Raw genomic sequence first — 288,358 nt, forward strand, 5'->3', positions numbered from 1 at the left:
TAAGACTCAAAAATCTTCTCTTAAAAATATTTTCTCTGCTGCTTGTCAATTTTGACTTAAATTAATCATTTCAGAGTTTTTCACACAAATGTTATCATTCCTATTCTGACGTTTTAAACACCTTTTTAAACATTTTCAGGCTGATGTTTTAGTCTCACCACCTACCATCCCAGGTAGAGATGAACCATATACCAAGCAGTTCACAGCCTGTGAAGGAAAAGGAGAATACATTCACTTCACCCCTGACTTTGTACTTGGAAAAAAACAAAATGAATTTGGACCATCAGGTAGGAATTTTGGTTAAAACAAATGTTTTGCCATGATTCCAACATGCAGCTTTATATCCATGTTCAGTATACAAGCCTTGGAGCCAGAGTCCCTAGGGTCAAATCCTGACTCCCCTACAGCTATGGGTGACCTTGGACAAGCAACCCAGCCTCTCTGTGCTTATTTCCTAAAAAATGGTGAGTAGAGGAGCTCCTATCTTATAGAAATGTTGGGAATATTAAACTAGATCATCCTTGTAATTGTACTCAGTACAGCCTCTACAGAAATTTGAACGTGGGATGGCCATAGTAAATGTTTTGCTTTAGGAACACTTTTCAGGTTTTAATTTTTCAGTTCTCCACTGCTGGATATTAATCAATCACCTGCCACCTCCATGGAAGGCAGATTCGTGGCAAGCTGAAAAGGGCCAAGATGACAGTTCCTGGCCAAGAGAAAACGCTCACAGGCTGTTAGTTGCTGATACTATTATTCAACCCATTCTTTGAACCAGATGAACTTGTCTATAAGTGATCGTTTTTACCTATGAAAATGGCAATTTCATCTGGTTCAATCTAAGAGTTAAGATCATTGTTTCAAATGAACTAAAGCACAATATTTTTCAGACGAAAACGAAAATTATTGTCAAAGGAGAGTCCAACTCATACGTCACTACTCAATGAAAGCCTTCCTGAATCTGCACACCCCAGAACCACTTCTTCCTCTTCCACTGCCCCTTCAGCGAACATTCATTAAGTCTCTTATCTCTGTCAAACAGTCAGCTAGTCATGGTCCTCAACATTGCCTGGACCCAATCCTAAAAGCTCCATCATCCTATCCCATCCCAATCTTACCTCTCCCCCATACCTTAGTCTGACCATGTTTGTTGTACTTGCCACCTCTAATCCTTTGTGCCCTTCTAGATATACTTTCTTTTCTACCTGACATATCCAGCAAAGTCTGTCATGTCAGCTACAAGTATCAATAGCACAACTCCCTCACCATTCTTATCCTTATGTTTTATTCAACTTGCCAATTGTCTGTACAGAATTTCCAGTCTTTTTTTTTTTTGACTCTTGATAATATGTTTCCAAGATTGTGAAAGGAAATTATAAACCTAATCGGTATATTTAAAAAAAACACATTTTCCAAGCTCAGTGAAGTCCTCAAATCTACTCAACAATGATTGGACTTGCCTTCTCTCCTCTTGCTTTCTCATTCCCCATAGCAGCTGTTCTAAACTTCTACCACTTTTCTTAAGATCACTAGCCAGTGTTTTACACCTCATGAGTTAACGGATGCCTTGATTGAGAAAATAGAGGTCCCTTCCTTCTTCCTTTCTACTCCCAAACTCATTTCCACCTTCATTTCCCTCCACTTCCACCTGTCTTAGAAGAGGAAGATTTTCTTCATTGTCTAAAGCCAGTGTCCCTACCGGAGTTCTTATTCTTTTCCCATACCCCTCACCTCAGCCCTTATCCCATAACTGACAGTTTCCCTCCTTCTTTCTTAGACAAGTGCTTCTGCCATAATGTGATACATGTGTTTGTGGGAAAACTCACATTCTGCAAAACAATGCCTTAAAAACAACAAGGCTTTGGGGGGAAATAAGATGAAGAAGAAACTCCTCAAAATCTATGTATTTGTAATAAAAATGATAACAAAAACAATAGGTACCTGGAAAGATCTTTTGGACCATCCAAGCAGCAGTTCAGTGTGGCTGCAAGCTGCCTCCACAGAAGATATTAAAAGTACAGACACACACAGACACATAGACACACACACACACAGACATGCTGTTGAAAGTGAGAACAGGGCTAGTAGGAACTGAGACAATGATTGAGATAGGAATGGAATTCTAAGTCAGAGGTGTTGCTTTTTTAATAAAAATTATATATAATTAAGATGTACAACATGATGATTTGCTATACATGTACATAGTGAAATGATTACTACAGTTGAGCTAATTAACATATCATCTCCTCACATAGTTACCTTTTTGTATGTGTGGTCAGATCACCTGAATTCTCTTCTTTCAGCAAACTGAGGAGGGCATGGGAGCCAGGCAACCAGTCATAAGCTACAAAGAAAGCCAGTCTGAGAGTGGACTCTTCTAAAAAAAGGAACCACAGGTTCAGGCAGATTTAAATTTTCTTAAAATTCACCAAATTCCAATCACTGTAGCTGATATGAGAGCTTTTTCCTCCCACACTGAAGGATGTATATAATTCATGTTCACTCATCTGGCCCCATTTGCCTAGGAACCTAAAAACAGTGTTTTTAAACTTTAACGTGTAGAGGAATAATTTAGGGATCTTGTTAATAAGCAGATTCTGAGTCAATAGGTCTAGAGTAAATGCAAGATTCTGCATTTCTTGTCAGCTCCCATGTGATGCTGACACTGCTGGTGCAAGGAACACATTTTGAGCAGCAATGACTTAAAGAAGAAACATGACTTCTTCATAATACTGACACTGTCCTCCAATTTTCAGCTCTTACGAGGTAATCTGAGTTGGAGAAACACACATTGTAGTGGACCAGACTATATTTCCAACTTCTACTTCTCCATATCTATTTCTGCTGAAGTTTTTCCTAAAACAAAAAATGTACTTATTTTTTCATCCTGCATTTCAAGGATGAAATTCTTTATTCTTCTATTCACCCTGAAATTCTTAGGGAAGAAAAATTTTAATTCTGACTCCCTCTTCTAACCTTATCCTAGTCAAGGATTATATCTTACTCATATGTATATTTCCTAGAATCTAGTATAGTGCTGAATATATATAATTAAAGATAATGTTTTCATTTCATTAATGCTTATATGTGCCAAGTACTATAAATTAATCACCTTATTTAGACACCCGCCCAAATTATATTTTGTCTATAGCAGTGTTTTTCAATCTTTTTCTTTCATTATCAATCTCCTACGGAGCATATATAGACATTTTTAAATTGTACCTTCGTGAAATTTTAATACCACAGATGTGTTATACGTATGTTTATGTTGTTGGTAGGAGTGAGTTTTGTAGAGCCAAAAACCACTGTAATATCTAAGACATTTTGCCCCCCAAGAACCAAAACTCAAAGTTCAATCTGTTCTGCCCATGGCATACACATAATAAACGTTTCATTGACTTAACAAATGTGGAATAGAAAATAATATGCTAAAAACTATATAATTAATAAAATGAAATGTAATTCAGTATGCTTTTTATAAACAAAAATATAAATGCTATCAGCTATTTAAAGCCTAAACATTCTGGATTTTAAAAAATTTTCTTAAAATATATGAGGGATGGATTATGTCATTTGAAGTATAATCATGTATTTGAAATATTTTCCCACAGGTAGACTGTTTGTCCATGAGTGGGCCCATCACCGCTGGGGAGTGTTTGATGAGTACAATGATGATGAGCCTTTCTACAGCGCTAAGTCAAAGAAAATTGAAGCAACAAGGCATGACTATTTAAACTGTCTTAAATTACTGCAGGCAGTAACTTCTCATTTTCCTTTGACTGATTTCTTTCAAAAGCCTTTCTTTCATTTTTGTCCCAATGCAGGTAACAGATACTACATCACAAAACAGTGCTTTTTGGTTTTTTAAGAAAATGTATCTCAAAGAAGCTGACTGTCCATTTATTTATTTATTCATTTAAAAAACTTATTTATTTATTTGGTTGTGCTGGGTCTTAGTTGCGGCAGGCGGGCTCCTTAGCTGCATCTTGCTGGCTCCTTAGTTGTGGCATGCAAACTCTTAGCTGTGGCATGCATATGGGATCTAGTTACCTGAAAAGGGTTGGAACCCAGGGCCCCTGCATTGGGAGCATGGAGTCTTAACCACTGTGCCACCAGGGAAGTCCTGAAGCTGGTTGTTCATTTAAAATACACATAACTTCAAGAGCATTTGGTAGTCAAGTTGACATATTTTTATACCTCTCTACCATAGCTGCCAGAACTCATTTTTGCTGAAGTGAGTGCTCTCTGTAAAGGGTTGTACTATGTGCTAGGAGGTCAAAATTATTTACTCTACAAAAGAATGAAAACAATAAGTAGTGGTAAATGCGGCTGAGTAGGAAATCAACCAGCTTCAAAGAGCCAAACAGAAATTTCCTGGGATTTATAATGTTCATGTTAAAATACAAATCTAACATCACAGTTAATAATGGACAATCCTCTTGATTCTGAGATCAAGAGAGCAGAATGGGTGGGGTAATAAATGTAAAATTGGGCATCATCAGCTTAATCAATCTTAGATGCCCTGCTGGGGGAGGGGACTTATCAAAAATGTACAGATTTCAGTGTAGGTCCTTCCTCAGCACCATAGCACCAAGTTTTAGGATGAGTATTTTAAAGACTATTATGTGATTACGTTTGTTTATATCATATTCCCCTAAATGTCTAAGTCTATGCATACTATTCATCATGGTTGTTAACATAGATAACACCATTATGTTTGCTGAGTTTTGGGGCAATAGAGGCACAGACATATTTAGAAGACTCCCTGAATTACTAAATAAAATCTAGTCTTTGCTTTTTTAATTTGAAATGGAATATACTGAAAAGATGAGCTACATTTCACATTCCAGCACATTTGTTACAATCACTACCACTTATGGCAAATTCCATGCAATAAAACATACGTCTAAAATCCCTCTACTATTCTTTACTGTCCTTGGCAGTATCCCAGTCTTTCCTTCTAGCCACATTTCACTTTGGATAAAAATATCCCTTGAATAATCAAAATACTTGTAGCTATGCGACATTTCATTCTCTTGAAGATAATTTCTTTGAATAAGAAATATACAAACAGCCTTAGGCTAAAGTGGTACCAAGAGTAAATGATTTCATAAGATGCCTTTTCCAGATGCCTGCAGTGCATTTACCATCACAAGGGTACTAGGAGAGATGTTTGGAAAAGGGGAGCCTACAGCCACTAGTATAAGCAGGAGAGCAGGAGATTTAATTCCAGAAGAGAACTCACCCTTTGCATAGACTGGAGATCCTACTTAAAATTTCCCTCAAAAATTTCTTGAAAAACAGATAAGTGCACTGGTAGGAACCCTGAAACTTTGCTGTCAAAATAGGATGTATGTGGTATTCAAATAAGAATAAAAACCTTGATAAAGATCATTATTGAAAACCTTGATAAGAAGACCACTTAAGGGTTTATATACATTTTAATGATTAGGTTGCCTCAAAGACTAACTGTCACACATTTTCAGGTGTTCCACAGGCATTACTGGTATAAACAGAGTGTATAAGTGTCAAGGAAACAGCTGTGTAACTAAGAGATGCAAAACTGATTCCAAGACAAAACTGTATGAAAAAGATTGTCAGTTCTTCCCTGATAAATATCAAACTGAAAAGACATCCATAATGTTTATGCAAGGTATTGATTCTGTAAGTATACCAATCATTACTTCAGACTGTATATTTATAATCAGAGGACTTGTTATCATGTTTATAAAATATCTGTTCAGGGATTAGATGTATTATTATAGAGTTCTTCGAACATTGGCTGGCACATAGTAAGCACTCATCTAGTGTCACCTATTATTATTATTATTATTGAAAATCTGCCTTACTATTATGTTTCCTCCCTGAATCATATTTCATTCAATAAACAACATTTTTAGAGAAGGTTTTTAATACTTTTCAGATTTGTAGTTGAGTTTTTAAATGCATCATATAAAAAAATAAATTCATCATATATAAAATTTCTTTTCATTTTGTTAACCTTTTAGGTCGCTGAATTCTGTAATAACAAAACCCATAACCGTGAAGCTCCAAGCCTACAAAACAAAATGTGCGATTTCAGAAGCACATGGGAGGTGATCAGCAATTCTGAGGATTTTAGAAACACAGTGGTTATGGTGGCACCACCCCCTCCGCCTGTCTTCTCATTGCTAAAGATCAGTGAAAGAATTGTGTGCTTAGTCCTTGATAAGTCTGGAAGCATGGATGTAAGTTCATGCACCCATTTTTCCTGGATGTAGGGACAGGGCAGTGACTGAATGCTTAAGGACACTCTGACTGCTACCTGCACCTGGATTCTTCTAAACTGCATGGTGGCATAAGTACCATCACTTCCTGTGATCTTGACCTCAAGAGGGGCAATGAAAATTATAATGAAAGAGAAGGATGGCAATAGAGTTAGAAGGACCTAATCCAAGAAACTGTTTTTTTCCAGAAAATGGAGAGTTTATGGAGGAGGACTTTTAGGTCCTTTAGTAAAGCTTTTGTTAGAAGATCAGAACTGGAGACTGAAATATGTAAAAGTTTCCTAACCTTGCTCCCTCTATCTACTGTAAATACTTGACAGGAATGAGGAGAGAGTGAAAGATCAACCACGAGAATTCTTAACATGGCTTTATCTTATTTGCATCACCTATATGAATGACCTCCTTATGCTCAAAGACACAGACAAAAAGCATCACCATAAAGAAGATAGGACCAGATTCAGCCATTCATTCCTTCTACCCTCATTAAGTGAATGGTACTAGGCTTTAGGAATAGAGATCCATATCCTTGAACAGTTCATAGTTGAAGAGACAAAATTCTCTCTCTTCCGCATCATGAGTTAACTCATACTTACCTTACCCTTCAAAATTTGATGTAGGTACCCGCTTTGTCCAGGACATGGGCCGGTCTTCCAGGCTGGGTTAAGGGCCCTTCAGCAGATCTTCCACAATGACCTGTACAAACCTCTTTTACTATATATTATATTGAAACTACACATTTCTCTCCTACTATATACTGTGAACTCCTCTAGGGCTTGAAATCATGTTCTCTAGGAACCAGGCTCCCTAGGACTTGAAGCAGTCTTATTCATCTTTGTATCCCTTTTGTCTAGAATAGGGTTTATCACATGTAGGCACTCAATAAATAGTTGTTGAAACGAATGGACTACAAATGAGCAGATGTAATGTGATAAGGTACCCAGAAGGATGGCACATTTGAGGCAGAACAGAGCATGCTGAAGATCAGGAATAATGTATTCAACAAATGGGGGTTGGGTGGTAGTGGAAAGGGCAGAGGATGATACAGCTGGGTGAAATAATCCACAATAGCACAGGGTTTCTGAAAGAGCATCAGAGTGGTAGATACCAGCACACAGAAGTGTTCTAGGAAGTGTCGCTGGGGAGAGGTGAGGTTCTTAATTGGAAGAAGATGAGCAGCCTCCTCTAGACAGGGTGCAGGCAGAGCCACGTTTAAAGGTAAAGCAAAGTGGTAGAGAAAACCTGCTAAGATGTGGATGTAAAAAAAGTTCTTCACCATGATTTCGTTCCGGGGAGTTCAGAGGGAAATTTGGGCATGTGTTAGGAAGAAGTACCACAGGTCAATTGGTATTCAGGGACTGAAAAAGGACAAACACATGGAAAGGTATATATCCTGGGTATTCACCTAGGATATAAGGATATGAGTCCTAACGGGTTACCAAAGAACCAATCCCAGTTAATCCCTAGTGGAAATGTGGTGGGGAGAGGTTAGGAGCAGAAGAGGAAATGGGTGGGGTAGGAATGGGGTCTCTCAGAATTTAGAGTAAGTTTCATCTTTTGGGTAGTCTGGTGGCCAGTGGATGGAGAGATTTCAGTTTCTAGCTGGAGTCCATGATTGTCTGATTTGAAACTGTGGGACCTGGGGAGGAGTTTCATCTTGATACAACTGGAACAGAGGATCCCAGGAGTAATTAAGCAGTCTCTAAGATGTCATCACCCCCCCAGCTCCAGCCCAACGCCCACCCTACTCTACACCTCTAATTTAGGTTCTTAGAAGCCAAGAATCAGCTCTGGTTAAAAGCCTGGGTTCCTTACTATACTATACATATGTATTACATAATAAAACTGTATTTTTTAATTTTATCAATTGAAAAAATGTTTTCTTTAATAACATCAACTACTATTGACATAAAATCTTTAAAAACAAATTCTATTCACTCATTTTATGTGATCTGCTATTATTTTCCAGTCAAAAATTACTTGGTTGTTTTTCCTAACCTTTTTTATTCAGAGTTCTAATCGCCTAAATCGAATGAATCAAGCAGCAAGACATTTCCTGCTTCAGACCATTGAAAATGGATCCTGGGTGGGGATGGTGCACTTTGACAGTCGTGCCGACATCAAAAGTAATCTAATCCAAATAATAAGCAGCAATGAAAGAAGACAGCTCTTGAACAGTTTACCTACAGTTGCTAGTGGAGGAACTTCCATCTGCAGTGGAATTAGATCAGGATTTCAGGTAAAAATTGTACTTCAAATATAGTTTGCTTACTATTAGGACATTTTTATGTTAAGTGCTGCTTCACATACTTGCTCCCTAATTTTAACATAACTAATACTAAGAAGCATAGAACTAATCACATAGAAAAAATCACTTGTCCATATTTTAATGGATCAGTAAATCAATGAGTAAAGTAATGGGTAAATAAATGACCATTAAAATTCCACTGGAGTATAAGCCCAATGAGGTCAGAGACTTTGTCTTATTACCATGCAGTAGTCAATGCTCAATTAATGTTAATTAAATAAATAAGAGTTCTTGAGCAGCAAGAGTCATCAAATTTTAAGGCAAAGAAGCAAGTCAGATGGTATGATTCCACTTCAGGCCAATCTTCATTTTAGTTTCTGTGATGTTCAGTTAGGGAAACTAATGTTTATCTGTCAAAGTTCCAGATGTAGCAGGAACTGTTAGTCATACTTAGGGTAAGGAATACTGGTCAGAACATGAGTTTTGACATCAGAGTACTGGCTCTGCTACTTACAAGCCATGTGATCTAGGCAGAGTTTTCAGTCTCTTTGGATTCTCAATGCCTTATCTATAAAATACAGGAAAATAAGAATGCCTATCTCATAGGATTATTATGAGCAAAATGATACATGTTCATACTTAGAACAACATTTATTATATTACATAGTGAACATATAATTCACAATAATTATTATGAATCTTATTTTTATACAAATGGTCATCTTGAACTCACAATTAATATCATTTGTGTCATTTTCCTTCTTAGAAATCCTGTCCCCTCACAGTCTATAAAATTAAGTCTGAATTTCTCAGTCTGATGTTATTTAAAAGCTTCTCAGCCTCTGATAAACCTGCCCTCACCTCTCTTGCCAGTATTTTCTCAGTTCCTCCTTCCCAATGCTCTATGCTCCAACCAACTTACTCTACACATTGTTCTCCAAGCCCACTATGTACAAACAGCCTCCATATATTTGCCCATGTAATCCCTCTGCCTAAAATGCTTCTTTTCCATCTTTGCATGTTAAAATTGTACCAATTCTTCAAAATCCTTGCTCCTTTATGTAGCTTTTCCTGCTACTCCCAACTCTATTGAATATCCCTTTTATAAATAGAATAGCATTTTTAGCATAGCTTTCTACCATGAAGTCTGGGTTCAAACTCCAATGATCACTTATCAGCTTTCTGACCCTAAGCCTGACCCTTCACCTCACTAGCCTTCAATTACCTCATCAATAGGGTAATGAAAGCTAGCACGTAGGGTTGTTCATGTTTAATTTATTCAACATATTGTAGGGAGCAGGGAGTAAACATAACATATTTTAATTAATTCAACACATATTTATTTATGTAAGAAGCAAATCTTGCATGTTAATTCAGTGGGGAACAGATAATACATAGATAAATCAATCAATTAATTTATTTTAAAAACAATAATTGAAGGTTGTCGAGATAGTGTTGTGAAGGGACCAAACAAAGGTAATGCGATTAAGTAACAGGGAAAAGAGGGGCACAGCCTACTTTAGGTAGAGAGGCCATTGAGGCGCTTTCTGAAGGGTGATGGTTAAGCTAAGATTTGAAAGATGAGAAGGAGCCAGTGGTTCAGGCGGAAAGGAAAGGGCAAAGTCCCTTGGGAAAAAGTGAAAAAAACTAAATTATTCTAAGAAATGATAGAAGCTATTGGCACTGGAATTTGGCAAATGAAGGGGTATGAAATATGATTGCCAGGTAGACAATGGTTAGATCCTTCAAATCCTCAAAAAATATAAGAGGTTTGTATTTTAAACACAACAGAAGGCTTTCAAGTATCAGAGACTGATAATTAATTCATGTTTTAGGAAGATGACTCTGGTTGCCTGATTTAAAATAAAATGTAGGGAGTAAGAGTGGTAGTAGGGTAGTAATCTAGGGACAGGTTGGGAGTTTGGAGTTGGATTAAATTACACAATGTGTAAAACACATTTAACACTTAGCAAATTTCAGTAAATGGTAGCACTATTATATTGTTTCTCTTTACTGAATATATTAGTTGTGTATTTGTCACTCTTCTCTATATTTCCTCAGCTTATCACCCAAATCTCAATAAATATCTTTAAATTTAATTCTTTCCATGAATGCAAAAAACCATGTAGTTCCTGCTGAATCCCCAGGAACCAGTACAGTGAATAAACTAATACAAGAAAGGGAGATGTGAAGGACAGAGAACCATGCTTAATGTCTGAATCTTCATCTTGTTCTCGACTGTGTAGGGGGAATGTGGTGGGGATGCTGTATAAATGCTGTAATGTATCAACGCATTTCCTATATTTTAGTTTGGTTCCTGCATATCACACCATATTTCACATATATTATAAAACGTACATAATAGTCATTCTTTGCCTCAAAACATGCAAAATTTGAAATGAGACTGGTCACTTTGTCCCCTGCCACCAGCATTATTAAGAATTTCTACATTCTAAACCCTCCTTTGTAAATCTACACACACCTCCACTGCAAGTTCATGAAAGCCACTGATAACCTGTCATTTTTTCCCTCTTGGACTGGACACAAGTTCTCAAAATGGTGTGTCAAGAAGCCATTACCAATAAAGCTGTCAAAGAAGAAATACGGTTGCTATCCTGGGATAAATTCTCTTTCTTTCTTATAGGTGTCTAGATTCAAAACTCTCAGTCGGTTCAAGCCACAGATAGAACACAATCTCAATAAGTCATGTATTCTCTTACACCACCAATATGCTTAGTTTTTTGCTTGTGACTATGAGAGGTAAAATCAAAATTATATAACAAGATCTCTAACCTTGACCTGCTTAGAACTTTCCATATCTTTTCTTTATAAGCATACTGAGGGTTCCCTAATTTGGAGTCATTAACTTTTTTAAAAATGTTGAGGTAAACTCTTAATGCATCTAGCTGCATATACAACAGACTTTATACACCGAAGGCCTGTCAGAGGACGCGCTGGTCAAAGAAAACAGAAAAATATTTAATGCCACATTCTGCCATTATATTTTTGGTGTCTAGTTGTCCTGAGTTCCCCAGACTGAGATGTCATAGTCATTTAACCCAAGTAGGATTTTCCACACCCCTGCTCCCACACAAACGTCATCTGAGCAAACATTCCCTACAGCAGGTAGACAGAAAATATAAAGTCATGTTTAAGTTCCCCTAGCAGTTGTTGACTGCAGATCCTATGATTTTAAAAAAGAAGCTATCTCCTCTTTCCTGCACACTTTATTTTCTATGTCCATTTGATCTAGGAACACCTGTAATAATGCTCTGATTATATTTGTAGGTAATTAGAAAGAAATACTCCCAAATAGATGGATCTGAAATAGTGCTGCTGACTGATGGGGAGGATAGCTCTGCAAACACCTGTATTGATGAAGTGAAACAAAGTGGGGCCATAATTCACTTTATTGCTCTGGGACCAAATGCCGATAAAGCAGTCATAAAGATGAGCAATGTAACAGGTAAAATATGACATACATTCTAGTCCTTTGATAACAATGCATAAATGTAGAGGCTGACAATTTGACAACTTCTCTTAAGCTCCTGCTATGCAGGTGCTGTGCTAGGAGCCTGGGACTAGATTAACTCTGGTTTAACACCAGACCTGATCTCAAGGTGCTCACAGTCATGCTGGCAGGAGAGACAAATAAAAGTAGTAATCAGATAGCATAATCAGATAACATTTTTCCATAACAGGAGACATACATAGGAGTCAAGCACTATGTGGACAGAGGGAGCCATTGATTTTCCCAGGGTTGAACAGAGTCAGGGAAAGAAGGCATGAGAGACAAGGTGACATTGGAGCTGGACATTTATCAAGTTGTTTGCTTTCTCTGGAAGAAAAAGTGATGAGAGGGAAAAAAATCATGTTGGGATGACAATGCAAGCCACATTGAGGGACAGTGGGAAATACATGAGACCAGAGTCTAGACTGGAGGTTAAGGAATAGCTCAGGCTGTATAAATATAATAACAAGGTTTCTGATTAAATATACAATAGCTATTATCTTAGATACAGAGACATGTAATGAAAATGGACTACATGTTTTCAGTGTCTTCTTAAACATAGTAGAGAACACAATTTATAACGTTATGAATATCAATTATTGCATTGAATTGACCTCTAAGGCTACCAAACATATACTTGTTCTTTAATACTTAATTGTACAAACTCCCATCATTTCAAAGTACTTTTACGGCCATTGTAAAATATTTCTGTCCCAAGTATTCCCCCCAAAGTAGTGCCTTTTTTGGACTTGTCTCTATTGTTTACCATTTTTTTAATCTCCTCATTGCCAACTATTGTCAGAATATCTCAATATGAAAGCTCTTTAACTTTTCTAATTTTCTGATTCTGATCCACTCTGGCTGGAAAACTTGAAAGCTTACATTGTTAGAACTGTATCTTAAATGATAATTAAAGTGAATAATTCTCCTAAAAGGTTATGTGAACTCTGTGAGCTTTAGTACATGAAATTGTAACATTTTTTCATATTCTTTGATTATTTCATGCATTTAAGCCAGGAAGATTTCTATAAGTGGGGTTTAAAGGTAGCTTACCTCCCAGTTATGACATTTTTAAGTTAACATTTCAGAGTTAAGCATTACACCTATCTGATTTTGGTCTATTTTAACAATACAAACTGAAACTATGGTTTTGTTTACCCGATATCTAATTAATCACTAAAATGTGAAAATATTTATTTTCTGGAAAGCAACCGAGTTAATGTATTTACCCCTTAGGAGGAGAACATTTTTATGCTTCAGATGAAGCCCAGAACAATGGCCTCATTGATGCTTTCGCAGCCCTTGCATCAGGAAACACCGATGCCTCCCAGCAATCTCTTCAGGTCAGAGTTCCCAGTCCTTGGGTTTTTATGTCTGCATTTAGCCATAACCAAGACAAATAATTTGGTTGTTATAAGTTTTGAGTTCTATATCTTTCTCAAATAAAATTTTAATTAAAAAAATCAATCTGAAATAGAAATTATCCTTTAGATATGACCAAATTAAGTGTTGAAGTATTGAAATAGCAGGTGTATTTTTTTTCCTTTCCCCATGGGGTTTGGTTAAGGGATAACATCAAAACCTAATGCTGTTAAATTTTCCACCAAAAATAGACTTTGTCTAATAGTATAGCATCCGTTTTTCTATGAATGCATTAAAAATACCTCATGGGCTTCCCTGGTGGCACAGTGGTTAAGAGTCCGCCTGCCGATGCAGGGGACGCGGGTTCGTGCCCCGGTCTGGGAAGATCCCACATGCCGCGGAGCGGCTGGGCCCATGAGCCATGGCCGCTTGGCCTGCGTGTCTGGAGCCTGTGCTCCACAACGGGAGAGGCCACAACAGTGAGAGGCCCGTGTACTGCAAAAAAAAACCCAAAAAACAAAAAAACCCTCATGCTTCCAAGATTTACCCAACCTTCACTGCTATGAAATATATTTAATTTAGATAAATGAACTCAAGAATGTGGATTGGAAATGGAAGGATTATATCTTGGAAATAAATTTGTCAGGAGAAAGAGAGTGAATAATCAGAGCATATCTACAAGTCTAGGGCTTCTCTTACCTCTTAAAGCACTTTTTTCACTGTCTTTTTATGTTATTCACCTCTCTTCTCTTTGTTTGCCTCAACTCTGTTTCTCTTCTGTGTTTCAATAACACCACCGTTTTCTGTTACTTACATTTAAAAACTTGGAGTAAATTGATTCTTCTTTGTTCATGCCCCATGAAAAATGTTAACAGAGCCTGTTTACTTCAAAATATAATTTACAAAATTCTGTTTCTCTCCACATCCATTCCCACTACGTCTATATCATGTCACTTTATGCCAAGTCATCCATCTACCATCTTCCAATTCACCTCATTGCCTACTTTAAAACTTGACATATTCATCTAAACCTATTTTCCTCTACTCTCCAACAATGAGGAGGACAGAAGTATAGGATGTAAGGTTAGGATAATATTGCAGATTGGTTTGGAGATCTGGTTTGCAGTTCAGCCTGAACCCAAATTAAGAACAGGTCTGATATCTAGCTTGGCAGTGTACAAAGAATAAACTGAAGGAGAATAAAGCTCATTTCTGAGGGTTTCAGTCTTGTTGACAGAGAATGATGACACAATTGTCTACAATTGACAAATAAGGTGAGAGAACTAATTTTGAGGATATCATTTTATGCTTGTTCTGTGTGGATGATGGTATATCAGAGTGGAATATACCAAAAGAACTTTAAAATATAAGAGCAGAAATTGGGAAATCAGCTGCAAATGAGACATTTGCGTGCAGGAAGTGCTCAAAGTTTGGGGGATGGACTTTTTAAACAGTATGAAAGGGGGAGGAGTAAAGTTTTGTTCCCCTCACTTGAAATGCCTATAGGTTCTTAAATAGAGAAATAACAAAAAGAAAACAAATTTTTGAACGGTTAATCTGGATTGACATACATGATGGGTAAATCTTGGAAGAAAATAGTGACAAGGTAGAGGTATGTTATCTGAGTGGATGGAAACTTGGATTTGGATGGTGGAGCTGGAATACAGAGAAAAGTTTGCATCCCTCTCTTTAATTAGTTATTTTGCTATGTAGGCAAGGTCTAATAACTTTCCTAGACTTTCCTGATGGGGAGGCTTAAAAAGTTATTTACATTCACATTTAACTCAATAATATTTGTCCTCTCAAAGACATGTCCATTTAACATAGGACTAAGATATTTGTCATGGCCATCGTGTTTCAATGGTAGAATTCATATCCTTCTATCAGCATGGGTGTGAAGGTATCTGCAGTTTAGGACTGTGATGGAGTAGAAGTGACATTTCCCATCATTCCTGAAATGACATATCTGAAGGAAGTACCTTCTTGGTCAGTGGATAAAGTTGGCTCTCCTTGACTGAGAGTTGTCCACAAAGACTTGAAAAACTTTCCTTTAAGCCCCTCTTAGAGAAAGGTCCTATCTTTCACTTCTTCTCTCCTCAGGATTTCAGACTCCATAGACATCAGTTTGCCCTCTTTCCACTCTTATTGGGCATGATTACTGTCCAATGTTAATGCTCTATAGTGTGTGAAAAATTATTTCAAGATTTCACATCAGAAAAATATCTCTGTTTGTCTCATTATTTGCTAGTTCTGATTTTCTCTCTTGAACTCCACCACTTACTGTGTCTCCTCTACTCAAACACTCTAGCCACCAGCATTATTTTATTTTAGGTTATCAAGAAAATGGTAAACTGAAGGCAACACACACACACACACACACACACACACACAGCTCATCTTCTCAGAGGTAGTTGTACCCTTTAATGCTAAATCCTAGGGTGGGTGTTTGCCAAGACAACTGGGAAAATAATAACAGGGCCATATCTCCAGCTGTAAACCCCATTCTCCTGCTCTAATGCTTTTATTATACCCTGTGCTGTCCTCAGTCCCTATATTTCCACACTTTCTGACTGACAACAGTCACATCCCAATCAGCTTTCAGAGAGATCACAAGCCTAAGGTGGTATGCCATATTTAAGTTTGTTCTCAGGGCAGAAATTTTAAAATATGTAAAAAAGCATAAAATTACCCTCCTCTCCAGTCATTAATTTTTTGATATATTTAAACAGCTTGAAAGTAAGGGATTAAAACTCGACAGTACTGACTGGATGAACGGCACTGTAATAATTGATAGCACTGTGGGAAAGGACACATTCTTTCTCATCACATGGAACCAACAGCTTCCCGTTATTTCTCTCTTGGATCCCACTGGAAACTCAGTGGGAAATTTCACAGTGGATCAACCTTCCAAAACGGCCTATCTCAGTATTCCAGGAACTACAAAGGTAAACAATTAACTTTTGGACTTCCTCGCAAATTTATTCTACAGGTGAAAATACATTGTTTAATATCATAAATATGGGTGCCAATACTTGTATCATTTCAAAATTAAGATAAAATAGAATGTACTTTCTATGCCTGTATGGTCCTGAAACTTTTGGTGATAGGAAAAAGAAAGAACTTACACATTAGGAGGAAGGAAGAGAAGGGAAAAAATTAGGTAGGCTAAGAATAACTTTGAGGAGGCAATGTAGTAAGAGTCTGTGCAGCTTGCTGTGTAGATAGCTACAGAGCCATTTCTTAGTACTACCAGATCATAGAATCTGTGGACTTTGAGATCAAAGGATAAGGTCAAGGCAAACTTTCCAAAGCTTATTTTTACAGAGATTTCATAAATTTTGGACATCAGGCATTATAATAGTCAGGATGTCCTATCCAAACTGCCTCAACTCTCATCATTTTACCCTCAAAACCCCCAAAATTCTCAAAACCCTGTTTATTCTGCAACACACTTATACAATTTATTTTAGAGTTAGATAATGGAAACAGAAAATAACTTGCTCTTGGACACTTACTCCATTTCCATTGAATTTTTAGGTGGGTGTTTGGACTTACAGTCTTCAAGCAAATGCAAAAGAGGAGACATTAACTATAACAGTAAATTCTCGAGCGGCAAATTCTTCTGTGCCTCCAATCACAGTGAATGCTAAAATGAATAAAGATACAAACAGCTTCCCCAGCCCAATGATTGTTTATGCAGAAATTCTACAAGGGTATATACCCATTCTTGGAGCCAATGTGACTGCTTTCATTGAATCGAATACTGGGAAAACAGAAGTTTTGGAACTTTTGGATAATGGTGCAGGTAATTCACAGGTTTCTCTGAACAAGCCTATATTTTCATAACTCAGGATGTGTTATGTCCCTGCGGCAGTGTGGGGCAGAGGGATAGGCACCAGAAGAATTGATGCAGATTTTGGATGAACAGCTGGACCAGCATGAAATTCTATCCAGGTAACATCTACAGAGTTATTTGCAAGTGTCTTACACATGGTAAACACTCAATGAATTTTATTTACTGTCATTATTGTTTGTCATCTAGACAACCAATGTTTACCAACAGATAGGAAAGTCTCATTGGAGAGATTGAGGACTGAATCAAGAATTCTTAATAAGTGTTTCTAAGGGGCATATAATCAAGAAAGGCTGGTGAGAGACAGTGAAACTCAAGCAGTAGTATGAAATTAAGTAGAATTTGGGCCCTTGGCAGGGAGAGGGTGACAGGCAAGAGTAATTCCCAACAGCTAGATAAAAGTTCACATATACTCTCAGGAACTGAGACACAAGGGAAGGTAGATCTGCCATAACAGAGGAGGGAACATCACTGGAGCATCATCAGATACCAGATCTGACTGGGAGAAAACAAAATAGAGTGTTGGTCATGCTCTATCTCCTTGGTCTATGTGGGTGAGTGGTACTTAAAGACCTTTTTCCCAGACTCTGAAATATTCTGGGAACTGAAACTTCTTTTGACAGATCATTTAGTAAAGAAATTACCGCATCAGTAAACTTCTAAATTGTCAGAATTTTCTATCAACTTCTTTTCAGTATAATTAAATCAGTCAATTTATAATCCTACCATCAACTAGAGTTGGCCCTGTGAAAAATCTAGAAGGCAAAATTGTTCCTTGGTTCACCTCAGTGTCTTCATCTAATATGATAATATTTTCCTAAACTGTCCAGTGACTCTTTCCTTTTCTCCAACCCCTTCCATGCTACATTAAAACTCGTGTATCTTGTTTCATTTCTCAGGTGAAACCCAATGACTACTTAACTAATTTGGGACACCTTTACCTAAGAAGGTATTGGTGATTAACAATGACTTAGAGCAGGGGTTCTCAAACTTCAGCATGAAAGGGAATCACCTGAAGGGCTTGTTAAAACAGAATACGAATGTTGGAGCCTTCCCTAGGAGTGCAAATTAAGAAATTTGCATTCCTAATATGATCCAGAGAAATGCAGATGCTATTGGTCCAAGGACCTCATTTTAAGAACCTCTCTCCTAGAGTCATAACCTCCCTGAGAAATGTGTTTGCAATTTAACAAATAACTCTAGTACCGGTGATATGAAGAAATATCCTTATGATACAGTATTCCTGAGCTCCCCCAAATGTTTGTTCTAATAATAGATGGATTTTCCACTGTTAGACCAGAAAGTTAATGGATCATAGTGTAAGAGGTAAGGATTAAAAATAAAAAGGAGAGCCTAGAGATAAACCCACGCACATATGGTCACCTTATCTTTGACAAAGGAGGCAAGAATATACAATGGAGAAAGAACAGCCTCTTCAATAAGTGGTGCTGGGAAAACTGGACAGCTACATGTAAAAGAATGAAATTAGAATACTTCCTAACACCATATACAAAAATAAACTCAAAATGTATTAAAGACCTAAGTGTAAGGCCAGACACTATAAAACTCTCAGAGGAAAACATAGGCAGAACACTCTATGACATAAGTCACAACAAGATCCTTTTTGACCCACCTCCTAGAGTAATGGAAATAAAAACAAAAATAAACAAATGAGATCTACTGAAACTTAAAAGCTTTTGCACAGCAAAGGAAACCATAAACAAGATGAAAAGACAACCCTCAGAATGGGAGAAAATATTTGCAAGCGAAGCAACTGACAAAGGATTAATCTCCAAAATTATACAAGCAGCTCATGCAGCTCAATATCAAAAAACCCAAACAACCCAATCCAAAAATGGGTGGAAGACCTAAATAGACATTTCTGCAAAGAAGATATACAGATTACCAACAAACACATGAAAGGATACTCAACATCACTAATCGTTAGAGAAATGCAAATCAAAACCACAATGAGGTATCACCTCACACTGGTCAGAATGGCCATCAAAAAATCTACAAACAGGGCTTCCCAGGTGGTGCAGTGGTTGAGAGTCCGCCTGCCGATGCGGGAGCCGCAGGTTCGTGCCCCGGTCCGGGAGGATCCCACGTGCCATGGGGCGGGTGGGCTCGTGGGCCATGGCCCCTGGGCCTGCGCGTCCGGAGCCTGTGCTCCGCAATGGGAGAGGCCACAGCAGTGAGAGGCCCACATACCACAAAAAAAAAAAAAAAAAAAAAAAACTACAAACAATAAATGCTGGAGAGAGTGTGGAGAAAAGAGAACCCTCTTGCAGTGTTGGTGGGAATGTAAATTGATACAACCACTATGGAGAACAGTATGGGGGTTCCTTAAAAAACTAAAAATAGAACTACCACATGACCCAGCAATTCCACTACTGGGCATATACCCTGAGAAAACCATAATTCAAAAAGACACATGCACCCCAACATTCTTTGCAGCACTATTTACAATAGCCAGGACAGGGAAGCAACCTAAGTGCCCATCGACAGATGAATGGATAAAGATGTGGCACATATATACAATGGAATATTACTCAGCCATAAAAAGGAACGAAATTGAGTTATTTGTAGTGAGGTGGATGGACCTAGAGTCTGTCATACAGAGTGAAGTAGGTCAGAAAGAGAAAAACAAATACCGTATGCTAACACATATATATGGAATCTAAAGGGAAAAAAATGGTTCTGAAAAACCTAGGGGCAGGACAGGAATAAAGATGCAGATGTAGAGAATGGATTTGAGGGCACAAGCTGGGATGAAGTGAGAGAGTAGCATGGACATATATACACTACCAAATGTAAAATAGATAGCTAGTGGGAAGCAGTCACATAGCACAGGGAGATCAACTCGGTGCTTTGTGACCACCTAGAGGGGTGGGATAGGGAGGGTGGGAGGGACGCACAAGAGGGAAGGGATATGGGGATATACGTATTCATTATAGCTGATTCACTTTTTTATATAGCGGAAACTAACACAACATTGTAAAGCAATTATACTCCAATAAAGATGTAAAAAAATCTTTTAAAATTAATGAATTAGCTAAGGAAATCTTGACATAAAAAATAAAATAAAAATAAAAATGAGTGTTTGAAGATAAGTCAAAATAGGTAATTTGTATGTGACTGGAGTGATAATTAAATCTTATGCAAAGACAATTTTTCTTTAGTGGGGATCCTTGTGTGTATACACACACACACACACACACACACACACACACAAAGTAACACAAGGATATCAATTCAACATGATACTAGTTGGCAGAGCAAAATGGAAATATTCCCCAAGGGGTCAATGACAGAATAGGGAGCCCAATCAAGGCAATATGCTTATAAAGGCCATATGCTTGGTTTAGAAAATGCATAAATTTCTCTTTTTCTTTACAGTAGTAATTTATTCTTTCACTTCTATAATAAGGTGCTGATTCTTTTAAGAATGATGGAGTCTACTCCAGATATTTTACAACTTATAAAGAAAATGGCAGATATAGCTTGAAAGTACGGGCTCATGGAGGAGAAAATGCTGTCGTGCGAAACTTATGGCATCCACTGAATAGAGCTGCATATATACCAGGCTGGGTAGTGGATGGTGAGTACCTCATAATATTATTCAAGCTGTCACTGAAACCCAGTGACGGCTTGAATAATTGTGAGTTGATATGATTAAGGCTGCAAATAGTTTACAACTTCAGAGTATAGCTTTTCCCATTTCTGGAATGAAGTTCTCAGTCATACTACAGTGTGCCTCCAAATTAACGTAAGGTTTGGTACAGTGTCTGGCATCTTGATAAATGTCACCCATTATTATATTAGTTTGGAGCATCTTACCTATATCAACAATAATATGCCACATTTTCAGTTCAGGATGAAGCAAACAGGCTAATGGGTTATGTACCTAAGTACAAACCAGTGGTAGAATTTATCCTTCCGATTACATATGCTGTTAAAAGATATGTGAGTAAACATTTATTTGGAAAGTTTTTACTGAGTCAAAAGGAAAAATGTGTAGAGGAAGGTGATGATAAGGATTAAAAATGCATTTTTGTTAGCTTTCTTTTGTTTTGTCGCTTGTGACTTTTAGGGGCTTTCTGTTGGCAACTGGAATATAACCCGAAGTATTATTCCCTAACACTTGCAACAGGGAGGAAGTAAGGAACCCGGCACAAGTGGTTGGGAGGGAACCAGTAGTAATTTCCCCAGGTTTATTCCCATCTTGAAGATAATTTGAGAAATAAAGCATTTCCTTTTTTTTTTAAAGGCATATGTTGAATTATATAACAATATACCCATTCAGTGCAGCCTTAATGCCAAAGCCATTTATTTATCCAGTTCTACCCTACAATACTCTGGTCAGGATACTAATGAAAGAATTCTTCCACCAATTGCATGCTTATGACTTTGTCACCAAAATTAGTAAAATGTAACTGTGTATATGGGAAAAAAAGGGAAAGATGTGGGATAGGAAATACAATTTGTTGAGTTCTGAAAATATTAGTGCAGATTTGCCCATTAAATACCAGGAATTTTTAATGCAGGGAACATTAAAGGGAATCCACCAAGACCTGAAATTGATGAGAACACTCAGACAAACTTGGAGAGTTTCACCAGAATAGCATCTGGAGGTGCATTTGTGGTTTCAGATGTTCCAAATCTTCCCTCCTCAATTGATGTCTTCCCACCAAGTCAAATCACAGACCTTAAGGCCACATCAGATGAGGATGAGATCAGTCTAACATGGACAGCACCAGGAGATGATTTTGATGTTGGAAAAGGTAAGGACGAAGTGTCATGCAGTGTTGATTAAGTGAAAGTTGCTTGTTGCAAAAGCCAGGGTGTAAGGTTGTGTGAGAGGAAAACAATTTATAATTAATAGCTCAGCAAAGTATTAATTTTATAATCTCATGTTTTGAATCATCAAATGTGACACATTTCAACCTGCTATCACTTTTCATAAAGAAGGTAGCATTTGGCAGAGTTTAAAAATCAGAATTCAGCTTTTATGGAAAAATAAATAAGGCTTTGGATATGAGTATAAGCTTGGCATGACTAAATGACATCTTTGAGGAGAATGAATAAAAAGAAATTTAATATGGTATGCTCTAGTTTCTAAACTATATGTAACTTTTTTTTTTTCTTAGTTCGAAAGTATATCATAAGAATAAGTGGAAGTGTCCTGGATCTAAGGGATAATTTTGATGATGCGCTGCAAGTGAACACTACTTATCTGTTACCAAATGAGGCCAACTCCAAGGAAACCTTTACATTCAAACCAGGAAATATCTCAGAAGAAAATGCAACCCACATATTCATTGCCATTCAAAGTGTGGATAAAAGCAATTTGACATCAAGGGTATCTAACATTGCACAAGTAGCTTTGTTTGTTCCTCCAGCAGACGACATACCTGATGAAATTCATCCAGATCCTACTACTGATAAAAATCCCCCTAAGTCCGGACTCAGCATTTCTACTTTGGTGGTGTTAGTGGTTGGCACTGTGATAATTGTCAGTCTGATTTTGAGTATCACCATTTGTGCCTTAAGCAGGAAAAGAAATTCTAGCAGACCTAGAACAGGGTTTTAAAAAACATCAACGACAAAAGTAAAGGATGTTTCTCAATTTTTTAATTTATCATGTGTGATCATGAACTCATACAAATAATTTTAAGAGTTTTAGAAGGGATAGTTTGACTACATATAAACATGAAGAGGTGTCTGAAAAACTGTGAATCAGTATTAAATTAAATAATTTTATTTATTCATTGTTTTATCACAAAAGGTGATAAAGATCCTTTTTCATATTCATACCTGGCTGTATATTATCTGACACAAAAATTCTCTATAAAAATTCAAATTTCATCAAGAAGTTAAAACTGTCTATTGGAGTGGTCAAAATGCAAGTGTAAGAAGACAAATAAACAATATTTGAGAAAAATGAATTTGGTCTCAGTATTTTTCGGTATAAATTGATTTTATTGTATTCACTGAAGGTCTTCAATTATATACTACTATATACAATATAAATAAGGACATGTTTACTGCACTTCATTGATATGGAAGATAATGTTTAAAAAGGTAGGGAAGAGGAAATAAGTGGGAAACACCTGATAAATGGGAATGCTGGTTTTACTCTCATAGCATTCATTGGAAAATGAGCTGTGTAGTAGGGCATTTGGGGACTGTGTATTGAGGCAGAAGGTCTATTAGCACAATTAGTTCCTCTAGTGGGCTGGCACCTACTCAGGCATTGCTAAAAGCTATGCACGTACAGGTGAACACGGAGAAAATGTAGGAAAGGGTAAGTGTAGGACAATAGGCCTTTTACTGGGAGGGGAATAAAAGCCTGAAATTCTATGATAGTGACAGAAATAATACACAACAGCCAGACTTTCCCTGTGTCCTTCCCACCCACCAACCCCATAACTCTGGAGGTAAAGCCTGCTAGTCTGGTTAGTACTGTCCCTGATGCTCTGGTGCAATAGATTTGCTCAGATGGGTCTCAGTTGAAGGCTTTCCCCTTCCAGGTCGGGCCTTGGTTTAGACTTATTTCCAGGACTGCATCAAACAGCTAATTGTGAATTAGTAAGAATCAGAAAAATAACTGAATGATTACCATTGTTGTAGTCTGAATAAGCTACAAAATTTATAGGACTCAGTAAAAAATGAAAATGAGGAGCCCCTGTTCAAAAATTAATGAGGATTTCAAGATGGCAACAGCAAAGCATTAAACTAAGTACAGGGACCTTCTAAGCATGAAGCACCATGCAAATGTGCTTTTGCATGCCCCTATAGTCCAGGCTAAACTAGTGAGAACACCTGCAGTATAAAGGCTCTGCATGGGATTTCCAGTACAGTCCTATAGCATCATTCATGATCTAATAGTTGATGTAGTTATCAAACTTTGGGGCCATCACCTCTGGCAGGGAATCTAGCTACAGGAAAAAAAATCTAAGCTATCCCAGTAAAGGAAGAGAGGCAGCCCTAAGTGGGGAAGAACAGCCCCTTATCAACCCCAGAGATTCAAATGACTGCAGGATTCCTGAAGGGAAAAAAAAAACCCACACCAAGCTGATCTCCCTGTGCTATGCAGCTGCTTCCCACTAGCTATCTATTTTACATTTGGTAGTGTGTATATGTCAATGCCACTCTCTCACTTCATCCCAGCTAACCCTTCCCCCTCCCCGTGTCCACAAGTCCATTCTTTACGTCTGTGTCTTTATTCCTGCCCTGCCCCTAGGTTCAGCAGTAACCATCTAGAGGGGTGGGATAGGGAGGGTGGAAGGGAGACACAGAAGGAGGGGATATGGGGATATATGTATACATATAGCTGATTCACTTTGTTATACAGCAGAAACTAACACAACATTGTAAAGGAATTATACTCCAATAAAGATGTTCAAAATAAATAAATAAAATAAAAACTTGCCAAAAAAAAACCATTCACACCAGCAGCCATCCAACTAGTTGCTGCCCCTAGAGGTGGGCAGTTGTCAGTGTCCCGAACTAAACATCTGCCTGCAGGGGTCTATCCAAGCTTTAGGACTGAGGGGTGGTATACATTTACAACCTCAGCTGCTTAGCCAGGACTGAGGGAACCATTTTCCCATGCTCTTACTCATGCTCCTTGGTGTTGGCTGGTGTTGCAGGTCAGAGTGACCTAACAGAGCACGTGTAAACGGTGAGACCCACACCACAGTGTCTGATGAACGTACACTATGACACTAGCATGAAATAGGACTCAGAAGAGCATAGCTCAAAGTAACTGTGAAGTGAGCCAGGCCTGCTGCAGGTCTAACAGTAAAGTATGGTAGCTAGTCTCCAGAAGGATTTCTAAAGATCCACAACTCCTATTGTTCGTGGGCTTATGTAGTTGCCTCCCACATTAGGGTATGGGATGGCCCCATTGACTTCTTTAATTAATAGAAAGCAGCAGAAATGATGGGCATTTTTGTGTTCTTGGGAACTCTGAGATGTCATTTACAAAATTCAGCTACAGTGACAGAGAGACCCCTGCAGAGGTTCCAAGACAATACTGAGAATGAAAGAGGCCTCACTATCCCTGCTTCCCAGTCAAGCCTAAAGATGATCTTATTGGCAGTTATTAGGCTCCAAACATGACCAGCAAAAGAACCTCCCATTTAAGCCCAGTAAACCAATAGAATTATGGAGGAGATAAGCTGGTGGTTGTTTTAAGCTGCCAAGTTTTAAAATGATTTGGTCCATAGCTCCAGATTACTGAAACAACCAGTAACCGTATTAGTCAGTGTTCCATCTGGGAGTCAGAACCACTGTGAACATTGCAGAATTGAGAATTTATTATAGGGGTTAACTGGGACAGTAAAGAACTGAAGAAAGAACCAGAGGATCAGAAAAAAGTTACTAACAAGCCTCCCTGAAATACTGGAGTTAGCTTTTGGTGTAGTGGGACCATGAAGGTAGAAGTCTATGGAAGTTTGTTGCCTCTGCATATCTACAAGCTCTGTGAGATTGTTGCCAAGTATCTTGTTATGGGTCTAGGATCATCATGATAGGTCAGCAAAGCAAGCATTCAAGAAGAAGCGTTAGACATGGAGTAGGGAAGAGTAAGGACACCAGCCCATCTCCATGTTTCTTACTGCCTCCTATCAACTCTCCCTTCAGGCAGTTATGGCAGCTGTTTTACATCTGCCTTCCCAATTTAAATCAAATATCTCTTTTCACCAGCTCTAACCCAAAACCTCACAGTTTCTGTGAAATGTATTTCTATTTTTTCCAAGTTGCTTCAGCAAAGCCAATTCAAACATGGAAGCATGTAATGATGACTTGTGGCACAGCAAGGAATTTCCTTATGTCGTAGTAAGTGGACCCTGTCCCTAACATAATAATAAAAATGTAAGCAAACAGGAAGCTATGAGCTCCTGTGACCTGGTAGATTACTTCCTCCACATTGGCTGCATTGACTACAGAACTTCTGGCCCACTCCCATGAGGAACTGTGGAGGCATGTTAAACTGTGCCCATTTATCCACTTACATCCATATCTTGTAAGCCTTTTATACTGCTTGTTTGCTGACTCAGTAATAAACCCAAGTGAAAACAATTTAAGAGACCTTACCAATTTCCAAATGATAAAAATAGTTTTGATATTGAATAGAAGAGAAGGAACTGCCATGAAAAAAAAAACAGAGACAGCTTTTGTGTGTGTGTGTGCGTGTCCAAAGATGTTTATTATAGCATCATATATAACAACCACAATCAAATTAAACGTCTGTCAGTGAAGGACACAAATAAAGCACTGACATCTACCCCTTAGAACAGCATCTGGTCATCCTAACAGGAGTGTAGTAGATCTAGATGTCCAACAGGGAAAAATCTCCAAGATAAATTAATAAGTGTAAAAAAACCAAAGGATAGAACAGTGTGCATGAAACGATCCATTTGTATAAAAAACAAATGTAGAGCTACAGATACATACACATACACACTAATGCACACCTAAATTTACTAGGCTGATGTACCAAAGAGCAGTCATCTCCAATGAGCACCTATGGCAATAGGTGAAGATATGTCCTTTTTATTTGATCCCCTTCGGTTCTATTTTATAAAAAGTAAAACAATACATATAAAAAGAAAACAGTTTTATACTGCCCTGCCTAGGTGTTTATAAAATACTGATGTAATGTCCAGAACTCCTACTATAATTCCTGGAAAATAAACCAGGCTAGAGGGAAAAAAGCTTTAGAAGTGGGGCCCTACCCATATATCCAGACAAAACTATAATTCAAAAAGACACGTGCACCCCTATGTTCATAGCAGCACTTTTCACAATAGCCAAGACATGGAAACAACCTGTCCATCAACAGATGAATGGATAAAGAAGATGTGGTACATATATACAATGGAATACTACTCAGCCATAAAAAAGAATGAACCAATGCCATGTGCAGCAACAAATGAGAAAACTCAAGTGTGTGAGATTCAAGAAGGAAGGAGCAGTCAACCGTTTCTGGTTACTGCTGAAATGTGGCTAATGAACATAGCAGTACAGTTATTAGTGACCTTAATAAGGGAAATCTTGCTAAAGAAAAAAATGGGTAGTGAATAAATAGAAAAACTGTGTGTACACAATTCTTTCAAGAATCTGAACTTGGAAGTAGAGTGTAGAGAAGGAGTAGAAATTGGGGAAAGTAATATGTGGTGCAAAGAGACTTAATTTGTAGTACAATTGTAAAGTTTTTTTGGAAATGTTATAGAACTATTTTATATTTTAAACTCTATATACTGAACTGATAAAAATTAAAACTTTTACACAATTCTTTGTAATTAGACACTGGTAAATAGCAACACTGGTAAATAACAGAAGTTATGCCTTAGTTTTTCTCACCTGTAAAAATGGTATACTAATACCCAGTCCAAGTGTTGTATAAATCTCATTAGATAATGACAGGTCCTTGGCCTCATTCCTGCACATACTTAGTGTTCAATTCATAGCAGCTTTCATGCTGAGAAGCTTTGTACTGTTGTACCCCAAACTCAGGGATCTTAGCACTGAGTGCCAACTGTTCATCAGTCAGTCAGTCAGGATATTAAACTCCTACTATTTATCAACACTAAGTGCTGTGGATAGAATGGTGAACGAAAATACTGCTCTAAGTCCTCATGGAGGTTAGACTCTAGCAGAAAGACAGATATTAAACAAATCACAAGACATAAATATTTACAAGTTTTCAAAGTGGTCTGAAACTTCATTCAGTCATTCAAAACCTTGTCTTGTTCCTGATCTTAGAGGAAATGGTTTCAGTTTTTCACCATTGAGAACGATGTTGGCTGTGGGTTTGTCATATAAGGCCTTTATTATGTTGAGGTAAGTTCCCCCCGTGCCTACTTTCTGGAAGGTTTTTATCATAAATGGGTGTTGAACTTGGTCAAAAACTTTTTCTGCATCTATTGAGATGATCATATGTTTTTTCTCCTTCAATTTGTTAATATGGTGTATCACATTGATTGATTTGCATATATTGAAGAATCCTTGCATTTCTGGAATAAACTCCACTTGATCATGGTGTATGATCCTTTTAATGTGCTGCTGTATTCTGTTTGCTAGTATTTTGTTGAGCATTTTTGCATCTATGTTCATCAGTGATATTGGCCTGTAGTTTTCTTTCTTTGTGACATCTTTGTCTGGTTTTGGTATCAGGGTGATGGTCGCCTCATAGAATGAGTTTGGGGTATTCCTCCCTATGCTATATTTTGGAAGAGTTTGAGAAGGATAGGTGCTAGCTCTTCTCTAAATGTTTTTACAAATTTGCCTGTGAAGCCATCTGGTCCTAGAGTTTTGTTTGTTCAAAGATTTTTAATCACAGTCTCAATCTCAGTGCTTGTGATTGGTCTGTTTCTAATTTCTATTTCTTCCTGGTTCAGTCTCAGAAGGTTGTGCATTTCTAAGAATTTGTCCATTTCTTCCAGCTTGTCCACTTTATTGGCATATAGTTGCTTGTAGTAATCTCTCATGATCCTTTGTATTTCTGCAGGGTCAATTGTTATTTCTCCTTTTTCATTTCTACTTCTGTTGGTTTGAGTCTTCTCCCTCTTTTTCTTGATGAGTCTGACTAATGGTTTATCAATTTTGTTTATCTTCTCAAAGAACCAGCTTCTGGTTTTATTGATCTTTGCTATCATTTCCTTCATTTCTTTTTCATTTATTTCTTTTTTTTTAACATCTTTATTGGGGTATAATTGCTTTACAATGGTGTGTTAGTTTCTGCTCTATAATAAAGTGAATCAGTTATACATATAAATAATGTTCCCATATCTCTTCCCTCTTGCATCTCCCGCCCTCCCACCCTCCCTATCCCACCCCTCCAGGTGGTCACAAAGCACCGAGCTGATATACCTGTGCTATGCGGCTTCTTCCCACTAGCTATCTACCTTATGTTTGGTAGTGTATATATGTCCATGCCTCTCTCACGCGTTGTCACAGCTCACCCTTACCCCTCCGCATATCCTCAAGTCCATTCTCCAGTAGGTCTGTGTCTTTATTCCTGTCTTACCCCTAGGTTCTTCATGACATTTTTTTTACTTAAATTCCATACATATGTGTTAGCATACGGTATTTGTCTTTCTCTTTCTGACTTACTTCACTCTGTATGACAGACTCTAGGTCTATCCACCTCATTACAAATAGCTCAATTTTGTTTCGCTTTATGGCTGAGTAATATTCCATTGTATATATGTGCCACATCTTCTTTATCCATTCATCCGATGATGGGCACTTAGGTTGTTTCCATCTCCGGGCTATTGTAAATAGAGCTGCAATGAACATTTTGGAACATGACTCTTTTTGAATTATGGTTTTCTCAGGGTATATGCCCAGTAGTGGAATGCTGGGTCATATGGTAGTTATATTTGTAGTTTTTTAAGGAACCTCCATACTGTTCTCCATAGTGGCTGTACCAATTCACATTCCCACCAGCAGTTCAAGAGTGTTCCCTTTTCTCCACACCCTCTCCAGCATTTATTGTTTCTAGATTTTTTGATGATGGCCATTCTGACGGGTGTGACATGATATCTCATTGTAGTTTTGATTTGCACTTCCCTAATGATTAATGATGTTGAGCATTCCTTCATGTCTTTGTTGGCAGTCTGTATATCTTCTCTGGAGAAATGTCTATTTAGGTCTTCTGCCCATTTTTGGATTGGGTTGTTTGTTTTTTGGTTATTGAGCTGCATGAGCTGCTTGTAAATTTTGGAAATTAGTCCTTTGTCAGTTGCTTCATTTGCAAATATTTTCTCCCATTCTGAGGGTTGTCTTTTGGTCCTGTTTATGGTTTCCTTTGCTGTGCAAAAGATTTTAAGTTTCATTAGGTCCCATTTGTTTATTTATATTTCCATTTCTCTAGGAAGTGGGTCAAAAAGGATCTTGCTGTGATTTATGTCATAGAGTGTCCTGCCTATGTTTTCCTCTAAGAGTTCGATAGTTTCTGGCCTTACATTTAGGTCTTTAAACCATGTTGAGCTTATTTTTGTGTATGGTGTTAGGGAGTGATCTAATCTCATACTTTTACATGTACCTGTCCAGTTTTCCCAGCACCACTTATTGAAGAGGCTGTCCTTTCTCCACTGTACATTCCTGCCTCCTTTATCAAAGATAAGGTGACCATATGTGCGTGGGTTTATCTCTGGGCTTTCTATCCTGTTCCATTGATCTATCTTCCTGTTTTTATGCCAGTACCATACTGTCTTGATTACTGTAGCTTGGTAGTATAGTCTGAAGTCAGGGAGCCTGATTCCTCCAGCTCTGTTTTTCGTTCTCAAGATTGCTTTGGCTATTCGGGGTCTTTTGTATTTCCATACAAATTGCGAAATTTTTTGTTCTAGTTCTGTGAAAAATGCCAGTGGTACTTTGATAGGGATTGCATTGAATCTGTAGATTGCTTTGGGTAGCAGAATCATTTTCACAATGTTGATTCTTCCAATCCAAGAACATGGTATATCTCTCCATCTATTTGTATCATCTTTAATTTCTTTCATCAGTGTCTTATAATTTTCTGCATACAGGTCTTTTGTCTCCTTAGGTAGGTTTATTCCTAGATACTTTATTCTTTTTGTTGCAATGGTAAATGGGAGTGTTTTCTTGATTTCACTTTCAGATTTTTCATCATTAGTGTATAGGAATGCCAGAGATTTCTGTGCATTAATTTTGTATCCTGCTACTTTACCAAATTCATTGATTAGCTCTAGTAGTTTTCTGGTAGCATCTTTAGGATTCTCTATGTATAGTATCATGTCATCTGCAAACAGTGACAGCGTTACTTCTTCTTTTCCGATGTGGATTCCTTTTATTTCTTTTTCTTCTCTGATTGCTGTGGCTAAAACTTCCAAAACGATGTTGAATAAGAGTGGTGAGAGTGGGCAACCTTGTCTTGTTCCTGATCTTAGTGGAAATGCTTTCAGTTTTTCACCATTGAGGATGACGTTGGCTGTGGGTTTGTCATATATGGCCTTTATTATGTTGAGGAAAGTTTCCTCTATGCCTACTTTCTGCAGGGTTTTTATCATAAATGGGTGTTGAATTTTGTCAAAAGCTTTCTCTGCACCTATCGAGATGATCATATGGTTTTTCTCCTTCAATTTGTTAATATGGTTTATCACATTGATTGATTTGCATATATTGAAGAATCCTTGCATTGCTGGAATAAACCCCACTTGATCATGGTGTATGATCCTTTTAATGTGCTGTTGGATTCTGTTTGCTAGTGTTTTGTTGAGGATTTTTGTATCTATGTTCATCAGTGATATTGGCCTGTAGTTTTCTTTCTTTGTTACATCCTTGTCTGGTTTTGGTATCAAGGTGATGGTGTCCTCGTAGAAAGAATTTGGGAGTGTTCCTCCTTCTGCTATATTTTGGAAGAGTTTGAGAAGGACAGGTGTTAGCTTTTCTCTAAATGTTTGATAGAATTCGCCTGGGAAGCCATCTGGTCTTGGGCTTTGGTTTGTTGGAAGATTTTTAATCACAGTTTCAATTTCAGTGCTTGTGATTCGTCCATTCATATTTTCTATTTCTTCCTGATTCAGTCTTGGCAGGTTGTGCATTTCTAAGAATTCATCCATTTCTTCCAGGTCGCCATTTTATTGGCATAGAGTTGCTTGCAGTAATCTCTCATGATCTTTTGAATTTCTGCAGTGTCAGTTATTACTTCTTCTTTTTCATTTCTAATTCTATTGATTTGAGTCTTCTCCTTTTTTTCCTTGATGAGTCTGGCCAATGGTTTATCCATTTTGTTTATCTTCTCAAAGAACCAGCTTTTAGTTTTATTGATCTTTGCTATTGTTTCCTTCACTTCTTTTTCATTTATTTCTGATTTGATTTTTTTCCTTCTGCTAACTTTGGGGATTTTTTGTTCTTCTTTCTCTAATTGCTTTAGTTGCAAGGTTAGGTTGTTTATTCGAGATGTTTCCTGGTTCTTAAGGTGGGTTTGTATTGCTATAAACTTCCCTCTTAGAACTGTTTTTGCTGCATCCCATAGGTTTTGGGTCGTCATGTCTCCATTGTCATTTGTTTCTAGGTATTTTTTTATTTCCTCTTTGATTTCTTCAGTGATCACTTCATTATTAAGTAATGTATTGTTTAGCCTCCATGTGTTTGTATTTTTTTACAGATCTTTTCCTGTAATTGATATCTAGTCTCATGGTGTTGTGGTCGGAAAAGATCCTTGATACAATTTCAATTTTCTTAAATTTACCAAGGCTTGATTTGTGACCCAAGATATGATCTATCCTGGAGAATGTTCCATGAGCACTTGAGTAAAATGTGTATTCTGTTGTTTTTAAATGGAGTGTCCTATAAATATCAATTAAGTCTGCCTTGTTTAATGTATCATTTAAAGCTTGTGTTTCCTTATTTATTTTCATTTTGGATGATCTGTCCATTGGTGAATGTGGGATGTTAAAGTCCCCTACTATGAATGTGTTACTGTCGATTACTCCTTTTATGGCTGTTAGTATTTGCCTTATGTATTGAGGTGCTCCTATGTTGGGTGCATAAATATTTACAATTGTTATATCTTCTTCTTGGATCGATCCCTTGATCATTATGTAGTGTCCTGCTTTGTCTCTTCTAGTAGTCTTTATTTTAAAGTCTATTTTGTCTGATAACAGAATTACTACTCCAGCTCTCTTTTGGTTTCCATTTGCATGGAATATCTTTTTCCATCCCCTTACTTTCAGTCTGTATGTGTCTCTAGGTCTGAAATGGGTCTCTTGTAGACGGCATATATATGGGTCTTGTTTTTGTATCCATTCAGCCAGTCTGTGTCTTTTGGTGGGAGCATTTAGTCCATTTACATTTAAGGTAATTATCGATATGTATATTCCTATTCCCATTTTCTAAATTGTTTTGGGTTCGTTATTATAGGTTTTTTCCTTCTCTTGTGTTTCTTGCCTAGAGAAGTTCCTTTAGCATTCGTTATAAAGCTGGTTTCATGGTGCTGAGCTCTCTCAGCTTTTGCTTTTTGGTAAAGGTTTTAATTTCTCCATCAAATCTGAATTAGATCCTTGCTGGGTAGAGTAATCTTGGTTGCAGATTTTTCTCCTTCATCACTTTCAGTATGTCCTGCCAGTCCCTTCTGGCTTGCAGAGTTTCTGCTGAGAGATCAGCTGTTAACCTTATGGGGATTCCCTTGTGTGTTATTTGTTGTTTTTCCCTTGCTGCTTTTAATATGTTTTCTTTGTATTTAATTTTTGGTAGTTTGAATAATATGTGTCTTGGCGTATTTCTCCTTGTATTTATCCTGTATGGGACTCTCTGTGCTTCCTGGACTTGATTAACTCTTTCCTTTCCCATATTAGGGAAGTTTTCAACTATAATCTCTTCAAATATTTTCTCAGTCCCTTTCTTTTTCTCTTCTTCTGGAACCCCTATAATTTGAATGTTGGTGTGTTTAATGTTGTCCCAGAGGTCTCTGAGACTGTCCTCAGTTCTTTTCATTCTTTTTTCTTTATTCTGCTCTGCAGTAGTTATTTCCACTATTTTGTCTTCCAGGTCACTTATCCGTTCTTCTGCCTCAGTTATTCTCCTATTGATCCCATGTAGAGTATTTTTCATTTCATTTATTGTGTTGTTCATCGTTGTTTGTTTCATCTTTAGTTCTTCTAGGTCCTTGTTAAATGTTTCTTGCATTTTGTCTATTCTAATTCCAAGATTTTGCATCATCTTTACTATCATTATTCTGAATTCTTTTTCAGGTAGACTGCCTATTTCCTCTTCATTTGTTAGGTCTGGTGGGTTTTTATTTTGCTCCTTCATCTGCTGTGTGTTTTTCTGTCTTCTCATTTTGCTTATCTTACTGTGTTTGGGGTCTCCTTTTTCCTTTCATTTATTTCTGAACTGTTCTTTATGATTTCTTTCCTTCTGTTAACTTTAGGGATTTTTTTGTTCTTCTTTCCCTAATTGCTTTAGGTGTAAGGTTAAGTTGTTTATTTGAGATGTTTCTTGTTTCTTGACGTAGGAGTGTATTGCTATAAACTTCCCTCTTGAAACTGTTTTTACTGCATCCTATAGGTTTTTGGTCATTGTGTTTTCATTGTCATTTGTTTCTAGGAATTGTTTGATTTCCTCTTTGATTTCCTCAGTGATCTCTTGGTTATTTAGTAGTGTATTGTTTAGCCTCCATGTGTTTATATTTTTTACAGATTTTTTTCCTGCAATTGATATCTAGTCTCATAGCGTTGTGGCCGGAAATGATATTTGATATGATTTCAATATTCTTAAATTTTCCAACGCTTAATTTGTGACCCAAGATATGATCTATCCTGGAGAATATTCCATTAGAACAAGAGTAGAAAGTGTATTCTGTTGCTTTTGGATGCAATACCCTATAAATATCAATTAAGTTCACCTTGGTTAATGTATCATTTAAAGATTGTGTTTCCTTATTCATTTTCATTTTGGATGATCTGTCCATTGATGAAAGTGGGGTATTAAAGTCCCCTACTATGATTGTGTTACTGTCAATTTCCCTTTTATGGCTGTTAGTATTTGCCTTATGTATTGAGGTGCTCCTATGTTGGGTACATAAATATTTACAATTGTTATATCTTGTTCTTGGATTGATCCCTTGGTCATTATGTAGTGTTGTTCTTTGTCTCTTATAATAGTCTTTATTCTAAAGTCTATTTTGTCTGATATGAGTATTGCTACTCCAGCTTTCTTTTGATTTCCATTTGCATGGAATATCTTTATCCATCCCCTTACTTTCAGTCTGTATGTGTCCCTAGGTCTGAAGTGGGTCTCTTATAGACAGCAGATATATGGGTCTTGTTTTTGTATCCATTCAGCCAGTCTGTGTGTATTGGTTGGAGCATTTAATCCATTTACTTTCAGATAGTTATCCATATGTATGTTCCTATTACCATTTTCTTAATTGTTTTGCATTTTTTTATGGTAGGTCTTTTCCTTTTCTTGTGTTTCCTACCTAGAAAAGTTCCTTTAGCATTTGTTGTAAAGCTGGTTTGGTGGTGCTGAATTCTCTTAGCTTTTGCTTGTCTGTAAAGGTTTTAATTTCTCTGTCAAATCTGAATGAGATCCTTGCTGGGTAGAGTAATGTTGGTTGTAGGATTTTCCCTTTAAATATGTCCTGCCACTCCCTTCTGGCTTGCAGATTTTCTGCTGAAAGATCAGCTGTTAACCTTATGGGGATTCCCTTGTATGTTATTTGTTTTTTTCCCTTGGTACTTTTAACATTTTTTCTTTGTATTTAATTTTTGGTAGTTTGATTAATATGTGTCTTGGCATATTTCTCCTTGGATTTATCCTGTATGGGACTCTCTGTGCTTCCTGGACTTGATTGACTATTTACTTTCCCATATTAGGGAAGTTTTCAACTATAATATCTTCAAATATTTTCTCATCCCTTTCTTTTTTTCTACTTCTTCTGGGACCCTATAATTCGAATGTTGATGCATTTAATATTGTCCCAGAAGTCTCTGAGACTGTCCTCAAGTCTTTTCATTCTTTTTTCTATATTCTGCTCTGCTGTAGTTATGTCCACTATTTTATCTTCCAGGTAACTTATCCGTTCTTTTGCCTCAGTTATTCTGCTATTGATTCCTTCTAGAGAACTTTTCATTTCATTTATTGTGTTGTTCATCATTGTCTGTTTGCTCTTTAGTTCTTCTAGGTCCTTGTTAAATGTTTCTTGTATTTTCTCCATTCTATTTCCAACATTTTGGATCATCTTTACTATGAATACTCTGAATTCTTTTTCAGGTAGACTGCCTATTTCCTCTTCATTTATTTGGTCTGGTGGGTTTTTACCTTGCTCCTTCATCTGCTGTGTTTCTCTGTCTTCTCATTTTGCTTATCTTACTGTGTTTGGGGTCTCCTTTTCTCAGGCTGCAGGTTCGTAGTGCCCATTGTTTTTGGTGTCTGCCCCTAGTGGCTAAGGTTGGTTCTGTGGGTTGTGTAGGCTTCTTGGTGGAGGGGACTGGTGCCTGTGCTCTGGTGGATGAGGCTGGATATTGTCTTTCTGGTGGGCAGGATGGCATCCTGTGGTGTGTTTTGTGGTGTCTGTGACCTTATTATGATTTTAGGCAGCCTCTCTGCTAATGGGTGGGGTTGTGTTCCTGTTTTGCTAGTTGTTTGGCATAGAGTTCCAGCACTGTAGCTTGTTGGTCATTGAGTGGAGCTGGGTACTAGCGTTGAGATGGAGATCTCTGGGATAGCTTTTGCCATTTGATATTATGTGGAGCCGGGAGGTCTCTGGTGGACCAGTGTTCTGAACTCGGCTCTCCCACTTCAAAGGCACAGGCCTGACACCCGGCCAGAGCCCCAAGGCCCTGTCAGCCACATTGGCTCAGAAGAAAAGGGAGAAAAAAAGAAAGAAAGAAAAACATGAAATAAAGCTATTACAAATTTTTTAAAAATTATTAAAAAAAATTTTTAATAATAAAAAAGAAGGTAAGAAGAGAGCAAATAAATCAGAAAACAAATCTACCAATGATAACAAGCACTAAAAACTATATAAAAAAATAAACCAAACAAAAAACAAAGAAAAACAGATAGACAGAACCCTAGGACAAATGGTAAAAGCAAAGCTACACAGACAAAATCACACAAAGAAGCATACACATACACACTCACAAAAAGAGAAAAAGGGAAAAAAATATATATATATATATATTTAAAAAAAGGAGAAAGAGAGCAACCAAATCAATAAACAAACCTACCGATGATAATAAACTCTAAATACTAAACTACGATAAACATAAAACCAGAAACAAAATTAGATGCAGAAAGCAAACCCCAACTCTACAGTAGCTCCCAAAGTCTACCACCTCAATATTGGGATGATTTGTTTTCTATTCAGGTATTCCAGAGATGCAGGATGCACCAAGTTGATTGTGGAGATTTAATCCGTTGCTCCTGAGACTGCTGGGGGAAATTTCCCTTTCTCTTCTTTGTTCGCACAGCTCCTGGGGTTCAGCTTTGGATTTGGCCACACCTCTGCATGTAGGTCGCCTGAGGCCATCTGTTCCCTGCCCAGACAGGACAGAGTTAAAGTAGTAGCTGATTCAGGGGCTCCAGCTCACTCAGGCCAGGGTAAGGGAGAGGTATGGAACGTGGGGCGAGCCTGCAGCGGCAGAGGCCGGTGTGACGTTGCAAGAGCCTGAGTCCATGCCGTGTGTTCTCCCGGGTAATTTGTCCCTGTATCACGGGACATTGGCAGTGGCGGGCTGCACAGGCTCCTGGGAGGGGAAGTGTGGATAGTGACCTGTGCTTGCACACAGGCTTTTTGGTGGCTGCAGCAGCAGCCTTAGCGTTTCAGGCCCGTCTCTGACGTCCGCACTGATAGCCGTGGCTCGCACCCGTCTCTGGAGCTCGTTTGGGTGGTGCTCTGAATACCCTCTCCTTGCGCACCCCTAAATGTCTCTTCCCTCTTAGGCAGGTCCAGACTTGCTCTCGGACTCCCTCCCAGCTAGCTGTGGTGCACTAGCCCCCTTCAGGCTGTGTTCACGCAGCCAACCCCAGCCCGCTCCCTGGGATCCGACCTCCGAAGCCCGAGCCTCAGCTCTCAGCCCCCACCCGCCCCGGCAGGTAAGCAGACAAGCCTCTTGGGCTGGTGAGTGCTGGTCGGCACTGATCCTCTGCGTGGGAATCTCTCCGCTTTGCCCTCTGCACCCCTGTTGCTGTGCTTTCCTCTGTGGCTCTGAAGTTTCACCTCACCACCCCCCATATCCACCTGTGAAGGGGCTTCCTAGTGTGTGGAAACTTTTCCTCCTTCACAGCTCCCTCCCAGAGGTGCAGGTCCTGTCCCTATTCTTTTGTCTCTGGTTTTTCTTTCTTTTGCCCTACCCAGGTACATGGGGAGTTTCTTGCCTTTTGGGAAGTCTGAGATCTTCTGCCAGTGTTCAGTAGGTGTTCGGTAGGAGGTGTTCCACATGTAGATGTATTTCTGATGTATTTGTGGGGAGAAAGTTGATCTCCACATCTTACTCCTCCGCCATCTTGAAGGTCTCCCCCGTTCTGCCCATTTTTTTAAATTGAGTTCTTTTTTGCTACTGAGATACATGAATTGTTGGTAAATTTTGGAATTAATTGATTGTGAGTTGCGTCATTTGCAAATATTTTCTCCCATTCTGTGGGTTGTCTTTTTTCTGTTTATGGTTTCCTTTACTGTGCAAACGCTCTTGAGTTTAATTAGGTCCCCCCTTTTTTTCTTTTTTAATTTTCATTACTCTAGGAGACAGCTCGAAAAAGATATTGCTGCAATTTATGCCAAAGAATATTCTGCCTATGTTTTCCTCTAAGATTTTTGTACTGTCTGGTTCTACTTTTAGGTCTTTAATCCATTTTGAGTTTGTTTTTGTGTATGGTGTTAACCTAAAACAAATATAGATCAATGGAACAGGATAGAAAACCCAGAAATAAATCCACACACCTATGGTCAATTAGTCTATAACAAAGGAGGCAAGACTATACAATGGAGGAAAGACACTCTCATCAATAAATGGTGGGAAAAGTGGACAGCTACAAGTAAAAAAATGAAATTAGAACATTCTTTAACACTATACACAAAAATAAACTCTGTGTCTTCATTCTACCCTTCCCAATATGTCTGCCACATTGCCCCCAAAGTAATGTGCAAAACCAAAATAGCTCTTAAACTATTTTAAAAATAAAGACTAATGCCACAAAGGCAGAGACTATGACTCTACATCACTTTTTCCAGGCACCAAGGACAAAAGGACCAAAATACGTGTCAAATGAATGAACGCCAGGCCTGACACCCTGAGGCCCTTGCTTCCACTTCCCTATCTCTTACTGTACCGTCTCACTGTTGTCACACATCTAATCAGTCAAGGACTTTCAGTTTTCCCAAAAGTACACACTGTTTTATGTCTTTGGGTCTTTATCAGGAACACCATACCCCTTTCATCCTTCTCCATTTCTAATCCTACCATATTCAGCCTCCCTTTTCTGCCTTCTGACCATATGCCCCCCTTTCAAAATCCCACCCCTACTGCCTTTCCTGACTGTCTCCCCCACTCTCAAGCAGAATAGAGCACTCTTTCTTTTGTGTCCAACTCTCCACTCTTCATACAGAATCTAACTTCCAAATGCATTTACTTCTTTACATATTTGACATACACCTCCCTAACACCCCTCAACTGTACAGTGAGTTCTTTGGAGACAGGACTGCATCCTGGGAAGAGAGAAAAAAAGAGGAGTGAGGGAAAGATGAAGTAATGAATATTTGAACACACATAAACATACAGAAACTCTTCCACTCCCTTTCCTTACCCTCTTGCAACCAGTTACCAAATCCTGTCAAATCTGAATATCTCGAAAAGTCCTCCACCTGTCTCTATCCTTAGTTCATGTCCCCAGCATCTCTCACCTGGATTCCTACATAATCCTTTGCAAACAGAGCCACTGTGAACCACTGTACAGGTTGTGTCCTGCCTGAAAGCACCCAGACTTGTCAGGGGCAAGGACAGTAGGGGTGAAATACAGTCCAAACTCAGCTCCCAAGACTAAAGTCGAGGGGGCACTATTTGGTCATTTCTCTGCCCAGAGGGAACACATTTTTCTAATTCACAAGTTGTTTTTCTAAATCACACAACATATGTGCTAGCAATGCAGCCCTGTTTCAACCATTCTTCACCATAGAGCCAGAATCTTTCTAAAGTATCAATCTGATGCTTTTACTGTCCTATTTAAAACCTTCTAACGACTCTCCTTTGTACTCAGTGTGAAGTTCAAGCCCCATTATATGATTGATAATGTCTTTCATGTTCCACCTCTGGTTTACCACTCCAGTCACAGTTCTCACACCATCACACAGTGTATATTGTATATACTGGGCTCCATCCACTCTCTCTTAATATATCTCAGGATATCTCATCCCCCGGCTGTGAGCTGCTTTTCATTTCCAGGAAAGCCCCCTGCCACCACCCCACCACTTTTACATTCTCCAGTCACATGGATGACTCATGATCATTCTTCCCTAACTCCTCCAGTCTCCCTTCTGACTGGGTTAAGTTCCTCTCACATCATCTCACTTCTAACCTCTGTGGTAACACTGAACCCTCTTTGTTTTAATTGACAATTTACTCGTTCCTATTTTCCTCTAGATGCTGAGCTTCTTAAGGGCAGGGGACAATCTCTTATCATCAGCATATCCCAATAAAATCTGGGTTAAGTTCCTCTCACATCATCTCTGACTGGGTTAAGTTCCTCTCACATCATCTCACTTCTAACCTCTGTGGTAACACTGAACCCTCTTTGTTTTAATTGACAATTTACTTGTTCTTATTTTCCTCTAGATGGTGAGCTTCTTAAGGGCAGGGGACAATCTCTTATCATCAGCATACCCCAAAGTCTATCACTATGCTCAATAAATCAAAATTTGATCAAGGAAAACTTGAAATTTGTCTTCTCCAGAGTGTGAGCTGTAACAAATCAATCCCAAAGCTGACAAGGAGAGCACAAAAGGAACAAGTGAAATCTTACTGCATGGGTTTACACTCTAGGAAGACAATATTATACCTGTAGGTAAAAATACTGAGCCTCACTCCACCTAATTGAGGAAAAAGACCTTAAACTATATCCTCATTGTTACTGCAATAACAAACTGATATAAAGTTTGCTCTTTGTTAATCCTTCAACTAGCCTTCAAACTCTAGGTTGATTCAAATTTTTATGAACTCTTATATATTATTATTAGATAAGATAGCTAAAATGTCTTGCCAATTAATTCTCATGATTAAGTTTTAGTGTAGATACTGGTTCCAGCATTAGGAACTCTGACCTGACTAAATGTCAGAGTATTGAATAAAATTGTAGAGTTAAGGAAAGCCTTCCAGATCATCTAGACTAAGTATCTTAACCTCACACCTGCACATACCAACTTCAAGGTTGTTCCCATGTCTGTGTATCCCTGTTTTACTATTTTCTTATTAAGTCAACTCACTGAAAACAAAAACAAAAAACAAAAAAAATCTTGGTGTCATTCTAACAATAACAATATGTGAAATTAGAAGTTTGATGTGTTGGATATGTTTTTTGTATGACACACTAAAATGATTACATATCAACTAATTTTTTCAAAAAGTTCCTCCTAGTTCCAGAGGCACTCTTGAGTGGCCCCAAGAGTCTAGGTGCTTGACCCTGTTTGCCTGAGTAGGATTCCATCTAGACTCACTGAGCACAGTCCTGTCTGATTAATGCAAGCCAGCCTCTGTCCAGAATGTCTGAGTTTGGATTGATGGAGACAGTGGCCATTGTAGCTAGACCAGCCAACTGGGAATCTGTAAGAGGTAGACTAGTTATAAACAGGGATGGCTCTGAGGGCGCCAGAGCAGCTTCCTACTTCTCCTTCTACAAAGAGGGTTAGAAACTCATCATGAAAGAGACATGAAAAGTAAGTCAAGGGCATGCATTTATTTCTAATTCGCTGAAGGTCATTTTTCACACTCTATGAACCATCACACATTCTGTGCCACTATGAACAATTAGAGGAGGAGTGTTACTAACATTTATCTATTTTTCCTGCAGTACATGTACCCACTAGTTGAAGGGAAGCTATTCTTAACTTCTCTGGCAAAAAGGAAGGATCATCCTTTCCAAAAACAAGAGTTTCCTGATTTTATTGAGGGAGTAATAACACCTCCTCAAAAATACCTAGGTACTCCCTAAAACACCAGAGGGGATCTGAGTCCCTCAGGTTTCTCCAACATTTCAAAGACCTTAAACAAGTTTATGTTTAGGCATTGTGATATGTTGTTATTTGGGGTTAAAAAGATAATCATTCACTAATTCAGTCAATCAGTCAAAAGCAATTTCCTGAGCACTCACTCTATGGGATGAGTGCATGCTTGGTTTGCTTGAAGCCCCCAACCTGGAGTTCAGGGGGAGGTAGGGAACAGTAGGAAATGAGGTCAGTGAGGGAACCAGAAAAGACTGCCTAGGATGTATTTGTCAATACCCAGTCCCGTTCCTCCTCTAGTTAATGACAATTTCCCTGGAAATTGTGGCCAGTACAACAGCTCCATCCTATAACTTGCACAACATATTTTTTTATTGTACAATTCCATTTAAATGAAATATTCAGAATAGGTAAATCCATAGAAACAAGATGTAGATTGGAGGTTTGCACAACATATTAATTCTACTAATATACAATTATCCCATAATATTCTTGAAGGAATGGAAAGAGGATGTGGGATGCTGCCTAAGAGGGCAGAGTCTGGGCACATATAATAAAACCTCCTTCTTGATGATGTTGCTTGATTAGAATTTAACATTGTATTATCCTATCTGAACTCCTAATTTAAAGGTACTTTCTGCTATTCTGTTTTCAATTACCAGTTCTCTATTTTTAGTTCTCCTTTGGGCTTCTGTCAAGTCTTGGCTCCTTTTGCCTTAGTCAGACATTCTTGATTCATCATCACAATTCCTAACCTTGACCCCATTTCCCATTTTTTTAAAATTGTATTTGCATTATTTTCATTATAAAACAACATTGCCTTAATGTGGAGTGATTAAAAATATATGGGCTCTGGGGTCAAAATGCTGAATGATCTTGGCAAGTTACTCAACCACTGTGTGCCTCACTTTCTCTTATACAAAATTCATACTTACCTTAGAGAGTTGCTATAGGGAATAAAAGAAGCAGTCTATGCCCTGATAAGCACTGAATAAATGTTATCTAGTAACATTATTTATTCTCTTCCTCAGTGATAACCTGCAGTGATAAATGGATTTTTTTATGTTTGTGTCAACACATAAAAATGTTATAGGTTTTCATGATGTTTATAAAACATAAAAATTAAAAAAATAAATGTTCTTTTTTTTTACTGGATAGGGTTTTTAAATTCATTCTGATAACTCAGTTCTATCAAATCTTCCTTAATTTACCAAAGTCTTTATAATCCTTTCACTTAGGAAATAAAAAAAAAAATAGAAAAGATCAGTGAAACAAAGAGCTAGTTTCTTAAAAATTATAACCAAAACTGATAAATCTTTAACCAGTCTCACAAAGAAGAAAAGAAAGAGAAGCCAAATAAACAAAATAAGAAATGAAAGAGGAGAAATAACAACCAATACCACAGAGATACAAAAAATCATAAGATAATACTATGAAAGTTATATGCCAACATATTGGACAACCTAGAAAAAATGGTCAAATTTTTAGAAACATACAGCCTGTCAAGACTGAGTGAAGAAGAAACAGACAATTTGAACAGACCAATCACTAGAAGAGAAATAGAATATGTAAAAATGCAAACAAATAGAAACTCCCTACAAACAAAGGTCCAGGCCCAGACAGCTTCATGGAGAATTTTACCAACGATATAAAAAAAATATTATACCTATCCTTCTCAAACTGCTCTTAAAAATTGAAGAGGAATGAACACTCTCAAATTCATTTTACAAGGCAACCATTACCCTGATACCAAAACCAGGCAAAGACACTGCAAATAAGAAAATTATAGGCCAATATCTTTGTTAACTATAGATGCAAAAATCCTCAAAAAAATTAGCAAACCTAATTCAATAAAACATAAAAAGGATCATACAGCAAGATGAAGTTAGATTTATTTCAGGGTCACAAGGATGGTTCAACACAGGTAAATAAATCAATGTGATACATTAATTTTTTAAAAAACAAAAAACACATAATCTCAATAGCAGCAGAAAAAGCATTCGACAAATTCAACATTCATGATAAAAATTCTCATCAAAGTGGATATATAGGGAATATATCTCAATACAACAAAGGCCATTTATGACAAACCCACAGCCAACGTAATACTGAATGGCAAGAAGCTGAAAGCCTTCCTGTTAAATTCAGGAAAAAGACAAGGATCTCCTCTCTTGTTGCTTCTATTTAGCATAGTACTGGAAAACCTAACTGCAGCAATGAGACAAGAAAAAAGAAATAAAATGTATCCAAATTGGAAGGGAAGATGTAAAACTGTCACTATTTTTGGATGACATGATACTCTATATAGAGAACCCCATAGCCTCCACCCTAAAACTATTAGAACTAAATAAGAGAATTCAGCAAGGTAGCATGTACAAGATTAATATACAGAAGTCTGTTGCTTTTCTATACACTAATAATGAAATATCAGAAAGAGAAAGCAAGGGTACAATCCCATTTAAAATTGCATCATAAAGAATAAAATGCTTAGGAATAAACTTAACAAAGGAGATGAAAGACCTATACTCTTTTGGTTTTTACATTTTATTTATTTTTTATTTTATTTTATTTTTGGCCACTTCGGGTCTTAGTTATGGGACCTTCGTTGTGGCACGTGGGCTTCTCTCTAGTTGTGGTGTGCAGGGTGAGTTGCCCTGTGGTGTGTGGGATCTTAATTCCCTGACCAGGGATTGAACCCACATCCCCTGCATTGGAAGGTGGATTCTTAACCACTGGGCCACCAGGGAAGTCCCAAAACCTATACTCTTAAAACTAAAAAAGTTTATAAAGGAAATTGAAGATGATTCAAAGAAATGGAAAGGTATCCCATGCTGTTGAACTGGAATAATTAGTATTATTAAAATGGCCATACTATCCAAAGCAATCTACAGATTTAATGCAATCCCTATCAAAATACCAAGTATACCTCTCCCGAACTAGAACACATAGTCCTAAAACTTAGATAGATCCACAAGACTTTGAATTGCCAGAGCAATCCTGAGCAAAAAGAGCAAAGCTGGAGATATAACCCTCTCAGATTTCAGACTATACTACAAAGCTACAGTAATCAAAACAGCATGGTACTGGCACAAAAACAGACATATAGATCAATGGAACAGAATAGAGAGCCCAGAAATAAACTCATGCACCTATGGTCAAATAAACTTCAACAAAGGAGGAAAGAATATACAATGGAAAAAAGACAATCTCTTCAACAAGCAGTGCTGTGAAAACTGGATAGCTACATGTAAAACAATGAAGTTAGAACATTCCCTCACACGGACTTCCCTGGTGGTTCAGTGTGTAAGACTCTGCGCTCCCAGTGCCGGGGGCCTGGGTTCAATTCCTGGTCGGAGAGCTAGATCCCACATGCATGCTACAGCTAAGAGTTTGCATGCCACAACTAAGAGTCCGCATGCTGCAACTAAAATATCCCACATGCCGCAACTAAGACCCAGTGCAGCAAAAATAAATAAATAAATAACCATTCCCTCACACTACATACAAAAATAAACTCTAAATGGATTAAAGACCTAAATGAAAGACCCAAAACCATAAAACTCCTGGAAGAGAACATAGGTGAAACACCCTTTGATATAAATCATAGCAATATTTCCTTGGATCAGTCTCCTAAGTCAAAGAAGTAAAAGTAAAAATAAACAAATGGGACCTAATTAAACTCAAAAGCTTTTGCACAGCAAAGGAAACCATCAACAAAATGAAAAGACAACCTACAGAATGGGGGAAAATATTGTCAAATAATGTGACCAACAAGGGGTTAATATCCAAAATATACAAACAGTTCATACACTCAACATCAAAAAAGTAAACAATGCGATAAAAAAATTGACAGAGGACTTGAATAGACATTATTCCAAAGAAGACATCCAGATGGCTAATAGGCACATGAACGGATGCTCAACATCACTAATTATTAGAGAAATGCAAATCGAAACCACAATGTGGTATCATCACTCACCTGTCAAAAAGTCTACAAATAACAAATGTCAGAGAGGTTGTGGAGGAAAGGGAATCCTTATACACTGTTGGCAAAAATGTAAATTGGTGCAGCCACTAGGGAAAACAGTGTGGAAGCTCCTTTAAAAAACTAAAAATAAAACTACTATATGATCCAGCAATTCCACTCCTGGGTATATATCCAAAAAGATCAAAAACACTAATTCAAATTATACGTGCACTCATATGGTCACAGCAGCACTATTTACAATAGCCAAGACATGGAAGGAAACCAACAGAGAATTGGATCAAGAAGATGTGGTGTGTGTGTGTGTGTGTGTGTGTGTGTGCGTGCGCGCGTATATATGTGTATATACATATATATATATATAAAACGCAGCCATTAAAAAGAATGAAATACTGCCATTTGCATCAAACTGGATGGAACTAGAGAATATTACACTTTGTGAAGTAAAGCAGACAAAGACAAATATGATATGCTATCACTTATATGTGAAATCTAAAAAATAATACAAATGAATGTAAAACAAAACAGAAAAAGACTCACAGACATAGAAAAGAAACTTGTGGTTACCACAGGGGAGAAAGAAGAGGCGAGGGACAGACTAGGGGTATGGGATTAACAGATACAAACTACTATATATAAAATAGATAAGCAGCAAGGATACACTGTATAGCACAGGGAGTTATACCCATTATCTTGTAATAACCTATAATGGAATAGAATCTGCAAAAATACTGAATCACTATGTTGTACATATTGTAAATCAACTATGTTTCAATTAAAAAAAATTTTTTTTCACTTAGGTCTCTAAGCCAAATCACCCAATTTGGTATTATTTACATTTAAAAATCTTACATAATATTCCAATATTTATACTCCTGGTAAATAATTTAATAATAAAACCACTTCTAAAATTGAGAGACACCACCATCACTTCTGTTTCTATCAACTTTATTACAAATTTTATTAATTTTCACATAACTTGCTATAGAAAGTAATAAGCATTTGTCTACACTTAAAAAATTAACAAGTATTAGTATAGAAAATGTATCCCAAGAAGAAAATGTGCAAAGAATTTTATAAAAAGATCCGATTTCTAGTATGCTTCTTGATCACTTTTACAATAACATAAAACAACTGTGTACCCAGAAGCCAAGTACATTCCCACTTTCCAAACACTGACCTTTATACTGTTAATATCCCATAATCAGCCAACGCTGATAAAATATATACATATATACTCCTAAAAAGAGAGAGAGAGACAGAGAGAAACAAAGAGAGAAAGAGAGAGAACTGGAGAGGGTGAGAGAGAAAAGCCTCTTGAACAAACCAAAGTTGGGATCAGGATCAACTCAAGAGGAACAATGGGGTTATTCAGAAGTTTTGTCTTCCTCTTAGTCCTATAGCTGCTGCAGGGGTCCAATACTCCCCTTGTTCGGCTGAATAACAATGGCTATGAGGGCATTGTCATTGCTATAGACCCTGCTCTGCCAGAACATAAACAATAACTGAACAGATAAAGGTAAGGAAGAAATGGAATTTCTCTTGTTTGAATTGTAGAGAAGAAAAAAGTTAGTAGTTAATAATTGCAATGGAAACTTCTTAGTACTCCAGGAAGTTTAAAAGCAGCATGGTACAGGGAAGACAATGCTGGAAAGTGCAGTGGGAATTGAAGGTTCTATACAGTGTTCTACCCTGTCTCACCATAAGACCAAAGACAAGGCATGGGGCCTCCCGGATCCTCCGTTTTTCCATCTGTAAATTAGCAATTGGACTCGTCTGTTCCTTAAACAATTATTTATTGAATGCTTGCTTATGGCATGCCAGGAGAGAGAGCAGTGAATTTTTTTAAAGCTCCTGATCTCCTGCAGTATATATCCTTTTCAGATGATATAGATAATAAAAACATGTCAACGTAGAGAAGGCCAATGGTAGTAAGTTGCTATCCAGTAAAATAAATCAGCAAAGGGGGATAGGCAGTGTTGGTGGGACTGGGGTAGGGAGAGAATGTGGGTTACTGTTTCATGCAGGGTAGTCAGGGAAGTTCTCACTGTTGATGTGACATCTGGGCAGAGGCCTGAGATGAGTGAGGGAAGAGCCCACTGAAAACCTCGGGAGGGGACAGTAGGTACAGCAGCATGGAGGTGACAGCATGCTTGATGTGACCAAGGAAACAGCTGTGAATGAGTAGGAGGAAGGCTGGGGAGAGCTGAAGTTGGAGAGGGAGCAAGGCTCAGGCCATCGGAAAGATTTGGGCTTTTACTTTGAGTGAGATGAAATCCATAGAAGTCTGAGCAGAGGCAAGGTGTGCTCTCTTCTGCTTATTCTGAGATCATTCTGATGGCAGTGTTGAGGAAACTCTGTGTAGGGCTTCCACTTGCCCTTCATCTTGTATAAGCTCTGTTGCAGCACAGAGGTATAGAGGGACACTGGGTAGAAAGCTGCTGCAGATGAGAACTGATTGTGACTAGGAACAGGGATATTGTGGTAGAGATCATTACTGTGGTGTGATTCTGGACATATTCTGAGAGTATCATAGAGAAATGTGCTGATAGTTTAGATGTGTGGGGTAGAGGAGGGGTGGAGGGAAAGTAGGAATCACAGAAAACTTCAGGGGTTTTGGCCTGAACACTTGGAAAAATATAATTATCATCAATTGAGAAGTAACCTCCAGCCTATTTTGGGAGCTCTCTGAAGTCCCTATCCTACCAAGAGCCAGTCTTCTGGTTATCAGTTCTCTGTACTCTGGCTTCTGGCTGATCCCTGCCCTGAGCCCAATCAGTTTAATGGTCTCTTCAATACATCAGGAGCACACTAGAGCAACTTCCAGAGAAAAGGAAAGGACCCCTTGGAAATCTTGAAGAATAGTTCTATTGTATCTTAGGTCAGGAAGAATTGAGAGGAGGATCTACTTTGACATAAACAATACTGTAGACTGTGGTGTTGCCAGCAACATGAAGAGGTTGACATCGTCATCCAGCACCCAGTATTCCTCAATTATTCAGTGGATTTGATCATGCAGAATAGATTACCAATCAACCTTTCATCCAGCTGTTTCCTCCACTAGATAATAAGGAGGAACAATTTCTCTCATTAATCATAACATTTTGGGGTTCGGGATACTAAACAATATAAGGTGATATTATTTTCAGCTTGATGGCAGAGCAAGAAGCCCTGCCTATGATCAAAAAGCTCTGTCTCTCCTATGAATTTTTCCACTACTCCACTCGCAGTGCTCCCAACCCAGCTGCCTCTGCTGGGAGGTGGGAATATAGGGAAAATCTCTTCTATGGGCCATCACCATAAACTGTTTTCCTCAGCTTGCATCAGGTAAGGCTGTTCCCTACTAGGAATTATAATAGTAATGATATCAGTGAGTTTTAAGACTGCCTATGTGTAGTTTATAACTAATTTCATGTTTGTGGCAACCTTAAAGATAGGTTGTAATAGTATATTAAGGAGACAAGGAGACTGAGATTCAAAGCAGTCATATAAACTAGCCAAGGTTTAAGCCAGAGTATTAAGCTAGTATTGGAACCAAGTCTAGATGCTTCCAAAGTCCATGCCCTTTATCATATTAAGCAATTCCTTGTAATGCCAAACATAAGTATTTGACTTTTGATGTAGGATTATAGAAGACTGAAAGCTGTTAAATGTGCAGAATTAAGCCACAATTTTGGACTGACAGGTGACAGATTTCAAATTCTGAATCAGAAACCCTACTCACCAGTCAGTCGTTTTTTGTATTAATGACTGAAAGTGAGAATTGTTGTGATGAATGCCTGTTCATGTAGTCTTCTCTCCCTTGACCATCCTCACTTCTCTTTTTTTCCTATAATAATAGGACATGGTGACTACAGCTTCTACTTATCTGCATGAAGCCACCGAAAAAAGGTTTTTTAAAAAAATGTATCAATATTAATTCCAGAGAATTGGAAGAACAAAACTCATTACAAGAGGCCAAAACCTGAAAGCTACAAACACGTAAGAGTCAAAAATCTTCTCTTAAAAATATTTTCTCTACTGCTTCTCAGTTTTGACCTAAATTACTCGTTTCAGGGTTTTTTGGACAAATGTTATCATTTCTATTCTGATGTTTTAGAAATCTTTTAAAATGTTCTCAGGTTGATGTTTTAGTCACACCACCTACCCTCCCAGGTTGAGATAAGCTATATACTAAGCAGCTCACTGCCTGTGAAGAAAAAGGAGAATACATTCATTTCACCCCTGACTTTGTACTTGGAAAAAACCAAAATGAATTGGACCATCAGGTAGGAATTTTGGTTAAAACAAATATTTTGCCATGATTCCAACATGCAGCTTTATATCCATGTTCAGTGCACAAGTCTTGGAGCCAGAGTCCCTAGGGTCAAATCCTGACTCCCCTACAGCTATGGGTGACTTTGGACAAGCAACCCAGCTTCTCTGTACTTATTTCTTAAAAAATGGTGAATAGGGCTTCCCTGGTGGCGCAGTGGTTGAGAGTCCGCCTGCCAATGCAGGGGACGCGGGTTCGTGCCCCGGTCCGGGAAGATCCCACATGCCGCGGAGCGGCTGGGCCCGTGAGCCATGGCCGCTGGGCCTGCGCGTCCGGAGCCTGTGCTCCGCGGCGGGAGAGGCCACAGCATTGAGAGGCCCGCGTAACGCAAAAAAAAAAAAAAAAAAAATGGTGAATAGAGGAGCTCCAACTTATAGAAATGTTGGGAATATTAAACTAGATCATCCTTGTAATTGTACTCAGTATGGTCTCTACAGAAATTTGAATATGGGATGGCCATAGTAAATGTTTTGCTTTAGGAACACTTTTCAGGTTTTAATTTTTCAGTTCTCCACTGCTGGATATTAATCAATCACCTGCCACCTCCATGGAAGGCAGATTCGTGGCCCCTAAAAAGGGCCAAGATGACAGTTCCTGGCCAAGAGAAAACGCTCACAGGCTGTTAGTTGCTGATACTATTATTCAACCCATTCTTTGAACCAGATGAACTTGTCTATAAGTGATCGTTTTTACCTATAGAAATGGCAATTTCATCCAGTTCAATCTAAGAAGTTAAGATCATTGTTTCAAATGAATGAAAGCACATTATTTTTCAGGTAAAAATGAAAATCATTGTCAAAGGAAGGCCCAACCCACATGTCACTACTCAATGAAAGCCTTCCTGAATTCGTACAGCCCAGAACCACTTCTTCCTCTTCCGCTGCCCCTTCAGCGAACATTCATTAAGTCTCTTATCTCTGTCAAACAGTCAGCTAGTCATGGTCCTCAACATTGCCTGGACCCAATCTTGAAAGCTCCATCATCCTATCCCATCCCAATCTTATCTCTCCCCCATACTTTGGTCTTACCATGTTTGTTGTACTTGCCACCTCTAATCCTTTGTGCCCTTCTAGATATACTTTCTTTTCTACCTGGCATGTCCAATGAAGTCAGTCATGTCAGCTACAAGTATAAATAGCTCAACTCCCTTAGCACTCTTATCCTTATGTTTTAATCAACTTGCCAGTTGAACTGAATTTCTAGCCAGTTTCTTTTGGCTCCTATTAATATATTTCCAAGATTGTGAAACAAAATTATAAAATTAATTGGTATCTTTAAAAAAATATGCTTTCAAAGCTCACTGAAGCCCTCAAAGCTACTCAATAATGTTTGAACTTATCTCTCTCAGCTCCCTTCTTATTCTGCATAGAAGCTGTTTTAAAGCTTCCACCACTTTTCTCAAGATCTCTAGCTACTCTTTTCAATCCCAACAAACAACAGAGGGACCTTTATTGGGAAAACAGAGCCCCTACTTCCTCTCTGCTTCCAAACTCATGTCTACCTTCATTACCCCCATCTCCACTTGTTAGAAGATATTATTTTCTCCAAACCTTAAAGCCAATTATTCTCTAGTTGTTAAAGGCAATGTCCCCATTGAGGACTGAGCTCTTGTTCTTTTCTCAGTCCCCTCACTTCAGCTGTTTCCCATTTTTGTTTCCTCTCTTCCTCCCAGTCAGGTGTTTTTCCCATAATGAGATATGTGTTCATAAGAAAAAAATCTCACATTCTGCAAAAATATACCCTAAAACAACAGGTTTCTGGAAAAATAAGATTAGAAAAAGATTCCTCAAAACCTATTCAATTTATAATAATAACAATTACAACAATAACAATAGTACCTAGAGAGATGATTTGGGCCACGCTGGCAACCTCTAAGTTTTGCTGCCACAACAGATATCAACATACACTCATATAAAGTTGAAATGCTTTTTAAAAAGTGAAAATGGCTGGTGGGAACTTAGAAAATGTAGACAGGAATGGAAGGAATTCTAAGCCAAAGGCACTGCTTTTAAGATGGGCATGGGAAGTAGGGCAACCTATTATCAGCTGAGAATGAAACAAGTCTGAGAGTAGAACTTTATGAGAAGAGAGCTGCAAGTGCAGGCAGCTTTACATTTTCTTATAATCCATTAAATTCCTATTACAGTAGTTGATATGAGGACTTTTTCTTCCATACCAAAGGTTATAATTCTACTCCCAATATTCTGGTAACCGTTGCCTAGGAAACTTAAACCAGTATCTCTAAAATTGAATGTGTATAGGAACTATGGAGGGATCTTGTTAATATACAGATTTTGATTCTCTAGGTCCGGAGTGAGCCTGAGATACTTCACATCTAACAAGCTTCCAGGGGATCTTGATGTGGTCCAGAAGGACTACATTTTGAGTAACAAAGACTAAAAGACAAAACATAAAATCTTCATAATACTTATATTTTCCTCCTATTTTCAGATCTCACATGAGCTAATCTGTTTTACATAAACATATCTTGTAACAGAACAGAATCTATTTCCTATCTCTCTGCATCTTCATTTCCTCAAAAGTTTTTACTCATTATTGCTAAAGCAAAACCCCCCCCTTATATTTCCCCTTATTGCTTCTTCCTGCAACTCAATCTGTTGATTTATCTATATCCTTCCATTCACCCTGAATTCCTTGGAAAAGAAGTTTTAATTATATCCCTTTGTCTCTAAGCAGCTCCAACTCAAGGACAATATATTACTCATCTTTATATTTTCAGGTACATAGTACAGTGCTAAATATATATAATTAATAATAGAAATAATGGTTATATAATGAATGCTACCTATATGCTAAGCACTTTAAATGAGTCAATTCATTTCAACATCACCACAATTTTTTATGTTTTATAGCAGTGTTTCTCAATCTTTTTTTCATTATTGCCCACTGGAGGAGCCTTTTTAGACTTGTTTTTCCGAATGCGTCCCGTGACATTTTAATACCTCACATGTACTATATATCTACCTATGTTGCCAGGTATTGAGCTTAAGAGATACACACACCATTGTAATTCCTAAGATTTATTAACCCCTGGTACCAATTTTTACCACTTTGGAGAAAATTTCGTTCTCAATGAGAATGCATTTTACAGATATGACACTGAGGCATAGAGAGGTTAAGAAACTTGTCTAAGGATACACAGCTAAGAAGAGGCAATAAATGTTGAATGAATAAGATAATAATTGAAAAATTGGGTGGATGTATGGAAGGATGAATGATACAAAGAAGAATATTACATTTCCTGAACTGAAGGAGGTTCGCAGTCTAATTATGTTGTTTATGTCAGTCTCCCCTACTATATAGCTACAGATACCCAAAGCTCAGTGTATTGGGGCCATAGAAAATGCTCTAGAAATGTTTTACTGATTTAACATGCTGTGGACTAAAAAATACACTTTATAGTATACTGTAATGTCATGTAATATAAAGAAATTATAAACAATGGCAGTCATTTAAATCCAAATAATTGTAATAGGAAAAAAAGGCCTTTAAAAATATTTGAGATAAATTTGGTCACTTGAATTATGATAATGTATTTGAAATATTTTCCCACAGGAAGAGTGTTTGTCCATGAGTGGGCCCATCGCCGCTGGGGAGTGTTTGATGAGTACAATGATGATGAGCCTTTCTACAGCGCTAAGTCAAAGAAAATTGAAGCAACAAGGCATGACTATTTAAATTGCCTTAAATTACTTCAGGCTGTAACTTCTTGTTTTCCTTAGTTGATTTCTTTCAAAAGCCATTTATTCACTTTTGTGCCAATGCAGGTAACAGATGCTATATCACAAAACAGTGCTTTTCTGTTTTGTTAGAAAAATGTATCTTAAATTAGCTGGTTGTCTATGTAAAATATACATAACTTCAAGAACATTTGGTAGCCAAGTTGACATATTTTTCACCTCTCTACCACAGCTGCCAGAATTCATTTGCACTGAAGTTTGTGCTCTATGTAAAGGTTTGTGTTACATGCTAGGAGATCAAAATTACTTACATTACAAAAAGATGGGGGAAAATGGGTAAGAAGAAGTGGCAAATGCTGGCTGAGTAGGAAATCAACCAGTTTCAAAGAACCAAACAGGAATTTCTTGGGATTTAAGGTTCACTTTGAAATACCAATCTAACATCACAGTTAATAGACAATCCTCTGGGTTCTGAGATGACGATAGCAGAATAGTTTGAGGATTGGTTTAAAATTAGGTGCCATCAATGTTAGAAGCCCTACTGGGGCTGAGGACTAGTCACAAATGTACAAGCTGAAAGATACATGATTTCAAGGAAGGCCCCTATCGCATCAGTTTCGGGACACCTATTTTAAAGAATATTACATTGATTACCTTTGTTTACATCATTTTCCCCCTAAATGCCTAGTCTCTGCTACAGAATATTCATCATGGTTCTTAATATAGATAGCACCATATGTTCCCTGAGCTTTGGGGCAACAGAAACATAGACATGCTTAGGAAACCCCCTAAATGATTGAATGAAATCTAATTATCACTTTCTGAATTTGAACTGGAAACACATTTTAAAAATTGGATATATTTGCATCCCAGCATATGTATTGTAATCACTGCCACCTGTGGCCAATTTCATGCAATAAAGCATATGTCTACAATGCTCCCACCATTTTTTACTCTACGATCTGCTGACCTTGGCAACACCTCACTCTTTGTTTCCAGCCACAAATTCTTTTGAATAGCAATATTCCTCAATAATCACAACACTTGTGGTTGCAACACACCCATTCTCTAGAGGGGTAACTTCTCTAAGGGCAAATCTATCTTTAAGCTAAGGTGATATTGAGAGTAAATGGGTTTACAAGTTCTCTCCTCCAGATGCCTACAGTCCATTTACTGTCTCAAAGCCACCAGGAGAAATGTTTGAAAAAGGACTACCTCCAGCCATTTGAGTCTACGCAACACAGCAGCAGCTTTAATATAAGCAGAAAACTCAGTCATTGTACATATCTGCAGGTCCCATTTAAAATTTCTTGAAAAATAGATAACTGCTCTGGTAGAAACCCTTGAACTTTGCTGTCAGAATATTATGTGTATAGTACACAAATCAGAATAAAAACCTTTATATAAGGATCATTGTGGATAGAAACACTTAAGATTTTCAAAAACTGTTAATGGTTAGGTTGCTTCAAAGACTAACTGTCCTATTTTCAGGTGTTCTACAGATATTACTGGTATAAATAGAGTTTATAAGTGTAAAGAAAACAGCTGTGTAACTAATAGATGCAAAATTGATTCTAAGACAAAACTGTATGAAAAAGATTGTCAGTTCTTCCCTTATAAATATCAAACTGAAAAGACATCCATAATGTTTATGCAAGGTATTGATTCTATAAGTATACCAATCATTACTTTAGATTGTATACTTACAATCAAAGGACCTGTCCTCATGTTTATAAAATATCTGTGCAAGTGACCTGAGGGACTAGATGTATTAGTATAGAGTTCTTTGAACATTGGCTGCTACATAGTAAAGCACTTAACTAGTGTTATTTGTTATTATTACTATTATTATTACTATCATTATTATTGAAAATCTACATTGCTATGATATTGACTCCTCATTGAATCGTATTTCATTCAACAAACAAAAAATTTGCAGAACAGATCTTAATTTTTGTCAGGTATGTACTTATATCTTTAAATGCATTGTATATAAAACTTTTTTCATCATATTAAACTTTTAGATCATTGAATTCTGTAATGAAAAAAACCATAACTGAGAATCTCCAAGCCTACAAAATAAAATGTGCAATTTCAGAAGCACTTGGGAGGTGATCAGCAATTCTGAGGATTTTAAAGACACTGTGCCTATGGTGGCAGCACCCCCTCCACCCGCCTTCTCATTGCTGAGGATCAGTGAAAGAATTGTGTGCTTAGTTCTTGATAAGTCTGAAAACATGAAGGTAAGCTTCATGGGGAAATTTGGGCAAGTGTTGGGAGGAGATACCACAGATCAGAGCAGTGATGAGGCTAGAAGAAAAGTGTGTAAAGGGGACTGGCTTCAATGGCCTAGGAAGAGAGATGAGAGCCCTGATGGGTTACCAAAGAGCCAATTCCAACCAATCCACTGGTGGAAAAGTGCTGGGGAGAGGTAAAGAGGAATGGGCAGAAGTAGGGATTTGACCTCTCAGGATTCAGCTGCATGTCTGGTAAGTTTCACCCTTTGGAAAGTCTAGTCCCCAGTGGATGGGGAGATTTCACTCACTAATCAGAGTCCATCCACTACAGTCTGGATTGATTCTGCCAGCTCTGGGGAATGGTTTCATTTTGAGACAACTGGTACAGAGGCCTTAAAGAATAATTACAGTCTCTAAGTTTTGATTTCAACCCAAACGCCACCTTACCCTTCAGCTCTTATTTGTGCAGTTTATAGCCCCAAATCAGCTCTAGTTAAAAGTGTGTGCTCTTTTCCATACTATCATATGTCTCATACTACATATAACTATATTTTTCAGTTTTAACAACTCAACAAATTTATAATTGCCTTATTTAATAACACTAATTACTGTTCATCGAAAGTTCTTATGAACACACATTCTATGTTATCTGTTATCATTTGCCAGTCAAAAACCACTTGGTTGTTTTTCTTATCCTTTTTTATTCAGGGTTCTAATCGCCTAAATCGAATGAATCAAGCAGCAGACCATTGAAAATGGATGCTGGGTGGGGATAGTTGACTTTGTAGTACTTCCCACATCAGAAGTAAGCTAATCCAAATAATAAGCAACAATGAAAGAAGAAAGCTCTTGGAGAGCTTCCCTACAGAAGCTTCAGGAGGAACATCCATCTGCTCTGGAATTTAATCTGCATTTCAGGTGAAAATTGTTCAGCAAAAACAATTGTTCAGCAACAAAAAAAGTTTGGCTTTCTTAATTTTTAAGGATATTTCTATGTTAATTTCTACTGTACATATTGCTGCCTAATTATAACATAATTAATTCTAAGAAGCACAGTCTTAAACATATAGAAAGAAGCTCAATTAATTTTCTTAATGAATCAGTTAATATGAATAAATTGATGGATGAATAAGTGTCTATAAAGTCCCACTTTTGTGATTTTGTCTTGTTATGCAAAATTCAGTGCAAAATAAATGTTTCTTAAATAAATGAATATGCTAATGCAGCAACAGTCACCAATTTTTAGAGCAATAAATAAGTTTATGGTATGATTCCATTTTGGGCCAATCCTCATTTTAGTTTCTGTGACATTCTGTTAGGGCAATCTGACGTTAGGGCAATCTGACATTAGGGCAATCTGATTTTTGGATTGGGTTGTTTGTTTCTTTAATATTGAGCTGCATGAGCTGTTTATGTATTTTGGAGATTAATCCTTTGTCTGTTGATTCGTTTGCAAATATTTCCTCCCATTCTGAGGGTTGTCTTTTTGTCTTGTCTGTAGTTTCCTTTGCTGTGCAAAAGCTTTTAAGTTTCATTAGGTCCCATTTGTTTATTTTTGTTTTTATTTCCATTACTCTAGGAGGTAGATCAAAAAAGATCGTGCTGTGATTTATGTCAAAGAGTGTTTTTCCTATGTTTTCCTCTAAGAGTTTTATACTGTCTGGTCTTACATTTAGGTCTTGAATTCATTTTGAGTTTGTTTTTAGATATGGTGTTAGGGAGTGTTCTAATTTCATTCTTTTACATGTAGCTGTCCAGTTTTCCCAGCACCACTTATTGAAGAGACTGTCTTTTCTCCATTGTATATCCTTGCGCCTTTGTCATAGATTAGTTGACCATAGGTGTGTGGGTTTATCTCTGAGCTTTCTATCTTGTTCCACTGATCTATGTTTCTGTTTTTGTGCCAGTACCATATTGGCTTGATTACTGTAGCTTTGTAGTATAGTCTGAAGTCAGGGAGTCTGATTCCTCCAGCTCCGTTTTTCTCCCTTAAGACTTCTTTGGCTATTCGGGGTCTTTTGTGTTTCCATACAAATTTTAAGATTATTTGTTCTAGCTCCCTAAAAAATGCCATTGGTAATTTGGTAGGGATTGCATTGAATCTGTAGATTGCTTTGGGTAGTATAGTCATTTTCACAATATTGATTCTTCCAATCCAAGAACATGGTATATCTCTCCAGCTGTTGGTATCTTTAATTTCTTTCATCAGTGTCTTATAGTTTTCTGCATTCAGGTCTTTTGTCTCCCTAGTGTAGGTTTATTCCTAGGTATTTTATTCTTTTTGTTGCAATGGTAAATGGGAGTGTTTTCTTAATTTCTCTTTCAGATTTTTCATCATTAGTTTATAGGAATGCAAGAAATTTCAGTGCGCTAACTTTGTATCCTGCAACTATACCAAATTCATTGATTAGTTTTAGTAGTTTTCTAGGTGGCATTTTTAAGGATTCTCTATGTATAGTATCCTGTCATCTTCAAACAGTGACAGTTTTACTTCTTCTTTTCCAATTTGTATTCCTTTTACTTGTTTTTCTTCTCTGATTGCTGTAGCTAGGACTTCCAAAACTATGTTGAATAATAGTGGTGAGAGTGGACATCCTTGTCTTGTTCCTGATCTTAGAGGAAATGCTTTCAATGTTTCACCATTCAGAATGATGTTGGCTGTGGGTTTGTCGTATATGGCCTTTATTATGTTGAGGTAGGTTCCCTCTATGCCCACTTTCTGGAGAGCTTTTATCATAAATGGGTGTTGAATTTTGTCAAAAGCTTTTTCTCCATCTATTGAAATGATCATATGGTTTTTATCTTCAATTTGTTAATATGGTGTATCACATTGATTGATTTGCATTATGTTAAAGAAACCTTGCATCCCTGGGATAAATCCCACTTGTTCATGGTGTATGATCCTTTTAATGTGTTGTTGGATTCTGTTTGCTAGTATTTTGTTGATGATGTTTGCATCTATATTCATCAGTGATATTGGTCTGTAATTTTCTTTTTTTGCAGTATCTTTGTCTGGTTTTGGTAACAGGGTGATGGTGGCCTCATAGAATGAGTTTGGGAGTGTTCCTTCCTCTGCAATTTTTGGGAAGAGTTTGAGAAGGATGGGTGTTAGCTCTTCTCTAAATGTTTGACAGAATTCACCTGTGAAGCCATCTGGTCCTGGACTTTTGCTTGTTGGAAGATTTTTAATCAGATTTTCAATTTCATTACTTCTGATTTGTCTGTTCATATTTTCTGTTTCTTCCTGTTTCAGTCTTGGAAGGTTATACCTTTGTAAGAATTTGTCCATTTCTTCCAGGTTGTCCATTTTATTGGCATACAGTTACTTGTAGTAGTCTCTTAAGATGCTTTGTATTTCTGTAGTGTCTGTTGTAACTTTTCGTTATTCATTTCTAATTTTATTGATTTGAGTCCTCTCCCTCTTTTTTTTTTTGATGAGTCTGGCTAATGGTTTATCAATTTTGTTTGTCTTCTCAAAGAAGCAGCTTTTAGTTTTATTGATCTTTGCTATTGTTTTCTTTGTTTCTATTTCATTTATTACTGCTCTGATTTTTATGACTTCTTTCCTTCTGCTAACTTTGGGTTTTGTTTGTTCTTCTTTCTCTAGTTCCTTTAGGTGTAAGGTTAGTTTGTTTATTTGAGATTTCTCTTGTTTCTTGAGGTAGGCTTGTATAGCTATAAACTTCCCTCTTTGAACTGCTTTTGCTGCATCCCATAGGTTTTGGATTGTTGTGTTTCCATTGTCATTTGTCATTGTCAGTGATCTCTTGGTTATTTAGTAACGTATTGTTTAGCCTCCATGTATTTGTGTATTTTATGTTATTTTCCCTGTAATTCATTTCTAATCTCATGGCGTTGTGGTCAGAAAAGATGCTTGATATGATTTCAATTTTCTTAAATTTACTGAGGCTTGATTTGTGACCCAAGATGTGATCTATGCTGGAGAATGTTCCATGCACACTTGAGAAGTGTAATCTGCTGTTTTTGGATGGAATGTCCTATAAATATCAATTACATCTATCTGGTCTATTGTGTCATTTAAAGCTTCTGTTTCCTTATTTTCATTTTGGATGATCTGTCCATTGGTGTAAGTGAGGTGTTATAGTCCCCCACTATTATTGTGTTACCATCGATTTCCTCTTTTAGAGCTGTTAGCAGTTGCCTTATGTATTGAGGTGCTGCTATGTTGGGTGCATATATATTTATAATTGTTATATCTTCTTCTTGGATTGATCCCTTGATCATTATGTAGTGTCCTTCCTTGTCTCTTGTAACATTCTTTATTTTAAAGTCTATTTTATCTGATACGCATATTGCTACTCCAGCTTTCTTTTGATTTCCATTTTCATGGAATATCTTTTTCCATCCCTTCACTTTCAGTCTGTATGTGTCCCTAGGTCTGAAGTGGGTCTCTTGTAGACAGCATATATATGGGTCTTGTTTTTGTATCCATTCAGCAAGCCTGTGTCCATTGGGTGGAGCATTTAATCCATTCATGTTTAAGGTAGTTATCGATATGTATGTTCCTATGAACATTTTCTTAATTGTTTTGGGTTTGTTTTTGTAAGTCCTTTTCTTCTCTTGTGTATCCCACTTAGAGAAGTTCCTTTAGCATTTGTTGGAGAGCTGGTATGGTGGTGCTGAATTCTCTTAGCTTTTGCTTGTCCGGAAAGCTTTTGATTTCTCCATCGAATCTGAATGAGATCCTTGCCAGGTAGAGTAATCTTGGTTGTAGGTTCTTCCCTTTCATCACTTTAAGTATACCATACCACTCCCCTCTGGCTTGTAAAGTTTCTGCTGAGAAATCAGCTGTTAACCTTATGGGAGCTCCCTTGTATGTTATTTGTCATTTTTCCCTTGCTGCTTTCAATAATTTTTCTTTGTCTTTAAATTTTGCCCATTTGATTACTATGTGTCTCAGTGTGTTTCTCCTTGGGATTATCCTGCCTGGGATTCTCTGCACTTCCTGTACTTGGGTAGCTATTTCCTTTCCCATGTTAGGGAAGTTTTCGACTATAATCTCTTCAAATATTTTCTCGGGTCCTTTCTCTCTTTCTTCTCCTTCTGGGACCCCTATAATGCGAATGTTGTTATGTTTCATGTTGTCCCAGAGGTCTCTTAGGCTGTCTTCATTTCTTTTCATCCTTTTTTCTTTATTCTGTTCTGTAGCAGTGAATCCCACCATTCTCTCTTCCAGGTCACTTAACCGTTCTTCTGCCTCAGTTATTCTACTATTGTTTCATTTCAGTTACTGTATTGTTCATCTCCGTTTGTTTGTTCTTTAATTCTTTAGGTCTTTGTTAAACATTTCTTGCATCTTCTCGATCTTTGCCTCCATTCTTTTTCCGAGGTCCTGGATCATCTTCACTATCATTATTCTGAATTCTTTTTCTGGAAAGTTGCCTATCTCCACTTCATTTCATTGTTTTTCTGGGGTTTTATCTTGTTCCTTCATCTGGTACATAGCCCTCTGTCTTTTCATCTTGTCTATCTTTCTGTGAATGTGGTTTTTGTTCCACAGGCTACAGGATTGTAGTTCTTCTTGCTTCTGCTGTCTGCCCTCTGGTCGATGAGGCTATCTAAGAAGCTTGTGTAAGTTTCCTGATGGGAGGGACTGGTGGTAGGTAGAGCTGACTGTTGCTCTGTTGGGCAGAGCACAGTAAAACTTTAATCAGCTTGACTGCTGTTGGTGGGGCTGGGTTCCCTCCCTGTTGGTTGTTTGGCCTGAGGCAACCCAACACTGGAGCCCACCTGGGCTCTTTGGTGAGGCTAATGACAGACTGTGGGAGGGCTCACGCCAAGGAGTACTTCCCAGAACTTCTGCTACCAGTGTTCTTGTCGCCATGGTTAGCCACAGCCACCCCTGCCTCTGCAGGAGACCCTGCAGCACTAGCAGGTAGGTCTGGTTCAGTCTCCCCCAGGGTCACTGCTCCTTCCCCTGGGTCCCAATGCACACACTACTTTGTGTGTGCCCTTCAGGAGTAGGGTCTCTGTCTCCCCCAGTCCTGTCAAAGTCCTGCAATCAATTCCCACTAGGATTAAAGGTCTGATTCTCTAGGAATTCCTCCTCTCGCCAGACCACCAGGTTCGGAAGCCTGTCATGGGGCTCAGACCCTTCACTCCAGTGGGTGGATTTCTGTGGTATAAGTGTTCTCCAGTCTGTGAGTCACCCACCCAGCAGTTATGGGATTTGATTTTACTGTGATTGCACCCCTCCTACTGTCTCATTGTGGCTTCTCCTTTGTCTTTGGATGTGGGGTATCTTTTTCAGTGAGTTCCAATGTCTTCCTGTCAATGATTGTCCAGCAGCTAGTTATGATTCTGATGTTTTCACAAGAGGGAGTGAGAGCACGTCCTTCTACTCCGCCATCTTGGTTCCTCCCCCAACCCATTGTAAAATTTACATGGAATCTCAGGGAACCCCCGAATAGCCAAAACAATCTTGAAAAACAAAATCGCAGGGGTCATAATTCCTGATTTCTAAATTATCTACAAAGCTACACTAATCAAAACAGTGTGGTACTGGCATAAAGACATATAGACCAATGGAATACAATAGAGAACCCAGAAATAAACCCTTGTATATGTGATCAAATGATCCTTGATGAGGATGCCAATACCATTCAATTGGGAAAGAACCGTCTTTTCAACAAATGGTGTTGGGCAAATTGAATATCTACATGCAAAAAAAAAAAAAGAATTTGGACTGTTTCCTTATCCCATATGCAAAAATTAACTCAAAGTGAATCAAAGACCTAAGTGTTAGTGATAAAACTATAAAACTCTTAGAAGAGAACACAGGAGAAAATCTTTATGTCATTAGATTTGATTTCTTGGATGACACCAGAAACACAGGCAACAGAAGTTAAAATAGATTAAATTAAAAACTGTGCACCAAAGAAGACTATTATTAATGGAGTGAAAGGCAACCTATGAAATAGGAAGAAATGTTTGCATAACATATACCTAATAAGGGGTTAATATCCAGAGTATAAAGAACTCCTAAAGCTGAACAACAAAAAAACAACAACCTGATTCAAAAACAGGCAAAGGACTTGAATCAATATTTCTCCAAAGGATACATACAAATGGCCATAAGTACATGAAAAGATGCTCAGCATCCCTATTGATTAGAGAAATGCAAATCAAAACAACAATGAGATACCACCTCACGTCCATTAGGATGACAACAGAAAATAACAAGTGTTAGTGAGGTAATGGAGTAACAGCAACATTTGTGCACAGCTGGTAGGAACATAAAATGGTGCAACTGCTATGGAAAACAGTATGGGTATTCTTTTAAAAATTCAACACAGAATTACAATTTGATCCAACAATTCCACTTCTGGGTACATACTCAAAAGAACTGAAAGAATTGTCTCAATGAGATATTTGTACACCTGTGTCCATAGTAGTATTATTAACTTCAGTAGCAAAAAGGTAGAAACAATCCAAAATTCTTTGACAGATAAATGGATACACAAAATATGGTATATACTTACAATGCAATAGTATTCAGCCTTATAAAGGAATGAAATTCTGACATATGCTAAAACATGGATGTAACTTGAAGACACTATGCTAAGTGAAATAAGCCAGACACAAAGGACAAATATTTTATGATTCCACTTCTATGAGGTACCTACCATAGTCAAATACATTGAGACATACGTAGAACATAAAGTTGTTACCAGGGGCTGAGAAGAGATAGGAAAGGGGAGCTATTGTTTGTCTGGTCCAGAATTTCAACATTTGGGATGCTGAAAATTCTAGAGATGGATAGTGGTGATGGTTGCACAGTGTGAGTGTACTTACTTAACGCTTGCTATAGACTGAATGTTTGTGTGCCCCTAAAATTCATATGCTGAAACCTAATGCCTAAATATGATGGTATTTAGAGGTAAGGCCTCTGGGAGGTGTTTAGGCCATGACGGTAGAGTCCTGATGAATGGGATTAGTGCTTTATAAAAGAGACCCTAGAAAACTCCCTCATCCTTCTACCATGTGAGGACACAGAGAGAAGATGGCTAACTATGAAGCAAGAAGCGGGCTCTCACCAGACACTGAATCTGCCAGTACCTTGATCTTAGACTTCCCAGCCTCCAGAACTGTGAGACATAAATGTTTTTTGTTTATAAGTCAGTCAGTTTATGGTATTTTGTTAAAGCAGTCCAATGGGCTAAGACAATGACATTGAACGATATACCTAACAACGGCTAAAATGGTAAATTTTATGTTATGTTTATTTTATGATAATAAAAAAGAATATATAGTTGTATCTGCTTCCGTATCAACAAAGTAACTCTGAAAGAATTAGTTAGAAAAATATATATTCTTTTCTAGCTTTACTTCATCTTGTCCCTTACTTTAAGACGTCTGGGAATGTTCAGTTGGCAATTGGAATATGATCAGAAGTAGTGTTCCTTAGAACTTGCAACAGGGAGGGAGAGAAATGGTTGGAAGGGGACTGGAAGAATTTCCCCAGGTTTACTCCCAGCTTGGAAATAATCTGGGAGGTAAAGCAATTCCTTTTAAAAAGATAGTCATTGTGCATCATTTTTTACTGTGCACCATTAATTCCAAATCAGTTAGTTATCTGATTCTATCCTACAATATCCTGGTCAGGATGTTAGAGAAAGAATTCTCCTGCCAAAGAGTGTAAAAGCACAAAGTCAATGAATCTCATGACTCTCCAAGAACAGGGTCACCCATGCCCAGGGAGCCTCTGATTTACCAAACTACCTTTATAATTTCTGTGACATAAGAATGGTAAAAGGAGTAATAGGTAATATATAACTAGAAGAAAACCAAAGTTCTGCTCAATTATGTCTTATATATTCAAATATATATCAGTAAAGTTCATCAAAAATAATATTGAGTAAATGATTTTTCATAACCTTTCAAAAATATCTCTAGGCTATATTTTTATTTTATACAACTATATTTTACATATATTTTTCTTTCTCTGCTATTTTGACTTATGAGTTTATAACCAAACTTGATAAAATGTGACTGAGTGTAAGAAAAAAAAGAAGACAAGTGGGATGGGGAATTCAAATGAAAATACTAATAGTATTATGCTCATTATAAACAAAGAAAATTTTAATGCAGGGAAAACTGAAGAGAATCCACCAAGACCTGAAACTGATGAGGACACTCAGACAAACTTGGAGAGTTTCACCAGAACAGCACCTGGAGGTGCATTTGTGGTTTCAAATGTTTCAAAACTTCCCTTACCTGACCTCTACCCACCAAGTCAAATCACAGACCTTGAAGCCACACCTGATGGGGATGAGATCAGAATAACATGGACAGCACCAGGAGATGATTTTGATGTTGGAAAAGGTAAGGATGAAGTTCATACAGTATTGATTAAGTGAAAGGTACTCGTTTCAAAAGCAATGGTGTATGGGTGGGTAAGAGGAAAATAATTTTAAACTAGTAGCTCAGAAAAGTATTAGTTTTATAATCTCATGTTCTGAATCATAAATGTGACACATTTTAACATGTCGCCACTTTTCATGCAGAGAAGGTAGCATTTGGCAGAATTCAGCTTTTATGGAAAACTAAATACGGCTTTGGATATGAGTATAAGCTTGCATTCTAAATATTTTTGAGAAGAATTAATAAAAAGGATTTTTTAATGGATGCTCCAGTTCCTACATCATTTATAACATTTTTTTCCTTAGTTCAACAGTATATCATAAGAATAAGTGGAAGCATCCTGGATCTAAGGGATAATTTTGATGATGCGCTGCAAGTAAACACTACTGATCTGTTACCAAACGAGGCCAACTCCAAGGAAACCTTTGCATTCAAACCAGAAAATATCTCAGAAGAAAATGCAACCCACGTTTTCATTACTATTCAAAGTGTGGATAAAAGCAATTTGACATCAAAAGTATCCAACATTGCACAAGTAGCTTTGTTTATTCTTCAAGCAGATCCCAGTGCTGGTGAAAGTCATCCAAATCCCAGAGTTCACATTTCTACCTTGGTATCGTCAGTGGTTGGATGTGTTGCAATTGTTAGTGTTATTTTAAGTGCCACTATTTGTATTTTAGAGAAGAAAAGAAATGCAATTAGAACAAGGACTGGATTTTAATAAAATAAACAAAATTGAAGGATACTGTAATTTTTTTTTTTTTTTTTTGCTGTACGCGGGCCTCTCACTGTTGCGGCCTCTCCCATTGAGGAGCACAGGCTCCGGACGCGCAGGCTCAGTGGCCATGGCTCACGGGCCCAGCCGCTCCACGGTATGTGGGATCCTCCCAGATGGGGCATGAACCCGTGTCCCCTGCATCGGCAGGCGGACTCCCAACCACTGCGCCACCAGGGAAGCCCGGATACTGTAAATTTTTAAATTCTGCTGTGGATCATTAGCTCATGAAAATAATTTAAAGAAGTCTAAAACAATTAAATATAAATACCCAGAGATAATTGAAACTGTAAGTCAATATTAAAAGTATAATTTTATTTACTCATTGTTTCATTTATCATACACAGTGATAAATAAAACTTTTTTCTTCTTGCTATCTGGTTGTATGTTACTTCATACAAAAGTTTTCTGGAATAATATTTCAAACTTCATCAAAATTTAAAGTTGTCTATGTGAATAGTAAAAATACAAGTGTAAGAAAGCAAAGGAGCTCTAATTTACATTTCAAAACAGTTCTCTGGTTTCTGTGTGTGAAGGGGATCTGCAGTACATGAAAGGAAATATCATGCAGTGAGAAAGCTATAGCAGTTGTCCTGGGTCTAAAATGATTTTAGCTTAGAGGAGATGGATGGGGAAAAGTGGACACACTAAAAATAAAATTAAGTGGAATAGAGAAGATATGGTCATGGATTGTATGAGAGAGATAAAGGGGAATGAATATGAGGATGAATCCTAAGTTTCTAACTGAAACTATGGATGAATGGAAATGCCATTTACTGAGATGGGGAAGATTCAGGAAAAGAGGATTTTAATAGAAGGAATAAAGAGCTGAGTTTGAACGTATACATTTAGGGAGCCTGTGAATAAATGTCAACTAGCATTATGACATTGGCAATTGAATCTAAAGGTCTGGAGTCCAAAATTAGTTGTTAAATAGATCATGGTTGTCAGGATATAGATGGCATTAAAGCCATAGTAATGAATTAGATCTATTAGAGAGTGTAGATTGAAAAGAGCAGATTTAAGTGGCAGGCCATGGCCATACCTACAGAGTCCCTAACAATGCCAAAAAAAAAAAAAAAAGGAAACATAAAACTATGGCTTACTATGGTGCTGAAAGAATTTGGCTTCATGAGAGTAGGTAGACCTTTGAGCCCAAGTTTATAGGCTTATAGTTTCTTTTTCTTCCAATTAAAGTTTTTCTCATGTTGCAAAGTGAATTTTACTGCCAAAATTCAACTCCCTGAGGAACTGGAGAGACACTGAAGATGATCACCCATCATTTGCATCCTTATCTCATTCAGCTTTGGTAGGAGTTACTCACTGATTTGGAAGTAAACCAAAATGAAAGCCAAGTAAGGTGAGCCTGGGGTCATCCTTAGCAATCTTTAAACATAGATCAGACTTTGACCTGGCATAATTAATTTGGTCTGAGTGGCAGGATTGACAAGAAGGGTATTGCAGTTTAAATGAGAAGTGCAGAGAATCTAAAGTCAGAGGAAAGTTGGAAGCCCTTAATCAGTGGGATGCTCTGATTTACTCTCATGGCATTCAGTGGAACATGAGCTCTGTATTTAGGCATTTGGGGACTGGGCTGCTGAGGCAGAAAATCTGTTGGCACTCTGTTCCTCAAGTGAGCTGGCACCAACTCAACCAGTGCTAATAGTTCTGGATACACAGGTAAATGTGGAGGAGGTTTGGTAGGTGGTACGTGTAGGACAGTTGACCTATTACAAAGAAGATGATAAAAGCCTGAAATTCTGTGTAGGCAATAGATATACTATATGAGTCAGCCTTTCTTTGTGTCCTTCCTATCCGCCCACCCCACAGCTCTGCAAGCAAGGCTATGAGCCTGGTTACTTCCCTCCCAATGTTCCAGTGCAGTAGCTAAGTTCTAGTAGGTCCCAGTACTGGGCTATCCTTTCCTAGGACAAAGACAGATGGAGATCTATGCCCAGGTCTGCATCAAGGAGCTAACTGTGAATTATTAATAATCATAAAAATAAAATGAATGGCTACCATTGGTGTAGTTAAGATCACCAACATATCTTGTGGGGCCCAGTGTAAAATGAGAATAAGGGGGGTCTCAGTTCAAGAAATATTGTAATTATGAATTTCAAGATGGCAACAACAAAGCATTAAACCAAGTGCAGGGCCTTCTAAGCATGGGACTCTGTGCAAGTACATACATAGGTCTTATGTCTACTAAACCAGCTCTGGCTATAGTCCATGATAAACTAGTAATAAAACATGTAATGTGGAATCTCTTCATGAACTTTCCATTACAGCAACATTCATGGTCTAATAGTTGATGCAGTTAATCACAAAAAAGTACCAGGTTTGGAAAGGGAACCTTAGGACCATTGCCTCTGGCAGGGAATCTAGCTACAGAAAATAAATATAAGTTTTCCCAAGTAAAGGAAAAGAGGCAGCCCTATGTGGGAGAGGGCAGCCTTTGTACCAACCTCAGAGTCTAAAATGACTTCAGGGTTTCTGAATGGAAAAAAAGCAACCAACTGACTGCTGCCCCTGGAGGTGGGCAAGTCAGCAGTGTCACAAAAGTGTCCTTCATCTGCCTGCAGGAGTCCGCCCAAAGCCATAATACTGAGGGGTGGTATACACTCACAATCCCTCCTGCCCAGCCAGAACTAAGGGAACTACCTTTCTGTGCTTCTACTTCATGCTACTAATGATGGCTGGTGTTGCAGGTCAGAGTGACCTAATAGAGCACGTGCAGACAGTGGGACCCCAACCATAGTTGTAAAAGGGAAGAGCCAAATCTGACTACATGTTGGATCTGTTTCTTTTACTTTACCCTTGCTTTCCGCTGCTTTTGTTCACTATAAGGATACTGTCTATACATAATGGCCTGCCTCTGGGAACGCTGCCCCTCTGCCTGAATGTTAAACCAAAGTGCCTTTGTTCAGGGAAACATTTGGACCCTGTCCACCTGTGGATGGCTGCAAGAAAGAAGAAATTAACACATCCCCTCCCAGAGGCTGGCCATTCCAGGTGATATTTGCAAAACTTATGGCCTTTTTACTTTACTTCCTCATCTCTTCCCCCTCTCTCTGTTATAAAAAAAAAAAACTGGCATCCAAAGCCCAATAAGTTATTGAGACTTTAGTCTGCCATCTTCTCTGTCTGCCAGCTTACCAAATAAAGTTGTATTCCTTGCCTCAACACCTCCTCTCTGATTTATTGACCTGTTGTGAGGAGAGCAGAGTGAGCTTGGACTTGGTAACATAGTGTCTGATGAACACTCACCATGACAGCAGCCTAAAATGGGACACAGAAAAGCATGTCTTGAGTTAACATTAAAGTGAGTTAGGCATATGGCAGGCCAAACAGAAAAGTATGGTAGTTAGTCTCCGAAACTAGCTTTGGAGTTTGGAAACTTTGTGTTTTCAAAGATTCACAAGCCCTGTTATTCATGCCTTTGTGTAGTCCCTTCACAGATTGGGTCTGGGCTGGACCAATGACTTGCTTTAATTAGTAGGATGTAGCAGGAATTATGAAAGCTTCCATTTTTGTGTTCTTGGGAGCCCATGTGTAAAACACAGCTATGTTGATGAAGAGGTTCCGATTCCATATGCACAAAGAAACGAACCTAACTATCTCTGATTCCAAGTCAAACCTCTAGGTGATTTCATTCATGGATACCAGACTTCAAGTAAGACCAGCAGAAAAGCCACCTAGCTTAGCCCAGTCAACTACAATATCATGAAAATAATAAAATGGTTGTTTCAAGCCAGTAAGTTTTGGGATAGTTTGGTACACATTAATAGATAACTAAAACAACCAATAATGATATTAGTCAGAGTTCCATCAAGGAAACAGAACTACTATGAATATTACAGAGTAGGGAATTTATTACAAGGGTTAACTGGGGAAGTAACTGAAGAAAGAGTTGAAGAGTCAAGAAGCACTGAAGCACTGGAGTTAGTTTTTGGTGTTGAATGTTAGAAGCTAAGCAAGGCCAGGAACTAGACTGGGACCATGAGGGTGCTGATGTAAAAGTCTGTGGTAGCCTGTGGCCCCTGCACAGCTACCACCTCTGTGAGTTTGTTGCTAGATGTCTTGTGGTAAGTCTGGGATCATGATAGGTCAGCAAAGCCAGCAGTCAGGAAAAAGTTGAACATGGAGTAGGGAAGAGTAAGGATGCCAGCCCACCTCTGCTGGTTTTATTTCTTACTGCCTCCTATCACCCCTCCCTTCAGACAATTATGGCTGTTGGTTTACTTCTGCCTTCCAAATTTCAAACAAATATCTCTTTTGACCAACTCTAACCAAAGTCTTGTGGTTTCTGAGAAATGAACTCCAATTTTCTCCATGTTGCCTCAGCAAGGCCAATTGAAACAAGGAAGTATGCAATGGTGACAACTGTGGAATAGCAAAGAATTTCCTTATGTGGAAAAGTGTGAACCCTGCCTTAGACAAATAATAAATAAATAATAAAATAATAATTTATAAATAATAAAATAGAAATAACTATACAATAATTATAAATAACATAAATAAATTAGCTTAATTTAATTTTAAAACAAATAATTGTAAAAGAAAGAAAGCAGGAAGCTTTGAATAGAGAACGCAGACACTCAGAGGCAACCGTTTAATATAACAACATAGAGTTACAAATGACTTTAATAAGAGTAATTATGGTAAAGAAATAATGTGGTGTGAATAAATAGAGAAAGTACACAAAATTCAAGACTCTTGATTATGAAATAGAGCATAGAGAAGGAATAGAAATTGGAAGAATATATGGTTAAGAAAGGTTTAATTTGTAGAACAAGGAAAGGTTAGATTTTATTATAAATATTTAAAAATATTTGATATTTTAAGCTACATATATGTAAAAATGATAAAAAAAATTTTTCTGATTGTTAATTCTTTGGAGGTAGACTTTGGTATAGAATTAAACCTTAATTTTCTCTTCTGTAAAAATGTGATACTAATAATCACCTCCAAGTGTTGTGTGAATCCCACTAGAAAGTGGCAGGTGCGTGGGCCCACACCTGAATGCAGAGTTCAATTCATAGCAGCTGTCACGCTGAGAAGCTTCTTACTATTGTACCCCAAGCTAAGGGATCTTAGCACTGAGGACCACCTGTCAATCAGTCAGTCAGTCAGTTTATTAAGGTTCTGCTATTTGCCATCACTCTGTATTATGGTGCTGTGGAAAAGTAGTGAATTAAAAAGACATTCTTAATCCATGGAGGTTAAAGCCTAACAAAAAGACAAATATTAAATTACAAGATATAAATAATTACAAGTTTTCAAAGTGGTCTGAAGCATCAAGTCACTGAATGAGATTCATCAACCCCACTGCAAATAAAATCCTCATCCATCCACCCACTGACCATTCATTTATGTACAGATTCCCCAGGAGCACACTGGTTTTGCCTTGAACGTGTGAATTTTGCTATTGAAACAGGATACAATTTAGTACTCACCCAGATTCCACTTTCAGCTATGATGGCGCAAATCTGAGAATAAAAGGTACTATGTACCCCAGATTCCAAACTTAGAATACTGCAAGCCATATCTCTTTATAGCAAGTGAGAGGTTCTAGGTCATCCAAAGCTATAGTTCACCACCCACCAATTCCATTACACTAACCACCCCCATTATAAGAAGACTAGGAGAGAGAGAAAGGAGTTGTCCTTTGGGGGAAGTGCAGTGTTCAAAAAGGATAGTCCAAAAATAAACAAAAACAAAAAGGATACTCCTGAATAAAGTATAAATCTCAGGAAGCCACAAAGTCAGGAGCTAGTAATTCTCTCACACCAACATTGCTGAACCACTGGATAGGAAGAGTTCTGATGTTGCTGACATGGAAGAAATAGGCAGGAGAGAGGTGGGGAAGACAGATTTTTTAGTGGGACCACCATCATGCACTGAGGATTTCATGCATGTTTGATACATTAAGTGTAGAGTTTCTTACTGATTGAGAATGTGACTGGGCTTAATCCACTTGGGATCTCTCACGCCAAGAGACTGTGTAAAGAGAAGAGCTTTACAGGACCCACCTGAGAACCTGCTAGGGAACAACTTTTGGGCACCTACCACGGAGTGACATCTGAAACTACACAATAGCAGAACAGGCTTATGAGGAGACATTAGCCTCTCCTATTTCTCCTCTCCAAGACCCAAGCAGAAAAACCCTAAGAAAAGGGAGAAGCAGTCAATTGAAACTGAGGCTATATACTCCTTTTTCCCCTATTTCAAGTCAGAGACATAAGTCTGTCCTGAGTTAGAGGAAGGGAAAGAGGAAATCTGAAGACACATGTCTTAAAAGACATGTCTTAAAATAAATAGGATTGGGTGTTAGCCATCAAAAAAACAAAACTGTTCAAATACTCAAAACTGACAATACTAATAGAATTGGACTATGGTGTCGTAATAGAAATTGGTACCCGATGAGATAGGGGAAACACCAGAACATAGATACTGAAAAACATTATTTTTTCATGTTTATATCCCAAAGAGATAACACTGCTCAGTAAATTGATTTCATAGTGATCACAGTGAACAATATCATTGCACAAATTTATGGTGACAAACCAACTGATTTCCAGACCCATTCTCTAGACAGCAAACTCCTGCTGTCTTCCCACTTCCTTCCCTCCTGTAGATAACACCTGTGTTCACCTCCCCATCATCCATTCTCGCTTCTGCAAGAAGAGGTCCAGTCATTTTCCATGCTGGATTTCTTGGCAAGTCTTCGACTTAATCTCCAATCAGCCCTCCTACCATCACCTTCTACTTCTGGTGCCTAGCACAGCTTCCTCCCTTGGACTAGCTGCATTTCCCTTCATTTCTGTCTTCTGTTTCCATATAACCCTAAATTTTATCTAGGACCACCATATACACAACTCTAAAAGGATCCATTCAAATAATTTCTTATATTAATGGCACTCCTGGAGTTTCACAAAGCACAGTCTGTATATCTTCATGCAGTAGTCCTACTCTTAGAGCTGACATATGAAAAAGTAAGTATTCATTACAAATCACTTTATACTGTTCCATAAACCAGAAAGTTGTCTTAAAGCTTTTGTACCTACGATAGCATTTTAGTAAAACACATAGTCAAATCATATTTGTTGCTAATTAATTTTTGATTTATGATCCCAGTACCTTGTATTGTTCAGTAATCTGTATGATGATCAGCACATTAATACCGGTTATGTTTGACCTCCTGAGGAATATAAGCAAAGTGCTACACAAGTGATAACTGTTGTCACATGGTTATCAGGAAATAAGAGAGCGGCTTTCACACGAAATTGTTCTAGAGACATATGAGAAATTAAAAAGTAGGAGTTTGGTGGTATTGAAACTAGAACCATCCCTTAGTCCATAATTTGAAGTTCCGGTTAGACTTAGAACTAACAACTATCAAAATCTTCTGCTTTTATTAAAAACAGGCACACACAGTGTCTCAAATATACCTAAAACCTTATCAGCCTTCTTCATAGAGCAATTCATTGCTCTCCAGATTCCAGAGTCTAATAATACTATAACAAAGAAAGCCCGCTATTGAGTTTCAGTTCCACCTCCACCCTCTGCCGCATCACCATGAACATCACACACACACACACACACACACACACACACACACACACACATTTTGAGCCAACATGGGAAATGTGGGTAGCTTAGAAAGCTGTTTGGATATAGATTTGTCAATTTTGGTCAGGAAACGAAATAATTCTATAAAACTGAAATATTCTCTTCACCCATACCTCCTTCTGAATTTCTTATCTCAGAGAAACAAAAATATTTTACCACCCAGTCATTCAAATCAGAGACCAGGAGACCATCCCTTGGCCCTACAATTCCCTCACACTTTGTATTCAATCAGTCAACAAGTCCTGTCACAGAAATCTCCTTAACCTTTGTCTCTCCCCCACTCACCTTCAGTAATGCTGCCTCAGTTCAGCATCCATCATCATCTCCTGGATAAAGATGCCCCCTACCTGGTCTCTGTCTTGATTCTCCCCTCCCCAATATGCCTACTACATTGCCCCCAGAGTAATGCACAAAACCAAAATAATTCTTAAACTGTTTTTAAAATAAAGACTAATGACACAAAGGCAGAGACTATGACTCTACATCACTTTTTCCAGGCACCAAGGACAAAAGGGCCGAAATATGTGTCAAATGAATGAGTGCCAGGCCTGCCACCATGCAGCCCTTGCCTCCACTTCCCTATCTCTTACTGTACCATCTCACTGTTGTCACACATCTAATCAGTCAAAGACTTTCAGTTTCCCAAAAGTCCACACTGTTTTATGTCTTTAGGTCTTTATCAGGAACACCATACCCCTTTCATCCTTCTCCATTTCTAATCCTACCATATTCAGCCTCCCTTTTCTGCCTTCTGACCATATGCCCCCTTTCAAAAGTCCCACCCCTACTGCCTTTCCTGACTGTCTCCCCCACTCTCAAGCAGAATAGAGCACTCTTTCTTTTGTGTCCAACTCTCCACTCTTCATATACAGTCTAACTTCCCAATGCATTTATTTCTTTACATATTTGACATACATCTCCCTAACACCCCTCAACTGTACAGTGAGTTCTTTGGAGACAGGACTGCATCCTGGGAAGAGAGAAAAAAAGAGGAGTGAGGGAAGGATGAAGTAATGAATATTTGAACACACATACACATACAGAAACTCTTCCACTCCCTTTCCTTACCCTCTTGCAACCAGTTACCAAATCCTGTCAATTCTGAATATCTCGAAAAGTCCTCCACCTGTCTCTATCCTTAGTTCATGTCCCCAGCATCACTCACTTGGATTCCTACATAACCCTTTGCAAAAAGAGCCAGTGAACCATTGTGTAGGTTGTGCTCTGCTTGAAAGCACCCAGCCTTGTCAGGGGCAAGGAGAGTAGGGGTGAAATACAGTCCAAACTCAGCTCCCAAGACTAAAGTCGAGGGGGCACTATTTGATCATTTCTCTGCCCAGAGGGAACACATTTTTCTAATTCACAAGTTGTTTTTCTAATTCACACAACATATGTGCTAGCAACGCAGCCCTGTTTCAACCATTCTTCACCATAGAGCCAGAATCTTTCTAAAGTACCAATCGGATGCTTTTACTGTCCTATTTAAAACCTTCTAACGACGCTCCTTTGTACTCAGTGTGAAGTTCAAGCCCCATTATATGATTGATAATATCTTTCATGTTCCACCGCTTGTTTACCACTCCAGTCACAGTTCTCACACCTCACACTGTACTTGTATATACTAAGCTCCATCCACCTTCTCTGTATCCCCAGGCTACATCTCCATCCCCCTCTCCATCACCCATCCACTTCCACATTCTGCTGTCACATGAATGACTCATGCTCATCTGACCAGTCTTAGAATAGATATCACTCCCCTGGGAAGCATTCCCCAACTTCTCCAATTCCCCTTCTGACTGGGTTAAATTCCTCTCACATCACCTCATTCTCGCCCCCGGGATAAAACTTAACATTTTATGTCTTAATTGACAATTCACTTCTCCCTTATTTCTTTCCAGATGGTGATCGTTTTGAGGGCAGAAAACAATCTCTTATTAACATTATATCCTCTATACCTATCACTATGCTCAGAAAATATTTGTTAAAGGAAAGCATGGAATCTGTCTTATCTAGAGTATCAGTTGTAATGAATCAATCTCAGAGCTGACAAAAGTACAATAAGAGAAACCAGTAACCACCTTACTCTATAAGTTTACACTATAGGAAGACAATGTTATACCTCTGGACAGTAATGCTAAGTCACCCCATCTAATAAAAGTATCTTGAATTATATCCTCATTTTTAATGGAATAACAAACTTTGGCTTAACATTTTCTCTTAATGAATCTCCCAACTAGCCTTCATCTTCTATTTAGGTTCATTCAAATTGTTGATATAAATATAGTTCTGCCTAATACCTTCCTCCAACCCCAGCTGCTTCTATGACCCTGTTTACACCTGACCAGGATTTTACTTTAGTCCTTCAAATTAATTTCAAATATTTTAAGGCCCAGACTCATTCAAAAGTAGCTAAAAATGTATTTCACACTTGAGAAATGCAGCCCCTCTTCACTTTCCTATATCAGCTGGCCGCCCTTCCCATACTCCTACATAAACAGCAACACTGACCCACCCAGCTGCCTGAGGTCAAATGCAGAAGTCATTTTTTCTTTGAAATGCTGTTCCTTATACCTGATTTTTCATCACTGGCTCTTTCTTTGCACATCTCTGTTTAAATATCTCTTTGGCTAGGCCATCTCTGTCAACCCAGTCCTAAGCAGCAACTCAGTCACCATCCTATCTTTCGTTTTAAAATTCTCTGTATAGCTTTTACTTATTTTCTTCATTTTTGTACCAAATCTTTTTTTTTCACATCTTTATTGGAGTATAATTGCTTTACAATGTTGTGTTAGTTTCTGCTGTGCAACAAATTGAATCAGCTATATGTATACACATATCCCCATATCCCTTCCCTATTGAGTCTCCCTCCCACCCTCCCTATCCCATCCCTCTAAATCATCACAAAGCATGGAGCTGATCTGCCTGTGCTATGCAGCAGCTTCCCACTAGCCATCCATTTTACATTTGGTAGTGTATATATGTCAGTGCTACTCTGTCACTTCATCCCAGCTTCCCCTCCCCCCGCCCCGTGTCCTCAAGTCCATTCTCTACATCTGTGTCTTTATTCCTGCACTGTCACTAGGTTCATCAGGCTTAATTTTTAGATTCCATATATACGCGTTAGCACACAGTATTTGTTTTTCTCTTTCTGACTTACTTCACTCCGTATGACATACTCTAGGTCCTACCACCTCACTACAGATAACTCAATTTTGTTCCTTTTTATGGCTGAGTAATATTCCATTGTATATATGTGCCACATCTTCTTTATCCATTCATCTGTCAATGGGCACTTAGGTTGCTTCCACGTCCTCGCTATTGTAAATAGTGCTGCAATGAACACTGGGGTGCATTACTCTTTTATGAATTATGGTTTTCTCAGGGTATGTGCCCAGTAGTGGGATTGCTGGGTCATATGGTAGTTCTATTTTTAGTTTTTTAAGGAACCTCCATACTGTTCTCCATAGTGGCTGTATCAATTTACATTCCCACCAACAGTGCAGGAGGGTCCCCTTTTCTCCACAACCTCTCCAGCATTTATTGTTTCTAGATTTTTTTTTTTGATGTGTTCACTTACTTTAATAACACTACATTTACCATGTTATCATCATGGAATGTAAACTCAGGTTAGACAAGAGAATTTCACAAGTACAACAAAGCATTCTGTAGTATACCAAAGTTTGTATAATGTCTGACCAAACCAGCTTGCTCATAAATCACTTCCATTATAGGCAATTTATTTAGTTTAACATTTATGATTCTTACAGAGAAAATAAACATGTTGCACACATTTAAAAAGTGTTTTTCATTTACCCTAGCATTAGCACTTAAAATTCATATATCTATTTCAAAATGACACAAAAATTATTCTAATATAACAGCAGCAAAATATAATTCTGCAATTACAAAAGAGCTAGATGGGGATCTACAGTTAAGTTATTCTCATGTTTACAACTATGATTCTGAAATAAATACTACTTCAAAGCAGCTCTCTTACCAGCTTTTTAGGTTTGGCTTAAAAACACACATATAGTTGCCAGGAGGTTTATAATGTTGTATTCTGTGCACTGTTCTGAAAGGGTTCCTCTAGAGCCAACCAGCCCTTAAAACAGTACTCAGTCCACAAGGCAGTCAGAAAGAGTTAAATTAACTGGGGTAAATAGGATTCCTATATTACATCAAAAGTATATGATATTCTGCAGCAACTGGGAGCATTATCAGGATTGGCATGTTGTCCTCTTTAAAACTAATTTCATCAGAAGAGCTTAAGAAGGTGGACATTGTACCACTATCAAGAGCATTTAAAAATGACATGTTTTTGTGCTAATCTGCCTCCCCCGAATGACCTAGCTAGTGAACTAGTCACCAGTAACCTGGTCACCAGGCAAATCAAGCCTGCAAGAAAGGAAGCCAGTATTCAAATTACCATGTTATTGTCCGACCCAAAGAATTTATTTTCAACATAAACATATAACCTCAATATGAGATGTCTAACTAAAGCAAGCACCACCAATGAGACCAAGACAACGTCTCCTCTTCTAAGGTTTAGGTTTTGCCCAGAATTCTCGATACATGGAATCGCCCATACCAAGAGTCATTGTTCCCACAACAAAGCCTTGGGCTGCCATGCACATGTGAATCAGGTGAACAGACATTTTAGTATTTCCCCTGCTCTTCAATTTATATAATCTATATGCAACGATTGTTGCAAAACCTGCCATTCCAGTGGGGACAAATGATGCCTCTCTAGCTTTTCGGATAAGTTTAGATCCGTGATCTTCATCATATGAAGAAAGAGAATCATCTGTGTCGCTTGACATAGTGATTGAAGGATCTTCAGACAACTACAAGACATCGCAGGTTCCAACCGGCTTCTGCTGTTTCTAGATGTTTTGATGATGGCCATTTTGACTGGTGTGAGGTGATACCTCATTATGGTTTTGATTTGCATTTCTCTAATGCTTAGTGATGTTGAGCATCTTTTCATGTATTTGTTGGCCATCTGTATGTCTTCTTTGGAGAAATGTCTATTTAGATCTTCTGCCCATTTTCGGATTGGGTTGTTTGGTTTTTTTGATAAAGAGCTGCATGGGCTGCTTTACAAAGGAGGCAAGAACATACAATGGAGAAAAGACAGCCTCTTCAATAAGTGGTGCTGGGAAAACCGGGCAGCTACATGTAAAAGAATGAAATTAGGACACTACCTAACACCATACACAAACATAAACTCAAAATGGATTAAACACCTAAATGTAAGGCCAGACACTATAAAACTCTGAGAGGAAAACATAGGCAGAACACTTTATGACATAAATCACAGCAAGATCCTTTCTGACCCACCTCCTAGAGTAATGGAAATAAAAATAAAAATAAACAAATGGACGTAATGAAACTTAAAAGCTTTTATACAGCCAAGGAAACCATAATCAAGATGAAAAGACAACCCTCAAAATGGGAGAAAATATTTGCAAATGAAGCAACTGACAAAGGATTAATCTCTGTATAGCTTTTAACACTAAGTGATACATATTAATTTTCAATGGAATGTTACAATGTTTATTGTTTATCTTCCCAGCTGGAATATAAATTCCATGAGACCAGTGACCTAATGGTTTTCCTCACTTCATTAACTAGAAGTGGACTTGGCACACATGAAATTCTCAATAATTAACTGTTGAATGAATGAAGAGATAAGGGAAGAATGAACTGGTTATTTTATCAATATCCTTTTGTATGAGGATTTAGAATCAGGCCAAGGAGGGTTATTTAAAGTATTTATGTTACATAATATCTTATTTATATCTTTTCTGGCTCCTCTTTAGAGCTTAGTACATGAAAACCTTGGCTTCTGTCATTTGCTAGAAGAATTTTCACAAACACACCCATGCAATCAGGACCAATATTCAGAAAAGAACATTACTATCATCCCCAGGGACCCCTTTCTGTTCTCCTCCAGTCATTATCTCCCCAAAAGTTAAACATTATCTTGATTTCTAACAGCATAAATTGTTTTTACCTGTTTATATACTTTATATAGGTGGAATAATATAATACATATTTTTTTGTGATTGACTTCTTTTAGTGAAATATCTTTGTGAGAACCCTCTATATTGTTATGTGTAGTTGTATTTTGTTGATTCCTTAGAGTATAATAAGAGCTTTTAAGTTCAACATTCTATCATTAACATATTGAAATATCAGTTCATTTTTAATGATCATATATTCATGTAATAAAATTTATACAAGGAAATCTAGAATCTTTCCAATTTTTCACTCTTTTAAAATAATGTTCTTTATGATTAACACGCCTATAGCAAAATCTTAATTTACATCTTTAGTTGGTTAGAAGAATTTCTAAAAGAAAATTTTCAGAGACCAAAAGAAAAAACATTTTCCCTTTTTTGATTAACATTGGCAATTTATTCATAAGAAAGTATTAGCAATTCTTTTTATTATCAACTGTATATGACAGTATTTGCCTCCCTAAGCTATCACCAAAAGTAGATATTACTGTCCTTTTAAAATTTTTGTCAACCTGACAAAAAAGTATGTCATTAACTCATTTTCTCAAGTGGAGTACCTTTTTCTTATTGATTAATTGAGTAAAAGTTAATTCTTGGTCTATTCAGGTTTCCTATGACTGATTCTATTGTGATAATTTGTATTTTCCTAGAAAATTGTCTGTTTCACTGAGTTATTTTAATGGGTATGTAGTGGTATTTTGCCATTTTAATTTGCATTCTCCAAATGACTAATTCATTTACATCTTAAAATGGATTAGCAATATTTTAAGATTCTGCTCTAAATCTGACATTAATTCTTGAGATTGGTTTAGGCCTTGCATACATAATTAGAAAGGTTTTAAGTGCTTGCATATATATGAAATACATTCTGTAATCAAACTATATCTTTTTAATTTTCATGCAGAAATTAGAAAATTAATTGTGGATTACAGAGCCGTCTGGTTGCAAAATGTGTCCGTTTCATTGCCCTTTTGATTTAGCTCATCCAAAGGACTGTAAAAGCATTTGTGGCCACAGCTTTCAAAACTGTGACCTCCACTGAAAAGTAAGACCTTATAACAGAAAAGTAGGAAAAGGAATGAGCTGTCAGTAAATGTCACTAAAGGAGGCTAACTGGTGAGATAAATAAAAAATAAGGAAGGCTTTAGGGTGTGGATCTGGGAAATGAAAGGGTATGTAATTTCATAGTTAAATTATTAGAATATTTTCCTAAGGCCAAGAAAAGAAAAAGTATGTTACAAATAGTATTGTTGCTATTAAAATTAGTCTTTAAAAGTCCAGATTTATTTACAGAATAACGCTGAACATAAAGGCAGGATTCTATTCAGTAAAATAAGGGATAAGATATTAAAAATCTTTTTATTGCATTTTCCATTAAAAAAGGAGATAAAATGAGTTTCAACAAGATATATATAAAAATGAGACTTCTTAAATACTTGAGTGTATTATTTAAAGATCTTATGAAGAGTTTTCTTGGATTATGATTTAATAATTATGTCAGAGATAATTTAAATGTGATACAAGCTGTAAGTAGAGGAGGATGTAAATTTTAGAAGAGATTTTCAAGCACAAATTTTGATTTTTCAGGTGAAAAATGATCTTAAAATTATTTTTGTTTACAATAAGTGCTACTGGCAAAGTTGCTCTTCATAAGAGTTTTATGGGCAAATAAATATCTATGAATCAATAAATTAATTAATAAGAATCACTAATCCCTTAATTCATTCAGTGAACATTTAATTATTTGTACTCAATTTGTAATCAGAAGATATGGATCTAAATATTAGCATCATTTTTATTAACTACATGCCAGTTTTTTTCTGTAAATTTGTAAGATATGGAGAAAAATACTCCAGGGTATTTTGAAGATCTACATATGGATAATATATGTAAATTTCCTAGCATAGGGCCCAGCAAATAGTTAATACTCAACACTCTAAGTTGTCCTTCCCAGTTTTTTGTTTTTTTTTTTTTCTGTATGCGGGCCTCTCACCGCTGCAGCCTCTCCCACTGCGGAGCACAGGCGCCGGACGCGCAGGCCCAAAGGCCACGGCCCACGGGCCCAGCCGCTCCGCGGCACGCGGGATCCCCCCGGACCGGGGCATGAACCCGCGCTCCCTGCATCTGCAGGCGGACTCCCAACCACTGCGCCACCAGGGAAGCCCTGTCCTTCCCAGTTTTAACTGTAAAATTATGATATTAATTTATATCTACCAGAGTTGTCATGGGGAATAAAAGTGAGGTACCTACTGTAATGCATAAGCACCTATCAAAATGCGTGGCACACAGTAGAAGCTCAATCATTCTGTTCTCTCCTGATTTCCTATCATTTCATTTTCATGTCAACAATATTTGCTAAGCATCTACTTATGTGCACTGGATCTTGAGCAATGAGGGTAAACAAGTCAAATGTGATCCCGGCCCTCACAGAATTTATAATCTGGTGTTGAGGGAAAGACAAATTAGTCATTTAATTACAACCAGATGGTAAGAAGAAAGCCTTCATTACCAAATCAGCTTTTAACTCTGCCAATGCAGTGTTAGGCACTGGGAATACAAAGGTTATATGTGCTTGCTTTAGTTTACTTTGAGAAATTAATTAGGAAAGCCTGTCTACAGCATGATCACAGGTGTCTCAATGAGGTCCTGAACACCCCTCAGTCCCATCTGTCATTTGAGTTCTATTGTTTCTGTGTAGGTTTTTTTGTTTATTTTTTTGGTTTTTTTTTTAATGGTACGTGGGCCTCTCACTGTTGTGGCCTCTCCCGTTGCGGAGCACAGGCTCCAGACGTGCAGGCTCAGCAGCCATGGCTCATGGGCCCAGCCACTCCGCGGCATGTGGGATCCTCCTGGACTGGGGCACGAACCCGTGTCCCCTGCATCGGCAGGTGGACTCTCAACCACTGCACCACCAGGGAAGCCCATTTCTGTGTAGTTTTTATCCTTCTTGGCTCAGAAAGTGATTACTGTCTGTCAATGAGTATTTTGTTGTTGCAACATTCACATTCCTAAAATATGAGTGGTAAATTGTTGTTTACTACAGTTCAAGTGGAGGGTAGCATCAGTATTCTTGGCAACAGAATGTGGCCCAGTGAAGGGGAGATGCTAATAAACTCTTCACCTGGTTGCTGTCATAGAAAATGTCTTGCAGGTTCATGCAGGTGTAAAGCAGCTATTTACTTGAAGTGATTTTTAGAACACTGTGTTCAAGCTTACCTGCCTGTGCAAAGCTCCCCTATGGCTTACCTTGGACTCCCTCTTCCCCTCCTTCATTATCTACTTCCCATTGGTAAATTCATTTCTTCAGGTTCAATTCAATATGACAAATATTTATTAAGTGCTATTGTGTGCATATCCTCCGGAATCTAACATTTCAAATATTCCTTGTGTGGAAGCAAAGTTCTTAGCCCTCCATGAGGTAGGGAAACCTATAAAAGATGCTAAAAGAGAGACCATCAGCAGAGGTCCAGCAGTGCCAGTACACTCAACCAAGGAAGGTCTGTTAAGCTGACAAGAAAGGCCTGGCAGGGATGGACATGACTGAGTACTGAACAGTATAACACTTCTTTTGAGCTTATTCTACTTCATATCCTCAAAATAATAAGTATTAACATCTCATACATGAAACATCATGAAAGAACCTCTTGAGAACTGTATAAGACATAAACCAAGGAAATGCCTAAGTTCCCAGTGATTTAACACTTGGCCATGTTGTTATCACTCACTTTCCTTATGGAGCACCATTGCTCCACTTGCCTCATTCCCTACTCTAACATTCCCTACTCTAACATGTAGCCTCAACGAGTGATTTAGGACCTTTCCTCCCTTGCCATGGCACCTAACACTGGACATGCCAGTCACAAAGTCCTAACACCCTGGCCACACAGATTGGTTCAGCGGGTGAGCACATGGCTTAAGCCAATGCAACCAGAGTCCCTTGCCATGTTTGTTTAAGCTGAGGTAGGTGATAATAAGCTCTTTTATCTCAGGTGGTGAAGCTGGAAAGACATGAGCCTAGAACTGTCAGCAGCCAAGGTTCTTGATTTGTGGAGAAAGTCAGTCTGGAAGATGGATGCTAACATGATGACAGAAACAAAAGCAAGAAACAGAGCATGATTCCTGCTCATCTTGTGGCTCCCTATATCAAACATTACCCCTATTTCTAATATGGTAATAAACTTGGCATGTCCAAGGAACTGAAACCAAGTGCATGAGGAGACAGTGAAGCACATTAGTATATCTCAACAGTAATGAAATTTTGTGTATGTTAATATATCTCCATACTGGGTAAATATTAAAATCATCTGGAAGGTTTATAAAAACATCAGTATGGATTTTCACTTATAGTAATGTTGATTTGGCAATTCAAATCAACCTTCCCTCTTTATTCAATATTCCTCTGGAGATTCTAGTAGTGCAATAACCTGAGAAAAGAAATAGAAGTAATTGAGACTAGAAAAGAAGTAAAAGTCTCTTCGCTTGCAAATGACATGATCATCTACGTGGAAAATCCAACCTCTTCTACAAAACAGCTATAAAACTAGTATGTGATTTTAGCAAGGTTGCATTATACAATAACAATTTTCAAAAATATCAATCATACTTCTATACACTAGCAAAAAACTTGAAAAACTTTTAAAATGCCATTTATAACAATATCAAAATATGAAATACAGAAATAATATAACAACTGTACAAAAATCTTGTACACTGCAAACTACAAAACATGCTACGAGAAGTTAGAGAAAACCTAAATAAATAGAGCACTAAATCATATTTACGCCAGAAGACTCAATATTGCTAAGATGATAATTTTCCTAAAAATTACCAGTAAGTTTGACAAAATCTCACCAGGTTTTTTGGTAGAAAGTGAGAAGACAATCCTAAAACTTATGTGGAAACTGCAAGTAACTAGAGTAACCAATTTCTTTTTTCTGAAAAATAAGAAAGTTGGAGGACTCACATTGTCTGATTTCAAGACCTACTACAATATAAAACAACAGTAGACTGAAAACTATAAGACATTGATGAAATTGAAGAAGACACAAATAAATGGAAAAATATTCCATGCTAATGGACTGGAAGAATTAATATAGTTAAAATGTTCATACTACCCAAAGCAATTCAGTACAATCCTTATCAAAATTCCAGTGGCATTTTTTTTTTACCAGAAATAGGAGGGGAAAGTTCTAAAATTTGTATGAACCACAAAAAGACCCCAAATAACCAAAGCAATCTTGAGAAAGAAGAACAAATCTGGAGACATCACATTTTCTGACTTCAAACTACATTCAAAGCTATAGTAATCAAAACAGTTTGGCACTGGCATAAAAACAGACACATAGATCAAAGCAATGAATAGAAGGACCCCAAATAAACCCATGGATATATGTTCAATTAATTTATGACAATGAGGCCAAGAATATAAAATGGGGAGAGGATAGTCTCTTCAATAAATGGTGTTGGGAAAACTGGACAGCCACATGCAAAAGAATGAAACTGGATGACTATCTTTCACCATACATAAAAGTCAACACAAAATAAATTAAAGACTTAAGTTAAGACCTGAAACTATAAAACCAGAATAAAATATAGGAAGTTCTTTAATATTGGTATTTGTAGTGATGTTTTGGATTTGACACCAAAAGCAAAGGCAGTAAAAGCAAAAATAAACAAGTGGAACTATGTCAAACCAAAAAGTCTCTGCAGAGCAAAGGAAACCATCAGCAAAATGAAAGGTCAAACTTCTGAGTGGAAAAAAAAAAAAAAACTACTGAGTGGGAGAAAATATTTGTAAATCATATATTTGATAAGGGGTTAACATCCAAAATATATAAATAAGCCATATAGATCAATAGAAAAAATTCTATTTAAAAATGAGTAGAGGAACTGAATAGACATTTTCAAAAGAAGACATATGAATGACCAACAGGTATGTGAAAAAGTGCTCAACATCACTAACTACCAGGGAAATGCAAATCAAAACCACAATAAGATAACATCCCATACCTGTTAGAATGCTATCATCAAAAAGACAAGGGATAAGAAGTGTTGGCAGTGATATGGATAAAAGGGAGCCCTTGTGAACTGTTGAGGGTGGCGCAGACACTATGGAACCAGTATGGAGTTTCCTCAAAAAATTAAATATAGAATTGTCATATGATCCAGCAATTCCACTTCTGGGTATTTATCCAAAGGAAATGAAAACATTAACTCAAAAAGATATATGTACCACCATGTTCATTGCAGCATTATTCATAATAACCAAGATATATAAACAACTTGTGTGTCAACAGATGAATGGATAAAGAAGATGTGGAAGGTATGTACAATGGATATTATTCAGTCATGAGAAAGGATGAAATGCTGTCATTTGTGACAACACAGATGGACCCTAAGGGCATTATGCTAAGTGAAATAAGCCAGCCAGAGAAAGACAAATACTGCATGGTATTATTTATGTGTGGAATCTAAATTTTTAAAAGTCAAAGTCATAGAAACAGAGAGTAGAAAAGTGGTTGCCAGGAGCTGGTGGGGGGGTGGGAAGTGTGGTAAATATGGAAAGGCAGGTAGAAGGGTACCTGAATAGGGTCTGAGGATCTAATATATAACATTATAAATATAATAAATAACACTGTTGTGTAACTGGAATTTGCTAAGAGTGTACAACATAAATTTCTCACACACAAAAAGATAAGTATATGAGGTAATGGATGTGTTAATTAACTAGATAAGGGGAATTCTTTCACAAAACATACATATTTTAAATCATCATGATATATCACAATTTTACAAAATCAGAAGTAAGCAACATAATCACAATAGTAAGTCCTTACATATCAATAATCACTCTAAATATAAGTGGATTGAATTCACCAATCAAAAGGCACAGAGTGGCTGGATGAATAAAAAAAATAAGACCAACTATATGCTGCCTCCAAGAGACTCATTTCAGCTCTAAAGATACTTATAGGCTTAAAGTGAAGAGATTAAAGAGGATATCTTTTAAAGTGCAAGCAAAATGAAGGTGAGTATAGCCAAAATTATATCAGACAAAATAGACTTCAAGCCAAAAATGGTAATAAGAAACAAAGAAGGTCATTATACAATAATAAAAGGGTCAAAACATCATGAAATACAAGAATTGTAAATATATATGCACCCAGTATCAGAGTACTAAAAGATATTAAGAAAATACTAACAGATCTAAAGGGAGAAAGAGACAACAATACAATAATAGGACAATACAATAGTCAGACACTTCAAAACCCCACTGTCAGCAATGAATAGACCATCCAAACAGAAAATGAACAAAGAAACATTGAAATTGAACCATACTCCAGAACAAATGGACTTAACAGACATATATAGAACATTCCACCCAACAGCAGTAGAATATATTGATACATTCTCCTTGAGTGCACACAGAACATTGTCAAGATAGAACATGTGATAGAACACAAAACAAATCTTTGCAAATTTAAGAAGACTGAAATCATACCAACTATATTTTCTGACCACAATGGTATGAAACTAGAAGTTATCAACAAGAGGAAAGCTGGAAAACCCACAAATATGTGGAAATTAAACAATACCCTTCTGAACAACCAATGGGTAAAAGAAGAAATCAATAGAGAAATAAAAAATTATCTCAAAACAAATGAAAATGGAAATAAAACATATCAAAATTATGAGATGCAGCAAAAGCAATTCTGAAAGGAAAGTTTATAGCAATAAATACATATAATATTAAGAATTAGAAAGATCTCAAATAAACAACCTAACTTTACACTTCAAGAAACAAGAAAAAGAAGAACAAATTAAGCCCAACATTAGCAGAAAAAAAGGAAGTCATAAAGATCAGAATGGAAATAAATGAAATAGAGACCAGTAAAACAACAGAAAGGATTAATAAAAGCAGGAGCTTGTTCTTCAAAAAGATAAACAAAATTGACAAACCTTTAGCTAGACTGAGAAAAAAAGAGAGAGAAAACACATATAAAATTAGAAATGAAAAAGAAAACATGAAAACTGATACTATAGAAATTCATAGGCTCAAAGAGACTATTATGAACAATTATATGCCACCAAATTAGATAAAATTCTAAAAGCACATAACCTGCCAAGACTGAATCAGGAAGAAATAGAAAATTTGAACAGAATGATAACTAGTAAAGAGATTAAATCAGTAATCAACCTCCCAACACAGAAAACTCCAGGACCAGATGGCTTCACTGATTAATTCTTCCAAACATTCAAAGAAGAATTAACACCAATCCTTCTCAAACTCTTCCAAAAAATTGAGGAAGAGGGAATACTTCCAAACTCACTCTATGAGGCCAGCATTATACTGACACCAAAGACAGATAAGGATACCACAAGAAATGAAAACTACAGACCAATATCCCTGATTAATATAGATTGCAAAAATTCCCAAAATATTAGCAAACCCAATTCAAGAACACATAAAAAGGATTATTAATCACGACAAAGTGAGATCCCTGGTATACAAGGATGGTTTAACACACATTAATCAATAAATGTAATATATCACATTGGTAAAATGAAAGATAAAAATCACATGATTATCTCAATAGATGCAGAAAAAGCATTTGACAAAATACAACATTCTTTCACGATAAAGACACTCAGCAGACTGAGTATAGAAGGAACATACCTCAATATAATAAGGCCATGTATGAGAAACCTACACCTAATATTTATACTCAATGGAGAAAAATGGGAAGCTTTTCCCCTAAGATCAAGAACAAAACAAGGATGCCCACTCTTATTCAATATTTTACTGGAAGTCTTAGCTAGAGCAATTTGACAAAATAAATAAAATGTATCAAAATCAGGAAGAAAGAAGTAAAACTGTTGTTATTTGCAGATGATATGATTCTGTACATAGAAAATCCCAAAGACTCAACCAAAAACTGTTGGCACTAATCAAAAATTTCAGTCAAGTTGCAGGATACAAAATAAACATACAGAAATCAGTTGCATTTCTATACACTAAGAATGAAACATCTGAAGCAGAAATAAAGAAAATTATCCTTAGAAAAAGAAAGCAAAAAAAAAAATCCCATTTAAAATTGCATCAAGAAGAATAGAAACACAACATTGTAAATCAACTATACTTCAATAAAAATTTTTTTAAAGAATAGAATATTTAGAAGTAAATTTAATCAAGGAGGTGAAAGACTAATACTCTGAAAACTATTAAACACTGATGAAGGAAATTGAAGATGATATCCTATGTTCATGGATTGGAAGTATTAGCATTGTTAAAATGTCCATACTACTCAAAGCATATACAGGTTTAATGCAATCCCTATCAAAATACCACGATATTTTTCACAGAACTAGAACAAATAATCCTAAAATTTATATGGAACCACAAAAGACCCTGAAATTTCAAAGAAATCTTGAGAAAAGAGAACAAAGCTGGAGGTATCATGCTCCCTTACTTCTGACTATACTACAAAGCTACAGTAATCAAAACAGAATGGTATTGCACAAAAACAGATACATAGATCAATAGAACATAATAGAGAGCCCCAAAATAAACCCACACACTTATGGTCAATTAATCTATAACAAAGGGGACAAGAACATACAGTGGAGAAAAGACAATCTCTTCAATAAGTGGTGCTGGGAAAACTGGACAGCTATCTGTAAAAGAATGAGATTAGAACATCATATCCAAAAATAAACTCAAAATGGATTAAAGATCTGAATGTAATAAAGCCTGAAACTATGAAACTCCTAGAAGAGAATAGGGGCAGAATACTCTTTGACAAAAATTTCAGCAATTATTTTTTTTTAGATCTGTCTCCTAAAAAAAGCAAAAAAAGCAAAAGTAAACAAATGGGACCTAACTAAGCTTAAAAGCTTTTGCACAGCAAAAGAAACTCCTGAGCAAATGAAAAGACAACCTACTGAATGAGAGAAAAATATATGCAAGTGATATGACCAATGAGGAGTTAATAACCAAAATATATAAACAGCTCTACAACTCAATATCAAAAAAAAATCCAATTTAAAAATGGGCATAAAACCTGAATAGACATGTTTTCCAAAGAATATATTCAAGTGGTCAACAGGCACATGAAAAGATGACCAACACTGCTAATCACTGGAAAAATGCAAATCAAAACCACTATGAGATATCACCTCACACCTGTCAGAATGACTATCAGCAAAAAGTATACAAATAATAACTGTTGGCAAGGTTGTGGAGAAAAGGGAATTTCCTCAAAAAAATAAAACTAGAACTATCTTGTCATTTGTAACAACATGGATGGACCATGAGAATATTATGCTAAGTGAGATAAATCAGAGAATGACAAGTACTGTATGATATCACTTATATGTGGAATTTAAACAAGCCAAAACTGTAAAAACAGAGAATAAAATTGTGGTTATTAAGGGATGGTGTTAGGGGGACAGGACAGATGTTGTTTAAGGGTAAAAACTTACAACAAGTAGTAAAAAAACCCCAGAGATCTAACATGCAGTATAGTGAATACTGTATTATAATCATCAAACTTGCTAAGAGTCTAGAATTTAATTATTCCAACTACTAAAGACAAAGAATAATTATATAACATAATAGAGGTGCTAATTATTGCTACAATGGCAATCAGGTTACAATATATAAATATATCTAATTAACATATATATATTAAATTACACAATTTAAATTTATATATACAATATATTTAGATTTTAGATTTTTTAAATGAATAAATGAATATCTCTTACAACTCTGTTTGCCAATCATGCCTCAATAAAGCTAGAGGGAGAAAAGGAACTGATCCACAGTCAACCAATCAATCAATAAAACTACAGTAATCAAAGGAGTGTGTGGTATTGGTAAAAAGATAGACACATAGATAAGTGTAACAGAATAAAGGGTCCAGAAATAGACCTACACAAAAATAGTCAACTGATTTTTGACAAAAAATGAAAAGGCAATTTAAATGAGAAAGTACCAATTCAACAAATAATGCTGAAAAAATTGGACATCCATAGGCAAAAAAAGTAATAATATTTGTAATACATATCTAAGACCTCATACAAAAATTCTCAAAAATGGATCATAGATCTAAATATAAAACTATAAAATTTCTAGTAGAAAAGCAATTAGAAAATCTATACGCCTTTGGTTTGGAGATGAGTTTTTAGATATGAACCAAAAGCATGATCTATTAAAAAAATTTGATACTCAACTTTAAAAAAATGAAAAATTTTGCTCTGAAAAAGATACCCTGGGGAAAAAAATATTTTAACATATCCAATAAAGAACTTATAACTCAACATTAAAAATATAAACAACTCAGTAAAAAGTGGGCAATAGAATCTGAACAGATCTATTCAGAAATAGATCACCAAAGAAGATATACAGGTGGTAAATAAGCATGTGAAAAGACAGGTTTGCCTGCAATAATATTACCATGATGTTCTAATGGTGATTTCCATTTTTTCATTCTTTCTATATTTATTCATTGCAATGCTTTAAATAAGATTTATCCTTTCTCCTTTCCCCCTATTTTTATTCATATCACATGGACTCAGAAATATTTATTTTATTCTTTAATTTATAATTGAATACTATCATTAATTTTAAAAATTGAGTTAAAATTCACATAATATAAATTTACCAGTTTAAATATTTTAAAGTGTAAAGCCTTAACTATACATTAAGTAGGCAGCCATGTGGTAATATTTGAGATTAGAAAAACTTTGTTGCTAGAATTAACTCCAGGTGCCATGGTCTTAAAAATCCTACCACTGAAGACATATTCTTTTCAATTGATTTTTTATAATGTAGAATGCAACTAATCCAATTCAATGTCTTTTAGTACATTCACAATGTTGTGCAACCATCATCATTATCTAACACTAGAACATTTCATCACCCCAGAAAGAAATCCTACACCCATTAAGTAATCACTTCCTATTTCTTCTCCCCTCCCCTAAGCCCCTGGTAATGACTAGGCTACTTTCTATCACCATGGATTTACTTATGCTAGACATTTCATATAAATGGAATCATAAAATACATGGCCTTTGTGTCTAGATTCTTTAACTTGGCATAGTGGTTTTAAAGTTCATTTATGTTATAGCATATAACAGTACTTCATTACTTTTTATGGCTGAATAATATTCCACTGTGTGGCTAAATCACATTTTGTTTATCTATTCATCAGTTGATGGACATTTGGGTTGTTTCCACTTCCTCAGGATACTTTTGCCCTATATAGCAGGGGTCCCCAACCCCTGGGCCATGGACTGGTACTGGTCCTCGTCCTGTTAGGAACTGGGCCTGCACAGCATGAGGCGAGGAAGCAAAGCTTCATCTGCCACACACCCCTCGCTCACATTACAGCCTGAACCATTGCTCACATTACCGCCTGAACCATCCCCTCCCACTGTCTGTGGAAAACTTGTCTTCCACAAAACCAGTCCCCGGTGCCAAAAAGGTTGGGGACTGCTGATATATAGAATTCTTAATCAGCAGGTTTTCTTCTTTCATCATTTTGATTAAATCATCCCACTGCCTTCTGGCTTTTGTGGTTTCTGATGAGAAATCAGCTCTTAATCTTATTGAAAAATTTCTTGTATGTTTCTCAGCATAAATCTCTGAATTTATTCTATTTAAGGTTTGATCTTCTTGGATATGTAGATTCATATCTTTCATCAAATATGGGCAATAAACTTCAAAAAACCCTTGAGCATTATCTACTCTAGTTGAACATATGTATACCCAATGACCCAGAAATGCCACTCCTAATTATATACCCCAAAATAATATGTGCACATGTGCACTAAAAGACTTGTTAAAAATGTGTTATTAATAAAAGTCAAATACTTTAAACAATTTTTTTATTGTCCACTCAGAGTTTACACAAATGTTTATTGCAGTCTTATTCATAATAACCAAAAAGTAGGAGGAAAAAATAAATGTTCTTCTACTGGTAAATGGATAAGCAAATTGTAGTTTATTCATCCAGTGAAATTCTATTCAACAATAAATAGTAGTGAACAATATGCAACAATATGGATGAATCTCAAAAACATGCTGACTGAAAGTAACCAGACACCAAAAACAAAACAAACAAAACACCAAAAAACATACTGTACAATTCCATTTATGAAATTCTAGTAAGTATAAACTAATACACTGGCAGAAATTAGATTAGTGGTTGCCCAGGTATGTGGTTGGGAAAGGAGAACTGACTAAAAGGGGATACTAGGGAACTATTTGACATAATGGAAATGTTCTATACCTTGACTGTGATTATAGTTACATGGGTGTATAAGTTTTCAAAATTTACAGAAATGTATGCTGAAAATGGATACATTTTTGTATGTAAATTATACTTTAATAAAGTTGATTTTCTAAATAGATCATTCTAGCTACCACGAGGAAATTGGATTTTGGCCAGACAATGGTGGAAGCAGGTACACTAATTAAGAGGTTATTGCAGAGATAATAGTAGCTTGGATGAGTGTGGTAATCACAATGATAATAGTTAATGTGTATATGACATTTATTATGTGCCAGGCACTGTTCTCTGTACTTTGTGTGCATTGGTTTATTTCATCCTCCCACTAATCATTCATATGAAGTAGGTACTGTTATTAGGTACTGTTATGATGTTAAAGTACAAAAAGCTTAAGTGACTTGTGTAGTAAGTAGAAAAGCTGGTAGTTTGGCTTCAATTCATACACTTAACCATTATGCTCTACTGGATAGATTCAGAACAAATTTTGAAGGTACGGTTGCCAGAAGTTACTGATATGTAAGATGTGCTATGCAAGCTAAAGAGAAGAATCAAAGATGATGATTCCATAATGGGATGAAGAAAACTGGGAAAGTATCATGATTGAAGGGTGTAAAATGAAGAGGCCTCCATTAAACAAGTGAAAGCAAAATTGGACTCTTGTGTTTGTTAAGCAAAAAAGAGCTTTGTTTCCAGGTGAAGCCTCTGAAGAAAACAAACCACTATCATTTGGGCTTTCCAAGAGCAAGTAGTTCAGGAAATGGTGGAATATCACAAGTGGGAGCATTTAGGGATTGACTGACCTATAGCCCAGAGTATAGTCATTGAAGTTAGGCTGTTGCTGCTGGGCTGGCTTTTAAAGGTGTAAGTCCTAGTAGGAAGTTGTCACTGATCCGCTGGGATGGGTATAACATCTGATCTGCTGTTACTGTTTACTGTGACCAAAGATCATCAATTTCTTTCTAAGGGAATAAGAATGTGTTATTGTCAAGAAATAAAAAAATACTTAAACTCTGTTTAGGACATGTCATGTTTAAGATACTTAACAGCCATGCCAATAAGGATGTCAAGAAGATAATTAGGTCATATCAATCTGGAATTTCCAGTACATACACATCAAGTCTGAGAGTCATCAGCCAAAAAGACTGGATGAGATCACCTTAAGGACAGAAAGGAGCTAAACAGAGGCCTAGATGGGGAGAAGTCTCCAAATTTTGTAGATCAGGCACAGTAGGAGGAAAAAACAAACGTGTTTGAGAAGGATTCACCAGGAGGTCTGAAAAACTTTCTGAATATTCAACAAGGTATTTATAGAAAATAGTCAAGTATTTAAAAGGATATAATTGGAATAACTTTACCTGAAAAATTCTGAGCATTCCATTGCAAATAAGTTATAAATAAAGAAAACATGTTTATGAAAATGAAATATAATGATATCATTGAGTGCCCACTCCATGTCTGGCATTATATAGACACAGAAAGAGTGAGGTGGGTGAGAAGGTTTCTCTCAAAATGAAGGCTTGAATTTATCCTTGCATTCATTCTATCAAAAGAAATATTTAGCAAATGCCTTTGAAATACCTGACACATGCTTGATTAACAGAAATATAACTGAACAAGGTAAGCATATTCATGAAATCTAATGGAAAAGACAGCACCAGATACACCATTTTAGTGTATAGAGTGCTTTGGGTACTTAAATCATGGAGAACTAACCTAATCTAAGGGTCGTGGAAAGTCTCTCTAAGAAAGTAAAATTTTAGCTAAAACTTAAGAGGTGAGTAGAGATTCACCAAGAGGGTAGAAAATAATGTCCAAGGCAAAGAGAACAACATGTGCAAAAAGTTGGGGAGGAGATTCTCAGGTAGACTAGTCTGATCAGAGTGGGAGATGTGGCTGAAGAATTAAGTATGTGGATTTTAATGGGGTGGGGACCTTACAAGTCTCACTAAGGATTTTGGACTTTATCATAAAGTAAATGGAAATAACATAATCAGAGCTTGTTTTCAAAATCTCACTGTTGTAGGTGATATAATCTATATAATTAAAAGTGTCTGTGGGATCACAGAAGAGGAAAAGATCAACTGATCAGGTAGGCTCCCAAGGGAAAAAATATTTGAATTGAGTTTTGAAGCATGGGAGAGATTCTACCAGGCAGCAAAATAGAAAAGGCATTCCAGGAAGGGGAAACAACAAGGGCAAAGACTCCAGTATACAAAAAGAGCTGGGCATGCTGGGGAACAGGAAGCAACCATGAAGGACTACAGCAGAAAGTGGAGAGAACATGGCAGAAAATAAGGCCAAGGGATTCATCCCTGACATCTATGTACTAATGGTACAGTATGGAACAAATACCATATATTTAAATATTTAAAAGTTATAAATCATGCTAACAAAATATTATATAAAATTTGTTCTCCTCTCTACATGCCTTCATATTCAAAAATATGGTGAATAAGAGGTTGTTTAGTATAGGTGAATATGGTAAATTTACATTCATTCAGGCCTTTATTTACACTTAACAGTCCAAGTATTATTATATCTTTACAGGAAGTTTGCCAAGTCACCCAGTTCTAAATCAAAGTTCATTAACCATATGACTAGGAAAGTTACGTAAATCTTGCCAGATAACAGTAATTAACAGGCAAGCGCTGGGTTCTAGGCCTAGTTGCTTTTTTTTTTTTTTTATGATTCTAGTAGTCACAGCATATCTGACAAGAGTAATCAGATATGGATATAAAACTGAAAAGTCTGTCAAACTCTTTACTAAATGTAAAAATTATAAACTGCTTTTGAGTGAGGTTAGTCCCAGTGGAATCTTATAGGATCTTACATGGCATAAAAACAAATTCTTTACTACGTAAACACAATTATTTAATGTTTTGTGATTCCAAAGTCTAACAATATCACAGTTTCCTTCATCATTTCTGTTGATTCTTCCTCAAAATTCAATATTGCATGATGTCTGTATAGAAAAACATTACAGCACTAATTTAAGATTTAAGAATTTTAAAAAATCAGAATTATACTAAAGTTTGCCTTTGCTACAGTATTAATAAAACTTAGTATGCATTTTAGAAGTATAAGCAAGATTTCAAGGGAAAAGATTAATTTCCTGACAAAGAATTGATTAAAATCATTCTCATGATACCTAGCGTAATGTACTGTACATAGTAGGAATTCACAAACATCTATTAAATGCATGGCTGTTGAGTGAATTCTTATTCATTGATTAGTGAATATGTAACTCCTAAAATAATAATGCTTTCATACTGGGGTCTTTAGAGATCATTGATTCTAACACTTTCACTGTCAAGATGCAGATGCAGAAGCCCAAAGAAGTTTAGTAAGCTGCTCAATTTCATCCTTCTAGGTATTTCAGAATGTTTAAGTCACAAGTTTCAGTTTCTAAAACTACTAGAACAATAAAATAGGTGTGTGTTAGGCCATTGTTAGCCAAGTAGTACAAATTTTTGGACATCATAGGAAAGAGAGCATATGTAGCAGAAGTCTATTTATTTGTTTGTTCACCCATCATTTTATACATGTTGCTCCCTTAGAAGCTACCAGCCATCTCATAACCACTGATTGATCAATCTTGAGTCCTGAAACGTATTACCACAATCCTTGGCCATAGTTGCTTGGCTTGGTTGTTGGGATCTTGCCGAAGCTAGGTCAAGCAAGTTTTTTCTCTGAGACTGTTTTAACTTCTCTGATGGAATAAGACAAAAGACAAAAGCTGTTGCTTACTACATTAACCATCACATGAAGGAAATCTATTTGAATTAAGAAAAAAAAAGTCTCTGACCAGTAGTGCACCCAGATATCTGAAAGACACAAATATAAATCCTTTTTAGAGGGACTCTTTTTAAATTAAGACTTCAAAGATCTTCTGCAAATAAAGGGAAAATGAGCAAATGAAAAGTCAAACATCTCTAAACATAAAGAAAACAAGCCTGGAGGGATTTGAGAAGATGGCGGAAGAGTAAGACACGGAGATCACCTTCCTCTCCACAAATACAACAGAAATACATCTACATGTGGAACAGCTCCTATAGAATACCTACTGAATGCTGGCAGAAGGCCTCAGACCTCCCAAAAGGCAAGAAAACTCCCATGTACCTGGGTAAAGCAAAAGAAAAAAGAACAAACAGAGACAAAAGAATAGGGACGGGACCTGCACCAGTGGGAGGGAGCTGTGAAGGAGGAAGTTTCCACACACTAGGAAGCCCCGTCGCGGGCAGAGACTGTGGATGGCGGAGGGGAAGCGTCTGAGCCGTGGAGGAGAGCATAGCCACAGGGGTGCTGAGGGCAAAGCGGAGAGATTCCCGCACAGAGGATCGGTGCCTACCAACACTCACCAGCCCGAGAGGCTTGTCTGCTCACACACCGGGGCGGGTGGGGGCTGGGAGCTGAGACTCGGGCTTCGGTCTGATTGCAGGGAGAGGACTGGGGTTGGCTCCCTGAACACAGCCTGAAGGGGGCTAGTGCACCACAGCTAGCCGGGAGGGAGTCCAGGAAAAGGTCTGGACCTGCCGAAGAGGCAAGAGACTTTTTCTTCCCTCATTGATTCCTGGTGCGCGAGGAGAGGGGATTAAGAGTGCTGCTTAAAGGAGCTCCAGAGACGGGCGTGAGCTGCGGCTATCAGCGCTGACCCCAGAGACGGGCATGAGACGCTAAGGCTGCTGCTGCCGCCACCAAGAAGCCTGTGTGCGAGTACAGGTCACTATCCACACCTCCCTTCCAGGGAGCCTGTGCAGCCCGCCACGTCCAGGGTCCCATGATCCAGGGACAACTTCCCCAGGAGAACGCACGGTGTGCATCAGGCTGGTGTAACGTCACACTGGCCTCTGTCGCCGTAGGCTCTCCCCGCATCCGTACCCCTCCCTCCCCCCCGGCCTGAGTGAGCCAGAGCCCCCGAATCAGCTGCTACTTTAACCCCGTCCTGTCTGAGCGAAGAACAGACGCCCTCAGGCGACCTACACGCAGAGGCTGGGCCAAACCCAGAGCTGAACCCCGGGAGCTGTGAGAACAAAGAAGAGAAAGGGAAATCTCTCCCAGCAGCCTCAGGAGCAGCGGATTAAATCTCCACAATCAACTTGATGTACCCTGCATCTGTGGAATACGTGAATAGACAACGAATCCCAAATTGAGGAGGTGGACTTTGGGAGCAAGATATATTATTTTTCTGCTTTTCCCCTTTTTGTGAGTGTGTATGTGTATGATTCTGTGTGAGATTTTGTCTGTATGGCTTTGCTTTCACCATTTGTCCTAGGGTTCTGTCTGTCCGTTTCTTTTTTATTTTAACTTCTTAAAAATTATTTTCTTAATAATTATTTTTTATTGTAATTATTTTATCATATTTTATTTTTTCTTTCTTTCTTCTGCTTTCTTTCTTCCTTTCTTTCTTTCTTTCCTTCTTTCTTTCTTTCTTCTATTTTTTCTCCCTTTTATTCTGAGCCGTGTGAATGAAAGGCTTTTGGTGCTCCAACCAGGAGTCAGGGCTGTGCCTCTGAGGTGGGAGAGCCAACTTCAGGACACTGGACCACAAGAGACCTCCCAGCTCCACATAATATCAAATGGCAAAAATCTCCCAGAGATCTCCATCTCAACAGCAGGACCCAGCTTCACTCAACATCCAGCAAGCTACAGTGCTGGACACCATATGCCAAACAACTAGCAAGACAGGAACACAAACACACCCATTAGCAGAGAGGCTGCCTCAAGTCATAATAAGTCCACAGAAACCCCAAAACACACCACCAGATGTGGACCTGCCCACCAGAAAGACAAGATACAGCCTCATTCACCAGAACACAGGCACTAGTCCACTCCACCAGGAAGCCTACACAACCCACTGAACCAACTTTGGCCACTAGGGACAGACACCAAAAACAATAGGAACTACGAACCTGCTGCCTACAAAAAGGAGACCCCAAACACAGTAAGATAAGCAAAATGAGAAGACAGAAAAACACAAAGCAGATGAAGGAGCAAGATAAAAACCCACCAGACCTAACAAATGAAGAGGAAATAGGCAGTCTACCTGAAAAAGAATTCAGAATAATGATAGTAAAGATGATGCAAAATCTTGGAAATAGAATGGACAAAATGCAAGAAACATTTAACAAGGACCTAGAAGAACTAAAGATGAAACAAGCAATGATGAACAACACAATAATTGAAATTAAAAATGCTCTAGATGGGATCAATAGAATAACTGAGGCAGAAGAACGGATAAGTGACCTGGAAGATAAAAGAGTGGAAATAACTACTGCAGAGCAGAATAAAGCAAAAAGAATGAAAAGAACTGAGGACAGTCTCACAGACCTCTGGGACAATATTAAACACACCAACATTCGAATTATAGGGGTTCCAGAAGAAGAAGAGAAAAAGAAAGGGACTGAGAAAATATTTGAAGAGATTATAATTGAAAACTTCCCTAATATGGGAAAGGAAATAGTTAATCAAGTCCAGGAAGCACAGAGAGTCCCATACAGGATAAATCCAAGGAGAAACACGCCAAGACACATATTAATCAAACTGTCAAAAATTAAATACAAAGAAAACATATTAAAAGCAGCAAGGGAAAAACAACAAATAACACACAAGGGAATTCCCTTAAGGTTAACAGCTGATCTTTCAGCAGAAACTCTGCAAGACAGAAGGGACTGGCAGGACATATTTAAAGTGATGATGGAGAGAAGCCTACAACCAAGATTACTTTACCCAGCAGGGATATCATTCAGATTTGATGGAGAAATTAAAACCTTTACAGACAAGCAAAAGCTGAGAGAGTTCAGCACCATGAAACCAGCTTTACAACAAATGCTAAAGGAACTTCTCTAGGCAAGAAACACAAGAGAAGGAAAAGACCTACAATAACAAACCCAAAACAATTAAGAAAATGGGAATAGGAACATACATATCGATAATTACCTTAAATGTAAATGGATTAAATGCTCCCACCAAAAGACACAGACTGGCTGAATGGATACAAAAACAAGACCCATACATATGCTGTCTACAAGAGACCCATTTCAGACCTAGAGAAACATACAGACTGAAAGTAAGGGGATGGAAAAAGATATTCCATGCAAATGGAAACCAAAAGAGAGCTGGAGTAACAATTCTGATATCAGACAAAGTAGACTTTAAAATAAAGACTATTAGAAGAGACAATGAAGGACACTACATAATGATCAAGGGATCAATCCAAGAAGAAGATATAACAATTGTAAATATTTATGCACCCAACATAGGAGCACCTCAATACATAAGGCAAATACTAACAGCCATAAAAGGGGAAATCAACAGTAACACATTCATAGTAGGGGACTTTAACACCCCACTTTCACCAATGGACAGATGATCCAAAATGAAAATAAATAAGGAAACACAAGCTTTAAATGATACATTAAACAAGACAGATTTAATTGATATTTATAGGACATTCCATCCAAAAACAACAGAATACACATTTTTCTCAAGTGCTCATGGAACATTCTCCAGGATAAATCATATCTTGGGTCACAAATCAAGCCTTGGTAAATTTAAGAAAATTGAAATGGTATCAATTATGTTTTCCGAACACAATGCTATGAGACTAGATATTAAATCAAAAAAACCTAGAAACAAATGACAATGGAGACACAGCAACCCAAAACCTCTCGGATGCAGCAAATGCAGTTCTAAGAGGGAAGTTTATAGCAACACAATCCTACCTTAAAAAACAGGAAACATCTCGAATAAACAACCTAACCTTGCACATAACGTAATCAGAGAAAGAAGAACAAAAAAACCCCAAAGTTAGCAGAAGGAAAGAAATCATAAAGATCAGATCAGAAATAAATGAAAAAGAAATGCAGTAAATGATAGTAAAGATCAATAAAACTAAAAGCTGCTTCTTTGAGAAGGTAAACAAAATTGACAAACCATTAGCCAGACTCATCAAGAAAAAAAGGGAGAAGACTCAAACCAATAGAATTAGAAATGAAAAAGGAGAAGTAACAACTGACACTGCAGAAATACAAAAGATCATGAGAGATTACTACAAGCAATTCTATGCCAATAAAATGGACAACCTGGAAGAAATGGACAAATTCTTAGAAAGGCACAACATGCCAAGACGGAATCAGCAGGAAATAGAATATATGAACAGACCAATCACAGGCACTGAAATTGAAACTGTGATTAAAAATCTTCCAACAAACAAAAGCCCAGGACCAGATGGCTTCACAGGTGAATTCTATCAAACGTTTAGAGAAGAGCTAACACCTATCCTTCTCGAACTCTTCCAAAATATAGCAGAGGGAGGAACACTCCCAAATTCCTTCTACGAGGCCACCATCACCTTGATACCAAAACCAGACAAGGATGTCACAAAGAAAGAAAACTACAGGCCAATATCACTGATGAACATAGATGCAAAACTCCTCAACAAAATACTAGCAAACGTAATCCAACAGCACATTAAAAGGATCATACACCATGATCAAGTGGGGTTTATTCCAGGAATGCAATGATTCTTCAATATAAGCAAATCAATCAACGTGATACACCATATTAACAAATTGAAGGAGAAAAACCATATGATCATCTCAATAGATGCAGAGAAAGCTTTTGACAAAATTCAACACCCATTTATGATAAAAACCCTGCAGAAAGTAGGCATAGAGGGAACTTTCCTCAACATATTAAAGGCCACATATGACAAACCCACAGCCAACATCGTCCTCAATGGTGAAAAACTGAAAGCATTTTCACTAAGATCAGGAACAAGACAAGGTTGCCCACTCTTATTCAACATCGTTTTGGAAGTTTTAGCCACAGCAATCAGAGAAGAAAAGGAAATAAAAGGAATCCAAATCAGAAAAGAAGAAGTAAAGCTGTCACTGTTTGCAGATGACATGATACTATACATAGAGAATCCTAAAGATGCTACCAGAAAACTACTAGAGCTAATCAATGAATTTGGTAAAGTAGCAGGATACAAAATTAATGCACAGAAATCTCTGGCATTCCTATACACTAATGATGAAAAATCTGAAAGTGAAATCAAGAAAACACTCCCATTTACCATTACAACAAAAAGAATAAAATATCTAGGAATAAACCTACCTAAGGAGACAAAAGACCTGTATGCAGAAAATTATAAGACACTGATGGAAAAAATTAAAGATGATACAAATAGATGGAGAGATATACCATGTTCTTGGATTGGAAGAATCAACATTGTGAAAATGACTAAACTATCCAAAGCAATCTACAGATTCAAAGCAATCCCTATCAAACTACCACTGGCATTTTTCACAGAACTAGAACAAAAAATTTCGCAATTTGTATGGAAACACAAAAGACCCCGAATAGCCAAAGCAATCTTGAGAATGAAAAATGGAACTGGAGGGATCAGGCTCCCTGACTTCAGACTATACTACAAAGCTACAGTAATCAAGACAGTATGGTACTGGCACAAAAACAGAAAGATAGATCAATGGAACAGGATAGAAAGCCCAGAGATAAACCCATGCACATATGGTCACCTTATCTTTGATAAAGGAGGCAGGAATGTACAGTGGAGAAAGGAAAGCCTCTTCAGTAAGTGGTGCTGTGAAAACTGTACAGGTACATGTTAAAGTATGAGATTAGATCACTCCCTATCACCATACACAAAAATAACCTCAAAATGGATTAAAGACCTAAATGTAAAGCAAAAAACTATCAAACTCTTAGAGGAAAACATAGGCAGGACACTCTATGACATAAATCACAGCAAGATCCTTTCCTAGATCCACTTCCTAAAGAAATGGAAATAAAAAGAAAAATAAACAAATGGGACCTAATGAAACTTCAAGGCTTTTGCATAGCAAAGGAAACCATAAACAAGACCAAAAGACAACCCTCAGAATGGGAGAAAATATTTGCAAATGAAGCAACTGACAAAGGATTAATCTCAAAAATTTATAAGTAGCTCATGCAGCTCAATAACAAAAAAACAAACAACCCAATTCAAAAATGGGCAGAAGACCTAAATAGACATTTCTCCGAAGAAAATATACAGGCTGCCAACAAACACATGAAAGAATGCTCAACATCATTAATCATTAGAGAAATGCAAATCAAAACTACAATGAGGGCTTCCCTGGTGGCGCAGTGGTTGAGAGTCTGCCTGCCGATGCAGTGGACACAGGTTAATGCCCCGGTCCGGGAAGATCCCACATGCCGTGGAGCGGCTGGGCCCGTGAGCCATAGCCGCTGAGCCTGCGCGTCCAGATCCTGTGCTCCACAATGGGAGAGGCCGCAACAGTGAGAGGCCCGCATACCGCAAACAAACAAACACAAACTACAATGAGATATCATCTCACACCAGTCAGAATGGCCATCATCAAAAACTCTAGAAACAATAAATGCTGGAGAGGGTGTGGAGAAAAGGGAACACTCTTGCACTGCTGGTGGGAATGTGAATTGGTACAGCCACTATGGAGAACAGTATGGAGGTTCCTTAGAAATCTACAAATAGAGATACCATATGACCCAGCAATCCCACTATTGGGCATATACCCTGAGAAAACCATAATTCAAAAAGAGTCATGTACCAAAATGTTCATTGCAGCTTTATTTACAATAGCCTGGAGATGGAAACAACCTACATGTCCATCATCGGATGAATGGACAAAGAAGATGTGGCACATATGTACAATGGAATATTACTCAGCCATAAAAAGAAAGGAAATTGAGCTATTTGTAATGAGGTGGATAGACCTAGAGTTTGTCATACAGAGTGAAGTAAGTCAGAAAGAGAAAGACAAATACCGTATGCTACCACATATATATGGATTTTAAGAAAAAAAAATGTCTTGAAGAACCTAGGGGTAAGACAGGAATAAAGACACAGACCTACTAGAGAATGGATTTGAGGATATGGGGAGTGGGAAGGGTAAGCTGTGACAAGGCACGAGAGAGGCATGGACATATATACACTACCAAACGTAAGGTAGATAGCTAGTGGGAAGCAGCTGCATAGCACAGGGAGATCAGCTCAGTGCTTTGTGACCGCCTGGAGGGGTGGGATAGGGAGGGTGGGAGGGAGGGAGACGCAAGAGGGAAGAGATATGGGAACATATGTATATGTATAACTGATTCACTTTGTTATAAAGCAGAAACTAACACACCATTGTAAAGCAAATATACTCCAATAAAGATGTAAAAAAAAAAAAAGAAGCGAAGAAAAAAGAACGGTTAATAAAATTCTAAGGGAGTATCTACAAGGAGATTAAGCTACCAATTCACTGTATTCTTCAATTTAAAGTTTGTGTAACAGTTGGTTAAATCCAGCATAATCTCTACAGGAATTAACTATGACATCTAAGAATGGCTGGACTGTAGCATGAGTGGGTGTGTGACGTTGTGATGTTTCATAAATCTCTGAATCAGTACACCATACCCATAGGTGAAATCTCAACATTTCCTTCTTTATATCTCACGTTACAAAGAATGGCATTTGCTTTTCATTCATTTTATGTAACACTTTGAAAGGTAGTATATATAAAAAATAATTTGCTATTACCTCAACACTTCTGTGAGGCATCCAGAAAAATATCTTTCAGGAGGAAGAGGCAACAGGAAAAGAATAAAGAAATAAGTTTTAATAAAGATCATGAAAAGAAACTTGGTTAGAGATTAAGTTTTTGGAATTTTATGACAATATGATTTTATACCTCTGTTGACCATTTCAGTTTCAGATACAACTTAAGAATTGTTTATTGAAAGGTTTTCTGTCACCAAAATTATCAAAAAATGAATAATTAAATTCTGAAAGACCTGTACTTAAGTTTCCATGGCAAAATAGTCATTTGAAAATTCCATTATTCAACCTAAAATTGAAACAAAATAAAAATTCTATTGATTTATAGCAATTAATTATAGCAATCCACATTCTCTTGGATCTTGTACTGTTAAGTACTAGTCTGTAATAGAAACAAAAAGAAACTGCTTTCAAAATAATTTTCTAGGCTGATACTCACTGATTCACCCTTTTGAAAAGTAGTGTATGTTGCATATACTTTAAAAACATGGATTCTGGAACTGGATTCATAGGCAGTGCCTATGTTTTACTATTTCTGTACTCTAAAGAGCAGAACACTGAGCAGTATGGAGATTTCTCAAAAAATAAGAAAAACAGAACTACCATATGATCCAGAAATTACACTCCTCGATATTTAACCAAACAAAAGAAAAACATGAAATAGAAAAGATATATGCATCTTTATGTTCATTGTAGCATTATTTACAAACGCCAAGAAATGAAAGTAACCCAAGTGCCCATCAATAGATGAATGGACAAAGAAGATGTAGTATATATATGTAATGAATTATTACCCTTAAAAAATATTGAAATCTTGCCATTTGTGACAACATGGTTGGATGTAGAGGGTATTATGCTAGGTGAAATAAGTCAGACAGAGAAAGACAAATACTGTATGATTTCATTTATATGTGAAATATAAAGAATACAACAAACCAGTGAACATAACAAAAAGGAAACAGACTCACAGATATAGAGAACTAGTGATTACCAGTGGGAAGAGGGAAGAAGGGTCGGGCAAGATAGGGGTAGGGGACTAAGAGTTACACACTACTATGCATAAAATAAGCTACAAGGATATACTGTACAACACAGGGAATACAGCCAATATTTTATAAATGTAAATGTAATATAATCTTTAAAAATTGTGAATCACTATGTTGTACACCTGAAACATAATATTGTACAACTATACCTCAATTTTTAAAAAGAATCACATGACTGTTAAATGACAAAGGCAAGGGTCAGGTTTAGATTCATCTGACTCTAAAGCCAGCTTACAATGCTATGTGTACAACTATTTCAAGCTAAGGAATATTGGCAGATTTGTGTTCAATCCAAAAAAGAAATCTAATTGAAGCATCATAAGTTTTCAAGTTATACAAGGACTTAAACCATTCAGTGCTATTTGAAAACTGAAATACCCAAGAAGTCATCAGAGAAAGTAACAAAAAAAAAAACATTTCCCCTTGACCCATAGCTGTTCCCAACCATTGTGCTTATAATATGACTCTCATCTAAAGAATAGAAATCCTAATTCACTGCCACTCCCACTCTAGTTTCTTTATTCATTTTTGGTTTGTTTTGTTTTTTAAACAAGCCTTTTTCATCTGTTATTTCCTGGTGCTTTTCATTTCAGTTCCTCATCCTTCCACAGAGCGCTTTTCTGTAAATAGATCCCAGAACTGGAAAATATCTAATACTATTTGATGATGATGACAATGAAGACAAAGAATGATCACCATGATGAGGATGATTACTACACAAACAATCTAAAAGAATTGCTCAATTCAATGAGTATTTAACACCTTAGCTGTCTTAGAAAGTATGATAAATGTTCAGCATAATCCCCATTGCTACTTAACAATTAAAGAACTCTTTAGAATAAGATAAAGAAGTTCATCAAAATATTTTAGTAATTATATATATATATATTTTAGTAATATATTTTTGCAAATATTTGGGTCTAGAGTCAAATTTCTGAGTTAAGCAGATAAATAAATACTCTCCTTACATTTCCAATAGGTTTATTGTAACATGCGAAAAAATGGTGCTCACTCTGAATGTTATTCTGTTCCTAACTTTGCATCTCTTGCCTGGAATGAAAAGCTCAATGGTAAATTTGATTAACAATGGATATGATGGCACTGTCATTGCAATTAACCCCAGTGTGCCAGAAGATGAAAAACTCATTCAAAACATAAAGGTAAGTGAAAAATTGATTATCCATTTATATTTATTTCATTGAGTATTTTCAACTCATGTTACCTAGGCACATACACACATTCACACAGTTATAACTTTCCAAAATTGCTTAGACAGTATTCGTCATTTACATAACATGTATCTAAACTGTCAAGATTAATATCTGCTTAGTTTAAATATTATGTAGTATATATTAATAGCATTAGTCATTCTCCAAATGAATTATTAAAAGGCCAAACTACTAATATTTGTCCAACTCATTAAGCTAAAAGAAAGACCTTTGAGCTACTGGAGAATTATTTTCAAATTTTATCTTTATGAAGTTACTTTTATAATGTTTCAATAACTAACCTCCATTTAAGTCCTAGAGGTTCATTATCATACATTTTTTTTCAGTTGTTCATATTGTTCAATTTTGAAATTCTTAGGTATCTGATCTTAAAGAAAATATTACTTATTTTTGAAGTTGACTTACTTCCTAATTTTATCTGGGTTAGTCATTATAATAAAATATTCTATATATAGCACTCTAATATATACTGTTTTCTTTGATCCTCTCAATATCCCTATGAGGTGGTCAAGAATAGAGATTATTAATTACCCTTGTTGTATAAATTGAGAGAAGTAATTTGTACAGTCATACGATAAGTAGCAAAACTGGAATTTGAAGCCAATGACCTACATATTTTTAGAAAATCACTGCTTGTTAAAACTTTGCCTTTTATGAACACATTCTTTATGAGAAGATAACTCAAAATAAATCTAGCAAAATGTTCTTTTTCAATTAACAACAGTATAAAATCTACCAAACTTTAAACTCCCAATCCCATTTTAAGCACCTCTGTTCAATTCAATAAGCAACTTGCCAACAGACTGCCAGTCTTAATCACCTTTATATCTCACCTAGCACCCTCACTCCCTGCTCCAACCCATAATGCTGAATGCAGGTCTGGATAAGTGAAAAATAAAGAATTGATTTCTAAGTATATAAAAATGAGAGTTTACAGGCATCTCTTGCCTTGAATGAAAAGCTCAGTGGTAAATTTTATTTACCAGACTAGAGAAATATAGTAAAATGTAACCTATTTTTCAGTTAGTCTTTGCCAAAATATTTGGGGAGAGGGGCTTAAATTAACTTTTTTTTTTTTTTTAAAGATGATGTTGGGGGTAGGAGTTTATTTATTTATTTATTTTTGCTATGTTGCATCTTCATTTCTGTGTGAGGGCTTTCTCTAGTTGTGGCAAGCAGGGGCCACTCTTCATCGTGGGGCACGGGCCTCTCACTGTCACAGCCTCTCTTGTTGCGGAGCACAGGCTCCAGACGCACAGGCTCAGTAGTTGTGGCTCACGGGCCTAGACGCTCCACGGCATGTGGGATCCTCCCAGACCAGGGCTCGAACCCGTGGCCCCTGCATTAGCAGGCAGATTCTCAACCACTGTACCACCAGGGAAGCCCCTAGCTTCTTCTTGTTTGTACATTTTCATTTCATTGTGAAATTGTTACTACAAGGTATTTTTAATTTTTTCAGGAAATGGTAACTGAAGCTTCTACTTACCTGTTTCATGCCACCAAATGAAGAGTTTATTTCAGGAATGTAAGCATTTTAATTCCAATGACCTGGAAGTCAAAATCTGAGTACTTAATGCCAAAACAAGAAGCACATGACCAGGTAGAGTATTTTATCTAGCTCCTAAACTGTTTCTTTCTCCCTGTGATTTAAAAAAATTAATACTCAAATTTTTTTAGTAATTACTGATGACTACTTTAGTATTTAAATTAGTAATATTATGGGTCTTAATTTAGATGAAAAATTCCTTGTTTCTATTGCTCTTGGGATCTGTTTTGGCTTGTTTGTTCTGCTTTTTAGGCAGATGTCATAGTTGCTAATTCTTACCTAAAATATGGAGATGATCCCCATACACTTCAACATGGAAAATGTGGAGAAAAAGGACAATATATACATTTTACTCCAAACTTCTTGTTGACTAATAATTTGCCTATCTATGGGTCCTGAGATAGGGATATCTATTTTATACTATTTTTATTTCCACTGGAAACAAATATAACATTGTGATTAATGGTATTTTTAAAAAATTTTTAAAGGAAAAAATAGTTGTTAATACCTTTGGAAATTTACTAGTTATGTTCAACCTAATTATATTTCTTTTTGTGTGTGTTTAATAATAAAATTAACCATTTATTGATACTAACTCATTTTAACTTCTTTGGCCTTATGAAAGTTGTCAATTTCTAGATTTCCTTGACCCAGTTAGGTTGAGGAAGGGAGACTTAAAATATACGGAAAATAGTCAAATACAGGTTTCCCCCACTATCCAAAAGAAGCATTTCTATGAAAGCTTTCATAAGAATGTATACAGCAAAGAAGCAATTAGCTTAGGACACATCTTGTTAACAGATGAACAAAATATGTCGAGATAAAGCACAGATGCTCACAAACACAGTTCAAATCTATGGGGTTTGAGGGTGAGATGCTGAGAGCGATTCCCAGGGAAGGAGCTTGGTGGTGCCATTCTTCCTGCTCTGGGTGTGTGCTGTTTGTAAAACAGCTGGCTGCGAAACAAATGCTGATTGCTATTTTTACTTTTCGCTTTTTTTCATAAAAGCAAAAGTCCTCTTCGAACTTCTTTCTGTTAGCAAAAACAGGTACTAAGGTCTTTCGTAAAAGTGAAGTGGTGTAACGTGAACTTTCAAAAAGCCGGGATACATGTATTGTAAACATAAATTTATAAGTGGCAATATTCTCTCATATGCAGAGTATTTGTCCATGAGTGGGCCCATCTCCGATGGGGAATATTTGATGAGTATAATGTGGACCAGCCATTCTATATTTCCAGAAGAAACACTATTGAAGCAACAAGGTATCATTCTATTGAACAAATCTGTTTTCAAAACCTTTCACTTATGACTTTTTAATTTTCTGTACTAGGCAAACAAAGGCTACCTCAGTGGTTGAATGCTCAGAGTTAACTGCAATATCCAACCTGCCCCACTATATATCTGTCCAACAATTTCTGGTATTACACCTTGGAATCAAGATGAATCAAAATTTGGGAAAATTTTCAGTATTCATGGGAGTTGTACTAAAAATATGTTATTGTCAGAGGAAAGAGAAAGAGAAACGTTGTACCCTAAAACTTAAGATATCTGAGAGTTAGAGTTCAAGTTCCTACCCAATCTTTTATTCCATTTGATTCATAACTTTTTAAGGTGAATCTGTTTCATTGAAATCAATTAAACTGTTAGAGCCTCATATTAAATATATTTATTTTTCATTTAATCTTGAGCTTAAGAAGTACTTTTCATAAGGATAAGTGAGAAAATTGATTTTTTAAGAAGTATAATTCTGGGTAGATTTAGACAGGTCCTATTTATGAATAGACGAGATATTTAAACTAAAAATGTCAAGCACATGGAGTAGTTAATGAGCATTAAAGAACAACAGAAATCAGTGTAATAGAAAATAAGTCTTTAGGATAAAAAACATATTAGAGAAAAGAGGTGTGGTAGAAAAATGCCTTTGTGTTGTTTGCTTTATCTCTCTTAAGCTGCCTAGAATCTTTCCCACAGAGGAGGCTTTCAACCCAGGACACTCATTACTGTCACCTCCTCCCACGCAACTCCTCCCAGCACCGACTCCCTTATTCAAACAATGCTTGTTCATCCTTCAGACTCAGTTTAAATGCTTCCTCCCTAAGTGTCTTTCCTCTCCCTCCATTTGGGGTTAGACACCCTTGACACTGTTCCCAAAGCAATGTGCGTGGGCTTCTCTCACACTGGGCAGTAATTGTCTGTATTTTAAGATCCTTGAGGGCTGATTTTTTTTTTTAATCCCTTAGCCTTGGACATGGTACAAAGTAAAAGCTAAACAAAGAATGTATCAAACAACCAATTTTTAATAAATTAATGAAAATAAATAAGTTTCCTTATCAGTCATAAAAAGAGATATATTAGTAAAAACAAGTATCTAAAATAACATTTATTGAGCTCCTACTGTGTGCCAGGCACTTTGTTGGAGGCAGTGTAAGTTTAGTTTTCAGGCTTTTACTCTAGAGCTAACCCTCTTGGAAAACATGACTAACCATCTCCTTTAATCCTTGCAATACAAATAAATTTATTTAAATAGATTAATGTTTTGAAGTTTAATATTAACACAGAATGCGAGTAAATCCTGCAGATAAACAAGAACTCTTTTTATCTTTTACCCATACCCCACCCCACCTCATTCTCTGCCAGGGCCTTGACAATTATAAAGACCAAAAGGTTTGAATGCACAAGCATTTCCATGCAGGGTTTATTTTCATTTCTTCTTTCAATCTGGCTCAGTGATTTTCAAATGTAAATTGTAAAATGCTGTAAACACAAAAACCACACATGGTTTTGTATGTATGGTATACATGTATATATGTATACATCTATATAGCAATATGTATACGTGTATATATATATATGTATATGTGTACCATACATAAGAAATTTAAGAGGGTTTTAGGCATAATGTTGACTCTCCTCTCTCTGCTGGGAAGCAACTCCTCTGTATCTCTTAACTCAATTTTCACAACATCCTTGTGAATTAGGAATTATCATCTTAAACTCAAGGTCACAAGGATAATAGATATATTAGTCATATTAATGAGCAGTAAACATTAAGAAATATGAATTAACATCATTGTTCTTGTTGAAATCATGGTAAATAGGGGGAAGACACTGCCTACTTTTGTCAAAATGGAATGTTGGTACATGGTCTAGAGCAATTATCACTGAGGGAATGATTTTAGGATGTTAATCTTTATTCATAATTTCTCTGGCCTTCATGTACAAATATAATCTAATTCTTTCATCACAGATGTTCAATTCATATTACTGGTATAAACGTGGTTTTCAAGAAATGCCAGGGAGGCAGCTGCATAACAAGGCCATGCAGACGTGACTCATAGACAAGGCTGTATGAAGCAAAATGTATATTCATCCCAGAAAAATCCCAGACTGCAAGGGAGTCCATTATGTTTATGCAAAGTCTCCATTCTGTAAGTACCTTCTTTTCCTAGTCTCACAAAGGAACCCTTTAGGAAAAATTAATTAGGGAAGCTGGATTTTCTACTATGAAATTATATATACCAATAGAAATAAGGGAAATTACTGAGACAGTTAATTAATAGCCATTTTATCCAGTCCTGTGTGTCCAGTCTTGTCAGGGTGTATCTGGAAATTATTCTACCCTTTCTTACTAGCCTGCTTTCTTTTTTCTTCAGAGGTAGAACTGTACCCTTCTCATTGGCATCACAGAATTTCTTATTACATCCCTTCCCTCATTTGACTTCTGTAGACTTGTGTCTAGAACTACAACCTTACTTTTAATTCTTTCTTCTAAGTGTTATTCATATTACTATTCCAAAGTAATTCATTCTGGGAAAATGAATTTGGGAAATTCAGCTTCGGAAAGTACTGACAGTCTCTACTTTCCATTATCTTCACACTAAAGCACACTAAGTTTTGCAGAGTGATATTGTGAAAACATAAACGGCTCTGTCTCTACAGAACAACAAAAGAGGAGAGGTTCACAATCACCAATCTGACCAATTAAAAAATAACAACACAATAATTCAAGTTCCAAAGCTAATGTTTGACCTGAAATATTTGGTTGAATGTATAAACCTCAGTAGATAAGAACAGGTGACTTGGAGTCAGACAGATCTGATGTCAAAACCCAGTCTGTAATTTTCGAGCTGTGTCACTCTGAGCAAACTGCTAAATCTGAGATTTAATTCTCTGGTCTTTTAAACAGGAATTATAAAACTCACTTTACAGCGTTATTGCTGTTAGTTTTATAAGAGCTAATATAAATAAAGTACGATCACAGTGCTTAGCACAAGGTAAGTATAACATAAACTTAAAATTTTTAATTTTTTTAATTTATAAAATATTTGGATAATAGGGAATTGTCTCTTTCCCTGGATAAATCCAGCCTTAATTAATGCAAACATATTATAGCTACCTAATGAAAGTTTCGAAACATGTAAAAAAGACTTTAAAATATGAAACATATGAAAGTTATCAAAAACAACAAATCAAAATAAAGTATACTATCTCTAGATAGTAAACTAACATTTGAAAGAAGCAAATTTTCGTATACCAAATTACTAGCAACATAGACTTCTATGGGTAGAGGTTTGGAAAGGCCTATTATTTCCAATAAGATTTAAAATTGTTTTGGAGTCTAGGGCATTAATGATGAAGGACCTGAGTAAAAATATAGACTCGATATTTTTTTCTAAAACTCCTAAATGAATCCAGTGAGATATTTAAGTAGAAATTGTTTTCCAGCCTAATAAAACTCCCTCCTGGGAATATCTGAAACATGAATCTAGAAGTTTCACTTTAACCTGCTGAATCTGGATCCACAAAGGCAGCCAAAGTTCAGCATCCAAATAGATATCAGATCATGTGATGCAAGAGGATAATTGGAATATATACTGTCTGTACCAAACTATAAATTCCAAAAGCATTTGACTATGAGGAGATAACTCATGCTGCCTACCTGAAAAATAAATAAAAATGAAAGAAAATCATGTAACTGAAATATGGAGGGCAACTAATTATATAAGATATGGCTCAGAGATAAATACTGTACTTTAACCATATATCTTGTCCATAATAACACAACCTTCTAATTATCGTAACATAGACTAAATATATTGCATAGCATCTGTACCCAGGGCATAAGCTCAGACTCAAGAGAAATATCTGAAATAATGAATATTCAAGTCCATAATTTTCTTTCTTTAAAATTCATTATTCCCACTTCATGTCCATGTTAGGAACTGAAAAAATATAGAAATAATTAAAAATAACTGTTCTTGAAGAACTCAATTTAGTGAGAGAAGTAGAGATAAAAGAAAAATAAATATGAATACAAAGTAGGAAGAAGTAGAAACTAAGTGCCATGAGAGTACAGCAAATGTCTCCAATTGAAAGTCAGAAAATTGTGTCTAATGAGATGAGTTTTGAGCTGGGATTTGGAAATAAAATTAGTATGAACTTGCTAAAGCAGGAAGGGGAAGGGTATTCTAGGCAAAGAAACAGGTTTACAGAAACAAAGATGGAAAAATACAGGGATGAGAGGGAAGGGATAATGGGATAATATGTATACATATAGCTGATTCACTTTGTTATACAGCAGAAACTAACACAACATTGTAAAGTAATTATACTCCACTAAAGAGGTAAAAAGAAAGAAAGAAAGAAAAAAGATTTTAAAAAATAAGAAAAATACAGGATGCCACACATGACTGTACAAGTTGAGCACTGCCCAAATTACTTGCATCATGGTCACTAAAGATTTTCATATTTATTAGAACACTTTTCAGGTAGACAGCATTAAAAGAACTTGAGAAAAGGGCACCTTTTTCTAATTTGCACAAATTTCCTTTTCCATTTGTATTAGAGAGAGCCTTGTGAAAGTTTCTGGCATACTCTAAGGACAGGAAAAAGTTCAATGTTCTATAAGCAAAGCATACATGGTGAGGAAGAAGCAAGAAATGAAATTGAAACACAAAATTGGAACCTACAAAACTAAGGTGTTTGGATTTTATTTTATCAACTTCAGTCTAGTGATGTAACCAGCTTATCCTTTCAGGATGATAATTCTACTGACTGTGAAAAACAAAAGGAAGTGAGATAGTGGAGGCAGGGAGACCAGTTGGAGGGCCATGGCAATAGGCAGATAAGAGACCTGAAGGCCCTGAATAAAGGCAGTGACAGTAGCAAGAGGAGCCACATTTGGTAGGCATTTCATACCATCAAGTTGATTATAAATCACTGCTTTGACTGAAAACTATATTTTTCTCCCATCCAATATAACCCCTTCTGAAAAATGTAGATCAGAAACTTAACAGAAGGAAAACAAACTCTTAAAATTTGAATAAAAGGTATTCAGGTTTAATAATTTAGTTCTAAATCTGAGCTTACAGCAGGAGATTTATATGAGGAGGTCATTTAAAAAAACAAAATGATATTTATAAAGCTGAGGCTTTACTGCAAGATGAATTCTTTCCTGAATGCTACTAGTTTATGCTAGTGTTTTTCCAAGTTACTAGGTTTCAAAACTTGGAGGATTTTCATAGATTCTCTAGTAATGAAATATCATTTGGCAGAATTACTGGATACAACTCACCATTTGCAACTCAAAGAGAAGCAATCACATTTCCTCATTTTCTTCCCACATTTTCATTACTTTTTCGGGAGTATTATTTTATTTATGTCTAAGTTCACCAGAGCCAATTATATTTGAGATTGTTAGAATATCTGTTCTCAAGTTTTTCAATAAACTATAAAGAGATAGAAAATACTTAGGCAATTAAAGAAGGCCATTTTCTTTACTCCACTTTTAGGGGGAAGCTAGAAATTACTGCAAATCCTGTCCCTTTTTCCATTAAACTTATTTCAAGGCTTGAGTCCCCCAAGAGTCTAGAAGGGAAAGTAAGAAGTTAGCTTAAGCAGTTGCGTCAGCCGCCATCATCCCCCAGTGCTATGATCTACCTATACCTAAAAGAATTACCAAATAAATTTCCAGTGCATATTGATGGTTTTAATTTGCTTTTTCTCCATTCAAGTATGCAAAATGGATGTGAGAATGTTAGATTATGAAATAATTTTTAATTGTCAGGAGATAAAATCTGTGGAGGATGTACAAGGCAGCCAACTGTATATTTGGAAAGGAAGGTAATGCCTCATCAGTTACCGTACTACTGTCTTTCAACTGATTTTTCCCAGGTGACTGAATTTTGTACAGAAAAAGCACACGATACAGAAGCTCCAAACCTACAAAACAAAATGTGCAATGGCAGAACCACGTGGGATGTAATCATGGACTCTGATGACTTTCAGAATATATCTCCCACGAGAGAAATGAATCTACCGACTCCTCCTACATTTTCATTACTCAAGTCCAAACAGCGGGTAGTCTGTTCGTTACTTGATAAATCTGGAAGCATGAATTCAGTAAGACGTTTATTTGTTAGCTCTCCTAAATTAGGTATTTAAGCTAATAGAAATATAATTTAATCTTAGGTTTAGTTCTACTAAGCTAACTAAAAAATATTTTTATTATTCTAATAAATTTTAGTACAGTGATTTTACATGGACAAGCACTAGAAGATAATATACTAAAATAAAAATAATTGTTATATTAAGGTTATTGGATTACAGATGATGTTTATTCTTTAACTTTTAGTTCTAACAAACTAGAAATAACATAACTGAACAAAAAGAAAAGACGAAAATCATCCATAATTCTATGGAGCATATGTCATTCCTTTTTTCTCTTCATGTATTTTGTTTTTCCTCCTCAGAAATGTGATTATATCTTATATAATGTTTTATAATATGATTTTTTTTAACTTACTATACCTTAAACACTCCCCAAGGAAAAAAAACGATTCCATGACACAAGTTTTATTGGTCATATGGTATGCACATATTATAATTTAGTCAAAAAACCCCCATTACTGGACATTTTGGTGACTTTCAACTTGTTATCAAAAATTATGTTGCAACAAACATTTTTGTGTGCATTTTTAAATTATTTCCTTACTGTTAAAGAAGAAGGTATAAAATTTTAAGGCTTTTCCAAGTATAATATGACTGATTTTTAAAGTTTTTCTTTAATATTATTTCTTTTTAATATAATGAAGAAGTTAAACTCTAAAATACAGTAATCAATTATTATTATGATCTCTGGCCCATGAACTTTGTGTTTCACCAATCTGTCAAGATTGGAGGAATCTCAGGAATTGTTCAGACATCTTTTTCTTACAGGAAGACTGTCTCTTTCGAATGAATCAAGCAGCAGAACTACACTTGATTCAAGTTATCAAAAAGGGATCCTTGGTTGGGATGGTTACATTTGACAGTGTTGCTGAAATCCAAAATCATCTAACAAAAATAACTGATGATGGGCTTCCCTGGTGGCGCAGTGGTTGAGAGTCCGCCTGCCGATGCAGGCGACACGGGTTCGTGTCCCGGTGTGGGAAGATCCCACATGCCGCGGAGCGGCTGGGCCCATTAGCCATGGCCGCTGAGCCTGTGCGTCCGGAGCCTGTGCTCCGCAACGGGAGAGGCCACAACAGTGAGAGGCCCGCATACCAAAAAAAAACAAAAACAAAAAAAACAAAAAAACTGATGATAATGTTTACCGAAATCTGCCTCAAGCTGATGGTGGAACTTCAGTTTGCAGGGGACTCAAAGCAGAATTCCAGGTAAGATAAGAATGCTTTTCTAAATATCACTTGCCATTTATCATTGCTTTTAATTTTGTCCAGCTCTCTTGGAACAAGGGTCATGAGCTTAGAGGTCCCTCACTTAAATAATTTTTAAAGACCTTCTGCTGTCTATTGTTCATAGCTAGATCCTCTCTGAGTGTGGTTATTTCACCCACATGCTCCTGAGGAACTGAGTTGCGCTGAGGAGTGGTTAAAGGGAAGAAAAATCCCGTGTGCACATAATCATCATTACTTAGTTAGGAGCTCCTCATTTCTTTATCACTCCCATAGTCTGAATTTCTATGAGGAGAAAATAATGCTGTTAAGGGGACTGTGGAAGAGGGAGATTACAAATATTTTTATATTACGGATAAAGAAAACCCCAGTTCATCAAGTTAAATTGACATTTAAAAATCACAAAGATAGAGGTAGTTCCTCAAGTATAGTACCAAACTCAAGATAGATACATAGAAGTTTAATGAAATAAAAATTGTGAACTATATTAAAACACCTTCAGTACTCATCTGAATTTCTTCCGACCTAAGACAGCCTCTATTTAAGCCTATTTATATTCTTTTTCAGTGAAAGGAAAACCGTTTCCTTTCACTGACCCTCTCATTGCCTCAGCTACAAAGTGGAGACTGTTACTCTTATTTTGGCCACTAGTTAATATCGTCTCTTAGCTTTCCTCATGATATCTGTTTCCTGTAAATCACATTGCTTTAAGAAAACACACAAGTTCTAGATTCAGACAAACCTGGAATTCTGGTTCTATTATGCCCTAGCTAAATGACTGTGGGTGAGTTACTCAACTAAGAAAGTCTCAGTTTCCTCAATTAATGAAATGTGGAAAATAACAGAACCTATCTCATTTAATAGGAACTATGTCAGATAAATAAGCCTCCCCTAATGTTCATAGCAGCATCATTTACAATAGCCATGATATGGAAGCAATCCAAGTGTTCATCAAGAGATGAATGAATAAAGAAGATGTAGGGTGTATGTATATATATATATAATACATATATACAATGCAATATTACTCAGCCATAAGAAAGAATGGAATTCTTCCATTTGCAACAATGTGGATGGACCTAGAGGGTATGATGCTTAGGAAAATAAGTCAGACAGAGAAAGACAAAAACTGTTATCAATTATATGTAGAATCTAGAAAATAACACAAACGGATGTATAGAACAAAACAGAAACAGACTCACAGATATAGAGAACAATCTAGTGGTTACCAGTGGGGAGAGGAAAGAGAAAGGTGCAAGATTAGGGTATGGTATTAAGAGATAAAACTACTACATATAAAATAAGTAAGCAACAAGGATATATTGTATAGCACTGGGAAATATAGCCATTATTTTGTAATAACTTTAAATAGAGTATAATTCATAAAAAGAGTAAATTACTATGTTGTACACCTGAAACTTTGTAAACTTTTAACATTGTAAATCAACTATAATTCAATAAAAAAGATAAACAAGTGCTCAAGAAAGGATTGCTATTATTATAAAAATCATAATTCTCATATATGTCTATTCACTTCTAAAATATGACAGTACTATATCTTGGGAATATGTTATAATGTTTGCGCATGTTGGTTCATACATGTTTTTCTTAATATGTCTTGATATATATCTATGACATTTTGACCACAGAGTCTATTACTGAAGAGATTATATCAAATTACATTCAAACGTATAAAAAACCTCTGTTACTCATGTAAAGAGACCATATCAACATATAAGCTTTTACTTACAGAATCATAATAATATCTGAAATTTATTGAGCATATACTGCATTAGTGCCTACGTTAAATGCTTTACATTCATGATCTTACTTTATCATTACCATTAATGTTTTAGTCAGGCACTATTTTTATGCCCATTTTACACATAAAGAAACTGAGGTTCAGAGTAATTAAATATCTTTCTCAAGATCATAGAGTCAGTAATTACTCCAAAGTTCAAAAAGGTAATCATTACAGTGAGCTATTTATAGAACTCTATTATAAATATATATTCATATATATGAATGATAGAGAAACTAAACACTAGCTATTCTATTTAGCAAATGGCAGAGCTAGAATTTACTCTCAATTTGTTTGAGTAAATTGTCTTAGTCACTACTTTTGGTAAAAATCAGGAAAATACCCCCAAAATTATAATACTTGATAAATTCAGGAACTTCTTTCTTCATGACAGGTCAATGTTTTTTCCAGGAAATCCTGAGATTCTTCAATTAGCAATTAAAATGCGTTAAAAGGCACGTCACATCATTTAACTTTGAACACCTGCCTTCAGTCACGGCTTTACAAATGTTGTCTAGTGTGCAAACTTCCAAACTGCCTGGGTCATTTGCCTCTACCTCAAGTATCTCCTGGGATAATAAAAATAGCTAACATTCATTGAGTACTTACTATGGGTTAGACATTGTTCTCAGTGTTTTATTCTTTCTCTCTTGGGTAGCTTAAGTATATGTGAAAGCACTGTTAACATTCTGCCTTTGGAAACCTACAAGACCATTCTACATTACACTCATTTCCAAACCAACAAAACCTGGAATGACAATACAAAGTTTCCTTTTGCAAAGTTTCTGATGCATAGACCTAAAGACTTCTCCAAGACTAAAGAACAGATTTATTCTTAGTTTAATTTATTTAGATATTATATTCTATAATTAATAATCTGGTTTTTTACTATCAGGCAGTTATCTACAGTAACCAAAGCACTTCTGGTTCTGAAATCATATTACTAACTGATAGGGAAGATAATGAAATAAACTTATGCTTTGAGGAGGTAAAACAAAGTGGTGCGATCATCCACACCATTGCTCTGGGACCTTCTGCTGCCAAAGAACTGGAGACACTGTCAGATATGACAAGTAAACCTTCGGAATAGAGTTTGAATAGAAAACACTTTTTCAGTTTCTCTCATTCCAGGGGCTCTTTCCCCTTAAACTACAAACTGCTCAAAATTTTCCTATCCTAAAAAATTAATCTTTGTCCTTTCCTTGTCCTTGTCCTTCAAATTAATATATTTCCTCTCCCCACCCCCACTTCTCTCCATTTCTACCTATATTAACTTTTTCTAATATTAGTCAACATTTTCTGTCTTCATTCATTTCTCACCACTTTCTACCAATACCACCAAAATGAAACTTCTTTCTCCATGGTTACTAATGACATTCAACTGCAGTTCCAAAATTCTAGCTCAGCATCTGTCCTGCTCAATCTTAAAGTAGAGATTCAGATAGCCCTATTTCACTGAGGAAGAAATGTAAACCTAGAGAATAGAAATGATTTGCCCAAGGCTAGAGTTAGAGACCTGATTACTGGGCCTTGCTCTCTGAAATCCATTCTTTCAGCTCCTGACACCTAAGTTATCTCCCTCTTCATTAACTCCTGTATCACTTATTTTCTGCACTTAATCAATTTTTACTTTATTCTAAACTGTCACTCTCTAATTGTTTTGGTATATCTTAGATATAAATAGAAAATAAGCAGCTAGTTTAAAAATTGTCTTTAATTTTCATAATGTTATTTGGTGATTAGATCAGCTTTACTAATGTGGAAAGCACTTAAATCTAATGATTGATATAAAAATAATATTTGGCTAGTTTTTTTCTTTGTTCTAACATATTTTGAGCAAGGTTTAGTTATTGTAGGATTACATCTAGGATACTGATATATTAAAAGTTCCTAAGGTCTGGGAAATTCATCTTCTGTAAGTTTAAAAAAGAAAAATTTTAATGTATTTTATAATATATTGATAAGAGTATAATAACAAACATGATTTTCCCATTTAAAATTAGTATTATATGGATTATTACTCAGCCATAAAAAAGAACAAAATAATGCCATTTGCAGCAACAAGGATGGACCTAGAGGTTGTCATACTGAGTGAAGCAAGTCAGACAGAGAAAGACAAAATATCGCTTATAAGTGGAATCTAAAAACATGGTACAAATAAACTTATTTACAAAACAGAAGGAGTCACAGATGTAGAAAACAAACTTACGGTTACCAGGGGCAAAAGCAGTGGGAGGGATAAATTGGGAGACTGGGACTGACATATACACACTACTATATATAAAATAGATAACTAATAAGGACCTACTGTTTAGCACAGGGGACTCTACTCAACAGGGAAGAGAATCTAAAAAAGACTGGATATATGTATATGTATAACTGATTCACTTTGCTGTATACCTGAAACTAACACAACATTGTGAATCAACTATACTCCAATAAAAATTTAAAAAATAAAATTAGTATTATAAAGGTAAATAAAATTCCATTTTAGGAGGACATCATTTTTATGCCAATAAAGACATAAATGGCCTTACTAATGTTTTCAGTAGAATTTCATCTAGAAGTGGCAGCATCACTCAGCAGGCTATTCAGGTCAGTATCTTTAAAAAAATTCTTTGCCTTTTTACACTTGTAATAACTTTTTATTATCCTAAATAGTAACTTCTTTCTCTAATAAATAACTATTCTGCCTGAAAACATTTCAGGTGTAACATCCTTATTGAATTTGCTTTTTGTAATACTTATAGTCACTTTTTCTTTTGATTTTTCTATTTTTTATCAGTATAAATGCTTTTATTTGCAAAATTCTTCAAAATAATTCTTAGTTATTTTTAATTGAAATCTTAAAAGTATATTTAGAATTACTCTGAACTGACTAAACTTTGAAATGTTACTAACTGTAATAACAAATCAGTTTCACATGTTTGTTGTTTTTATTTATGTAACAGTTGGAAAGCAAAGCCTTGACAATTACAGGAAGGAAATGGATAAATGGTACAGTGCCTATGGACAGTACAATTGGAAATGCCACTTTCTTTGTTGTCACATGGACAATACAAAAGCCAGAAATTCTTCTCCAAGGTCCACAAGGAAAGAAATATAAAACCTCAGATTTCAAAGAAGATAAGCTAAATATTCGATCTACTTGTCTTCGAATACCAGGTATTGCAGAAGTAAGAATATTTTTTAAATTTTCTCCATGCTTTATCAACCAATTTTGAGGAAAAAATGAAGATAACATCATATACAGGAGTAGGAAGATATTACAAAAGCTCTCAAATAGCTATTTTTAAAATTTTCAGACAGGTACTTGGACTTACAGCCTTCTAAATAATCATGCCAGCCCTCAAATGCAAACCGTGACAGTGACTACTCAAGCAAGAAGTCCTACTACACTCCCAGTAATTGAAACAGGTCACAAGTCAAACTACAGCCCATTACCCTAACCCACTGATTGTTTATGCACAAGTCAGTCAAGGGTTTTTGCCTGTACTGGGAATCAATGTAACAGCCATTATAGAAACCGAAGATGGACATCAAGTAACATTAGAGCTATGGGACAATGGTGCAGGTAATAAGAATCTGCGTCAACTTCCACTGAACTTAAAATGCTACTATAATCACATGACTTAGAAGTCAATATTTCCTATATATGCTAATGAAACATATATTAAGTGAATTTAATTTTAATGTTTTTAAAACTTTTTAACTTTTCAATTAGTTATCTTGTCTAGGCATAAACATGAGCATATTTATCTTCTTTAAATTTTATGAACAATTTTGCCTTTCCCATGTAACAAGAGTACAGTTTTTCTCTATTTTCATTAGTGTCGGTGTTTTGCATATGCTTTCTGAGGTTTAGTTATATTTTCCTTATTTTGTTAGGAGTCTCTTATGAAATAATAATAGCTAATATTAATTGAATGGTTACCATGAATTAGACTTTTCCAAAGTCAAAGTTTGGCAAGTGGCCAAGCCAGGCTTTGAACCCAAGTAGTTTGATTCTAGGGTTCATGTGCTTAAAAAATTGTGCTATACTATTGCCCAAAATAGCTTCCATCACTAGTGCTCATGAAGTTGATATTGTCGTTTTTACTTTGTTGTATGTCTAATATTACATTTCAATATCAAGGTACTGATACCGTCAAGAATGATGGCATCTACTCAAGATATTTTACAGATTATCATGGAAGCGGTAGATACAGTTTAAAAGGACATGCCCAGGAAAGAAACAACATGGCTAGGCTAAGTTTAAGACAACAACAGAACAAAGCTCTGTACATACCAGGCTATGTTGAAAATGGTAAGTGGCATTAAAATAGAAATGTGTCATTTATTTAGGTAAATTATATGTGGCAAACATTTAAATTATAATGTACTATGGAAAACCTAGTTATATAATCACCTTTATGTTTCAAAACCATATTTATGTTAACAGACCTAGCATAGGACTATGCTTCCAATATGTTTTGTTTACATCTCCTTCGGTTCATTTACATTGAGAAAAAAAAATTACTCAGCACCTCCTAGGTGGCAAACATTTTGCTAGATGCTGGAGCTACAGAGATAAATAAGTTGCCATCCTTGTCCTTGAAGAATTTACAGTCAAGAAGTAAAGATGGATAGGTTAAAAGATAGTACTAACATTGCACGTCTCCTAATCAATTTTATTTATTTATTTTTTAAATATTTATTTGGCTGCATTGGGTCATAGTTGCAGGATCTTCATTTGCAGCATGTGGGATCTTTTGTTGTGGCACGCGGGCTCTTGGTTGCAGCGCAGGCTCTTCGTTTTGGGGCACAAGCTCCTCTCTAGTTAGACCCTGTGGGCTCAGTAGCAGCAGTGAGTGGGCTCTCTAGTTGTGGCACACGGGCTCTTGAGCGCGTAGACTTAGTCGCCCCACAGCATGTGGAATATTAGTTCCCAAACCAGGGATCACACCCATGTCTCCTACTTTGGAGGCGGATTCTTACCCACTGGACCACCAGGGAAGTCCCTCCTCATCAATCTTTAAATGACACCAATAAAACAAGCTTTTTTTTCACTAAAAGCTGTTACTTTTTCAATGGCTGCTATCAATCAATATTAACCCTCTACAGCTGCAAATGAGATTATGAAATAAAGAATAGGTATCACAATATGAAAAGTTACAAAATTGCTTTTTTGGTAGGTAAAATTATACAGAACCGGCCCAGACCTGGAGTCAAAGGTGACGTGGCAAAAGCTGAAATGGACTTTAGCAGACTAACCTCTAGAGTGTCGTTTACTGTATCAGGAGCTCCTCCTCCTGGTAATCACCCTCACATGTTCCCACCCGCTAAAATTACAGACCTTGAGGCTAAGTTTAAAGATCTTATTCAACTTTCATGGACAGCCCCTAGCAATGTCCTAGAAAAAGAAAACGGTAAGTTTCATATTACATTTAAAAATATCATATACTAAAATAAATCCCACTGGTTTTCATTTGCTAAAAATTTTCTAATGTCTTATTTATATATAATATGTATAGATTGTCTACTATGGGCCACCTATTTTCATATGTGAAAACTTAAGCTGCAAGAGATAATGAACTGGACCAAAGTACTTCACATTAAATAAATTATAAGTCTAACTCACTCTCATCAGATTCTGTTGTGCCAAACTGCCTCTCACAGTATGAACCATCTTAGAAATTACTTGGAGAAGACTGACTGCAACTTTCTGTTGCATCCCTTTCTCCCTAACAGGGAAAACTTTTTCTAAGTATTTCTGTACTTGCACAATTTCATTCATTGATTGACCTTTTGTTGAATTTTCAAATACTATTAGGTTCTTTTTTTTTTTTTTTTTTAAGATTTGTGCACTCAGAGGGAAAACAGCAGAAGCAAGAAATACCACAATACTGCCACCTGTGGAACAAAAGCCACATTCACAGAAAGTCAGACAAGATGAAAAGGCAGAGGGCTATGTACCAGATGAAGGAACAAGATAAAACCCCAGAAAAACAACCAAATGAAGTGGACATAGGCAACCTTCCAGAAAAAGAATTCAGAATAATGATAGTGAAGATGATCCAGGACCTCGGAAAAAGAATGGAGGCAAAGATCGAGAAGATGCAAGAAATGTTTAACAAAGACCTAGAAGAATTAAACAAACAGAGATGAACAATACAATAACTGAAATGAAAACTACACTAGAAAGAACCAATAGCAGAATAACTAAGGCAGAAGAATGGATAAGTGACCTGGAAGACAGAATGGTGGAATTCACTGCTGTGGAACACAATAAAGAAAAACGAATGAAAAAAAATGAAGACAGCCTAAGAGACCTCCAGGACAACATGAAACGCAACAACATTCGCATTATAGGGGTCCCAGAAAGAGAAGAGACAGAGAAAGGACCCGGAAAATATTTGAAGAGATTATAGTCGAAAACTTCCCTTACATGGGAAAGGAAATAGCCACCCAAGTCCAGGAAGCGCAGAGAGTCCCAGGCAGGATAAACCCAAGGAGAAACACACTGAGACACATAGTACTCAAACTGGCAAAACTTAAAGACAAAGAAAAATTATTGAAAGCAGCAAGGGAAAAATGACAAATAACATACAAGGGAACTCCCATAAGGTCAACAGCTGATTTCTCAGCAGAAACTCTACAATCCAGAAGGGAGTGGCATGATATACTTAAAGTGATGAAGGAAAAACCTACAACCAAGATTACTCTACCTGGCAAGGATCTCATTCGGATTCGATGGAGAAATAAAAAGCTTTACAAACAAGCAAAAGCTAAGAGAATTCAGCACCACTAAACCAGCTCTAGAACAAATGCAAAAGGAACTTCTCTAAGTGGGAAACACAAGAGAAGAAAAGGACCTACAAAAACAAACCCAAAACAATTAAGAAAATGGTAATAGGAACATACATATCGATAACTACCTTAAACGTGAATGGATTAAATGCTCCACTCAAAGGACACAGGCTTGCTGAATGGATACAAAAACAAGACCCATATATATGCTGTCTACAAGAGACCCCACTTTAGACCTAGGGACACATACAGACTGAAAGTCAGGGGATGGAAAAAGATATCCCATGTAAGGAAAATCAAAAGAAAGCTGGACTACCAATACTCACATCAGATAAAATAGACTTTAAGATAAAGAATGTTACAAGAGACAAGGAAGGACACTACATAATGATCAAAGTATCAATCCAAGAAGAAGATATAACAATTATAAATATATATGCACCCAACATAGAAGCACCTCAATACATAAGGCAACTGCTAACAGGTCTAAAAGAGGAAATCGACAGTAACACAAAAATAGTGGGGGACTTTAACACCTCACTTACACCAATGGACAGATCATCCAAAGTGAAAATAAATATAAAAAGTTTTGTATAAAAAATAAATTAAATTTAAAATTTTTAAAAATGATAAAACTTGCACTTAGTTGAGTGCACAAATCTTTTTTTTTTTTATATAGCAGGCTCTTATTAGTCATCAATTTTATACACATCAGGGTATACATGTCAATCCCAATCACCCAATTCATCACACCACCACCACCACCACCCTGCTGCTTTCCCCCCTTGGTGTCCATACGTTTGTGCTCTACATCTGTGTCTGTATTTCTGCTCTGCAAACTGGTTCATCTGTACCATTTTTCTAGATTCCACATATATGCGTTAATATACGATATTTGTTTTTCTCTTTCTGACTTACTTCATTCTGTATGACAGTCTCGAGATCCATCCACATCTCTACAAATGACCCAGTTGTGTTCCTTTTTATGGCTGAGTAACATTCCATTGTATATATGTACCACATCCTCTTTATCCATTTGTCTGTCGATGGGCATTTAGGTTGCTTCCATGACCAGGCTATTGTAAATAGTGCTGCAATGAACACTGGGATGCATGTGTCTTTTTGAATTATAGTTTTCTCTGGGTTTACACCCAGTAGTGAGATTGCTGGGTCATATGGTAATTCTATTTTTAGTTTTTTAAGGAACCTCCATACTGTGCTCCATAGTGGCTGTATCAATTTACATTCCCACCAACAGTGCAAGAAGGGAGGGTTCCCTTTTCTCCACACCCTCTCCAGCATTTGTTGCTTGTAGATTTTCTGATGATGCCCATTCTAACTGGTGTGAGGTGATACCTCATTGTAGTTTTGATTTGCATTTCTCTAATAATTAGTGATGTTGAGCAGCTTTTCATGTGCTTGTTGGCCATCTGTATGTCTTCTTTGGAGAAATGTCTATTTAGGTCTTCTGCCCATTTTAGGATTGAGTTATTTGTTTTTTTAATATTGAGCTGCATGAGCTGTTTATATATTTTGGAGATTAATCCTTTGTCCATGGATTTGTTTGCAAATATTTTCTCCCATTCTGAGGGTTGTCTTTTCATCTTGATTGTAGTTTGCTTTGCAAAAGCTTTTAAGTTTCATTAGGTCCCATTTGTTTATTTTTGTTTTTATTTTCATTACTCTAGGAGGTGGATCAAAAAAGATCTTGCTGTGATTTATGTCAAAGAGTGTTCTTCCTATGTTTTCCTCTAAGGCTATTAGGTTCTTAAGAAATAATCCTTACTCTCAACAGTTAGTTGAGTGCAGAAGATACTTCATGCAAATAAACAGATAATTTTACAGAATATGATGAGATATGCCATTGGACGGCCACTTCGGCTTGAGGGTTAAGATCACAAGGTATATCTTAAAAGGCTTTTCAGGGAAGACTATCCCTGACCTAAGGCTTGAAGAATGAGAGAAGTTAGCCAAGTTAAATGAAGATTTCCCAGAGACAGAGAGGATCTCATGCAGAGATTTGGCTGTGGAGTTTGAATTAGAGTTCAAGGCCAAAATATCTCATTCATTCCAAGTTCCTTAGAATAAATTGCCATCATTCCAGTAAGCTTAAATCACTTTCAGCTTTGCTTTAAATTTAACTAAATTAAATTAGTATTTATTGAATGCGTACCATATTCCAGTATTGTGCTAGACTAGTAGATTCTTTTGGTTTTTTTTTAAATTCATTTTTGGCTACATTGGGTCTTCGTTGCTGCACGCTAGTTTCTCTAGTTGCGGCGAGTGGGGGCTACTCGTCATTGTGGTGAGCGGGCTTCTCATTGCAGTGGCTTCTCTTGTTGTGGAGCACAGGCTCTAGGCACGCGGGCTTCAGCTGTTGCAACACGTGGGCTCAGTAGTTGTGGCTCGGGGCTCTAGAGAGCAGGCTTAGTAGTTGTGGCTCACAGGCTTAGTTGCTTCACGGCATGTGGGATCTTCCTGGACCCGGGCTCGAACCCATGTCCCCTGCATTGGCAGGTGGATTCTTAACTACTGTACCACCAGGGAAGCCCTAAACTAGTAGATTCTTATGGGGTAAAGCCAATCTTGCTATTTTCCCTTTAAGGTGGTAAAATGAAAGCAATATGCATATCAATAGACACATATCTCAGAGGTTGTCAGTGCTGAAAAGCCACTTTCAATGCTATTTCTCCTGGGTTATAATAAACCCTTTACTATATGCTCTGAAAAGAAATGATGCTTTTTAACCTTTCATTTCCCATGTAGCTATATTTCTTTTTATCATTATTACACAACGAAAAAAATCATTCTAAAACCAAAGGAAACATAAAATACCCATGAAGTGCTCTTTGTACTTCAATATTGAGATTCTTATCATGACAGCTCTGAAATACATTATGACCCTTAAAAATACGGTGAAATTAAAAAGAAACTTCCACTGAAAAAGCCATAAATGAAATTATCTGACCAAATGTTTAATTCTGAATTGAATTCAGTTAAGACCAAGTCTTCAGTTCATGATTGGCTTCATAATAAATGTCCCTTATGCTGATTATAGGAACTAAAAGAAGGAAGAAAGTATTTCATACGTACATTGGGAGAGAAAAAAACGAAAAAAACTTCACTGTGTTTAACCTCAAATGCCTCAAATAGGTGGGATCTGATGGTCCTCTTTCCTTGTGACAAATAGGAAGATACTGTAGTTGCTATCAAATTTTACCCTTAGGCATTGCAAAAGGAGGTAGTAGAAGTATCTCAAAAAATAAATATCTATATATTTTTGAATAAAAACCTTAAATTTTCTGGGACCCAATTTCCATACCTGTCAAATATGCAAATCAGACTAGATGACCTAGAATTACTAAAACAAGTACATGTAATTCTAATATTTTATGATCCTCTAATTTTGTCATTTTGGGCATCAACTGAATATCTCTATTGTTGTTCAACAAGTAATATTTTTATTAAGGTATAATTGACCTACAACACTATGTTAGTTCCAGGTGCATAACATAGTGATTTGATATATCTATACAATACAAAATGATCATCACTTTAAGTCTAGTTACCATCTGTCACCATACTAAATTACTATAGTATTACTGACTATATTCCCCATGCTGTACATTTCATCCCCATGACTAATCTATTTTTTTAAAGTTTGTACCTCTTAATCTCCCTCACCTATTTAACTCATTCCCCCCACTCCCCTCCCCTTTGGCAAATACTTATTTGTTCTCTGTATCTATGAGTCTATTTCTGTTTTGTTATGTTTGTTCGTTTGTTTTGTTTTTTAGATTCCACATATAAGTGAAATCATGTGGTATTTGTCCTTTTCTGTCTGACATAATTCACTTAGCATAATACCCTCTAGGTCCATCCATGTTGTCACAAAAGGCAAGACTTCATTATTTTTTATGGCAGAGTAATATTCCATTGTGTATATATACCACATCTTTTTTAACCATTCATCTATCAATGGACACTTAGGTTGTTCCATATCTTGGCTATTGAAAATAATGCTGCAATGAACACAGAAGTGCATATATCATTTTGAATTAGAGTTTTTGTTTTCTTCAGAAAAATACCCAGAAGTAGAATTGCTGGATTGTATGGTAGTTCTATTTTTAATTCTTTTAGTAACCTCCATACCATGTTCCATAGTGGCTGCACCAACCAACATTCCCACCAACAGTGCAAGAGGATTCCCTTTTCTTCACATTCTCACCAACACTTGTTATTTGTTGTCTTTTTGATAAAATACATTCTGACAGGTGCAAGGTAGTTTTGATTTGCATTTCCCTGATGATTGGTGATGTTGAGCATCTTTTCACGTGTCTGTTGGGGCCTAGAAGTAATTAAGGAGGTCAAATACATGCCCAACACAGTATCAGATACTCTAGTTCATACAAAAAGAATACTCTAGTTCATACAAAAACATACTTTTGCTCTCAAGAATAATATGTTCAAATTGAAAAGATAAACTGAACCTCTATAAAACTGGAAAACTCCTTTCCATGCAATAAGAGTTCATGGAAGAGAGTCATAAGGGGATGAAATACATGACCAGGACTTCATGAAGAAACTGGACCTCCTGTTGGACCTTGAAGAATGAGCACAATTTGCATAGATAGGGAGAGGGAGGCACATTCCAGGGAGTCATGACAGGGAAAAAAGGAACTAAATAATATGATCAAAGTCAAGAAAGCAAAATTTCACAATGAAATATTTGAATTAAAGTAAGTGATGGATGGATAGATAGATAGATCGACGTAATGGAATGCAGAGAGGATGTAAAGAGTAGGGGAATAGGTCAGATCAATAAGGCCTATTTATTGAAAGACTAGAATTTTAAGGCACAGGGCCTGAATTTAAAACAAAAAACACTAAATTGAAGTTATTCACCACATGCTTAAAACATCTTCAACACTTCATGAAAAAAATAAAGTCTTCACTTCAAAAATGACATCTGATGTTTTATTGTTCATGGCATTTCATAATGTGAGACTATATTTCTATATCGATGGCCCTTGTAGATTTCTAAAACCATTTTGAAATGAAACATTTGTCAGCATCTTTCTTTCCTTTCTTGATAAAGTAACAGTAAAAATAGCTAATATTTCAAACATTTATTAACTCTCATTGTGCTAAATACTTTTCATGCATTATCACATATAATTCTCATCGCTAGCATTCCGTAGATATTTGTTGAATGAACTGAATGACCGATTCTCTATTTTACAGATAAGAAAACTAAAGGTAAGAAGGGGTAAATAAATTTTTCTTTGTTACAGCCAGAAAATAGTAGAACTAAGGTGCTAATCAAAGTCTGCCTAGCTCCTAAACATGTTTAATTGGTACACATTCCAGGCTCTCTGCCTCCCTTTGCTCTTTATCCTTATCCCTGGCTCCCACTCTACTTATCTGCTCTCTTCCTCACCCGTCCCATTACTCTCTCTCTCAGCTTAATGAGAAATAATACAGGTATAGAGTACTGAATATCTTTACTATACTCAAACATTACTGTGTTCCTTGTTCTAAATTAAAAGTGGACTCAGTTCTTCATATTTCTATTTCTAAAAAGAAATCTAGATTCCATTTTTTGTCCTATACAATTTTGAATTAATTCTTTGTGATTAGATAACTAGATAAAAAACTGTTCCCATATTTTTTCTTAAAATAAAGAATATGGAATAACCAGACAAAAAACCCAGTGTGCATTTCTGATAGGCCCCTAAATGCAAGGCAATGTGGTAGCAATAAGGCATCCTAGTGATTCTAACATACATGAAATATCTGTTTGTTTTCCAGCCAATAGGTACATTATAAGAATAAGTAAGAGTTTCCTGGATCTCCGAGAAGATTTTGACAATGCTGCTTTAGTGAATACTTCTAGTCTAATACCTAAGGAGGCCAGCTCAATAGAAAATTTTGAATTTAAGTCAGAACCTTTTAAAATAGAAAATGTTACCTATATTGCAGTCCAAATCATCAATGAAGCCAATATCACCTCAGAAGTTTCTAATGTTGCACAAATAGCCAAGCTTATTCCTCTGTCAGAAGACAGTGTCCCTGCTCTGGGTACCAAAATTTCTGCAATCAGCTTGGCAATTTTTGTATTAGTTTGTACATTATTTTGTATTATGATTTTATCTGTATTTTAAACTAGGAATTGTATCAGAACTGAAATTCAATGTTATACATATTTGGTAAACGTTTATTTAGAATTTAATTTGGTATATTCATTGTCTATTATAAAGCTCTTTGAAATATACAAGTGAATGTACAAAAGTAGTAAATTTCCTAAGTACTTGAGTTTAATAGTTCTAATTAGTCTCAATGTAAGCAAAATGAATATACCATTTCCTATCTTTTAAAAATTCCATTTATTAACTCAATATAAAATAAAATACAGATTTTACTTGCTGGCTTTTTTTTTTTTTTGGCTGCACCTTGCGGCTTGTGGGATCTTATTTCCCCAAACAGGGATTGAACCCCGGCCACGCCAGAGAGCTGAATCCTAACCACTAAACCACTAGGGAACTCCCTACCTGCGGGCTTTTTAAGAAACATTTTCAAAGTGTGCTAAAAATTCATTTGGTATTGTATATTAACAAAATCAAAATTCATCCAAGCCATTTGAAAAATATTTATGAATCCACAATAGAAAAAATTTTATGGTAGAATTATTTAGGTTTCATTTTTATTATGAATGAATAATTCATGTTAATATAAACTATAATCAAAAATAGTATAATTTTTCAATGAAATATGGTCCAAAGCAGTAAGGAGGTCAAATTTGTTTTTTATCATTGATTAAAAGTGGTCTATCACACAGGGAGGGGGAAGGGTAAGCTGGGACGAAGTGAGAGGGTAACATTGACGTGACAAGTGTAAAATAGATAGCTAATGGGAAGCAGCTGCATAGCACAGGGAGATCAGCTCGTTGCTTTGCAACCTAGAGGGGTGGGATAAAGAGGGTGGGAGGGAGACGCAAGAGGGAGGGGATATGGGGATATACATATGCATATAGGTGATTCACTTTGTTATACAGCAGAAACTAACACAACATTGTAAAGCTATTATACTCCAATAAAGATGTTAAAAAAAAAACAAAGTGGTCTATCAAAGCTTTGACCCTAGGCATGAAATGACCATTAGACAAGAATAATTTTTTTTGTATGAATTGTGGAACATCACTAAAGTCCCATTTATATTCTGAGACCATTATTATTAGGTCCTAAGAATATCACCAAGATGCTCCATCAAGGCAGGGATCTTTTTTTGACTGCTGTATCCTCAGCATCTAGAATAGTACTTGACACATACTAGATATTCAATAAATATTCATGAAAAGAAACTAATGAAAATTTTCATACCATCAAAGAAATTCAAATTTGACCAATTACATCAAAAAATACCCACAAGATATCATGTGCACATGGTATTGTAAGGATTTGATATAATGAAAACTAACCACTTAATAATAGTGATCTGAAACAACACATAGCATTTCAGGAAATTAACTGTATCATGTCAATAGAACTTATAAACTACCTAATAAAATGTAAATTAAGCTATGAATATAGCAATAGTGTGATTTTTTTCTGAGGGAGAAAGAGACAGAGAGACAGAGTAACAGATATATTAGAGGAAAATACTTTGTTTACAGGCAGGAATATTTCAAAAACTCTTTGAATGTCTGAAAGGAGGAAGTTATATGATACATCTGGAAAAGTTGGAAAAAATTATAAGACATTAGCAAACCAAATCCAGAAGAATATATAGAAAATAATAACCAAGTTGAATTTATGACCAAGTTGAATTTATCCTAGGAATCCAAAGATGGTTTAATATTAGAAAATCAATGTAATTTACCACATTAATAGATTAAAAAGGGAAACTATATTGTCATTTCAATACACATATAAAATTATATTATAATTCAACCACCATTATTCATTAAAAATGAAACCTTTAATGTCCAATCTTAATCTTTAAATCTTTAAGATTTTTTTAATCTTAATCTTTAATCTTAAGATTTTTTTAATCTTTAAAAAAATTTAAAAGAGGGCATTAAATCTTCAAGTAGGGATGAGAAATTAGACACAAAAGAGGAAGAATTCTAAATTCTGAGGAAAACAAATCACTTAAGAGTCTATAAATCATAAAAATTTACTGTTGATTATGAAAGTCTCAAAGGGTCAAGGAATAATTTATTCCATCTACTTGGCCACTGTACTGAGAAATGATTTACAAAGCTTTAACAGTCACTGAGAAAAGTAAGATTCCTATGCAGTTAAAAGAAAAAATAGAAGATACAATAGTTGGGAAGAAAGATACAAAACTGTAATTACTTTCAGGTGACATATAAAATCCAACAGAATTAACAAATAATTAAAACTAGTAAGAGAGCTCTGTAAAGTTACCAGACACAAGATCAATTTATAAAAATCAATAGCACCAGTCTGACACATAAAGAGATAGATGTTATCACTACCATCCTCCCAAGAAAAAAAGCTGAATAACTGAAAATCAACAATTCTTCTTAGATCCATCAAAGAATTAAGGCCACATCACTATCTGCTGCCCCATTAATATAAAGAATCACAGCTTACCAAGAACAGAAGCCCAGGAGCTGAACATTGCCACTGAAGCCAGTACCAACAGAACACAAACTATAAATGATGAACTGCAAGAGGCTCAGTGCAGCTAAACTTAAGAGTTAAAAACTCCAGGGCGCCTTAGAGGAACCTCTACACTTTCCTGAGCTTTTGCTCCAGGAGCCCCACCAGGTTCTCAGAAGTGAGAACTGGTGAAAAATTCTTTCAGATTTTTAGCAGGGGGAGAAGGAAAAGTAATCATTTTGAAATATGCCCAGAGCATTCTGTTCTTCTTAACAAAAGGCTGTCCTCAAGGGAAACAATATTACTTAACCATACAGCTTGGGTTTTACAAGAGCCCAGTCAACTTTGAGGAAGAGAAATACTCAACTCCAATCTCCCCTAGACTTCCATGTGGGGAGAGGAAAATACCCAAATTCAACCCTCACTAGCCTTCCACATGGAGGAAGAGAAATACCCAACTCCAGAGCCATTTAGTTTTTCCTGTCTTATCAAAGGAAAAAAAAATCTATAAAATGTGTGAAGGTCACAGCACGGGGGACAAGCACACTAAAAAAATGAGACCTAATTATAGGACTATAAGATGCTTCCCCTTCCCTCACACCTCATCATCACATGAATAAGGCTGCAGTATAATAACAGGGGATTACAGATAGAAGAACTGGAAGCCTCAGAACCAATTTAAGAAGGAGTCTCTAGGGAAGCCCAAAACATCCAAGGAGACAAAAATAGACACTAGAGGAAATTTTTGTCTCTGACACCTAAAGCTACAGCAGTAAGCATACCCTAACTAATAGCCAGATAGTGTAAAACCTCAGATGAAAGGCCTATTTACCTCAGTTCCTTTCACCCAATACACAATGTGTGGCTTTCAACCAAAAATTACAAGGCATGATAAAGGCAAAAAAAAATAGTCTGAAAAGACCAAAAGCATCAGTACCAGACTTAGATAGAGAAGAAGTTTTGGAATCATCAGATCAAGAATTTAAAATAACTGGAAAAGGGGAGAAGGATAAATTAGGAGATTGGGATTGACATATACAAACTACTATATATAAAATGGATAACTAATAAGGATCTACTGTGTAGCACAGGGAACTCTACTCAGTACTCTGTAATGACCTATATAGGAAAAGAATCGAAAAAAGAGTGGATATATATATATATATATATATATATATATATATATAACTGATTTACTTCACTGTACACCTGAAACTAACACAACATTGTAAATCAACTACAATCCAATAAAAATTTTAAAAAAGAATTTAAAATAACTATGATAAATATCCTAGGGCTCTAATATAAAAAATTGACAACATGTAAAAACAGGTAAGTAATATAAGCAGAGACATGTAAGCCTTAATAAAGAATCAAAATTAAATGCTAAAAATCAGAAACACTGTAAAAGAAATGAAGAATGCCTTTGATGGACTCATCAGTAGACTGGACATGGCCAATAAAAGAATTAGTAAGCTTGAAGATATGTCAATATCTGAAAAGCAAAGAGAAAAAAGAAGAGAAAAAATGGAATAGAATATCCAAGAACTATGTGACAATTACAAAAATTCAATGGGAGTAGCAGGAGAAGGAGAAAGAGAAAGGAAAAGAAATTATGAATAATGGCTAATAATAACATTAATGTCAAAATTAATGACAAATATCAACCACATATTAAGGAAACTCAGAGAACAAGTATAATAAAATTCAAAAAAATCTATACCTAGGCATATCATATTCAAATTGCAGAAAATAAAGACAAAAAATCTTGAAAGAAGCTGGAAATAAAAAACGCCTTACCTACAAAGGAACAGGATAAGAATTCTCTTCAGAAACCCTGCAAGCAAGAAGAGGGTGGAGTGATACATTTAAAGTGCTGAAAGAGAAACCACCAACCTAGAATTCTCTATCCAGCCAAAATATTCTTCAAAAGCAAAGGAGATTATTTTTGTATATGGTATTAGAGAATGTTCTAATTTTATTCTTTTACAAGTAGCTGTCCAAAAATAAACTCAAAATGGATTAAAGACCTAAATATAAGACTGGATACTATAAAACTTCTAGAGGAAAACATATGCAGAACACTTTTAGACACAAACTGAAGCAGTGTTTTTTTGGATCCGTCTCCTAAAGCAAAGGAAACAAAAGCAAAAATAGTCAAATGGGACCTAATTAAATTCAAAAGCTTTTGCACAGCAAAGGAAACCATCGACAAACAAAAAAACAACCTACTGAATGGGAGAAGATATTTGCAAATGATATGACTGATAAGGGGTTAACATGGAACATATATAAACAGCTCATACAACTCAACATCAAAAAAACAAACTCAATTAAAAAATGGCCAGAAGAACTGAATAGACATTTTTCCAAAGAGAAAATGCAGATGGCCAACAGGCACATGGAAAGATGCTCAACATTGCTAATCATCAGGGAAATACAAATCAAAATGACAATGAAATATCACCCCACACACATCAGAATGGCTATGATCAAAAAGAACACAAATAACAAATGTTGACAAGGATGTGGAGAAAAGGGAACCCTCATATACTGTTGTGGGAATGTAAATTGGTGCAGGCACTGTGGAAAACAGTAAGGAGGTTTCTCAAAAAACTAAAAATAGAACTACCATATGACACAGCAATTCCACTCCTGGGTATATATTCAAAAAAACCAACAACACTAATTCAAAAAGATACATGCACCTCAATGTGCATAGCATTATTATTTACAATTGCCAACGTATAGAAGCAACCTAAGTGTCCATCAACAGATGATGGATAAAGAAGATGTGGTAGATACACCTACAATGGAATACTACTCAGCCATAAAAAAAGAATGAAATTTTGCCATTTGCAGCAACATGGATGGACTTGTAGGACATTATGCTATGTGCAATAAGTCAGACAGAGAAAGACAAATACTGTATGATATCACTTATATATGGAATCATAAAAATACAACAAACTAGTGAATAAAACACAAAAGAAGCAAACTCGGAGGACGGGTTGAAGATGGCGGAAGAGTAAGATACGGAGATCGCCTTCCTCCCCACAGATACACCAGAAATACATCTACACGTGGAACAACTCCTACAGAACACCTACTGAAGGCTGGCAGAAGATCTCAGACGTCCCAAAAGGCAAGAAACTCCCCACATACCTGGGTAGGGCAAAAGAAAAAACAGAGACAAAAGAATAAGGACGGCACCTGCACCAATGGGAGGGAGCTGTGAAGGAGGAAAAGTTTCCGCACACTAGGAAGCCCCTTCGCAGGCGGAGACTGCGGAAGGCAGAGGGGGGAGCTTCGGGACCGCGGAGGAGTGCACAGCGACGCGTGCGGAGGGCAAAGCGGGGAGATTCCCGCACAGAGGATTGGTGCCGACCGGCACTCACCAGCCCGAGAGGCTTGTCTGCTCACCCGCCGAGGCGGGCGGGGTTGCGAGCTGAGGCTCTGGTTTCGGTTTCGGACGGAGCGCAGGGAGAGGACTGGGGTTGGCGGCTTGAACATAGCCTGAAGAGATTAGTGCACCACGGCTAGCCGGGAGGAAGTCCGGGGAAAAGTCTGCACCTGCCGAAGAGGCAAAGAGACTTTTTCTTCCCTCCTTGTTTGCTGGTGCGCGAGGAGAGGGGTTTAAGAGCGCTGCTTAAAGGAACTCCAGAGACGGGCGCGAGCCGCGGCTAAAAGCGCGAACCCCAGAGACGGGCGGGAGACGCTAAGGCTGCTGCTGCCGCCACCAAGGGGCCTGTGTGCGAGCACAGGTCACTCTCCACACCCCTCTTCCATGGAGCCTCTGCAGCCCGCCACTACCAGGTTCCCGGGATCCAGGGACAACTTCCCCGGGAGAACGCACAGCGGGCCTCAGGCTGGAGCAACGTCACGCCGGCCTCTGCCGCCGCAGGCCCGCCCCGCACGCAGTGCCCCTCCCTCCCCCCCCCACCCCCGGCCTGAGTGAGCTGGAGCCCCCGAATCAGCAGCTCCTTTAACCCCGTCCTGTCTGAACAAAAAACAGACGCCCTCCAGCGACCTACACGCAGAGGCAGGGCCAAATCCAAAGCTGAGCTCCTGTGAGCTGTGAGAACAAAGAAGAGAAAGGGAAATCTCTCCCAGCAGCCACAGAAGCAGCGGATTAAAGCTCCACAATCAACTTGATATACCCTGCATCTGTGGAATACCTGAGTAGATAAGGAATGATCCCAAATTAAAGAGGTGGACTTTAGGAGCGAGATCTATGATTTTTTTCCCTTTTCCTCTTTTTGTGAATGTGTACGTGTATGCTTCTGTGTGAGATCTTGTCTGTATAGTCTTGCTTCCACCATTTGTCCTAGGGCTCTATCCGCCCATGGTTTTTTTAAAAAAAATTTTTTTTTAATAATTAATTTTAATTGTAATAACTTTATTATACTTTACCTTCGTTCCTTCTTTCCTTCCTTCCTTCCCTCCTTTAGACAACGAATCACCCCAAATTGAGGAGGTGGTCTCTGAGAGCAAGATTTATGATTTTTCCCCCTTTACCTCTTTTTGTGAGGGTGTATGTGTATGCTTCTGTGTAAGATTTTCTCTGTATAGCTTTGCTTCCAACATTTGTCCTAAGGTTCTATCCGTCCCTTTTTTTTTTTTTCTAAATAGTTTTTAATTCAATAACTATATTATACTTTATTTTATTTTTACTGTATCTTCTTTCTTTTTTTTTCCTTCTTTCCCTCCTTCCTTCCTTCCTCCCTGCCTCCCTCCTTTATTTCCTTCTTTGCTTCTTTCTTCCTTCCTTCCTTTCCTCCTTTCCTTCTTTCTTTCCTCATACTTCTACTAATTCTCTCTACTTTTTCTCCCTTTCATTCTGAGCCGTGTGGATGAAAGGCTCTTGGTGCTCCAGCCAGGAGTCAGGGCTCTGCCTCTGAGGTAGGAGAGGCAACTTCAAGTCACTGGTCAACAAGAGACCTCCCAGCTCCACATAATACTAAATGGCGGAAATCTCCCAGAGACCTCCATCTTAACAACAGCACCCAGCTTCACTCAACGACCAGCAAGCCACAGTGCTGGACAACCTATGCCAAACAACTAGCAAAACAGGAACACAACCCCACCCATTAGCAGAGAGGCTGCCTAAAATCATAATAAGGCCACAGACACCCCAAAACACACCACCAGACATAAACCTGCCCACTAGAGAGACAAGATCCAGCCTCATCCACCACAACACAGGCACTAGTCCCCTCCACCAGGAAGCCTACACAACCCACTGAAACAACCGTAGCCACTGGAGACAGACATCAAAAACAACGGGAACTACGAACCTGCAGCCTGCAAAAAGGAGACTCCAAACACAGTAAGATAAGCAAAATGAGAAGACAGAAAAACACACAGCAGATGATGGAGCAAGATAAAAATGCACCAGACCTAACAAATGAAGAGGAAATAGGCAGTCTACCTGAAAAAGAATTCAGAATAATGATAGTAAGGATGATCCGAAATCTTGGAAATAGAATGAACAAAATGCAAGAAACAGTTAACAAGGACCTAGAAGAAATAAAGATGAAACAAGCAACGATGAACAACGCAATAAATGAAATTAAAAATACTCTAGAAGGGATCAATAGCAGAATAACTGAGGCAGAAGAACGGATAAGTGACCTGGAAGATAAAGTAGTGGAAATAACTACTGCAGAGCAGAATAAAGAAAAAAGAATTAAAAGAACTGAGGACAGTCTCAGAGACCTCTGGGACAACATTAAACGCACCAACATTCGAATTATAGGGGTTCCAGAAGAAGAAGAGAAAAAGAAAGGGACTGAGAAAATATTTGAAGAGATTATAGTTGAAAAATTCCCTAATATGGGAAAGGAAATAGTTAATCAAGTCCAGGAAGAACAGAGAGTCCCATACAGGATAAATACAAGGAGAAATACGCCAAGACACATATTAATCAAACTGTCAAAAATTAAATACAAAGAAAGCATATTAAAAGCAGCAAGGGAAAAACAACAAATAACACACAAGGGAATCCCCATAAGGTTAACAGCTGATCTCTCAGCAGAAACCATACAAGCCAGAAGGGAGTGGCAGGACATACTGAAAGTGATGAAGCAGAAAAACCTGCAACCAAGACTACTCTACCCAGCAAGGATCTCATTCAGATTTGATGGAGAAATTAAAACCTTTACAGACAAGCAAAAGCTGAGAGAGTTCAGCACCACCAAACCAGCTTTACAACAAATGCTAAAGGAACTTCTCTAGACAAGAAACACAAGAGAAGGAAAAGACCTATAATAATGAACCCAAAACAATTTAGAAAATGGAAATAGGAACATACATATTGATAATTACCTTAAATGTAAATGGACTAAATGCTCCCACCAAAAGACACAGATTGGCTGAATGGATACAAAAACAAGACCCTTATATATGCTGTCTACAAGAGACCCACTTCAGACCTAGAGACACATACAGACTGAAAGTAAGGGGATGGAAAAAGATATTCCATGCAAATGGAAACCAAAAGAAAGCTGGAGTAGCAATTCTCATATCAGACAAAATAGACTTTAAAATAAGGACTATTAAAAGAGACAAAGAAGGACACTACATAATGATCAAGGGATCGATCCAAGAAGAAGATATAACAATTGTAAATATTTATGCACCCAACATAGGAGCACCTCAATACATAAGGCAAATACTAACAGCCATAAAAGGGGAGATCGACAGTAACACATTCATAGTAGGGGACTTTAACACCCCACTTTCACCCATGGACAGATCATCCAAAATGAAAATAAATAAGGAAACACAAGCTTTAAATGATACATTAAACAAGATGGACTTAATTGATATTTATAGGACACTCCATCCAAAAACAACAGAATACACATTTTTCTCAAGTGCTCATGGAACATTCTCCAGGATAGATCATATCTTGGGTCACAAATCAAGCCTTGGTAAATTTAAGAAAATTGAAGTTGTATCAAGTATCTTTTCTGACCACAACGCCATGAGACTAGATATCAATTACAGGAAAAGATCTGTAAAAAATACAAACACATGGAGGCTAAACAATACACTACTTAATAATGAAGTGATCACTGAAGAAATCAAAGAGGAAATAAAAAAATACCTAGAAACAAATGATAGTGGAGACACAACAACCCAAAACCTATGGGATGCAGCAAAAGCAGTTCTAAGGGGGAAGTTTATAGCAATACAAGCCCACCTTAAGAAGCAGGAAACATCTCGAATAAACAACTTAACCTTGCACCTCAAGCAATTAGAGAAAGAAGAACAAAAAAACCCCAAAGCTAGCAGAAGGAAAGAAATCATAAAAATCAGATCAGAAATAAATAAAAAAGAAATGAAGGAAACAATAGCAAACATCAATAAAACTAAAAGCTGGCTCTTTGAGAAGATAAACAAAATAGATAAACCACTAGCCAGACTCATCAAGAAAAAAAGGGAGAAGACTCAAATCAATAGAATTAGAAATGAAAAAGGAGAAGTAACAACTGACACTGCAGAAATAAAAAAACATGAGACATTACTACAAGCAACTCTATGCCAATAAAATGGACAATCCGGAAGAAATGGACAAATTCTTAGAAATGCACAACCTGCCAAGGCTGAATCAGGAAGAAATAGAAAATATGAACAGACCAATCACAAGCACTGAAATTGAAACTGTGATTAAAAATCTTCCAACAAACAAAAGCCCAGGACCAGATGGCTTCACAGGTGAATTCTATCAAACGTTTAGAGAAGAGCTAACACCTATCCTTCTCAAACTCTTCCAAAATATAGCAGAGAGAGGAACACTCCCAAATTCCTTCTACGAGGCCACCATCACCCTGATACCAAAACCAGACAAGGATGTCACAAAGAAAAAAAACTACAGGCCAATATCACTGATGAACATAGATGCAAAAATCCTCAACAAAATACTAGCAAACAGAATCCAACAGCACATTAAAAGGATCATACACCATGATCAAGTGGGGTTTATTCCAGGAATGCAATGATTCTTCAATATACGCAAATCTATCAATGTGATACACCATATTAACAAATTGAAGGAGAAAAACCATATGATCATTTCAATAGATGCAGAGAAAGCTTTTGACAAAATTCAACACCCATTTATGATAAAAACCCTGCAGAAAGTAGGCACAGAGGGAACTTTCCTCAACATATTAAAGGCCATATATGACAAGCCCACAGCAAACATCATCCTCAATGGTGAAAAACTGAAAGCATTTCCACTAAGATCAGGAAGAAGACAAGGTTGCCCACTCTCACCACTCTTATTCAACATAGTTTTGGAAGTTTTAGCCACAGCAATCAGAGAAGAAAAGGAAATAAAAGGAATCCAAATCGGAAAAGAAGAAGTAAAGCTGTCACTGTTTGCAGATGACATGATACTATACATAGAGAATCCTAAAGATGCTACCAGAAAACTACTAGAGCTAACCAATGAATTTGGTAAAGTAGCAGGATACAAAATTAATGCACAGAAATCTCTGACATTCCTATATACTAATGATGAAAAATCTGAAAGTGAAATCAAGAAAACACTCCCATTTACCATTGCAACAAAAAGAATAAAATATCTAGGAATAAACCTACCTAAGGAGACGAAAGACCTGTATGCAGAAAATTATAAGACACTGATGAAAGAAATTAAAGATGATACAAATAGATGGAGAGATATACCATGTTCTTGGATTGGAAGAATCAACATTGTGAAAATGATTCTGCTACCCAAAGCAATCTACAGATTCAATACAATCCCTATCAAACTACCACTGGCATTTTTCACAGAACTAGAACAAAAATTTCGCAATTTGTATGGAAACACAAAAGACCTCGAATAGCCAAAGCAATCTTGAGAACGAAAAAAGGAGCTGGAGGAATCAGGCTCCCTGACTTCAGACTATACTACAAAGCTACAGTAATCAAGACAGTATGGTACTGGCACAAAAACAGAAAGATAGATCAATGGAACAGGATAGAAAGCCCAGAGGTAAACCCACGCACATATGGACACCTTATCTTTGATAAAGGTGGCAGGAATGTACAGTGGAGAAAGGAAAGCCTCTTCAATAAATGGTGCTGGGAAAACTGGACAGGTACATGTAAAAGTGTGAGATTAGATCACTCCCTAACACCATACACAAAAATAAGCTCCAAATGGTTTAAAGACCTAAATGTAAGGCCAGAAACTATCAAACTCTTAGAGGAAAACATAGGCAGAACACCCTATGACATAAATCACAGCAAGATCCTTTCTGACCCACGTCCTAGAGTAATGGAAATAAAAACAAAAATAAACAAATGGGACCTAATGAAACTTCAAAGCTTTTGCACAGCAAAGGAAACCATAAACAAGACCAAAAGACAAACCTCAGAATGGGAGAAAATATTTGCAAATGAAGCAACTGACAAAGGATTAATCTCCAAAATTTACAAGCAGCTCATGCAGCTCAATAACAAAAAAACAAACAACCCAATCCAAAAATGGGCAGAAGACCGAAATAGACATTTCTCCAAAGAAGATATACAGACTGCCAACAAACACATGAAAGAATGGTCAACATCATTAATCATTAGAGAATGCAAATCAAAACTACAATGAGATATCATCTCACACCAGTCAGAATGGCCATCATCAAAAAATCTAGAAACAATAAATGCTGGAGAGGGTGTGGAGAAAAGGGAACACTCTTGAACTGCTGGTGGGAATGTGAATTGGTTCAGCCACTACGGAGAACAGTATGGAGGTTCCTTAAAAAACTACAAATAGAACTACCATATGACCCAGCAATCCCACTACTGGGCATATACCCTGAGAAAACCAAAATTCAAAAAGAGTCATGTACCAAAATGTTCATTGCAGCTCTATTTACAATAGCCCGGAGATGGAAACAACCTAAGTGCCCATCATCAGATGAATGGATAAAGAAGATGTGGCACATATATACAATGGAATATTACTCAGCCTTAAAAAGAAACGAAATTGAGCTATTTGTAATGAGATGGATAGACCTAGAGTCTGTCATACAGAGTGAAGTAAGTCAGAAAGAAAAAGACAAATACCGTATGCTAACACATATATATGGAATTTAAGAAAAAAAAGGATGTCATGAAGAACCTAGGGGTGGGACGGGAATAGAGACGCAGACCTACTGGAGAATGGACTTGAGGATATGGGGAGAGGGAAGGGTGAGCTTTGACAGGGCGAGAGAGAGTCATGGACATACACACACTAACAAACGTAGTAAGGTAGATAGCTAGTGGGAAACAGCCGCATGGCACAGGGATATTAGCTCGGTGCTTTGTGACAGCCTGGAGGGGTGGGATAGGGAGAGTGGGAGGGAGGGAGACGCAAGAGGGAGGACATATGGGAACATATGTATATATATAACTGATTCACTTTGTTATAGAGCAGAAACTAACACACCATTGTAAAGCAATTTTACCCCAATAAAGATGTTAAAAAAAAATAAAAAAGAAGCAAACTCACAGATATAGAGAACAAACTGGTTACTAGAGGGGAGAGGGAAAGGGTATGAGGCAATATAGTGGTAGAGGGTTATAGAAAGTTTATTATGGGATTATATGAAATCATGTACGTGACACTTTTGAAAATTGTAACGCACCACAGAATTTAAAGAATCTTTCATTCAAAAAGAAAAGTGAAGGAGAAATACTTTCTTAAACAAAAAGTGAAGGAATTTGTCTCCAATAGACCTGTCTTATAAGAAATGTTAAATGAAATTTTGTGGTAGCCATCCTTTAAGACTGGCCCCCAGTGATTCTTGCCTCCTGATATACATGGCATTGTTTGGTTCCCCCTCTTAAGTCCACAAGTTTTCAGATCAAAAGAAACTGTACTCAAAGAACTGTACTTAAGGAACTATACCTAAGAAGCCTCATCACCTCTGGACCTTATTTAGATGAGATTCTGGACTTCAAGCTGATTCTGTAGTGGGGTGAGATTTGGGGGAGTCTTGTGAGAAGGATGAGTCTATTTTGCATGTGAGAGCGACATTAATTATTGGCAGCCAGAGGGTGAACTGAGGTACTCAGCCTCCAAGATGGCCCCCAGTGATTCTTGCTTCCTGGTGTAGTCACCTCTCATACTGAGGAGAGCTGTCTTGTACAATCAATAGGATATTGCAGGAATGTTGGAGTGTGACTTTTGAGACTAGGTCATAAATAACGTTGCAGCTTCTACCTTGCTATCTCCTGGATCACTTGCTCTAGCATACATCGGCCTCCATGTTGTAAGGATATTCAAGAAGCTCTGTCACAAGATTCAAGTGACAAGGAACTGATCTGCCAACTGTCAACATCAACTTGTCAGCCATGTGAGTGAACCTACCTGGAGAGGAATCCCCCAGAACAAGTCAAGCCTTTAGATGACTGTGGCCCCAGTTGACATCTTGGTTACAATCTCATGAGAGACCTCAAGATAGAAACCATTCAATTAAGATATTTTTGAATTCCTGATCCACAGAGCTGAGCGATAATATTTATTGTTGTTTTAGCCACTAAGTTATGGAGTAATTAGTTATACAGCAATAGATAACTAATTCAGATTTCCATAAAAATTCTAGAAGATTTAACAATCACATCATTGAAATTACATGAAATAAAGGTTCATGAAAAACTAATCTAATTTTGAAAAAGTAAAATGGAAGAACTTCTTTCCCAGATATTAATACAATCTACAAAGCTATAGTAATAAATGTACTATGCAATTACACAGAAACAAATACACAATGTAACAGAATAGAACGTTCAGAAACAGAAATTGATGTCTGATAAAGGCAGCACCATAAATCAATAGAAAAAAATAGATTACTTTCCAGATAGTGTTAGGAAAACTAGCTCAATATATCCAGAAGAATAAAGTAGTATTCCCTGATTTATGCCATACACACAGGGGAATGCCATCTGGAATAAAGTCTCAAGTGTAAAAGGCAAATTTTAAAAGCTAACAGAAGAAAATAAAAGGAAATATCTGAGTGATTTTAGGGTTGAAAGGACTTCTCAAGCAAGACCTAAAAACACAAAACATTTTTAAAAAATGGATTTATATACATCAAAATTGAGAACTTCTGCTCACAAGGACGTCATAGGCAAAACTGACAGTTGACAGACCAAAGAAAATATTTTTAGTGTTTAAAACCTGCTAAGGAATTAATATACGGCATGTATAAGAAACAGTTGCAAATAAATAAGAAAAAGACAGGAAACCTCAATAGAAAAACAGGCAAAGGACGTAAGTAGGTGAATCATTTAAAAGGAAGCCCAGGGACTTCCATGGCAATCCAGTGGTTAAGACTTCGCTTTCCAATGCAGGGAGTGCAGGTTCAACCTCTGGTTGGGGAGCTAAGATCCTACATGCCTCATGGCCAAAAAACCAAAACATAAAAATAGAAGCAATATAGTAAAAAATTCAATAAAGACTTTAAAAAATGGTCCACATCAAAAATAAATAAATAAAACTTAAAAAAAATAAAAGGAAGCTCAGTGGCAAGTAAGTATAGAAATCAGAGAAACACACTAGAATCAGAGAAATGCCAATTTCAACATTGATATATACTTTAACATTAATCAAATTAATAAAAATTAAAAATCAGGGACTTCCTGGTGGTGCAGTGGCTAAGAACCCGCCTGCCAATGCAGGGGACATGCGTTTGATCCCTGGTCCGGGAAGATACCACATGCCGCGGAGCAACTAAGCCCGTGCACCACAACTACTGAGCCTACGCTCTAGAGCCTGCAAGCCACAACTACTGAGCCCACGTGCCACAACTACTGAAGCCCGTGCGCCTAGAACCTGTGCTCTGCAACAAGAGAAGCCACCACAATGAGAAGCACGCACACCACAACAAAGAGTAGACCCCACTCACTGCAACTAGAGAAAGCCTGAGCACAGCAACAAAGAACCAACGCAGACAAAAAAAAAAAAAAATCAGATAACAGCAATTGTAGGTAAGAAAGTAGAGAAATAAGATTTCTCCTACTCTACTGGCAGGAGTGTAACTGAGGCAGTATTATGGAAAATATTCTGGTGGAATTTAATAAAATCAATGTACAAATTATCTCATGTTCCAACAATCACATACCTGGGTATAAGCATCAAAGAAACCAGGGCACAAATCAAAAAGCAACTTACATGAAGATATTTATCACAGTGTTATTTTATAGTTGCAGAAAGTTGGAAGTTACTTTAGGTGCCCATCTCTGGGGGAATAGATAAGTAAATGCAAAGCATACATAATCTGAAATATTACACTATATATTACTAATATACTATACTTAAAAACAATACAGCAGATGCATAGATAGCAACAAAATAGAGTTAAACATACAGTGTTGAGTGAAAAAAAGTTGAAACAAAGCAATAGCTATAAACCAATAACATTTGTATAAATTAATGCATAGACACACACAAAAAAATGACACTTTATTGTATCAGGATATATAACAAATACATTAAAGTAAAAGTGTGGGTAGAAGAAATGGAATAGAGTTGTGGATAATGAAAATAGAAATAAGTAAAATGATACAGCAGAGGAGATATGGTCAAATGATGACAGAGTATCATCAACTGAGGAAAATTATTAATTAAATTATATATCTGAGTTCCAAATGAACTAATAATAATAAAAAACTGGAATAATAAAAAAGCAAAACTGATAATAATGACAAAAAATAAAAACAGTGCAATTTACCATATTAACAGATTAAAGGAGAAAAACATAAGTATCTCAATAAATGCAGAAAAGGCATTTGATACATTCAACTACTTATTCATGATTTTTAAGAAACAAAAATCTGGAAAACTGGGATTTAAAAGAAACTTTAGCAAGTATCTAGACAATTCTATATCAAGCATCATAATTTATAGGAAACATTAGAATCATGCAGATTAAAGTCAGGAATGCACCAAGATACCTGCTAGCATTGCTCCTAGTCAGTATTATACTGGAGGCCCTAACCAACGCAAAAAGGCACGATAATGAATAAGTATGAGTATTTTAAAGTGACAAAATTGTCATTATTTGAAAATCATAATCATTTTCATAGAAAATCCTGAGAGATGCAACCAAAACTCTAGGAATATAAGAATTCAATGTATGAAATTTAATTATATTACTATTTATAAGCAAATAAATTCATAATAGTAATTAAAGAGGTGGAAAAAATGAAGAAATACATCATATTCATGTACTAAAATACTCAATTCTTTGAATTTTAATTACATATAAATTTAAGATAGTAAAAAAAAAATTTAAAGACACTAAAGGTTTATGACAAATAAGAAGCAGATATTTTTAGATTCAGTAAAAAAAAAAAGAGGGGGGAAAAAAGAAAAAAATGTCAACAATTCAACAACAACAAAATGGGCAAAGGACACGAATTGTCAATGCACAGGGAAGGAAAATTAAAAGGCCAATCACTTTAGGAAAAGAGTCTCAATCTTGAAGTCAGCCAAAGAAATGCACATTTGAAAAAAAAAAAAAAGCCCAGAAGATACTATTTCCACCCAATAATATCTATCAAGCTTTCGTTAAAATGGGAGGAAACAGGAACTTTCTGCTGAAGGCAACTGGTGGTAGTTAGTAAAATAAAAAATATGCAGACACTTATATGTAGACCTCTTAAAGAAACTCTTAATATTTGTGTTCTAGGATACATGAAGATGTTCACTACAGCATGATTTTTAACAGTGAAAACTGGAAACACTCTAACTATCCCCCTGTAGCAGACTGGACAAACAAAATGTGGTATATTCGTAAGATGGGTCTATACAACAGCCAAAATAAATAGATCATGTCTACCTACCTCTAATCAATATTAAACAGATTTCATATATATAATATTGAGTAAGGAAAACTACAGAATTATAGGCACAGTATGATACCATGTACATAAATTAAAACCACACAAAACATACTATATTTGTTTATAAACATAGATAAGTAAAGTACTTTTATAATTGTTAGTTTTTGTGCTCACATATCCTGATCTGGCTCTGGATGTACACAGGGGCATATCGTAAAGTAAAAATGGGAAAACAGTCTACAATATGACTCCAACCAAGATTAGTGTATACTTACATTGGTAGGCAATGGAGACTGAAGATGCTTGAGCAAGCTGTCACATGGTTTGAGCTGTAATTTGGGGAGTATCCATTTTTCCAACTTGTGTAAAGGAAACTGAAATGGAGAGATGATTTGGGAGGCTATTAAAGGAATCTAAGCAAGAAGTAATGTACTATATTAGTAAATGGTAAGTAGTGATAAACATGGAAAGAAGATAGTGAATCTCATTTCTACCTCCTTCATCATCATACCCAAACACCAAAGGTACTTGAAAAATGTCAACTGAGTACAAAATATATGATCTTAACCCTTAGCTCCTCAATAAAAATATTATCAATAATTTTGCAAGTTAAATAATTTTTGTACGTAACTGTGCATAGATGAATTTTAAGTCATTTGGGTATGAACTTGGCATTGGTATTTTGCATATTCATCTACCATCACAAAAATATGAGGGTTTGTGTACCCATAGTATCCACAAAATTAATATCTATTTTTCTCAGATTGAGACATTTATTAAAAAAATAATAAAAACTATGACTTATTACATGCCAGTCACTGTGGTAGGCACTTTCCATATACTTTCCTATCTAACCTTTACTTCAGCACTGTAAAGCAGGCATTACATTATAACCCCTCTTAACTGACAAGGCAACTGAGGCTCAAAGATAGGAAATAACCTGCCCAGCATCAGAGTAAAGCTAGGAAATGGTGATACTGAGATGCAAACCAAAGTCTGTGTAATTCCAAATCTGTGCTCTTTCCACTACCATCCTAATCTCTTCCACTAAACAGCATCATTTATTTAGCTGTAATATAAACAAAATCCTCAGTTCCAAGTGGCAATGAATGTTGACAAGTCACCCATTATTAAAACATATTTGGGACTTCCCTGGTGGTCCAGTGGGTAAGACTCCAGGGGGCCCCAATGCAGGGGGCCCAGGTTCGATCCCTGGTCGGGGAACTAGAGCCCACATGCATGTCACAACTAAGAAGTCCACATGCTGCAACTAAAAGATCCCACGTGCCGCAACTAAGACCCAGTGCAGCCAAAATAAATAATAAAATAAATAAAATTAAATAACAACCTCTTGACCAAATAAGTATTTTTAAATTTTTTATTTTTTATAAATAAGTGTTTATTTTTAATAAATAATTATGATACATTATGCTATCTCTTTTGGAGTTTTTAAGAACAGCTACTTAACCTCTTTAAACTCCAGTTTTTGAATGGTGCTAGTAATACTATTTATCTCACAGGATTTTTTAATCATTTGAGATAGTTTTAGTTACTGTCTTAATTTAGAAATCAATTGAGATTAAATGAGATAAAACATTTAAGCATTTAGCAAAGTGTCTGGCATGTAGTTGAAGCCAAATAAATATTAGCAGCTTTTATTACCTTATTATTATATTTCATAAATATTTTACTATTAATAGAGTTTTACAACACAAGAGAGTTATATTCTCAGTACTCAATATACAATCATAGAGCATCCACCATCTCAAATTCAAAGGTATTTACGAAAACATTATATCTTCATTTAATTAAAAATATAGGAATCATCTAACAGCTCAACGGAACACTGGAATCATGCACAATACTTGAAGTTCATAGCAATTAATTTTTTCAGTTAGGCTGACATCTAGTGGACATCTGTAGCCATCCGAAAGATTTAAAATACATACTTTAAAAAAAAAAACCCTAGCAACATTCCATTAAATAAAAGACCAATATCTAATGTAAATGTTTAAAATGAAAAAGGAAAATCAAGTTGAGTATTGTTTGCCAAGCACTGAACTAAATGCCTCCCCAAACATCTCACTCACTCATTTGTTCAAAGTGTTTGGTATCTACTATATGCTAGACAATTATTATACAGAATTTTTAAAAAGTAGATATGATCCCTTTCCTTTTAGAGTTCACAGACTAATAGGGATGAGTTATCAAACAATTATATAAATTAATAAAATTATAAATTGTGTTTAGAGCTATGAAGGACATTAGAAGAGAATCCTTAACCCTCTGAGGAAGTGATTTGTGAACCAACTTCTTATTCTTTAAAAATATGGGAATCGGGCTTCCCTGGTGGCGCAGTGGTTGAGAGTCCGCCTGCCGATGCAGGGGACACGGGTTCGTGCCCTGGTCCGGGAAGATCCCACATGCCGCGGAGCAGCTGGGCCCGTAAGCCATGGCCGCTGAGCCTGCATGTCCGGAGCCTGTGGTCCGCAACGAGAGAAGCCACAACAGTGATATATATATATATATATATATATATATATATATATATATATATATGAATCATCTAACAGCTCAACTGAACACTGGAGTTATGCACAATACTTGAGGTTCATAACAATTAATTTTTTAGGTTAGGCTGACATCTTCTTATTCTTTAGAAGTTGGTTCACATATTCCCATCACAAATTTAAGACAGAGGGACAGCATGAGTGCAGGTCCTGAGGTGGGAAAAGGTTTGGTGCCAAAAGAATTGAAAGAAGGTCAGTGTAGCTATAGTTGTAAGGGAGACAACAGTACCAGATTAGATTAGACAGGTGTATATGGGGGCCAGATCAAGCAGGGCCTTGTGAAAGAATAGGCCATGTAACAAATTCAGGATTTATCATTTTATCATAGGTATCATAGAAGCAATTTGAAGTATTTAAACAGGGAAAGATATGTGATAAGATATATGGTTTTAAAAGAACATTCTGACTCCCTGGGGAAGTGAAATGGAAGGAGATGAATGTGAATGTAGGGAAAGCAATTAGGGCCAATTAGGAAAGTATTTAAATAGCCCAAACAATACATGGTTTGGGCTCAGACTATAGTGGTTGCTGTCAAGATGTATTGTGAAAGCAGATTCAGATCTTGGTGATGAATTGGATATTGGGAAGGAACCAGGCATGAGGGACAAGAAAGCATTGAAAATATTCCCAGATTTCCATCTTGAAAAACTGAGCTGGTTGAGGTATTAAGGTGAGAAAGAGTAGAGAAAGAACAAATTTGCAAGTACAACTAAGTTTTTATTATCAAAGAACAACTCAGAGACATTTAGTTATTTACCTACAAACAAAATTTTTAACATACAGGGATACAGTCATTAGACTGCTATCCAGGAACAAGGGCAAAAACTGTACTTATTAGGAAAAAACTGCAGTCTCAGAAGACTGAGTTGTGTTTGCACATCTTTAGTGGTAAACTAATTAGCTGACAGCAAAGAGGTCCATCTAGGCAGTCTGTCCTTGTGAAGGTTGTCCAGGGATAACAAAAAAAACCAATTTAAATTGTATTGGATTTTCCCCCAACCCTGAGAGTTTGCTGTGTAGCATATGTGGCAGGCTGTCCAAGGGTAATGTCTATCAAGACCCTTCCATTAGCATCTCTACCTTAGCTGAGCCAGGCCTGCATCATTTCTCTAATGAGTATTTCTCAACTCTCTGGTTTTCGTCAAAACAAACTCCAAAAGACAAAAATTTCACCATGAGTGTTTCAGTTCCTTTTTCTGACTTATTATTATCAATTAGATGTCAACTCAAGATAATAGATGTGAAATAACATTTTAGGTCTCTAGATTCAATTCTATTGATCTGGCTGACTAGATAAACAAGGAAAAATCATGCAAGATCTGTAGGACAGGTTATAGATTTTGTTCTTTATTCTACGAATATTGAGAAACCACTAAAGGTTTGCAATCGAGTAACTTGATTAGAATCTGAATTTTATGATATTTATGAGACAATTGGAAAGTTGCCACTGACCCAGTATTTGCCAATATTAAGGAATTATTATTACTTTTGTTTTGGGTATGATAATAGCCAAAAAAAAAAAAAAGAGTTCTTATCTTTTAAAGAATTACATGCTGAAATACTAGTGGATGAAATGAACATAAAATTGAAAGTCATCTGTGTATATATAGACATATATGAGTGGAAGCAATATCTGTGGTATAAAGTGAGAAGAATAGAGGAATAAGGATGATGCCTTGAGGAACTCCATCTATTAAAGATGAAGAGATGAGGATGAGCAAAGAAACCAGAGTATCTACTTGAGAAGTAGAAGGAAAATCAGAGGGGTGTTATGTCATAGAAGCCAAAGGAAGAGAGGTTTCAAGAAGGAAATAATACACATAAAGTGCTTAAAACAGTGTCTGGCATATGGTAAATGCTCAGTAAATACTGCACTATGATGATGGATAAGAAGGAAATAGTGCGGAATAAGTAATGGTAAGAGGTCAAGACAAAGAAATCACTGGTGACCTTAAGGAGAATAATTTTTGTGGAATGGGGGTCGGGGGAGGAGTTACATTAGAGTGGTTTCAGAGGTAAATGGGAGGTACGGACATTGAGACACTAATTGGAGATAATTCTTTTAAGATGTTTGACATGGGAAGGAGATAAAAAAGGCAGTGGTTGGAATAGGACTGTGAGAGTGGAAAGAGGCAGTATTTGGTTTCGCAGCAATCAGGGAAGAGGAGTTTAAAAAAAGGAGAGACCTAAGCATGTTTAAATATTGGAAAGGAACTTGTAGAAAGAGAGAAAATGAAAATATAGGAAAGAAAGGGGTAAATATATGGACCCTAAAAAGGTGGGAGAGGTAGGATCCAGAACACACAGGGAAAGGACTGATATTTGATGGGCAGAGGGACATCTCTTTTACTATAACAGGAGGGGAGAAATGATAGGAACACATGTAGGCAGACTGGAATGGATGTTTTCATTCTCCCTTCTCTAGGAAAACAATTCTCTGGAGCGTATTCAGTGGGCTTTAAGTATCCAAATCTGTGGAATTTCCTGTTCTCATTTTTTCATGCAATATTTGATATTGTAGATCATTCCTTTTCTTAAAACTCCCTACTCCCTTTTTAAATATATTTCAAGTAGACCAAAAAATGCCTTAAAAAATAGAATGAATGCCTGTATTACTAGCTTAAAAAATACAAATGAAGCTCTAATTCCATTCTCTTCTCTCCTCTCACAGATAAACACTATTTTGAATTAGGTGTTTTTTCATTCCCATGCTTGTTTTTATTTTTTTTATTTTTTTTCTCTTATTTTATTTTTCATTTATTTTTTATATCATCTTTATTGGAGTATAATTGCTTTACAATGTTGTGTTAGTTTCTGCTGTATAACAAAGTGAATCAGCTATACGTATATATATATATATCCCCATATATGCTTGTTTTTATAATTTTACCATTTACATGTACTGTATATGATACTTATGTAAGACATATGAATATATCTTTAAACAATGTACAGAATTAATGTGGATATTTTAGTCTTTCAATGACAATCTGTGAGAGGTAAGTTTTCTCAATCTTTGTCTGAAAAGTGTCATTATTTGGAACTATTAAGCGATACTTTAGTTGTGTATTAAATTCTAAGTTTATTGGCTTTTCCTCAGCTCCTTGAAGATACTGTTTAATTAACTTCTGGCTTCCACTGTTCTTGAGAAATCTGTTGCTACTCTATTGCTAATCCAATAGTTATTTCTTTGCAAGTAACCTATCTTTTATATCTGATTCCTTTCTAGATTTTATCTTTTTTTTTTGCAGTATTCCAATTTGCTACAATGTGCCTAGAGTATACTTCTTTTTATTTTGCTTGAGACTTCTGATTATTGACCTTGAGACATTATTTCATCAATTCTTTCAAAGTTTTGAAATTATCAACCATTATCTCCTCAAACTTGTCTGTCTCCTTCTTTCTTATCTTGCTTTCTGGAAATCTTATTGGATAATATATTGAACTTTCTCACCCTATCATTTTTCTTAATTCATACTTTTCATTCCTTATTTCTTCACGCTGCCTTTCTGTATAATTTCCTCAGAACTATCTTCATTTACTAATATCTCTTCATCTGCATCTAATAAGCTATTAATCAGTCCATAAGATTTTTATTTTAATGACTGTATTTTAAATTTCCAAATGTTCTACTATTTTTTAAAATCTGTCTTTTCTTATTTTCACAGTGTCTTACTCTTTTCTTCAAGCTTTAACCTTCCTTTCCTTCTCACTGTATATCTCCTGATGGAAATCTTATCTATCACATCTACGCAAATACTCAAACAATTGTACCTTTAACCTGGTGTTCTTTCCCAAGCTTTAGTTACAAATTTCCAACTGCCTCCTAATTATTAGACGTCTCCTGTCTCATGCTCTAGGGTTTACCTGACTACTCTATGTGTAGTAGAGTAATAATGTGTCCTTTCTGTGACTTTCTATAACACTTATCTGTTCTGTTCAATTAATACTTGGTATCACACAACCTCACAGTGTAGGTTTTCTTTGCACATGAACAAAACAAGATTATATGCCCTCGGAGCACAAGGATCACATTTTGTGCTTCTGAGTAAGACTTGTGGATATCCTTAACTCCAGCACAATCACTAGAATGCATTCAAAACTAGACTTTCTTAGATTTGACTTTCCATAAAATCTTATGTGGGTCTGTCCTTTGATAGAAGGGGCAATCTTATATTGGTTGGTGTACTGTATTGAATTTACCAAAGGGATTGCTCATAATAGGTGTCTGTTAGGGATTGCTCATAATAGGTGTCTGTTAGTTGATCTGACTGGTAAGCAACAGGTAAGTGGGTCTTTTGGAAATTTTCCTTGGGAACTTAAGAGTTTAAACTTACACCACTGCATTTGATGATATTGTCTCCTTATTCCCATACTTCAAAGCATCAGTGAATAACTGATATGTACCTTTCAGTATAGGAAGTTTATTGCTAGTAAGAGTCATATTAACCTAAATTACAACAATGTGGGTCAACCTGTTATTTTACTCTTTCTTTTAGATTTCATCTCAAGTCACAAAGTAGTATCATTAACTAAAGTATAAAACAAAAGTACAATCAAGCAGAATGAATGGAATGAGTATTCAGTTCTTCCAGTGAAAACTTGGGCATAAAGACCAAGATATTTCTAGAAATACTTTGAAAGAGAATAACATTGCTGTTAACCTAGCACTTTTACTCAGGAACAAAGAAGGTGGCAAATTAAATTATTCCAAGATCCTAAGCATAACAGGAGAGAAATTATGTCATTTTGAGGTGAGGGAAAGTTTTTACTTTTTGGCCAGTATCTATGGCAAGTCATGTGGATTGTGTCAGAAGCTGCTTTGCTTTTTTCACTTGAAATATAATGCAGATTTAATGATCATATTAATCCTTAAATATGAATTACTAGACAAAATTAATTAGGTATCTTACTCTCACATATTAATATTAAATTTTTGAGAAGAAACTAGTTATTTTTTCTCCTCCCTATCTTTTGTTTTTTTTGCAGTACACGGGCCTCTCACTGTTGTGGCCTCTCCCATTGTGGAGCACAGGCTCCGGATGCACAGGCTCAGCGGCCATGGCTCATGGGCCTAGCCGCTCCGCAGCACGTGGGATATTCCTGGACCGGGGCACGAACCCGTGTCCCCTGCATCAGTAGGCGGACTCTCAACCTCTGCGCCACCAGGGAAGCCCCCTCTCTATCTTTTATACAACAGATACATTCCTATTGTAAAACACTAAAGCAGTTTTTAAGTATATACAGTTAAATGTTAAAGTTCCTCTTTATCCACCCAGTCTCTTCCTCTTTGTCTCTTTCTCTACGTGTACCATTCTGTACCAATGTGGGTATGTAAATTTTATGCTTATGTATAAATATATATATTCTTTTATAATAAATAAATGGAATCACACTGTAGGTATAATATATGACTTGCTTTTTTTCTCTTAACAACATAATTGAGACATTTTTTTCCATTTTAGTACACATTTATCTCCATCATTCTTTTAACAAGTGTATACTATTCCAAATTATGAATGCACTATAAGTCATAAAACTATTTCCTTACTGATTAATATTTAAGTTGTTTCCAATTTTTTAGTATTAAAACAGTGTTACAAAAGTATCTTTGTATACTTATCTCTGTACAAACATGTCTTTGGATAGATTCCTACAGGTAGAATTGCTGGGTCAAAGACCTTATACATTTCATATGCTGATAAATAATTATCATCCCAAATGTCTTTATCAATGTATAAGTTCCTTCAACAGTATATGAGAGTACTTGTTTTCCTACATCCTCTAGTGACACTGAACATTAATCCTGACTCTCTGTTTAATTCTCTACTGAAAATTAGAAATAATAAAAGCAGTATAAGTTTGTAGGGAGACAAAGGAAAGGTAAAAAAATATGAGTTCTCATTATCTCATCTTTCATATAATAAGTTAATAGACAATGTCTAAGATTGAAACCAGTAGTCAAAGGAGGGGGGGAAAAAAACTCATACAAAAAGATTCCAATGACTCCAAGAGGGGTCCTTTAGGATCTAATACCTCTTGCAGAAAAGAAATAATGAAGTTTAGCTATTCATTTTTCATTCTAGTTTTTTGTTTCTGTTAAATTCAAGTAAACTTAATTTAATGCCTTTTATAACTGTCCCTTTCTCTTTTTTATCTTTCCTTCTGTGTCTCTCTCACTCATTCTTCATCTGTATTTATATAGAAAGAGATTTTCACCAAATGTTTACACTGGCTATTTCTGGGTGGTGGTTCTGGGTTGCTGGTTGCTTTCTTCCTTGTCCATTGCTTTGCCATTTCAATATTTTTAATGAGCATGCATCATATTTATTAAATCCATAAAATTGTTAGAGTACTCTAAAACTAAAAAATTAAAATATGAAAGAAATGTTATATATAAGTGTGTATACACACACACACACACACACACACACACACACACACAAGCAAACAGACACACACAGGCTGAAAATCCAAGCGGTAAAGAAAGATACAAAATGAAAAGTGAAAGACTTCAACCCTTCCCACTCCTTGCCCCACTGTACTTTTTCCCCAAAGATAACCACTGAAAAAAAGTTTCTTAAAATTATTGCATATACAAAGTACTTATATATACTTAACAAACACATTCATTTTTTATTTACACAGACTCACACACTGTTCCGCATGTTGTTTTTTTTATTATTATGTCTTAGAAATCTTTCCATATCAGCACTTTCAGATACACATATTCACTGCCAGTCCTTGCTGCCACATTCACACAGTGTTAACAACACTTCATGAATAAAGAATTCCAGCAGACCAATGAGAGAATAAGGTAAGTTTATATGGAAGCTTCCAACCAATGACACTGAAAATGATGAGAGAAGGAAAGGGCAATCTATAGTTCATCTTCCTTTCAGTCCTTCCTTATTCATCATTAAGCCAAAGGTACAGAATATTGGTAGAATGTGCATATATCAAGAAATGAAATTTTAAAAACTGAATTAGATTTGTACAGCATTTCTACTACTTTGGTAAGAATGAAATAGAAATGTATGGACACACTAAGAATTACAAATTGTGTAATTTCAATGATTATGCATACATGTTAAATGGTCTTATATTTGCGTTTTAAAACTGGCATTTACAATATGAAGATGCAAGGTAAAATTCATGCTAATAATCTAAATTTTTATTTATTTATTTTTTGCTTAGAATGACATTAAGTAGCAAATTAAAAACACTATGAAAGTTGAGAGACCACAGAAGAAAGGAAAAAGTTTTCTACTTTTGTACCTTTGACACTTTTCTCCTATTTCTTGAACAAGGAGTTCCATACTTCCATTTTGTACTCTGCCCTGCGAGTTATGTTGCCTACCCTGTTCAGTCTAAAAACTAAAAGGAAGTTGCAGTGCAGCGGAAAGAACACAGGAGACTTTCAGTTCTTGCCGCACAGAAGCATGGCAGATATTGATAGTTGCTTGTCCTATAACTCTTCTCCACTTCTTCTTTGCTAACAGTACCCCCGTCTTTTTCAGCATGACAATGTGCCTTGTTAAAAAAAAAAAATGGGTATTTTTCAACAGCGCACACTGCATTTATCAAACTCTATTGCTTTTAGAAGGAATCAAATGACCCACGTCTGGTCAAAGAGATGCAAATAAAAGTTTACTAGGTGGCGCTTATGAAAATGCTATTTTCTTGATTTAAAAAAAGAAAAAGAGAAAGCAGACTCAGTTGCAAGTACCTTTTGATTTCACCTTTCATCTTTTTTCTGCCTTTAAGACATACGTAATGCCTAGAAGTATAGGAACCATCCTGAGATATGGGGATGAAAGCTACATGCTACAAATAGCAAAATAGAAACATAGAAAGCTGCCAACCTCTGAACTTCTTAGCAGGTGAAAAAATGAATCCCTATTTTAGTAAGTCACTGTACCCAGGTTTCTGTAACTTAAACTGAACACAATCAATTCCTAACTAATACAGTCAGGCCAGATAACATGAAAGCTCTTCCATTACAAACAGCTAGTAATGCTATGTAGAGTGAAAAAAAATTTTTTAATACATATTTGAGTTTGCAAAAAAAGAGAGAAATACTTAGGTGTCAGAAATAAAGAAAGAACTGAACACTGGAACTCTGAGCACACAGTATGATCCTATCCTGAGTGGGAAGGGGGTTGGATGAGGAAGGTAGCTTTAAACTCATATGGTAGCTGGAGATAAGAATTTGGGCCCTTGGTGCACACAGAAATTAGAAACTATGAGCCCCTCCTCATGCCCTCCCCCCATAAAAAGATCTGGGAAGTTCTGTACCCTTAGCGAAAAAGTCAATCCCTGGCACAGCAAGATGACAAGGAAGATTTTCTGTCATGGAGTAAGCTCTGAAAAGGGCGGAGAGAAAGGTCTCCCAAGAGAATTTATAATCATGATTTGTGTTCCTACTGATAGGGTTTCAAATTTACCATATCTGAATGATCTTAGAACTTCTAAGTCCAGAAAGAAATTCATATAAAAATTGGTCACTGCAACATTTTTTGTAAGTTTGAAACTCTTTCAATATTTTTAAAAAATGTTTTCAAAAAGAGGATGGGTTACGGTTCAACACAGCAATATAAGAAGATCATGAACTCACCTCCTCCCATGGACATACAGTCTACAGCTACATATGGAACAATTTCCTCTTTAAAAAAAAAAAAAGCCCTAAAGGCTGGCTGAACAATGACTACACATCAGGAAAATGAGAAGAAAAACACATTGAAATGGGTAGGGGAGGCTGGGACACAATCTCACCATAAACTCCACCCCCAGCATGCAATCCAGAATCAGGAGAGAATTCAAACCCAGAGCTGAGGAGCGCAGGGTTGGAACCCCACATCCAGCACCCCAGCTTTTAAGACCTGCACTTGAGAGATGAGCCCCCAAAATATCTAGTTTTGAAAACCAATGAGGCTTGCATTCACCGAACCCACAAGACTCAGAATTGGCTTTTAAAGGCTTGAGTGCTAGGACTCATCCTCCCCAGGGCCCAGCACAGAGACAGACAATAACAAAGTGAAAGAGGCTCACTCTACTTATGTTAAAGCATTAGCCTGACAGGCAGGCATCTAATTTAACTCACACATGTAGGAGACTGCTGAAACCTTTCCTGGGGACAGAGACTGGTGATGCCATCTTTATACTCTCCCTCTGCCTTGCTCTAGCCCCCTAGGGGACACCACAATCTCTTTTTTTTTCTTTTTCCAGTGGGTACCATCTTTATTCTCCCCCCTCTGCCTCACTACAGTCAGTGGGCACCATCTTCACGCTGTCCCTCTACAGTGCTCCAGAGTACCAGTATCTCCCAGAAGGGAGTTTTTACACATGTCTGCAAGCCTGATTTGTACAGCTACTGCCCAGGAGATGCCCCTTGATTGCTGACTCTGGAGGCCAGGGGAGTTTGTGTTCCTGGGCCTGAAGGGACTGTAACAATCAGAGAGACAGTTCTAGGAAGGCTACCACCCTGGTGCACTGTCCAGACAGCAGACTGAAACACAACCCCAAGTGTGTGAAAGGAGTCTATTTGCTAGTCCAGGAGCTTTAGCCTGAGGTGCACGCCTCTGCCTTGACACATATCTAGTGGCCTAAGGAAGTGCTCGCAGGGAATACAGGCCGGTGGATGGAATCTTTGCACAGTCCCTCTGCCTTACTCCAAATCACCAGTATCTTCCAGAAAGGAACATATACCTTTGTCATATACCCCAATTTTTGCAGTTTCTACACAGGACACCTCTACATGGCCTGGCTCTGGTGGCCAGTGGAGCTTCTGCTTGCAAGTCACACAAGACTGTAATAAACGGAAAAAGAGTTCTTAAACAGATACCACCCCCAGAGCACAGAAAGAGGCAACAAAGTTCAGTCTCTGTGAAAGAGGCCTATTAGCTAATCATCATACATGCAGCCTAGAAGCAGGCTTCTAGTTAAACACACATGTAAGGGCTGACTGTAATCCCTGCCACAGACCTCAGAGGGCAACTGCTATCTTCGCACTCTCTCTCTGCTATGCACCAGAGTGCTAGTATCTCCTAGCGGGGAAATCTTACACATATCTGGTCCCTTGGTTTTTATGTCTAGTACCCAGTTTTTGAGGATACTGTCCAGGTGACACCCCTTGACTGCTTGCTTCTTGTGGCAGGGGACTTATATGTACCAATCAGAGACACAACTCTTGACAGGCTACTATCCCCAAGGTACTACACAGACAACAGACAGACATTCCCAGGCTTTTTGTGAAAGAGGCCTATTTTATTGTCCTGGAGCTTTGGCCAGATGGGCAAGCTTCAGGTCTGGCACACACCTAAGGGCCTATGCAGCTACTCTCAGAGAACATGGCCCAAAGGATGCCATCTTTGTGGTCTCCCTCTGCCTCGCTATGTCTCACCAGTATCACAGAAAAGAGCTTATACACTTGTCTAGAGCCCTGATTTTTATGACTGCCACCAGGGGAGACCTCCAGATTACCTGGTTCTGGTGACCAGTGGGGCATACACTTGTGGTCCCACAGGACTGTGTATATTTGCATATTTTAAAAGCTGCTGTCTGAGGGTCTGGCTTCCAATCAGCCTGAACCTACATGCTGACTGAGATCCTCCCCTCTGGGACTTTGACAAGTGTTGGCACACCCTTGACTACTGAGAACTATTTAAAATATAATAGGCTCCTTGGATAATCACAAAGGTTTGAGAGACAACCAACACCTAGGGCAGGGTTGAATGACAAAGTTCATCTCTTACATGAAGCCACTATTTCTAGAATGGGAGAGGTGGTTATTTCATCAAATGCATAGAACCCAACAGAAAGAGTTAACAAACAACAAAACAAACAACAAAATAAAACCTCAGAAAAAAAACTTTAATGAAATAGAGATAAGTAATTTATCTGATAAAGCATTCAAAGGATGGTCATAAAGATGCTGACCAAACTCAGGAGAAAAATGGATGAACACAGTGAGGACTTCAAAAAATATTAGAAAATACAAGAAAGAACCAAGCAGAAGTCACAGAGTTGAAGAATACAATAACTGAACTGAAAAATACACTAGAGTGGTTAAACAGCAGGCTAGATGAAACAGAAGGAAAGACCAGTCAACTCGAAGACAAGGCACCCAATCAGAAGAACTCACCCCATCAGAGCATCAGAAAGAAAAAAGAAGAGAGGAGACCTTCAAGATGGCAGAGAAGTAAGATGTGGAGATCACCTTCCTCCCCACAAATACATCAAAAATACCTCTACATGTGGAACAACTCCTACTGAACACCTACTGAATGCTGGCAGAAGACCTCAGACTTCCCAAAATGCAAGAAACTCCCCACGTACCTGGGTAGGGCAAAAGAAAAAAGAAAAAACAGAGACAAATGAATAGGGATGGGACCCACACCTCTGGGAGGGACCTATGAAGGAGGAAGTTTCCACACACTAGGAAGCCCCTCCACTAGTGGGGACAGGGGAGATGGGGGGAAAGCTTTGGAGCCACAGAGGAGAGCACAGCAACAGGGGTGCAGAGGGCAAAGTGGAGAGATTCCCACACAAAGGATCAGTGCCGACCAGCACTCACCAGCCTGAGAGGCTTTTCTGTTCACCCACCAGGGCAGGTCGGGGGTGGGAGCTGAGGCTTGGGCTTTGGAGGTCAGACCCCAGGGAGAGGACTGAGGCTGGCTGCATGAAGACAGCTTAAAGGGGGCTAGCGCACCACAGCTAGCTGGGAGGGAGCCCAGGAAAAAGTCTGGACCTACTGGAGAAGCAAGAAACGATTGTTTTGGGGTGCGTGAGGAGAGGGAATTCCTGCTCTGTGTTCCCACAGACAGCACAGAACTGCCTAAGTGAGCTCCAGAGATGGGCACGAGTCACAGCTCTCATCTCTGACCGCAGAGATAGGCATGGACTGCTAATGCTGCTGCCGCTGCCACCAAGAATCCTGTGTGCAAGCGCAGGTAATGACCCACAGCCCCCTGGGAGCCTGTGCAGCACATCACTGCCAGGGTCCCGTGATCCAGGGACAACTTCCCCGGGAGAACACACGGTGCATCTCAGGCTGTTACAATGTCATGCTGGCCTCTGCAGGCTCACCCCGTATTCCAATTATGACTACCATACCCCTCCCTCTCCCCAGCCTGAGTGAGCAAGAGAGCCCTAATCAGCTGCTGAGTTAACCCCCTTCTGTCTGGGTGGGAAACAGACACCTGAAGGTGGCCTATACGCAGAGGAGGGGTCAAAACGAAAGCTGAATCCCAGGAGCTGTGCAAACAAAGGAGAGAAAGGGAAATTTCTCTGTGAAGCTTCCAGAGCATGGATTAAATCCCCACAATCAACTTGATAAACCCTGCATCTGTGGAGAACCTGAATAGACAATGAATGTTCCCAAAATTGAGTCAATGGACATTGGGAGCAACTGTAGACTTGGGGTTTGCTTTCTGCATCTGATTCGTTTTTGGTTTTATGTTTATCTTAGTTTAGTTTTTAGTGCTTATTATCACTGGTGGTTTTTTTTTTTTTTTATTGGTTTGGTTGCTCTTCCTTTTTTTTTTTTTTGCTTTCTTTTTGTGAGCATGCATGTGTATGTTTCTTTGTGTGATTTTGTCTGTTTAGGTTTGCTTTTACCATTTGTCCTAGGATTCTGTCTGTCTGGTTTTTTTGGGGGTTTTTTTTGTTTCTTTGTGTCTTTTTACGACTGTGTACGTGTATGTTTCTTTGTGTGACGTCAGTTTAGTTTTGCTTTTACCATTTGTTTTGGCGTTCTATCTGTTCATTTGTTTGTTTGTTTGTTTTTCTTCCTTTTCTTCTGAGCCATGTGGCTCGTGTGGCTGGCAGGGTCTGGCCAGGTGTCGGACCTGAGCCTCTGAGGTGCTAGAGGTGAGTCCAGGACATTGGACCACCAGAGACCTCATGGCCCCACATAATATTAATCAGCATAAGCTCTCCCAGATATCTCTGTCTCAACACTAAGACTGAGCTCCACACAATGGCCAGAAAGCTACAGTGCTAGACACTGCATGCCAAACAACTAGCAAGACAGGAACACAACCCCACCCGTTAGCAGAGAGGCTGCCTAAAGTCATCCTAAATTCACAGACACACTAAAACACAACACTGGACAAAGCCCTGCCTGCCAGAATGACAAGATATAGGCCTAACCACCAGAACACCAGGCATCAATCCACTGCACCAGGAAGCCTACACAAGCCACTGAATGAACCTCACCCACTGGGGACAGATACCAAAAATAACAGGAACTATGAACCTGCAGCCTGCGATAAAGGAGACTCCAAAAGCAGTAAGCTAAACAAAATGAGAAGACAAGAATATGCAGCAGATGAAGGCACAAGGTAAAAACCCACCACACCAAACAAATGAAGAGGAAATAGGCAGTCTACCTGAAAAAAAATTCAGAGCAATGATAGTAAAGATGATGTAAAATCTCAGAAACAGAATGGAGAAAATTCAAGAAAAGTTTAACAAGGACCTAGAAGAACTAAAGATGAAACAAACAACAATGAACAACACAATAAATGAAATTAAAAATACTCTAGAGGGAATCAATAGCAGAATAACTGAGGCAGAAGAACAGATAAGTGACCTGGAAGATAGAATAGTGGAAATAACTTCTGCAGAGCTGAATAAAGAAAAAAGAATAAAAAGAATTGAGGAAAGTCTCAGAGACTTCTGATACAATATTAAACGCACCAACAACGAATTACAGGGGTCTCAGAAGAAGAAGAGAAAAAGAAAGGGACTGAGAAAATATTTGAAGAGATTATACTTGAAAACTTCCCTAATATGGGAAAGGAAATAGTCAGTCAAGTCAAGGAAGTGCAGACAGTCCCATACAGGATAAACCCAAGGAGGAACATGCCAAAACACATATTAATCAAACTACCAAAAATTAAACACAAAGAAAAAATATAAAAGTACCAAGGGGAAAAAAAACAAATAACATACAAAGGAATCCCCATAAGGTTAACAGCTGATCTTTCAGCAAAAACTCTGCAAGCCAGAAGGGAGTGGCAGGACATATTTAAAGTGATGAAAGGGAAAATCCTACAACTAAGATTACTCTATGCAGCAGGGATCTCATTCAGATTTGACAGAGAAATTAAAACCTTTACAGACAAGCAAAAGCTAAGAGAGTTCAGCACCACCAAACCAGCTTTACAGCAAATGCTAAAGGAAAGGAACTTCTCTAGGCAGGAAACACAAGAGAGGAAAAGACCTACCATAAAAAACCCAAAACAATTAAGAAAATGGTAATAGGAACATACATATGGATAACTACCTGAAAGTAAATGGATTAAATGCTCCAAACAAAAGGCATAGACTGGTTGAATGGATACAAAAACAAGACCCATATATATGCTGTCTACAAGAGACCCACTTCAGACCTAGGGACACATACAGACTGAAAGTCAGGGGATGGAAAAAGATATTCCTTGCAAATGGAAATCAAAGGAAAGCTGGAGTAGCAATACTCATATCAGATATAATAGACTTTAAAATAAAGAATGTTACAAGAAACAAGAAAGGACATGACATAATGATAAAGGGATCAATCCAAGAAGAAGATATAACAATTATAAATATATATGCACCCAACATAGGAGCACCTCAATACATAAGGCAACTGCTAACAGCTATAAAAGAAGAAATCGACAGTAACACAAAAATAGTGGGGGACTTTAACACCTCACTTACACCAATGGACAGATCATCCAAAGTGAAAATAAATAAGGAAACAGAAGGTTTAAATCACACAATAGACCAGATGGATTTAATTGATATTTATAGGACATTCCATCCGAAAACAGCATTTTATACTTTCTTCTCAAGTATGAAAGGAACATTCTCCAAGATAGATCATATTGTGGGTCACAAATCAAGCCTCAGTAAATTTAAGAAAATTGAAATCATATCAAGCATCTCTTCTGACCACAATGCTATGAGATTAGAAATGAATTACAGGGAAAAAAACGTAAAATACACAAACACATAGAGGTTAAACAATATGTTACTAAATAACAAAGAGATCACTGAGGAAATCAAAGAGGAAATGAAAAAATTCCTACAAACAAATGACAATGAAAACATGACGACCCAAAACCTGTGGGATGCAGCAAAAAGAGTTCTAAGAGGGAAGTTTATAGCAATACACTCCTACATCAAGAAACAAGAAACATTTCAAATAAACAACTTAACCTTACACCTAAAGCAATTAGAGAAAGAAAAACAAAAATAAAACACCAAAGTTAACAGAAGGAAAGAAATCATAAAGATCAGATCAGAAACAAAGGAAAAAGAAATGAAGAGAAAAATACCAAAGACCAATAAAACTAAAAGCTGGTTCTTTGAGAAGATAAACAAAATTCATAAACCATTAGCCAGACTCATCAAGAAAAAAAAGAAGACTCAAAAAACAGAATTAGAAATGAAAAAGGAGAAGTAAAACCGACATTGCAGAAATACGAAGGATCATGAGAGATTAATACAAGCAAATATACGCCAATAAAATGGACAACCTAGAAGAAATGGACAAATTCTTAGAAACGTATAAACTTCCAAGACTGAAACAGGAAGAAACAGAAAATATGAGCAGAGCAATCACAAGCACTGAAATTGAAACTGTGATTAAAAATCTTCCAACAAACAAAAGCCCAGGACCAGATGGCTTTACAGGTGAATTCTATTAAACATTTAGAGAAGAGCTAACACCTATCCTCTCAAACTCTTCCAAAATATAGCAGAGGGAGGAACACTCCCAAACTCATTCTACAAGGGTACCATCACCATGATACCAAAGCAAGACAAAGATGTCACAAAAACAGAAAACTACAGGTCAATATCACTGATGAACATAAATACAAAAATTCTCAACAAAATACTACCAAACAGAATCCAACAGCACATTAAAAGGATCATACACCATGATCAAGTGGGGTTTATCCCAGGAATGCAAGGGATTCTTCAATATATGAAAATCAATCAATGTGATACACCATATTAACAAACTGAAGAATAAAAACCATATGATTATATCAATAGATGCAGAAAAAGTTTGTGACAAAATTCGACACCCATTTATGATAAAAACTCTCCAGAAAGTGGAGACATAATAAAGGCCAAATATGACAAACCTCAGACAACACTATTCTCAGTGGTGAAAAACTGAAACCATTTCCTCTAAGATAAGGAAAAAGACAAGGTTTCCCACTCTCACCACTATTATTCAACATAGTTTTGGAAGTTTTAGCCACAGCAATCAGAGAAGAAAAAGAAATAAATGGAATCCACATCTGAAAAGAAGAAATTAAACTGTCACTCTTTGCAGATGACATGATAGTATACATAGAGAATCCAAAAGATGCTACCAGAAAACTACAAGAGTTAATCAATGAATCTGGTAAAGTAGCAGGATACAAAATTAATGCACAGAAATCTCTTGCATTCCTATACACTAACAATGAAAAATCAGTAAGAGAAATTAAGGAAACACTCCCATTTACCATTGCAACAAGAAGAATAAAATACCTAGGAGAGGGCTTCCCTGGTGGCGCAGTGGTTGAGAGTCCACCTGCCGATGCAGGGGACATGGGTTCCTGTCCCGGTCTGGGAGGGCTTCCCTGGTGGCGCAGTGGTTGAGAGTCCACCTGCCGATGCAGGGGACATGGGTTCCTGTCCCGGTCTGGGAGGATCCCACATGCCACAGAGAAGCTGGGCCATGACCGCTGATCCTGCCCGTCCGGAGCCTGTGCTCCGCAATGGGAGAGGCCACAACAGTGAGAGGCCAGTGTACCGCAAAAAAAAAAAAACAAAAAACCTAGGAGTAAACCTAACTAAGGAGACAAAAGACCTGTATGTATTAAACTATAAGACACTGATGAAAGAAATTAAAGATGAGACAAACAGATGGAGAGATATACCATGTTCCTGGATTGGAAAAAGCAACACTGTGAAAGTGACTATATTACCCAAAGCAATCTACAGTTCAAAGCAATCGCTATCAAACTGCCCTGGCATTTTTCACAGAACTAGAATAAAAAGTTTCACAATTTGTATGGAAACACAAAATACCCTGAATAGCCAAAGCAATCTTGAGAAAGAAAAATGGAGCTGGAGGAATCAGGCTCCCTGACTTCAGACTATACTACAAAGCTACAGTAATCAAGACAGTATGGTACTGGCACAAAAACAGAAATATATCAATGGAACAGGATAGAAAGCCCAGAGATAAACCCACGCATATATGGTCACCTTATCTTTGATAAAGGAGGCAAGAATGTACAATGGAGAAAAGACAGCCTCTTCAATAAGTGGTTCTGGGACAACTGGACAGCTACATGTAAAAGAATGAAATTAGAACACTCCCTTACACCATACACAAAAATAAGCTCCAAATGGATTAAAGACCTAAATGTAAGGCCAGACACTATAAAACTCTTAGAGGAAAACATAGGCAGAACACTCTTCGACATAAATCACAGCAAGATTTTTTTTGCTCCACCTCCTAGAGTAATGGAAATAAAAACAAAAACAAACAAATGGGATCTAATGAAACTTAAAAGCCTTTGCACAGCAAAGGAAACCATAAAAAAGATGAAAAGACAACCCACAGAATGGGAGAAAATATTTGCAAACAAAGCAACTGACAAAGGATTAATCTCCAAAAAATAAAAGCAGCTTATACAGCACAGTATCAAAAAAGCAAAATGACTATATTGCCCATCCAAAAATGGGCAGAAGACCTAAACAGACATTTCTCCAAAGAAGATAGACAGATTGCCAACAAACACGTGAAAGGATGCTCAACAGCACTAATCATTAGAGAAATGCAAATCAAAACTACAATGAGATATCACCTCACACTGGTCAGAATGGCCATCATCAAAAAATCTACAAACAATAAATGCTGGAGAGGGTGTGGAGAAAAAGGAACCCTCTTGCACTGTTGTTGGGAATGCAAATTGATACTGCCACTATGGAAAACATTATGGAGGTTCCTTAAAAAACTAAAAATTTAACTACCATACAACCCAGCAATCCCACTACTGGGCATATACCCTGAGAAAACCATAATTCAAAAAGAGTCATATACCACAATGTTCACTGCAGCTCTATTTACAATCACCAGGTCATGGAAGCAACCTAAGTGTCCATCGACAGATGAATGCATAAAGATGTGGCACATATATACAATGGAATATTACTTGGCAATAAAAAGAAACGAAATTGAGTTATTTATAGTGAAGTGGATGGACCTACAATCTGTCATACACAGTGAAGTAAATCAGAGGGAGAAAAACAAATACCATATGCTAACACATATATATGGAATCTAAAAATAAATGATTCTGATGAACTTAGGGGTAGGACAGGAATAAAGATGCAGAAATAGAAAATGGAGTTGAGGACATGGGGGGGAAGGGTAAGCTGGGATGAAGTGAGAGAGTGGCATTGATGTATATACACTACCAAATGTAAAATAGATAGCTAGTAGGAAGCAGCTGCATAGCACAGGGAGATCAGCCTGGTGCTTTGTGACCATCTAGAGGGGTGGGATAGGGAGGGTGGGAGTGAAGCACAGGAGGGAGGGAATATGGGGATATATGTATACATGTAACTTATTTACTTTGTTATACAGCAGAAGCTTACACAACATTGTAAAGCAATTATACTCCAATAAAAATGTTAAAATATAAAAAGAAAGAAAAAAGAATGAATAAAGGTGAAGATAGCTTAAGAAACTTATGGGACAACATCAAGCAGATGAACACTCACATAGGGGTTCCAAAAGAAGAAGAGAGAAAAGGGCAGAAAAAATTATTGGAAGAAATAATGACTGAAAACTTCCATAACCTGGGGAAGGAACCAGATATCCAGACCTAGGAAACCCAGAGAGTTCCAAATAAGATGAATCCAAAGAGACCCACACAAAGGGGCATTATAATTAAAATGTTAAAAGTTAAAGACAAGGAGAGAATCTTAAAAACAGCAGTATAAAAATAACTTGTTACCCACAAGGTAACCCCCATAAGACTATGAGCAGTATTAAACTTTTCAGTATAAACTATGCAGGCCAAACAGGGTGGCATAATACATTCAAAGTGCTGAAAGGAAAAACTAACAACCAAGAATACTCTACTCAGGGCTTCCCTGGTTGCACAGTGGTTGAGAGTCTGCCTGCTGATGCAGGGGACACAGGTTCATGACCCGGTGTGGGAAGATCCCACATGCCGCGGAGCGGCTGGGCCCGTGAGCCATGGCCGCTGAACTTGCCCGTACAGAGCCTGTGCTCCGCAACAGGAGAGGCCACAACAGTGAGAGGCCCGCATACCAAAAAAAAAAAAAAAGAATACTCTACCCAGCTAAATTATCATTCAGAATGATAATTGATAAGGAGAGAGAAAGAGTTTATCAGACAAGGGAAAGCTAAAAAAGTCTATCATCACTAAATGCAATTCACATGAAATGTTAAAGGGACCTTTTTAAGCTGAAAAGAAAGGGTACTAATTAGTAACATGAAAGAATAAATCTCAATAGAAAGGTAAATACACAGTAAAGTAGTGGATTAATTATTTATAAAGCTAGTATGAAGATTAAAAGACAAAAGTAGTAAAAGAAAAATAACTATAACTAAAATAATTAGTTAAGGGAGACACAAAATAAAAATATGGAAATTTAACATCCAAAACATAAAATGGGGAAGGATGTTCTCTCACACCTTCTTGTGAGAACACCAGAATCACAACTAACTGCTGACCAGTCATCGACAGGAAGACACTAGAACTCACCAAAAAAGATTCCCCACATCCAAAGACAAAGGAGAAGCCACAATGAGATGGTAGGAGGGGCACAATCACAGTAAAGTCAAATCCCATAACTGCTGGATGCATGACTCATAAACTGGAGAACACTTATACCACAGAAGTCTACCCACTGGAGTGAAGGTTCTGAGCCCCACGTCAGGCTTCCGAACCTCGGGGTCCGGCAACAGGAGGAGGAATTCCTAGAGAATCAGACTTTGAAGGCTAGGGGGATTTGATTGCAGGACTCTGACAGAACTCGGGGAAACAGAGACTCCACCCTTGGAGGGCACACACAAAGTAGTGTGCGCATCAGGACCCAGGGGAGGGAGCAATGACCCAAGGGGAGACTGAATCAGACCTACCTGCTAGTGTTGGAGGGTCTCCTGCAGAGGTGGGGGGCGGCTGAGGCTCACCGTGAGGACAAAGACACTAGCAGCAGAAGTTCTGGGAAGTACTCCTTGGTGTGAGCCCTCCCAGAGTCCATCATTAGCCCCACCAAAGAGCCTCGGTAGGCTGCAGAGTTGGGTTGTCTCAGGCCAAACAACCAACAAGGAGGGAACCCAGTCCCACCCATCGGCAGTCAAGTGGATTAAAGTTTTACTAAGCTCTGCCCACTAGAGCAACAGCCAGCTCTACCCACCACCAGCCCCTCCCATCATGAAACTTGCACAAGCCCCTTAGATCCACCAGAGGGCAGACAGCAGAAGCAAGAAGAACTACAATCCTGCAGCCTGTGGAACAAAAACCACATTCACAGAAAGTCAGACAAGATGAAAAAGCAGAGGGCTAAGTACCAGATGAAGGAACAAGATAAAACCCAAGAAAAACAACTACATGAAGTGGAGATAGGAAACCTTCCAGAAAAAGAATTCAGAATAATGATAGTGAAGATGATCCAGGACCTTGGAAAAAGAATGGAGGCAAAGATTGAGAAGATGCAAGAAATGTTTAACAAAGACCTAGAAGAATTAAAGAACAAACAAACAGAGATGAACAATACAATAACTGAAATGAAAACTATACAAGAAGGAATTAATAGCAGAATAACTGAGGCAGAAGAACGGATAAGTGACCTGGAAGACAGAATGGTGGAATTCACTGCTACAGAACAGAATAAAGAAAATAGAATGAAAAGAAATGAAGACCGCCTAAGAGACCTCTGGGACAACATGAAACATAACAACATTCGTATTATAGGGGTCCCAGAAGGAGAAGAGACATAGAAAGCACCTAAGAAAATATTTCCAGAGATTATACTCGAAAACTTCCTTAACATGGGAAAGGAAATAGCCACCCAACTCCAGGAAGTGCAGAGAGTCCTATACAGGATAAACCCAAGGAGAAACATGCCGAAACTCATAGTAATCAAATTGGCAAAAATTAAAGACAAAGAAAAATTATTGAAAGTAACAAGGGAAAAACGACAAATAACATACAAGGGAACTCCCATAAGGTTAACAGCTGATTTCTCAGCAGAAACTGTACAAGCCAGAAGGGAGTGGCATGATATACTTAAAGTGATGAAAGGGAACAACCTACAACCAAGATTACTCTACCCGGCAAGGATCCCATTCAGATTCGATGGAGAAATAACAAGTTTTACAGAGACGCAAAAGCTAAGAGAATTCAGCACCACCGAACCAGCTCTAGAACAAATGCAAAGGAATTTCTCTAAGTGGGAAACACAAGAGAAGAAAAGGGCCTACACAGACAAACCCAAAGCAATTAAGAAAATGGTCATAGGAACATACATATTGATAATTACCTTAAATGTGAATGGATTAAATGCTCCACCCAAAGGACACAGGCTTGCTGACTGGATACAAAAACAAGACCCTTATATATGCTGTCTACAAGAGACACCACTTTAGACCTAGGGACACATACAGACTGAAAGTCAGGGGATGGAAAAAGATACTCCAGGCAAATGGAAATCAAAAGAAAGCTGGAGTAGCAATACTCATATCAGATAAAATAGACTTTAAAATAAAGATTGTTACAAGAGACAAGAAAGGACATGACATAATGATCAAGGGATCAATCCAAAAAGAAGATATAACAATTATAAATATATATGCACCCAACATAGGAGCACCTCAATACATAAGGCAACTGCTAACATCTATAAAGGAGGAAATCGACAGTAACACAAAAATAGTGGGGGACTTTAACACCTCACTTACACCAATGGACAGATCATCCAAAGTGAAAATAAATAAGGAAACAGAAGGTTTAAATCACACAATAGACCAGATAGATTTAATTGATATTTATAGGATATTCCATCCAAAAACAGCATTTTATACTTTCTTCTCAAGTGTACATGGAACATTCTCCAGGACAGATCACATCTTGGGTCACAAATCAAGCCTCAATAAATTTAAGAAAATTGAAATCATATCAAGCATCTTTTCTGACCACAACGCTATGAGATTAGAAATGAATTACAGGGAAAAAAACATAAAAGACACAAACACATGGAGGCTAAACAATACGTTACTAAATAACCAAGAGATCACTGAAGAATTCAAAGAGGAAATCAAAAAATACCTAGAGACAAATGACAATGAAAACACGATGATCCAAAACCTATGGGATGCAGCAAAAGCATCTAAGAGGGAAGTTTATAGCTATACAAGCCTACCTCAAGAAACAAGAAAAATCTCAAATAAACAATCTAACGTTACACCTAAAGGAACTAGAGGAAGAAGCACAAACAAAACCCAAAGTTAGTAGAAGGAAAGAAATCATAAAGATCAGAGCAGAAATAAATGAAATAGAAACAAAGAAAACAACACCAAAGATCAATAAAACTAAAAGCTGGCTCTTTGAGAAGATAAACAAAATTGATAAACCATTAGCCAGACTCATCAAGAAAAAGAGGGAGAGGACTCAAATCAATAAAATTAGAAAAGAAAAAGAAGTTACAACAGAGACCGCAGAAATACAAAGCCTCCTAAGAGACTACTACCAGCAACTCTATGCCAATTAAATGGACAACCTGGAAGAAATGGACAAATTCTTAGAAACGTATAACCTTCCAACACTGAACCAGGAAGAAACAGAAAATATGAACAGAGCAATCACAAGTAATGAAGTTGAAACTATGATTAAAAATCTTCCAACACACATAAGTCCAGGACTAGATGGCTTCACAAGTGAATTCTATCAAATATTTAGAGAAGAGCTAACACCCATGTTTCTCAAAGTCTTCCCAAAAATTGCAGAGGAAGGAACACTCCCAAACTCATTCTATGAGGCCACCATCCCATGATACCAAAACCACACAAAGATACTACAAAACAAGTAAATTACAGACCAATATCACTGATGAATATAGATTCAAAAATCCTCAACAAAATAATAGCAAACAGAATCCAACAACACATTAAAAGGATCATACACCATGATCAAATGGGATTTATCCCAGCTATGCAAGGATTCTTCAAAATATGCAAATCAATCAATGTGATACACCATATTAACAAATTGAAGAACAAAAACCATATGATCATCTCAACAGATGCAGAAAAAGCTTTTGACAAAATTCAACACCCATTTATGATAAAAACTCTCTAGAAAGTGGGGATAGAGGGAACCTACCTCAACATAATAAAGGCCTTATATGACAAACCCACAGCAAACATCATTCTCAATGGTGAAAAACTGAAAGCATTTCCTCTAAGATCAGGAACAAGACAAGGATGCCCACTCTCACCACTATTATTCAACATAGTTTTGGAAGTCCTAGACATGGCAATCAGAGAAGAGAAAGAAATAAAAGGAATACAAATTGGAGAAGAAGAAGTAAAACTGTCACTGTTTGCAGATGACAGGATACTATACATAGAGAATCCTAAAGATGCCACCAGAAAACGACTAGAGCTAATCAACGAATTTGGTAAAGTTGCAGGATATAAAATTAACACACAGAAATCTCTTGCATTCCTATACACTAATGATGAAAAATCTGAAAGAGAAATTAAGGAAACACTCCCATTTACAGTTGCAACAAAAAGAATAAAATACCTAGGAATAAACCTACCTAGGGAGACAATAGGCCTGTATGCAGAAAACTATAAGACACTGATGAAAGAAATGAAAGATGATACCAACAGATGGAGAGACATACCATGTTCTTGGATTAGAAGAATCAATATTGTGGAAATGACTATACTACCCAAAGCAATCTACAGATTCAATGCAATCCCTATCAAATTACCAATGGCATTTTTTACAGAAGTAGAACAACAAATCTTAAAATTTGTATGGAGACAAAAAAGACCCCGAATAGCCAAAGCAGTCTTGAGGGAAAACAGCAGAGCTGGAGGAATCAGACTCCCTGACTTCAGACTATACCACAAAGCTACAGTAATTAAGACAATAAGGTACTGGCACAAAAACAGAAATATACATCAATGGAACAGGATAGAAAGCCCAGAGATAAACCCACGCACCTACGGTCAACTAATCTATGACAAAGGACGCAAGGATATACAATGGAGAAAAGACAGTCTCTTCAGTAAGTGGTGCTGGGAAAACTGGACAGCTACATGTAAAAGAATGAAATTAGAACACTCCCTAACACCATACACATAAATAAACTCAAAATGAATTAGAGATCTAAATGTAAGACCAGACACTATAAAACTCTTAGAGGAAAACATAGAAAGAACACTCTGACATATATCACAGCAAGATCTTTTTTGATCCACTTCCTAGAGTAATGGAAATAAAAACAAAAATAAACAAATGGGACCTAATGAAACTTCAAAACTTTTGCACAGCAAAGGAAACCATAAACAAGACGAAAAGACTACACTCAGAATAGGAGAAAATATTTGCAAATGAATCCATGGACAAAGGATTAATCTCCAAAATATATAAACAGCTCATGCAGCTCAATATTAAAAAAACAAACAACCCAATCCAAAAATGGGCAGAAGATCTAAATAGACATTTCTCCAAAGAAAACATACAGATGGCCAAGAAGCACATGAAAAGCTGCTCAACATCACTAATTATTAGAGAAATGCAAATCAAAACTATGAGGTATCACCTCACAGCAGTTAGTATGGGCATCACCAGAATACCTACAAACAACAAATGCTGGAGAGGGTGTGGAAAAAAGGGAACCCTCTTGCAGTGTTGGTGGGAATGTAAATTGATACAGCCACTATGGAGAACAGTATGGAGGTTCCTTAAAAAACTAAAAATAGAATTACCATATTATCCAGCAATCCCACTACTGGGCATATACCCCGAGAAAACCATAATTCAAAAAGACACATGCACCCCAATGTTCATTGCAGCACTATTTACAATAGCCGGGTCATGGAAGCAACCTGAATGCCCATCAACAGATGAATGGATAAAGAAGATGTGGTACATATATACAATGGAATATTACTCAGCCATAAGAAGGAACAAAACTGGGTCATTTGTTCAGACATGGATGGATCTAGAGACTGTCATACAGAGTGAAGTAAGTCAGAAAGAGAAAAACACATATCATATATTAACACATGTATGTGGAATCTAGAAAAATGGTACAGATGAACCGGTCTGCAGGGCAGAAATTGAGACACAAATGTAGAGAACAAACATAAGGACACCAAGGGGGGAAGGCAGCAGGGCGGTGAGGGGGGTGGTGTGATGAATTGGGTGATTGGGATTGACATATATATACTGATGTGTATAAAATTGATGACTAATAAAATTGATGACTAATAAGAATAATCTTATTAGTCATCAATTGCATAAAGAAATATAAAAAAAATTTGCATAAAGAAATAAATAAAATTTTAAAAATGATAGAGAAAAAAAGAAGAACAGAATTCTGAGATATTTTGAAGTGTAGAGAAGGGAAAATGACAGATCTCAAACTGAATAGCCTATCTTCTCAGGGAAGTAAGAGATAAGAAAATCTATGGAAATTAACATGAGGTGTCTTAAAGTCTATAAGGAATAGAAATGACTAGGCAAGGAACTGAATAGGATATCTGTAAGATATGACTCAAGTAGTTCTTATTTTTGAAAAATGTTGAAAGATTGTTAAAATGATAATTATTGACACTGGGTGATGGAATATGGGAATTTATTATACTGCTCTCACTAAGTATGTGTGTGATTGAAATTTTCATAATAAAATGTTTAAAATTTAAAAAAAAACATAAAATGGGGAAATAGTAGAGTAAAAATGGAGAACTTTAGATGCAATCAAATTTAAGTTACTGACTTAAGAAAGACTGTTACAGGTATAAGTTGTTATATGTAAGCCTCATGATAACCACAAAGCAAAATCATATAGTAGATACACAAAAGAGATAGAGAAAGAAATATAAGTATACCACTAAAAACTCATGAAACCACAAAAGAAGAGAGCAAAGAAGAAAGGAACAGAGAGGAAGTACAAAACAACCAGAAAACAATTAACAAAATGGCAATAAGTACATACCTTTCAATAATTTCTTTAAATGTAAATTACTTAATTCTCCAATCAAAAGACATAGAGTGGATAAATGGGTAAAAAAAAAAAAACGCAGGAAAAACAAGACCCATACATGCTGCCTACAAGAGACTCACTTCAGATGTCAGGACACACACAGCCTGAAAATGAAAAGATGAAAAAAGATATTCTATGAAAATTAAAACCAAAGAAAGAGTAGCATACTTATATTAGACAAAATAGACCTTAAAGCAAAGACTATAATAAGAGACAAAGAGCATTACATAATGATAAAGAAGTCAATCCAAAAAGAAGATACAACATTTGTCAACACTTATGCACCCAACGTAGGAGCACCTAAATATATAAAACAAATATTAATAGACCTAAAGAGAGAAATAGACTGCAGTACAATGGTAGGGGACTTTAGTACCCCATTTACATGAATGGATAGATCATCCAGACTGAAAATTAAAAAACATCAGCCTTAAATAACATGTTAGACCAGATGTACATAATAGACATACAGAACATTCTACCCTGAAACAATATACATTCTTCTCAAGTGCACATGGAAGATTCTCCATGACAGATCATATGTTAGAGCACAAAACAAATCTTAAACTTAAGATTGAAATCATATCAAGCATCTTTTCCAACCACAATAATATACTAGAAATTAATTACAAGAAGAAAACTAGAAAATCACAAATATGTGGAGATTAAACAACATGCTACTGAACAACAAATGGGTCAACAAAGAAATCAAAGGGAAAATTAAAAATACCTTGAGACAAATGAAAATAGAAATATAGCATTCCAAAATCTATGGGATGCAGCAAAAGCAGTTCTAAGAAGTAAGTTCACAGTGATACAGGCCTATCTCAAGAACAAGAAAAATCTCAAATAAACACTCCGTCTTTACACTTAAAGGAACCAGAAAAAGAAGAACAAATGAAGCACAAAGTTAGTAAAAAGAAAGAAATACAAACATTAGAGCAGAAGTAAATAAAATAGAGACTAAAAAGACAATAGAAAAGATCAATGAACCTAAGAGTTGGTTCTTTGAAAAGATAAAATTCACAAACCTTTAGCTAGACTCACCAAGCAAAAGAGAGGACTCAATAAAAAAATCAGAAATGAAAGAAGAGCTATTACAACTGATATCACAGAAATACACAGGATCATAAAAGAGCACTATGAACAATTATAAGCCAACAAATTTGACAACCTAGAAGAAATGGACACATTCCTAGAAACATGCAACCTACCAATACTGAATCAGGAAGAAACAGAAAATCTGAACTGACTAATTACTAGAAGGAGATTGAATCAGTAATCAAAAACCTCGCAACAAGGATACCACAAGAAAAGAAAATTAGAAGCCAATATACCTAGTGAACATAGATGCAAAAATCCTCAATATAATCTTAGCAAACTGAGTACAACAATATATTAAAAAGATCATATACCATGACCAAGTGGGATTTATTCAGGGATGCAAGGATGGTTCAATATCCACAAATCAATCAACATGATATACCACATTAACAAAATGAAGGATAAAAATCATATGATCATCTCAATAGATGCAGAGAAAGCATTTGACAATATCCAACACCCATTTCTTATTTTAAAAAACCTCAACACAACAAAGGCCATATATGAGAAGCCCACAGCTAACATCATACTCAAAGATGAAAAGCTAAAAGCATTTCCCTTAAGATCAGGAACAAGACAAGGATGCCAACTCTTTCCACTTTATTCAACATAGTATTAGAAGTCCTAGCCAGAGAAATTTGGCAAGAAGAGAGAAATAAAAGGCATCCAAGTTAGAAAGGAAGAAGGAAACTATCACTATTTGCAGATCACATGATACAGAAAACCCTAAAGACTCCACCAAAACAAATTGTTAGAACTAATAAAGTCAGTAAAGTTGCATGATACAAAATCAATATACAAAAATCTGTTTTGTTTATATGCAGTAATAATGAACTATCAGAAAGATAAATGAAAAAAGCATTGAAAATAATAAAATTCCTAGGAACAAACTTAATCAAGGAGGTGAAAGACCTGTATATTTAAAACTACAAAACATTAGTGGAAAAAACTGAAGGAACAAATAAATGGAAAGATATGTCATGCTCATGAATTGGAAGAATGAATATCATTAAAATGTCCATTCTACCCAAAGCAACCTACAGATTCAACACAATCCCTATCAAAATTCCAATGACATTTTTCACATAAATAAAACAAACAATCCTAAAATTTGTATGGAACCATAAAAGACCCTGAACAGCCAAAGCAATCTTGAGAAAGAAGAACAAAGCTAGAGGCATCATGCTCTCTGATTTGAAACTATATTACAGGGCTAAAATAATTTTTTAAGTGTAGTATTGGCATAAAAACAGACACATAGATCAATAAAACAGAACAGACCACCCAGAAATAAATCTACATTTATATGGTCAATTTATGACAAAGGAAGCAAGAATATACAATGGAGAAAAGATGGTCTCTTTCAATAAATGGTAATGGGAAAATTGGACAGTCACATGCAAAAGAATGAAATTGGACCATTATCTTATACTACATACAAAAATTTACTCAAAATCGATTAAAGACTTGAACATAAGGCCTGAAATCATAAAACTCCAACAAGAACACATAGGTGGTAAGTTCTTTGAGGTAAGTCTTGGAGATTTTTTAATTTTTTAAAAGTTATTTTTTAACATCTTTATTGGAGTATAATTGCTTTACAATGGTGTGCTAGTTTCTGCTTTATAATCAGCTGTACATATACATATATCCCCGTATCTCCTCCCTCTTGTGTCTCCCTCCCACCCTTCCTATCCCACCCCTCTAGGTGGACACAAAGCACTGAGCTGATCTCCCTGTGCTATGCGGCTGCTTCCCACTATCTATCTATTTTACATTTGGTAGTGTATATATGTCCATGCCACTCTCTCACTTCATCCCAGCTTACCCTTTCCCCTCCCCATGTCCTCAAGTCCATTCTCTACATCTGCGTCTTTACTCCTGTCTTGCCCCTAGGTTCTCCAGAATCTTCTTTTTTTTAGATTCCATATATGTGTGTAGCATACAGTATTTGTTTTTCTCTTTCTGACTTACTTCATTCTATGACAGTCTCTAGGTCCATCCACCTCACTACCAGTCTCTAGGTCCATCCACCTCACTACAGATAACTCAATTTCATTTCTTTTTATGGCTGAGTAATATTCCATTGTATATATGTGTCACATCTTCTTTATCCATTCATCTGTCAATGGACACTTAGGTTGCTTCCATATCCTGGCTATTGTAAATAGAGCTTCAATGAACATTGTGGTACATGACTCTTTGAATCATCAAAAAATCTACAAACAATAAATGCTGGAGAGGGTGTGGAGAAAAGGGAACCCTCTTGCACTGTTGGTGGGAATGTAAACTGATATAGCCACTATGGAGAACAGTATGGAGGTTCCATAAAAAACTAAAAATAGAACTACCATACGACCCAGCAGTCCCACTACTGGGCATATACCCAGAGATTTTTTTTTTTAATCTGACACCAAAAGCAAAAGCAACAAAAGCAAAAATAAACAAGTGGAACTACATAAAACGAAAAATCATTTGCACAGCAAAGGAAACCACCACACCAACAACGTGAAAAGGCAACCTACTGAGTGGGAGAAAATACTTTCATGTAATATATCTGATGAGGGGGTAATATCTGAAATATATAAAGAATTCATACTACTCAACAGCAAAAAAAAAGAAAATCCAATTTTTTAAATGGGCTGAAGATCTGAATAGACATTTTTCCAAAGAAGACATAAAGATGGCCATCAGGTACATGAAAAGATGCTCAGCATCACTAATCATCAGGGAAATTCAAATCAAAATCACAGTGAAATATTACCTCACACATGTCAGAATGGCTATTGTCAAAAAGACAACAAATAGCAGGTATTGGTGAGGACGTGGAAAAAAGGGACATGCACTGTTAGTAGGAATGTAAATTGGTGCAGTCACTATGGAAAGCAGTAAGGCGATTCCTCAAAAACATAAAAATAGAATTACCATATGACCTAGCAATTCCACCTCTCAGTATTTATCTGAAGAAAAGAAAAACACTAACTCAAAAAGATATCTGCACCCCCATGTTCATTACAGCATTATTTACCATAGCCAAGATATAGAAACCACCTAAGTGTCCATCAAATGGATGAAAGGATAAAGAAAATGTGGTATATATACACAATGGACTATTATGTAGCCATAAAAAGAATGAAATCTTGCCATTTCCAACAACATGGATGGATCATGAGGGTATTATGCTAAGTGAAGTAAGTCAGACAAAGACAAATAGTATATGATCTCACTTATATATGGAATCTAAACAGAAATAAAAACAAAAGAAACTAGCTCATAGATACAAAGAACTGATTGGTGGTTGCCAGAGGGGGAAAGAGACAAGAAGAAATAGGTGACGGGAGTCAAAATATATAAACCTTCAGTGATAAAATAAACATGTCCTGGGGATGTAATATACAGTCTGGTGACTATAGTTACTAATGCTGTATTCAATATTTGAAAGTTGCTAAGAGAGTAGATCTTAGAAGTTCTCATCACAAGAAAAAAAATTTTTTTAACTACATAAGGTGACTAATGTTAACTAGAATAATCATGGTGATCATTTCACATGTATACAAACAGCAAATCTTTACATCGTACACTTAAAACTAATATAATGTTAAATGTCAATTATACCTCAATTTTTTAAAAAAGAGGATAAAGACAAGAAACAGTTCAGAGGAAAAAAATTGCCAGGACTCGATCAATGAGACATGGGAAATAAGAGGAAATAATCAAAGGGGATCAGATTTCTAGCTTAGGTGACTTGGTGCATATAATTCAACTCAAAGTTATAGGAAACCCAAAAAGAAAAGTAACTTTCAGAAAGAGTAAACTACAACAGGCTTAGCACTGGAAATCTGTAGTTGGAAATTTAGGTTGGGGAGGAGGAGTCACAAAAGAACTGTATGCAGCTTTATTTGATTACTTTATTCATTTAACAAGAGTATTTGAGAATCCACTATGTTGCCAGGAACGTAGACCATAAAAATATAAAAATGAACAAGAAATGGTTGCTGCCCAGAAGATGAGAAACGTAATGTATCTGTAGGCAGAGGATAGAGACTGGCAGACCAAGTTCTCAGAGGATAATACTTACATTCTCAACCTTGGCCACAGATTAGAATCACCTGTGGGAACTTCTGAGCACCCCAATGCCCGGTCCATGCTCTGGGGTTGTGATCTAGGCATCAGTGGATGCTTAAACTCTCCAGGTGATGCCAATATGCAGCCAAGATTAAGAAAGCAGTAGCTCAAATCAGAAGAGAACACCTAGGACACTTCCTTTGAAATATTTGGCAGTATTTGGGGGAGGAGTGTGGAGAAGGATAAGAGGTAGAAATAAGAGAATTTTATTGAAGGAGCTCCCTCCATATAGCTTGATGATTCATAGTTTCTCTGCAGAGAAAAAGTATCAAAGGCTAAAAATAAGAGTATATGAGAATAAGGCAGGCATCTTAGGAGAGTGGCAAAATTTTGCAGTAGGCTCTGCAGAGTGTGTGAAAAAGAGTTAATTAGGAAGAAGCAGAAGCATTTTAGGTAGTTGTAAAGGTTCAGTGGAAGTTAGCAATCATGCATTGGTACAAGCATCCATCTACAAGTTTGTACAACTCTCCCTAATGATGCTTGGCAGTTTGAGAGTACGCACAGAGAAAACATTCAACCAGGAAGGTAGACTGATAGGTCAGAAGGATAAAGGGAACTGAGAGTGCTGGTGAAAGTTAAAAATAGGACATATAAAAACAAGGCATGGGATTGCAGGCCTTGATGATGATGAAAACACACTCAAATGAGTAAAGAAGTCAGAGATCAAAGGAGGGGGAATTTTGGTCAAAACTAAGTTTCCAAATCCAAGATTTAAAGATAGCAGAGTACAGGGTGAGTATGGCAATAGATACCTAATCACTCTTGCTACCTGTCTTTGCCCCTCTCCAACCCATTATCCACACTGCCCAAAACCTGATATTTCTAAGTTGAAAGTGTGATCATCTCTCCCCACCCTCATGCCTCAATCTGCCAGATGAACTCCATCAAAAGCCAGCTTAAGACAGGGAGATCAGCTCGGTGCTTTGTGACCACCTAGAGGGGTGGGATAGGGAGGGTGGGAGGGAGGGAGATGCAAGAGGGAAGAGATATGGGACATATGTATATGTATAACTGATTCACTTTGTTATAAAGCAGAAACTAACACACCATTGTAAAGTAATTATACTCCAATAAAGATGTTTAAAAAAAAAAAGCTCAAGAAGTCCTAATTATCACCTCCCCTATTCTGGTAACTTAATACCCACCTCCTCTACACTTTCTCACCCTTGCCCAATCTTAAACAAGCTTTTACAGGTACTGTTCGCACACTGCTTTACAAGTTTGTTTCCCCTACTAGATTCTGAGTTCCCTGAAAGCTGGAACCAAGTATTATCATCTTTTAATCCATATTTCAACAATCTTCCTGATAAATGCAGCAAGTAGAAGTATTGATTCTGGCATTTCTTGTTTGCTTATGCTTGTATCAACACTTTTAATTATGATTAATTTGGGGAAAACTCTTTAGGCTACCTGTCCATTACTGTGAAGTTTTATTCAGTTAAAGCTAGATAGATAATATAATCTGCAAAGACATGGAACCAGTCACAACGTATTATGTAACCATATGCTGAAGCACATAATCAAAGTAAAGTACTAATTTCAACTCTTCCAAGTTGTGGAATTCCAACTCTTCCCTTAGGATACTTCATTTACTGTTTGTTTGTGATGTGTGTCTATCTGATAAACACAAGGTGGGGAGACCAGTGTCAATCCGTATTTTTAAAAAATTAATGAAACAAATTTTTCTATTTATTAGATAAAAGTAAATGCAAGCCAAACTTCTAATATATCTTTATGTGCCCCAGTGCATCATCTTGCACACCCATGAAGTTTACATACCTCCACTTTCGATGTCATTGGTCTAAACATAAGGTAATGAACACTTTGTTAGCCACTACAAAAAAAAAACATTAAAATATATACTACCTAAAATGCCATTTTTATAAAAATTTTGTTTATTTTTTAAGCTAAAAACTTTGGGGATAATTTCAGATATTCAGCACTTTATATGAACTTTAAAAGACTGCTTTCCTAATACCTTGAACTATTGGAATAAGAAGTTAGTACGGCGGACAGAAAAAGAAAGCCTTAAAAGGTGATCTGGAACACTTACAGAAAGACCAAGCCTCCAAATTAAAATTCAGGTTACTAGGTACAGGCTGGAGGTGAACATTTAAGAGCACTCTGGACTCCCCTAGGCATTTTATCATACTTATGACTACTTATTCAACTTCTGTTTTACGGGATTAGTTATAAACTCCCATGAGAGCAAGCGCTGTCTGTCTTGTTGCCTGCTATATTCCCAGTCATAAGAACAATGCCATGTGGCACACAGATGTTCAAAAAATATTTACTAAATGAATGAATGAAAGAATGAAGTAGTATAACTGAAGTTTCAATTAAGAAACTAATCAAAGAAAACAACAACAATAAATAAGTACTAAACATTGAGCTTTAAGGAATACTTACAGTAAAGTCATCAGAAGTGCCAGCAAAATAGAGTGAGAAAGTCCAGGAGGTAGCAGGGAAACCAGGAAACAATAAGGCCCTGGAAAGAGGTGTGTTGTGGGAAGGAGCTGGGTAGAGTCACTGTGGAAGTGTGAGAAAAGGCTGTTTGATTTATCAGGAAGATAACTGGCAACCTCAGGAATGCTGTTTAGGTATAGTTACAGAAGTGGAAATCAACTGCATGAAACTAGGCAGGAAATTCTAAGATGGTAAGGAAATAGAGACAACACACTAGTCTTATGAATTTGTCAGTGAAACAAAAGAATCAGTATTATAGCTATAGAGGGCTCAACAGGAACAAGTGAAGATGTTTTTTCAAATCAGATGTACAAGTTTGAGGAAGAGGATCCAGAGTTTTTTCCTCTAATGGTGAAGGCGCTGTTGTGTTCCTTTTGTAGAAACAGACATAGATTATGACAAATATACTTGTGAAGACAGACATCTGGAGATAAAATGTTTTCCACATAAAAATCTAAAATGGACAGTAAAGAACAAATTACTGATTACATATTTCCTTTTCCATATTTCTGGAAAAATGAGAAGAAAGATGGAGTCGACTCTTTCTTTCGTAGTTACCTTAGAAAGAAATGGTTGCTTCTGTCACCACCACAAAGAACACAAATATTTATGTTATCTGCTGTTCCTTATAATACCCTTAGGAACTAATCTTTGTGCCTTTAACATAGCTCCTACTGCTGTGACCGCTGCTTCAGTACAACACTGAAGCATGAATGTGAGCTCATTTCATTGCCTGCCGGGCCTGCATTTTTCCAGTCCTATGGTAACACAAAGGCACAGAGACAGAAAAGACAGAGCTTTTTTTTTACTCTTGAAATACTAATGTCTCTCCCTCCGTTCTTGCACCTGTTTTAAATTAGTTCAAGCATAGGCTGTATCCTGAAGACTGCTTTAGAAGCCATTTGGAATTACCGGGTTTTGAACAGATTTCACATCATATTCTCATTAGTTATTAAAATTCGCCTCGCTGAATAGTTAAGGGTTATTCTATCTCACTCACCATCTTATACGTTCTCCACCCAGCACTTGGTGTCCTGGGCACCGTATTTCGCACCAAGTATGCACCTAGTGTTGATCTTGTAATCCAGCACATTAGGCAGTCACAAAATCCTTGTGGCAGCAAATAGAAACAAAACTGGAGCAGGGGGAAGGGGGTGTCTCTGAAGGTTGTCAAGTAACCGAACTGAGAGCTTCCTGAGGGCAGGGACAGTCTTGTTCAGCGCGGTATCTCCAGCACGATTCAATCCTGGTACACGACAGATACTCAATAATGCTGAATGAATGAACAGCAGGCTCGGTGGGGACATTAAATTCGACCCTATACTGCAAACGTTCGCCAAGTGCCATCCAGGCGTCAGGGACCAGCGGGGCGCGGGTGCTACAAGATGACAGGGAGCTAGCTGGTGGTTCTAATTTCACAGATACTGTAACTTTATGCTACAACTTCCACATTTTCACTTAAAACAAAAAGGGGGTATTTGGGTTGTCTCTGCTCTTGGTTCTCAGGGGCTTAATTGCAAACACGCAGCGCCTCAGCCGCCCAGCGGCGCGCACCTGACAACGAACACGACCCTCCCCGAGGCGGAACTGGCCAAGCTCCCGGCGCGCCCCGCGGCGATCCTGAAGGGGTCGCTGTTCCCGCGAGAACCTCTACAAAGGCTCCGCCCCGCGGCCCGCGCTCTTTTTCTCCGTTCGGGACCCGGACTTTCACGGCCGGGTTGCCCGGTAGTCCTCTGCAGGACCACCGCGGCCCCTGCCGACGTTAGTGGCAGCACTCCCGGCAGGACAGGCCCTGTGTCTCGGCCGCCGCCGCCGCCGCCTGGGCGCGCGGCCGGCTCCGAGGCGCTAGTTCTGTCCCCTCGCCCCACCCTCTCTCTCCCCCTTCACGGAAACGACAGCTGCGGCGGCGGGACTGGCGCCGCCTCCCTCCACCTACCACGTCTGACCCCGCCACTCGCCCGGCGCCCCAGCCCGGCCGCGGCGCCTCAGCCTCCCCGCTAGGTCAGCCGGCAGCTCCGCCCGGCTTCCTCCCAGGATGAACATCATGGACTTCAACGTGAAGAAGCTGGCGGCCGACGCGGGCACCTTCCTCAGTCGTGCAGTTCAGGTACCGCGGCGGGAAGAAGGAGTGGCGACTCCCGAAGGGGCCAGGGAGGGTTCGCCCGAGGCGGCCGCGCCCTCCGCACCGGGGTTCGCCGACCGCCCGGCGGGCCTGCTGCGGCCGGAGGCCCGGGTGATGGGCGCGGCCTGGTGCCCTTCTGGGCCCGGCGGCCGTTTTCCTCCCCGCTCCTGCCCAGCCGCCGCTCCCGGGGAAGCGAGGCGGAGTGGGGACGGGGCCCGGAGCTTCTTCCCTCCTCTGGAGGTCGCCTTGATTTTGGCTTCGGGCCGAGGCACAGCACCACCCGCCTTTCTGACCTCACGACGCCGGTGCTCGTGTGACCTCCCTCCCGGGGCTGGCGGAGGCCTTGCGAGTCCGCGGCGTAACAGAGACCGTTCTTGAACCACCCCCACCCTTTCATTTCGTCTTTCTCACTCTCCTCGCCGAGTCCAAGAAGGAAGTTTCCTTTCCTTGCCCCTCAACCCAGAGAGCTGCCAGCACAGTTCCCTGCAGTCCTCTCTCACCCCGTCCGGTCCCTGGGCTTGGCAGTCCGCGGGAGAAATGGAGATCCCCAGTTGGCGTCCAGACTTTGCCAGGGCCACTGAGTTAGGGGGTTTTCGAAATGGGAAGCACTGACAGTAGGGCAGTGCGAGAGAAAGGGAAGATTCATGTTGTGCTTATAGTCACAGGGATATTTTTCAAATACACTTTAAGGGGAAAAGTTGACCGTCTCGCGGTATTCAGAAATCAAGGAAGTGTCAGTGCTAGGGAACTTGGACAGTTTTCTACAGTCATCACCCACATTATGCCAACTCAGTTAAATCTACGAACAGATGTAAATTTCACCACAACATGGGTTGTAAACAGTCTGGTGTTTAAGTTGATGACATAGACATAGTAGCAACAACATTCTCTTTTGTAAAGAGAAAACAAAAATAGTTTTCTAATATAACATACCAAATTGATACTGAAATAAATCATTTGTATTGCATCACTGCTTTCCTTATCTCCTTTACCCCGGTTTTATTGGCATAGTTGATTGATCTTACATTGCACTATTTTTGGCAAAGAATCATAGAACTAGAGCAAGATAATGGCTGCCTATATCGTGAGCTTTGGTGTTATTTTGGTGCTGATTCCATGTGATTCTAGATGCTGAATGCAGATTTGACACTAAGTAGTGCCACTCTTTTAAATACAGCTAGAGGGAATTACCTGGTGGTCCAGTGGTTAAGACTCCTGGCTTGCACTGCAGGGGTTAGATCCCTGGTGGGGGAACTAAGATCCCGCATGCCACGCCGCGGGGCCATAAGTAAATAAATAAAAATAAATACATACATACATACAAACATCTAGATATGTTTTCAAGGTGCATAATCTGCACTGCTTAAATAGGACACATATATTACAAATTGATTTAAATAATTGATAGACTTGATTTAAAAAATCTTGAGACAGAGCTCTCAAGATGTACTTCCCAAATGAATTTCAATTATTGTTTCAAATTCTCTAGGAAGAAGTTTTAAAATTATAATCTGTTAGTTATCAAATAATTTTCAGTCTTAAATACTTAAGTGCCTACTCCATGTCTGTGTGTCACTACAATTTTGGACACTAGTGATACAAAGTGATACAAAAGTGAATAAAATCAACACAGTGCCCTCCTGAAGCTTACAATCTAACAGGATAAGACAAAATAGTAAATACATCAGGTGGTGATGGAGAAGACGGCCAAAGGGGATAGGTTAAGGGCAGGGGTGATGGTTGTTGCCATGTTGTATAGACATGATGGTAAGGGCAAGCCTTTCTAATAGGATCAAATTTGAAAAGACCTCAAGGAAGTGACGGTTCCCATTTTGTTTTTGGAGGGAAAGCATTTCAGGCAGAGGCAACAAGTGCAGAATCTGAGGTTACAGGGGTGCTAGGGAGACCAGTTAGGGAGCTGTGGCCATAGGACAGGCAAAAGATGTTATGACTTAAATAATGATAGCATAGCAGGGGAGGTTCAGAATCTAACCAGTATTCCATGTCATATTGGCTCTGGAGTATGAGAGAAAGATGAGTCAAGGATGACTGTGAGGTTTTGGCTTGAGCCATTTACTAAGAAGGGAAAAATTTCAGGATGAACAGGCTCTTTAATGTGACTTTTTATATTACATCTGTATCTGTTAGAGGTACATTTTGAAATATTTATGTATAAACTATATCATGTCTGAGAATTGCTTTAAAATATTTTAGAAGAAATAAAGATGGGTAGTTGAAACAACATTGGCAGAAGGTTGATACTTGCCGATGCTGGGTTATGGGTTCATGAGGTTTTATTATACTATTATACTTTTGTTTATGTTTGACATTTTCCACAATTTTTTAATAAGTTTGTTTTATTTTATTTTTGGCTGCATTGGGTCTTCGTTGCTGCGCCCGGGCTTTCTCTAGTTGCGGCAAGCAGGGGCTTCTCATTGCGGTGGCTTCTCTTGTTGCAGAGCATGGACTCTAGGCGTGCAGGCTTCAGTAGTTGTGGCACGCGGGCTCCGTAGTTGTGGCTCACAGGCAGTAGATGTGGCGCACAGGCTTAATTGCTCCGCAGCATGTGGGATCTTCCCAGACCAAGGCTTGAACTCATGTCCCCTGCATTGACAGGCAGATTCTTAACCACTGTGGCACCAGGGAAGTCCCCACAATTCTTTAAAATAAAATATGTAAGGAAAAAAAGGATGGTTCCAAAATGTAATGTGAAATTTGGAATGCTGTGTGGCAATTTTCAACAGAACACCACTTTCTCATTTCTGTATTTAGTCGATAATTGAGTTCCTACTCTAAATTGAGTTGACATCAGTATAGTGCCAAAGTGCCAAGTTTCATGCTAAGAATAGTGTAAGAGCTATGCCAGTTACTCATTATAAGCAATAAAAACAGTAGGAATGGAATTTAGCTTTGATATTTCTAAATAATTCTATTCAAATCAAATTATACCTTAAGGAATAGGCCACTCTGGTTAGACAGCTGCTATACATTTTTTCATTTTACTTAAAAATTAAACATGTTCCCTGTTTTAAAAAAAAGTAAAATCAAACTACTAAATCGTATAAATGTGTCCCATTACTCCACTCTCAGTTTATATACCTCGGTACTTTAAAAAGAATATTAAGGTAAAATGTATAAATGAATAGGAGTATTCATTCCCTCACAATCCATTTTGGTGTTTTTGTTGTCCGTGATGCCTTCAGTAGAACACAAAAGGATCAGGTAATATATCCTTGATAAATTGTTATCTTTATTAATGTCTTAAAAACCATTCAAATCCTACCTTTTCAGTCCAGATTCCTTAATTGAGAATTAAATACTCCCTTCCAGCCTTGTCTTTTCTCTTACTCATATATAAATACTTTATTCCTATCAAATTATTTTTTTAATTTCAAAAATATCTTGTACTTTTCTAACTCTAGATTTTTGTTCATACAGTTAAACTCATCTTGAATGCTCTCTGCTCCCTTTCTGTGGCCTTTCCTTACCTCAAGATATAATTTCAAGTCCATCTCAGACCACAGAATCTTGATGTGAATTCCTATGTCAATTCCTGTGTCATTTTTCAATTTTGTATGATCATGTGGCATTTTTCTTGTAATGAATTATTATGTAAGGTCTCTTAGAACTCTGAAATTCTGTCACTCTGTGGCTTTCGTATCATTAATAAGATTGTATGTCTAAAGGAATCAACTCTTTTAATAAATTTATTATTTATTTATTTATTTTTGGCTGTTTTGGGTCTTCGTCGCTGCGCGTGGGCTTCCTCTAGTTGCGGCGAGTGGGAGCTACTCTTCCTTGCAGTGTGCGGGCTTCTCACTGCGGTGGCTTCTCTTGTAGTGGAGCACGGGCTCTCGGCACGTGGGCGTCAGTAGTTGTGGCCTGTGGGCTCTAGAGCACAGGCTCAGAAGTTGTGGCGCACAGCTTAGTTGCTACAAGGCACGTGAGATCTTCACGGACCAGGGCTCGAACCCATGTCCCCTGCATTGGCAGGCGGATTCTCTACCACTGTGGCACCAGGGAAGTCCCCAACTCTCTTTCTTATTCCCCTCTCACAATATCCAATATGGTTTTCTGTTTGGTTTTTGTTTTAATTTTTGTGTCATTTTAGCCAAGAAAGTAGTATCCGTATGCAAAGTTTACTCTTTGAATCATTTAGCATGTTAAATAATTATTTTTTTAGTATTTTTCTAACATTATATCTGCTGACCTTGAAGTTGATTAACGCTAGTCTGAAACAGACTCGTTAATTGAACCTATATTTATTGAGTATCTCCTAGGTGCTTGGTATTGAAGGATACAAAAATGAATGAGAGCCAGTTGCTGCCCTCAAGGACTTCATAATCTACTCTCAATTTATCATAATTAAATATTCTTTGTAGTAAATAGCCATTTTGTGAATTACTGTTCTTCATTTGATAAATCTTTCAAGTGGGCGCATTTTTAATTCAGAATTGATATTGAAGCAAAACTTTGCTCACCATTGTTAAAATGATATATAGTCTCTAAAAAAATATTTTCAAATTAAATTACTGAGGGAAGGGGGTTCATTTTAATTTTCTAACATTTTCTTTGAACTGACTACTAAAGTTACACTATGCACTTCATGAACACCAGCTATTTTCTTGGGGGGAAGAGGTCTTTAAACTTTAGTTGCAGGTTTGGCCTTTATTTCCCATTTAATTTAACAAGCACAATAGTGTATCTAAGCTGGAGTTGTAAAGATGAATTATGATGCTGGCCTCCACCAGCTCCTGTCGGATCCTGTCTGGACGCAATTCCACTCTCAGGTCCTCCTGAAATTCCATTTCTTTTATAGAATTTAAATTGCAGTAACTTCACCATGTCTCTGAAATTCTAATAAATATATCTCATTCAAAGGCCATACATTTTCTCATTCTGTAAAAACTCTTCACCTTTAATGTTACCCAAAACTGTGTTCACACCCTTTGGTGCTGTTGGCATTAATTTAGTAAACAGCTAGATAGAACACGTTTTGTTAACCTGATATTAAAATAATTGTGTATGAGCTTAGAACAGTAGTTCGCAGTCTTAGCTACACTCAAAATTACCCAAGGAATCTTTACAGCCTGCACCTCAGTCCAGTTAAATTAAAATCCTTGGAATTGGATTCAGCATCAGTATTTTTGAAAGCTCCCCCAATTCCAAAGAGCAGCCAAAATTGAGAACCAGTTGAGGAGAATCTACTTTACAGTTTACTAATATATTCAGAGTTTGTGTTATACGTTTGCCCCCAAGAAGTTTAGAATACTTTTAAACTATTACTTTACCCAATCAAAGAATTGATGGTTAGAGTTTATATTAAATAGATGTCTTTGATCACACAGACTTTTTACTTGTAGTCCTTTATTCTCTCTAGTAAATCAGGGCATGGAATCCAGGCTTCTTATTTCATACTGTAGCCTGCATGTCTATCCTGTAGTAAAGGAAGGATTGCAGTGCCTGGCATAATGTGGCTGACTCAAAGACAATCTTTTTCTTAAAGCAATGTTTAGAGAAAATATATAAAGAGTGGATTAACCTTTCTTTTCTCAGGTCATTTTACTGGGTTACTAATGAAATATTATGAAAGAATAGTACATCAGATTACACTTTAGAGAACATTGGGTTTGGATTTCTATGACTTTTTTGCATTCTGACATTCATCGTAGCTTGTTTTCACAGAAGTTTTTAATTATTAAATGGTAGTGCTATACATGCATTAAAATACATGCTTAAGGGCTTACCTGGTGGCGCAGTGGTTGAGAGTCTGCCTGCCGATGCAGGGGACGCGGGTTCGTGCCCTGGTCTGGGAAGATCCCACATGCCGCGGAGCAGCTAGGCCCGTGAGCCGTGGCCGCTGAGCCTGCGCGTCTGGAGCCTGTGCTCCACAACCGGAGAGGCCACAACAGTGAGAGGCCCGCGTACCGCAAAAAGAAAAAAAAATATATATATATATATATGCTTAAAATCAAATGTAGTTTATAATGAACAACTATCAGCACTAATTGACTACAAAGTCAGTAATGATTTTGGACTTAAAGATGTTGAAAACTAAAATTTTTAGGGTAAAATTTAAAATTTTTGGCAATTAGGAAAGGGGTCTTTTTTTTTTAAAGAAAGAATAAGTCTTTTGTTCTTCTGACAAAGATATCATAATTTTATGTTTGTGTTTAAGCAATATTGTTAAGATCGTAAAATCCTTGAGGGCAAGAACCATGTCATATGCTAAATATATATCTCACATACAGTTGAAGAAAAGTATGTATTCTCCACAAATATCTTTGATTAATAATTCTCCTTAATTTAGTTGATATAACTCATCATTTCTGTAGTTTAGAGGAAAATTTATGTATTAAGTGTTGTACTAGTTCGTTAACCTAATATATCATACCTTGTGATTAACAATGGAAAAAATCTTTAAATCCCCATAGTGATAAAATCATGGGAAATATATCTTTTACAATTACACATTGAAATAATAAAATTTAAATTTATGATTTCAACTTAAATATATAACATTAGAAATGTTCTTATGTCCCCTCCCACCCTTTTATTGTTTATTTTAGATAGGATTGAAGTTATTATCTTTAATTTGATGATGATTGAATATCAGGTAGGAAGCAGAGGTGGGCTATAGGATACAGCTCATCAGAGTGCTATGAACAAAGAAAGAGGGACAGAGAAGCACAAGGTGTGTTTAGGTAATGGTGATAGAAAATATTAATTGCTTGAAATCAGCAAATATTTTACTGGAAGGATAACATAGTATATAATAAGACTATGATTCAAACAGATACAAGATTGAATCCCAGCACTGACATCTTAGGGCAAAATTTTAAACCATCCTGAGCCTCAATTTCTTCATCACTAAATTTATGATTCTTACCTGTGTAACAAGATGTTTCTGAGTACATGATACAAAATGCACAGCAATTGTTTTTTACTCTCAGAAAATGCAAGTAAACATCAGAATTTATTACTGGTACTTAAATAAATTGCTCATGTGGTTCTTCCTACAGAATTATTTTCTGAACAGGCTTTCTATAATCAAACTATCTCACTCATACTTAAGGGTTCCATAAATTCACTCAGTTAATCATTCAGTCACTGGATCAAGAAACAATAGGACCATCTGTGTTGGTCCTCTCTCCATCATCTTTTTATCTTTGTATCCTTATTGTCAAATTACTTGTTTGTTGTCTGTCTTCTCCATTAATATGTAAGCTTCCTTAGAGCAGAAACCTTGTCTGTTTTTTGGCTTCTGAAATCCGTATGCTTAGAATAATGCCTAGCACATATGTAGGTGCTTAATAAATATTTGTTGAAGGAATGAATGGAATGAACAAACAAAATAGATATACTTGCTTACTAAGGAGCTAAGTGGAGAATTTTTCTCTACTGGTAGATCATCCTTTATAGATGATGTTCACTTGGGTGAACTACTCGCATTATCTGGGAAATAATCTATTTAACCAAGGGAGGTTAGACTTGGAACCTCTAAAATTCTAATGTATACCTTTGGCAGGTCTACAGCTTAGAATCTTCAGGGATCTGTAAAGAGTATCAGCATTCTCTCAAGAATTAGATTGCATAGTTATCCAGCTGACCTTGGGGTCAGAGTTTTGATCTTTTTCCCAATGCCTCTCCTGTCCTTGGTTACAGTACACTGCAAGTTTACAGGCTTAGGCAATAGCTTTGGAACTATTATTCTCAGTTCCACCCATTGGGTCAGGGTTTGGCTACAGGCCAGTCTTTAAAAGACCTAAAGCTTTACAAAAGCTATTGAAGCTATTTCTAGGCCTTGAATAAAACCTTTAGTGGGGGTGTACCAGAAGTCTAAGAAAAACATTCTGAAAGCTATAAGTGCTAACTGATAATCAATTGAAAGTATTAGACCAAGAAGGATGCTGAAAGAAACAGATAATAAAGTTCAGAAAAATGGAGCTGCAGAAGATATTTTAAAGGTGAACATTCTATTTTGTTATCCAGAAATAAGTCATGACTAATGAGTATAGAATTAGTGCTAGTGATATACCTGTGTTATGATGGGAAACCACATATTCTAGAGGAAAATTATGCATGATAAACAGCCTGAGTCATTGCTTCTAGTATTTAATTAAAAGTGTCCAGAAGTCTATAAAATCTACACAGAAATACTTTTACCTCTTTGTTATTGTATGGGCAATGCTGCCTTTCCTCAAAAACCACTAAGGATGATAAAAACTGATATGTTGTGAGTATATTTAACTACATTTATGATCTTTAAAAGATGCTTCAGTAGTATGAATAGGATATGTTCCAAAAGTTAGTCCATAAATCAGTTGCTGGAACATATTTTGAAGAAACAACTTAAATGATGGTTTCCCAGAACATCCCATAAAAGCCTATCTCACTAGGTGTGATTAAAGTGCCAATGATACAAAGCCACATTAAACATAAATAGCCCTTTTTAAATTCAAAATAATAATTATCAGGCACTGAACAAAGTGATTTACATACATACCCTTACTTAATTCTTAAAACACCGTAATATATGTATTGTCTCTCTTTTGCAATGGAAGATACCTAAGGAAAAAAATATTCAAAAGCTTGCTCAGGTCACACAGTTAGCAGTGCAGTCAGGATTTGAATTCAGATCCAGCTGGCTCAAAACTTTTACTCCTTACCACTATGTTATCCTACCTTTATAATGTAAGAAATATTTATATACTTTATATATAGGACAGTATGCTAGATTTTCTATAGCATTCACACCATACATTTCAGCAGAACTAAGGATATGTGTTAACTATGGAATAGGATTATCCTAAGTGCCACAAAAGAGGTATGGATAAATTACCAGAGGGGCAAAAAGGAGCATTCATATACAACAGTTTACAGACAATTATTTGTATGCCCGGGATTGTTTGGATTTGAGTTTTCTTTTTAATACAGATTCCTAAAATGTGTTGGGGGTATATTTAACTTTTTTTTTTTAACTGTATAATCAATAACAGTTCACAGAAGAAAAGCTTGGCCAGGCAGAGAAGACAGAATTGGATGCTCACTTAGAGAACCTCCTTAGCAAAGCTGAATGTACCAAAATATGGACAGAAAAAATAATGAAACAAACTGAAGTGTTATTGCAGCCAAATCCAAGTAAGAAATTTTTTACCTTTTGTCTCCATTATTGACTAATTTTATTAAAAAGTACTGTTAATAGGTTTTTTTTAATGTTTTTTAAAAAAAGTTTTAATGGCTCTTGGAAAACATTTTTTGGTTATGGCTTTGGGGTCTATAATTATTTTGTGTGTGTGCTTTTGGTGAAGAAGAGGGTGATAAACATGTCATTGTATACCCTCTAACAAACTGACAAGTAACATTTTTCAGGCCTCTGTAGAATCCTCTTGAAAACTCAATTTCAGGCAGTGAGTTTGAATTTTAAGAGTTATGAAGGCCTGTGTAGATAAATTAATCTTCCTTTCTCATCCAGGGGAGAATTGTCCCTAGTAATTAAGGGCAAATTATATAGAAACTTAAGTAGTTACCAACTATTTATGTTTATGTTAAGTTTTACATTTTTACATAAATTATTCCGTTTGATTTTCAGACAACACCATAAAGCTTTTCAGATCACCTAAGTCAATAATGTGGCAAATAAGGTGCATAATAATTGTTTTAATTGAAACTCACCAGTTAGCATTTTGTTCAGTGTAGCATAGCTAATTAGAAGTGGAACTTGAACTAGAACCAGGTGTGTTGACACCCTGAGTTTTACAGATCAAAACTGAAGGACGAAAACAGCAATAACAATGCCTGCTTTCCTTCCCCTTTTCCCCAGTGTTATTGTGACCATGTTGTGAAATGCCATAAACTTACTTTGTTACTAATTTAAAGTTCCAAGCTTTAAACTTTGTTGCTATTACGTAAACCTCAAGCACTATACAAAATATTAGTAATACTGTGCTATTTTAGTTAAATTGTGGTGACTTTTTAAAATAGTCCTCTTACACTTTGAGTGAGGCCTGTTGTTTTTGGACACTATGTGTTATTTCTTATTCATTTAAGGCTACTTAAATAATATACCATGGTATCTTAATAAAAAAGAAAGAAAGAGAAAAGAAAGTAGTAGACATTTTTCCTCTTGTTTCTTGCTCTATCCATAGTTCCTTAAATAATATAGTCTGTTCTACAACAAGTTTTTGTGATTGGCAAATAAGCTCACACTCAACTGGTAAACGGGAATAATGTCGGTAGAAGGGAGTTACAATGGCTCATATACAGTTTTACATTAGTGTTTTAAGTCTAAAGTAATAACAGAATTTTTTGTGTGTTTTATTTATGCTCTCATTATAAAGTTACACAGATTTTGAGTAGTCAGACCCAACCTTCTTTTTCCTGTAAGCCATGTTACTTTTAGTGCATGATTTTTCAGATCCTAGGATTTTTCAGAAATATACATTGTATTATAGCAGAATTGCCTGCCTTTTTTGTTAAGATTTTATGATGACCTTTTAATGCCCTATTGAAATGAAACATTTATTTAAAATATACCAATTTTTTTTAACTGAATGAAATCAACATGGGATTCAACTTTAAACTTTTGACCAAATAGATAGATGGCAAAGATAAGAATCACTCTCACGGTCAGAAAATGAAGTTCTGCAATTAAGTTAATATCTTCTCAGTGGCTATGTTTTGAACTGACTCATTTTGATTTTAACTAATTGAAAGGTTTTTAAATTCCTGCTTAAAAACTCTTCTGATGCTGCACCAGAGTCTATCACAAAAGCGAGTATTGTTCCAACAGCCTGTTTTATGTATGAAAATTAGCACTTTTGCCAACTCCTGAAGTGTTTCTATTACTGGTTCAGCTTATTTTTGAAATTTTCAGTGTACTGTGTGACACTTTCACTTGTGGAGGAGTTATGTGAGGTGCTTAGAAGGAACCTATTTAACTGAGATTCTTTCTGGATTGTAATTTTATGTTTAATCATTGTTTCTGAAAAGTCTGGAACTTTGACTTTTTTCTTATTTGTCTCTGAAATATCTCACTGTTGGGCAGCAGTGTAAATGTGAATTTCTTAAATATTATGATAACCAAGTGTTTATTCAGATCTTACAGATGTTTTTTCCTTTTTATTTATGCTAATTCCTATTATTGCTTTTAACCTTTTGTATTTTAAACTTATTTTTAATGATAAAATCTTTTGAGTGCTCAGATATTTATATACTTTAAACATAATTAAATAAAATTAAGCCAAGGAATCATATTGCTGATCTCTGTAGACTATTCCAAATCCTATTGTTCCATTCCTTAAACTCCCAATATTTAGCCTCTAAGAGGGAGATTGAGCATATGAGCAAACTAAAGCAAAATAATAGTGGCAGAAGTATGTGATTCTTTGATTTTTCTAGGTACCTTATATCCATATTTTTATAGCTGGAAATCCCTGATTTTAAAATTGTGTACATATATTCAAAGTTAAAAGTTAGACAGTATATGAATGGGGCAAAGGCAACTTCACTAGATATTAAAGGAATACCAACCCTTTCTGGAACTTAAAATCCTATAAAATACTCATAATAGTTTTACTTTATTTTAAATATTTTTGTGACAAAATATTTTATCAGATTTTTAAAAATAAGTTTCTTAGAGTTATGTAATACTCTTAACATGCAAATGAAAAATTATATATTAAGATATATACTTGAAAGCATAGTAATTTCATGTTTATTTTACAAGGTAATAAATGTCTAGTAGGAGAACAAAACAATCTTTCAAATAGCTTAGCTTTTTGAAATCATTGGTAATTTTAAACCTTTTTCCTAGATGCCAGGATAGAAGAATTTGTTTATGAGAAACTGGATAGAAAAGCTCCAAGTCGTATAAACAACCCAGAACTTTTGGGACAATATATGATTGATGCAGGGACTGAGTTTGGCCCTGGAACAGCTTATGGTAAGTGAAAGGCAAAAGGTCTGCTAAGAGATATCTTTACTCTTAGATTTTTACTACTTAGAGACATCATTAACATTTACCTAATATTAGTAGAATCAATTTTAACTTCAATTTTTTTGTCTTAAAATTTTGGATGCAGTGACAAATGTAGGTGACCACTAAATATATACAGTGTAACTTAGTATTTAATATATTTAAGCATATATTCTGAGAATTCACATCTTTTTATGTCTAAATAGGTTATTCCCATTGAATCTTGCAGCACCTCTGTTGTACTTTTTGTGATATATTGCAGTCTCTGTTTATATATGTCTCCTCTAGTTGATTTTTCTTTTTTAAGCTTTCTTGAGGATTTATTTCTATAATAAAGTACCTGGCACATACTAAGTATTTGAACTAGTGCTTTCGTTACCCAAGTAATATCAGTACCACAAAAATGTTAACAGTGGTTATCTCTCGATGTTTGGATGACATTTTATTTCTATTTTCCTCATATACTTTAAATTTTCTATTACGTTTCACAGTTACGCCAGCTTTTTTTAGTTGCTGTAGTGGCTTTTTTAATGTATAACTCTGAAGCTCAGTTATATATCATTACCCCTCAAATCTAATTTTCTCAACATAAGACCATTTCAGATTTCTATAGCTTTTTTCCTGTTTTTTATGGCTAATCTTTTTATTAAGACTTCTGCAAGAAATTTATCCTTATTTGGATATGAAATGATAGGTAAATTAAGTGATTTTCTACGTATATAGTCCTGATTTATGAAATAGCATATAAATTCTGGGACTAAATTAACTTAGTTTTAGTAGTATTTATGTCAGATGGAAATAACCTAAGTACTGTGTAATGAATGCTATTAATCCATTAACTGGCTTATAGCTATACAACTTTGAAACTATTACATTGTGTTCTTCAAAATATAATTCTTTCAGAAGTCTGAAAATGCTTAAAATTTCTATACTTTGACTTCTAAATTTTAACTATAAATTTTACAAAAACTTTATATATCGATCAGATTTGTTATTGCCTTCTTGTGCCAGACTCAGTTAGATGTTGGGGTCATAAAGGTACGTGAAAACCCAGCCCTTTCCTTCACCAAGCTGAAGACCTAGTGGAGCATGAACATTCAGAAAGCTTCTAAATTTTTTCCTTTTTAACCTGCTTAATCTGTTTGCACTTCTAATAATTCCATTGAATATACCCTGATTATTTGAATTGGGCTTTGTGAATCTATTTATTAATAATTGATAATAGTATTAGTAATAGATGGTTAGTATTAGTAATAAATTAGTATTCGTAATTGAATATTTCAGGAATTGGGCTAAACACTGTACAATATATGTATTGGTAAATCCTCACTTATATCCTACTTGTAAATTCTATTATCTCTGTGTAAAGACAGGGAAACTGAGTCTTAGGTTACATAGTTCATCCACAGCTAGTAATTCAAATGTAGATCTGTATCCAGAAATTGAGCTCTTAACTACATTATATTATTACCTTCCTTATCAATCAGATCTAATTTTATCTGAGCATGAAAGAATTAAGATCCACAGAACTAAAGCTTATTAGAGAGAGAACTGGAAGTAGAACCAATCTTGTGGTTCTCTTTCTTTTTCTCTATTTTCTACTGAATTTGTCCTATTTAAATATTAGGGTATATGTGCTGCAAAACATAGGTTGTTTTTTTTTTAACTTAAGATACAAGTATATACTCTTATTTATAGACACGAGGTAAGTGCATAAATACAGAAACAAAAGAATTTTGACTTTATCTACTTATTAAAATATTTTAAGAATTATACTTTTATAAATATATCTACACTATTTGAGCTGTGACCATAAGTATGTTTTAGTGTATCTGTCCTCTTTTGTCCCATTGGTAGAGTTGGTACAATTAACTATGATATGATAAGGAGTTCACCTTTGTCATTTTCATTTTGATATTTATAATCTTAAATTTACTTTCAAAATAAAACTACCTTAACTACAGTTAATTTTATTTGATTTTTACTTAAGTAAACAAGTAACAACTGACTTTAAGGCAGATCAAATTGCTGATTTATCTTAACATGATTTTCTGACATTACCAGACAATGGTTAAAAAAAAAAAAAAAAAAAAAAACCAAACTTTTTTCCTTTGCAGGTAATGCCCTTATTAAATGTGGAGAAACACAAAAACGAATTGGAACAGCAGACAGAGAGCTGATTCAAACATCAGCCTTAAATTTTCTCACTCCTTTAAGAAACTTTATAGAAGGAGATTACAAAACAATTGCTGTGAGTTGGAAAATGTTCATTTTTTTAGTAAAATAATTTAGGTATATACTTAGTTTTTAATGAATAATTTGCCCTCTTAATGACTTTGTAGATGTAGCAGATTAGAAAAATTAAATAATCTAGTTAGATGCATATTCCAGCAGAACACAAAACTAATCGAAATAAAGGACTCTTAATGATACGGACTCCACTTTGTGTCCCTGTAGTGTTACTGAGGTGTCTTTACATCCATTCTTGTTCGTTACCAGCACTAAAATCTATAGAGAAGTTCCTGGAATGATTATTAAAATACGGCACAATTTATCACCACAGTATAGCCATATAGCTGTTCATTTAAACTGGGAGCCAGAATCCCAATTACTGGAAGCTATATTTCTGGCTATTAGCCTTTCTGTCTTTTTGTATCCCTAGAAGTCTATTATCTTCTTTTCACACAGCTGTGTTTTATTGCTGAAATAAAGAAAAAAATATCACTTTCCCAAACCTAATCTGTTAATCTATTTTTTTTTGGTTTAATTTGTTTTTTAAGTGATGGAGAGTAGAGTTCTAGGTGAATATCCTTTTCCTAAGATTCTTGCAAGACTGCTCTTTATTGTAAATACTACTTCAAACTTAATTTGAAGATTTCTTATTACAAAATATTATTGAAACTCAATATGTTTACAATGAATTTGTGAATAAAAAGTGTTTGGCCTGAGACAAAGGAAAAACCACAAAGATGAAATACAATTGAAAAGATATTAGATTGTCAATAGGATGATATTTGATATATGAATTCTAAGAACTAATAAAGCAAACAGTGAATTCTTATAAACTTACCTGTTATAAAGAAGCTTGATGTTCCCATGAGGAATTCTAAGATATCATACTAATTCTAAGATATCATACTAATGTTTGTTCATTATTCATTCTATAAATTTGAAATTCTGTTTTCGTAGTAATAGAGTTGCTTTTGTTGCTGTGGCACAGAGTTTCAAGGAGCTTTACCCTGGGCCCTCTACCTTCTTCACCATAGGCGCTTCCTAGATTATCTGTTGAATAATTCTTTGTTGTGGGAGCTATACTGAATTATAAGATGTGTAGCAGCATCCCTCGCTTCTACCCAGTAGATGCTAGTAACATCCCTCCCCCAATTGTGACAACCAAGAAGATATTGCCAAATGTTCCCTGGAGGGGCAAAATCACAGAATATTAAAACTAATATTCTTGTATATCTGCCATCACCTGCCATCTTTCCCAGATACCTAGAATGTCTCTATCATTTTAAAATTGGAAATAGTGAGAAAATGGAGTCAGATACCTGAATCGTCACTTTATAGCCAATTTTGTAATCATAGATCTTTATCAGATGATTCATATATTTAATGGAGAATAATACCTTAAATGTGTATGCTCTTACTGGATTTTTGGCATCATTAGGCTTTTTTTTTCTTTCCTATATTTATAGAAAGAAAGGAAACTATTACAAAATAAGAGACTGGATTTGGATGCTGCAAAAACCAGACTAAAAAAGGCAAAAGCTGCAGAAACTAGAGCATCAGTAAGTAGTGTTTTTTTTAATAGAAGAGTATTTGAGGTTAATAACTTTAAGACTTGTAAAAGATTTCACTCATATAACATGCAAGCTGTAATCTATCATTAAGACTAGAATACGACTTTAGGGTATTGTTTTTGTGTTTTTAAACAAACTTTTCAGAAACTTAATACATTCAAATCAGTGAAAAGTAGTCATATCAAGAGGCAATATTCTTATTTTAGTGATACACTTGTTGCTAAAAGACAAAAATTATAAGATCTCCTAAAGCTGTGTCATATTTTTTGAATAACCTCAGCAGTGATGGAAAATAAGTCTTCTGGAAATAGATTTATTATATTTGAAATAGAAAAACAGATAGTAATTAAGATAAGAATGAATCAAGTTTGAGAATGCTTATGTGTAGCTTAAAAATTAGATGTGACTCCCTTTCCACATGGGACTCAAACTTACCGAAGGAGTTGTCACCAAGAATAGTTTCAAAACTATTCAGATAGCGGCAACATGGAGTCCCAGGTGGCTATTTTGAAGGGGGAGGAAACCTGTTTGGATAAATAAGTTCTGGTATATTTTTTATAAAAATCAATCTCAGAGTAGTCTTTTAAGACTAAGTGGGTATATATTAAATATAGTAGTTCAGTGATTTTATATATATGTATATGTGAGGATATATATATAACTTTAATAACTTTAAAGATTTTATTTATAAGCTTCTGATTTAATGTAATATTTATATAGTTTATATCTCTTTTCCAAAGTTTGAAGAGATTAATCAGGCTTGAATTGGAGCACCTTTAAGATAGTACAATATAAACAAGTATGAATTTATTAGATGAAGCTAACAAGTTCATTCTTGAGCTAAGGGATATGTTTTGTTAAGAGATGTGACATTCCCACTGCCTTCTGTTCGCAAGTCACTACCACTACTATCGTCAAGAATCATTGCCTTAGGAGCATATTACCACGGTGCTGGTAGAAGTCTATTGTGGCTCTCTTGTTTTGGGAAAGAAAAGGTTGAGACTTGGTTTAGAGTGAAATTTAAAACTGGTAACTTGGTGTTGGACAGTGTTGTCTTATGAGATTACCCAACACCTTGTATGAGCAGAATAAATTATTTTCTTCTAGACAGTTCTCCTTTTGGAGATTCTGTATTAGCAACTGCTGGAGAAGAGCTATCTTTGACAAGACATTAATTTCAAAATCACTGGCTAGTTCACCTCAGATTTATGATGACATCATCATAAAGAACAGCTTAACTTCCCTAAACAAGCTTTTTGCAGAATTAGAACTTTACAGATGAATACCATAGATGGCAAGAGACTCTAAATTAGGATATTAATTTCTAAGTTGCTAGCAATAAACTTATATAGCAAAATATGAATTGGTTTTTAAGATACAAATTTCATAATCAGAAAAAATGTTAAATAAGGATCATTTGGAAATAAGTGTTAGAACAGAAAATCTTTATTTGAAATGTCTATATGTGCCCAGTGATTATGGAATAAGAATACAAAACTTTCTTTAACAAACACTGTTACAGACTAATGATAGTCTACATTTTACTTGGAAAAGTGCCAGAGAGTTCATAGATTTAACAGTATACCAGGTCCTATGTATTCTAAATTATTTTACCACTGCTATTAAAATGTGTAGGAACCAAATACAATAGTAGACAAATTTTGAGAGATAATTCCTTTTGATATATCCAGGAAAGATGTTGACAGATTTTCTGTGCTGTGTATTATTGAGAACAAAATTTTTTCCTTGAGAATTTACATTTAAAAATAAAAGTTTATACAAATGAATTTTTCAACAATTATGTTTGTACACAGCTTTTCTAGAATTTATATATTGCATTAAACAAAATTTAACTGTAGCCAAATATTAAAAATATTAGTCTAGACAAAAATTCACATTTCCTGATTTTAGTTGTGTTCTTTCCCTCTAGATAACCAACTTGTTTTTCTTCAAACTTTATAGCAGTAAGTCTGAAATACTTTGGAAAGGAAAAGCCCTCAAGCCTTGAGGCATGCCTATATTTTGTGATTTTTTTTTTCTCTGTATTTCTCTTCCGTTTACTTGAAGAATACAGAAAAATTGAAACCACTAGGAGTTTGTTTTTCCTTTTTTTTCCTTCTTTGACACATTTCCTGCTCCTAGTTGGTGGCTGAGGAGGTTACTCTAATCTCAGACTTTCTTTGATTTTACTTCTTTGTAAATTTCCTCAGATTGTTTTGTGACTAGTTGTTCCTCTGTAAGTAAGATTTGGGACCTGTGCATGTCAGCACTTTTTTAAAAATTTGTTTACTAGTTTCTTGTGACCTGTTTTTAAATTCTAGATTTACTGAATGCTAATTTTGTACAAGGTGCTTTGCTGAGAAGGAGTTCATATATAAATAGTGCAAAATGTCTGCTGCCCTCAGTTTACAATCTGCTATAGTAGATTGAATTTTTTGGTGATTTTGCCATACCAGTAAAATATTTCTGCCTATATTCAATATTGCTACTTTACTAATCTGTTTTATTAGTTAATGTGTTGAAGAATGGTAAAGCAACATCAAAGACATTTCTCAAAAATATACCAATTGAGCAGAAAAGAGAAAAACCTCCCTGAATATTTTACAATGAATAAAGTACAGCTTTGAAAATAGTATAAAACTTATATCAGAGAAGCAAAAACAAATATAACTTATGCATTTAAGTTATAAAGCACTGACATTTGTTAACCTAACTTAGTCTATATAAACTTTTTAAAAAATCATTTTAGAGTGTTGTTAATGGGAAGAAAAAAATCATCTGGTTTCAAAGCTCTCTGATATTGAGAGGTTTAGACGTCTGTTACTTTTGAGTATCCAAACATGATGGAAAATACATTTTCAAGTAACATAACAAGTATGTCCCTCTGCCCACTTAAGCATTTCCACAGCATTCTATGTCTTTAATCTGCAAACTGAGTGAATTTATAGCACCATCATATAACCTTAACTTAAATGTACATATATTAGAATTTAAAGTTTATTAAAAATACAAGGATTGACATGCCTTTCATATATCTCTTCAGGGTATGCTAAGACCTGTGAGACTGATTGAAAGAGAACATGGTTGAAGGCATCATACATTAATAAAATAGAAATGATCTTTGAATAGGGAAATTGTGGGTAGGCAGAATGGCTTTCATAGGTGAAAATTTAATAAAAATTTAGGAAATTGTGGCAGTTTTTAAAGTGATGCATTTTCCCTAAATAATTCTAATTTAAAATCAAGCATCAACCATGTTTTTTATCTTTGAAAATTGAATCTTTTGAAAAAATTGAACAGGTACCATTATATGAAATTCTGTAGTTGGGTTTTTTTTTTTAAGTAGAAGACCATTTTATCGTTTCTTAATACTTGTTTGTGTGTTCTTTTGTGTGCAGAAGTAACTTGTTTTACTGTGTTCATTGGTATAATGTGTTCTTTGTCTCTTACCTATGCACTTAAGCAACTAAACTCAGCACGCCTTGAAGGAGATAACATTATGGTAAATTTCTCTTACATGCTCAACTTCCTGCATGTAAAATGGCTGAAGGTTTGTTGGCCTACCGTGTTTTCTACATCTTGAATAAAGTGCCTTCTCTTGCTATTATCTACATATAAAGTCTAAAATAGTTGAAGCCATGCATTCATTAGTCTAACAAAAAATACAGAGAATACTAGCTGAAGAAATATTGGAACTTGAAGAAAAGAAATTGTGTTCTAATTGCCAAATTCGGCTGTGCCAAATTAGAGTCTGAATATATACACAAATACATAAATATTTACATGTATTTATACTACACATAAATATATAGTGCCTTTTATACATAATAAAAGATGTTAATTTAGCTGGCACTTCATATTTTCACTGTTGGCAAAAAAAATTAACAAAATTTACTTAAAGAAATGTATAAGATGTACAGATTTACTTTGCTTCACAGTACCTTCAGTGTTTACCTTAATTTTCACCCAAATTCAGCATAGAATTAATTTCTTCTGTGATTCCAGGCCAAGACAAACCCAGTAGTTTAGGTATTTCTGTAGTGTGGAAGCTGTCCAGTGTTAATTCATTTAGGAGAGTTGCAGAATAGTGATAGCTTTGAATTGGGAATGAGAATTATTCTGTAATATCTTTTGTATATTATTGAGCTTGATTTGAGGAAATTTTTGAGATGTTAAGTGTTTTTAATTTTTTAACAAGATAGAAATCTGAGCATAGTCCCAAAATTCATAAATGTTAGCCAATAAAGATTTATAGATACAGTGTTTGGTATAATTCTCCTGGGTGTATTACTGCCATAGAAGTAGCATAGACTCTGCTATATAAGTAATAAATAATTGACAGTTTTTATTTGTTAAATCAATTGACTACTTTTATTTCATTAGCACTGAACTCAAAGGAGGGGAAAAAATCATGTAATAAAAAAGATTATTGTACAGAATATGTAAAATGCATTTGTTTTTTTAAACTACTATAATTATTGAAGCCCTGGCTAAATTAGAGCTTTCCTTAGATAGCAAGAGAATGCATTCATTTATTTCCATTGTCCTATCTGTATGTAGGTAAATGAGAATTGTGAAACTGTTTCAGTCATTGGTAATTTAGCATATAAATCATATATATTTTTTAATCTTAGGTAAAAATACCCTAAACAGTTAGCAAGACTTTGTTTCATTTATTAGGCATTTGTTTTACTAGTTAGGTCATCTACTTATAGTACGATGTATTTAACTCTGGTAATTTTAAGTTCATTATATCTCAAGTTCATTGTGCCCCGCACCATGGCTAAATCAACATTTAGTGTCCATTTATCCTTGCTTTATTATAACTTACTAAAATTGCAGAATTTTGGACCTAAATGAGAAATTATAAATCATATACTCTAAACCTCTCATTTTACTGATGAGAATACTAGAACTGAGGCATTAAATATTCCCAGTTTTGGAAAACTGTTATTAAGTTATAGAATTAGTATAAGATTCAAACATCATTAGTATTGATACATATGAAGGCATACTTTCACAGTATATTAAGCTCTACTGATTTAATTATTACTGTGTTTAATCTGTTAATGTGATTCTGGAAAAAGAGTATGCCATGTAAATTAAAATATTTACATTTTTCTATAGTAAGTTGTAGAAAATGTTAAATTCCAACTTTCATGCTCTATATTTTTCTCTAATTTTTAATGCTGGCTAGATTTGGGCAGAGGAAGTGACAAAAGTAAGTAAATCATTAAACTACAGAATTATGAAACAAGAATTTAATTGTCATTTATTCAGTAAATCTTTATTGGGCAACAACTATGGGGCCAATCACAGTCTTTGTTACTGTGTCTTATAAAATCTGAAAATTATTATGGAAAGCTTAGATCTGTTTGGCTAGTAGTAGTTCCACAGAATAATAGAACAATGCTGCAGAGATGTGGTTTGCATACACTCTAATAAATACTAGATAGCTGTTATATTAAGTGGTAATCCTTACAACGCCTTGTCAGAAGACAGTTTTATATAATACTTGGTTTATTCATATGATAATTATATAAAATATAGTTAACACAATGTCCTGTATCTTCAGAGAAGTGAATATATATCATGTCACACAAATGAATTTTCAAGGTAACTGAAGCTTGTTCTCTACAGCACTAAAGCTAATATTTCTGTCATTTTAGTTGAAAATATTTGTAAAAAATTAAATACAGGATAGCATATATTTAACTTCATTATAGAGTCATTATTATGAATATCCATTATTGTACTGTGCAACCGTTGGATCCTTTGTTTTTGAAGTATGTTGTCTCCTCCCTCAGTGTCAGACTGTCACTTTTAGAAGCTGTCCATATTACTGCTAGTGCCAGTCTCTCTGCCTGTGCTACCATTTCTAATCTGTTCTTGGCTGGGAGAATACCTAAAGCAAGGAATAAGGAATAAAATTATGACTTTAGTGCAGATTTGTTTCAAGTGCTATTTGAGGTCTTCAGAAGCATTTTTAATTTACTTCTCATGTTCAGAATCTGACCGTGAGTTGAGGACAGTGCTGGGGATTGAGGGCAGGTATTAATTGGGCCCCTGAATATTAAGTAGTTTTACAAACTTCAACTTCTTATTTTCTGACTTTGTAGGATTGCTAACTATACAGTCTTATTTCATGAATAGGTTGTGGAGCATAACTTGGAAATCCAATGTGAAATTCTTGACTTATGCTCTCACCCCTCCTTTGTGGAATCCATTCATCAACTTAGTTATGGTTACACCCTGGCCTCTGATTTCTTCCTGAATGTCTAGCGTGAAAAGGGGGCAGAGTAACGTAGAAGAGAAAATAAGTTGATCAAGAAAGCCAGGGTCTTTTCCACTTTGGCTAGCATACAGGTACACCAAAAAATTTCTGATTTGATTCTGCAGTTTCTACAAATTTTGGAAATAGTTGATATAATGGCAAGAAACTCATGAAACATTATGTTTATATACGTGAAAAAAGCTTAAAATATATCAAAATGGATTTCTGGATATATTTTTCCTCTATTCTCACTTCTGTCATTTTTATAATTTAAAAATGTATAATTTAAAAACTGCAGGGCTTCCCTGGTGGCGCAGTGGTTGAGAGTCTGCCTGCCGATGCAGGGGACACAGGTTCGTGCCCTGGTCCGGGAAGATCCCACATGCCGCAGAGCGGCTAGGCCTGTGAGCCATGGCCGCTGAGCCTGTGCGTCCGGAGCCTGTGTTCTGCAACAGGAGAGGCCACAACAGTGAGAGGCCCGCGTACCACTAAATAAATAAATAAATAAATAAATAATAAAAATAAATAAAAACTGCATATTCCTGGAATATTTTAAGATTTAAGCCCCTAGAAAAAGTAGGTAACACTGACCAAGATTGTCATAGCAAATGCCTCAGAAGCTTGACCAAAATTTCTGGCTTAAAATAAGTTGCCCAGTCCTGATAAAACAAACCAACACATTCTTGCCCTTTTTCCAGCTTACATCCTAAAAGAGCTCTTCTTGCTTCTCTAACCCAAGCTATGCTCTAGATCAGTTAGCCCAGTAACAGTATTCTAAGCAGTAGAAGATCTTTTGCCTAGAACTCTGTCTTAATTGTAAAATTAAGTTGGGGAATGAGATCTTCTGGAGGACAGAATAAAAACTCTTTAAATTCATTGTCTTTCTTTAAACCCTTTTTATCTTTCTAAAATGGATTATTTTCTTCCTAAGCAAATTAATTATGCTGAACCTAATTTCAGTTACCTCAGCCTCTCAGGTTAATTATTATGATCAGTTACATGTGTCAGAAGTAGAGGTGGTTTGGGACATTAGACTGTTTGTGGCCATCCCAAACATACACTGAAACTTGTTCAAGAAACAAGATTTGTTTCCTTCCTGTCATTTACCTTTTCTAAATATAAAGTCTAGATTGTACAACAGAATGACTTCCTAGGCTTTGTATTATGGTGCTTTCTTCACAGTTAAATAATTAAATTTTGCTCAAACATAGCAGACTGATCCTTTGTCCTTAATGAGATCATTTTATATTTTTTATTCAGTGTTTTTTTAATAAATTTTTTAACATCTTTATTGGAGTATAATTGCTTTACAATGGTATGTTAGTTTCTGCTTTATAACAAAGTGAATCAACTATACATATACATATATCACCATATCTCCCCCATCTTGCATCTCCCTCCCACCCTCCCTATCCCACCCCTCTAGGTGGTCACAAACCCCCAAGCTGATTTCCCTGTGCTATGCAGCTGCTTCCCACTAGCTATCTATGTTACATTTGGTAGTGTATATATATCCATGCCACTCTGTCATTTGTCCCAGCTTACCCTTCCCCATCCCTGTATCCTCAAGTCCATTCTGTACGTCTGCGTCTTTATTCCCGTCCTGACCCTAGCTTCTTCAAAACCTTTTTTTTTTTTTTAGATTCCATATATATGTGTTAGCATACGGTATTTTTCTCTTTCTGACTTACTTCACTCTGTAGGACAGTCTCTAGGTCCATCCACCTCATTACAAATAGCTCAATTTCGTTTCTTTTTATGGCTGAGTGATATTCCATTGTATATATGTGCCACATCTTTATCCATTCATCTGTTGATGGACATTTAGGTTGATTCCATGTCCTGGATATTGTAAATAGTGCTGCATTGAACATTGTAGTACATGGCTCTTTTTGAATCATGGGTATATGCCCATGCTGGGTCGCATGGTAGTTCTATTTTTAGTTTTTTAAGGAACCTCCATAGTGTTCTCCATAGTGGCTGTATCAGTTTAGATTCCCACCAACAGTGCAAGAGGGGAGGGTTCCCTTTTCTCCACACCCTCTCCAGCATTTATTGTTTGTAGATTTTTTGATGATTCAAAGTCATGTACCACAGTGTTCATTGCAACTCTATTTACAATAGCAAGGACATGGAAGCAAATTTATTTATTTATTTATTTATTATTTTGGGCTGTGTTGTGTCTTCGTTGCTGCGCACGGGCTTTCTCTAGTTGCAGCGAGCTGGGGCTACTCTTCATTGCGTTGCACGGGCTTCTTATTGCAGTGGCTTCTCGTTGCAGAGCACGGGCCCTAGACGCGCGGGCTTCAGTAGTTGTGGCACGAGGGCTCAGTAGTTGTGGCTCACGAGCTCTAGGCTCAGGCTCAGTAGTTGTGGTGCACGGGCTAGTTGCTATTCAGTGTTTTTAGGTTAAAAACATTATTTCTATTTCAGTCTCAAGCTTCCTAGTCACTTTTAATCGGCTACCTAGCTTACTTACTTACACCTTGTACAGAAAGATTGCCATTTAGTAGACTTTCCTGCCATTTCTGCTAAAGGCTGTTAAATCAAATTTTACTTTCACCATCAAACCTATATGGAATTAGCCTCATTTGTTTCCGAATGCGTTTATTTTTGGTTTGCTATGGTTACTTCTATCAATCAGAACCTTTCAACCAAGCAGAACAGTAAATAGTGCAAATGTAACACTGGATTGGTTTTCCTTAATACTTTTTTAGGAAGAACATTGATTGTTTTATTCCCCTGTGACTTTTTTCTGCTGCATACTAGATTCCAGATGAAGCTTATTACTTAAGCCCTGTTATCAAAGCACCATGTATTCTTATTTTGATCAAGTAAATTTAACTTTAACTCTTGACTTATTGAATAATTCAAGCTTATTTCCATAAATCCAGTCTAGTGGTCAAGTCTTAGTCCTCTCTGCCATATCTTTTGCCAATGGTATGAGAATGATTATAGCAACTGATTATCTCTTTTGCTGCTACCTCATTGTTGACTATTTCACTGGGTTAGCTATTGCCACCAAAGGGTGAAGGAGAGGGAAATGGGGTGTGAAAGGAAAAAGTTCACACCTTGTTTATATACTTACTATACAGTCTTGGAAATACTGTAATTATTTGGATGGCAGGGGAGCAATTTATCCTGGAGAGGTAGTGGGAAATATCATTATAGTGATATTATCACCAATAGTAATTCCCAGTGGGGGATAAGCTAACTATTTTGAGTGACCTGTGAGATTTTATTTTTTCCTCCTCACTACCAAGCAACTCTGACTAAAGGTTTGTGAGGATGTTTTTTTTGCCAGTACTTAACTATTTTTAGATTTTTTCTTTTTTCGGTGAACTGTTTTTTCCCAGCACTAAACCTATATCAGATAGTTGAAGCTAGTAGTGGTGTGCTATTATGCACATGTCTTTCTAGCTCTGAGGTCAGTAACTTCACCTTGGTAGCTTGAAATCAGCTGTGGTAGGAGTATTTATACCATTGAAACTCAGCACATTGGAGCTTTTTTTTCCCCCTGGAGAGCCAGTTTACCAGCACACCATTGATTAAAGGTCACCCATAACTTGCAGAAAAACCCTAGCATATCTTATAGGTAATATTTCTGCTTAAGACATATTCTATGCAAAGTTTGGAAAGAAAACTAAAAAAGACATTTATGTAGGATAAAGAATCCTTTGAGGGAACCTAAGAGCTACGTCCCTAGAAACAAGTGTATGCTTGATAACTAAACCCATGAGGTTAAAGTCCTAGCTTCACTCTGAAGTTTTTTCATTTGAGATTGAAGCCTATATAACTTCAAAGTAAAGTAGCTACAGTAATAATTGAGAATTTTTTGAAATAATTTATACAAGTAAACTGGGAATCTTAAGGTTTCATAAAATGTTACAAATTAGCAAAATTGATACTAGAAAATGTATGAAAATAGATTGACAGTCCCATAGTAGTTTTCCTAGGCTTTTATGTTTATGTCATTAAGCTTTGGCTTTAATAGTTCTTTTGAGTTAAGTACGAGTAAGGAGTCAGTTCTGTCTAGATTAAGTAACATAGAAAAGCTAAGTTCTGGAAACCAGGGACCACTCTAGATACAAAGCAGAATCAGGGAATTGCCAGATTATCATTTGGGGTTTGTTTGGGGGATTTTTTTTTTTAACATCTTTATTGGAGTATAATTGCTTTACAGTGGTATGTTAATTTCTGCTTTATAACAAAGTGAGTCAGCTATACATATACATATATCCCCATATCTCCTCCCTCTTGCGTCTCCCTCCCACCCTCCCTATCCCACCCCTTTAGGTGGTCACAAAGCACTGAGCTGATCTCCCTGTGCTATGTGGCTGCTTCTATTTGGGGGATTTTTTAACTGTCTTAATGTACATAAAATGGACTAAGTCTTCTAATGAGATTCTAAAACTGTGTTCCAATTTAAGTCTGAACAGGAATTAAGAATAACTCAAAGTGAATTTGATCGTCAAGCAGAGATTACCAGACTTCTGCTAGAGGGAATCAGCAGTACACATGTGAGTGTTCATTCATTGGAAATTCATTTGGAACAAAAGACTTTGATAGTCTTAGGGAAATTCTTGGAGGAAAAACTGAACTTCCTTTTCAGTCATCTATCAAGATATTTAAATTGTAGCACTTTTCAAGATACATGAAGAAATATTTTAAATTTTTGTTTACACCTCATCACCTGATGAGGTAGTTCTCCCACCATCATCAAGTCCGTTTGATGTTTTTTGTTTTTTGGGTTTTTTTGGCTAAACAGTTTGTTGTTGTAAATTGTAGTAAAATGATAGATACTGATGATTTACCCCAAGTACAGTGTCGTGCTCTGTCTTCCCTGAGCGTGTGCCACTTTAAGTAGATTATAGAGCTAAGAAGTGACTGTAACTTTCCTTTACAGGCCCATCACCTCCGCTGTCTGAATGACTTTGTAGAAGCCCAGATGACTTACTACGCACAATGTTACCAGTACATGTTAGACCTCCAAAAGCAACTGGGAAGGTGGCAATTTCCTTTTCATACATGAAACTCCTGATAAGAGAAGAAATTCAGATTTTTTCATATGAACTAGTAATAGAGGTGAAAAATAGAAGAATTAAAGGCTTTTATTAGATTACTTAGAATCAGATTTTTTTTTTTTAAGGAAAGTGATTATCACACTTCTGTGGTAACAAAGACATTTTGGGCTCTTCTGGCACAGAAAAATGTTAACAGGGGTGAGATGATAATTTAAATGAATACCTTTTTAGTGCTTTTTAGATAATTTAAGTGAATACCTTTTTATAACTTCAAAAAGCATTTGAAGTTCACTTTTCTCTTGAATACCTTTGCAGGTGGTTGAGGAAGATATAGTTATATTGACACTTACTTGCCCTTAGAGGTAAACTAATTTGTACTTATTCATTACTTGTTCACTGTTAAAAAGATTTTAGAATATTCTGTAAGACCTCAAGCCCATTGATGTTATTATTTTTAGTATGGTAATATACTTTACAGCACATATGTAAAGCAACACAACTCAATCATTCGTTCTCAAATATTTATTGAACACCTGTCGTATTCAAGCACTGTTCTATACTCTGGGATTATATCAGCGAACAGAACAGGCAAAATTGCTTACCTTTATGGAGCTAACGTTGTAAGGTGACACTAAAAATAAAAGATGTACAGGACAAACATGGTCTCTGCTCTCACAACGAACACTTAAAACCTAGGTAGAAGTACAGGCCATAGGTGGACAGGCCATGTGATAAGTGGAAAGAGAAGTTCAGATTACTGTAAGGGACATCTAACTGTGACTCAAGTGAGTCTAGCAAAGATTCACAGATGAAATTATTTTAGTAGGAATAATCTAGAACAAGAAAGGGGCAGGGACAGATATTCCAGGCAGAGGAGGAATATGTATATGAAAGGGCCAGAGGAAAAAGAGTGTGGCAAGTTCAGGAAACTGACAATAGTTCATTCTGGTTGGATCATAGTGTTCAAATTTAAAATGGGATAGTAGATGTGGCTAGAATAATGAAGCCAGGTCATGTCATGAATGCCCTTTAAAATAAGTAATGATAAGGAGTTTGGAATTTACATAGTGAGGAACCATTAAAGCAGGGGAGTGATATATAATATTTGAAGGAGGAATATCAAGAGAAGTTATTGCAAGGAATAAGGAGAAAAAAAAAACCCATCACTTTGGTCTTCCTTTCTGCATATTAATCCTTCAAAACTAGACCTAGAACAAAATTAGGCACATCCACAAAACCAATTTTAGATCTTAAAAATGAGTTGTAGTCTAATACCACTGGTTATTCTAATAGGATTTACAGAAGTATTTATACTTTTATATATTTGAAGTTTTGTTACTGGTATTAATATCTGAAATCAGAATACTACTCTATCCCCACATCATTGAAAGTATTTTAAGCCCAGGAAGCCTTAGTACTTCCTGTTCATTTTGTCCTGATACTCTCACAGTGCAGCAGAGGGGTTGCTGTTGAAACCATTCATTCATTCTTGAATTCTGCTTAAGGCCATACAAATGCTTTGGAACTCAGCCATTCACACAAACTCTAGTCATTGATGTGCTGAGGTAGGTATTATTATTATCCACACACAGATAAGGAAATAGAAGAGCTAGTTATAAGATTAGTAAATGTGTTTTATTTGTAAATAATTGGAAAGTTTAACATATTGAGCTATGTGGCAGGAAGTCTAGAGTTTTTTAAAGTTATCAGTAAAAGTTCTTAGAAGTTGAAGATGGCCTTTCAGGGTTTTTTTGTTTGGTTTGGTGTTTTGTTGTTTTTCTTTTTACCATTAATTTCCCAAAGTTGACATAGGTAGACCTCAATGGCTAAACAAAAGCTAATTATACTAGTAAATTTGAAAGTAAAGTACATGGTTAAAGACTTTAAAAATCGTGTGTGTGTACACACACATATGTAGGGAGAGAGAACTTACCTTTTTTTTTTCCTCTTCAGAAATGTATATATTTAATCACTGCCAAGTTCACTGAGGAAAGGATGCTAGGAAATGTGTTCTTAACTTTAGAGTGAAACTTGAATTAGAAATTATTTCTTTGTATCATTAGAACCCTTTTACCCATCAGAGAAACATTTGCTTTTAATTTTTACAGATGCCCTATTCTAGGCATCAAGGATACAATGTAAACAAAATAGACCATATCCCTGCCTTCATGGATCCTGCATTCTATTTAGGGGTAGAAGGGAGTAGAAAATCAATGTCTATGAATTACGCAGTCTATTAGAAGGTGATAAATGCTATGGAGAAAAATACAACAGGGAAGTACCTTGGTTAGAGTAGAGGTTTACAGTAGTCAGGGAAGACAGATTGGAAAGATGTGAGGAAACAAAGCACGCAGGAATCTTAGAGATGCTCCAGAGACAAAGTACAAAAACTCTAAAGCAGGAACATAGCTGTATGTTCAGGCAACAACAAGGAGAGCTTGGCTCGAGATTAATCAAGGAAACAGGGAGCGAAGATATGTAGGGCTTTGGAAGCCACTCTTTGGAGTTTGGGCTGTACTCAGAGATGATGAAGTCTGGAGGATTTTGAGCTGAGGAGTGACAGGATTTGATTTTAACCTTTAACAAGATCATTCCTGCTGCTCTGTTGAGGATAGATGTTAGAGGTCATGAGTATAAGCTGACAGACCTGTTCAGAGCCTACTGCAATAACTTGGTCAATAATCCAGTCAGGAGGTGACAGTGGCTTGGATCGGGGTGATTGTGATAGATGTGGTAGAAGTGCTCAAACCCTGGGTGTGTTTTAAAGGTAAAGCCAGCAGGGTTTGCTGACAAACTTTCTGTATATGAGGCTTAGAGGTGTCAAGAATTACTGCAAGTGTTTGGCCTGAGCAACTGAAAGAATGGAGTTTTGGTTAATTAAAATGGGGAATGCCCCAGGAGGAGCAGGTTGGGGTGGGGAAGGCATGTGAGGTATATCAGGAGCCCAGTTTTAGACATGTTAAGTTTGAGATATGAAACATCTGAGTGGAGATACCCAATTTTAGGGTATACAAGTCTGGAAATTGGGGGTGGGGTGAATTAGAGGTATAAATTAGAGAGTTGTCAGCAATATCAAGGATATTCAAATCTGTGAGACTAGATGAAATTACCAAGGGAGTTAAGTACAGGTAGAGAAAAACAGAGAACCAAGGGCTGAGCCCTGAAGTACTCCAACAAAGAGTTGAAGAACCAGCTAAGGAGGATGGTAAGGAATGAGCACTGAGGTAAGATGTAAACCAAGTGTGGCCTTGGAATAAGCTGTAAAAAGTGAGGGGAGTGGTCCACTGTGACCACTAGATAGGTCAAGTGAAAGAGAACTGCTAGTGGACCATTGGATTTTGAACATTGCTGACCTTGACGGGTAGTTTTAGTGGAACAGTAGGAGCAAAAGCTTGTTTGTTAGTGTAAGGGAATGGAAGGAGAGGAGCTGTGACAGTAAGTTTAGATAAGTCTTTCAAGGAGTTCTAGTGTAAAGAGAAACAGAAATGAAGCACTAGCCAGAGGAAAAAGTGAAGTCCAGCACATTTTTGGGTTTTTTTTAAGATAGGAGAAATGAGAGCATGATTGTAATCTGATAAGAATGACACAGTAAATGGAGAAAATATAATATTAGAAAGAAAGGGAAGAATTGGTAGTGTGATATCCTTGAGAGGAGATTTTGTACACGGGTGGAAAAATTAACCTTAAAAAAATTAATCTTAAGAGCATAGATAGCTCATCTGTAGTAGGAGGAGAGATGACCAAAGCATGGAAGTTTCCTGATTGATTTTTTCTCCTCTCAGTTAAAAAAGAAAACAACTTAGCAGCTGATTATAAAGATTAGGGGAGAAATGCTGGAATTTTGAGGATGGATGAAGGGGTATGAAATAGTCATCAGCAGAATGTTAAAAGTGGGTAGACTAGAGAAATGTAGTGTAGTTGCCAGGCAGCATTGTGGACCCACTTTAGGTTCCTACTCATTCATTGAGTGTGAGACCAGACAACATGGTTTTGTAGTTTTTTTACTGTCATAGTACATACATGGATACTGAGTAGATAATTAGAAAGATTTTTACCAAACGAGTAGTATGAAGTAAAGGGCAAATGATATGAAGGCATGTGCAAGGAGGTGATTATAATAATTTACCTTGGACACGAAGGGCGTGTTGGTAGGATGATAGATGGTAGGTCTGTGGAGGACTATAGATCCAGGATAGGCTTGTTGAAATGAGAGTACTAGGGGAAACAAGATGATGGTCAGAGAATGGGATGTTGGAAATTGATTATTGTAAAGGTTATAGTTTTTGGAATTGATATGGTCTAGATGAGGCATTGGGAGTGGGTGGCTGAACTAGGTCAGTCACAGAATCACTGGAAGAGAAGAGCTCACGGGTCTGACAGGCCAAAGTGTTCAAATAATTGTCTACATGGCTATTAGAACCACCGAGAATTAAGATCCACTGTTAGTGAGCCAGGAGCTAAAATCCAGAAATAAAGGGAAAAGAATGAGATGCCTGTAGATGATTGCAACAAGAGATGGTAGGTAGTATATAGTTGAATAACATGAAATTCAAAGATTAGGTAGGATTGGTTAGGGAAAGGAGTATAGGAATGGTAATGAGGAACGTGCAACTCCTTCAACATCCACTTCTAGGCTCAATGATAAAGGGAGTGTGGCAGATTAAACACAAGCATCAGGAGGTGAATGGAAGGGTTAGAGAAGAGGTTAAGGATACAGGGAATTTTGCTGCTGGCTGACTGATTTCCAGATGGCACAGGAGTCATAAAGAAGAAAACTATTTTATGAAGGGATTAATTTCACCTGCCCTACCAGATGAAGCATTTTATATTTTAACTAATGGATTTATTTAAACTTAAATATGAATTTTCATAGGATTTTTTTCAACCTTAGAAGTGGTTGGATTAGAATGATTATAGGCCAGCCATCTTATGCTGTTTTCCGTTGAGTATTATTGGAGAAACAGTAGGCTTACAATAAATTGAAAATTATCTTTAAACTATTTATAAGCACATTGATCACAGGGATTTCACTAATTCCTAATAAAACTTTTATTTTTCCCCTAAAAAATAGAAGACAAAATGAACTTGTGACATTTCCGTATTCTCCCATTGAGTCTTCATTATGTTAATTATCAGTCATAACATATTATTTGAATGTCCATCTCCTCACTTATCTACATGTCCATAAAGGAATGGCATTGTTTCATGTTTATATCTCAGCTTGTGGTAGTGATGTTGAACATGTAGATACTCAATAAGTACTTGAATGAACAGGAAAATGTGATTGGATCGATTTTATGAAAAAGAGTTCAGTTACTCAAATATTTCTCAAAGAATTAACTTGAGAAAACGTCACTCTTGCAGTAGTATCTAACATTTAAGTAAGTCTTTCATTGGTATTTTTATTTAACAATTCATAAAGGGAGGAAAAGATTAATGGAACATACTTATAGAAGGTTGTTGGAAATATCATAAACTCATTTTTCTGGAAAAAGAAAACCATTGTGTTTTTTAAAAACTTTTTAAAGTTTATACTTGTAAAGATGGCTTTGAAACAAACTTTCAAAGATTTTATATTTAAAAACAACCTGCATTTTCTCTAGTGTAATTGACCCTAGAGGGGTGAGCTGGATAGCGTACTTTGTCATTAAAATATTAGCATCCTCAAATCTTTAGCCAAAGTGAGGGTTGGTAGAAGGTAAACACTGCCCCCAAGTGGTGGTATACAGGAACTTTGGTCACTTGCAAATAGATAATTGGCCATTTTCTTTTCAACAGTTTTCCATCCATTTATCATTGTAACAACAACCAGACTTCTGTGGCACCTATACCATCTGCTTCATCAAATGTGATTGGTTCTTCTGCCTTGACTTCAACAAGTGGCCTAGTAATTACCTCTCCTTCCAACCTCACTGACCCTAAGGAGTGCAGTGGCAGCAGGAAGGCCAGGGTTCTGTATGATTATGATGCTGCAAACAGTACTGAATTATCACTTCTGGCAGATGAGGTGAGTAATGTGGGTATAAAAGGAAAACTATATCATAGATTGACTTACCTTCCAGTATAATAAAATGCAAATTCCTCATTACTTATTTGGAAATAGTTTATTATGAATGTTTTCATAGATTACAGCTGGTTATATTAACATTTTATAATTTTTTAACTACTATTTTTTAACAAAATAGAACATCACAGAAATATTTAAAGCTTTTAACTGCTAAATCACTAGATTTCTAAAACTGTCTCTAATAAAATCCTTTATCTTTCACCAAATTGATAATAATGTTTAAATTCTTTGATAGTGAATAATTTATACTTTAAACAGATTAAGTCTGATTAGTTTTCTGTGTGTTTATTAACATAGTTAATAACTGGAAATGTTTTATTTTGTAGGTAATCACTGTTTTCAGTGTCATTGGAATGGATTCAGACTGGCTAATGGGGGAAAGGGGAAACCAGAAGGGCAGGGTGCCAATTACCTACTTAGAACTGCTCAATTAAATAGGTGGACTATGAAAAGGTACACCGTATTTATATACAATTAACTCTTAATAAAGCAGGTTTAAGTATCTTTCATGTTAATGTCTTAAGAGACTGAAAAGAAAATACTAGCCATCAGAAACTGGCCTTTCTGCCAATAAAATTGCATGGTAAATATTTCATTACAGAATTTATGTTAAAGCTTTCATGCCAAGAATGTTTTCTTACAAAATTCTTTTTCTACTGAGGTTTCACTAATAAGTAGCTTCTACTTTTGAGCCCCAACTTAAAGCATAACTGTTTTCTACTGAATTTTTCATTAATGGCAAGCTTTTTCTTTTACGTAAAATAAATTTATTGTGAATTGATACGTGACTCATTTATTAGGTATAATTAATAGCCAAAGAATAAAGTTAAAATTTGTTTTTAACTGTTGGTTTAAAAAGAGCTCTAGGACATAAACCTCTTTTGTAAAAAATATAATGTTTCTGAATGTTTTCATAAACAGAAATGCAGTTATACCATGTTTACCTTGTTTTCCAGCAGACATGGAATGATTACAATATTCTAGTTCAGTGAGTTATTTTGAGGGTTTTTTGTTTTATTAAACACTACTGAATGATTTCTTTTAAGAATAACTAGTCCTTGAGAAGTACCACCGTATTTCTCTAGTACATTTGCATTTAAGGTTCTAAAACATCTGGGACAAATTCAGTTCACTAAATAATGTTTTTAAGATTGTTCAATTGGTACTGTTTAATCCATAATCAGAATTGGATCTGTTAAGAAGTTACTGCAGTAAAGAGAATTTGTTCTTCTTGAACAGCAAACCCTTATAAAAATGGATTAGCACAACTGTGTTCCTTATAGAGTAAATTGTATGCAAACAGAATACACTTTTGGTTACTTTGAGCCTACAAATAAAATGTTGAAAATTTACTAATGAACTTAGGTTATCTTGATCAGGCTCTCTAGTTATGAAACACATACTAATGAAATGATTAGTGATATACATGGAATCAGAAAATTGCTATTTAGACCACTGCTATGAATCAGCAGATTATTTCCATGTCAGGACTTCTGCTCTCATTTTCATTCATTCATTCTTTCGTCAAACATTTGTTGGGGGCCATGCACTATGCTGATCAACTGGGAATACGACCCTGAACAAGATGCACACAGTTCTTCCCCCTACAGATCTTAAAGACTGGTGGTGGAGACAGAAAAATAAGTAAGCAATGGTCATATAACAGAATCGGTGTCATGATAGAAGAAATACAGGGTTAGTATGTTTCAGAGTTTTGGGAGTCACCTAATTCAGATTTTGGGAGTGGGAGATGGTTTGGAGAGGAAGTGTTCTAGGCAGGGGAAGAAGTTGTGACAGGCCTGGAGCTAAGAGAATGTAGCACATTCTTAAAGCTAAAAGCAGTTCAGTCTGGCTTATGCATGAAGTGTAAAGGTGTAGTTAATTTCTTCAGGAAGTGTTAATGTGTCAAAATGATATTTTTCTGGTACTTTAAAAAATGAACACTTAGCACAAAAGGATATTTTTAAATGGTGTTTAAGAGTTCCTAATAAGAGCTTGGTAAACATGTTGGTAATTTAATTTACAGTTCAGATTTTAACAGTATTTGTTACATTTCTGTGCTGTGAGACAGATTCCTCTGCAGTTTTATAGTTACACAAGATGCTTTGATTCACACTGTGAATTGCCATACTGTTAACCCCCAAAGCTGCTCAAGCTGGTTAATTAGCTTAGAACCACTTGAGTGAAGCTTTTTCCCCCAGAAATGAAGCTCTGTGGCCAGCCTAGAGTACCATCTATTATGTTATATAAATCAAGATTTAGGCTTTAAAAGATCATACAAAAAATCAGGTCAACTTTAATAGCAACTGTAAATTAGGTTTATGAGAAGTAGAGTAGTAAAAGGGAAAGAGTATGGGTACTGGAGTGAAATTGTCCTGGATTCAAATCCAGTCTTCCTCACATACTGTGCTCTTTGAGCTTCGACTTAGATGTCATACAAACTGCCATTTCCTTGTTAGCAAAATGAGGGTAACAGTTATGCCACTTTAAGGTTATTGTGAGGATTTTATAGCAAAAAATAGTGTTAAAAGCAGTTATAAAATAACTATAAAATCTGTAACTATAGATTTCTAACTATCTTGTATGTTAGATAATTTTTAAGGAAAGGCTTGGCACAGTAGAAACATGCTGTGAATATGTTTCCCCTTGTTAGCCCCTGTAGCTTCCTGACCTATCCAGACGGTTGGCCTTGTTTATGACTATGTACCAGACAAACATCTTCTGTTGCAATGCTCTGTTCTACTCCTTATCAATTCTATCCTCCACCCTCTTTAAATGAGATGCAGATCTAGGTTTAACCTCACCATAGTCAGTGTACATTTTTATCAGAACCTTCTGCTTTCCATCAAATGAATGTTGATTATAGTAACCCAATAATGTACAGTAGCCTTCAGTAATGTGAGGGTTCAAAGGTTATTTTGTGCCTTTGTCCACCACAAATTTGCCACAATATGTGGGCTCATTCTTATGTTTATTGTTTTTTATTTTAATGGGGTTTTGTTTGGTTGGTTGGTTGGGGGGTTTTTGGTTTGTTTTATTTCGGTTTGGGCTTATTTTATAAAGTCACAGGTTTAATTTTTACTCAGGTAAAGGCCCATAGGTTCTTAGGCATGGAAGAAGAGCTTTGGAAGCCTATTAATTCATGGTGCAATTCAGAATTATTTAAATAATCTCTGTGCCCCTGAGCTTAATCTAAAGGGATAGTAATGTGAAGGATGCATTTATGAATGAAGTAGTAAACTTGGAAATAATTGTAGGTTCCTTTTACAAACAAAAAAAGTGATTGGATTGTTTCTGTGTTTGTCCTGAAGGTAATTAACCTAAAAGATCATTGCATTAAATTGTTTTTTATGGTGCTAATCAGAAAAATTCATATTGTAGGAGACTAGGTCCCAGAAATGAGAATGAGCCTCACTCTGAGTAATGTAAGAAATAAGAAACCTGAGTCCAGGGTCACTAGTGGGTTAGAGTCCATCCTCATAGTCTGCTGTTATCCTCACCAGAACAAAGGAACAGAATGAGAATGGAGGAGTTGGTGTTGGGAGGACATGCAGAAGATGAAGGATCACAGGACAAAAATCAACAACTTTGTCTACCCAGAGAGGCCTGGCTTACTTTCATGCTTTGTTGACAGTATTCCTTAAAAATATCTTCCCTAGCTCCCAAACACCCGAACGTTTGAAATATGTTGCCCTAGTATGTGGCACTTCAAGTCTGGGTGAGAAGCCATAATAATAGATAGGAGACTTTGCAATTTGACCTACAGCCAGCTTTGCTTCAACCCCTTCTCCAGATGATTAAGTGGCTCTTACCTCATGGTGAGACTCAAATGGGGGTCTGTCTGGTGGTCGTCCACAGCAGAACTGCCCCTTCTCCCACATTATCCTAACGAGAAAGTCAGCCCAGCAGGGCAGTGGTTCTCAGTGTGGGACCCCCAAGACAGGCAATGTCAGCATCACGTAGGAACTTGTTAAAAATGTTAATTCGTATCTCCAAGAACCTTTTTTTTTGTACTTATTTGTTGTCTTCAAGGGGCTATAAAACTAGTCTTAGTTCTTCCATGTAACATTTTTTAAAATATTTCAAGACAAAAACTAAATTCTGATCCTCTTTACTGTGTTCTAGCACTAATCATAATTATATAGTTACTTTTAATAATTTATTTGTTTAGTATGTATCTGTCACTAGAGTGTAGGCTCCCTGAGAATGAGACTATTAATTCTTTTGATCACAGTTAAATTCCCAACTCTTAGCAGGAGACCCAGCATATAGTATGTACTCAATATTTGTCAAAGAAAGAAAAAATGCAATTCTTAAGTCTTATCCAAGCTCTACTGCATCAAACTCTGGGGATAGGGCCCAGCATTCTGTTTTTACAAGCCATTTAGGTGATTGTTACACTCTCAAGTTTGAGACCCACTTCAGTAGAATAAAGAAATCGTGCCTTTTACCTTCAGACGTGCTATCTGACATCGCTTGAAAATTCTCCCTGCCTTCTGTATACCAACAACACTGCTATCAAGTGTAGAGGAACGTTGCTGGGCTGTATTACAAGTGGGTGTGAAGGTATAAGGTATGTTTAGTGTAAGAAAGGGAAATATTGCTTGGAATGCCAGTACTTGGTTGCTGTGGAGGGTTTCTAGGGATGGATCCCTTAGTCTGAAGAAGGGTAAGCACTACCACCACCCACATTTCCACTCAGCACAGTCACAATTTGACATCAAAGCTCCCTGACAAACCATTAAAGTTATATCAGACTAACGTGTACACCCCGGTGCTCAGGTTGCCAACTCCACTCTCTCTACTTCAAAGGAGACTTTTTAAGAATTGTTAATGCTTTTTTTTAATACTACAAGTCATAGATGCATTGGTAAAAAAGGGAAAAAAAGAATATATAGTTTAAAGATAAAAATCACCTATAATTCCACCATCCAGGGAGAGCTACTGTTACTTAGGTGCATAGACTTCCAGATTCGTCTGTGCTTTTATAGATTGTTTTAAGTGGGATCAAGTTGTACATACTGTTTTGTAACTTTTTCACTTGACAATACCATGACTATCCTGCCATGTCAAAAATGTTTCTATATCTTTTTTTAATGGCTGCATGGTATTTCATCTTATGTGCCACATTTTATTAAACTACTGTTTTCAGGTTGTTTCCAATTTTTCGCTAATAAACTGCTTAAAAGAATATTGTGTTGTTAACTCTTTTATGTGTTCTTAATATTTCCTTAAGGTGAATATTTGGAAGTCGAATTGCTATTGTAGAGTATGCCAGTTTATAAAAGCTTTTGTCACTGCCACTTTGCCCCTTAGAAAACTTATCGGCTTACACTTTATTGGCAGTATAAGAAAGTATACTATTTCTTTTTGGAGGGCTTCCAACTGAATGTTCTTAGAACCTTCGGTTTAAAAATAAAGAGTAAAAGGAAGATAAAAAGACCCTGCACAATTAAAACCAAGATCAGACTTAAATTATTCTGACATGACATCATTTACTGTTCTACCTTCTATTATGTATTTTGTGATACTTTGGGAATGATTGTAATACTGGCTTTCCCCTTGCTTTTATTCAGTCTCCTGGAAGCACTGACTTTTCTGACTTTTGCCGAAATGGTAGGAGAACAATCCTAAACGGACTGGATAATTTTGATACAGGCTTACTGTTGCATTTAGGGAGCATGGACATCATGGGGAAAGTAGAAACTTTGGAAGGTAGGCAGAACATTGGCTCTCCCACTTGGTTGCCTAGTTTTATGTCAGTCAACCTCTTTGAGCCTGTTTGCCCATCTGCAGAAATGAGAATAGTATAAACTTGTAGGGTTGAAAGAATTAATCATATTATGGGCAAAGTGCCTGGCACCTAGTAGATAATAACTTAATAGAATTTCCACCTAAGTAGGTTAGAGCAGTTGCTATTATCTACCTCAGTGGAGTAAATATCACTGCCATTGCCAAATAGAATCTTCCTTGAAAGGTGTCACAATAAATGGACATTGCCTTGTACGTCCTACCTACAAAATCTGGTTGTTAAAGGGTGTCTCATTTTCTCCACACAAGTAACCTAACCAGATAAAACTCCCAGACAGGTAGCTAATGGAACATTTCAACTGCTATGCTTTTATGGCAGTGTATCAAAATGGTAATCATATTATTCTAAAATAGTAATCATATTATTCTAAAATGGTGAGCTGGACATGTCAGCCATGCCAAACTTCCCCTTCTGACTGAAACCCCACCTTTGACCTACAGCTGATCTTTGTACTTTGGATGGCTTGCCTTCCACCAGTGAGAACCTGACACGGAGGGCTCAGCTCAATAAAGGTGGTGATAACCAGTTAAGTCTCAATAGCATCCCCAGGATGAGAGAACACACAATTGATTCATTGATAATGAAGTAAATTTATTTAGAGAAGTATCTGAATTGTAAAAGTTGCTCAGCAGTATTTCCAAAAGATAGATGTCCCAGAGGTAACATCTCCAGTAATCATAGCAGACAGCTCCCCAGAGACCAACCCATTTTCAAATTTGGATGAACCAGATACATTGAAATTAGCATCTAGTTTGTTGATTATAACTCAGAACTACTCAGCCAATAAAAAATGAGTAGTAAGAGAACTTAAAATAGGGGATGTAAGGAAGGAAGGCTATACAGGAAGCTTTAGGTTTGTGAGAACAAAACAAATTAAATGAATAATTATGAGGTGAAAGAAGATGGGCTACAACTCTCAGCAACTCTTCTGAAAGCCTGATGACCTAGGGTTAAGAGTACATGTTTCTGCCTAGTCCCATTTTCTAGTGAAGTCGTATGAAACAAGGTATAGTAGGTAACCCCAGCAACCATATGCTTTGATACTTGTTTGCCTTTGGTATATAGTTTACTCAGCTCTACCTGAAGACCCTCACTTATTAAGAGTAAGTTCAAAAGCTCCTTCTGGTACGAAGGTATTCTGGATTCCCTCAGGCAGAATTAATTATTCACATATATAAATGTAACTCAACTGTGGCATGTATTGCCTTGAATTGCAATTACTTGCTAACCTAGCTGAGCTCAAGGACAGGGACTTTGTGTCCCCTAACTCTTAGCACACCTAAAGCTGAGTTTCAGCAGCCCTCATAGCTGCTAACAGCATTCTGATTTCTACAAACGATCTTTAATGATTCAGGTTTGGTGCTGTTACGTGTGTTTGCCCTAAGAAACATTGCCCGCTTTGGACAGCAAGATCAGAAGATGCACATCTAGTTTCTATCATTATTGTTATTATTGTCGCCACCACCATCATCATCATCACTATCAGTATTTCTAAAGTAATGAATGAACTACATACCCTTCAGGCAAAGTTCCATATATATTTCTCATTATCAAGCTTTTCATAAGAGGTTGGCAGCTGAAGGTTAGAAGTTAAGTTCTCTGATGAGAATGTGGAGTACAAATCCCTATACTTTAACCAATCACATAAAAAATGAATTGAAATTATTTTTACCATAAATTAACCAGTTGAAATCTGTAGAGAAAGTGACTATCTGCAAAAAGGAGCACTTGGAGAAAGGGTCAAGATTTTCCTCAGAAAACAGTCCAGTGTATGCGTATATATGGAGAAATGAGACATTGAAACTCCGTGATCATTTTGACCTGAAAGTTTTCAAAGCATTTGCTACCAATTACGTGTTGTGGTTATGAAACAGTTTCAATCATGCACTTACAAAATGTCTAATTTTATTCCATGGAACTTTCTGATGAGTGCCTCAAGAGAAATTTGTTTCATAATGTAACCCTTGGAAACTAAGTGAATTTACCTTCCAGTAAGGTGTTTAGATATAAACCAATTACATGTTGCAGGAGACTAAAACAATTGTTTTAGAATAGTTCATCATAAGCCATTCTTTCTGAGAGCGTTTAGATAGCAAGTCCAGTAGAAATTAAATTTGTGGTTATGTCCTCAGGCAAATTATTCACTTAACCTCTAAAGCCCACAGATTTCTTATCTGTAAAATGAAAGGATTAAACCAACTGATCTCCAAAGTCCTTCAAGTTCTTGCATCCTAAGATGGTCTAAACAAGGCAAAGTTGCTCGTGTTTTAATAGTAACTAATGACAAACCCCAAATTATTAGTTAATTTAAATGACACACACAATCTATTGGTAGGTAGACAATGAGTTTGTTGTTTGTTTGTTTAATTGTAGAGAACAAAACTCTTCAGTCTGAATTTTCTAGAAAAGACTGAATGAAAACTTGAAAGAGATTCCTTTAGAAATCGCTCTACCTGGACTGACAGACCTAACTGACCTAGACCTCAGAGGGAGATGATCCACTTACGCTCAGACTCTCTGAAGGGTTCTAATGAACAAATATGAACAGTGGCACTCACAGTCTTAAGCATTATTGAGATTCTACATCCCTTTGGAAAAAATCGCTAACATTTATTAAGCAGTCTTAAGCATTATTGAGATTTTACATCCCTTTGGAAAAAATTGCTAACATTTATTAAGCAGTTTATGTGCATTTCCTTTTTAAACCTGGCAGGAACATAGGTATTTTTTTACCCCATTTCACAGATGTGGAAACAGTTTAGAGAGCCACCGAGCCAGAAAGTGGCAGAGCCTGGTCTGATTCCTTGTCTTCCCAACTCCAAAGCCCAAGCTCTTAATCCATGTGTAACACAGACACATTTTTTTATATGTGCCCCGAAAATATGGTCAATGTCCCATTATTTCCTATACTCCTTCTGTGTAACTTTTCTTGGGGCAGAAAAAAAAAAATGTTCCTAACATAAAGTAGCTGTAAATCACTGCTTAAGCAACTTAAAAAAAAAAATCTACCAAGTTTAGCAAGCCAAGTGGGGAATCTTTCAGCCCTGCTACCTGTCACAGCTGAAAGTGCAGAGAAATCAGCCTTGACTTACATAAGTTCTCAAAGTGCAACCCCCAGAACCTCTGGAGGTGGGACCCAGCCATCTTGTGCTTCAACAAACTCTCCAGGTGATTCTGATGCGCATGTTTAAATAAAGCAGAGAGAGTAAAACTACCTTGTTGTCTTTCACTTTAAAGCTGACTCATCTGCAGTAACAATGAAAGAATAATGACAGTCCTCAAAATATTACTGCAAGCTGTTAAGCTGAAATACAATACCATTTTACTGACTCTTTTCAGTTAAGTAGGCCATTACTAATGAGTAATTTGATGAACAAGTGAAAATGTTTAGAGTGTCATTTTGCCAGGAATAGGGGAAAGAGCTCATGGATTGGAAGAGCTTATTCCAAAATTCAGCCATAAGGGAATATGTTCTACAATTGTGTCTCTTATCGAGGTAACAAATCTATACAATCTTTATTGTTCTTTCTAGCAGAGTCTTGGTTTCCTCTGAAGAGCTTATATACCCTGTTTGGCAGGACAAGAGCACACCAATAAAAAAAAAAAAAAAAAGTGTCATTCATTAGCATTTACAGTAAGCCAGTCACTGTATCGAGCATTTTACACACATTCTCTAATTTCACTCTTGTAACAACACTGTGAGGTGGAGATGGTTGTCTTCACTCTGCAGATGGGAAAACCAAAGCGTAGGTAAAGTTTTGAACCTGCTATGCTCATTTTAAGGTCCTGGAGTCTCTAGAGACAGTAAACTCCCTAAGCTGTATCCCCTTTTCCTCTCCCTCTGCTCTAACAATCCTTTCCTTTACTCCTAAGACTGTCAGAAACAGGAAACCAGTGCCCTAGGCCTTCTTTCTCAGCCCATTCACACTTTTCCTTTAACTCCCACACAGTGCCCACTGTGGCTAATTTTAAGCCCAATTTCTGCAAACCGTAGCCCTCCAACTCCCAGACAGCTGACCTAAGAGGGCTGCTGAGACTTAAGGGCCCATGGGGGCTGGAGGGGGAGGAATGCCACCACCCCACCCCACGCCCCCCGGGTGGGGAAAGGAAGAACGGCAGGAGGAGAAGGCATGACTTAACATGGGGAAATGTGTCAACAGTGATACTGAACAGAGGGATACTAAACAACTAGCAAAGCGAACAATTAAAAATATTTTTGGTCAATAGGGAACTCAGGAAAAGTATGATCATTTGTATATGCAGCTTATCGTAGCTGCTTCACTGCCAGATAGCAAAACTGGCATGCAAATTACTAAATGGGTTGGGTTAACTTGGTGTATTGTTTTGTTAGAACAGTGACCCCTTTACTGCTGTGACAATGCTATACTCCAGAGCTTGCTGAACATGTAGCTCAGTTGTCTGCTCACTACAGAGTTGGAGGAACGACGGGTCATATCTGTAATTCCCTAAAATAGAGAATATACATCCACTGATGGTACATACATTTCAATGCAAAAAAGCAAACAAATTTTCCCTTAGTTTGGTAATGGACAAATATTGGTACTGACTCAGACACGTGTTCAGCTCTTCGCAGCCATGTGTCTACCTTACTAAATTTTTTGTGTGTTTGGCAGCACCACACAGCATGTGGGATCTTAGTCCCCTGACCAGGGATTGAACCCGTGACCCCTGCATTAGCAGCATGGAGGCTTAACCGCTGGACCACCAGGGAAGTCCCCATGTGTTTACCTTAGAAACCCACCTGGCTGCAGTGGAAAGACCCCTTTCCATTTGCAGTCACTTGCTTCATTGAGGTAGCTTCACATCACTGATCACATAAACCAGGGTCATGGGCAGGTGGATTTGCTTTGCTGGTCTTCCCCATCCCTCTCCCAGCTTCCTCTCTCCCCAAAGTCCTATCAGCAGAGACCTTGCAACTTTACCAAAAATTAATATAATAATAGCTGTCATGATTTAAGGACTTCCTGCATGCCAGGCACTGTGCTGAAAGTGATTTACACCCATGTCTCATTCTCACAACCTGTGAGGTAGGTACCACTCTTATCTCCATTTTACAGAAGGAGAAATGAAGGCTCTTAAATCGCACAGCTGATAGAGTGGCAGAGCCTGGTCTTTCACCTGGGGCTCCCTAATTCCAAAAGCCTTGCTCTCGATTTCCACCCTGAGTGTTCCCCCAATGAACTATGACACCACTTATCCTAACCAATATTTTAAATGGATAGGAACAGAGGCTTATCCATTGTTTTACCAAGATAGAATGCAACTTCTCGAATGCAACTGGACAAACAATCGAGCACAGCTTGGTGGTTCCTGCCCAGTGAATGCTTTCCCTTTCTTCCTGTTCCTTAACTTCATGTGGTGCCCACCATCTTGGTACTTCCAACGGACTGAGAAAGCCCCTCTCTCAGGGTAAGTAGGGGCCCTTGCTAGTCTCATTAGTGGAAGAAATGAGTGCCTCTCCTATTCTGTCCCCAGACTACTCAGCTCACCTCAGTAACTGGGCTTTCCAAAAGGTCTTTGAAACTCCGAACACATTATATGTTGTAAATGGTGATGAGGGTCCCAAGTTAGGGCACCAAAATCTCTTTAGCCTAAATATACGTGCCTGAAATAGTATTGATGGTTAGAGCATCCCAGAACAGTATCGGGTTGCTGGAGACCCCCAAATTTCTTTGATCCCGGGCTTTTTCGCGCCCCTTTAGTCCCAGGTCGGTGGCACGTATGCAGTAGGAAATAATAATAGCTAGTATTTTTTTCTAACATCTTTATTGGAGTATAATTGCTTTACAATGTTGTGTTAGTTTCTGCTGTACAACAAAGTGAATCAGCTATATGCATATGTATATCCCCATATCCCCTCCCTCTTGCGTCTCCCTCCCACCCTCCTTATCCCACCCCTCTAGATGGTCACAAAGCACCGAGCTGATCTCCCTGTGCTATGCAGCTGATAATAGCTAGTATTTATTGAGCATTTAACAAGTATTTAACGCTGCTCCAAATGCATTTTCTCATTTGACCTCCACAGCGGCTTTAGACAGTAGGCATGACTATTAGCCTCCAGAAACTGAGGCACAGAGAAGCTGAGTGACTTCCCAAGGTCACAGAGGACATAAGCAATAGGAGCAAGAACAGAGCGCAGACAGTGTGGATCCAAAACCAGTTTGACTAACCAGTGTGCTGTGTTACTTTGGGGCCCTTTATTTGCTGTCTGAGGGGTGGAGAGAGGCTGAGCGTAGCTCTGCTGTGTAGGCAGCTGCCATGATAGGCGCCGGGAAACTGCACAAGCAAGCAGGTGGGGAGTGACTGGCTGGGAGCCCTGGTGAATCCCTCCACAGAGGTGGGAAAGAGGGTGGTCAGGACAAGCACACGAGCTTCTGTGCCCCGGGGAAGGAGGGGTCGGTGCGGCAGCCCCAAGAGGTGACGGAGAACACGTCGCTCTTCTCTCCACCGTGTCTGCTGCTGCTCTGCGCCGTGACCCTGGGCAAGTTCGTTCCTGCTCTGTAAAATACGCACTGTAACAGTTCCCATCTCTAGGATCTTTGTGGAAATTAAACGAGAACATTCACCGAAGAACTCTGCACAGTGCCTAGCACGCTCTCACTGAACGTATCCTCTAATGATTATGACCATTATTATTACAGCATGATATCGTTTAACTCTGAAAAAACTCCAAACCCACTGGAAAGCCCTTCTCAGTAACATTGCAAAGGCAGGCTTGAGGGCAAGGTTTTGTCCCTAAACGTGACATGGTGCTGAGCGGCTGCAGGCCCTTGCACCCTGACCCGCCTCTGCTAAGGGGGCCGGAACTCCGCTCTCCTTCCCCGCTAATCTCCTACCAGCACCACCGCCGAGAGGCACAATACATCGGCTTGAGTCCCTCCTCTCGGTTTCTGCCCCTGTGCTCTCAGAGGTCAGGGCTTAAGAAGCAGAGAGATGGAGGAACGCCGGTTGGCAGGAGGAAGAAGGCAGCCATGCCAAATAGGCCCGGAATAATCAACTGGAGAACAGGCCATCATTTACCCTGAAACGGTCTCTAATGGTGATAGGCTTGGGGGCGGGGGGCGGGGGAGAAGAGAAGGGGAAACAGACGCCCTTTGAAGCGTTCCATCAAAAATCTAATGAACCATACTTTATGAATGCAATGGTGTTTTATGATCTACCCTGCAATGCTTTAAAATGTCTGGGTCCAAAGCCAGCTCTTTCTTCTTCTTTCCTTCCTGTTGCCGGGAGAGGTGGTGCTATCTTTGCCACCACGGATGTTATTCTTTGACTGGCAAATATATATATATAAAGTAAAGCCAAGATGGATGAATCCTAAACTTAACGTTTGGTTTTGCCATCCCCTGTTATGTATTAGTTGAGGAGGCTTTTGGAAGACACAATGGACACGTTATATGTAAATCAATAACAATTTTTCTTTTGTGTTCAAACCATGAATACTGACTAGCTAATTTTTCTTTTGTGTTCAAACCATGAATACTGACTAGCTAATCTTCATGGCATCTCTATAAGTGAGTTTTATTATCCCGTTCCAATTCAATTCTTCTTCAGTGCTTTAATCAGCCTAGGCAATTTTAATTTATCTCCATGAAATGTTTTTTGCCAGCACCCTACATTTTCATCAGATTTCCTTGTCATAGCCGGATACAGCTGGTACAGGCAGTTCAGTGCTGTGGAATGGGGCAGACTGATGAGGACGGAGAATCAAACAAGGCATTAGGTTGGGACGGTTGATGGATGTGGAAGGTTGGAGGGACCAGGCGAGGGGACATATAAGAGCTGAAAGTGTCAGGAAGAACAGTTTAGCTGGTGTCAGTACCATCTACAATGGTGTAGCATAGATAAAAGGAGGGAGCCCAGGCAATAGTCATAATAGTTGAGGATACAGGGCATTTGACCGACATAAAGGATTGTTCCCAAAAGTGTGTGTACCCCCTCCCCTCATCTCCTTGGGAGGAGTGTATTCCTCTACCCTTACTGAGTTGGGCTTGACCATGTGACCTGCTTTGTCCAATGGGATGCTAGCAGGCACGTAAGCAGGGGCTGTGATGTGTTTGCACAGTTGGGCTTTCTGCCAGGCAGCAGGAAGAGAGCCTGCCGGGGTGGCACTAGTTCAAACATGTCGAGAGACTGGTGGACCACACCTACAGCACTGAGCAAAACGAGGCAGTCAAACAGTGTGTGAGTATATTATTCATAGCAAGTTCTTTGGGGCTTCAAGGCCTCCACAGGTGCTATCTCCTGTGCCTGAATTGCTGTTCCCTGTGTTCTTCCAGTGGAAGGCTAATGCCTTCTCATCCTTCCAGTCTCAACTTACATGTCACTTTCTCAGAGACCCCTGCCCTGACTCTCCTCCAATCTAAATTATGTCCCTCTGTTAAATTCTCCGTATATGTACCTGGTTATTTTCCTTCATCGAACTTACCACAATTTATTTGTCTAATGTTTGTCTCTTCTTGCATTTCTTTTTTTTTTTTTTTTTTTCTTTTTTTTCGGTACGCGGGCCTCTCACTGTCGTGGCCTCTCCCGTTGCGGAGCACAGGCTCCGGACGCGCAGGCTCAGCGGCCATGGCTCACGGGCCCAGCCGCTCCATGGCATGTGGGATCTTCCCGGACCGGGGCACGAACCCGTGTCCCCTGCATCGGCAGGCAGACTCTCAACCACTGCGCCACCAGGGAAGCCCCTCTTCTTGCATTTCTTAAGAGCAAGAGCAATGATGTCTCAGCATACCTTAGACATTTAGTTCTAGCACAGTCCCTAGCATAGAGTGGGTACTTCGTAAATATTTGTGAGATGAAATATACTAAGCACTGTGCTGGGGAATGGGGCTATAACTACTACAGTGATGAACACAGGGCACTCCTCACTCACAGGGGCTTTGAATCTGCGTGCCATGCCATCAGCCATTGCACAGTAATGGGCTAGAGCTCCTTTATCCCTTTCTGCCTGTGGTCAGATTGAGAGATTGAGGCAAGAAGTCTAGTTAGATCTTGCTGTGTAACAAATTATGCCAAAATTTAGTGGCTTAAAAGAGCAATTATTTTATTTTCTTTCAAGGTTCCTTTGGGTCAGGAATTTGTAGACAGCATATAGATGGGTCTTGGTTTTGTAACCATTCAGCAAGCCTGTGTCTTTCGGTTGGAGCATTTAATCCATTTACGTTTAAGGTAATTATTGATATGTATGTTCCTATTACCATTTTCTTAATTGTTATGGATTTGTTTTTGTAGGTCCTTTCCTTCTCTTGTGTTTCCCATTTAGAGAAGTTCCTTTAGCATTTGTTTTAGAGCTGGTTTGGTGGTACTGAATTCTCTTAGCTTTTGCTTGTCTGTAAAGCTTTTGAGTTTTCCATCGAATCTGAATGAGATCCTTGCCAGGTAGAGTAATCTTGGTTGTAGTTTCTTCCCTTTCATCACTTTAAGTATATCAGGCCACTCCCTTCTAGCTTGTAGAGTTTCTGCTGAGAAATCAGCTGTTAACCTTCTGGGAGTTCCCTTGTATGTTATTTGTCATTTTTCCCTTGCTGCTTTCAATAATTTTTCTTAGTCTTTAATTTTTGTCAGTTTGATTACTATGTGTCTCAGTGTGTTTCTCCTTGGGTTTATCCTGCCTGGGACTCTCTGCGCTTCCTGGACTTGGGTGGCTATTTCCTTTCCTATGTTAGGGAAGTTTTCGACTATAATCTTTTTTTTTTTTGCGTTATGCGGGACTCTCACTGTTGTGGCCTCTCCCGTTGCGGAGCACATGCTCTGGACGTGCAGGCTCAGTGGCCATGGCTAACGGGCCCAGCCGCTCCGCGGCATGTAGGATCTTCCCGGACCCGGGCACGAACCCATATCCCCTGCATTGGCAGGCGGACTCTCAACCACTGCACCACCAGGGAAGCCCTCGACTATAATCTTTTCAAATATTTTCTAGGGTCCTTTCTCTCTCTCTTCTCCTTCTGGGACTCCTATAATGCGAATGTTGTTGCGTTTCATGTTGTCCTAGAGGTCTCTTAGGCTGTCTTCATTTCTTTTCATTCTTTTTTCTTTATTCTGTTCCATAGCAGTGAATTCCACCATTCTGTCTTCCAGGTCACTTATCCATTCTTCTGCCTCAGTTATTCTGCTATTGATTCCTTCTAGTGTATTTTTCATTTCAGTTATTGTATTGTTCATTTCCGTTTGTTTGTTCTTTAATTCTTCTAGGTGTTTGTTCTTTAATTCTTCTAGGTCTTTGTTAAACATTTCTTGCATCTTCTCGATCTTTGCCTCCATTCTTTTTCTGAGGTCCTGGATCATCTTCTCTATCATTATTCTGAATTCTTTTTCTGGAAGATTGCCTATCTCCACTTCATTTAGTTGTTTTTCTGGGGTTTTATCTTGTTCCTTCATCTGGTACATAGCCCTGTGCCTTTTCATCTTGTCTACCTTTCTGTGAACGTGGTTTTTGTTCCACAGGCTGCCGGATTGTAGCTCTTCTTGCTTCTGCTGTCTGCCCTCTGGTGGTTGAGGCTATCTAAGAGGCTTGTGCAAGTTTCCTGATGGGAGGGACTGGTGGTAGGTAGAGCTGGGTGTTGCTCTGGTGGGCAAAGCTCAGTAAAACTTTACTCTGCATGTCTGCTGATGGGTGGGGCTGGGTTCCCTCCCTGTTGGTTGTTTGGCCTGAGGCGACCCAACACTGGTGCCTACCCAGCTCTTTGCTGGGGCTAATGGTGGACTCTGGGAGGGCTCACGCCAAGGAGTACTTCCCAGAACTTCCACTGCCAGTGTCCTTGTCCGCACAGTGAGCCACAGCCGCCCCCTGCCTCTGCAGGAGACCCTCTAACATTAGCAGGTAGGTCTGGTTCATTCTTCTATGGGGTCACTGCTCCTTCCCCTGGGTCCCGATGCGCACACTACTTTGTGTGTGCCCTCCAAGAGTGGAGCCTCTGCTTCCCCCAGTCCTGTCAAAGTCCTGCAATCAAATCCCAGTAGCCTTCAAAGTCTGATTCTCTAGGAATTCCTCCTCCCATTGCTGGACCCCCAGGTTGGGAAGCCTGACGTGGGGTTCAGAACCTTCACTCCAGTGGGTAGACTTCTGTGGTATAAGTGTTCTCCAGTCTGTGAGTCACCCACCCAACAGTTATGGGATTTGATTTTACTGTGATTGTGCCCCTCCTACCATCTCATTGTGGGTTCCCCCTTGTCTTTGGATGTGGGGTATCTTTTTTGGTGAGTTCCAGTGTCTTCCTGTCAATGATTGTTCAGAAGTTAGTTGTGATTCTGGTGCTCTTGCAAGAGAGAGTGAGTGCACGTCCTTCTACTCTGCCATCTTGAACCAATGTCTTTTCACATATAGATGTCCTGTGGATGGATTTTCTGAGGTAATACACATCAAGCACTTAGCATAGTACCTTTGTTTCCTCTGTACTTAGTCTAGTTTCACTTGCTCATAGAGGGCTGTGTGCAGAGGGCTTGCACTTCACACTTCAGACCAGAGTTCCTGGTGCAAAATCGCTGTGCCAACACCTCAGCTGGGTAGGCCATGTGCAGAAGCCGTGCTCCACACCTCAATTCAAGATGGCAGCAGCAGGCTGTGTGGGTCAGGAATTTGGAGAGAGCCTGGCTAGGCAGATCTGATTCAGCATCTCTCATGAGACTGTAGTCAGATGGTGGCTGGATAGAGTAGCTGAGGCTGGCCAGGTAACTTTCTTTTTTCCTGTAGTGTCCCGTTTGTTCATGTGGTACCTCTACATACACAAGTTTGGGCTTCCTCACAGCTTGGTGACCTCAGGGCAGTTGGACCACTTCCATGGTGACTCAGGACTCTAGTACAAGTTTTCCAGAAAGCAAAGTAGAAGCTGTATCACCTTTTCAATTATAGTAAAAAAAAATTAAAATCTCTCATCTTAACCATTTTTGAGTGTACAGTTCAGTAGTGTTAAGTATATTCACATTGCTGTACAAACAATCTCCAGAACATCTTCATCTTGCATAACTAAAACTCTACACTCATTAAGGAATTCCCCATTTTCGGGCTTCCCTGGTGGTGCAGTGGTTGAGAGTCCACCTGCCGATGCAGGGGACACGGGTTTGTGCCCCGGTCCAGGAAGATACCACATGCCGCGGAGCGGCTGGGCCCGTGAGCCATGGCCGCTGAGCCTGCGCGTCTGGAGCCTGTGCTCCGCAACGGGAGAGGCCACCAACAGTAAGAGGCCCACGTACCGCATTAAAAAAAAAAAAAAAGAATTCCCCATTTTCTTCTCCCTGCAGCCCCTGACAACCTATCCTACGAATTTGATTATTCTAGGTGCTTCATGTAAGTCCTTCCTTTTTAAGGCTGAATAATATTCCATAATATAAATGTAAATGTACCACGTTTTGTTTATCCATTCCTTAGTTGATGGACACTTGGGTTGTTCCCACCTCCTGGCTATTTTGAAGAATGCTGGTATGAACATGGGTGTGCAGATATCTGTCAGAGTCCCTACTTGCTACATCACCTTTTATGACTTAGCCTCAGAAGTCAAATAACATCATTTTTTCCAATGTCATAAACCCACGCAGATTCAGAGGGAAGGAGCAAAGTCTCCAACTCTTGATGAGAGGAGTGAGAGGAGTGTCAGAATCACATTATAAGAAGAGCAAGTGGAGTGAGAGATCTTTTACAGCTATCTTTGGAAAATACGACCTGCCATATTAAGTCCCCAGCTAGAAATAGAAGAATAGGGGCAGAGGATTGGCCACCCTTACCATCTGTGTGGCCTTTGAAGAGCTGTTTAAAAAGGGGAGGGAGTGGATAGCAATGTGGGTGATGCTGAAATTCACACTCAGTATTATCATGGTAAATAGAAGGTTGGGGTCAAGTCATAGAATATTCACTAGGGGACTCCTCAGAACTTGTGTGGTCCACCTCTCTCATCCATCAAAGGAGGAGATCTGAAGGGTCCTGCCCAAGATCACACAGTGCCAAGACTAAAACTGTGGAACCCATGCCCCTTGACTCATCCTAAACTATTAGGTTAGTCAGAACTCAGGGTTGCAAGTGATAGAAATGTGTCTCCATAGCATTACGTCCTCTAAGCCACAGCTGCCCCTGTGATGTAGGGGTACACCTCAGGTGTACCTCAGGTGTACCCCTGCCTTTCTCTGTTCTTCCATCTCAAGGCTTTCTCTAAAACCACAGGAGCCCACTCAGCCCACACACAGTTTCTCCCGGAAGAAGGAGTAGTTTAAGACCCCAGGGACAACTCTCAACTAAAGGGGAATGGGAGCCATCCTAACCTCCTATCTGATGGATGGACAATTCTGGAAGCCATTCTGTAGGCTTCCATGGTCCCTGTGGAGTTGAGCCCCTGTTGCCTAAAGCAGTGACTTCAACAATGCACACTTTATTGACTGTTTCCTTCTCCCAGTGCATAATCCCTGTCCCCTCAGGGAATTATTTAGAATCACTTCCCAAATAACTACAATTCTCTATTAATGTTTGATTTGGGCTATGCTTTTGGAAAAACTTAAATTAAGAAACCAAGCTATTAGTGATATAGCAAAAAAAAAAAAGGGGGTATGTCTTAGTTATGCAGGGATTGATCCTAAGTGACACCGGACTCCAGGACCATCTGCCACCTTAAAAGTGCAGTCTGACCATGGTCCTGAGGACAAGGCGGCTTAAGAATTATGAGGTTCAGTGGTCAGAGTTGGGGACAGCCTGCCTTTTTAGCCCTTTCTTTTGGAGGAAGAGATTGCTGAACTCATTTCGAAGTGGCCTGGCTTCCCCTGGCCATGTAAAATGACCTCCCCCTCCCTTCTACTATTCAGAGTCCATCTTTTTTTCAAGACCCAGGTATATAGCATATACATTATATATCTATATCTGTACCTATATCTACATATATCCTGAATCTGAATCCTCCACTAGAGTGGAAGCTCCATGAGGGCAGGGACTTTGCTTTGTTCACTGCTGTATAACCGACACTTATAAGAGTGACACTTGGCACATAGTAGGCACACAATTAATATACTGAGTAAATGAACTGCAGTTCCATAAGAGGATTAGATCCTAATGGCCCCCTATCCACTCTATGAATTAATTTATCTCCCATGCATCAAGAATGGCACTAGCTATGTACCATTCTTGGAATGAGAAAGTATTTGAGAAAACAGTCACTCAAAGCACTTTTTGTGTGCTGTGGTTCAAATGAGGAACCCTGGTTGAGAAAATGTGAGTTCATGAGAGAATGTATGGATGAAAATTCTCACTTCCTTTAAGTTGCCTCCTCTGACCATCCCATTTCTGGGTTAACAATATGTTAGCAAAATTAACAGAACGTTTAATTTCCACGCTGTTTTGGTAACTCTCCCTACATCTATTAAGTATGTTATAGGGTGGAAATGGTTAAGAATGAAAGGGTCCTGCTTAGTGACTGGTGTACACTTAGGAGAGGGATAGCAGCCATCCCTGTAAGGTGACTTTGGGGACCCTGTAGTTAATGGCTCTGTAAGCAGATCCAGCCTTTTAAAGGTTTCACAAAAGGGCACACACACAATTGGGGCTGCAGTTCTAAGTACTGTCTGGTCCTGATAAGGCTGGCTGGGAACGCCCTGTTCTATCCTTTCCCCAAATCAAATGCTCTTTGAGAGCCAGCCAAGCATTTGAGACCAACCAAGCAGTACTAAGTGCATTATCGTGTCTAAGAAAAGCGTGAGAAATAAATTAAGATCCTTGCTGACCTCACTGGCTTAAAAAAAAAAAATCTCTGCTTTTACCTAATGTCTGGTCAGTGCCCTAAAGAAGATCTTCTCCCTTCCCTTAAAATTGTATTTAGATTAAAGAGATTCCGTCATTTCTGCAGTAAGTCCCATTTTACAAGGACACTTCTGTTTCAACTTTCTCCGGTCACTTATAACCCAAGCACCAGCGAGTGGAATGGGATTATCGTAATTAGCTTAGGATCCAGTAATTAGCTGGATTATCCTAGCTTAGGATTATCGTAATTAGCTTAGGATCTATTTCTAGAAGCTGAGGATGCAATCTGCTGAGTAATATAGGGGAAGAGTGGATACCTGAAAAGAAAAGCAATGCTCTCATAGCAAGGAAGCAAGGAGTGGGTACTGGGTATGCAACAAATAGTGTCCATCATGAAAGATTTCATAGATAGTATGGACTCTTAGCGTGGAAATAATTTAAGTACTAAATAAAAGAAACAAATTATTAGTTCTAGGACTGTGCTTTCAGATGTTCTTTGTCATCTGCAGTGACCCAATCGTTAAAAGAAAAACAGTTTTTAAACTGTTAGTTGTTTCCTTAAAGTGTTGCTTTTTAACTACTTCATGTCATCTATGTGTGAATTACATATGTTAGACATTATATATACAGCTACGCAGTGGTAATAAGGGACAAATAAGTGATCACACATCAAGTCAAAAGTGCAAAGCTGTGGACAGAGCACAACAGCTGCTCAGAGGAGAAGGTGTTTACTTCCAGCTGTGGGATTTAGGAGAATGAGCACAGTCCCTAGTCTATAGGACCACATAGCAGTATTAGTCCTCTTCACCTCTCTCATCCCTCTTCACTTTCCTTTTGGATTTCTTTTGTTCATTATTTCACTTATTTAAAAAACAGTTTACTAAGATCCTGTCACTTGAGGAGAGATGCGTTAGGCACTGGGGTTACCAAGATACATAAGATACAATCCATGTTATTAAGAGTTCACAGACTAATCATGAAGGAGACCAACGTGTAAACAAACCATTGCCATGACAAGGGAGACATCATATAATAGGAGAATGGAAATCATTTTATGGGAATTCAGAAGAGCAACATACTCTGCTTAGAAAAGTGGAGAGATGAACATTGATTCAATCTTTCTTTGTTCATGTGGCTTAAAATCCAGATTCCTTCATGAGGCTTTCAAAGCCTTTTCCAAACTGCCTTATTGCCCATTCACCTGTCTGGTCTACTCTCCTTCTGCTCCCCAGCAAGAAAGATATTAAATATTTTCAAGCTGAGACAGGTGACCAAAGTTGTTGTCCCTGCCATTCCATTGGTTCCTGTCCTGAAGTGGAGGCTGGTCATATTACCATCCCACCCCTGGACACAGCTAGTACAACTTCGAAGTCCTTGCACATGCTCTCAACAATGAACAAATGACCAGATATCCTTTCCCTGCTTTTGACGTTGAGCCATCCTAGCATACTCTAACAGCCAGCCCAGTTCCAGTTTAACAAACCTCCTCAGATGGCTCCAGCCTAGCCTATTCCCCACTAAATCCCCAGAGCAGTTGCCTTCAAATTTTCCTGCATATTCCCTTACAATTTTTTGAAAAACATGTATGAGCTGATATCAAAAAATTTTCATCATACGTTTAACTTCCAACATGTTCTGTGATGCCTGTGGGCTCTGAATGTATTTTTTTTGTCAAAATCTTGAAGCTGCATACTTATATGATTCAATTTGTAGACAATATCTACCACGTAACTTGGCAAACTCAGTTCTTACTGTCAAATCAATCATCCCAATCAGACTCACTTTCAGTCAGAAAAGGTCTCACTTCACTTTTCAACTCAAATAAGCATGTCAGTGCTCACTCCTGGGACAACCATCTCACTTTTGAATTCTAACTAAAAGATGGATGGATAGATGGATGGATGGACGGATGGATGGATGGATGGAGCCTTGCTCTGAGTTTGTCTCATTCGGAGTTTGTCTCTTAGATGAAATAAGGGACTGCTCCCTTCAATATTTCTTGCTGGCATTCATAGGATTCCCCGCAAGAACAAGGCATCCTGGAATGGTCCCCGTGTTTGGTGCCCTGAGACAATGCACTTTTGTAAGATTTAGGATGAGTGAGAGGTTTGACCTTATTTAAAGAAAGGGATTTAAAAGGAGAGGTAAGAAGAAGCAGCAGACCACAGACTCGGCAGGTCAATTTTAGGAAAGAGTACAGTTGGAAATTGAGGATCTAGAAATTGATACCCTTAAAGTTAATTTAAAGGCCTCATGTAAAATCACTTGTTCTACAATGGGTAGGCATTTCCTGGGTTGTATGCCACCATCCTGAGTTTCTACGAGGAGGCCCAAAGTCTAATTCATCACATGAACTTGGGCGTATTAGAGCTTTCTTATCCACATCTTAGTTTTAGGAAACTTTCCCGGTTATATGCTTAATTCCTCGGTTTTCTGTTTCCCATTAACTGTGACTTATTTTCATTTTGTTTCCTGAAAGGAGCTCTAAACTTCTTGAATAAAGAGCTGGTGAGGGCTTCCCTGGCGGTGCAGTGGTTGAGAGTCCGCCTGCCGACACAGGGGACACGGGTTTGTGCCCCGGTCCGGGAAGATCCCACATGCCGCGGAGCGGCTGGGCCCGTGAGCCATGGCCGCTGAGCCTGCGCGTCCAGAGCCTGTGCTCCGCAACGGGAGAGGCCACAACAGTGAGAGGCCCGCGTACCGCAAAAAAAAAAAAAAAGAGCTGGTGAAACGTTATTTTAGCTTCACCTCTTCTCCCCTTGAAAAAGAAAATCCTCATGGGGGCATCTCCTTCCTGGTTGAAAGTTGTCTGGAAAACCACCCTGGCAATCTAAGGGTGAGTTGGTGAGCATGGAAACTGAAGTTGTAGTTGGGTGGTCTTCCTTACGAAGGATGGTCAAATAACTGATGAATTTGAAGTTATCTGATGCAGTGTGGAAAAGCCTGAGTAACTTTTGCTGCCGGAACACAGACCATATGCCCCTCTATAGAGATAGGACTCTTTACGGGAAAATATGCTTCTTGTTCCAGGGTGATTTTCAGCTTTCCATTTTATGAAGTTTTCCTACTGGACTTGCTAGAAAAGTAGGAAGTGCTGTATCTGCTATAGTCTACAGCAGTGGGACATGTCAAACCATCCAGTGAGTTCAGCCACATTTATTACATTCTGTGCACCTACTAAATAAATAAATGAAAGAGACAGGATTTCTACTGCCAAGAAGCTCATAGTTTGTAGGTAAGGCTGAGATCCATACATACAATTGCAGTTATAATGGCTGCTACTCTACCCACCTTCCCAAGGTGGTAAAATTTTCTAAAATTAAAAGTGGTTTTCAAGAGGCAGTGTGTGTTGGCCACTTGACTTCACTCTCTGGGTCTTGTCTGGTTCTTGCCCAGGTCTACCCACCCCAACAAACAGCCGAGTAGTTGAATGAAGTCCTCCATTGAAGGACTTCACAGCTGTCTCTTAGTGTTACTTCATAGCACATTCCTGGTAACTTAAACTCTAATCTATCCTGAAAACAGCTTACTATTTCTTTACCATTCTATAAACCAAGTCCATATTTTTCATCCTCCTCTATTATACATGATGAGTAAAGTATCCCAAGTGATTTCTGAAGCATTTTCTCTTTCCTGAAGACTTGAGAGAGGCAGCTTTGGGACAGGGTTCTGGAGCTTCTGGGACAGGGAGGTGACCTGGACTTGGGTTTTGATGTGGTGACAGTTGCTTTTGTTTTCACTGTCCTGTGGGCCAACTGACAGGGAGGCTGCTGTCCTTCCAACCAGGGGTGCTTGGTTACCCTTTGAAAGGGAGGAAGGCTTGAAGAAGTAAAATCCTCTTATTTTAAGAACCTAATCGGGAACTGAATCAAAACACCATTTGGCAATACATTCATGCGTGACTCTCTAAGGCTAACAAGAAAATTTTGAAGAAACAGGTGAACAGTTTGTATTTTTTTATCTAGATAAATTAAAAAAAAAAAAACACTGGAGTCATAGTACAAAGAGTAGAATACCAGCCTTGCAGGACATTTGGTCCTGTCCGAATGTCCATAAGACATTTGATCCATAATACATTTGGTCCATGCCAAAGGTCTTTGAAATTTGGTCCTATCCAAAATGTCCACAAGCATATTTGGTCCATGCCAGATGGTTTTGGACAGGACCAAATATCAAAGTCATTTTGGTGTGGACCAAATGCCTCCATGGACATTTTGGACAGGATAAAATGTCTGCTAATTGAATACCGGTATTTATGACCCTGCATATCATATTAAAACAACATTAGTGCTGAGGGCAGGAGGGGGATATTTGTACCTGGAAAGTCTGAAACATCCAATGAATGATATCTCAGATATCTCAGACTAGATTTGATCTGATTCGAGCAAAGTAGAAAAAGTCAGGAGTGGGGATTGTGGGGTTGTGGCAGAGGTATATCCCAGCAGTGATCTTAGCCTTCCACCAGATAAACAGTCTGAAAGCAAAAATAGGATTTTTCCTCCAGTTTTTGAGAATAAACATGAATCTGAGGGGGAAAAGATAAGGAAAGCATTCTCCTAATCAGCACAGCAGCTGAGAAAGTCATGTGCAAGCTGTGGCCGACAAGCCAAGCTTTAATTCTCTCCAACTCTCCTCCTCTCCTGGTGCCTGCACACCAACCTCCACCCCAACTCTTCCCCCCCACCCCCCGCATCCCCGTTAAAAATCAGCAAAAATAAAAAAAAAAAGTTGCTATGGTTAATGGCTAAAGGAGAACAGATGTACAGTCTTCTTACATTTTAGGTTAGGATCAAATAGACTCTCAAGTCCTCCTTCTTAAAGCCCCAACAATAGTCCTTGGCCATCCGCCCTGCTGCTCCCTCTTCCTCTCTGAGGCATGCTAATTAAAGTTCCACAGCCAGTACTGAAGAAGGACTTGAGCAGGCTCTCTCCCGCTGGATCCCTAACTATCTCACGCCCCTGCTTCCTAATTGGCCACGCCGGCCGAAACTAAAGCAAAGCAACTTCTGTAGGAGCAGCTGCCGAGGCCCGTTCCCCTCCCTCCAAAGCCCATCACGCCTCCTCGAAAGGGAATCTTTTTCTGTTGTCACATTCTTGGGCAATATTTCAGAAGCTCACTCATCCTGCCACTCACTTCCTCCACCCCCATACCGCTGTCCCCAAACAAGACATTAGGAAGGAAATATGAGAGATTTTATTTTAGCCTAATTGAACAATAGCCCTTATTTCATGTTGAGTAAGATAAATGGGCTGTCCAACTTTCCTTCTCACTTTATCTGTAATGAGGTTCTTCTCTCAACTGTTTACTAAGGTATTAAAAAGCACTTTGCAGTGCCTGCTGGTAAATTCCATCAAAGAGAGTCAATGGAACAGATGGAGACATATGAGAAAGTCGGGGAGATAAGGTGCCTTTTATGGAAGTTCAGATTCCAGACCTATTAGAAAGAATTGCTTCCCTCTCTATGAATTCAGTGGCAAGGGATGGCCTTTTCTCTTTGGCAGCAAAGTGGTTTCTGTAGGGCGGGACAGCACCTGAAAGATTTTCCGAGGGTCAGGCCATGGTGGATAACTAATTGCAGCCATTAACGTCCAGGTGGTAAGAATTGCGAGATCCTAATAAGCCATTAGCATCTCTACCTTGAATGCACTTTTGTGGACCCTTCTCTCACCAACAGTGATGAAACACACGTCTGTTCTTGCTCAGGCTTTATCTCCCACTGTTCCTTGAAGAGATGCACACATTCAGATGTCGACTGTTACAAAGGTGAGTAGCCAGGGATTGGGAGCCCGCGGAGCAGACACCGCCTGGAGTTTTGGCACTGAATGCTGTGTGACCTTACTAAACTAAGTCCCTAAACTTCACTGCTGCATAATTTCTTCCCTTACAACATTGAAAGGAAACACGTCACACGGATAAGTAGTCTGGTATGGGTAACGAACAACCGACTGTTTGATGCACTGAGATTTTTAAGGTAAGAATCAAGTGCGGCTACTTCATCACATTCCAGCCACAGTCCTGTTCAAAGCCTTCCTTCGTCAACAATTTGAGGGCTTACTATGCCCGTATATGTAATGGGGAGGAAGACGACATATAAACATGAAAAATGAAATAAAGGCATGACTGTATTAGAATGGGAATTCAAATTTCTACTCCTTGTCCAGAACCCCACCAATGTCCCTTCCTGACTGCCTCCTTGGGTATCTAAGGTAAACTGTTCATTCCATAACAGATCAAAGCCTTTGTCACCTTGTACCATCATCTACCTTTTCAGTCCCCTCTATTAGAATGTCAGCTTCAAAAAGAAAGGGCTGTAACCCATTCACTTCTTTATCCTCAGTTCCTAGTGTAGCTCCTGTAGGCATGCAATGTTTGTGCCTAAGTAAACGGATGGAGTGAATGAACAAATGCCAAATACAGACCACACATTCTAAAAGAGATGCATTCCAGAAAGTCCAGAAGGAGGATCCAAAAGACGGTGCAAATCACCAAGCTGTTACTCCATAAAAGTTTGACTCTGGGCTCTCTAAGCCTCCATGTCCACATCAGAAAAATGAATATGGTAAAACCCAAACAAAACAGGCTCTTGTGGGAATTAAATGGGATAACATAGGCAAAGCAGTGATCAATAAATTTTAACTCTCTTATCCTGTGCCCCTTTTTTTCTAATTAGTTGCCACACAGCACTCGAGTTCAAAGGAGAGACCCAAGATGCAACCGCAGATTTCTAGGTTAACAGAAGTAAGAGGTTTTAAACCACAGGAATAGATGAATTCTCAAGGAGAAAGGGAAGAGAAAGAGGCAGATGACAACATTCAAAATAATAACCCACAATTATGGGGCGTGGTGTTAAAGAATTATTCTGACACTTGTTAAAATGATAAGGAGAGTCAGAAAACTAAAGATAGACCTATCAGAACTTTTTAAAGGTATTGATTCGGATATCCAACCTTTTAGTTACCACTCCCAAATTTTTGTCACCTAAAAATTCGATTGTCATGACTTCTGTGTCTCCATACCTTTGATTTTTTTTATTAATTAATTTATTTTTGCTGCGTTGGGTCTTCGTTTCTGTGCGAGGGCTTATCTCTAGTTGTGGCAAGTGGGGGCCACTCTTCATCGCGGTGCGCGGGCCTCTCACTATCGCGTCCTCTCTTGTTGCGGAGCACAAACTCCAGATGCGCAGGCTCAGTAGTTGTGGCTCACGGGCCCAGTTGCTCCGCGGCATGTGGGATCTTCCCAGACCAGAGCTCAAACCCGTGTCCCCTACATTAGCAGGCAGATTCTCAACCACTGCGCCACCAGGGAAGCCCCCATACCTTTGATTTTTAAAGTGACAGCACTACATTAGAAATAGAAATACAGTTAATTCTTCATTAATCCACCCACCTTGTGACGTTTTTAACTGCTTAGAATTAATCTAAATAAAAATCCACTGAATTGAGAGCTTCTCGAGGGCAACAACTGTGCTTATGCATCTTTATATTCCTATCGTCTAGCCCAGGGTCTGGCAAACAGTTGTATCTAATCCACATTTCTCTCCCTGTGTCTTTCAGGAAGTCTTGTCCAACACTCTGAAATCCCAGTTTACTTGGAAGTCTGCACCTTCCCATGGTCTGTAGCCAACCTTTTTAATAAAGGCATCATTTCAGGGACTTCCCTGCTGGTCCGGTGATTAAGAACTGGTCTTGCAATGCAGGGAACACCAGTTCGATCCCTGGTCGGGGAACTAAGATCCTACATGTTGCGGAGCAACTAAGCCCGCGCACCGCAACTAGAGAGAAGCCTGCACACCACAACGGAAGATCCCGCATGCAGCAACTAAGACCTGACGCAGCCAAAAAAATAATAATAATAATAAAGGCGTCATTTGTTCCTGCCACATTCATCCTGGCTCAGAGCAGCGCCACTTTCTTTTCTGAGTCTTCACAAAACTTCCGCTTAATCATCGTTCTGGGATCCTGCCAAACATAAGTAACCTAAGACTCAGACATAGACACCTAAGAAATATGTTTTAAGAACTAGCTTTAGGGACTATAGTCCAGTGGTCAAGACTCCACGCTTCCAGTGCAGGGTGTGGGTTTGATCCTTGGTCAGGGAACTAAGATCCTGAATGGCACGTGGTGTGGCCCCCCCAAAAAAGAAACCCATAAAACAAAAACAAAAATTAGTTTTACTTCTAGGCGTTATACAATTGAGCCCAGGTTTTCCTGGGACTTCTTTAATTTGCTTTACTTATTTCCCCAATAGCATTCAAGATGGGCCTAATCACATCATTCCTCACAGTTGCCTGCTTCCCCGGGGCTTACCCCTGTGGCCGAAGGTAAGGCAGTGGCTCATGGGCAGTTAAAACGGGCTGAGTGTAGGGAACAGAGTTTACAGTGCCCACAACATTCTCGTCTGCAGAGTCCTTGGTCTGTCCGTCAACGTCCTCCCCTGGGGTTGGGTGGCTGTGTAGGTGAGTGGGGACCTGGTTTCACAGTTCCTCCATTCCTACGCCTGGATTCTGCCCAGCACTGTCCCCATACACGGCTTCATCCCCCGGTTCAGCCCTCAGTTCCTCATGGATGGTCTGAGTCTCACACCCTAAGCAGAGCTCACAAAGAGAAGAGCCTAGGTGGGCACTTCAGCCAACTCCCCCGTCAGGCTTCTTTGGGCAGGTTCTTGTGGCCTAACTTAGAATTTCAGGTCTATCCTGGAGGCCTACTTGGTGTAGACAGTGAGTAACGTTTTTCAGGACACAGTCTCTCCCTTGTTTCTCCTTTGGAAGTGGAAAGAACCAAGCTTCAATTACCCATTAGGTACAATAAACCATCAGAACTGACATTTATGCAGGGATGCAGTTCATAACACACTTCCCCACACAGTCACCATAAATTCACACAATAATTTAATCCCCATTTTTCAGATGCAAAAACTACTGCACTGCAAAGTCAACTGACCTATCCAAAATCACCTCACTGGTAAGCGGTCAAGGGATAAACTCTAGTCTGTTTGACTCCTGAAGCCTTGCTCTCCCCAACACCCTACCTGCATTACTGTTCATTCAACGAATATTTATTGGGCCCTGGTGATACCAGGCCCCAGGCTCAGTGCCAGGATATACTAGTGAGCAAGCTGTGGGGCTTTCAGTTACACAGGGAAGACAGACAGTAAATGAATACTTGCAACTGCTGCTGAGAAGAACAGTTACCACATAGTGGTTAAAAGTTAGGCTCTGAACCAGATATCTGTGTTTGAATTTATACGAGTGTTGTGATCTTAGGGAAGTTAATTAACCTTTCTACGTCTTGATTTCTTTGCCATAAAATAGGGATGATATATTGCTATGGAGGATATATTTAGGTTTTGAGGACTAAATGAGTTTATGCATGTAAAGTGCTCATAATTTGTGCCCAGTAAATATTAACCATGAAAATAGGGAGCTCTGAAAGAAATGGGATCTTAACCTATGGGGATGGGTGTGGGGTAGGGGTCTGTGAGGGTTAAGAAAATTTTCCTGAAATAATGGAGTTTAAAATGAGGCCTAAAGGATGAGCGCATGAGAGAGAGAAAGAGAGAGACAGAGACACACACAGAGAGAGAGAGAGAGAGAGAGAGAGAGATAGAAGATTAAAGAGGTGGAGGCAAGGGGAGGGAGGAGAGGAGGACAGGCAAAGAGAACAGCACACGCGTAGGATTCATCAGACTGTAAACTGAGCTGAGAGTTGCCATATCTCATGACTGGCCCCATCCCAGATCTTACTCAAGTACTGTCAGAGTAAAGGATGGGGAGTTTATCAGGGAGAGGAAACTTAAGGCTTTTAGCCCCTGTCCAATCAATCATTCAATCAATTCCTCTCTCACTCTCTCAGCAACACATAATGGAAAGAGCACCAAAGCCCAGAGAAAACCCTCAGCTGATGCTTTGGCTCAGCCTCTTATACCCCTTGACCCTGGTGGTTCCACCTCATCACTGGGCCTCAGATTCCTTCTCTATAAAAAACAGCAACAATTCCTACCTTAAGTGCTATGGATTCACTTTAATAAAATATAAAATGTGTGTGAACCTACTCAGGTTGAATTCCCAGCTTTGCTACTGTGTGACCTAGAGTAAGCTCCTTAACCACTGTGAACCTCAGTTTTCTTACCTGTAAAGTGGGGATGATGAGAATAATGTCTCATAGGGTTCTCCCCCAGCTTTTCATTTTGAAAATTAAATCTATGAAAAGTTTAAGCTTCGTGTAGATTCACCAAGAGTTAACACTTTGTCATATATTTGCTCATTGTGTGTGTGTTTGTGTGTGTGTGTGTGTGTGTGTGTTGCAGACATCATAACATTTTCTTCTCAAATATTTCAGCATACGTCTCCTAGGAGCAAGGACATTCTTCTATATACTCACCATACCATTATCACACCTAAGACATTTACCATTGATTTGAAATAAGCAGTACATCTCCAAATTTCCTCATTATACCCAAAATGATTTTTATGGCTTTTAAAAAAATTCAGAATCCATCAAGCTTCGTGCACTTCATTGACTATCATACCTCTTCTGTCCTCTTTAAGCACTCTCTCTGCTTTTTTTCTTGCAGGGGGTGGGAGGGGGACTTTCATGACATTACTGCTTTTGAAATATTCATGCTAGTTGTTTTCAGATTGTCCCTGGATTTGTTTCTTTCCTCATATTTAGATTAAGGTTAAACATTTTTAGCAAAAATACTGCATAAGTTATGAAGTGACATAAGCAAAATGACAGAATAGAAGCCACAGACTTTGTTCCCCAATAGAGATACTGACTAAATAACAATATACAGTCAAAAAAGCCTTTATGGGGCTTCCCTGGTGGCGCAGTGGTTGAGAGTCTGCCTGCCGGTGCAGGGGACGCGGGTTCGTGCCCCGGTCCGAGAAGATCCCACATGCCGCAGAGCAGCTGGGCCCGTGAGCCATGGCCGCTGAACCTGCACGTCCGGAGCCTGTGCTCCGCAACAGGAGAGGCCACAACAGTGAGAGGCCCACGCACCACAAAAAAAAAAAAAAAAAAAAAAGCCTTTATGAAAACTCCAGAAACCAGTCTGGAAGTCATAGTACCCAAGACAAGTTCAAAGCCAAGAACAGTCACATTGAAATGAGTAAAAAAAGCTGTTTCATTTCAACTGCATCAATGGGTCTAGTGATGATAAACCCCCTCAGCTTTCGTTTATCCAGGAAGCACCCTTGTACATGAGTTGCTTCTTGAGAAAGTAACTCATCACCTATAAGGGAGCTCCCATAAGATGATGAGCAGATTTCTTAGGCAGAAATATTCCAGGCCAGAAGTGAGTGGAATGATATATCCAAAGTGCTGAAATTAAAAACAACTGCCAACCAAGAATACTATATCTGACAAAACTATCCTTCAAAAATAAAGGAGGGGGACTTCCCTGGTGGTCCAGTGGTTAAGAATCCATCTTCCAATGCAGGGGATGCAGGTTCAATCCCTGGTTGGGGAACTAAGATCCCACACGCGGTGGGACAACTAAGCCCGCACACCACAACTACTGAGCCCGTGCGCTCTGCAGCCTGCGCGCCACAACTAGAGAGAAGCCCACATGCCGCAATGAAGATCCCATGTGCCGCAAATAAGAAGCAATGCAGCCAAATAAATAAATATTTTTAAAAGATGAAATAAAGGGAAAATACTGTCCTAGATAAACAAAAGCTAAGAGGTTCATCATCACTAGACTTTCCTTTATAAGAATTGCTAAAGGGAGTCCTTCAAGTTGAAACAAAATGATGCTAGACAGACAGCAGCATGAAAGCATAGGAAAATATAAAGTTCTCTGGTAAAGGTTAATATACAGACAAATACAGAATATTAGAGTACTGTCATGGTGGGCCATAAATCACTTTTAATTCACATGTAGAATTTAAAAGATAAGTGCATGCCTATCTTTTAGTATGTTCAAAATCAAAAAGACCGACACACCAATTGTTGATAAGGATGTAGAAGAACTGGGACCCTCATACACTGTTGGGGGGGGATGTGAAATAGTGCAACCCCTCTGGAAAGCAGTTTGGCAGTGTCTTTAAGAGTTAAATCTAAACCATATGATTTAACCATTGCACGCCTAGGTATTTACTCAGGATAAATTAAAGTATATGTCCATACTAAGGCTGGTACAGAAATGTCCATAGTAGCTTTATTTGTAATAACCTCAAAATGGAAACAACCCAAAAGTCTATCGATAGGTGAATAAGCAAACTGTGGTCTAGCCACAAATGGAATACTACTCACCAATAAAAAGAATGAACTACTGGTACACACAATAACATGGATAACATCACGAGTGAAGGAAGTCAGATAAAAAAGAGTATATAAGTCCACTTACATAAAACTCTAGGAAATCTAAAATAAACTTTAGTGACAGAAAGCAGCTATGGTCACATGGGGATGGGGAAAATGGAGTGGGGAAGGGCTGGCCATGGAAAGGAGGGCTTACAGAGAGGTAGGAAGAAGCTATTGGAGGTGATGACCCTGATGGTGGTGATGGATTTTCACAAGCATATACATATGTCAGAACTTGTATACCTTAGCCATGTTCAATTTATTGTATGTCAATTCAGTAAAGCTGGGGTTTTTTTTTAAACTATCAGAGGGCTTTCACTATTTCTATAGGAGAATGGGCTTCACTGTGTTTGTCTTAATACTCAAACTTTTTGCCTGATATAATTTACTAGGCATCACAAGTAGGAATCAACCTACTGCACCTTTTCTCTGCTTGTATTGCTGGTATCGCCTTCAGTAGTTAGTCACCAGAGTTCCAGAGATCTGCTTCCACCCACAGAACACATCTCAACAGCTGCCAGTGGGTGGAGGCTGTCCAAGCTCTTCGCACCTGCTCAGACAGCTGAGGGAATGTGGGGGTGGGATGGGTGGGGGAGGGAGGCATAGTGCAGGAGTTAGTGAGAGAGGGGGTGGGGAGAGGGGTGCACACCTGCCACAAGATGCTGGGCTGAAACTCAGTCCCCACTTAGGGTCAGATAGGGATGACATGTACCATAATGAGTCACAAAACCCATCTTTGATGGCATTTCAGCTCCTTCTCTCTCCTGTCCTATTGGCCTCTTAGACTTGATAACCTTTTCAGGAGCCCTCTGTATTCCTCTGTCTGCCGTTGTCTGAAACTTGCTTACAGACAGGGGCTGGTTAGCAAGCCTATCCGCTTTGTTTCTTAAAGCCTGAGAAAGAGGATCTTTGGCCTCTGTTTCTAAGCACTGTAAACAAAGGCCTTGGCTGCCAGTATTGCTCAAAATGCTCGCTAAGCAAGACGTTTGCTGGCCAGTGGTTGAAATGACATCATGCTTCCTCCTGGAATTCAACTCAAGATAAAAATCAGGTCATTCCATTTACAAAGAGAGAACGCTCCTGTCTCCTGCCAGCATTCAGAGATGCTGGCTTTCAAAGAGAACAAGGAAGAGAGGAGCCCATTTGAACTCAGGCTTTGAGAATGTCTCTTAAACTACCTCCTCTTAATTCCTGGAATTAAGTGGAAAGGTTTTCCACTCCGAATCCCCTGGTGTCAGAGAGCAGAGGGTGCTCCTTGCTTATCTTTTCTGAGTTTTCAAATCGAGTGTTGCAGGTAGGTCTGTCAAGGCTCTCTAACAATAGGGTGGAAGGAAGAAGATTATCTTCATCTTTTTACATCATTAATCACAGTTTGACATGGGAAGGAAAAAAAATACTGTGACCTTAAAGAAGTCCATTCAGATTCTTTTAAGATAAAACCAAAAAAAGTACAATTTTCAGAGGACGGTGATATATGTCCTGTTTTATTTATTTACTTTTAGGCCTCTATAGAGATCTTATTGACTTTATTCAGTGATTCATGAATGGAGTAGCATCCAGTGTAGCAGATAGAAAGGAGCTCCAAGGAGCTGTAGAAAATGAAAGACTCTTATAGACTGAAGGGAGTAGGAACAAGGAAGTTATACTAGCCAAAAAAAAAAAGAGTGGATTGGTTATTGAGAACTTACTTTCCATTAGGGGATGGCAGGAGTCTGTCAGGCAAATTAACTAGTGCACTGACCAGGTGATTCCTGATTGACCAGTTTAAGATTCCATTTCTGGGAGACGCTGAAACCGTAATTAAGTTAGGTTTCGGTTTGGTGACATGGAGTTTAGTATAACTGACTCCATTTTGCGTCTGTTATCTTGTTTTTAAAACTAGTATAATTGATGTTTTCACAAAGATCCTTTGCCATTGAGGGAAATCTGGAGACAATACGTCTGTAACCAATTTCCAGATCTAGGATTTACAGACAATTTCACCAAAATATTAGATACACTTAATAAAAATTAAAACAGAAAAGACCAAACACCTACAAGATAGAAGTTTGTTTTTGGTAGTCTATGTTACATTTTTTAAAATCTATATTAAAATGTGCAGCATTTCTTATTTTTAAAATGTCTTAAAAATATATTTCGGCAAGTAAAATTAATATATTAAAGTACATTAAAAACATCTCATTTCACAACTTACTGATGTTGTGAGATGAATGTTGCATTCATTAGCCCATAGATTACTTACGAACCACCTTAAAATTCTCCTGTTCTTCAGAAAAAAATGATTCTAAACTTGGAAATAAGTAAAAAGATAATTGGGTGACCTTTTGATCATACTCAAGCATTTTCTAATAAGCCCATTTTATGTGTAACATTATTTGATTTATTGCTGGGGAGGAAGACATTTTCCTCTACCCTCCTAGGTTCTTCTGGCTGGTCTAAGAATTAAATTGACATGAGACAGATTAACATGACAAAATCAAGCAAAAGTTTAATCACATGTACATATGGGAGAGACCCAGGAGAACCTAGTAACTCACCAAAATGGCCAAAGCCCTCACCTTAAATACCATCTTCAGCTAAAGACAAAAGAGGATGTTGGGGGTAGTGGTTTGGGACTTCAGAGGGGAGAAAGGCAATTTACATGGAGATGGAAAAGCATATGTTTGGCAAACAAATGTTTGCTAGGTCATGCAGAGACAGTGGGATGCTGAAAGAGATTTCAACAAACAGACCTGCTGGATTCCTCCCTACAGTTCACACGATAGACATAGAAACTAGTTCACACTGTAGTTGTCTATGGGGATAGCGCCCTTCATGGAACAGGTACTCTATCTACCTTCTTTTAGGCAGTTAGGGGGAAGATCAAAGATTCTTGAGTCTTTGGGGCCTTAAAAATAATCAGCCAAAATTAATCCTCATACCGAAGAGACACAATTTGGGATGACAAATTTTGCTCCTCCCTAAACTACCAATCAGCTGGGGGCTCAGACCTCTGAGAAGTTTATCTCCGTAGAAAAGCTGACGCTATGATGTTATTTGTTCCTCTAAGTGATAGTGTAACTCAAAGGTTATGATGTTATTGCCCTGCAGCAGGACATAACTAATTTTACATCTAATTTAGCAATCTTAATCAGCATTCCTTTTTCTACTGCCAGGATACATTGAATCAGCTTTGTTTTTCTGCCTGTTCCCTCATAAATGAATTAAATAAAACCTTGACCCATGTTATCTATCGTATGAGAATTACCTTTTTAACAGTTTGAAAATTATGCTTTGATACTCTGCCAGCATTTAACAGAATTTACAATAGTGGAATGATCCCATTTTTAACAAACAGACCTGTCTAGGTTCGGGTTTCCCAGAAGTAGACCCTAAGACAAGGATCTCAGCACAGTAGCTTATCTTGGAGGTACAAGGACCACTCAAGGGAAGTGGGGAAGTGACAGAGGTAATTGAAGGGAAGGGCCTCAGAACACGCCGCCCCAAAATATGCCCCTTTGGCCGGGGGATTATTTTGAGCTGAAGGCAGTCAAGACCCAGCAGAACGCAGTAGAAGTGTTTTATCTTCTCTTCAACTGCCTAAAAGTATACATTTTCCCATTTGTGAGGGAATTCTACATTTATAAAAGAAATTTCCATTAGAAAGAGTACTTGTTCCAGGAAGAGAGCTACTGCCAGAGATAACGTTTTTTTCACCTAACAGACTTATCTGCAAAGCAAGGCAAACTTTATTTACCATACATTTCCTCCTCTCACCTTCCAGTGAATTGCCTTCTCCTCCAGTACCTCCAGAAGTCCAAACCCCTATTCCTTTCCTTATCTCAGGATACTAAATAAGACATGAAACTCCGATGTGTGGGTAGGTAATTTTAAAATGTTCGCCTGTTAATCCATCTTTTAAATCCTTAGACCAGCCACAGAGCCTAGAAGATTAGAAGGGAGAATTCCTCCCCTACAGAAGGCAGCTAACAAAGGGTTGTTGAAAGATAAACAGAGGCATATTAAAAATTTCAAGGTCTTATTTGGACAAAAATTGATTTGAACTCGGCAGCGCCAAAACAGAAATGGTTAGGAGTGCTGCACTGACAGGAGATACGGGAAAGACTTTTACAGAGAAAAGTCGAAAGCAAAGCAAAGAAGTTATTTGATTTGGTATAGCTTACGTGGTTGCATTATTTGGGAAAGTCTAATTAACTGTGATTAGTTGTCCTTAGTTTCATATTCGTAGCTTTGAGACATTACAAGATTAGGTTTTGGTCTGCTTACTAAGGCTTCTAAGGCCTTAGAACCGCCTCAGGCTAATGGCCTACTTGTTTAATTAATTTGAGAGTGGGTCATTAAGTCTACTACCATTGTGGGTGATGTTGGAGCTTAATCTCACAAGGAGACTGTATAAAACACAAGTGTCAGAATTATCCCTACCAAGGAGAATGGAGCTGGGGTATTTACACACCAATCCCTATCAGTCATTTATTGAGAACTGTTCCTGAGTAGTATTACTTCTCCAGTACTTCCTGCCTGCTAAGTGGCTGCTTTTATCCGTTTTGGAGAAAATTCTCAGGCACGAAGAGATAGACACAGGCAGCTGGAAATCTTGAAGTTTATTGAAATAGTAGAGTCCAAGGGATGTGGGCAGGGTCCTCAAGGACTTCTTCTTAATTTATAGAAAAAGGATTTCCACTTATCAGGGAACAGTATCATCCTCAAGGTAATAAAACACAAGTTAAATGCAACAACTTCTTCATAAAACAAAGGCAAAATACCTATGGCATATCCAGATTTGAATCTTTTCATCAAAGGAACTTTCCTCAAGATCAGTCAAATTCAAAGCACTCAGAGCACAATAGAGTTAATTTTCTAAAAGAAACATTTATTTCCAGACCATTGAGGGCTCTCATGTAGAACATTTGCCATCAGAAGTAAATTTAACTACATAAGATGGTAAATAATTTTTTTGTAACCTGAATGGAAATTTCTGAGCAAATATCTTATTATCAGTTTTTTACAAAGTATAAAGAATTTTTCATAATTAAACAGACTGTTATAAAGCGTTATCCTAAATTACTTTTTTAAATTATTGAGTTAGTGTAGCTTTTTAAAAAAAAAACTAATAAATATTATTTACCTTAAAGGAGACTTCTAGATACAAAAAAAAGGAGACTATGGACCCCACCATCAGATTTATAAAAGGAAATATTCTATGTAGCCTGATTAGTAGAAAATGTCCTTGTGAACTTGGGGAACTTTATCTGTGGTTCAGCTCAGACATAAGGAAGATCCACACTGAGGCCACACTGGCAAGTAGTGTGTCCTGTGGATCCAGAGAGTGAGCAAAATAACCCCACAACAGACACGCAGGAACAAAGTAATAAATACTTAAATACTTGCCCCGTGTGTTTTCTATTTGTTTCCTTGACCCCAGATTGTCTGGTTCAGTCGCCATGCCTCCAGTAGACTATGAGGTTTCTTTACAGTTCTGTCCAAATTACAAGGGCACACATGAACTTCCACCCCACCCTCCTTGCATTCATTCACACACACACACACACACACACACACACACACACGGAAGCAGGAACTCAGCCCTTCCCCTTAGGTCCCCTCCTCTTCCCAGGTATTTCTAAAAGGGGATTCCATGTGAGCCCCTGAAACACTCTAACAGCTGCGTCACCCACGGCAGCCACCATGTTCTCTTTTTCTTGCTTGGCTCCCACACCACTTCCTGTGAACAGCTGTGATCTGGTCTTCATCCCCCTCCCATGCCTCACAAAGACTCACAAAGGAAAATAATCCTTTCTGTTTCTTTCAACCAGAGACCAGTTGGGATGGAGATTCATACCATCCATCCCTCCTCCTTCCCCACCTCCCCCTCCTCTCAGCCTTGTCGTCATCCATAACTCTTCTCTCCTTCCTGAGTTACAAAGCTCAAGTTTCCGGGCACATCAAGGAATACAAATACAAATGATGATGGGAGAAATCTATCTCTCCTGGTGCTGACCTGCAGCCAGAATTTACTAACCCATCCTCCAGTCTAGCACCATTGATTACCAGAGAAACAAGAAATATCTGAACTAGAGGTGGCAGCTCTAGTTTATCTGATTTCTGTGTTGCTATTACTCCGCAAACATCCTAATATAAACCAGGCACTGTGCTATTGTGGTGTCCTGAGGTCCACACAACTTTGTTCTTCATTCTCCCTATTGCTACCTCAGTTCAGACTACCGTCATCCCACTCACCTAATTACCAGTCTCGCCCAGCCCCAATATATTCTCCATATTGTAGCTAGAATAATTTTCCAACATAAATATTTGATCATGTTCCTCACGTCTCTTTAAAAATCTGTAATGATGTCCCTCTGAACTCACAGCAAAGTCCAAACACAGTAAAAAAGCTTACAACACTCTAACTTCTGCTCATTTTTCCATGCTCATATCCTGTCACTGGCCTCCCTGAAACTCCCCAGACATGCTAGATTCTCTCTGTTCAAGATTCTCTCTGGGGCTTCCTTGGTGGCGCAGTGGTTAAGAATCCACCTGCCAATGCAGGGGACACGGGTTCGAGCCCTGATCTGGGAAGATCCCACATGCCGCGGAGCAACTAAGCCCGTGCACCACAACTACTGAGCCTGCGCTCTAGAGCCCATGAGCCACAACTACTGACCCTGTGAGCCACAACTACTGAGCCCGCATGCCTAGAGCCCGTGCTCCACAACGAGAAGCCGCCGCACTGAGAAGCCCGCGCACCGCCATGAAGAGTAGCCCCTGCTCTCCGCAGCTAGAGAAAAGCCCACGCGCAGCAGTGAGGACCCAACACAGCCAAAAATAAAATAAATAATAAAATAAATTTTAAAAAAAGAAGATTCTCTCTGTTACAGGAATACTGTTTTCCCATCCCCTTCCTCTTTTACCCATTCCCACTAGTTTTAAATTTTTCAGCCTATACATTTGGTCCTCTTGGAAGCTTCCTCTGACTCAAGGCTGGGTTAGATTCCTGCTGGGGTTGACTCCTTTGAAAGTATCTGATCAACCCATGAGCCATGCTTTCTTCTCTTGAGCACTGATACCCACTTGCCCACTCCCCCGGGATTTATAGTTAGTGGCTCCCAGAAGCCGTGTTTGTACCATGACCCTGCCAAATTAGACCAGGGTTGAACCCCTCACCCAAGTGGGACAGCAAAATTCTCTGCCACAGGAATTTGCAATAGGGACTTAGAGACAGCCATCCAGCCTCTTGGTAAGGCTGGAACCTGTCGGTTTGCTCATAGGAGCGAACCGTGAGGTGGTTTTATTTCTCTGTGGGGACAGAAAAGCAGGAGGCCGGGCTCCAGAGAGAAAAAGAGAGAAGAATGCAGCCAAGCTCCAAAGTAAGAGTACTTCTGGGGCTCCCAATGGATTTCCAGTTCCTGTTCCTACGACCATCTGACATACTTCTACATCCTTATTAAAGAATTCTTCTTTTGCTTAAGGAAGTGCTCAGTTGTTTTTTGCTTATCATAACCAAAGAGTATTAGCTGATCTATCCTCCCTGTGCTTATTTATCATATTCCCCAATTGCCTGCTCACTATTCTGTATACATCATCAAATGTGTAACCCCCTTAAAGGTGAAGACTATGTTTTATTCATTGTTGTTATACTCCAAATAGAGAGTTTGATATATCATAGGTATTCAAAACCATTTTTTTTGGAATCATGGTAATAACTAATACTTATTGTGCATTGTATACCCTGAGAGGTAATTACTGTTTTTATACCCATTTTACAGATTAGAAAATTAAGGTACAAAAAGGTTAAGTTACTAGCCCAATATCACACAGGTGCTAAGTGGCTAACAGGGAATCAAGTCTACACAATCCGGCTCCAGAGACCATGCTTTCAATCATTGGGTCACAAAGGTTACCAGAAATAAGGCAGGAGGGAGACAGGGCACAGTGCCTGTGCTTGAGTAGCTAGAGAATAGTTTTCAGTCTTTCCCATGGTTTTTCATGTTTTTTGGTGATACCCATGTTGTACCTTATCCTATGTGGTCAATCTGCTATCTTTTACATTCCTCTCCTGTATTGTTCTACTTATCCCGTAAATGCCTCATCTCCTCAACTATATAGGAAGTTCTCTGATGGCAGGGACTGAGATTTAACTTCTTACTATTGCCCTCACTTTGGTTAAGACACTTTTATTTGCAAATAAGAGAAAAACCTAACAAAAACTGGTTTAAACAACCAAGGGATTTTATTTATTCTCAACACTGAAAGGTCCAAAGGTAGGTCTGACCTCAGTTTAGGCTTGATCCAAGATGCATCAATGTCACCAAGGTCCCTTTACTTCTGTCATCTGCTCTTCTCTGAAAGATGGTTTCTGTAGTGGCCCCAAATATCTGCCAACAGCAACTAGGACTTCTTGTTTCCTTGTTCGTATCTAGCAGAAAAGAGAAAGCATTATTTGTTCTAATATCCCTAACAAATTCTTGTAATTTAATCTAAAGGGACATGCCCAATAATCACTGAATCAATCATTGTGTGTGTGTGTGTGTGTGTGTGTGTGTGTGAGAGAGAGAGAGAGAGAGAGAGAGAGAGAGAGTGCAAGAGAGAGCTAAATGGTTTAGCTTTGGTCACCCACTGGGTCACATGAAATGAGCTCCCAGAATCATGTGGGCTGTCCAAACCAAACTGGGGGTTGTTGAGAAGAGAAAGGCAGGGACTGGGTCTGCAGCTCCTCTCTCCATTGCTCCTCAGAGAATCTCAGGATTGGAAGGGACTTTGAAAGTTGACCAATACAGCCTCTCTTATGATGCTTCTACTTCCTGAAATAGTTCTTTTCTTTGGACAATTCAGCCTTTGAGGATACAGGTATCTGGATCTAGACCCTGGTGGTAGATCCACAACCTGGTCCAAGTTCATTTAGAACAAACCTAATCTCTTTTCTTCTTAGCAACACTTTTCCTATTTGAAGACCACTCTACTGCTTCCCTTCAGCTGTTCCAAGTAGCAGGGTTTTATGATCCTTCACCACCTGTTTGGTTTGCTCAGCCCCCAGGAAGCCTTTATGTTGGGAGCGAGCTTTCCTCTCCTACTGCTCTGGGTCCAGCTCTTGTGGGCGGCAGGGAGATTGTTTATTGTTGCTGTAGCCCACTGAGGACTTGATTGGGGTTGCTGGTATTCCTAACAAAACATACCAGGACTGGCAGGTGTCAAATTTTCAAAAGCATATCTGTGGTTATTTTCCCCCTCTAACTCATATTTTTGCTCTCTGAGGAAAGGGAAGATGTGTCCACAGTTCTCTCTTTAGTGGGTATCCAGGAAAGAACAGAAATGTTTAGCTGTTAGGGAGCGTAATCTGAGGAAGTAAATCCATTTACGGCTTTAAGAGCCATTTGCAGAGGGCATGAGTGTAAACACACATGGCTTAGGTTCAAAAGCCCAATGTGGTCCTGAATTTGCTTCTCAGGACTGTCTCCCCTCCCATGAGCTTTTCCTTGGCTGCAGGTGGAGAGAAGGGGAAAATGAAAGCACAGATGTGAGTGCAGTGCAGTGCAGGGAAAGCACCAGATCACCAGGAGAGGGACAGCTTCGCTCTGTGCATCGGGGCCACTGTGACATGCCAGAGAGAGTCCGCTGCGGGGTGCTGAACTTCTTTCTGTTCCAAAGCAGGCAAGAAGAGGGAAAATGGGCACTTTATCACATGAAAGGAGACAGCAGAGGCGGTTTGTTTGGTTTGAAGCGCCCTCATGCCTTCTTTGCTTTTAAAACACTGAAATATGGCTGTTGAAGACAAGAGCAAGGTTCTAGTTTAAAAACTGGAGCAGGGCTTCCGTGGTGGCGCAGTGGTTGAGAGCCCGCCTGCCGATGCAGGGGACATGGGTTCGTGCCCCGGTCCGGGAAGATCCCACGTGCCGCAGAGCGGCTGGGCCCGTGAGCCATGGCCGCTGAGCCTATGCGTCCAGAGCCTGTGCTCCGCAACGGGAGAGGCCATGGCGGCGAGAGGCCCGCGTACCGCAAAAAAAAAACGAAAAACAAAAACAACAACAACAACAAAAAAAACTGGGCAGCAGCAGGCAGGGGCCTCCCATTTTCACAGCCTGGAAAGCGATGGAATGGGGCCTTCCCTCTTGGTCCTAAGCATCTTCTGCTTATACTGGCTTTGTGAAGGGGACACTGAGGAATGTCAGCATACTGCTTGGGCTTCATAACCCAAGTTGTTCTATGTTGAAGCAAACAGCAACAGGGCTCTGGATGGAGTCATGCTCTTTGGGAAGCACTCGTGCCCAAACTGAGCCCCTCCTTCTCTTAAGAGTAGAAACTTGGAGGATTTCTGAGTTTATCAGTGATACCTTTCTCATCAGCACACCTTGACTTGGTTAAGACCCCTCCTCCATGAACCTTCACTTACCATGCTACATACACCTAGTTTTCTCTCTCTGCCCTCGATCGTATTTAACACCTTAGCATCTGAACCATCTTTTCGAATTATTTCTCCTCCCAAAACCTGGAGGGAAGGGCTGATATTTATTGAGTGTTGTCTATGGACCAAGCATAGGGCTGGGTATTTGTACATCCACACAGCTCTGTGTGATATTTATCCTGTTTCCCAGATGAGGAACAGATAAGTTGCTCACCCCAAATCCTAGAGCGAATGGGTATAGAGCCAGGATTTTTACCCAGCCTCTAGGACCTCTCTCTCTACTATATCAGCAGGAATAGTCTCATATTTTTATATTCTCTTTAGCACGTGATAGATACGGAATAATACGTAATCATTGCTTATTAACTTCACATGTAGCAGGCTATTTGCAATCTCTGATTGGTAATTATCCAAGAGTATTTATAAATGGTAGAGGATAAGACATAATGTGTTCAATGGCTAGTGATGTTTTGTACCACATTTCACATTACTTACTTGTCTACATAAGTTTTTATTCCTGCCCACGATTCCTACCAACCTAGCCTTTTCTGATGCCATAGCTGAAAATGACAAACTTTGATGTCTTCCACCCCCAGTCTCTGCCTTCTCTTATGCCTTTTTTCCAGCTGTTCCTGTGAGGGATAGAAATGGTTCTCAACGATCCTACCCTGGAAACGAAGGACAGACAGTAACTGTCACAATGTCAACAGACATATACTGTGTATGTATGTGTGCGTGCGTGTGTGTGTGTGTGTGTGTGTGTGTGTGTGTAGCTACAATATGTGAAGCAGTTACTATGAGCCATGCTAGGGGCGTCTCCTGACCTTTACCTCTGAGGTAGGCACTGTTGCTTAATTTACCAGTTGCAGAACCTGAGGCTCAGAAGATTTTAACTTACTCAGGATCACATAGCTAGGAAGAGGCCACACTAAGATTCAAACCCAGGCCTGTCCCATTCCAAAGCCATGCTCTTAACCACTGTGTGTATGGCTGCCTCATTTCAGCCCCTTCAGAGGAAAAACATTGCGAAGGGTCAAAGATAAAGCAAAATGTAACAAACAGCAGAGGTTGACAGACAGCATATTTAAGATGGAGGGAGTGTAGGAAAACATTTCTCAGGTGTAAAATATAAAATTATTTTCTGAATATTAAGACTTGTACAAATAGTTTTGTGACATCAGTGACTGATAGAAAATACATTAACATGGAGAACAGACAGCAAATTAATAATCTGAATCATAAAGAGGCTTTTCTTCTGACAGCTCCGAATTGTTTTATAAATTTTTAAGAAATGTTAATAGGTGTCTGACATGAACGATGAAAGGGGAACTATTTAGTGTTACAAAATGAATGAAAGCTTTAAATGTCTCTACGCAATTATGAATAGAAGCAAAACTGCTAAAATTGGAATAATGAATTGGGAAATTGCTACTTCAGAAAAGAATGAGAAAGATCTGAAAGTCAGCCCTCCACAAAGAAAATCCTCTTAACTGGGCTAGGCCTGGAAGGCAGGGTTTAAACCATAGCACAAGGCATTGAGAGATAATGCAGCCTGAGCCTCTAAAAAGGCTCTGGGGGGCTTCCCTGGTGGCGCAGTGGCTAAGAATCTGCCTGCTAATGCAGGGGACACGGGTTCGAGCCCTGGTCCGGGAAGATCCCACATGCCGCAGAGCAACTAAGCCCTTGCACCACAACTACTGAGCCTGCGCTCTAGAGCCTGTGAGCCACGACTATGGAGCCCGCGCGCCTAGAGCCCGTGCTCCACAACAAGAGAAGCAACCGCGATGAGAAGCCCTCACACCACAACGAAGAGTAGCCTCCGCTCGCCACAACTAGAGAAAGCCCGCGCACGGCAACGAAAAACCCAACGCAGCCAAAAAAAAAAAAAAAAAAAAAAGACCTCCTCTGTCTTTTTCTCCTCCCCTGGCCCCTCAGCCTCTCTCTTCCTTCTGGAAGTTCACTTTCTGCTGAGCTGCTGAGAGCATTCACTGCTTCTCACCAGCATAATGACTCCTTCATCATATATTTAATACTGTTTTCCAAAATTACCTCCATATAAATGTACTGCTTTTGAAATCATAGTTCTCCACTGAAAAATACTCGTGATGGTAAGTACTTGATGATAACTTCACTCTTCAGAGAACATATAATGGGGTGGGAAAATGGTTATAACACAAGGTGTCCATTTTCTTCACCTGTAGCAAACCCTACAATGTAGAAATACTACAAGCACCAAGAACTTCGTTCTGTGATTTGGAACAGAAAAATAAATCCTTCCAACTACCCATGTTTCATAGGAAAATATCTCAGAGTAGTTTACTCTCTATTTGGGGGAAGAATATAAGGATTAATCCACAGTTCTGAACTCACTGGGAGGAGCAAAAAAACACAGATATTTATTAAATATTTGTATTTTTCATTCGTCAAATGGTTATTCACCACGGAGTTGAATTGAATCAAATATTTGATGGAGAAGGAAACTGAGGTGTTAACAGGTTTGACGATCTTAAGGAATCTTTGGGAACTGGAGAGCTTGGGATTTAATTCTAGTAAGATAAATGCCATTGTGATTGGGAGAGTGAAAATCTCTCAAAATGATTATCTCGTATTGTCTCCTCTCTCTGAAGATAGAGCTTGCACAATTTTGGGTGGGTGTTTTAATAAATTATGACCTATGTACTATGTAGTACATAGGTCTATGTACTATGAAGCCATTAAAAATGAAAATGTATATAAGTAGTTTTCATGCCTTTTTAGAGCAGCTTTGTTTGTCCCATTCAAAAATCTTATGCCTAGGGGCTTCCCTGGTGGCGCGGTGGTTGAGATTCCGCCTGCCGATGCAGGGGACACGGGTTCGCGCCCCGGTCCGGGAAGATCCCACATGCCGCGGAGCGGCTGGGCCCGTGGGCCATGGCCGCTGAGCCTGTGCATCCGGAGCCTGTGCTCCGCAGCGGGAGAGGCCACAACAGTGAGAAGCCCGCATACCACACACACACACACAAAAAATCTTATGCCAAACCCTACATCATAGAGCAAATTAAAAGGACGAGCTCTGGTGTGATCCAAGTGGGGCACCTGGAACATTATCCATGTGTTCTCTTGGGTGTTGTGGACCAGACACTTTCATGTTCCAAGGAGTTCTCTGGAGCAGTTTGAAAAACCACATTACATATAGAAATGTGATTAATCATTATCTATGGATAGTGAGATTAAAAGTTATTTCATTTTTTTGTCCGCATTTTTAAAAATTTCCACAAAAATGTATTTTTATAAAGAAAAAAAAATAACATTTAAGGTTTTTAAGCACACACATATAAGGAAGCTCAAAAAAGTATAGAACTCAAATCTCTGACTCTTACTGGGAGACAAGTAAAGGACAAAATAAAGGACTCATTTTATCACTTTTGGGCCACTTGAGTACAGAGAACTACAAGAGAGAAATTTCGTCTTTCCATGCTCAGAAGCTCATGTTTTCTTTTTCTTCCCCCGGAGATGTCAGTGGTAAATCGACAAGGATTACTTTGACTCTGGCTTGGATGCCCTGCAATGGCTCCCAGCAGATACAGTGGCAAACTCTGCTCTCCACTGTTAAAAATCCAAGCACAAGTCTGAGTTCTCTCTGGGAACTCCGGGGCTCTTGTTACGCAGCCGTGGGTAACAAGCCGTGGGTAACAAGCCGTGGGTAATAAGCTGTGGGCGTGGAGGGTGGTCACTTTCAGGGTGCGATGTAAACTGCCTGCAGATTTTCCCACCTGAAGCCTGTTCTGTCCTTTCTTTTGCTGAGACGCCACCGTTGCCTTTTAAACTCTGACTCTTTGCCAACCTCTTTGTTGAAGCAGAACTATCTCATCTCAGTGCTGTTTCCAGGGCTGGTTTTCCCCTCATCCTGACTCCCCAGCAGGCCCCAGCCAGACCACATCTATCATCTGATGGAGTGTAAGTTGACAGTGGGCTCAAAGAGTCAACAGTGAGATAGGGTCATCCCAAGAGCAAACGCCTCATAGTTATAAAAGCACTAGCTTTGGAGTCAAGGAGTCAGACAAAAATCACTGCTCTGCTATTTACTTGCTGCAAGACTTCTGCCAGATTACTTAATCTCTCTAATATTCAGGGGTTTTTTATTTTTAAAATGAGGTTAATAAATAGTACCTGCCTCATAGTCTTGAGGTAAGGATACAAAGAAAGAGCTCATTCATGTAGAACTCTTAGTACAATTCTAGGCATATAAGAAAACCTTTAATGATAGCTATTATTATTGTTGTTACTTATTACTATTATATTTAATATTTAGGTTCTAGATTCCAGAGGAAGGGAGGTGATGACAGTGGGGTGGAAAAGAGCCTGGACTAGCCCAAGAGATGTCGGTTCTAGTTGCCGTATGAGGAGAGAATCTCACCAGACAGGGTCCTGGCAAGACACAGGTGGTACGCTCAAAGCATGAATTAAAGAGAGTTTCATGGAGGGAGTATTAACAGAGGTATGGAGCAGGGTGAAGTGAACCAACAAGGGACTATGAAGCATCCACGGACTCACAGCAGCAGGAAGCCGTTGCCATCCGCAACGTGAAAGGGACAAGGGTAACAAATGAAGTGACTAGAAGCTGGTAAGAGCTGGAGCCCTGGAAGAGAGGCCAGCCCACAGGAGCTGTGGTCGTGGAAGAATCTAGGCACTACCAAACCCCTGCCCAGCAGGACAGAGCCAAGGAATCTATTCCAGACTTCTCCCTCCTCCCTACCTCCAATCTCCTGCTGGTACCCTGTGTTAGCTAAATCCAACAGGAACCCACAGGGCATGGAATCCAACGTGATGCACGGAGCAGGACAGAGGAGGATGGAGAATAAGTGCAGAGGGGCGAACGGAGTGCAGAGGGGCGAACGGAGTACAGAGGTGCAGAGAATAACCAGCCCAGCACGTTTATAATTCCACAAGTCTCAGAAAGCCCCCCTCTACCCTGGTCAGATCAACCTGGACTGGAAGACTGTGTTAAGTAGGTGCAGTGGTCTAGTGATAAATGCCTTAACTCCGCCAGGAAAAGTGAGAATCCAAATCACTGGTCTAGAGTCAGGAAATGAGGACCCCAAATGTGATGGAGACTGTGACTCTGAGAATGATCTGAGAGGCAGCTTCAAAAAAGAAAAACCCAAACTACAGACCAGGCTGATGGTCCAACAGAGGTGTCAGCCTGAAGGAGCTGAGTAGAGAGTCAGAATGCTGGGAAAAGGGAAAAGGAGAGCCCTTGAGTGACTGGATTGATGATGAAGTTTGGAATGGAGGTACCTGCTGGGACTGGAAACTTTCTGAGATGTTGAAATGCAATATTCAGGGGTCCCTATGGTTCAGGACTGGATGGCATGTGATTCATTTGCTTATTCATTAATCCATTTTTCAATAAGTATTTATTGATTAGCTTGTGTGTGCTAGGCAGGGTGCCAGGTGCTGAGGACAAAACAATGAGTAAGACACAAACCCTGTTCTGAAGGAACTCAAGTCTAGTGGGGTCAACAGCCAATCACAACACAGTATGTATGATAACTGGTCCTGAGGGATCAGAGAAGAGGGATACCCACCCTAACTGAGTGGGTGGGGAAAGCGCCCCGGGGAGGGGACATCTAGGCTGACTCTGAAGACTGAATTAGCCAGAGAGGACAGGGTGAGAGGGAGAGGTGGGGACAGCTAGAGGAAGTTCTGTGTATGTAGGGAGTTGCTACTAACTCAGTGTGGACAAGGTGGGGAGTGATGGACGATGAGGGGTAGGCAGAGGACACTGATTGTCAGGGTGAAGACTGATGACAATGGCAGCCAGAGAAGAGTCATAGGCAGGGAAGCGACACGATCAGATTTTCATTTCAGCAGGATCATTCTCGTTTCAGGGTAAAGAGCAGGTGTTCAGGTAGAGCCAGTGGGCAGGGGTGGACGGACCCCAGTCCATTTAGGGAAGAGCTGGAGGGACTGGATGACTGTCTGGATGTCATTGGGTGGCTGCTAATGCCAGTCACTGACATTGGCACTGCATATGAATGAGGCACAGCTGGGTACACAGCAATGCAGGGAAATAATTCTGCAAAACTATGTCTCTCTCTTTGGTGAATCTGCATGCTTCATAAGACTGAGACTAAATTGTTCAACAGATTATACTTCATATGTGTGTAATAGGGTTGCTGGGGAGGTGAGGAGACACTGTCCCCATTCTATAAGACTGGGAAACAAAGCTAAACAGTCTGTCACCTCAGAACTCATCAGAGCCCTTAATAGCCTAGGGTCCTTGATGTCCTAAACTTGGGATATAACCTACTGTGTTTATCAAATCTACCCGATCCCTCCTCCTGCCATACAACATCTATCTATACTTCCTGTAATCATGTTCCTCAGAGCACTGTTTCTCAAAGTATGGCCCACGGACCAGCTCAGTAAAGTACAGAAATCAAGACCATTTAGAAACTTTCAATAGCAATACTGTATTTTTTAATCTAATAACTAAAATATCTGAGCTTGTATTTTCTATGTCTGCTTTTTTTTTTTTTTTTTTTTTGCGGTACGGGGGCCTCTCACTGTTGTGGCCTCTCCCACTGCAGAGCACAGGCTCTAAACACGCAGGCTCAGCGGCCATGGCTCATGGGCCCAGCCATTCTGTGGCATGTGAGACCTTCCCAGACCGGGGCACGAACCCATGTCCCCTGTGTCGGCAGGTGGACGCTCAACCACTGCGCCACCAGGGAAGCCCTCTATGTCTGTTTTTTTTTTTTTTTTTTTTTCTCTTTTTTGAGGTACGCGGGCCTCTCACTACTGTGGCCTCTCCCTTTGCGGAGCACAGGCTCCGGACGCGCAGGCTCAGCGGCCATGGCTCACGGGCCCAGCCGCTCCATGGCATGTGGGATCTTCCCAGACCAGGGCACAAACCTGTGTCCCCTGCATCGGCAGGCAGACTCTCAACCACTGCGCCACCAGGGAAGCCCTATGTCTGCTTTTTAAATCTCATTTTTCTAGTGATTTATTTTTATTGTATTTTATAAAAGTACCGGTCAGCAAAGGATGAAAAGTTAAAAAACAAAACCCAAAGCCAATCTTTCACCACAAGTAGTTTGAGAAGCAACATCTCAGAGGACGCTGGGAAACACACAGGAGCTCCGTGGCACTCCAATTCAGCTCCCCATTTTAATCTCCTGAGGTGTTTAAAAAAATACAGATCTTGGATCCCACTCCCAGAGGTATGATGTAATTCATCTAGGGAGCAAGCTGGGTGCTGGGATTTTAGAAAGATCCCTAGGTGATTCTAATGTGCACCAAGGTAGAGTCACTGAGGTTAGCCTCCCTGGTGTTCTTGGTTTCACTCTTATAAGCCTACAGGAGGATCAAATGTGGGGAGGGTTGTTCTCAGCCCTGGATGCACAGAGGAATCACTGGGCCATTTTTGAATGGACTTGTACCTGGCCCCCACCTGAACCAATTAAATCAGGATCTATGGTGGTGATTCCTGGGCACTAGGGTTTTAATAAAATGAGTCTTAGTGGCCAGGGTTGAAAACCACTGGGTTAGAAAGTCTGGTTGCAGATGAGACAATTAATAATGTGGAAGTAGGTTCACTGCTTTCCCCAGGGCCTGGAGTCAGAAGCAGCCGCTGGGATTCAAATATTTTACTTTCTTTGCGTCTACACATCCAGGCAGCCATGGCTGAAGCTGGCATGTTGGGGGCTGGGGTGGGGGGTGGGGGCTCATCACAGAGACCAGTGGGTGGCTGGGAGGTCCTGGCCCCAAAAAAGTCCTGGATTCTTGCGCTCAGCTCCCTTCCTGCTCTCCTGGCTAATGCTGTAACTTCTGGGAGGCAGCACCACTTATGCTTATTTTCCACTGAACCAAAGTGACCCCTGAGAGGCAGGTTTCCTGAGAGAGGGGGAAAAGTATGGCTCTTTATGCCCGAAGTTGTAGCCCTTTGTGCTGAGCAACCACGTTGAGCACTTACAGCAGCTGTGTTTCAGCACAAACCCTGACTTCCTAGGTGCCCTCTGAAAGGGTCCAGCTGTTTATTTCCATCAGTCACTGAAAAGGATGCCTTTAACTTGAGGAAAGCACAAATGCATTAGGACTTCATGCCTGAGAGGCAGAGAGGGGAGAGGGAAGCACTGTCTTTGACATTTGCTGGTAGAAGCTGGCGGCAAATAATTACAGCCATTTAAAAAGTGCTTGTAGGAGAACGAAGGGACAGGTCTGGCATAAAGGAACTCACGTATTATGTTGCCTCACTGCTAGCAGTTATTTCTCACAACAAGACTCTGGGACATTCCATTGTCTTGCCTATGCAGCCAACGTCCATTCTACCAAATACTTCGGGACACTGATGTTTGAAATTGTCTTGAAATACGACTTTGTATTGAAATTCTTACTTTAAAAAATGTGTTTGAAATAACATTAGACTCTAAAACTAAAGAAATGTTTAATAACAAAAGCTCAAAAAAAGAGAAGATCTCTTTACCCCAAGGAACTCAGCCTTGGAGGAAAAAAAGAAAAAAAAAAAAACAGAAAGTTTATTTAAGGTGTCAAAATTTGGTTTTTAGTTGAGAAAAGTCGTAGATAATTTGAGCAATGTAGATACTGGTAATTGTTTAGGTTGTGGATCCTTGGTTGTATTATAAATTGTTCAATAGTTATAATTTTGCTATTGTTGCTTTATATGACTTAATCATTTATTCAAAAGCATATTAAGTACCTATTATGTGCTGGGCATTGTGGAAGGCCCTGGGGATTCAATCCACAGTAAGTGAGGCAGACATGGTCATTGTCTTCATGGAGTTTAAATTTTAGTGGAGAAAATGACCATTAAACAAATAAATAATTACAACAGTGGTAAATACGTCTGTTGAAAATGTACATGGTTTTTCCTCTTTCATTTCCCTCTCTTCCCTTTAAAAAAATACATATTGCCTGCCGGTCTGCCTTTCTTCCTTAAAAAGCCATTCGATAGGCCCAAACAAGGCAGTCAGCCCAAGTGCAAGAGGCAGTCTGAGCAGGGATTGCAGGCTGTGCAAGACAGGGACAGCACTACAGCAGGATCGAGAGACCACTTACATACAGGAAGATTGAGCAAAGAAGTAAATAGATTGAGGGTAAGTGAGGGTTCCCCAGAGGGTAACTCTGAGTTGGTTTTCTCACAAAGGTGGCAGGAATATGGGAAGAAGAAAACCTAAAATGAACCTGTGGTAGTAAATTAGAATTGTAGGTATCACTATGAATTCCTGGTTTTCAGTATACACGGGTAGAGGAATAGCGATATGTGTGTGTGTGCGCACGTGTGTGTTTGTGTACATACATATATTTCCTACCTCTGTCAATTGAAAGGAACAGGGAGCAGCGATACCCTGATAGCAGTGAGCACACATACTGCCAGATCTTGGTTTCCCAACTCCTTTCTCCAATAAAAGAAGCCAGTGTTCCTTGGAGAAATGGCTGACTCCAGGGTTGCGCAGAGAAATGACAAGATGAGCCTGGACTATCTTTTACGACACAAAGTAAGGAAATGCTTAAACAATGACGAAGAATATTAAAAAGGCATAAAAGGGAGCTTGAAGGGACTTCTACTGGCCAAATCGGGGACAATTCAACACCAAAATAAATACCAAGAGTAATGGATCATGATCTATTGAACAAAATAAGTTACCTATGAGTCCACACTGATATAAATAAATGAACGAATGGATAAATAAATGGAGAGAAGAGAAAGCTCCCCCTTACAGGAGAAAGCTCCTCCTTAAGGTAGAAAGCCAATTAATAAATGTAGACGGAATGATAGAATTAGAAAATCACCATTTGGTAACCATTAATCAGGCAAGAAACATCAATGGATGCTAAAACTAATGGGTGGAAGTAGGACACGTAACAGAAGTCTCAAAGTATCTTTCCACAAAATATAACTAATAACTGTGGAAGGCAGCATAAAAGCTCTGAAAGATGTTCAGATACTATCCTGGAACCTGTGGGTACATTTCCTTACATCGTGAAAGGGACTTTGCTGGTCTGATTAAGGTAATGGTCTTGATCTGGGGAGTTTATTCAGGTGGGCCCAGTGGAATCCCAAGGGTGCCTGTAAGTGCACGAGAGAGGCAGGAGAGTCAGAGAATGAGATGTGATGACAGAAGCAGGGGTCAGAGTCAGAGAAAGATTTGAAGATGCTGCTCTGCTGGCTTTGATGATGGGAAGAAGGACCACAAGCCAAGGAATGCAGGCAGCCTATAAAATTTGGAAAAAATCAAGGAAACAGATCCTCACTTGAAGCCTCCAAAAGTAACACAGCTGTGTGACACTGATTTTAGATCAGTGAGGCCTATCAGCCTTTTGACTTCCAGAGCTGTAAGATAAAAAATGTGTGTTGTTTTAAATCACTAAGTTTGTGGTAATTTGTTACAGAAGCAATAGGAAACAGACACAGTCACAAAAGGAAATAAAGTAACTTCACAATAGAGAAATCTGACAGATACTATCTGAATGAAAGTGATTAAAATTAACACCATCATAAACAGACAAATAGTGTATACCACCTGTGTACCATCAGATACGATACAATGAAAAAACATAGCATGTGGTATATTTTAGCTCAAAATGCATAATCTGGGTTTTATCATGAGACAGCATCAGACAACCCAAATTGAGGGACATTTTACAAAACGACTGGTCTGTCATTTTTCAAAATGCTGCATGGTCAGGCCATTCAAGATCGTTGTTCTCTTGTTGTCTGTACAACCCCTGCTTGACCGGTCCCTGCTTCACCTACACCCTACTCGCATGAACGAGCTTGCCCCTTGCCCTTTAGGCCAGAACAGCTCCACCTGCTAGTTTATTAAAGGGAAACATCTGCCCTTGTAATGGTTGTTAACTTGAGGGGCTATGAGGAATGTGCCCCAGCTGCTGGTTTCCCTGGAAACTGATGAGCTAACCTGACGTCAGTTCCCTTGGTAAATTGTAGCCTCCTTTCCTCCCACGTAGCGAAGATTCCCGCCATGTACTGCCTGTTGTCTGCCGCACACGATGGGGTGTCATTCCAGGACCTTGCTTCAGACGTGTAAGATACCCCATCTATTAAACCACTGATGTCTCAGTCGCTGTCTCTGGGCTCTATCTTCAGTCTCGAGGCTGGGCAACTACAAGGCTTGCAGTCCTGCTGGTGCCGCCCAACAATTGGCGAGTCAGCCAAGAGGCCAGGGAGATTCCTGTGAGCGCCAAGATGTCAGGAACTAAGGACAGGAAACGGAAAGTTGAGGGGGTACCCCGGAGGTGGCCGACCGCTAGCATGCGGGGCCCTGTGGCAGCCGACCACCATGAGAGATGTCTTTCTCTTCCATTACATTGACGATATTTCCAGCCCCGTGCTCATGGCTCATCTGACTGCATGGGGGTGGCTGGTGAACACAGACGAAATGCAACGACCTGGATTATCTACAAAACACAAGCAAACCCCCGACCCACCACTCCTGAACAGTTACAGACAGAGGCTTTATGGATATTAACTCAGGGACAGGCTTGTGAAATGGATGTGGCCAGTTACCTGGAAGGGTTTGGTTGGGGCTTGTGGCAATGGCAAAACAATAGGTGCCCTTGGACTTCCGGCCCCAGCTCTGGAAGGGGCAGAGCCAGGATACAGTGTGACGGAACAGCAGCCATATGCGGCCTACAGTGCCTTACAACAGGTGGGAGACGTTACAAAAGGCCTACCCAAGTCATCAACGAGAAAAACCACTTTTTGTGGTCTAAAACAGCTATGCACGCTATACAGGATGCCCATGGACATTGAGAGTGACCAAGGAACCCACTTTACTGGCCATGAAGTTCAGAAATGGGCTGATAAAAACACCATACACTGGCGTTTCCACCTGCCTTAAGACCCCACCACTGCCGGGCTAATCGAAAGGAGGAATGGGCGACTTCAACAACAATTGAGGCTCCCAACACAGGGACACACCCCAGGAGCAATTGTCCCAGTGCCTCCGCCATGTTAACCCAGAGGCAGTTAGTCCACATCATCCAAGTTCAATTGATGACCATGGAAGGACCACCGCCAGCTATTGGTCAGGACAATAACTCGCTTCTGCCCTGGCCACAGGATCTACGCCCAGAGGAACCCACCACGGAAAGGCCCTGGGACTGGCAGGTAAGCCCCCGGTGGTTTGAGTGTGCGACCCTGTGGGCAACAGGATTAGGAAGGACTTGCCGGTTTCACCTGTCTTCTGCCTGGCCCCAGCCGAGACTACTGAGGTAAGTAACCCGGGCCCTACTGAGAAAGGCACCGCTGTGTTAACCCTGTGGTCTGCTGTTACACCACCCCTCCCGGCCTCGGCACCGGCTGTGGGCACTGAGGGCGGACAGACAGGATGGCGCTGCCGGCCAGGACAAGAGCACAGGCAGGGGTGGTGTCATCTAGAACGCTGTTACTGCTTGTAGGTCGCTTAACGGTCATGATCTTCCTGGTATCGTGCCTGTTAAACATCTCACATTTCGTCCCTAGTCTGAGCAGAGGGAATCTGTTCCTACTGGGCAGCAGTGGTGGCCTCACTGAAAACGAGTCTGATTTCTGGGTCGACAGTGAGACGCTGTTGTCGTCCTGCTCTGGACTTCGTGGACACCTGACATAAGCGCCGGGCTTCCTGTGGATACTCCTCAGCTGCTGGCGTGTGTGCTGCATTTGCGGCATCTGGTTGCAGTGCACCTCTCCACACCTGACCCCAGGGGTACTGCGGAAGAGGGGCAGACCCAGATGGTTAGGGCCGTGTGGGGTGCGTGGGGATGGAGCGTGTGGTCAGCCCCTCCAGATGGCTGTTCTCTTGCTCTCTGTGCGTCCCCTGCTCAGCCAGTCCCTGCTTCACTCCCGTGACCATCCAATCCTATGAATCATAGGGCTTAATCAGTAACTGCCTACATGCTTGCCCCCTGCCCCAGCTGCTGGGTTCCCAGGTAAGTGATGAGCCAACCTGACGTCAATTCCCCCTATAAATGGTGGCCTCCTTCTCCCCCAAGAAGCGAAGATCGCGCCATGTCCTGCCTGCCGTCTGCGGTGGACCCTTTGTTTTGGACGTGTAAGACCCCCTATCCCCTACCCAATATGTCACTGATGCCTCTGTCACTATCTCTAGGCTCTTTCTTCGGTCTCGAGGCTGGGCAACAAGGCTTGCAGGCCTGCAGGGGGCAGCCCAACAAATGCCAAGGTTATGAAAGTCAAAGAGTGAGGAATGTTCTAGATTGAAAGATACTAAAAGAACGTGACAGGTGGAGCAACATGTGCTCTTGGATTGAATCCATCACTATAAAGGAGCCACTAGGCAACTGGGAAAACTTGAATGGGGTCTCTGGGAGAAGGATATAGGGGACTTTGTACTATCCTTGTAGCTTTTCCGAGTGTGACTGTTTTACCAAACATTCTGTAAATGATTGTTATGGTAATTCAAGTCTTGTGGATGGAAGAATGTCAGGGAGGTTGGTGGAAGATGGAGGTGGGTATGAAACGTGTGGCTCTGGACAAGATGGCACGTGTGTAGGATGGGAGGAGGATTCGTGTAGGGAATTTCACCAGTGCAGTGAAATGGAAATTCACTTCCATGTTACTGAATGGAAATCAGCCAACAGCCGTCTTTACCTGAGCACCTTAGCTTTGAACCAAGGTCCACAGACTTGCCAGGTTGGTCTGTCTTCTAATACCGCCTCTGGGCAGCCCCTGAAGGTGCCTTGGGAAACAGTTATGAGAGACAGTTGGAGCCTCACTTGGAAACCTGGAAAACATGGATGTGATGACTAATTTGGCCAGCAGATGGCAGCAGGTAATTCGGGGAAAGAACGAGAGACAACTCGAATTGGGAGGTCCGACTAGGCTGCTTCAGCGTCAGCCAGGAGAGGGCAAAGGCCGGCTGGCTCATTGAGTTGTTGGCTGTCTCTGAATTAAAGGGCTCCTGCCAGACAAAACCTCAGGCAGTCCAACCTCACTCTCTGGAAATAATGAGGGAAGAAGGAGGAAAACCAAAAGAAAGTCTTCATTGTGTTTTTAAAGAAAGAAGGTTTTATTTCTTCCTAATAATGCAAAAGAGAAAAAAGAGAAGCCATCATTTAACGACCTTGAATCAGACGCCTTGAGGGTCCCAAACTTTAAAAAGAAAGAGTTGGACTCACAAATCATGGGGCCTAAAGTGGCATCAAGTATTTAGATAATAATAAAAATAGGGCTTTGGTTTTTATCTGTAAAACAGGGATGGGGACTTGAGAATTGTGTGAATATCTGTAGTGTTTAGAACAGGGACTGGTATATGGTAAGCATTCAATAGAAATTAGCTGCAACTATTAATTGAGCACTTACTATGGGTCAGGCATTGAACTAAGTGTCGAGTTGTATCCTTTATTTCTTATGATAGTCTTGTACTATATATTTTATCTCAACTGTTTAAAGCTTACTTAGGAAACTTGCCACTTAAATTTGTTTAAGCATTTGCTGACAGCCTCCTAGGGCCACTGCAGATTAAGCAGAGATAAGGACAGGCACGGCCTCTACCCTCCCGGAAGCTAGTGTCCAGCTGGGTGCATATAGCTAGTTAGGAACAGAGTCAAGAGTTAAATCCAAGACTGTCTGATTCAAAAACCTGCTTCCATTACCTTCCATAATAAAGAGACCTAACTTTTTCTGATGCCTATTTTGTGCCAGGAGCTTTACATATTCAGTTTTCATATAGACCCAGTGAGGTAGCAATTGTCATTACCATTTTACAAATGAAGAAATATGAAGTGAATTGCCCCGTGGCCATACTGATAAGGAGTAAAGTATTTTATGTACCTGAAGCCCATCTTTCCATGGCAATACAGGCTACATGATTCCTAGGATCAGAAGAGATCTATACCAGCATCACCTCATTCTGTCCAAACACGAATTCCAACACTGACAGGTCATGAAATCAGAAAGGTATCTTGGTGGTAAGGATCCTCAGATCTTCAGATTCAGCATCATTTTTGTTTGTTTTCTTGGTTGGCTGTTTGTTTTTGCATGTTGGTGAGACAGCTTTAGTCTTAGCAGCACGGATTCAGAATCGAAAAATCCAGGATCGACACTCTGCTCTTTCATGAGCTGCGTGATTTTAAAGCAAGTCATTCAGCCTGTCTCGGACTCCGTTTCCTTACACTGGGAAATTAAAAATTCCATAAGATAATTTATGTAAAACTGCTTTGTACAGCCTAAAGGGAAATCTAAGAATTATGTCAATCTTTGCTAAAAGTTTTTGCTATTGAATCTAGTTCAGAATCTGGTATTCAAAGTCTTTTTTACTCTGGTTTCAAACTGTCTTCCCAGTCTTAATTGTTTTCTTATGTTTTTCAGTAGACATAGAAATCCTAGTTAAAATAGGAAATGAAGGGAATTCATTGATGTAATAGTTGGTTGGTTAATGAAATACTCAAGGATTATTTCAGCTTCAGGAGTAGACTGATCAGAAACTAAGTTTTATCTTTCTACCTTTAAGATGCCTTTCCTCTCTGCTGGCTCTGTTCTTAGTCAGGCTTTCCCTTCATGGTCACAAGCTGGCTGCAGCAGCTCCTGCCTCTACGTCCTCTTAATTTCAAATCAGTGGAAAGAGAACTCACAGTTGAATCTGGATAGAACTCTGCCACATTCAAAAACAAGTCCTGCATCTGATTCTCCTTGGTCCAAACTGAGTTACATGCCCATCATTGAACCAATCACTTTGGACACGGGGCTAGGTTATGCTGATTAACTGAGCCCAGTTGGGCCCACATTTGAAGCTGAAGGTTGTCAATCTCTCACAACTAATGGGATAACTGCAGGGAGAGGTTATTCTCAAAGTACAATATGGAATATCATTCCAGTAGAAGGATGAGTGACTGTGGTTGAGAGGCAAAAACAGAAGTCTCCCACACCTACATTAGCCAAATTGAACTATCAACATTACATAGTAGCTGAAGCACATCCTGTAATTTCCCACTAACAGGCCTATGGTCATGTTGTTCTCTTCATCTGGAACATTCTTCCAAGCTCTACCAACCAGTTTTCCTTGGCCCTCACAATTCAAATATGATCTCCTTACTCCTCAACATTTTTTTTTTTTTTTTGCGGTACGCAGGCCTCTCACTGTTGTAGCCTCTCCCGTTGTGGAGCACAGGCTCCAGCTGCGCAGGCTCAGCGGCCATGGCTCACGGGGCCAGCTGCTCCGCAGCATGTGGGATCTTCCCGGACCGGGGCACGAACCGTGTCCCCTGCATCGACAGGCAGACTCTCAACCACTGCACCACTAGGGAAGCCCTCAACCTTTTTTTTTAAACTGAGCATCAGTACTTCTCATAGTTCTCTTATCTTCCCATTATAATTTAATTATTTGTATATTTGTCTTAACTAACCCTAAATTTTAGATTGAATTCCTTATGTTAATGCAAAAGACTCTGATGATCTGCAGGGGAATTACCATACTTAGAAATAGTAAAGATGAATATTTTAATGAATTACTTAAAAACCTGAGTCAGTAGAATCTAAATGAATGAGAATTTATTATATTTAGAGACAGATTACATTTCAAGTAAAATTTATTTTCAGATTAACTGAAGTTAACCAGACACATTTTCATTGCAACCCTTATTGAAAGATACTGAGCCATCTTGAATGCTGCAGGATATCTCAGTGCTTGAAAGTGAATCATTCCAGGAATGGGTATTCCCCTCTGAGTAAACTGTGATAGATAAATTCCCCCTTTTATTGTCTTTCTGTGAAATCTTGACACTTTAGCTGGTTTGGTATTTCCAGGACCAAGCCAGTGTCCAGGATACTAGTACTCCATAAATGTTTAAATGGAAGAGTGAAGGAATAAGAGCAATAGTGATTGGGAAAAGTATGTGCTTATCTTTTTAAATATTTTGAAAGAAATCCCCAAACATCAGGGTTTTTTATTTTGTTTTATTCTGTTTGTTTTGTTTTTTTGCTTTCGTCTACTTCTGCTTTAAAAAAGGGCATTAAAATAATTTCTGATGTATGGTTTTGAGTCATAAGCCAGAAGAATGTTAGCACTAAAGGAACTATCCACTGTCAAATGTGCCTGCCATTTAGCAGGCATTCAAGTGGTGTGGAAATGGATATAAAAGTGGCATAGGTGAACATAAGTTTACTATGTACAGAGTTAGATCCTGAAGTCTGAAAGGTTATACAGTCAGAATTCTGATAGTCCACTCAAAATGGGTAAATGAGGGTTTTAAAAATTTCTTTAACTTTTTAAATTAAAATATAGTTAACATACAATATTATGTTAGTTTCAGGTGTACTACGTAGTGATTTGACATTTGCATACATTATGAAATGATCACCGTGATAAATGTAACCATCTGTCCCCATACAAAGTTATTACAATATTATTGACCATATTCCTTATGCTGTATATTACATCCCTGTGGCTTATTTATTTTATAACTGGAGTTTTGTACCCCCCACCCCCAGTCTGGCAACCACTCGTTTGTTCTCTGTATCTGAGTCTGTTTTCATTTTGTTTGTTTTGTTTTTCAGATGCTACATATAAGTGAGTTCATATGGCATTTGTCTCTGTCTGACTTATTTCAATTAGAATAATACACTCTAGATCCATCCACGTTGTCACAAATGACAAGATTTCATTTTTTAATGGCTGAATGATATTCCATTGTACATGTACCACACTTCTTTCATTGGTTCATTTATCAATGGACACTTAGGTTGCTCCCATATTTTGGGTGTTGTAAATAATGCTGCAATAAACATTGGTGTGCATATGTCTTTTCCAATTAGTGTTTGTTAGAATTTACCCAATTTCACTTCTTTGGGTAAATACCCAGAAGTGAAATTGCTGGTTCACATGGCAGTTCTATTTTTGATTTGAGGAACCTCCATGCTGTTTTCCATAGTGGCTGCATCAATTTACAATTCCACCAACAGTGCATGAGGGATCCCTTTTCTCCACAACCTCATCAACACTTATTATTGTCTTATTGATGATAGCCATTATGACAGGTGTGAGGTGGTATTTTACTGTGGTTTTGGTTTGCACTTCCCTGATGATTAGTGCTGTTGAGCATTTTTTCATATGTCTCTTGGCCATCTGTCTATTTTCTTTGGAAAACTGTTTATTCAAATTGTCTACCCATTTTCTAATCAAGTTGTTTTGTTTTTTTAATGTTGTTTTGTGAGTTCTTTGTATATATTGGATATTACCCCCTTATCAGATATATAACTTGCAGAAGTCTTCTCCCATTAGTAGGCAACCTTTTTGTTTTGTTGATAGTTTCCTTTGCTGTGCAAAATGTTTCAGTTTGATATAGTCCCACTTGTTAATTTTTGCTTTTGTTGCTCTTACCTGAGGAGACAGAACCAAAAAAATATTGCTAAGACCAATGTCAAAGAGCATATGTTTTAGGAGTTTTATGGTTTCAGAATTTACATTTAAGTTTTTAATCCATTTTGAGCTTATTTTTGTCTATGGTGTGAGAAAGTAGTTAAATTTGACTCATTTGCATGTAGCTGTCCAGTTTTCCCAGCACCATTTAAGAGGCTATTTCTTCCCAATTGTGTATTCATGCCACCTTGTATGGATTAATTGACCACATAAGCATATATGGGGACTCTCTAATCTGTTCCGTTGATCTATGTGTCTGTTTTTGCACCAGTACCATACTGTTTTAATTACTGTAGCTTTGTAGTATAGTTTAAAATCAGGGCATGTGATACCACCAGGTTTGTTCTTCTTTCTCAAGATTGTTTTGACTCTTCAGGGACTTTTGTGTTTCCATACAAATTTTAGGATTATTCTAGTTCTGTGAAAAGTATCCTTGGTATTTTGATAGAAATAACATTGAATCTGTAGATTGCCATGGGTAATGTGGTTATTTTAACAGTATTAATTCTTCCAGTCATGAGCACAATATATCTTTCCTTCAGTTGTGTCATCTTCAATTTCTTTCATCAATGTCTTATAGTTCTCAGAGTACAAGTCTTTAGCTTTTTGGTTAGATTTATTCCTAGGTATTCTTTTTGATGCAATAGTAAATGGAAGTGTTTTCTTAATTTCTCTTTCTGATAGTTTGTTAGTAGTATATAGAAATGCAACAGATTTCTGTATATTAATTTTGTATCCTGCAAATTTACTGAATTCATTTATTTGAATAGTTTTTTGGTAGGTCTTTAGAACTTTCTATACATAGTATCAGGTCCTCAGCAAACAATGAGAGTTTTACTTCTTTCTAATTTGGATTCCTTTTATTTTTTTCTGATTGCTGTGGCTAGGATTCCAACTCTATGTTGAATAAAAGTGGCAAGAGTGGCCATCCTTCTCTTGTTCTGATCTTAGGGGAAATGATTTCAGATTTTCACCATTGAGTATGATGTTGGCTGTGGGTTTGTTATATATGGCCTTTATTATATTGCGGTATGTTTCCTCTATACCCACTCTGAGAGTTTTTATCATAAATAGATATTGAAATTTTTCAAAATATTTTCTGCACCTTTTGAGATTATGTAATATTATTCAATTTGTTTAATGAGTTTATCACATTGATTTGCGGGGATTGAACCACCCTTGCATCCCTGGGATAAATCCCACTTGTTCATGGTGTATGGTCCTTCTAATGTATTATTGAATTCAGTTTGCTAATAATTTGTTGAGGATTTTTGCATCTATTTCATCAGTGACATTGTCCTGTAATTTTCTTTTTTGTGTGATATCTTTGTCTGACTTTGGTATCAGGGTGATGATGGCCTCATAGAATGAGTTCAAAAGTGTTTCTTCCTCTTTGATTTTTTTGGAATAACTTCAGAAGCATAGGTGTTAACTCTTCTAAATGTTTGGTAGAATTCACCAGTGAAGTCATTTAGTCCATGACTTTTGTTGGGAGTTTTTTTTTTCTAACTGGTTCAATTTCATTACTGGAAATCAGCCTGTTCATATTTTCTGTTTCTTCCTGATTCAGTCTTGGGTGATTGTACATTTCTAAGAAATTATTGATTTTTTCTGGGTTGTCCCTTTTATTGGCATATAATTGTTTGTTGTAATCTCTTATGATCCTTTCGTATTCTTATGGTGCCAGTTGTAACTTCTCCTCTTTTATTTCTGATTTTCTTTATTTGGGCCCTCTCTCTCTCTTTTTATTTTTTAGTTTTTGGTGATCTTTTTTTTTTTCACATCTTTATTGGAGTATAAATGCTTTACAATATTGTGTTAGTTTCTACAGTACAACAGAGTGAATCAGCTATATGTATACATATATCTCCATATCCCCTCCCTCTTGAGCCTCCCTCCCACCCTCCCTATCCCATCCCTCTAGGTCATCACAAAGCACCAAGCTGATCTCCCTGTACTATGCAGCAGCTTCCCTTTTTTTCTTAAGGAGTCTAGCTAAAGTTTATCAATTTTGTTTATCTTTTCAAAGAACCAGATATTAGTTTCATTGATCTTTTCAATTTCTTTTAAGTCCTATTTATTTCTGCTCTGATCTTTATGCTTTCTTTCCTTCTACTAACTTTGGGTTTTGTTTGTTGTTTTTTCTCTAGTTACTTTAGGTGTAAGGTTAGGTTGAGATTTTTCTTGTTTCCTAATGTAAGCTTGTATTGCTATAAATTTCCCTCTTAGAACTGCTTTTGCTGTTTCCTATAGGTTTTGGATCATCATGTTTTTGTTTTCATTTGTCTCTAGGTATTTTTTGATTTCCTCTTTGATTTCTTCAGTGAACTATTGGATGTTTAGTAGCATGTTGTCTAGCCTCCATGTGTTTGTGTTTTTTGCAGTTTTTCCTTGCAGTTGATTTCTAGTCTCATACTGGTATTGTCAGAAAAGATGCTTGATATGATTTCAGTCTTCCTAGATTTGAGATTTGTAGCCTAGCATGTGATCTATCCTGGAGAATGTTCCACGTGCACTTGAAAAGAATTTGTAGTCTTCTGGTTTGGGGTGAAATGTTTTGTATATATCTATTTTGTATATATCTATTATATGGATAAACTAATGTATCATTTAAGGCCAGAATTCCCTTATTGATTTTTCTGTTTGGACGATCTGTCCATTAATGTAAGTGGGGTGTTGAAGTCACCTAAAATTATTGTATTACTGCCAGTTTCTCCCTTTATGTTTGTTAATATTTGTTTTTTTTTTTTTTTATTTTGCAGTACACGGGCCTCTCACTGTTGTGGCCTCTCCCAATGTGAAGCACAGGCTCTGGACGCACAGGCTCAGCAGCCATGGCTCACAGGTCTAGCCACTCTGCGGCATGTGGGATCTTCCAGACTGGGGCACGAACCCGTGTCCCCTGCATCAGCAGGCGGACTCTCAACCACTGCACCACCAGGGAAGCCCCTGAAGTGAGTCTCTTGTAGTTGCATATATATGGGTCTTTTTTCTTTTTATCCATTCAGGCACTCTGTGTCTTTTGATTGGAGAATTTAGCCCATTATATTTAAAGTAATTATTGATAGGTAGGTACTTATTGCCATTTTGTTAATTTTTTTATGGTTGTTTTTGTAGTTCTTTTGTGTTTCTCCTTTTGTTTTCTTTTGGATTCTCTCTCTCTCTCTCTCTCTCTCTCTCTCTCTCTCTCTCTCTCTTTGTATGTATCTATTATAGGTTTTTGGTTTGTGAATAGCTGAGGTTCATATATAATGTATAGTTATACATGATTATGTTGACTTTTTTCAAGTTGATCTCAAGTTCAAACACAGTCAAACCATCTTACATTTTCACTCTTTTCTCCCTCAACATTAGTGTTTTCTGTCATAGTTTACATCTTTTTTTGTTTTGTGTACCCCTTAACTACTCATAATGGATATAGGTGATTTTACTACTTTTGTTTTTTATACTTCCTACTAGGTTTGTAAGTGGTTGATCTACTACCTTTGCTGTATGTTTGCTTTTGCCAGTGAGATTTTTTTTCCTTTCATAATTTTTATATTTATAGTTGTGGCCTTTTCTTTTCCTCTTAGAGAAATCTCTTTAACATTTCTTATATGCCATCTTAGTGGTGCTGAACTCTTTTTGATTTTGCTTGTCTGAAGGACTATCTCTCCTTCAAATCTGAATGAGAACCTTGCCAGGTAGAGTATTCTTAGTTATAGGTTTTTGGTTTTGTTTTCCTTTTGACACTTTGACTATACCATGCCACTCCCTTCTGGACTGTAAAATTTCTGCTGAAAAGCCAGCTGAAAGTCTTATGGGCATTCCCTTGTGCATAACTAGTTGTTTTTATCTTACTGTTTTTAAGATTCTCTTTATCTTTAATTTTTGCCATTTTAATTAGAATGTGTCTTGATGTGGACCTCTTTGGATTCATCTTTTTTGGGACTCTCTGTAATTCCTGGACTTGGATGTCTGGTTTTTTCCTTCCCCCACAGGTTAGGAAATTTTTCAGCTATTATTTCTTTAAATAAGAAGTTTTCTGACCCTTTTGTTCTCTCTTCTTTTCCTGGGACCCCTATAATGTGAATGTTAGTACGCTTTATGTTGTCCAGAGGTTTCTTAAACTATCATTTTAAAAAATTCTTTCTTCTATTCAGCTTGGGTGATTTCCACTACTTTGTCTTCCACATTGCTGATTAATTCCTCTGTAGCATCCAATCTACTGCTGATTCTGATTCTGTGTATTTTTTATTTCAGTTATTGTATTCTTCAACTCTGTTTGGTCCTTTATATTTTCTAACTCTGTTGACATTCTGTGTTTATTCATTCTTTCAAGTTCATTGAGATTCTTTATCTTTAAAGATAAGAGCACCTTTATCTTTATGAAGTTTGTTGAGCATCCTTATCAACTTCATGGAGCATATTTACCTTGAACTCTTTATCGAGTAGATTGCTATCTCTACTTCATTTAGTTCCTTTTCTGACATTATGTCTGGTTCCTTCATTTGGAACGTATTCCTCTGTCTCATTTTGCCCAATTATCTGTGTTTCTTTGTATGTGTTAAATAGGTTGGTTACATTTCCCAATTTTGGAGAAGTGGCCATATGTAGAAAACATTCTATGGGACCCAGCAGCATGCTCCCCTCTGGTCACCATAGTTCTGTGTTCTAGGCGTGTCCCTATGTGGGCTGTGTGCACCCTTCTGTTCTGGTCGGCCAACTACTGTGAGTGTGCTGGTAGGTGGGGCTGGCCTCTGGTCTGGTTGGCTGTGAGGCTATGCCTTGTGTGGTGGCTGTGGGTACACCGGAGGGAGGGATAGGCTTCCTGCTCTGTTGGCTGCATAGGAGGGGCACTGGTGCCAGCCCACTGGTGGGAGGGGCCAGGTCCCTGGTACTAACAGGCTAGAGGGAGTGTTCCAAAATGGCTCTTTCAAGTGCCAGTGTTATTGCAGTTAAACACCACTTCAAAAGGCCTGCTAACATCTCCATCCCCAGGGGGTGTCCCAGTTACCTCCTGTCTCTCTGGGAAGCTCTCCAAGATCAGCAAGTGGGTCTGACTCAGACTCCTTTCAAACTACTGCCTCTGCCCTGGGACTCGAAGTGTGTGAGATTTTGAATGAGCCCTTTCAGACAAGAATCTGTTTCCTGTAGCCTTTGGGTCTTCCAAATGTAAGCCCCACTGGTTTTTGAAGCCAGGCATTCTCATTTTTCCCATTTGGGCCCCCTGGGCTGGGGAGCATGAAGTGGAGTTCAGTCCCTTTGCTCCCTGGAGAGAACTTCTTTGATTGTGATTTCCTCCCGTTTGTGGGTCAGTGACCCATGGGTGGGACTCCTGACTGTACCACATCTCTGCTCCTCCTACCTGTTTCATTGTGGTTTTTTCCTTTATGTCTTTAGTTGTGGGAAATCTTTTATGCTAGTCTTCAGGTGGTTCTCATAGATAGTTACTCTATAAGTAGTTGTAGTCTTGGTGTGTCCATGGGTA

The 288,358-nt window shown here is 37.9% G+C and overlaps 3 protein-coding genes and 2 pseudogenes across 6 annotated transcripts in view; 4 read left to right on the forward strand and 1 right to left on the reverse strand.

The window, feature by feature from the left end:
- The window catches only part of LOC136133364 (calcium-activated chloride channel regulator 4-like), a 26,431-nt gene extending 3,246 nt beyond the window's left edge, over positions 1 to 23,185 (forward strand). The window contains exons 3-14 of the mRNA XM_065890599.1: positions 140 to 287; positions 3,612 to 3,720; positions 5,487 to 5,664; positions 6,009 to 6,227; positions 8,275 to 8,502; positions 11,800 to 11,977; positions 13,259 to 13,365; positions 16,114 to 16,329; positions 16,922 to 17,189; positions 20,668 to 20,838; positions 21,785 to 22,021; positions 22,388 to 23,185. Of these exons, the coding sequence (XP_065746671.1) occupies positions 140 to 287; positions 3,612 to 3,720; positions 5,487 to 5,664; positions 6,009 to 6,227; positions 8,275 to 8,502; positions 11,800 to 11,977; positions 13,259 to 13,365; positions 16,114 to 16,329; positions 16,922 to 17,189; positions 20,668 to 20,838; positions 21,785 to 22,021; positions 22,388 to 22,830 (2,502 nt within the window). The 3' untranslated portion in view covers positions 22,831 to 23,185. The remainder of the gene's footprint in view (positions 1 to 139; positions 288 to 3,611; positions 3,721 to 5,486; positions 5,665 to 6,008; positions 6,228 to 8,274; positions 8,503 to 11,799; positions 11,978 to 13,258; positions 13,366 to 16,113; positions 16,330 to 16,921; positions 17,190 to 20,667; positions 20,839 to 21,784; positions 22,022 to 22,387) is intronic.
- Positions 23,186 to 47,277: 24,092 nt separating this feature from the next.
- Positions 47,278 to 66,274, forward strand: LOC136131201 (calcium-activated chloride channel regulator 4-like; annotated as a pseudogene).
- A 12,224-nt stretch (positions 66,275 to 78,498) lies between these two features.
- Positions 78,499 to 78,780, reverse strand: LOC136132350 (HIG1 domain family member 1A, mitochondrial pseudogene; annotated as a pseudogene).
- A 28,126-nt stretch (positions 78,781 to 106,906) lies between these two features.
- Positions 106,907 to 188,000, forward strand: LOC136131272 (calcium-activated chloride channel regulator 1-like). Its single transcript, XM_065888118.1, is given in 18 exon segments — positions 106,907 to 107,065; positions 108,594 to 108,734; positions 108,933 to 109,072; positions 109,840 to 109,944; positions 111,930 to 112,110; positions 115,856 to 116,083; positions 116,900 to 117,027; positions 117,249 to 117,339; positions 120,054 to 120,231; positions 121,653 to 121,753; positions 122,110 to 122,334; positions 122,464 to 122,579; positions 122,581 to 122,732; positions 123,294 to 123,464; positions 124,333 to 124,566; positions 131,759 to 132,028; positions 187,292 to 187,425; positions 187,506 to 188,000. Coding segments are annotated over 18 exon segments (3,249 nt in total).
- On the forward strand, positions 187,881 to 222,047 carry SH3GLB1 (SH3 domain containing GRB2 like, endophilin B1). Of its 4 annotated transcripts, XM_065875504.1 has the most exons (11): positions 188,035 to 188,106; positions 197,121 to 197,262; positions 199,937 to 200,065; positions 202,216 to 202,349; positions 203,797 to 203,889; positions 207,365 to 207,403; positions 209,099 to 209,122; positions 214,606 to 214,695; positions 215,082 to 215,182; positions 220,978 to 221,206; positions 221,593 to 221,700. In XM_065875504.1, the coding sequence occupies exons 1-11, from the start codon at positions 188,035 to 188,037 to the stop codon at positions 221,698 to 221,700; spliced, it is 1,161 nt and encodes a 386-aa protein (XP_065731576.1). The 4 variants fall into 4 exon arrangements, with proteins under 4 accessions (XP_065731590.1, XP_065731576.1, XP_065731568.1 ...); XM_065875496.1 differs by lacking the exon at positions 209,099 to 209,122 and having other exon boundaries at positions 207,365 to 207,451; XM_065875513.1 differs by lacking the exon at positions 209,099 to 209,122.
- Positions 222,048 to 288,358: the final 66,311 nt, after the last annotated feature.

This window comes from Phocoena phocoena, chromosome 1 (genome assembly GCF_963924675.1).
Source record: "Phocoena phocoena chromosome 1, mPhoPho1.1, whole genome shotgun sequence".
In the NCBI taxonomy this organism is placed as follows: domain Eukaryota; kingdom Metazoa; phylum Chordata; class Mammalia; order Artiodactyla; family Phocoenidae; genus Phocoena; species Phocoena phocoena.

Excerpts from the sequence above, each read along its gene's own strand:
- SH3GLB1 (XM_065875496.1), top strand. The coding sequence starts at position 188,035 with ATGAACATCATGGACTTCAACGTGAAGAAGCTGGCGGCCGACGCGGGC. Across the intron at positions 197,263-199,936 it reads GTTATTGCAGCCAAATCCAA|ATGCCAGGATAGAAGAATTT; the intron begins GTAAGAAATTTT and ends CCTTTTTCCTAG. Across the intron at positions 215,183-220,977 it reads CTCCAAAAGCAACTGGGAAG|TTTTCCATCCATTTATCATT; the intron begins GTGGCAATTTCC and ends TCTTTTCAACAG.